The sequence below is a fragment of the Bos taurus genome, chromosome 2 (assembly GCF_002263795.3).
Source record: "Bos taurus isolate L1 Dominette 01449 registration number 42190680 breed Hereford chromosome 2, ARS-UCD2.0, whole genome shotgun sequence".
Classification (NCBI taxonomy): Eukaryota; Metazoa; Chordata; class Mammalia; order Artiodactyla; family Bovidae; genus Bos; species Bos taurus.
Genome location: NC_037329.1, coordinates 22,527,996 through 22,796,888, shown reverse-complemented (window position 1 = coordinate 22,796,888; position 268,893 = coordinate 22,527,996). Strand labels below are relative to the sequence as shown.

At 39.3% G+C, this 268,893-nt stretch overlaps 1 protein-coding gene, 1 long non-coding RNA gene and 2 pseudogenes across 3 annotated transcripts; 1 reads left to right on the top strand and 3 right to left on the bottom strand.

The window, feature by feature from the left end:
* The first annotated feature begins 60,444 nt into the window (after nt 1-60,444).
* On the top strand, nt 60,445-61,621 carry LOC112442320 (uncharacterized). The gene is made up of 3 exons (XR_003030417.2): nt 60,445-60,754; nt 60,855-60,950; nt 61,427-61,621. It is a non-coding gene; the product is annotated as an uncharacterized lncRNA (long non-coding RNA).
* A 2,162-nt stretch (nt 61,622-63,783) lies between these two features.
* LOC112442319 (oligosaccharyltransferase complex subunit OSTC-like) lies at nt 63,784-66,494 on the bottom strand (annotated as a pseudogene).
* A 34,612-nt stretch (nt 66,495-101,106) lies between these two features.
* On the bottom strand, nt 101,107-101,761 carry LOC787497 (acyl carrier protein, mitochondrial-like; annotated as a pseudogene).
* Nucleotides 101,762-103,755: 1,994 nt separating this feature from the next.
* Nucleotides 103,756-268,665, bottom strand: OLA1 (Obg like ATPase 1). 2 transcript variants are annotated; one of them, NM_001046045.1, is given in 11 exon segments: nt 103,756-104,272; nt 107,593-107,715; nt 109,757-109,853; nt 110,542-110,682; nt 150,625-150,722; nt 151,032-151,112; nt 174,431-174,606; nt 244,042-244,169; nt 249,300-249,443; nt 266,884-266,984; nt 268,598-268,665. In NM_001046045.1, coding segments are annotated over 10 exon segments (1,191 nt in total). In that variant the 5' UTR covers nt 268,598-268,665; the 3' UTR covers nt 103,756-104,170.
* Between the last annotated feature and the right edge of the window lie 228 nt (nt 268,666-268,893).

The window sequence follows — 268,893 nt, the reverse complement described above, 5'->3', positions numbered from 1 at the left end:
GCTTCCTCCATCCTGGCAGTAGCCGGATCTCCCCAGGGCCTCAGGCTCTCCGAGCCGCCGCTTCCCTTCGCTGCCTGGAGGCCGCTGCCGCTCAGCCCCCGGGCTGCTGCTGCGGCCGCTGCTGCTACTGAGCAAACCAGGCCCGCCCCGCAAGCCCGGGGGGAGGGAGCTGGTATTGGGGGAGACACCCCCTCCGAGGCTGGAGGAGGATTTTCTCTCACACACATTCAGCTCTTAGATTCAGTCTGAGCCACCTCGTTCTCATCGCCCTTTGCCCCTGGTTTCCAAACTGTCTTCCACTTTTACGTACCCTGGAAGCAGGCATTTTAAACAGGAATCTTGGAAATTCACCTCACAGATAGGAGAGCTTTCATTCTGGCCAGTGGCACTGAAACAGACAAGTATATTTCATTTAACATATAGTGTATATATTCAAAAGGACAGAATCCTTAAAAAAATTCAGTCACATAATCATTTTGTTGCACAAACATTATTTAATCGTCTTGGTAGCAAGTGAAATATCTGAAAAAGCCCAGCAATAATTGCCAACATTTTAAAAATAGTGAATCTCAATGAAGTATCTTTTTTTTCTTGGACCATTCATTTGAAATCTCATTTCACTTACTGGCTAGGTTAACACACCTTTGCTCTTTGGCATCCATGATACCTTGATGTCATCCTGGGTAGGAGAAATCCTGAATTTTATCTGTGTATGTTTTGCCAAGAGACATGTCTGCCTATTACACACTGGATCTAATTGCCAAGAAAGAGGTTAAACTCAAAGAGGTGGATATGCTGCCCACAATACACTTTTTATTAGAACTCTGACTCCAAAAATTAGTGTTCCAATTGTGATTGTTAGTAAATAAAGTTGTACTGGGGGCTGGAGTTGTAAAGTCCAAAGACTTCAATAAGGTTTTGTGTGCACTGACAAGAATTTAAGAATCCTTATGTGAAAGATGGAGTTTGCATCTCATTTCTTCTATTTCCATCTTCTGCTCACTGAATCAGAAACATTGTATGATTAATGGGCACTTAATTGTGCAAAAGATAGAATTCCCAAGGAAATGACTTAAAAACCACAAACAGGCAAAAACAAAAAAAAGTTCTGAATCCATGAATGAAGTTGATCTAACACAATTTTGGGTCTCATATATAAGTAGAAGAATCACTTTTTAAAAGCAAATTGTATAAACCCTGTACCATTTTACACTTAAATTCTGAAGGAAAAGTGTTATAGAATAAGCTGATAATTGAAAAAGAAAAAGGGATGGAAAGCTTGAGGGAGGACAAATGAAAACTAGTGGAGTGGGAGAGAGGGAGGGAAGTTAGCATTGTCACTTTTTCTACTTACATGGATGTACTGGATAGAGAATAGTTCTTTGCCTAGTAGAGATATTTCAGACATTTTCAGGTGCTTTTCTAGGAATGGGGATGTGGTTTATGAGTCTAAGCATAAGACTTCCATGCCCCTTTCACAAAGCCTTAGTCTAGCCACCCATAGGAAGCAAAGTACTTGGCCACAGAAACTCAGTTTGTTTCCTCAGTGATACAAATTGACAAATGGAAATTTTAAAAAAAATCATTTTCAAACATTTTTGGTCCATAGACCATTCTGACAAGATGCAGAAACACTTCATGTAATCTAATTGAAAAAAACAGTAATAACCTACCAGAGCTAACTATTCTACTTTTATAACTGCAGTGCTCTTAAGAGACACAACTACCAAAAGTATCACTACTGCTTAATCAGATTCAGAGGACCTGCTCAGACACTGAAAAGAGTCACTCATGGAGTATCTTAAAGCTGGAAACAAAGGTAGTCTCTGAAAAGATCATGTTCTCTGAGCTATTTCAGTACTGTAGCCAAATCTTGAAATGCAGTTTGTGTTAATTAAAAGGTATTTTCTCTGTGGAAGATAGCCTCTCAATGGCACCCACTGTTACATTACATAGGAACTCAGAAATTGCACTTGCTTATGCTAGGTATTATTTATACTGTCTTCTTTCCAAAGATGATTTGAGGAACCCCTTGCTGGCCACTGTTTATATCACAGCAGCAGATCTGAATGTCACTTTTTCTCAATTTCCTCACTTATTTTTTTTTCATCTTACATGTGTTTTTATAAGTTAAATCTTTTGGAAACTGTGGTGAATGTCAGAGGGCCTCAAAGACCCACTGGCATGAACCCCTTCACCCATTTTCAGTACCCTCTTTCTTTCCAAAGAGAAGCCACTAAATAATACTTGATTCACATCTGCAAGAGCCTACCCATTCTATATTAAAAGCAGCGACAGCCCTGGTCAACTGCACCACACCCCTTTCCTTCACAGTCCCTACTACCTTTCTTCCCTTCTTAACATCTATTAAGTGAACAATATGCAATTACCAGTATTCACCCACTGTTGTCTAAAAAGGTGGCAGTTTTGTATGCTGCTGCTTCTGCTGCTAAGTCATGTCAGTTGTGTCTGACTCTCTGCGACCCCATAGATGGCAGCCCAACAGGCTCCTCTGTCCCTGGGATTCTGCAGGCAAAGATACTGGAGTGGGTTGCCATTTCCTTCTCCAATGCATGAAAGTGAAAAGTGAAAGTGGAGTCACTCAGTCATGTCCAACTCTTAGCAACCCCATGGACTGTAGCCTACCAGGCTCCTACGTCCATGGGATGCTCCAGGCAAGAGTACTAGAGTGGGTTGGCATTGCCTTCTCCAGCAATTTTGTATAGTTGCACCTAAATCCATGTCTACTTAACATAACCTTTGTTCCTATGATCCTGATCCACCTTTTCAGTTCAGTTCAGTCGCTCAGTCGTGTCCGACTCTGCGACCCCATGAATCCCAGCATGCCAGGCCTCCCTGTCCATCACCAACTCCCGGAGTTCACTCAGACTTACGTCCATCGAGTCAGTGATGCCATCTAGCCATCTCATTCTCTGTCATCCCCTTCTCCTCCTGCCCCCAATCCCTCCCAGCATCAGAGTCTTTTCCAATGAGTCAACTCTTCGCATGAGGTGGCCAAAGTACTGGAGTTTCAGCTTCAGCATCATTCCTTCCAAAGAAATCCCAGGGCTGATCTCCTTCAGAATGGACTGGCTGGATCTCCTTGCAGTCCAAGGGACTCTCAAGAGTCTTCTCCAATACCACAGTTCAAAAGCATCAATTCTTCGGCGCTCAGCCTTCTTCACAGTCCAACTCTCACATCCATACATGACCACAGGAAAAACCATAGCCTTGACTAGACGGACCTTTGTTGGCAAAGTAATGTCTCTGCTTTTCAATATGCTATCTAGGTTGGTCATAACTTTCCTTCCAAGAAGTAAGCATCTTTTAATTTCATGGCTGCAGTCACCATCTGCAGTGATTTTGGAGCCCAGAAAAATAAAGTCTGACACTGTTTCCACTGTTTCCCCATCTATTTCCCATGAAGTGATGGGACTGGATGCCATGATCTTAGTTTTCTGAATGTTGAGCTTTAAGTCAATTTTTTCACTCTCCTCTTTCACTTTCATCAAGAGGCTTTTTAGTTCCTCTTCACTTTCTGCCATAAGCGTGGTGTCATCTGCATATCTGAGGTTATTGATATTTTTCTTGGCAATCTTGATTCCGGCTTGTGTTTCTTCCAGTCCAGCATTTCTCATGATGTACTCTGCGTATAAGTTAAATAAATAGGGTGACAGTATACAGCCTTGACAAACTCCTTTTCCTATTTGGAATAAGTCTGTTGTTTCATGTCCAGTTCTAACTGTTGCTTCCTGACCTGCATACAAATTTCTCAAGAGGCAGATCAGGTGGTCTGGAATTCCCATCTCTTTCAGAATTTTCCACCGTTTATTGTGATCCACACAGTCAAAGGCTTTGGCATAGTCAATAAAGCAGAAATAGATATTTTTCTGGAACTCTCTTGCTTTTTCCATGATCCAGCAGATGTTGGCAATTTGATCTCTGGTTCCTCTGCCTTTTCTAAAACCAGCTTGAACATCAGGAAGTTCAAGTTCATTCTCCATTGCTGAAGCCTGGCTTGGAGAATTTTGAGCATTACTTTACTAGCGTGTGAGATGAGTGCAATTGTGCAGTAGTTTGAGCACTCTTTGGCATTGCCCTTCTTTGGGACTGGAATGAAAACTGACCTTTTCCAGTCCTGTGGCCACTGCTGAGTTTTCCAAATTTGCTGGCATATTGAGTGTAGCACTTTCACAGCATCATCTTTCAGGATTTGGAATAGCTCAACTGGAATTCTATCACCTCCACTAGCTTTGTTCGTAGGGATGCTTTCTAAGGCCCACTTGACTTCACATTCCAGGATGTCTGGCTCTAGGTCAGTGATCACACCATCGTGATTATCTGGGTCGGGAAGATCTTTTTTGTACAGTTCTTCTGTGTATTCTTGCCACCTCTTCTTAATATCTTCTGCTTCTGTTAGGTCCATACCATTTCTGTCCTTTATCGAGCCCATCTTTGCATGAAATGTTCCCTTGGTATCTCTAATTTTCTTGAAGAGATCTCTACTCTTTCCCATTCTGTTGTTTTCCTCTATTTCTTTTCATTGATCGCTGAAGAAGGCTTTCTTATCTCTTCTTGCTATTCTTTGGAACTCTGCATTCACATGGGTATATCCTTCCTTTTCTCCTTTGCTTTTCACTTCTCTTCTTTTCACAGCTATTTGTAAGGCCTTCCCAGATAGCCATTTTGCTTTTTTGCATTTCTTTTCCATGGGGATGGTCTTGATTCATGTCTCCTGTACAATGTCACGAACCTCATTCCATAGTTCATCAGGCACTCTGTCTATCAGATCTAGGCCCTTAAATCTATTTCTCACTTCCACTATATAATCATAAGGGATTTGATTTAGGTCATACCTGAATGGTCCTGTGGTTTTCCCTACTTTCTTCAATTAGGTCTGAATTTGGCAATAAGGAGTTCATGATCTGAGCCTCAGTCAGCTCCTGGTCTTGTTTTTGCTGACTGTATAGAGCTTCTCCATCTTTGGCTGCAAAGAATATAATCAATCTGATTTCGGTGTTGACCATCTGGTGATGTCCATGTATAGAGTCTTCTCTTGTGTTGTTGGAAGAGGGTGTTTGTTATGACCAGTGCATTTTCTTGGCAAAACTCTATTAGTCTTTGCCCTGTTTCATTCTGTATTCCAAGGCCAAATTTGCCTGTTACTCCAGGTGTTTCTTGACTTCCTACTTTTGCATTCCAGTCCCCTATAATGAAAAGGACATCTTTTTGGGGTGTTAGTTCTAAAAGGTCTCGTAGGTCTTCATAGAACCGTTCAACTTCAGCTTCTTCAGCGTTACTGGTTGGGGCATAGACTTGGATTACTGTGATATTGAATGGTTTGCCTTGGAAACGAACAGAGATCATTCTGTCGTTATTGAGATTGCATCCAAGTACTGCATTTCGGACTCTTTTGTTGACCATGATGGCTACTCCATTTCTTCTGAGGGATTCCTGCCCGCAGTAGTAGACATAATGGTAATCTGAGTTAAAGTCACCCATTCCAGTCCATTTCAGTTCACTGATTCCTAGAATGTCGACGTTCACTTTTGCCATCTCCCGTTTGACCACTTCCAGTTTGCCTTGATTCATGGACCTGACATTCCAGGTTCCTATGCAATATTACTCTTTACAGCAAAGGACCTTGCTTCTATCACCAGTCAGAATGTGGTCCACTGGAGAAGGGAATGGCAATCCACTTCAGTATTCTTGCCTTGAGAACCCCATGAACAGTATGAAAAGGCAAAATGATAGGATACTGAAAGAGAAACTCCCCAGGTCAGTAGATGCCCAATTTGCTACTGGAGATCAGTGGAGAAATAACTCCAGAAAGAATGAAGGGAAAAAGAATACCCAGCTGTGGATGTGACTGGTGATCCACCTTTTACCTACCTCTGAATCTCTTTAACCTGTGCACACTGGATTTCAAGAATCTTCAACTTGTTCACCTTAGGTAATCACTAACATATTTCAGGAGTATTCTAGTTGAGATTGACTAGGTGTACTTAACCTCTTTCATATTTCACATCCCTGCTTTCTCAAAAATACACCTCAAAAGCCATATCCCTTGGAACTAACACTTTTGAGCTTTTGCTATACGCCAACTCCTTTGCATCTTTAACCATCACAACCCTAAGAATCATGAGTAGCATAAGTATCATGGGGCATCATTTTATAGATGAGGAAACAGAGGCTAGCAAGGTTTTGAGCCTCTGTCATTTTAAATAAATAGCGGAGTCATGCTTTAAATCCACGTGTCAGTCTCACAAATCAACATATCAAGTCTTAAATGATAAGCTTAAGAGACTTGCCCGTTATATAAAAAATAAAGAGATGAGAAAAAATAAAGAAAACAATAAAGTAGATAAAAACAATACATATTTATAATGGAGATCATTTTTAAACCAAATCTTAGAATGTGAACTACTTGTGTTCAGACCAGATCAGATCAGTCGCTCAGTCGTGTCCGACTCTTTGCGACCCCATGAATCGAAGCGCGCCAGGCCTCCCTGTCCATCACCAACTCCTGGAGTTCACTCAGACTCACGTCCATCGAGTCAGTGATGCCATCTAGCCATCTCATCCTCTGTCGTCCCCTTCTCCTCCTGCCCCCAATCCCTCCCAGCATCAGAGTCTTTTCCAATGAGTCAACTCTTCGCATGAGGTGGCCAAAGTACTGGAGTTTCAGCTTCAGCATCATTCCTTCCAAAGAAATCCCAGGGCTGATCTCCTTCAGAATGGACTGGCTGGATCTCCTTGCAGTCCAAGGGACTCTCAAGAGTCTTCTCCAATACCACAGTTCAAAAGCATCAATTCTTTGGCGCTCAGCCTTCTTCACAGTCCAACTCTCACATCCATACATGACCACAGGAAAAACCATAGCCTTGACTAGACGGACCTTTGTTGGCAAAGTAATGTCTCTGCTTTTGAATATGCTATCTAGATTGGTCATAACTTTCCTTCCAAGGAGTAAGCGTCTTTTAATTTCATGGCTGCAGTCACCATCTGCAGTGATTTTGGAGCCCAGAAAAATAAAGTCTGACACTGTTTCCACTGTTTCCCCATCTATTTCCCATGAAGTGATGGGACTGGATGCCATGATCTTCATTTTCTGAATGTTGAGCTTTAAGCCAACTTTTTCACTCTCCACTTTCACTTTCATTAAGAGGCTTTTTAGTTCCTCTTCACTTTCTGCCATAAGGGTGGTGTCATGTGCATATCTGAGGTTATTGATATTTCTCCCGGCAATCTTGATTCCAGCTTGTGTTTCTTCCAGTCCAGCGTTTCTCATGATGTACTCTCAGATCAGATCAGATCAGTCGCTCAGTCGTGTCCAACTCTTTGCGACCCCATGAATCGCAGCACGCCAGGCCTCCCTGTCCATCACCAACTCCCGGAGTTCACTGAGACGCACGTCCATCGAGTCAGCGATGCCATTCAGCCATCTCATCCTCTGTTGTCCCCTTCTCCTCCTGCCCCCAATCCCTCCCAGCATCAGAGTCTTTTCCAATGAGTCAACTCTTTGCATGAGGTGGCCAAAGTACTGGAGTTTCAGCTTTAGCATCATTGATGTACTCTGCATATAAGTTAAATAAATAGGGTGACAATATACATACAGCCTTGACGAACTCCTTTTCCTATTTGGAACCAGTCTGTTGTTCCATGCCCAGTTCTAACTGTTGCTTCCTGACCTGCATACAAATTTCTCAAGAGGCAGATCAGGTGGTCTGGTATTCCCATCAGGGGTCATATATTTTTAATGCTCTAACCAATACTGAACATGCTGTGGATGTTTAATTAATACTAAACCAAAAAACTGTCAAGACTATTATCTTGTGGAAAAATGAATGATGAAGTAAAAAATTACAATTAACCAATAAATACTATATGGTAAAATTTCTTTGACCTAATGATAGCTCACCTCTTTCAAGATCACATTTTCCAACTGAGTTAGACCCTCATTTTCATTCAAGCTCCATACCAATGATATCAGTGTGGTGCAAAAGGACAGATATTTTTATAATTCATGAAATCCCATTCTGTTTATCCAGGCTATTGACATCCCTGGGTATTCTAAATTTTCTAAATTATTTGCAATAATTCTAAAGTTGTCTTCATGTCAGTCCAGGAAGCTTAGTCCACTGACATATTTCTAAGTTGTTGCAGTTTTCTAAGAAAAGATGGATTATGTATTTCAACATTTTTAATAATCTGTGTTAGAAGAATATAAAGTACAGGGAAGTACTTGTCAGTTATCTTTCTTAGAGTAATATAAAATGCTAGAAATTCTCTTGGTTGTACTTAGGAAACTTATGGGTTAGCTTTACTTAAATATTAAATATTTACTTAAATTAATAATACCTTACTTAAAACTAAATAAACCTGATGCCATTAAGGTGAGTTGTCCCTCAATGATGAACAGTCACTTTCAACATGAAGTGTAACATACTTTATTTCATGATTAAATCTCTATCTTATAATGGGTTTTTTTTTTCCCCCACACCTCATGGCTTGTGGAATCTTCTGGGCCATGACAGTGAAAGCACTGAGTCCTAACCACTAGACTGCCAAGGAATTCCCTTTTTCTATCCTTTAATCCTATAAACCAGACATACCTACTAACTATTCTCAAAATAGGCAACCATACCTAAGGCCTAGTTAGAGGAGAAAAAAGAAAGGGGAAAAAATAAAGAATGAAATGGCAGAGAGCAAGTTGGATAGAATTTTAGAAAATATTGAAAAGTTTTTATTTTATAATACCTGCCACAAGGAATAGAATTTTTCCAATTAACCAAAAATGCCTGAAATGCTGCACCATGTCATTACTCCATTTCAACTCTAGAGGTCAAGTAAGAAAATGAAAGCAACTATTCACACACACACACACACACACACACACATATTTATTATATATACAAATGTGTGTGTGTATATGTATGCATATATATACATTATAATTCATAGTGGTCAATAAATTATGGTATATTCATTAAATAACAAATTTAATAAAAAGAGATGATTCATCAAAGATAAATCTCAAAAATAATAATAAGTGAAAAAAGTTATAATAGGATAAACAGAATACCACAACTACCCAAAGTTTAAAAACACAACTTATATATCTATGCCATATGTGGATACATGTGGAGAAGAACTATAAATCTTGCATGGGAATGATAAATACTAAGTTTTAAATAGTGATCCCCCTTGGCATGGAGAGGAGGATGGGATCTGAATGGATTTGCCAAGGGCTTTGTTTGCATTTGCAAGTTTTACTTAAGCTAAGCTGAGTATACTATTTTATGATAGTGTTATTTATTACCATCCTGTTTACCTAAATATTTCATAATCATTATTTTAAACAAAAAATAATAAATTAATACACGAGTGTATGGCAGAGGTAGTAAATCAGCATGGCCAGGCAGCTGATTGACTGAAGGGGTAGAGGGGAGGGAGAAAATGATTCACATATGACTAAGTTTTCCAGCTTTAGTTACTGGAAAGATGAGCTGGAATAAAGAACATGAAAAACTGAATGAGTATGGGATGAACAATCATGAGTTTGATTTTAGATGTGTTGAGTTGGAGGTGCTAGCAGGATATCCATGAGATATCCAACAGCCTATTACGGACTTGAACTCATAGCCAAAAAGAGACTCAAATGCAGGTCAAGGAGTTGGGAGCCTATAAAATAACAGAAAATAGACATATTGCTCTCTGTTCCCCCATCCACCCCTCCTTCCTGGCACAGCGCTCCTAACATCTTGTGATTCCCTGAGTGATAAGGCACTAGGAGCATCTTTTGTTCAAATATTTGGTCTTTTACCCTGTATCTTGACACAGAGCTCCTAAATCCCTTGGAATTTCCTGGATGATAGGAGTATCTTTTGTTCTAATGAGTGGACTTTGAGTGGGGCTCCTGGATGGGGCTGAGCATCATAGATTATTTTATTGGACAGCATTACAAAGATATAGAGAAATACTCATTTGAGAGAAAGTCAAAGGGCAGGTGACTTTTCAAGGGAGGAGAAAATTTAAGGAGGAAATGTTAACAGTGTCAAATGCTGAAAAAGAATGAGAATCAGGGTAGGGGCAATCCATGGATTTGGCAATAAGGAAGTCATTGGAATCTTTAAGATAGTATTTTGTTGACACCATCCATTACAGTAACCACTAATCACACGTGACTAGCGAGCACTTGAAATGTGGCCATGGTGACCCAAGAAATGAGTTTTTTATTGTTTTTAATTAATTTAAATTTATGGGCTTCTCAGGTGGCGTTAGTAGTAAAGCACCCACCTGCCAATGCAAGAGACAAAAGAGGTGAGGGTTCGATCCCTGGATTAGGAAGATCCCCTGGAGTAAGAAATGGCAATCCACTCCAGTATTCTTCCCTGGAAAATTCCATGAACAGAGGAGTCTGGAGGTCTGCAGTCCATGAGGCTCCAAAGCGTCAGACACAAGTGAGCAGGAGCACACATGATTTAAGTTTAGATGGCCACATGTGACTACTAAGTACTGTACTGGTCAATGTACGGTTAGGGTTTCTTTTCCTCCTTCCAGCCCCTAAGGGATGAACGTTACTCCAGACTTGGGTTTGGATTCCCTGAGCTTTTCTTTACAAACTCATCCCCAGGAAGCACCACCATTCCTGCAACTTCAGCCATATCTAAATTCAATCCCAAGCTCTGTATCGTCTCCTGTCCCCTGAGTTCCAGTTCCATTACATCAAGCACTGTCACTTCCTCTGGAACGTCTCCCTTTAACCTCAAACTCAGAACGTTCAAAGCTAAACCCATAACTTTCTACAGAACCAGATCCCTTCTCCCTGTGACGTTCCTGTCTCTGACAGAAATTTCCTCATCCTTTTCTCAGATGCTCATACATGAAATTGCCTTGGACACATTTCTCTCTTTTCTTTTTCACTGGCAGCCAGTTCCAAGGTGCTAACAAATTTTCTTGCAGAATCTCCTTCAGCTACCCACTGAAACCACACAATTTATTGAGCTCTATTCCATAAAGAAGGCTGAGTGCCAAAGAATTGATGCTTTCGAACTGTGGTGCTGGAGAAGACTCTTGAGAGTCCCTTGGACAGCAAGGAGATCAAACCAACCAATCCTATGGGAAATCAATCCTGACTATTTACTGAAGGACTGATGCTGAAGCTGAAGCTCCAATACTTTGGCTACCTGATGCAAGGAGCTGACTCATTGGAAAAGACCCTGATGCTGGGAAAGATTGAAGGCAAAAGGAGAAGAGGGTGGCAGAGGATGAGATGATTGGATAGCATCAATCCAACCGATTCAATGGACATGAACTTGGTCAAACTCCAGGAGATGACGAGGGAGGCCTGGCGTGCTGCAGTCCATGGGGTCGCGAAGAGTCAGATACAACATAGCGACTGAACGGCAACAAATTCCGTAAGATAGTGCATAGCCCCTACCTCCAAGCCACAGATTATCCATTTATGAGGAGAAAGATAAACATACACACATTCAGATAAAACAGAAGAGAAATAACAAAGTCTAAAGTTGCATTGATAGGGGAGTATCTTCCAAATTCAGAAATCACTGAGTGTTAGTTGGCTCCTTCTGAAAGAAATCAGAGCGTGCTTTTTTTCCCTGTCTGGACTTCTGTAGCTCAAATAGTATTCCAGACTTTCCTGCTCCCGCCCTCAAATTAACCTTACATTGATTGCCTCAAAAATGTTAGTGATTCCCATTATCTAACATATACAAGGGTCTTCTCAAAACCCTTCACTGCCGTATATGTAATCACTCTGTGCTGTGTGTTAAGTTGCTCAGTCGTGTCCAATTCTGTGTGACCCCATGAACTGTAGCCCACCAGGCTTCTCTGTCCATGGGATTCTCCAGGCCAGAAACTGGAGTGATTGCAATGCCCTCCTCTAGGAGATCTTCCCAATGCGGGGATTGAACCCACATCTCGTATGTCTTCTGCATTGGCAGGCAGGTTCTTTACCACTAGCACCACCTGGGAAGCCCAAAAATACTGTATGGAGTCGTTTGCATGGGATATTTCATGCATTGTAGCACTGCAAGCCAAGTCTGAGACAGAAGAGACCAAGAGAGAGAGAATATGGAGAATACCAGCCTTCTGTTTCCTTTCCTATATTAGTCACGCTGTTATGTCCAACTCTTTGTTGACTCCATGGACTGTAGCCCACCAGGCTTCTCTGTCCATGGAATTCTCCAGGCAAGAATACTGGAGTGGTTAGCCATTCCACTCTCCAGGGGATCTTCCTGACGCAGGGATCAAACCTGGGTCTCCTGCGTTTCAGGCAGATTCTTTACCATCTGAGCCATCAGGGAAGCCTGAACCTTTATCACCAAGCTTGTCGTGCCCTCTGCCCTGTGTTCTTGAAAATTCTAAAAAGCCTTTAAGCCTCAGTTCAAGCCTTAACCTTGTTTCCATAAAGCCACTGCTTCCAGCAATTAGTAATTCCCTCACTTTTAACTGTGTGCCCTTAATATTACACTTAATTCACAAACATGTTGTCATCACTGTTTAAATCCTACATATTTTGTGCCCAAGCATGATATCTCACCCTTTTTCTGTGACTTGTAAACAGTGATTCTCAAGGAAGGAGAGGAGTATGGTTTGAAAAGAAAACAGCTCTTCATTTGTCCCACTGGAACTTTTTTTTTCTTAAGGTATGACATCAACTTATTTGAATCTCAGATATTAAAAGAAAATGCTAGGGCTTCCCTGGTGGCTCAGTGGTAAAGAATCTGCCTGCTAATGCAGGAGATGAGTTTGATCCCTGGTGGGGGAAGATTCCACATGCCTTGGAGCAACTAAGCCAGTGCTCCACAACTATTGAGCCTGTGCTCTAGAGCCCAGGAACCACAACTCCTGAGCCAATATGCTCTAGAGCCTGCCCAGACGGTAAAGCATCTGTCTGCAATGCAGGAAATATGGGTTCGATCCCTGGGTTCGGAAGGTGCTCTGGAGAAGGGAATGGCAACCCACTCCAGTACTCTTGCCTGGAAAATCCCATAGACGAAGGAGCCTGGTAGGCTGTGGTCCATGGGGGTCGCAAAAGAGTTGGACACAACTGAGTGACTTCACTGTGCTCTGCAGCAGGAGAGGCCACTGCAATGACAAGTCCACACATCACAACCAGAGAGTTATGCAACTAGAGAAAAGCTCACGCAGCAACCAAACCCAGCACAGGCAAAAACAAACAAATAAATAAAGGTGTAACCAAAAAAGAAGGAGAGAGAACATGCTAGATTTTTAAAAACTTTTTATTTGTATCGGAGTAAGCTGATTAACAATGTGATAGTTTCAGTGAACAGCAGAGCGACTCAGCCATCCATATACATGTGTCCAATCTCTTAGAAAAGGTTAGATTTTTACACTTTATCAAAAGAGACATATTTAAGTACAAGACACAATTATATTTGTTGTGCAAAGAAAAGACAATCAACAAACATCTATTGAACGGCTCACTGATTTCAATACACCACAAATTTGGATTCTGTTAAGGTGAAAGTTTCAGACATCTTATTTTGATGGAGGAACTGCTAATAATATGACCTGCTGATTGTAAAGAGGTCACAAAACTAGTATTGATCAGCTGAATAAATCACCAAAAATGTGTAAGGAAATCTTTAAATATTTTTATTATATACCACTTGATATATATAAAATGTGTGCAATGTATATGTAAGTTATAAAGCATAGTAAGTAAATTAAGTGGCTCTACAACCTAATTTAATATATCTCTGGTACTGATGCACTACCCAGAATGCAAGTGATCTATCATCCTTGACAGCAAGTGTCATTATTATTATTTTTTTTTGGCCCCACCTCACATCTTGTGGCACCTTAGTTCCTGGGCCAGGGATTGAACCCAGGCCCTTGGAAGTGAGAGCTCAGAGTCCTAACCACTGGACTGCCAGGGAATTCCCAAAGCATCATTATTTTTCCTCTAATTATACCTATTTCCGTGAGTTATTTTCTTAGTCTGCTACACTAAAGAAAGTGTTTTTACTTAAAATATTAATATTTAAATTCAATAGTCAATATTCCTTTCTTACTCATAGCATTTGAATTACTTTATTTATAGCATGTTTATTTACTCACCTAATGAGTTTTCACTCTTTTGCTCTACTTGAACATTGTGATTTCATATTACTGTGAGATAATCTTTCTACTTCATATTTCCTCCACCCTGAACTGAATAAGCCACTTATCTGCTTATGTTCCTAGGCTACTCAAGTCATTTCATTCCTGTTTTGTATGGACTGTCCCTCCCTCTGGTTTTGTATAACAAGCTTACTGCATGTTCCTTCTAAGTAACTGACAAATAAAATGAATAAAATTGGTCTTAATATTGATCCCTAGAGCTTTGTAATCCATCCATCCCAAACTATTCCACACTTTGATATCAAAGTCAATGTGTAATCTACTTAAGTAGTTCATCCCCATACCATACTTTAACTTCTAGATTAGTTGTTTGTATAGCATTCTTTGCACGATCCCAAATAATCGGTTCATGGCTTCCCTGAGCTGATATTTGTCGTCAGACCCAGAGATTATTTCACATAACTGTGGCAGATAAGATGTGAATTCATGCTGACTTTTTTAATTAAATCATAACTTTCTGATACTTGCAATCATTTTTCCTACAGAATTTACTTATGTCTTGTCCTCCATGAAATTTAAACTTAATAATTCTAAACCTTGTACTCAAGAGAAAAGGGGTATTTAAGAAATGAACAAAACTTTAATGAAGATTTTATTTATTATAACTGGTATAGACATAGTCTATCAGTATTTCAAGTCACCTTTATCTTTATTGATGAATTCAAACATCTGTGAAGAATTAAGAAGATAATATCTGATTACAAGTTTAAAAAAATCTAGTAGTCAAAAATTCATAGACTTGTGCTTTAGAAGGATGTCTCCCTATGCGCTCAGTCACTCAGTTGTGTCCGACTCTTTGCAGCCCCATGAACTTCAGCCTTTGAAGGGTTCTCAGTTCACGGAATTTTCCAGGCAAGTATACTGGAGTGGGCTGCCATTTCCTTCTCCAGGGGATCTTCCTGACTCAGAGACTGAACCCAGGTCTCCCACATTGGCAGGTGGATTCTTTTTACCACCAAGCCAGTTATACTTTGATTAAAAAAAAAAAATGCTGATTCTGAATTATTGGAATTTCTTGTCATAAAAATATTAAAAAATGGACTTCAAAAAAATAAAAAATAAAAGCTGATTGTGTGCGTGTGTGTGTGTGTTTTGCTGCACTGGGTCTTACTTGTGGCACATGGATCTTCATTGCCAAGGGCAGGACCAAATTCCCTGACCAGGGATGGAACCCAGGCCCCTGCACTGGGAGCACAGTCTTTAATCACTGAACCACCAGGGAAGTCCCTACCTTGATTCTTAAATGAGAGGGAAAAAAGTAAGAATCTTCACTTTAAAAAATCTAGTAGAAAAAAAAAATCTAGTAGAATATTGAGAGTGGAAGATTCTATAAGAATAGCATAGGGACCCATGCATAGAGGGGTTTAAGCAATCTTGGAAACTTTTTTTGAGCAGGAGATGAGAGCATGTGAACAAAGGCTTACAAATGAATATTTTGAAAGTACGTAAAATCCAGGGATAAAGCAATGAAATGGAAAGAAGTACAAACTTTTTAAAGCTTATTTAATGCATGCTAAAAGTGAATGCACAAAAAGGCCAAATAAATAACCACACAGAATACCCTGCAAACAAATATCTCTGAAAACATAAACAGCAAGATAATAAAAAGACAAGCAGTGTATATCTCATATATGAAAAGTCCCTCTCCAAGACAAACCAGGGTGGTTTGTCACCCTACAATGTTAACATCTTATATGACCATGGTATATCTGTCAAAACTAGGAAACCAACATTGGTGAGTTATTTCCAACTAAACTCCAGACTTTACTTGGATTCCACCTGTATGTCCACTAACGTTCTTCTGTTCCAGGATATAGCTCAAGATACCACACAGTGTTTCTGTCCTGTCTTCATGTCCTCTGGCCCATGACGGTTTTTCAGGCTTCCCTTGCTTCTCACAACCTTGACTCTCTTGAGGAGTAATTGTATTCCATAGAAGGTTGCCCTCAATTTGGGTTTGTCTGATGTTCCTCTCATGTGTAGGCTGGTATAATGGGCTTTGGGGCCCTACTTTATTTTTAAACTCTGCAAATGTCAGTGCTCATTTTCATGGTTGCATTAGTCATTGTGGACTTTAATTTCCTCAGAACATCATTTTAATTTTTAAAAAGGGATTAAATCACTTGTTTTAGTTCTAGAGAGAGTTCTCACATTACAATTTCACAAAGAGAAAAATCAAATTGCTTCAAATTCAAAAAATTCTTATTTAAAATTTGAAAATGACAGAGCTCATTGCTCAAGTTACCTTTGAAGCCATAAGACTTCTTCCACTGGCACCATACTCAGGGGGTAAAAATATATCAACATTTGACTAAATAAATAATGCCATGAAGGTTTATTTTTCTATTTGTGGAAAGAAAATATATTCTCTGTAGAAAACTTGTAAAACAGAAATGATGACAAGAAAGAAAAATTAATTACAATTCTACTATCTTAGAAAAACAACTGGCTGTAACTGTTAACCTTCTTTTATATTCTTTTAGTGGGAATAGATCTGATAGACAGAGTGCCTGATGAACTATGGATGGAGGTTCATGACATTATACAGGAGACAGGAATCAAGACCATCTCCAAGAAAAAGAAATCCAAAACAGCAAAATGGCTGTCTGAGGAGGCCTTACAAATAGCTGTGAAAAGAAGAGAAGTGAAAAGCAAAGGAGAAAAGGAAGGATATACCCATGTGAATGCAGAGTTCCAAAGAATAGCAAGAAGAGATAAGAAAGCCTTCCTCAGCGATCAATGCAAAGAAATAGAGGAAAACAATAGAATGGGAAAGACTAGAGATCTCTTCAAGAAAATTAGAGATACCAAGGGAACATTTCATGCAAAGATGGGCTCAATAAAGGACAGAAATGGTATGGACCTAACAGAAGCAGAAGATATTAAGAAGAGGTGGCAAGAATACACAGAAGAACTGTACAAAAAAGATCTTCACGACCCAGATGATCATGATGGTGTGATCACTGACCTAGAGCCAGACATCCTGGAATGTGAAGTCAAGTGGCCCTTAGAAAGCATCACTACGAACAAAGCTAGTGGAGGTGATAGAATTCCAGTTGAGCTATTTCAAATCCTAAAACATGATACTGTGAAAGTGCTGAACTCAATATGCCAGCAAATTTGGAAAACTCAGCAGTGGCCACAGGACTGGAAAAGGTCAGTTTTCATTCCAATCCCAAAGAAAGGCAATGCCAAAGAGTGCTCAAACTACTGCACAATTGCACTCATTTCACATGCTAGCAAAGTAATGCTCAAAATTCTGCAAGTCAAGCTTCAAAAATACATGAACCATGAATTTCCAGATGTTCAAGCTGGTTTTAGAAAAGGCAGAGGAACCAGAGATCAAATTGCCAACATCCACTGGATCATGGAAAAAGCAAGAGAGTTCCAGAAAAACATCTATTTCTGCTTTATTGACTCTGCCAAAGCCTTTGACTGTATGGATCACAATAAACGGTGGAAAATTCTGAAAGAGATGGGACTACCAGACCACTTGATCTGCCTCTTGAGAAACCTGTATGCAGGTCAGGAAGCAACAGTTAGAACTGGACATGGAACAACAGACTGGTTCCAAATAGGAAAAGGAGTACATCAAGGCTGTATATTGTCATCCTGCTTATTTAACTTACATGCAGAGTACACCATGAGAAACACTGGGCTGGAGGAAGCACAAGCTGGAATCAAGATTGCCGGGAGAAACATCAATAACCTCAGATATGCAGATGACACCATCCTTATGGCAGAAAGTGAAAAAGAACTGAAGAGCCTCATGATGAAAGTGAAAGTGGAGAGTGAAAAAGTTGGCTTAAAGCTCAACATTCAGAAAACGAAGATCATGGCATCTGGTCCCATCACTTCATGGGAAATAGATGGGGAAACAGTAGAAACAGTGGCTGACTATTTTTGGGGAGCTCCAAAATCACTGCAGATGGTGACTGCAGCCATGAAATTAAAAGATGCTTACTCCTTGGAAGGAAAGTTATGACCAACCTAGATAGCATATTGAAAAGCAGAGACATTACTTTGCCAACAAAGGTTTGTCTAGTCAAGGCTACGGTTTTTCCTGTGGTCATGTATGGATGTGAGAGTTGGTCTGTGAAGAAAGCTGAGTGCCGAAGAATTGATGCTTTTGAACTGTGGTGTTGGAGAAGACTCTTGAGAGTCCCTTGGACTGCAAGGAGATCCAACCAGTCCATCCTAAAGGAGATCAGTCCTGGATGTTCATTGGAAGGACTGATGTTGAAGCTGAAACTCCAATACTCTGGCCACCTGATGTGAAGAGCTGACTCATTTGAAAAGACCCTGATGCTGGGAAAGATTGAGGGCAGGAGGAGAAGGGGACGACAGAGGATGAGATGGCTGGATGGCATCACCGACTCGATGGACATGAGTTTGGGTGAACTCCGGAAGTTGGTGATAGACAGGGAGGCCTGGCGTGCTGCTATTCATGGGGTCACAAGAGTCAGACACGACTGAGTGATTGAACTGAACTGAAGTCTTTCTTTCTATTGATCAGATTTTCTTTTGTAAAACTGGATTACAGTTATATGCTAATTTTAGTTAACTTAAAATTTGATATATTATGAATATCCTTTTATACAATTAAATACCTATGACATCATTTTTAATACATGCATATTTCATAGTATGGGTATATTATTTAACATCCTTGTAGCTAACTAGTTCCACAGATCTCTGATAATTTCCTAAAGATTAATTCCTTTTTCATTTTTGGCTGTACCGTGTGGCCTGTGGAATTTTAGTTCGGTGACCTGGGATAGAATTCACGTCCTTGGAAGTGCAGAATCCTAATCACAGGACTATCAGGGAATTCCCTAAAGTTAAATGCCTTTAAGTGGATCTACTGTACTAAAGGGTATACACAATTTTAAGTTTTCTGATATACACTGTCACATTGTCCTCCAATTTATATGCTCACTGCTGCTGCTGCTGCTAAGTCGATTCAGTCGTGTCCGACCCTGTGCGACCCCATAGACAGCAGCCCACCAGGCCCCACCGTCCCTGGGATTCTCCAGGCAAGAACACTGGAGTGGGTTGCCATTTCCTCCTCCAATGCATGAAAGTGAAAAGTGAAAGTGAAGTCGCCCAGTCATGTCCGACTCTTAGCGACCCCATGGACTGCAGCCCACCAGGCTCCTCCATCCATGGGATTTTCCAGGCAAGAGTACTGGACTGGGTTGCCATTGCTACTCATAAAAGTACCCATTTATCCACATACTCAACCAACCCAGTTTTTATTTTTAATCCTTGCCAATCTGATAATCAAAAATATGGCCTTTTCGTTTAAGTTGCATTTCTTTGACTACTAGGCAGGGTGAGCATTTTTATATAGTTAGTATCATTTGTATTTCTTATTCTGTGCATTATTATGCTATTATACCTTTGATCAAGATATTCACCGTTTTCTTCTTGATTTGAAAGTGCATTTTTCAGAGGAGGGAGAAACACCTTGATGCACAGCTTGCAGAATCTTGGTTCCCTGACCAGGAACAGAACCTGTGCTCCTTGCAGTGAAAGCAGGGAGTCCTAACCACTGGACCACCAGGGAATTCCTGAAGGGGCACTTTCAAATGACCTTAAATTTCTCTTATATATGTTTCAAACATACTTTTCCCCGTTTTTAATTTGTCTTTTAATTTTGATATTCAGAGGTGCGAAATGTTCTCATTTGTCTGCCTTTGATAGATGGTTTTGGTTGGTTTGGTTTTGGTTTGTTTTTATATTGAGCTCAGTCCTAAATCCTGCTTGTCCCTGCTCAGGGCACCCCAGGTGAGTCTAGGCATCCTGTCGTGTAGCAATTTCAGCACAGGTTGACACGTTCTCCTTCCTAATAAGGCAATGCCCTGAGTCCTCAGAACCCCAAGTTTTAGGAGAGAAAAAAGAAAGAAAGAAATGGAAGCAAATTCAAAAGCACACTGCCCTGAAAACTGCCAAATTCAGGCTGCCACCAACCTCCAAGGAAATAAATTCCAAGGATAGTAATAACTCTCAGAAAAAAAGAAAAAAAAAAAAGACTAGCTCTTAAGACAATTCAGCTCCCAAGCCTCAAATTTATCTGTTTCAGTAGCTTTCGTGCTGTGCGGAGTAGGGCTTCCCAGCCCACTGTTTGTGAGCACCCCTGCCTTCAAGCCCTTCCCTGGGGCTCCTGGCTCCTACAGAGAGAGGAGAGCTTGGGCTCTGAAGTCAGGTTCAGGGAGGCCAGGAGTTCTCTTCCTGTTTCCCCTTCTGCTTGCCAAAGTCATGACAATTTCAAGGCAGATGTCAGGACTGAAAGTTATTAGAAAGAACCAGAAAGATTCAAAAGACTTCTTCTCCCCCTCCCTTTTTTAGAAAAATGTAAACATTTAACACAGCAAAGTTTTACATAAATTTAAGCTAAGAAAAAATAATAGGAAAGAATAACAGGGGAGGAAGGTAGGTGTGGGGTACAGGAGGGAGGGGACACGTGTATACCTATGGCCAATTCGTATTGATGTACGGCAAAAACCATCACAATGTTGTTAAGTAACTATCCTCCAATTAAAATAAATAAATTTTTTAAAGAAAAGAAAAACACAAGGCAAGAAGAATCCTTGGTTCACAGACAGTAGACGTTGTCGCTTTTGTGTTGTGAATCAAGGAACCTGGTCAAGGCCTCCTCCTCACACGTTTCTCAGAACATCTCCCTACCAAAAACTCACTATAAACGGTTCCTTTCTGAAGTGCCTGACCTGATACCCAGATACAGTGGGTGTTTATGAGTAACTGTTAGAAATTCTTGGGAAGTACTGGAGTATATGACGGAGAAGGAAATGGCAACCCACTCCAGTATTCTTGCTGGGAGAATCACATGGACTGAGGAACCTGGTGGGCTGCAGTCCATGGGGTCACAAAGAGTTGGACACAACTTGGCACCAGCAGCACTGGAGTATATAAACTAGGTGTTTATATTCAGAAATACAGATTGCCCTTCCGAATATAAAAGAGTACCACTATACCCCCAGGACACAGTTCTCCCTGATTTGCCATTTCCAGTTGAGAAGGGGATCTGATGGGGTGAGAGCCCATACAGCTTTGATTAATGTGGGAGTAGCAACTGGGAGCAGAGAAGGCAATGGCAACCCACTCCAGTACTCTTGCCTGGAGAATCCCATGGACAGAGGAGCCTGGTAGGCTGCAGTCCATGGGGTCGCTAAGAGTCGGACACGACTGAGCAACTTCACTTTCACTTTTCACTTTCACTTTTCACTTTCATGCATTGGAGAAGGAAATGGCAACCCACTCCAATGTTCTTGCCTGGAGAATTCCAGGGACGGGGGAGCCTGGTGGGCTGCCGTCTCTGGGGTTGCACAGAGTCGGACACGACTGAAGCGACAGCAACTAGGAGAGGGGATCGCCTTCTCCCAGAGTAAGAAACACATGCTTACTCTGCACATCCGGAATCTACACTTGGTCCTGAGGGAGATACCACACTGACGTTCAATGGCCTTCAAAATAGGAAAAGGGAGGCGGTTTTCACCCCAACCTACTCATGACTCCCAGAAGCCCAGTCTAATTCCAGAGCTGCAGATCAGAACAACTCAACATCCTAGGTCACATCCCTGATTCTAAAAGGCTCCAGCCCAGCTCCTGCTCAAGGAAGTTGTGATAGAGAATTATTTTAACACTTGCAAACTGCCTGCTTTCTAGAGTTTCCTTGTTGGTGACCTTACTTTGCCATCTGGCTTCAATATTAACTCAGCATGCAAGGTGAGTGGAGGGATGTCCCAGCTCGAGCCTAAGCTGGGCTCACAGCCAGGGCTCAGATTCGTCTGGGCATGTCAGATGGGTTTGCCAGGCAGGAGTCTCTCAGCACCAGGGACGCAGGAGGCTCATACATAATAACATCCTAAGGCAGTGGGTGTGGAGGGACACATCAGGGGTATCAGAGTCACCAGAGAAGTGTTAAAAAAACATATGTGCACCCTGCACAAATGCATTCCCCATTCTGATTGTGTGTGTGCACACATGTGTGTGTAGACATATAGGTGTACATTAGCAAGGAGCACTGCTTTGGTGTCAAGATTGGCCCCCAAGATTGGTTCTCTGGAGGACTCCAGAGAACACACTGTGGCTTTTGTATGTGAGAGCTGCTCCCAGCGTGCTAACAGTCAGACCCTGCTCTGTAGCTCTGAACTCTGATGGCTTCCACACTTCAGGGACTCTCTACATCAGGAATCCTTAAACTGGAGACCATGGATTCCTGGGAGTCCAAGAAGGCTGCAAGGGTCCCCGAACTCTTGAAAACTGTGTGCAACTATCTGGGTATATACGTTTATTTCTCTGGAAATAGGTTCCATAACTTTCTCAGATGCTGAAAAGAGGATATGATTCTCAAATAGTTCAGAACTGGCAAGGCCCAAAAAAAATATCGGGGCAAGAAGACTGGGTAAGGTGTAGAAACCCACTATAATAGATGTGGACTAAAGCCAGAAAAATACTGTTTTTTCAGTTGCCAGTTGCGATGACTTATTTTCACCTTGAGGCATCAGTGACCTGGTGAAACCTTGAAAACATGAAATCCCACCTGTGCTTCCAGCCTGCCTCAAATGTCTCCACCTCCTCTTTAGCCAAAAAGTATTGCTTCCTTGGAGAAGGCAATGGCACCCCACTCCAGTACTCTTGCCTGGAAAATCCCATGGATGGAGGAGCCTGGTAGGCTGCAGTCCATGGGGTCACTAAGAGTCGGACACGACTGAGCAACTTCACTTTCACTTTTCACTTTTCACTTTCATGCACTGGAGAAGGAAATGGCAACCCACTCCAGTGTTTTTGCCTGGAGAATCCCAGGGACGGGGGAGCCTGGTGGGCTGCCATCTCTGGGGTCGCACAGAGTCGGACACGACTGAAGCGACTTAGCAGCAGTACCAGATTGCTTCCTTGCCTAAGCCTTGTTAGTGTACCTCTCCAAACACTGAACGCTTTCCCCCTTGTATTTTAGATAGGCATGTGTACACATCATGTCTCCTCTACAAGCTACAAGCTTTGAGAGTATGAATCGTGTCATACCCATCTTCTTTCTGTTACTGTGTCCAACGTAGCATATTTACTTAGTTATTACTGGAGGACAGAATGAACAGATCACAAGTCTGTCCTATATGCCAGACTTTTTTCCTCTCTCTACTAAAAGCAACAAACCCTATTTTCTTATAAATTATGCATTTTGAATGTATTCAAGCATTCCATGTATTGTCATAGTTAATTGATTTGCTTTTTTACACCTTATCCAATATTTACCTGCTTTATCTGTTTACTTGGTAGTAAATCACTTAAAGGGTAAGGATCATGTGTAACTCAAACTAGGCAAACCCACATGCCTCTTAGGAAGAATGCATGGGGCTAATGAATGAGTTCAGTGCCCTGGCCAGCACACCCAAGAGGAAATCTTTCATCAGAAGACATACACTCAGAGGGAACAGAGGTTGATAGAAAAGAAAAAAAGCAACTATTAACAGAAACGAAGAAGAAGAGCAAAATCATCAAGTTGTGGAGCCAAATCCTAAAGAGGAGATAAACCAAAGAGAACAGCCGGAACCTGCATAAGGAAGCGGAGTGTGAACCAGAAACAGCCCTGCCTCCACGGAGGCGTGGCTGGAGCGCAGCTCAGCCTTTGGCCCTGGCTCCAGGCAGGTTTTTCAAGAGCTGCCAGGTTTTTCCGAGCACTGTTACCCTGTTTGGATTATTCCCTATTCGTGTCAGGCTTTTCTTGTGTTCAAAAAATCCTGACTTTTTAATATCTTATTATATGTGCAATGATGTTAATGAAATTGTTTTACAAAGTTAAGACTGTTTGCAGAGTGGAACACAAGCCAAGCAGAGAATTTCTCAACTTCTCTGAGCCCATCCCCGATTATCAGCGCGAGGCACATGCAGAGACAAAGGAGCTCTCTCCTCTTTTTCTCCTCTTCGAACTCAGTTTAATATTTACTTACAAACATATCCACCCACATGTTACCACACCCTTAGTTCTCCTCAGTCAAGTCCGGAGGGTTGTGTAGTCTTGTTGACCATATCAGTTTAATGACTGAATTGTACAGTATGATTACTCTGGGGAAGTTTATTAATTGATGATGGGCAGAGCCAAAAATGAGACCAACCATTGTACAGACAAGGGTCACACCAAAGAAAGTGAGAGTGGAAGGAGAAAAGGCCAAGCCATTTAGTGTCTCTGTGGACAGTAGCTTAGCTAGTGAGTCATAATTATCCAGAGACCAGCCTTAGGGCACAGGGGGCATTTTGGGGGTGAATGCAGTTAGGTCAGTTAGATCTTCTCACATTGTTTATTTAACTTCTCACAAGTTTGAAGTATCCACTCGTCATTCAACAGCATGTATTGAGTGCCTAGGTGTGAGATTCATCACTAAGCAGAACAAAAGTCCCTGCTGCCCTGGTGAAGTTCATGTTCCAGCAGCAAAGAGTGCCATCCGGGCGTCACCTGTCAATCCTTGCGCTCAGTTTGCATCCTCTAGGTCTGAACTCTCAGGGGTCCTCACCTTGCTTGTCTCCATTATTTGCATCTCTAGGCCCCAAATGAGTTTGTATTCAGCTCCCTAAGTCTTTAGAAAGGCAGGGTCTCAACAGTTCTGGGTCCCAGGTACAAGTCAACCCTCTCTTGTATGCATATTTAAATATGACATTTTCCTCACCACCTCAGCCTGGCCATTGGAAATCTGTGACTACTGAGAGAGACTTCCAGGACAAAGGCTGAGGAAAATATGGCAGATATGGGTATTTGAGCCCATGTACTTCTCAGATGAGGAAGCTGAGACAGAGGAAGGCAAAGTGACTTGCCAGCATCACCCATGGGACCTGGTCTTACCTCCTGGCTCCTTCCTCCCTGCCTAGTGCTTTTCTATCATATGATAAATAACACAATCCTTGGAATCAAACATCACCCCAAACAGGATGAAAACAAGGCCTAGGAACTGGAGCTGGGTGTCTGTCCTGAAATCTATCAGCCAGGCTATTGTTAAGTTAGAATTTTAAAATCTGTGTTGTGTAAACTAATCCATGTATGTGTTTTCACAACTGCGTTCTCAGTTTGCTAGGATGAGCCAATTTTGAAAGGGTCCAATGTTGTCACAGCTGGGCTGGACTCCGCTAAGAGGAAAGAGAATTTTTCTAGATCTCATTCAATATTAGGATAAGGAAACACAGTTGCTTGAGCCAGCAAACCTGACAAATATGGGAGAGAGGGAGCTGAAGCCATAGGAAGCTTGAGCTTCCTAACACACCGAGATTTTCTTTTAAAGAACTCTCACAAAATTTAAAACTTTAATAAGAAAACGTATGATGCAAGACACATATACATAATTCATTACTTTTGGCAATCACTACCGAACTCATCAGTTAGGGGTTAAGGAAGAACAAGGGGTTGGGATAAGAAGTCTTACATTCTTCATGTGCCAGTTTTATGAGCTGGGACAAAAATCCTTAACTTTCCTAAGCCTTGGCCTCTCTGCTCATAAACTAGAGACAGTAAAACCTACCTGGTGGCTCAGTGGTAAAGAATCCACTTGCCAGTGCGGGAGACAGGGTTCAATCCTGGTGTGGGGAAGATCCCCTGGAGAAGGAAATGGCAACCCACTCCAGGATGCTTGCCTGGAAAATCCCATGGACAGAGGAGCCTGGTGGGTTATAGTCCAGGGGTCGCAAAGAGTGGGACACAGTTTAGTGACTAAACAACAACAGAAAACAACATCTTCCTTCCTCTCTACGTTGTGAAAATTAAATAAGCAAGCATGTGAATATGCTTTATAAACTGTAAAGAACTATAAGATTTTATTATTGATGAACATTCAACTTGAAAACTTTCCTAATTAAACTCAATCTTAACTTTAGCAACAATATGAACTTAAAACTGCTTGGGGGAGGCGATGGTTGCATATTACCAACATTAATATTTTAAAATTCAAAGAAACAAAAAAAAATTCCTACAAGTATAATCACATAAATAAAAATAAATTTTCTTTCTTTTTTAAATAAAAAATACAATATCTTTCCCCTGTCAAGGAAAAGTTTTTTTTTTTTTTTCTTTTAAAAAAAAGAGCCACTAGAGGCTTCCCTGGTGGCTCAGTGGTAAAGAATCCTCCCGCCGCTGCAGGAAACACATCTTCCATCCCTGGTCCGGAAAGATCCCACATGCCGCAGGGCAACTAAGCCCGTGTGCCACAACTGCCGAGCCTGTGCTCTAGAGCCTGGGATTCGCAACCACTGAGCCCATATGCCACAACTACTGAAGCTCGTGCATGCCAGAGGCCACGCTCCGAGACAAGAGAAGCCATGCAACAAGAAGCCAGCACACTGCAGCTAGAGAGGGCCCCTGCTCACCACAACTAGAGAAAAACCCTAGCAGCAACGAAGACCCAGCACAGCCAGAAATAAATAATTTTAGAAATACGTTTTTTTCAAAAGAGCCACTGGGGTGAATTTTTTTTTAATATACACTTTATGGAGCAGATAAGATAATATTTACTCAATTGCTGTAGCTGCCTAGCCTTCAAAAGGGCTCACACTTTTGACTGCTGGGAAAATCTTGTGTTGTCACATCCTCTACTTTCATTTTACATCATAGAAACTTTTGTGACTTAGTCCCAAACTGCATGATCTCAGCAAACTTTGCTGAGATAAGCAAAGCTTTGCCATTTGAGTACTTCCGATCCCAGACTGATTCTACAGCTCCGCCCAGACAAGCCGACTGCTGCGCAGGTACTTATGAGTATGCACGTAATTGAGGGATGCCCTTACAATGCAGTAATTCTTAAGCCTGCATCTGCTGACCTCCAGGGCATAATTAGCATTATTTTATTTTTAAAATTGCACCCTGTGCAACACAGCCCTTGGGTACTTGTAGAGAAAATGAGCACATTATAACAAAATATTACAAAACAACAACTAATAGCTTAAACTCACTAAAAATAAGAACCCACAAAATAGCCGTATTCCTGGGCCACTGGGAGGAGCAGAGTCCCTTAACCACTGAGACTGGGCTGCACTAGAAAGAAGAGACTTTGCTTAAGCAGTGCAGGAGAAGCCAGAGGTGGTCAAGGGAAGAGGGTTGGAGGAAGAAGACAACAAGCTCTATCTGGAGCACACGACTTCTCAGCAGGCCCACCAGAGGTCCCTGTGTGCGGCAGAGGGCCAGTACTGCCCTGGCAACCACAGGTGGGTAGGATCATGTTCCGTATCTTGAGATGTGTAGTCCAAGTTGACATCACTGACTGAAGACTTCCCTGTTTCACTGCCAGACTCAGACCCTGATATCGTCTCTTTTATTTTTTCAAATAGGAGAAGCTCTATATTATTTTAAAACAGAACTTTTCTATTTCATATACACAAATCATAAGAGTAAAAATGTATAAATAAGTGTACACAGGCATATGCACACACACGTATACATATGCACTCCCACATGTGTATCTGTGAACTTGTCCTTCTACAGACAATAACACAGGGTAACCTAATTAATCTACTAACCAACATGCAAAGCCAGTAGGCGTTCTTGAAATAAGAGTGTACTCTAACTTTTCTTTAAGCCTCCTACAAAGTTTTGCATTGCTATCAAAATATTTTTGGAAATTCTGTAATGTTTCTCCTTTTCCCTTAGCTTCTTATTTCTGGCAAGGACTAAACCCCAAAATATCTTCCCTCTGGGACACTGAAATAACTGTCCCAAAGCAGCTGCCAGAGCTATAGCTATTCAGAATTTTAGGACTGATTTCCAAGGAAGGCCACTTGCAATTTTAATTGTTAGAGTCAAAAGCCCCACCCTCTCAGAGTCTCAAAGAACAGGTGTGAGGGGTGGTGGGTGTGAAGGGTGGGGGTGGTAATGAAAGAATCTCCTGGATTCTTTCATTTTCGTTCATGACTATCTGTTGTTTCAGTTCTGCTTCTTCCCTCGTTGTCTTTGCCCTATCCCTCCTCTGGGTTTTATTTTAAATGTCAAGAAAAAACCAACCAACCACTCCCTCTCCTTCCAGTGCTCTGCCGACTTTCCAAAAGCTCTCTTACTATAATGGTGCCACAGAACTGGGTTCTTTGTAGCCAGAACCACCTCCCTCAAGCTTGGAACAAGTTAGAAGAGGCATCCTGTAGATGTAGAGAAAGAAAGAGGTCTTCACCACCAAGTAGAGCTTCCTGACTGGCCAAACTGAGGGCCTCCGGCAGATGAAGCAGGTTTGGGCCCGTTACGCAGCACACAGGGACCTTGACTGTGTTCGTGTCTAGGCCACCCAGCTTTTCCATCAGTGGTTCTCAGCCCTGGTTGCATCTCTGAATCACCCAGGAATGGTGACCAAAAGTACCTTTGTCATACAAAACAGAAAAACAAACCAAAAAACAAACAAAGGAAATTCTGTGCAAGTCTGATGCACTGAATCTGGACCTGGACCTGAGGGTCTCAGTTTTTTTAACAGCTCCCAGATAATTCCATTGTGCAGCAGGGTTAAGATTCTGCTCGTGGAAGTTATCCAACCCTGAGCTTACTCCCTTCCTTCCAACTATACCCCAGGAGATTCCTCTGCCTGTTCTCACACCAAGGATTTCTGGGAGCCAGGAAATGGAGTCCCACAGCCTAGAGAATGCCGTTTAGTTTTCGAAGGGAAAGAAGTTGAAAAGAGAGGTGGTGGTGCCAAGGCGTGGAGAAGGCTGGTCTTGGTGGTCCTCCCGGTCTCCCTGCATGTGACGGCACACAGCTGGGTCCTCTCCCCAGGGCCTGGTCCTCTTAAGACTCAGAGGACGAGATGTTTCAGGCATCACAACGCTCAGTTTCTTTCTTGCCTGTGTAGGAGTGGGGAGAACTAAGTTGTGGGGGATGCTGGAGACTCGGGAACTGTAATGCTGAGACTTGGGAAAAGATTACAACCCCCAGGCAGCAAAAGGACGATTTGAAAATAAAGTCACATCTATGCTGAAAAGGTTAGGATACAATAACAAGTATGATTTCACATGCAGATTGTAGCTGGAGAGACACACAGCTGCTGCCATGACTCAGCCCACTCTGATCACGGGACTCAGCTGGCCCGGGGAGGCAGCTCTAGAAGCCCCCAAACACCAAGGAGGCCACTCAGACCCTCCCGCTGCTCACCATGCAGTTTGAAAAGAACCAGGAGGCCCCGCCTTGGAGCCCAGAGTTCTAACAAACCCCTGGGAGTTCCAACACCCCCTGGTTGCTGAGGCAACTGGAGGGTACCATCCAATTCTTCTAGGCCTGCTGGTGCTGGGAGAGGAGCCTGTCCCGCTGCTCAGCTCTCACTCACAGACTCTTGGCTCCCTGCCTGCCTCCCTCTGGCACGTTTATGCTGCTGCTGCACTCTTGGCTTCTTCTACACAGAGAAGGTCTCCCTGCCTCCACCCTCTTTCTTCCAGTCTCTCTCTCTCTCTCCTCAGATAGATCAGGAGCCATGTGGGAAAGCATGTTCTTACAGCTTACAAGAGAGAGTTTCAGAGTCATGCTTGCCCTGCAGCCTCCGGAGTCCACGGTGTCTAGGTGGTGTGTGAAGGAGTATTTGCAACGACTATTTGCATTCTCTGGGTAGAGTTGCTAAATTCTCTGGGTAGAGTTTCTGGGTTTCCCCTGGCATGGGTCTGATTAGTGAGCATCCAAAACTGAACTCCTGGTCCTCAGAGACAATTGTGCAAAGCACGAGCAGTTGAGTCGATACAGATGTACAACCTGAGTGAGCGAGGGAGGAGCAGGGGTGTAAGTTTTCTTGTTCAGTTAAAACCCTCCCCATTCACACAACCTTGGTGCTTCCAACTTAAGTTTCATTACTTTGAATGTGGGGAGATGTTTTTTTTTTTTTTTTTTTCCCCAAAAGAAATTCAAGCAATGACCAAATGAGAATGAAAGATCTCTCTTTAAGATAATGACCCTCCAGAGACCAGACTGAGCAGTGTCCCACCAAACCAGCATGTGTCAGCCCATGCTGGTCACCATCGCTCCTTCCAGAGTCATACCATGTAGCCTGACTCCTCTGGGGCTTCGGGATGGTCCCTTCTTAGAGTTTCAGCATGATATTAGTAAACATATGTACCTCCCAACTTCACGAATAGTCTTCATTTTAATCAAATGAAACCGTATAACCTACTGTATTTGCATCTGACCCAACAGTCAGACCTGGACACCGAGTGTGATACATCTTTAAAACTTATCAGAGTGATCACATACTGAGGTAGGGGAATAGGAATGCCCAAAGGCAGGCCCTCCTACAGGAGACTGGCAGGAATGCCCTGCCTGGAACAAACACTCCTGCTGCAGGGATGTCTTGCCCTGTTTCGTTTTTAGAAACCAGAAAAACATGAAATGTAAAAAGGGTTCCAGTTCTAACCATCCACTCAGGCCTGGCCCCAGGCAAAATGAGGACATGAGCCAGCAGGGCCAGGCCAGGCTTCCGGCCCCTTCTGCCCCTGTGAAAGCCAAGAACACAGCCAGGGACACCCTACCCCCCAGCCCAGAGGAGACAGAGCAGCTCAGGGGTACATGCACTTCAGAGATCTCTGTGTACAGGACAGAGAGCCAAAAAGAGAAGTATATCAGGGAGTCAACATTATAACCATATGATAATAATAACAAAATAATAATGGCTCCGAGGATTCTTATCCTACTTCTGTTACTTAGAGGCTTTATAACCTCAGACAATCATTTAATCTCTTTCTTCACCTGTAAAATGGTTATAATTATCTACCCTGTCCTTGTTGCAAAGTTGTCATAAGAACCAGTTGAGATCATACGAAAGTTATTTTGAAAAGTGTAAAGTTGATTTGTAACCTGTTTAGAATATTTATTCTTTTTGAGACTACTTAACCAGATATCATACCTAATAGATAATACCTTAGTTAGCTATTGTTGTTGTTTAGTCGTGTCTGACTCTTTTGTGACCCCATGGACTGTAGCCCCCCAGGCTCCTCCGTCCATGGAATTTTCCAGGCAAGAATACTGGAGTGGGTTGCCATTTCCTTCTCCGGGGGATATTCTTGACTCAGGGATTGAACCCAAGTCTTCTGCGCTGGCAGGTAGATTCTCTACCACTGAGCCACCAGGGAAGCCCCTAGGTAGCTATTGATAAGGGCTAAATATGCATAATTCAGTGGGCATATCTGCTACACTGTATTTTCCTTATACTAGTCCACACTGTTACTGAAGACACAAAAATAGCCTCATTGCACAAAACCAGTTATAATGCCGTTTGCAAAAGTGGGCTTCTGCCAGTGATGTGGCCTGGTTTCAAGGGTCCTTACCAAGTGCTCTGCACAGCTCTGAATGGGTGGTGCACATCTTTAACTAGACCACATAAAAATGATCTCTATTCTCATTGAGCACAGCTATCTCTGTGATTTGTGAGTAGGCTGTTCAATGAGTTCAAAAAAACATTTCCCTCTAGCTCCAGCTGGCAAGATGTCAAGACTGAAAAACACATTTCCTGGTTCTCTTTCTTGCCCCACTTGGGATGAATGACCCTAATTCTCACCACCCCATTTCCTTAAGGCATTAGTGGTGATTGAATCTCTGCCCATTGCAATGAGCCTCACACAGATAATTTTAATGCACAGCAGCACCCGTAATAGAGAGAACTATGTTGTGAAACTTCAAATTTACTTTTAATTCCATCTTTGACAGACCAAATTGCAGCCATGGGTTATACTTTGCCATGGCCACTTAACGCTAGCTGGAAATTCAGGCACCCTTCAGTTTGTAGAAGTTTCCCTCTCTCATTAGCCCCAGAGCACTGGTGGCTTTCAGTCCGTGGAAAGGATTCATCTTGACAGGGAAGTGATATAGGAAGGACAGCCAGAAGCCAGCATCCCTGAGGAATCGGGGACCCAATAGGAGGAAGACAATGAGTTAGCCAAGTGTCCTTTTAAATGTATATACATTCACTGTCCACTTGTTAAGTACTGCTGAGTGAGGACAGAGTTTCATGGAACATACAAAAGCACTGCAAGTAATAGTCACTCATTCTTAAGTGACCAAGTATCATTTATCTGCTGGAAAGTTTCAGAGAAAAGAAAGATTAATAGCAATGTCACCATTGACTATTATCTCCCTTCATTCTTTCAACTAACCTATGAGGTACTAGGATCCCCATTTTACAGGTAAGGTAATAGGAGGCTTAGAAAGGCTCCCTAATAGTCAATAGATACTGAGCGACAGACCAAAAATTCGAATCCAGATTCATCTGATTCCCAAGCCTTTTATCTTATCCACTACACTCAGCTGCCTACTAAGTTGGCCAGAGAGGTCAATCAGGAAACCTTTAGGAAAGTGAGGCTTGAATTGAGACTTGAAGGCAGTGTATGGTTTGGATTGCCTTGGATTAAAGAAGAAGGGAAGAGGGCATGGTCCAAATTGCAGAGTTTGTATCCCCAAGACACGAAACACTGCTTCATATACAGCTTATGCTCAATATCTATTTAATGAAGGAATGAATAAGAAACTGTACAAATAAAGACAAAGAGATGGGTTCAAGGTTGGACAGCAAGAGCTGGGCAAGGGAAAATGAGAAAGTGGAAGGGGAAAGAGGAGCAAAGAGACTGGAGCACAGTGTTCCCTGTGCCAAGAAGCTGAAGTCATCCAATCCAGGAGGGTAAGGAGTTTGGATCTAATTCGACAGATGTTTTAAAATTAATTCCTAAAGAGGGACCTGATAGTGAAAGTCATGATTTAGAAGAATTCATCTGGCTCTTGTGAGCAGGAGGGGCTAGTGGTGAAGGGACCAGAGACAAGTGGGACCAGCAGATGATGAACACTGGGGGACCCACTAAGAAGGACCTGGGGACTCTGACTGGTGAGCTAGGGTAAGAGTCAAGTCCAGACCTGTGTCGTAGTTAGACTAGAGACTGAAGTGTTTACAGCAGGAAAACATAGAATCTCTCTTCATAACCAGCGTGTTCCAATATGGAGGTACTCTGAAGATATTCAGCTAAGCCTCACTGTACAATTACTTTTAAAATTCTTTGGGGCTTCCTTGGTGGCTCAGTGGTAAATAACCCACCTCCTAATTCAGGAGACACGGGTTCGATCCCTGGTCCAGGAAGACCCCACATGCCGTGGAGGAACTAAGTCCGTGTGCCACAGATACCGAGCCTGTGTGCTAGAGCCTGGGAGCCGCAACTGCTGAGCCCATGTGCCTCAATTACCGAAGCCCTCAGGTGCTAGAGCCTGTGCGCCACAAGAAGCACCACCGCAGGAAGAAGCCTGTGCACTGCAACGAGAGAGTAGCCCTGCCTGCCGAAACTAGAGAAGAGCGCACACGGCAACAGACTCAGCACAGCCATAAATAAAGACATGAAATCATTTTAAAAAAAACTACCTTGGATACCAGGTCAAAGGAATTGGCTCTACTGGTCTATGCAAGAGGTTACATGTACTTTTAATGATCTTCATTGACTTGAGTTTTTAAGTCCTCAAATTGGATCAGTTCTTTGGTTTAACTTAGGTGGATCTTCTTACTAATATGAGTCATGAACCATAGGGAGCCATTTCTACAAAAACTTCCCCAGCCAGATGGCCATCTTATTGAGAACAAGGCTAGGGCTTTCTTGTTTCCAGGGGACCCTCAGTGGGTTCAGCCTAGGTATATAAGAAAGTAATGCTTCACAAATACATACTGTCTTGATCTTCCAGTCACTAAGAAAGCTTTGTCCTTACGTTCTATACAGACTGGCACTCAGCTGCTTCCAGTAAATGCTCAAAGACCAGATGGAGCATTAAACGCTCGTGTCTAACATCAGTTCTCTGACTACACCTTGATCACATGCACCACAGGGGTTTTGCCTTTAAAAAATGCAGCTTAGGTTAGACTTTAGTAGTATTCTGTGAATAGAAGATGTTTTGAAAGTGCAGATATACAATGTCCATCAATCATTCAACAAACATTTGCTGTGTCCTTCTATATATATATATATATCTATATCTATCAGGCACTGTTATATATATATGGTGAACAACATGGGCAATCTTGCCTTCATGAAGGCTACTTTCTAGAAGGAGGAAAATGATAAACAATAAATATAATAAATAAGCAAATTAGATTGGAAAGTGATACATGCTGTGGTGAAAAGAAAGAGTGTGATGGTTGTGGGTGGTAGCACAATTTTAGATACGGTAGTCAAGGAAGTCACCACTTCCCTGGTGGTCCAGTGGTTAAGAATCCTCCTGCCAATTCAAGGGACACAGGCTCCATCCCTGGTCTGGGAGGATTCTACAGGCCACAGGGTAACTAAAGCCTGCACCCCAACTACTGAAGCCTGAGTGCTCTAGAACCCGTTCTCCACAACAAGAGAAAGCCTGCTCATTGCAAGGAGGAGCCCGAGCGCCGCAGCAAAGGCTCAGGGCAGGCAAAATAAGTAAGGTGGTCAAAGAAATGAATAAATCAGGTGGTCAAAGTTGGCTTCACGGAGGTGGTGATATTGATCAGTGACCTGAAGGAAATCATAGTCTGTGATGTCCCTTAGTTATAATACTTAAAGTCTTCCTTCAAACTTAAGGCAAACATTAATCTTTCGCTTATATCAGGTATAGGAAGAACTGGGGACTGACCTGCTTATTGTGAAATTAATCAGACATGTATTTTATACGTTTGGATCTTAACAACAAAAGCCATCAGGAAAGTTAATCTTCTGAAGGAGACTGTGTTAAAATACCATCTCCAAAATCTTTCTGTGTAACAAAACTCCCCTTGTTAATACTCTGGCCTCATCTGTCAATGCTAGTCTCTCTCAGGTCCCATTATTCCTCTGAAGACTACAATAACAACTGCTCTCTTATCAAGATTAAAAACAGAAACCCAATTTTTATAGGGGATAATTAGTAGCCGACAGCAAGTTTTAGCATTAATGCAGTGGCACACGGGGTCACAAAGAGTTGGAAACAACTTAGTAACTGAACAACAGTAACAACAAATATGAACAAATTACAAAAATTTCCTTTGCTAGAGAAACAATCAGCTGTCTTACCGATCACCCAGCAGCCTTTATTTCCCCTTTGGTACTATATATGTGGCTTTTACAGGGGGAAGAAAGAAACTGAGAATTATGGGTTGAATAAATTTGCTATCTAACTAATGATAACAATTCACGTTTAAGTGCATCAAGTTAAACTGTGATCTCTGTTTCAGATTCTAAGTTTGTGATATGCTTCTTTTCAAGACTTTCAGATTTCAAATGGCTCCCAAATCTAGAAAATTATCTTACTGGTCAGCTACCCAAAAGACTGACCTTGAATGAAATCAGTTTAGAGAGCGTTTCCCATGGGGGATCTTTTAAGAACCCTGAAACATAACGTGTATCTGAGGAATTAGCTAATCCACTACATGTGTTTCTGTAACATGATAATAACTGGGTTTGTGAGTGGTGCTCGTGGCTGCTAAGTGGTTCTGCTCAAAGATTCACCCTCCTCTGCTCAAAGATGTCTGTCTGCCTCCTGCCTGCATTCCTCTGCTTCTGCATAAATCATCAGCCTGACTTTGCTCAGCACAGCTCATGCCTTCCCCAGTTCTGGGCTTTGAAGACCACAGTGTGTGGCTGACATTTTTGAATACTCATGTGAAAGGAACCCAACTTCTGCTTTTGAGTCATTTAGTAACAGTTGTTCTATTTCCTTCTCTTCTATTAAGCAATTCTGTTTGCACAGGAAAATATAACCAACACGTGATTTTTTTTTAACCAAGTAATAAAAACAATGATAATAAATTAAACAATGCCAGATAATTACATAACCTACTCCATGCTCTCTGGTCACATCTGGCAATGTGCTGTGAGCCCTTTTCAAAGGAGAAATAACAGAGAACTTAAAAGACAAAAAAACATTTTTAAAGAGAAAAGAAAGCATGGTTTTGTTGTGACCTGACCTGATAAGAAACACTTCCTGCTTCAAGCAAAAAAACCTTCAGACTATTGGACACATTATCAAACTGATGTTGAATACCCCTGTTTATTTTCTCCATCTTTTGCCAGATGCTCAATTCAACTTGGTCTAGAACCAATAAATATTTCCCGTTAAAGCACAGGCAGGAAATAGATGCTTTCTTCCACGGGAAGGCTCAACATACAAGCACTGTCCCCTTGGCCAATCCATTCTTGAGGCTCCATCCATGACTTTCTACATGCACCAAGCAACCGTGTATCTCACTATAATCTCAGCCATGCCCCTACTGTGTAGATGAATTAACTGAGACAAGATGAAGCAACCTGACCCAGATCCAAGTGCAGGAGTCAGAACGGAGCTAGAACTCAGGTCTCACTGCCAAGGGGCTCTATTGCCCGAGGTTACACAATCAATGAAAAGTGACATCATTCCCTACTTTCCAGCTTCCAGCAACACCCAGCTCCCCCACCCTCGAGCACCCTCCCCCAACACACCTAGCCTGTGCCTCACACAGAGTGGGAATGTCTGACTGCTATAATACGCACTTGTATCCGCCTTCTTCTGTGTCATTTGGTTGAGTGCCGCCCATCTTAGATACAGGGCTGATATCCAAAATACTTAACAACTGGACTTCCCTGGTGGTACAGTGGATAAGAATCTGCTTGCCAATGCAGGGGACATGGGTTCCATCCTTGATCCGGGAAGATTCCACATGCTGTGGAACAACTAAGCCCAGGAGCCACAACTACTGAGCCCGTGCTCTAGAGCCTGTGAGCCACAACTGCCGCTATCCTGTGCCACAGCTACTGAAGCCCGCGTGCCCTACAGCCCGTGCTCTGCAACGAGAGGAGCCACTGCAACCAGGAGCCCGTGCACCCCCACTCTCTGCAACTAGAGAAACCCCTCTCACAGCAACAAAGACCCAGCACAGCCAAAAATAAATAAGAACCTAGAGGCTCCCCTCCCCCTGAGACAGGCCCCTTTAGCTGTAGGTATGTGGGGGGATTAGAGGGACCCCAGGAAAGCCCTGCTTGGGGCAACTTCTGAAGGGAAACTTGTACAGGATCCTGTCTTCTGTAATTTGTGCACCATGTACATAATGCTTCCAATTTATTATTCATTCAACAAATATTAAGCACCTACAATATGCAGAACCTTATAGAAAAACAAAGGCAGTCCGACATGCCCTTGGGTCCTACCTTATTTCCTGGTTGGATAGATAAGAAATGTATCTCAATAGCTACAGTAGAAACTAGAAATTTGTCTATGTTTTAGGATAGGGCACTGGCAGGAAAAAAAAAAGAGAGACCCTTTCTGGTTGTAGATCATGGAAGGCTTTCTGCAGGGCTCATTTCAGCTGTGGTTTTTATAGGCTGGGGGAGGAGTGAAGATCATTTTTGTAATATACACAAATATTAAATCACTATGTTGTATACACAGAACTAAGACTGTAGGTCAGTTATACTTCAAAATCAAACAAACCAACCAACTCATAGATAAAGAGAACAGATCTGTGGTTACCAGAGGCAAGGAGTAGGGGGACTTACATGAAGGTGGTCCAGAGGTACAAACTTCCAGCTATAAGTACTTGGGATACAAAGTACAGTACGATAAATACAATTAACACTACTGAGTGCTACATGTGAAGGTTGTTAAAGAGAACAAATCCTAAGAGCTCTCATCACAAGGAAAAAAAATTTTTTTTTCTTTTGTATCTATATGAGATGATGGATGTTCACTAAACTTAATGTGGTGATCATTTCATAATGTGTATAAGTCAAATTATTATGTGGAATACCTTAGCCTTACACTGTATGTCAATTACATCTCCATAAAACTGGAAGAGAAAAGAAAAGAATGAATGAATGGTGGAGAGGATTTGGCGAGGAGGAACTAAAAGGGACAAGTATTCCTGACAACGGGAAGAAGATGATGGTACACATTTCTGAGAAATGGTAGGGTAGAGAAAGGCAGCAGTGACTGGACTGAAAGGTGCTGGGGTGGCAGGGAGGGGGCACTGGTGATGGCTGAGCAGGCATCTACTCCAACTGACATGCTCAACCAGGTAACGGGACTCAGTGACAACCACGTGCTCCGGATCAAGGCTCCCTGGGCTTCAGGACCTGCCCCCTAGGGGCCCTCTTATTCCTAAACTGTCCAGGTATACCTGTTTCTGTTCTGACCATCCTAGAGAACAAACAGACGTTTGCCAAGTGGCCTAAAGGATTACATGCCCTTGCCTGGCTCCGACCAGCCGGGGAAGAACTGGCGACTGAAGGCTGCCCCTGGGAACAGGATGCATTCTCTCAGGCTGCTTGGAGGCAGCCCAGCTCTGAATCTGGCTCCAGTTCAATCCAGGGCTGGAGCCAGGATGGAGGACGTGGTGATGGATGGTGGATGCTCCCGGTTCCTAGCACTGACTCAACTGAGGCTGGGGTTGGGAAAAGGGAGGGCTGGTCAAAGGCAGACTTAAAAGAGGAGTAGGCAGACAACACAGGTAGAAGTCATTTGAGGAAAAGGATGGATTTCTCAGTCTGCTATGGACAAATTGGAAGAGATTTAAAAGTTGTCTTTACCATCTCCTCTAGTATATAAGCGTCCCTCATAATTTTAGTTCAATGACAAAAACTAGCTACGAGTTAGTTGGAAAGAGCACAGGCTTTGGAGTTTCCTGATCTGGTCCAAGTTCCTTCCTTGCCAGGAGAAGAGCACAGCTCCTATTTACCTAGAAACGCTGCATTGACAGAGAGGCTTCATAAATTCAGGTCAAGTCCGGGAAAAGGGAAGTTATTGTTGTTTAGTTGCTGAGTCATGTCCAACTCTTCTTCGATCCCCATGGATTATAGTCCACCAGGCTCCTCTGTCCATGGGATTCTTCAGGCAAGAATACTGGAGTGGGTTCCCATTTCCTTCTCCAGGGCATCTTCCTGACCCAGGGCTCAAACTCTTGTCTCCTGCATTGGCAGGTGGATTTTTTTACCTTTTTTTTTTTGTCAATGTCCTTTTTTTTCAAAACTTTTTTTGTTGTTCTTTTTTTGGTCAATGTCTTTTTTTTTTTTTTTTACCTTTTTTTTTTCCTTTGGTCAATCCCCATTTTCCTGAGCCACCAGGGAAGCCCAAAGGGAAGTTACTGAACAATAATTTGTCAGTGCTTTTCCATCATAAGGCAAGAAAGATGGAGCTCTGTTCTCCATGACTGGTAGAATCTTAAAACAGAAATATCTGAAGAGCAAATGCAGGTTAGGTTAACCAGCTACCTTTGTCTGAGGGCTGTATTCCCTGAGAACAGCCAACTCCCTGTGTTCTTACTCTACACCCACCAATCTGCCTTCTGATCTGCATTCTGGTTTCCTGAGTGGACTTGCTTTAGAGTATCCTGTATACGTAACTAGCTCCAGTTTTCAAACAAAGCCTTTCTCCTATTGCATTGTTTTTCATATTGGAGTCTCAATTATATTCTCAGAAATCTAGGAATTCTCTAGAATAATTAAAAAATTTTGTGCTTTATTTTAAAGCTAACATAAAAAAATTTAACAGATGCATCACTTGGATTAGCATCTTTTCTAGAGTAATGCCATGTAATATCAATGTCCAGACTGGATTTATGACTGTTTTGATCAAGTGATCACCAAAAGTTCCATAATATAAATACAAATATAATATTTCTCAAGTGGGATATATTCAAGAGTCTATAAGTTTTCAAGTTTGAGAAATATTTCTGATTATAAATAATCTAACAAGCTGGTCTATTCATCAGTTTTTTATAAGTTTGGCTATCATGAATTAAGAGGTAGCAAGAATACACAAAAGAACCATACAAATAAGATCTTAATGACCCAGATAACCACGATGGTGTGGTCATTCACCTAAAGCCAGACATCCTGGAGTGTAAAGTCAAGGAAGAATTACTATGAACAAAGCTACTGGAGATGATGGAATTCCAGCTGAGCTATTTTAAATCCTAAAAGATGATGCTGTTGATGCGCTGCACTTAATATGCCAGCAAATTTGGAAAACTCAGCAGTGGCTACAGGGCTGGAAAAAGTCAGTGTTTAGCCAATCTCAAAGAAGGGCAGTGTCAAAGAATATTCGAACTACTGGACAATTGCACTCATTTCCCATGCTAGTAAGGTTATGCTCAAAATCCTTCAAGCTAGGCCTTAGCATTATGTGAACCAAGAACTTCCAGATATACAAGCTGGGTTTAGAAAAGACAGAGGAACAAGAGATCAAACTGCCAACATCCATTGGATCATAGAGAAAGCAAAGGAATTCCAGAAAAACATCTACTTCTGCTTCAGAGGGTTTTGACTACGCTAAAGCCTTTGACTATGTGGATCACAACAAACTGTGGAAAACTCTTAAAGAGATGGGAATACCAGACCACCTTACCTGTCTCCTAAGAAACCTGTATGTGGGTCAGGAAGCAATGGTCAGAACTGGACATGGAACAACTAATTGGTTACAAATTAGGAAAGGAATACGAAAAGGCTGTATATTGTCACCCTGCTTCTTTAACTTATATGCAGAGTACATCATGAGAAATGCCATGCTAGATGAAGCACAACTGAAATCAAGATTTCTGGGAGAATTATCAACAACCTCAGATATGCAGATGATATTACTCTAATGGCAGAAAGTAAAGAGGAACTAAAGAGCTTCTTGATGAAGGTTAAAGATGAGAGTGAAAAAGCTGGCTTGAAACTCAACATGAAAAAAACTGAGATCAAGGCAGTCAGTCCCATAACTTCATGGCAAACAGATGGGGAAAAAGTGGTAGCAGTGACAGATTTTATTTTCTTGAGCTCCAAAATCACTGCAGACAGTGACTGCAGCCATGAAATTAAAAGAAGCTTGGTCCTCAAAAGGAAAACTTTGACAAATCTAGAGAGCATATTAAAAAACAGAGACATCTCTTTGCCAACAAAGGTTCACACAGTCAAAGCTACTGTTTTCCCAGGAGTCATGTACAGATGTGAGAGCTGGACCACAAAGAAGGCCAAAGAATTGATGCCTTCAAATCGTGGTGCTGGAGAAGACTCTTCAGATTCCCTTGGACTTTAAGGAGATCAAACCAGTCAATCCTAAGGGAAACCAACCCTGAGTATTCATTGGAAGGACTGATGCTGAAGCTGAAGCTCCAATACTTTGGTCACCTGATGCAAACAGCCAACTCATTGGAAAAGATCCTGATGCTGGGAAAGATTCAAGGCAAAAGGAGAAGAGGGTGGCAGAGGATGAGATGGTTGGATAGCATCACCGACTCAATGGACATGAATCTGAGCAAACTCCAGGAGATAATGAAGGACCGGGACGCCTGGCGTGCTGCAGTACATGGGGTTGCAAAGAGTCGGACATAACTTAGCGATTGAACAACAATGAATATTGCTATGGTTTTAAAATATACACAAATAAATCTACCAGTAGCTGAATATTACAATGAACATTAAATTCTGGACTATGCTAGTTATGAAACACAAAGATAATGAGTACAGTTATTTAGTAAGGCAGTACTTCATAGCCTCATATGAGGCAAGGAATGGGGAACACCAGGGTCTAAGGATGTTGTTAATACTCCAGAGGGCCACATCTCTGGCATACCACTTTTTAAACTTGCAATATAGCCATTGAGAAATTAGATGTACCACTACTAAAGAACAACAACATATAATGAATTAATCCTTTCCAGTCCAATCACTCTGAGTGAAGGGGCCAGTAGTTATTTAATCTATAAAGCTGAGGATCAGATCTGTGGTGTCTGTACCAATATACTGCCAGTCAGTGAAGCGACCAGCCAGATGGCCCCCTCCTGAAAAGCTCTACTCTCTTCTATGTGATAGATGGATTATAATTGATTAATCAGACAAACCTACCTTAGATTTGAAATAGAAGACATTCTGATCCTGGGTAAATCCCTTAATCTCTGCTCTCAATTTTATAAAATACAGATGATACTACCACCACTACCACTACCAACAACAGAAATCTTGTAACAATTTCACAGTTTTCTGATGTGCCAGGTCATGCTTTAACGGGCTTATGATCTGCCAAGAGACCAATGAGATGAGGGAGGCATGGGAAGGAATATTTGGCTTCCCATCTTACTGGAGTAAAAGCCGACAATCTCGCAATGCCCTGTGAGGACATGATCTGACTTCCCTGGAACCCCCGACCTCAGCCTCTGCCTTCTCCGTCCCTCTCATTACTCCACCCCGGTCACACGGGCCTCTTGGTTTTGCTAACAACAGGCCAGGTGTGCTCAGCTTCTGATCAGGGACTTTATACTGGCTGTCTCCTCTGCCTGGAACAGTCTTCTGAAAAACCACACGGCTCACCTAAGTTACATTGTCAGCGAGGCCTACCCAGGACACCCTGTTGAACCCTGTAATGCTTGCAGACCCTCTTCATTCACAACCCTTCCACACTACTTGTCTGTAGTAATGCTCACCTAGTGTATTTATTGATTTGTTGATTTCTTCCGCCCAGCTAGAATGTAAGGGATTTGAGTCTCTTTGTTTTACTGATGTATCTCCAGATCCTAGAACAGTATTCACTTCATAGCAGGTGCCCAAAAAGTTCTGTTGAATGAATGAATGAATGAATTGGGCTGGCTTGGACTCCCACTCTTCTTCTGAACACTTAGGACTTAGAATACCTAAGTCCTTAAAGCTAAGAGTACAACCTACCAAGCTGGGTGTCTCCAGAACCTGGAATTTAGGTTATGCTTCTAAGAAAGAATCAAGCAGAAATCAACAGATAATCAGTAAAGTTGACAGCACCTGTGATGCTTACTTAATATAAGTATTCTTGGATCCTACCATAAACTTATAAATCAAAATTTTGAGGGGCAAGGGTCACAAATTTACTTTTTTGGGGTCTGTTTGTCTCTTTTTTTAAATCAGCAGCTTCCAGCTTATTCCTTTGTTCACCAAAACAGAATAGTCTGTGGGGATCTTGTAAATGCTTGGCGGGAGCAACACAGGTATACTGAGAGACATAAATGGAGGATGGCAAAGAAAATTGAGATATGATAAACTGCATTTGTGGAGAAGGCAATGGCACCCCACTCCAGTACTCCTGCCTGGAAAATCCCATGGCTGGAGGAGCCTGGAAGGTTGCAGTCCATGGGGGTCGATGAGGGTCAGACACGACTGAGCGACTTCACTTTCACTTTTCACTTTCATGCATTGGAGAAGGAAATGGCAACCCACTCCAGTGTTCTTGCCTGGAGAATCCCAGGGACGGGGGAGCCTGGTGGGCTGCCGTCTATGGGGTCACACAGAGTCGGACATGACTGAAGCGACTTAGCAGCAGCAGCAAATTGCATTTGAACCCCTGGTGGTTCAGACAGTAAAGAATCCACTTGCAATGTAGGAGACCCAGGTTCTATCCCTGGGTAGGGAAGATCCCCTGGAGAAGGGAATGGCTACCCACTCCAGTATTCTTGCCTGGAGAATCCCACAGACAGAGGAGCCTGGTGGGCTACAGTCCATGGGGTCACCAGAGTCGGACAGGACTGAAGTGACTTAGCACAGCACAGCAAATGGCACCGAACATCAGAAAAAGAACGGGGGGCTTCCCTGGTGGCTCAGTGGTAAAGAATTTGCCTGTCAATGCAGCAAACATGGATTCAATCCCTGATCCAAGAATATCCCACACATCTCAGAGCAACTAAGCCTGTGCACCACAACTACTGAGCCTGTGCTCTAGAGCCCAGGAACCGCAACTACGAGCTCATGTGCTACAACTTCTGAAGCCTCCGTGCCTTGGACCCTGTGCTCTGGAACCGGAGATGACACTGCAACGAGAAGCCCGCTCACCACAACTAGAGAAAGCCCACATAGCAACAAAGACCCAACACAGCCAAAAATAAATAAAATTAAATTTTAAAAAAAGAAAAAGAAGATATAAACAGAAGAAGGGAGATGTAATATGTCATCTGCAAACAGTAACCTTTTTCTTTCTCCCCAAATTGAGTTTGTCCCCTAAAGACTTGTGGAGAAGGCAATGGCACCCCACTCCAGTACTCTTGCCTGGAAAATCCCACGGACGGAGGAGCCTGGTAGGCTGCAGTCCATGGGGTCGCTAAGAGTCGGGCACAACTGAGCAACTTCACTTTCACTTTTCACTTTCATGCATTGGAGAAGGAAATGGCAACCCACTCCAGTGTTCTTGCCTGGAGAATCCCAGGGACGGGGGAGCCTTGTGGGCTGCCATCTTTGGGGTCGCACAGAGTCAGACACGTCTGAAGCGACTTAGCAGCAGCAGTAGCAGCCTAAAGACTTGGGAATGAATGTATATGGTTTAAGTAAAAATAAAAAGTTTAAGGTGTTTTCTAAGCCTCAACCACATCTAATAAAAGGACTTATATATTTAAAATTTTTGACCATTCCTTGCAATATGATGGAATAGGACTTGACCATTATAAATACACTGTGCCTATCAAGGACATAAGGAATCACAAAGCACACCCTTAATGTGTCAGAGAATGTAATAAGATGACCTAATTAGGGCAAAGTATGGGGAAAAAATAAGTTTCACATCAGGAAGGACTACTATACTCTACTACTACTACTATTAGCTAAAGATTTGTAATCGGCCCAAATAACTAGTTTTCTACGAAGCTTTTCCCGCCTCCTCCTTCCTACTGTCCTCTAGACCCACTAGAACTGGCTACTCCTTTGTGTCCCACTAGCTACTCAGTCTACTCAGGAATCAAGCAAAGCTTCTGCTGTAATTCTCTATAACTTCATTATTTTTTTAAAAAAATATTTATTTAGCTGTGCCAGCACGTGGGATCTTGTAGTTGCGGCATGCAAACTCTCAGTTGCAGCATGTGAAATCTTGTTCCCTGACCACGGATCGAACCCTGGCCCCCTGTATTTGGAATGGAGACTCTTAGCCACTGGACCATCAGGAAAGTGCTTGTAATAACATCATTATTTATATACATGTCCATCAGTGAGACCCTAAGCTCTTGGAAGATAAGGACCAGGTCTTGACTGGCATTCACAGCATCAGCACAGGCTATGGCGTTTGGTAGGTATTCAGTAAATTTTTGATGAATGGATGAATGTGCAGATAAAAAGCTGTTGTCCTAATTTTCAATAAAAATGGAAGGTAACTCTGAAGTAAACTGTAAATTTAAAATTAAAAAAAGGAAAAAGTATTACAGTAATACAAGCAGAAAGCCACTGGTGCATCTCTAAGCCAAAAAAGAAAATCACTGGAAAGGTCAAAATTTATTAGATTGAGCTTGATTGAAATAACCATTAAGACCATTTTGCCTTGAACTCTGGATTTAATATGAACTTTTCAGTGATTTTCGTTCCCAGCCTGGGATCTTGATCCTTCAAAGGAAATCCCTAAATAGGCAAGACAAGTATTCTGGGCACTGAAAAGGAGATGTCTTTATACTTCAAACTAATAAGTTGATTTTCTAGCACAAATCAGAAAAGACTGGGTGGTCAGGAAAAAAGAAAACTGTTGCTTTAGTCTCAGGACTTTTTCCCTTCCATCTGAGTATCCAAAATATGATCATTTTTATCACCTAAATTATATAAAGTACTTTTCCTGAGTAAGAGAGAAATACATACTGACTGTAGAAAAGTTGGAAAGGACCAAAAAACCATAATTCTACTCCAGCAGGGCATCAACTCTATAACTGGTTGTTTTCACTTCCAAATGTTGTTTTTACAGTTTTTTTTTATATAATTGTAATTACTATAATAATACCTTTTTATGGTCCTAAACTAACAAGATAATTTCATTTATTAAGGGTTTTTTCTGTTTACTCTGCCCCATGAAGAGTTTTCCCTTTCTATAACTTCAAATTTTTCTAGAAAAATCTTTCTAGATATCAGAGAGATTTCAATCAATCTACAAACATTTATTGAACACAAGCTATGTGAAATATATCGAACTGATGTCAGAATATACACAGACATGTATGTTTCAAGAACTTAGCATATTAAGGAAACAATCCACCTTTATGTACACAAAGAAAACATGTCATGTCACCTCCTTCTTAATGGTAAAGGTGGCAAGGTAACAGGATGTAAAAGAGGGGTTATCCAGGGTAGCTTAGGAGAAAGGGGGCTCATGGTTCTGACAGATAAGGCTAGATGAACTCTACATGAATCATTTCACTGAATCCTCCAGTCAGTCTTGTTAGGTGGGTATTACTATTATTACCTTCATGTCATAGTGTTGGAAACTGCAGTGTAGCGAGATTAAGCAATTTGCCTCAAAGCATTGAGTTATTTGTCTTGTGGCTCAGACGGTAAAGTGTCTGCCTACAACCCGGGAGATCAGGGTTCAATCCCTGGGTCGGGAAGCTCTCCTGGAGAAGGAAATGGCAACCCACTCCAGTATTCTTGCCTGGAGAATCCCATCGACGGTGGAGCCTGGTAGGCTACAGTCCATGGAGTCGCAAAGAATCGGACATGACTGATCAACTTCACTTCATTGAGTTAGTCAGTAGTGGAGCTGAGATTCAGTCAAGTCTTTCTCCAGAGCTGGGCTCCTGGCACTGGCTTCTGTGAGATGTCCAAAAGCCCAAGGGAGTTAAAGAATAAGGGGAGACATCCAATCAAGTACTCGCAGAAACTAAAGTATGAGCTTGTTACCTGGAGTTGGGAGCAGAGAATAAGGAAGGAAAGAAACAAATGCAATAAACATCCCTATTCAATGACAGGCTTCACAGACCACACGAGCAGGACAGGAAGTAAGGCAAGGTGCCTGGACCATTCTTCAGAGATGCTCAGCACTTTGGTTCTACTGGAAGACTGGGCTTCCCAGAGGGCCTCCTAGCTTTTCTAATTCGGACAAACTCGCCTTCACTCCACCACTCGGTAGAGGTTTGGGTAGAGGGGTTCCTGGTACAAAAGCATTCTTTTTCATGGATGCACAGTCCTGCTCACATAGCTCGTTTTGTGCTCACAATCACACATCTTAACCTGGAAGTTTATCCCGCACTTTTTCTGCCAGTTTCTCATTTGAGGGCAACGGATATTCAGACCTCCCTCTCCGAAATGGGAGTCCCTTAAAAGGGGTTGGTTGGGGAATCAGAGGAGTCACACTGAACATCAAGCCACCATGCTCCCGCCATTCAGACCTGCGTACCAGAAGCGAGGTGCGCTCTTGGCCACTGCCTTCTACAGAAAGCCGCTCAAGGCCACACTCCAGCCTCACTTTCGCGTTTTGGGCAGGAGCACATCTGAACCGGCCTCGGGGGCGGCAGGACCTCCTGCCGCGGCTTCGGCGCTGACTTCCGCTTCCCTGCCCGGGCCAAGACGCCCCTGCTGTTCCCCGGGCTTCCCCCGTACACGAGAAACAGGAGCTGGCGCTCCCCTCGACGTAAGCAAGCACTCATCGGCCTGCTCACACAACTTCCAGCGCCCCGCCTGAATTCTGGAGGCGCGGGCGGGAGAGTGGGGCCAGGACCCTCCCCGCCCCAGCCCCGCCCTCCAGCCCCTCCCCCTCCCGTGCCTGCCGTTCCCCACCCCCGCGCCGCCCCCGCCTCTGCCCTCCCCTGCCCGCTCTTCCTCTTTCCCAACCCCCAGTCTCTTTCCTCTCTTCTTCTTCCCTCTCGGGTCTTAATCTCCCCTCCCCCTCCTCCTTCCCTCCCCCGCACCCCGCAGGTAAGGGGGCACCCGGCCAAAGTGAAGACCTTATTCCCTCCCCAGGAAATTGGGAGCCGTGACACTTAACGGCCCTGGCCACGCCGGCCGCCTGTGTCCGGGCGATTCTCGACCCGGAATCTGGAAAACCCTGAGCCAGTGACACACGCCAAACGGGTTAAAGGTGCCCAGAGGAGTTTGGAGGAGGCTCTTTCGGCAAATCTAGCTTTTCCCACGAGTGGCTCCTCCCTTAGGGCCGGGCAAGTGAGAGGCAGTTTGGAACCCCTTAGAGAAAATGTTTGGACACGCTCGGCCCGAAGGCAAGTGAAGAGTGGGGAAGATTTTAGGTGAAGGAGCAAAAGGCCCGGGTGAGGCCCAGCCCGCTCGCCTTTTCAAGGGGATTTGAGTCCCTGGTGTCCGTGCAGGCGCCCTCAAAGCCCTCGAGATGCTGGAACCACCGTCAGTGCCTTCCCTCGGTAATCCTCGAGGCTTCCCTTGAAAACTATTTCCGGTTGGGGGAGGGGATTTGGACAACCCCAGATCCTAGGAGTTTAGAGCCAGCATTCTGATTTGACCAAAAAACAAAGTGCTGTGCTCAAGGGGAAAAAAAAAGTTTTTTTCCATTGGAAATACAGGAAGATTTCCCGACCTGAAGTATAAGGATTGACTTAGGTCTTGACATTGCCTCAAGCTAGTTTTAGGTCTTGAATGAGTCAGTGAAGCTCTGAGACCATTTCTTCATCCATAAAACGGCATAAAAATCCCTACCCACAGGGTTGTTGCAAAGAGAAACTGAGGTAATGATGTGATCATGTAAATTAGAAAAAGCCATACAAATGTGAGCTATTATATCTTCTGAGATTTATGACTCAGTCTAAGGAGAAAAGAAAACAGGATACTGTAACCCCAACTCCCAGCAAGACCACAGTGAAAGCCGGATTTCCCAATACTGTTTTAGCAATACCCTGGAGGAGACTCCGGGGACCTGTGCGACTGTCACAAAATTCTTGCAAAATTGTTTTTAACTGGGATACTTGTATTTTATCATCATTTCTTAAAAGCTCATCATCTGAGAAGAGGGAATGTTACAATCAAAGTTGGGTGTCAAAATAGCGAAAATGTCATTGAGGATTAGGAAACACTCATTTAAGCCAGATAAACCCCCTTGCTTCTTTGTTGTTTTACTACAAAATTCCTCAGAGCCTTTGGTGTATTATGCTCCAGAAAACAAATTATTGTTTGTATTAATGTTGTACTAATAGTTGTACTAATGTTGATGGGATCCAGGTGTTTGCAACTTGGCATCTTTGTCAGCCTTAAGCTTTTACCCAGAAAGACCCCATCTTCCTTTCAGTGGGCAATAACCAAACCAGAGAATAGTGCAGACTACAGAATCACTGGAATAGACTCCAGGGGACATCTCATCGTGAGCCCTTAACACAGTGTCCTGGAGATGGCTTTCCTGCCCCATGTGCCTGCCCTCCACCCTGCAGACTTCTGACTCATTCAGCAACCTTCACCCTCACTCTTCCCTGTCACCTTGTCTTCACCCTCTTGAAACTCGGGAACTCTTAGGTTTGCCAATGGTGCTTGCTGCGAGTGTTTTCTTATTTAAAGGAAACGGCCTCAGTGAAAAGAGCCCAGTTTCTTCTCTAGGCCTCTGTCCACCCTGCTTCTGTTCCCAGCCAAGCCATAGTGGATTTTTCCTCATCTAGAGGGGAGACCCTGCCTAGCTTTTGGCTGAAGTCACTGACCTTATGGACATGAGAGCCCTGTGGATATTGTTGGTCAGGATGAGGCTAAATGGGCATCATGTTTTTCAAATGTGAGTTTACTAAAAGAAAGATATTAAATGATAATCCATATGGCTTGCGGATAAAACAAAATCATGAAGGTTGTTCACAAATGGCTATACTAAGGGAACTTTTACCCAGTGAACAACTCAGTGAGAGCAAAAGGGAAGGAATCCTGTGTGTCCAGCCTGAGCCAGAAGGGCCTTCCCTTATGTCATCACACCTCCACACTCTTCCCTGAGTGGAGCTTCAGCCGCACTTTAACACTAATAGTGAGAAAATCCTAATGTTCTTGACGAGAAAGCTCATGGGAATTTTCAGCAGGAGGGAAGGAGTATTCATGACACTTTATTCCACAATTAAAACGGCGGGGATTACCCTTGGATGCTTGACTTCCTGTGCACAGAGGAGAGGGGCCACAACTGTCACTCCGCAGCAATAAATTGCCAATTTAATTATCTGCTAACGTCCTGCAAACTGTAACTCATTTGATATTTCCTCCAAGAAAACATCTCCAAACTGTCAGCCATCTCCCCTGCGTCCTAATTATTTTGTCACTATGTTGGTTCCATTTCTTTTTTCCACAAAATGGGTCCTTCCGCATTGGCTGATCAGTTAGCATTCTTTAAAGTTCTAATCTGATGGATTTACAGTTTCCCCAAAGCCGCTGGCCATTTGAGCCAAATGCATCATCGCCAGACGAAAGTGAATTGAGTGATTCCATTTCAGCCATTTGTCAATACTTCAGAGGAAAAAATGTCAGCAGCACATGACAGTGATCAAAACAGTTATGAATTTGAATTTGGCTATACTCCTTTAGGATTATAACTGCATAATAGTAACCATCTATGTTAACCACCTTTACATTTCCTAGTTTGTCTGTAGTTTAATTTTCTACCATAATTCTTGGCTTAACAACTATGGGTAGGATAACACCCAAGGAGCTAGAGATTTAGAGTATATAATAATAGTAATTACAAAAACAATAATACTTAACAGTTAACAAGTATTTACTATATGCTAGGCCCTGTTTTGAGCACTTTGTATGTAATAACTCATTTAACCCAACAAAAACTCTACGAGATAGTTATTGTTATTATCCCCATTTTACAGATGAGAAACTGAGGCACAGTTTTTTTTAAGGTTACAAAGCCAGGCAGTCTGCCACAAGTCCATGAAGCAGTGGAATCTTCTTTAATAAAAAAAATTTTTGAATACTTACGATAGGCAAGTGAACTGCTTCACAAGCACTCTCTCATTTAATTCACACATGAACCCTATCAGTTCAGTTCAGTTCAGTAGCTCAGTCGTGTCCGACTCTTTGCAACCCCATGAACAGCAGCACGCCAGGGCTCCCTGTCCAACACCAACTGCCAGAGTCTACCCAAACCCATTTCCATTGAGTCAGTGATGCCAACCAACCATCTCATCCTCTGTCGTCCCCTTTTCCTCCTACCCTCAATCTTTCCCAGCATCAGGGTCTTTTCCAATGAGTCAGCTCTTCACATCAGGTGGCCAAAGTACTGAAGTTTCAGCTTCAACATAAGTCCTTCCAATGAACACCAGGACTGATCTCCTTTACGATGGACTGGTAGGATCTCCTTGCAGTCCAAGGGACTCTCAAGAGTCTTCTCCAACACCACAGTTCAAAAGCATTAATTCTTCGGTGCTCAGCTTTCTTTATAGTCCAACTCTCACATCCATACATGACTACTGGAAAAACCATAGCCTTGACTAGACAGACCTTTGTTGACAAAGTAATGTCTCTGCTTTTTAATATGCTGTCTAGGCTGGTCATAACTTTCCTTCCAAGGAATAAGCGTCTTTTAATTTCATGGCTGCAATCACCATCTGCAGTGATTTCGGAGCCCCCAAAAATAAAGTCTGACACTGTTTCCACTGTTTCTCCATCTATTTGCCATGAAGTGAAGAGACTGGATCTCATGATCTTAGTTTTCTGAATGTTGAGCTTTAAGCCAACTTTTTCACTCTCCTCTTTCACTTTCATCAAGAGGCTTTTCAGTTCCTCTTCACTTTCTGCCATAAGGGTGGTGTCATCTGCATATCTGAGGTTATTGATATTTCTCCCGGCAATCTTGATTCCAGCTTGTGCTTCTTCCAGTCCAGCGTTTCTCATGATGTACTCTGCATATAAGTTAAATAAGCAGGGTGACAATATACAGCCTTGACGTACTCCTTTTCCTATTTGGAACCAGTCTGTTGTTCCATGTCCAGTTCTAACTGTTGCTTCCTGACCTGTATACAGGTTTCTCAAGAGGCAGGTCAGGTGGTCTGGTATTCCCATCTCCTTCAGAATTTTCCACAGTTTATTGTGATCCACACAGTCAAAGGCTTTGGCAGAGTCAATAAAGCAGAAATAGATGTTTTTCTGGAACTCTCTTGCTTTTTTGATGATCCAGCAGATGTTGGCAATTTGATCTCTGGTTCCTCTGCCTTTTCTAAAACCAGCTTGAACATCTGGAAGTTCACGGTTCACATATTGCTGAAGCCTGGGTTGGAGAATTTTGAGCATTACTTTACTAGTGTGTGAGGTGAGTGCAATTGTGTGGTAGTTTGAGCATTCTTTGGCATTGCCTTTCTTTGGGATTGGAATGAAAACTGACCTTTTCCAGTCCTGTGTCCACTGCTGAGTCTTCCAAATTTGCTGACATATTGAGTGAAGCACTTTCACAGCATTATCTTTTAGGATTTGAAATAACTCAACTGGAATTCCATCACCTCCACTAGCTTTGTCTGTAGTGATGCTTCCTAAGGCCCACTTGACTTCACATTCCAGGATGTCTGACTCTAGGTGAGTGTGAGTGATCACACCATCGTGATTATCGGGGTCATGAAGATCTTTTTTGTACAGTTCTTCTGTGTATTCTTGCCATCTCTTCTTAATATCTTCAGCTTCTGTTAGGTCCCTACCATTTCTGTCCTTTATTGAGCCCATCTTTGCATGAAATGTTCCCTTGGTATCTCTGATGTTCTTGAAGAGATCTCTAGTCTTTCCCATTCTGTTTTTTTCTTCTATTTCTTTGCATTGATCTCTGAGGAAGGCTTTCCTATCTCTCCTTGCTATTCTTTGGAACTCTGCATGCAAATGGGTATATCTTTCCTTTTCTCCTTTGCTTTTTGCTTCTCTTCTTTTCACAGCTATTTGTAAGGCCTCCTCACACAGCCATTTTGCCTTTTTGCATTTCTTTTTCTTGGGGATGGTCTTGATTCCTGTCTCCTGTATAATGTCACAAACCTCCATCTATAGTTCATCAGGCACTCTATCAGATCTAGTCCCTTAAATCTATTTCTCACTTCCACTGTATAATCATAAGGAATCTGATTTAGGTCATATCTGAATGGTCTAGTGGTTTTGCCCACTTTCTTCAATTTAAGTCTGAATTTGGCAATAAGGAGTTCATGATCTGAGCCACAGTCAGCTCCCGGTCTTGTTTTTGCTGACTGTATAGAGTGTCTCCATCTTTGGCTACAAAGAATATAATCAATCTGATTTCGGTATTGACCCATCTGGTGATGTCCATATGTAGAGTCTTCTCCTGTGTTGTTGGAAGAGGGTGTTTGCAATGACCAGTGAGTTCTTTTGGCAAAACTCTATTAGCCTTTGCCCTACTTCATTCTGTACTCCAAGGCTTAATTTGCCCGTTACTCCAGGTGTTTCTTGACTTCCTACTTTTACATTCCAGTCCCCTATAATGAAAAGGACAGCTTTTTTGGGTGCTAGTTCTATAAGGTCTTGTGGATCTTCATAAAAGCGTTCAGCTTCTTTAGCGTTATTGTTCGGGGCATAGACTTGGATTACCGTGACATTGAATGGTTTGCATTGGAAATGAACTGAGATCATTCTGTTGTTTTTGAGATTACATCAAGTACTGCATTTTGGACTGTTTTGTTGACTATGATGGCTACTCCATTTCTTTTAAGGGGTTCCTGCCCACAGTAGTAGTAGATATAATGATCATCTCAGTTAAATTCACTCATTCCAGTCCATCTTAGTTCACTGATTCCTAGAATGTCGACGTTTACTCTTGCCATCTCCTGTTTGATCACTTCCAATTTGCCTTGGTTCATGGACCTAACATTCCGGGTTCCTATGCAATATTGCTCTTTACAGCATCGGACCTTGCTTCTATCACCAGTCACATCCACAACTGGGTATTGTTTTTGCTTTGGCTCCATCCCTTCATTCTTTCTGGAGTTATTTCTCCATTGATCTCCAGTAGCATATTGGGCACCTACCGACCTGGGGAGTTCATCTTTCAGTGTCCTATCTTACTGCCTTCTCATACTGTTCGTGGGGTTCTCAAGGCAAGACTGAAGTGGTTTGCTATTCCCTTCTCCAGTGGACCACATTCTGTCAGACCTCTCCACAATGACCCGTCGGTCTTGGGTGGCCCCACATGGCATGGCTTAGTTTCATTGAGTTAGACAAGACTGTGGTCCGTGTGATCAGATTGGCTAGTTGTCTGTGATTTCTGTCTGTCTGCCCTCCGATGCCCTCTCTCAGTGCCTACTGTCTTACTGAGTTTCTCTTACCTTGGACGTATCTCTTCACGGCTGCTCCAGCAAAGCGCTGTGAACCCCATAAAGAAGTGCAAATAAGCTCCTTCCTCAGAGAAGGAGCTTAATTTCTTTCCTCTTGAGTGTGGGCTAGATTTAATGTCTTGCTGGTAACAAGGATATGGAAAAGAAAATTAGTAACTTCATAGTGGCAAAACCTAGCAGATAACACCTTAGCCAAGTGACCAAGGTTTACATCATCTGTAATATGTCCTGCTCATATCATGAGCCCCTTGATACAGTGTCATGAGAAAGGCCCCTCCCCTTTGGGGTCTTCTTCCCAAATATTCATAACCTCAGTCTAGTCATGAGAAAACATCAAGCCCAAGCCAAAATTGAAGGACATTCTACAACATTCCGGACCAACACTCTTCAGAAACATAAAGGTCATGAAAGACAAAGAAAACCTGAGAAGCTGTCACAGGTTGGACAAGACTAAGGAGACAGGACAAGTACCTGGTGTCTTGGATTGGATTCTAGAGTGGAAAAAAATCCGATGTTAGCAAGAAAATGGGTGAAATTTGAACAGAGTCCATGGTTAATAGTCTCCTGTCGATGTTCGTTTCTCAGTTTTGGTAAGTGTATCATGACATATTAGGTATTAACAGTAGGGGAAGCTAGATGAAGGGCTTAGGGGACCCCTATGTGCTGGCTTCAGGGAGGGAAGGGCCCAGAGCTTGAGGACTGGGTGGAAGCTGTTGATAATCCCTTGCCCCTGTAGGTTGCTTTGTGGTTCTTAGTGCTTCCAGATGTTCTCTCCTCAGACTGGAGCCCCCTTACCCAGTCTCGGGATTTTTTCCACCAGCTTTTGAAAGCCTGGCAGGGGCTTGTGAAAACAGGTAGCCAGATTAGGGAGTGGAAGAGTGGGCATGGAGACAACATCTTGGCTTGATGGTAGAAACTAAGAAAATCAGAATTCAACATGGACTTTAATTAATAATATATTATTACTGGTTCATTAATTGTAAAAAATGTTCCATGCTAACATAAGGGGAGGTATGAGGGTGGGAGAGGCTAATATGGCAACTCTGTACTATTTTCTCAACTTTTATGGGAAATTAAATTCTAAAAATATAGTCTATTTAAAATGAAAAATAGAGGACTTCCCTGGTGGCCCAGTGGTTAAGAATCCACCTTCCAATGCAGAGGACATGGATTTGATACCTGGTCAGGGAACTAAGATCCCACACACCCCAGGGCAACAAAGCCCGTCCCTGTGCCACAACCAGAGAAGTGCACGCACCGCAACTACTCACTCCTTGTGCCCTGGAGCCCACGCTCCACAAGAGAAGCCCCCCAAGAAGGCTGCGACTAGAGAAAGCTCACGTGCTGCAATAGAAAGCAGGCACCGCCTCGAAGACCCAGCACAGCTAAATTAAAAAATCACCCTGCCTGTGCTTCTAAGGTAAACGGAGCATCCGAATTCACTGAAGGGTCAGCAGAGCTGCCCTGGTTTGGCTCCAAGGGACTTGTGATAATGCCACAGAGAGAATGCAACAAGCATCAGAAGAACCACAGAGATGATCGAAGGACATGGAAAAGGAGGACACAATTAGTCGAAAGAAAACAGGAAAGGGAGGGCAGGTGGGAGAGCAAATGAAGGACACCATGGGCTTCAGGCCATCTGTTTATGTGGCTGCCCTGCCCCATTGTTCACCCCCCTTACCCACTCCTCTTCTTCCTAAATCTGTTGCCTTTTAATAAGCTCTATGATGATGCTACATACTCTGTCCCTGCAGATTCCCTCTCTAGTTCCTGCTCTGTGTCCCAGGATACTCCCTGCTTGTGGCTTCCCTGGGGCCTGCCCAGTGGGCAGGGAGGAGATTGGGGTCTGAATCCTGAGGTGCCTCCCCTCTCTGTGTGTCTCTCCTAGCCTGGGGCCCCAGCAGAGGCCACAGCCTCTCCCTTCAGCTCTCCCTGGCTTCTGATGATCACTTCTCCTTTTGTCCCTTTAGGCCTAGTGTGTCTATGCTTCCCCACAAGGGGCAGTTCTGGGGCGCTGCACCATTCCTTGCTGGTTTCCCTAAAGTCAGCCCACACTTGTGCATCCTCCCTTTATTAATCTCTTCTCAGTTACTCAGTCAAATGCATCACCTGTTTCCTGCTGGGACCACAACCAATATGCTCACTGTCTCTTGTTTATCTTGCCCTTTAGAACAGAAACTCCATGAAGGCAGAGATTTTGTATGCTTCCTCCACTGCTGTGGCTCTTAGAAAATATTTGTTGAATAAATGAGTGAATGTTCATATTATCTGTACTCATACAGTAGTTACTAATCTGCATGTGGCTATGGAGCACTTGAAATGAGGCTGGTGCCACTGAAAATCAATTTTAAATTTTATTTAAGTCAGACAGCTATATATGATTAGTGGCTACAGTACTGGTCTAAGGAGACTGCCTGAGCTCAAGCCATTTCTCTAGCTACTGAGGTCCACTCTGCCCCAATAGGGGTTGAACAGGAATGACTCAAAGGCCTTGGCTATATCCCTCACCCTGGCGAACTGCAATGCTAGGCTTTCTGGCATTCTCTCTAGGCTGGCAAACTTGGGAACATGTGTCTTGCTACTATTATACATTTACATTTTTATTTCATTGCAAACTCAGTGTTCCTTGGGTGGTGGTTGTTGTTTAGTCGCTAAGTCATGTCTGATTCTTTGCGACCCATGGACTGTAGCCCATCAAGCTCCTCTGTCCATGGGATGTTCCAGGCAAGAATACTGGAGCGGGTTGTTATTTCTTTCTCCGGGGTATCTTCCCAACCCAGGGATTGAACCCACAACTCCTGCATCTCCTGCATTGGCAGGCGGATTCTTTACCACTAAGCCACCAATAGAGTTACAGTGTGCTCACCAGGCCCTTACAAAGTCGCAGCTTACAAAAGAGCTCTGGCCCCTAGCCAAGGGAGTCTCCAGCTGCTGACTGACCCTGCCTGGAAAGTCAACTTGGAAAAGACACGAATGTCCTAATCCTCTTCCAAACCACTCTAAGTAGGTTTTATCCAGTGACCTGTAAAACCAAATTAGTAAAGGGACACTTTAATTCCAGCTCATTAGAGAGCTTCTAAAATCTTTGAAAAAGCCAACACAGCAAATTTTTCTGTGCTGGGGGGCTAAGAAACCCATCAGTTTTTAAAGCAAAATGTCCTTGCTTTCCCATGGTTTCTCTCACATCATGCAGCATACAGAAGATATTTTCTAAGGCTTTCACAGGGGGTCCCTGGTGAAGGTGGGAAGCAGCTGTCCAGAAGGAGAAAAATACGGTTGCCCAGCAAGGTCAAGAGATTTTCCCCAAGTTCTGCCAAGTTTGGTCCCCCTTCTGGTCTCCTGACTCTCATACAGGGAACATTTGCACTGTTCTGATTATTACCCCAGGAGCTGGTTTATTGCACAATATCAGGAAATAGTCCATATGAAATCCTGGCCCACAGAGTGCACATGTTCTGCTTTTTATTCTGCAGCTTTTTTATACAGTGTGTTTTCCTTTCCCATAATGTCATCTGGAAGCAATTCCTCCCAACAGCTGGATTTGCTTTCCCAATTGGTAAACACGTAAAATGGAAGGCAGGCGAAGATGCTGCGTGTCACCAGAGAGCCCTTTCCCCACCCGCTTGGCTCACGTTCTGAGGCTTATCTTGGGTCTCTGCACAATCCTCATCAAAACCGAGAATGTCTTCAAACAGGCGACCGACACTGCACTCCCTCCTTCAGAGGGGTCAGTGTGTTCTTTGGGGGACACATTTTCTGAATACTTTGCAGATAAAATGGATCAGATGCAGACCAGATTCCAGCTTGCCAGGATCTCTGCACTCCATGTGAGGGCCGACAGAGTAGCATCTCCCAAAGTTCCCACCATCCTGGTGCAGTCAGAACCTCTGGGGTCCCCTGGGGAGCCTGAGAGCAGAGCCCTCCCAGTGCCACGGTCACCAAAGCCAGTAAAGAGAAGAGAGGAGCCCAAAGAGCCCTAAGTGGGTCATCAAAGAAGATGAATGTCCCCCAAACACACTCTGCAGGAACATTTCTATAGGGACACAAGCAGAAGGGCCAACCCGCGCTGTGGAACAGCCAAGGCCCTGAGCACAGCTGGCCTCTGGGTGTTGGCGCACACCTCCCGGCTCTGTTCACCAGCATGGCTAGCTGTGGTCCTAGAGTTCCGGGGGCACACTGACGCTGGAATACCACAGTAGAGGACAGAGCTCAGGCTCCAGGCACTTCCTGCTCTCATGTAAAAAATGTTATTCTTTAGAGCAGAGTTCCAAATCTAGGGGAAATCAGCCTCACATATGGCTGAACTCTCAGAGGGAACATGAGGGTATGCCAGTGACCAGATATAGGAGAGGACGTGTGCAACCTGGCACCACTGCGTGGATGACCTCAATGCAGTGCTGGCCAGCTTCAGGGTGGGTGTAGGAGTGGGAGGGACTTCTGTCAAGTTCCACCAACCCTGTAGGTAGACAGGGCCCGGAACCCATGAAGGGGCTTCCCTGGGTTGTGGGCCTTTGACTGCAGAGTTCTCCCTGCAGGAAGCAATGGGCATCCCTCCCATTGGATGTATAAAAGGAGAGTTAGGGGCAGTGCTCACCAGGGGACCCTGAGGAGGGTGGCTGCATCAGCCCCTCTGCCCGGACCCAGCTGCATCATACATTTCCCCAAATCTCACGGTCTCATACCTGGAATTTTGAAAACCTGCGATTCTGGTTCTATGACAGGGCTGATACCTTCAGACTGTGGTCACTTTGGTCTGGTCACCTGAACTGCTCTGGGGAGGGGGAGCCTCAGGATACACTTGGAAAGCATCACAGATGCCTAGGACAGAGGATGGGTGGTGAGAGCAGCCCACTGGTTCACGCTGCCCAGTGATCCTCTAGATTAAAGCACCAGAAAAGACGTAGCAACCAAATGCAAGTGTGCACATGGCTTGGATTCCCGGTTCAAACAAGCTAATTATAAGAAGGCATTTTTGGATAATCAGGAAGATTTGCATTTGGACTATGGCCACACCACCTTGACTGTGCCTGATCTTTCATTTGGACTGGGTATAGGAAAATATTTAAGACTTTATTGTTAGTTTTTATAGGTGTGATAATGGTTGTATGGTTGTTATATAAGAAAATGTCATCATCTCTTTAAAAACATAGGCTAAAATATTTAGGGGTGAAATATGACGTCTGGCACTTATTTTAAAATACTTCAGGAAAAAAAGCTGGTGAAGCAAATTGGTTTCTTAGTCCATTTGGGCTGTTGTAACAAATACCATAGACTGAGTGGATTACAAACAATAAGCATGTATTTCTCACAGTTCTGGAGGCTGGAGGTCCAAGATCAAGGTGCTAGCAGATTTGGTGTCTGATGAACCTCTTTCAGGTTCGTATATGTCTGTCCTCAACCTCACAAAGTGGAAGAGGTGAGAAAGCTCTCTGGGGTCTGCTTTATTGGGATCCACGCTTATGACTTGCTGCTGCTGCTGCTGCTACATCGCTTTAGTTGTGTCCGACTCTGTGTGACCTCATAGACGGCAGCCAACCAGGCTTCCCGTCCCTGGGATTCTCCAGGCAAGAACACTGGAGTGGGTTGCCATTTCCTTCTCCAGTGCATGAAAGTGAAAAGTGGAAGTGAAGTCGCTCAGTTGTGTCCAACTCTAGCGACTCCATGGACTGCAGCCTACCAGGCTCCTCCATCCATGGGATTTTCTAGGCAAAAGTACTGGAGTAGGGTGACCCTTATGACTTACCACCTGCTAAAGGCCCAACCTCTTAACTTCAAGTGGGGATTAGGTTATTCAACACATACATTTAGGATGGAACATAAGCATGCAGTCTATATAGCATGTGACAAGTTGTTAATGTTTAAATTTAAATAATGGGTATATGGGAGCCTTTTGTTTTAGTAAAATGATTTTTAAGTTTTCAACGGCCACATAGTAGCCTATCATGTGGTTGAAGAAGAGTTTTTTTTTAATTAATTAATTAGTTTTTAGAATTGAGATATAACTGATATATTGTCAACACACTCTGTGTCTAAGGTGTACAATTTGAGATTCTTTACACTTTGATATATGTTGAATTTTTTTATAATAAAAAGTTTAAAATACAGACTATTTTATCACAAAAACAAGAACCAAACACCATTCAATGGTGGCTGAATTCTGCACTAAGATTCTTAATCCTAATGGCTAAACCAGGGATCAGCGCTCAGGTATAATGGGGAGGTGACCCCTGCAAGCTTTGACCGGGAGTTTGACATACCTCCCAGCTCTTCTGCCTGGTCAGAAGTGGAAGGAACTAGTCTCCCAGGACAAACACAGCCTTCTTCGCTCCAGTTCCCACTGGCCTTTAGGGCTGTGGTTTCCTCCTGTGCATTAGTGCATGAGAAGTTTGGGGCCAGGAGGAGCTAAAGTAGGACACAGACCACATGCCACTGTAACTGCCAAATAAAGCTCTGGTTATTCCAGTGTCAGATGATTCTTGCTGCCCTCACCCCCAGTGTTCCACTGTCCCGTCAGTGCTGACTGTCCTCCTACACTGGTTCACACACAGACTTGTAAACCAGGAAGAATCCTCTGCTAGTCGCCTCTCCTCCAGCGGCAAAGGGAAGGCCTCTACTTAGAAGAGTTAGTGCAGGCATGGCACTTCATTCTCTTCCTAGCCCTGGCTCTTGCCACCTTCCCAACTTCTGCCTTCCCATTCCAGGTTAGTCTACAATAGTTAGCCTTAACCTGGTCTTGGGAAGGAGAGGATTCTTGGCTAGTTTCTTTCTTTTTTTCATACTTTTTTTTTTTTGGCTGCACAGCATGGCACATGGAACTTCCCTGACTAGGAATCGAACCTGTGACCCCTGTAGTGGAAGCACAGAGTCTTAACCACTGGACCACCAAAGAAGTCCCAGGTGATTCTTTGCTAGTTTCTTATCTTCTCTTTCTGGCTGAAACAGTCTTTTCTAGAAAACCATCTTTTTTCCTCCTGCTTGAAATATGCGGAGTTTTCTATTTTCCTTCAAGTTCTGAGTGAAAGGTAAGTGCATTTTCATGGTACAGGGCCATACATGGTACTTTCTCAGTCCCAGCCTGGGCACCCAGCCCTCTGGAATGGAAAAAGGCCTCCCATGTAGAGGTGGGGTCTAGAGAGTGCTACTGCCGAGAACCTGCCCAAGCTGTTGCCAGCATGTTATAAGGAAGACTGCTCTAAACAGAAAACAGAAAACAAATTTGAAAAGTCCTAATTACACTTCGTGAGACTAAAGATGTAATATTCTCACAACATTTTAAATATGTTCTCTAATTTTCCTTTTTTTCCTTCCTGTTTGTCTCAATTATAAGTTCATGAGAACTTACTTTCATTTTTTAAATTTCTGCTCATTTTTAGTAAATACTAAGGGTACCCGTACTACACAAACTGTACTGGTGTGACATCACACAATAGCTCAGACATTTTACTTGTCGGTGGATACATGAAAGTTCAAATTCAGTCTACAAAGGAAGATTGGAGAAGATCAATGGATAAAGCTGTGAGTTATTCAAAGCCAAATCTACAATAGTTGAAAACGATGCCCCATTTTCAGCCCAGCCCCAACTAGAATGTAAGTGCCTTGCAGGCAGGAATGTTGTCCATTTTGTACAGAGCAGTGTCCCAGTGCCTAGAACAGGGTCTGCCACATATAGATGCTTAATACTTACTGGATGTATGAATGGTCTGTGCTTTGAAATTCTTGTAGCCACTTGTCACAAGCTACCATTACTATTAGCTACTATGCTATGCTAAGTCACTTCAGTCGTGTCCGACTCTTAGCGACCCCATGGACTGCAGCCTACCAGGCTCCTCCGTCCATGGGATTTTCCAGGCAAGAGTACTGGAGTGGGGTGCCATTGCCTTCTCCGACTATTAGCTACTATTGCATCATAATTCAAGACAGAAAGTTTCTCAGAAGCAGAAGTAAATCTTTCTGTCTCATAAGAGCTACATCATCCATAACTGGGATTCAATAACTGTCTATTGAACAGATAGAAATCCGTTCTGTTGGGAACTAGCTAGTTATTAAATAATTTAAAAACATAATCCCACATAGGTCACGAGAAAAGCCATCGGCCATGCTATAGAAATGAACAGTTGCTGGAACCCCAGAAGTTTCTAATGTACTGTGTGGCAGGGAGGTAAATTTCCTGCCCTAGAAATCTGGCAAAAGAATTCGCTTGAGGATTTAAGTCTCAGAAAAAAAGACCGCGGGAAGGAGGCAGAAAAGGGGGAGGTCTTTTCCAGGGCCAATAGATTAAGGGTATTTAGATACCACTTAAGAAAGGAACCAGATGCCAGCCAGGTTTGTGCTTCAGTTTAACCACATTCCCTGCAAAACTTGCTTACAGGAAGATCAGAAGCTTTGGCGATCATTACTGAAAAGGATTCAGAGAAATTATTGCCTACTCCCGGTTGAAGAGAGAACAAGTCCTGGTCTTTTTTCGGTGTCAACCTCTACTGAGATGTGCTGTTGCCAAATCAAAAAGGGGACAGATCTGGAATTTTACAACTCTGATGAAAGTGAAATAAAAGGAAATCTGTATCATCTTGATCAAAGCATGTGCCACCTGAGTCGGCTCCCTGTCTTGTCCCTTGGCCTTGGCGACTCTCCTGTGCTGGAGGTTAAGGATTTGTTAAAGAAGATGGGTTTTGATTAAGTGTCACATTTAGTGTGATGTGACATGCTCTTTATCATTGCAAGGGAAGGTTGGGGGCCAGGAGGAGCTTTAGAGCTAGTTCCCAATATAAATTAGGAGTCTTGGGGAATGGGTGCTTTGCAGTCAGCCTTGATCTTTCTATGGCCCAGTGAATGTGTGTATGTGAGAGTGTGCACACATGTGTGCGTGCGTATGTGTGTGTGTTTTTGGAGAGATGGCAGAAAGTCAGTTTTCAGGTGCCTGTGCTAATGGGCTGGTTACCCCTACTTGGAGTTTGACTTGCAATTGTAACGCAAGGCTCCAACTCTAAATTTGTCCACATTCTTGATGTGCTGGGCAAAGGTCTCCGCACCTTTTACTCTTTTGGCATTTCAGTGTTGCTTAGGGAAATCTGTAAGCATTCGTTCATTCCTCTTGGGGACCACAGCACAAATTTGAAGATGGAGAAGGAGGAGGAAGCATTCCAAGTGCCACATGCCATTTCTAACCAGAGGCTGTGGGTAATGGCTCCCCTGGCTTCACCTAGAAAAAGGGGAGTAGGCGGAGCCAAAGTCACCTCCCTCCAAATCTAAGATGTGCCACACACCTTCAGATTCTGATTCTGGCTTAGCATGGGACAGTGAGGACAAAGAGAAAATGTGGGCACAGAAGAGTCCCAGGCTAATGGGATTGGGGGTCTAGGAGAATATCCCAGAAGGGACCACTCCCTTCTGGGAATATCCTCAAAGGCACTCCCTTTCCAGGTTAATCTTCCTAAACTACTACTGGCATCAAGAACCTTTCCTGCCCAGAACTTTCCATATACCTTCTCTTCCCTCCCATTGTCTGTGAAAGAAAATCCATAGCCGTGACCCTGGTACTTGATGCCGCACAGCCTGAGCAGCACCAGGCCAACCCCTCTGCTGCCTCCCTGGTGATTTCCTTGCCCCGTCTCTCAGCCTTTGCTCGTGTTGCTCCCCTGCCTCGTTGGCCTCCCTGTTTCTCCAATGGAAAGCCTGCCCATCCTCCAAGGACTGGCCAAAGCCCTTCCTGTTTCATGAAGGAGTCATGGCTCCCTGGGAGAAGTCCTTTTTTTATTCCAAAAATATGAGTGGAGGGTGTACTGGTTGCCCACAATTGCTCCAAGCACCTGGAATAAAAGAACAAAACACGTAAAGATGTCTGCTTTCAAGGCGCTTGCACGGTCAGGGGGAAATGTGCAGTAAACCCTAAAGATAAGCATAAGTAGTAAGTAAGTAGTATTACTTAGTAGCTGACAGTTGCTATGGGGGAAAAAAGGAAGAAAATAGAGCAGGGAAAGGGAGACAGGAGCCCCTGACGTTGGAGAGCAGGGGCCTGGCTGCCGTATTACAGGGTGATCACAGTAGGTCTCAGTGTTGGTGGAAGAGAGAGGCACATAGCAGCGACAGACACCAGAGGGGAGAGTTCTGGGCGGTGGGCACATCTGGGGTGCAGGCAGAGCCATTCTCCTGGACGGATGGAGGGTCCCTCCTTCCTCTTCACTTTCCAGGTGGCCCTGCAGGCGATAGAGCTCTAGAAAAGCGTCTATGGACAAAGGAAACGTAAGAAAATCCATAATGTCAAATATTGAACAGAAAGGCCTGCAGTGTTAGTTATGGCCAGCTCTGCATTAAGGAGGAAGATAGCAAAGCAAGGGAGAGGTGCTTCAGTTTTCATTGCTATGTTCAAAGAATTTTTCTTTAAACTTTTGCCCATTAAATTAAATTTACTTATTTATTTGGCTGTGCTGGGTCTTTAGTTGTGGCATGTGGGTTCTTTTACTTGAGGCATTTTGGGCAGTTGTGGCATATAGGATTCAGTTCCTCAACCAGGGATTGAAACCCGGTCCCCTGCATTGGGAGTGTGGAGTCTTAGCCACTGCACCACAAGGGAAGACCCAAAGGTAGTTTTTTTAATTAGAAAAAATTGTTTCTGCTCCTTTCTTACTACGGAGGAAACAGTTTTAAACATAGGTCTGAAATGATGTACTGTCACACACTTTTTAAAGGTTAAGTAAGCACCATAGGTAAAGTTGACCAGCCATCCACGGTTCTCAGTATATGGGATCTTGCTTCCTGATTTCACATTAATTTCTGAAAATTAGAAACATCATCTCCAAAACATGTTAAGAGGGTTGTAAAAAAGATTGTTGTATTTAATCATCTAGTTGTAGAAATGGAGTATATTTTCTTTAAGAAGCAAAAAACTAAGATCATGTCACTTCACATCATTAATGTATGTCATATAGGTCAGCAGGGAAAAAAATACTGTGATAAGCTTCTCTCTTCCATATGCAGAAGGCTTTCTAGTCTGAGCTTTATATGCTTCCTATCTTTTCACAGATGCTTCTTTTTCTGCTGCTTTTCATTCTTTCCCACATTTCATGTTAGAGGATTGATACAGCCTTTAAAACTTTATTAACAGGAGCAAATCCATTATCCACTGATTTTTTTCTCAGAAGGCATGTTAACATTCAGATAGCCTGGCAGTTTCATTCTCATGAATACCCTAACCATGAAAAAACTCTATAGAACAAAAATCCAATGAACAGAACAAGAAATCTATTGAGTTTTGGAATGTCTGCTGCATTGGATCAGCCCAGGATTATGAAACCTAAGCCTCCCACTGTAAACAGGAAGCTGGCTGCGGTCCTTCGTACTATACTGTCCATTTGCTCTGTAGGCCAAGAAAACTGCAGGCCTCCAAGGCCACGATCATCAGTCATGGATCTGACACTGGGAGGTTCCACAGTGACATCATCAGTCATTCCTCCGATGATGAGAATAAGACGCCACCAGCAGAGTGCACACCGTCAGGTCAGCCACCCGGGCCGCTTCTTCAGCCCAGTTTGGGACATCAGAGCACTACGCGTGGGATGTAGGGCAAAGTCTCCATGTTTTTGGCAGCAGGAGAAGCTCTCAAACCCTGCAGGCTACCCCAAACCAGCTAAGATGATTTTTAAAAGAAATTAAAATTGTAAAAGTATAAACTGGCAATTATTTCTTGATATCAAATACATTCGTGAAATTGCAAGCACCCCTGTACTTCATTAAACAGTCACTCACTGTCTCCTTGACTGATTGCTGACTCACCAGTTCCCTTGCAGTTTGGCCAGGGCCCTCATCACAGACACTGGCCTGAGGCTCTCTAATACCATCCCTGGGGACACTCTTCCAGCCTCACTTGCACTTGGAGGTTATCTCTCTCTCGTTGGGATGGAGTCTGGAGTAGAGTCCCTGAGTCTTCACTTCCTTCCCCTACATCTTTGGGCAGCTTAGCCCATCTGTGCCTCAATTCACTCATCTATAAAAACAGGTTTATCCTAACACTGATCTGCAGCTCACCTGAGATGATCCACGCAAAGCACAAATCAGGGCCAGGCACACAGTCAACCCACTTGAGTGCTCAGGTCTCTTACTGGCCTCTCACCCAAGGTTCAAGCCTCCTGGTACAGCTTTCTTCCTCTTTCTGCTGGAACCACTCAGACCTCACAGATCCTGCTCTCTTTATCGTGTTTTCTCCCACCCCATGAGTGCTGAGGCTTCCCAGGCTCTCTGCCTGCACTTCCTACGTGGCCTCTGCACAACCATTGCAGCAGCTCCAGTCCCTGCCCCTCACCATTTATACTGGTGGCCCCATCTGGTTCTCTATCCCAGCCTCTCCCCCGCCCTCCAGACTAAAGTATCCACATACACCCAGCACCTGTATTTACCCAGAGGTCGCACAGTCTGCTCAACCCAACCCTGTCTCTGGCTGCCCTCAACTCCTAACCCCCACCACACCTGCCTCCTCCAAATCCTGTCTGTCTTTTCCACCCCATGCTGTCTCTCCCATCCTGTCATTCTTTCATTTAATCCCCAACACTTGGGAGAATTCACAAGGTTAAGAAAGATCTTTACAAAGCGGTCCCTACTCTCAGGGATCCCCTGGGGGCCATGGGCAGATAATTACAATTCAAAGAGGTTTGATAAAAAGAAGCACAGGATTTAGGAGTGAGGGTAGGAGGGGGCCTACCTAGCCTCAGGGGTCAGGGCTGGCTTCTTTCAAGACGGCTTATTCAGCAGGGACAGACTTGCATACATTTTCATCTAGTAGAAGGGCAGAAGGCAATGGCAACCCACTCCAGTACTCTTGCCTGGAGAGTCCCATGGAAGGAGGGGCCTGGAGGGCTGCAGTCCATGGGGTCTCCGAGGGTCAGACACGACTGAGCGACTTCACTTTCACTTTTCACTTTCATGCATTGGAAAAGGAAATGGTACCCTACTCCAGTGTTCTTGCCTGGAGAATCCCAGGGACGGGGGAACCTGGTGGGCTGCCGTCTATGGGGTCGCACAGAGTCGGACACGACTGAAGCGACTTAGCAGTAGCAGAAGGGCAAGGTGCGGTGGGAGGCCTCTTAATCAACTGCTTATTAACTGAGGCAAGAAACAAGGAGACCTCCAAGACCCAGATACTCTCACCTATGGAGACCCTGTCCTACCTTAGAACAGGCTTATTAATACTATTATTATTATTATTATTTTAGCCACACCCTGAGGCATGAAGGCTCTTAGTTCCCCCACCAGGGATTGAACCAGTGCCTCCTGTAGTGGAAGCATGGACTTCTAACTACTGGACTTCCCTGGTGGTCTAGTAATTAGGCATTCAAATACACGTCTATCCCACAGGAAACAATTATATTGCTGTTTCAGAGAGATTTATCACTTTGCTTTTAAAAATTATATAGCTACCAAAAAAATAATTTAATATATACTAGCTATGAATTTCTCTCAAAGGTCATGAATGTCAGAAACCTGAACATGAGAAAAATTTAACCTACAAATGGATCTCCAATTTAATGACATTTTTATGAAATCAGAGGTAACAATGAAAGAAGCTGACATAATTTACATTTTGTAACCACTGCAATAAATGTCTGTACATTTCAATTTTGTACTTTTCTTCTCATGTTTTTGAGCTCCTGCTTTCCCCACCCCCCAAACCTCTGGATTTCAAGTGTTTAAGTAGGGCCTTGGCACTTTTGTGGCCCTGGTGATAAACCGGGGCTTAGAGAATTCACTGGGTCATCAGAGCCAAGCCCACATCATTCAGGATGGAGAGGACAGTTGGTTCATGCTCTCCCCCAGAGGGGCCAGCTTTCAATGCTGGTTCCATTCCACCCAGGATGGTGACATTAGACTCCTACACACAGACTGGCTGGTGTGTAGGGACCCGGGAGAAATAGAGGACAGCGCCTTCTGAAAGGAGTGGAAGGCACAAGACTGACTTTAGAGCATTCCCTCCTTTACCAAAGTAATACAGGCTCGTTCAATAAAACTAGATAACATGGGAAAGTACACTAAAAAAATTATATCCCACGTAGACCTGTTAACCAAACCACAAGCATTGCTCTTTTTTTTTTTTTCATCTTCTGGTGATTTTCTCTGCGTAGAGTTGTTTCCCTTTTTTTTTTTTTTTTGGTGTAGTTGTAATTGCTGTGCCTACTACCCCACATTCTGCTTTTCCTACATATTGCATTGTGTTCCCTTCTCTCACTATTCACTTCAGCTTACTGTAACATGTCCAGAAAATGTCATCATGGGATTTATCAAAAGTTTCTTAACTGTTGCCCTATAGTCAACCACTTATAATTGCTTTCAATGTTTTGCTTGTACATTTTTGGTTACTTTCAATGAGATTGCACTTTAAACCGTTTTTTTTTTTTTTTTTTTTGACATTTAGGATTGTTTCTTAAGATAGAGTCTCAGAAGTGGAACTATTGAGTTAACAAATAGGAGTATTTCTAAGAGTTCAAATCCATATTTCTGAATTGTTCCCCAGAGAAGGCTGTATTCATGTACACTGCCTCTAGCAATATGTGAACATTCCAGCTTCTTGATGACTTCAACTGCATGGCTACTATCACTAAAAAAAAAAAAAAAAAAAGGGAGGGTTTTTTGCTGCCAGCTTAATAGGACTTTTTTTTTTTTTCGTAAACCTTATTGTGTGGTTTATCATACATACACAGAAGTATACAAATCATGAGTAAATGGTCACAAAGTGAACACCCCCAAGTAACCAGCACCCTCATCATGAAACTGAACATTTCCAGACCCCAGAAGCCCCTGCATTTCACCCGTTCACCCTCCTCCACCCCACCCAAGGGTAATTGCTATCCTGACGTCTCACACCATAGGTTAGTTTTGGAAAGCAGCATTATAGAGAATTTTCATTTCCTTGATGACTGGAAGAGCTAACCATTTTTCCATATATTAGTCGATGAATACATTTTTCCATATATTAGTCGATGAATACATTTTTCCATATATTAGTCGATGAATACATTTTTCCATATATTAGTCGATGAATACATTTTTCCATATATTAGTCGATGAATACATTTTTCCATATATTAATAGTTCCTCTTTTGTAAATTGTCTTTCAAGTTCTTTGTCCAGGAAATGGTTGACTCTTAAGCAATCTCCTAATTAAAGTTTGGCTAAAGTTGGACCACAGTCACCATGACATTGTTCAAAAATGGAGAAGTGTGTGTATGCGGGTGTGTTTACACTCCCATGACCTCACTCTGACAATACTCCTCTCGTTTATTTATGCGTCTTTATTTCAAAGCAAGATGGCACCTCTGTAGGCCACACCTGGGCAGGAGTAACTCTCAGTGACACAGAGCTGAGCCTAAATAGACTCTGCTGTTCTTTCGGTGTCTATGAGAATTACAGAAATAGGTCACTGAACCTTTTTAAAAATAGAACTGACACATTTGGGGAAAGCATATTTTTTGCTGAGATAGCACAGTCTAAGATGAAATGATCTGCAGGGAGCAGATGAATTTAGACATCTGATATTAAAAATAAATATTCTTAATGGCAATAACTCACAGGAAATACAGTGTCTTTCATAGGAAAGGTCTCTAAACGTTGTTACCTGAACAGCTTACATAAAGTTTTCCCACCCCGGTTCCAGTGTGGGTTCTTCTAAGGAGCAAGTAGTCACTTGCTAACCCCTGCCCAGCCACACCTGGCAACATCTGTGCATGGAGATCAGGCCCACATCATCAGCAGTGGTCAATGCTTGTTTCATCACCAAAGCTGAGATCTCCGGTCTCACCCGGTTTGCCTTCTCTCTTCTTAAGCAGTACACAACCAGCTGCTTACCCTTGGATGGCTCTCCACAGCTGCAAAACAGGTGGGGGCAAGGCCATCTCATCACCTTGGTGCAACTCCATTCCAGGCCTTCCCAGGGCTTGCCTGATTTGTGGAAGGCCAGCTCCAGCATCTTTGCACACCGGCTCCCCGAGAGCTGTCTAGGGGCCTCAGGCCTGCCCTGCGGGAGAGAGACATCCTCAGAAAGTTCCCTCTGGCTGTTGCCCTGCCCCTCCTCACAACCTCCACATCCTGCTGACTTCAGAAGCCCCGTGCACCTCAGAGGCAGACATTTATGTCTTCTCCAGGGACTTCACTGCCTACACTGTCACGCTGGGCTCCACTAATGAGAGAGCTAGATCTGTTGACTGAAAAAGTAGGGCCTGCAGGTACTATGGGAAAGACACTTCAGTTCAGCCCCCCAGATGGCAAGGAGGACTCATGAGGAGGTTGGCTGTCCCGTGAGTCGGGGGTGAGTGGGAGCAAGGGAGGAGGATGCAGAGCTGGAGACCTGTGTTTCAGTGAAGTCTGGCACCAGGGAGGTAGATACAGGGTATCTGGGGGTTTGGAGAGGGGCAGAGACAGCACGATGCATTTCTCAGAAGTAGAGCACACAGGCAGGACCTGATGACACACACTGGCACGGAGGGAAGAAGAGTCAAAATGCTTACGCAGCACTTCCTTTCTCTTTTTTAGAAGCTGCAGGCCTCTTTTTCACCCCTCTTATTTTTCTTTTCTTTTGTTTATTTTTGGCCACACCACTCAGCATGCAGAACTTCCCTGACCAGGGATCGAACTTCCACCCCCTGCAGAGGAAGCACAGAGTCTTAACCACTGGACCATCAGGGTAGTCTTGATGCACCACTTTCTGCCAAGAACGTGCTTCCTTCTATGTAACACTTATACATTCAGTAAATATGTGTTGAGTGCTTCCCCACATCAGAATCTGATGCAGACTCTGGGAATAATATGTTACTGCCCAAATTTCATTTTCACTCTGCTGAGTGGGGGTCTGGCAGTGCAGATAAAAAACAAAGATGGCTCAGCTGCTAAAGAATCAGCCTGCAATGCAGGAGACCCTGGTTCTATTCCTGGGGTGAGAAGATTCCCTGGACAAGGAATAGGCTACCCATTCCAGTATTCTTGGGCTTCTCTAGTGGCTCAGACTGTAAAGAATCCACCTGCAATGTGGGAGACCTGGGTTCAATCGCTGGGTTGGGAAGATCCCCTGGAGGAGAGCATGGCAACCCACTCCAGTATTCTTGACTGGAGAATCTCCATGGACAGAGGAACCTGGTGGACTGCAGTCCGTGGGGTCACAAAGAGTTGGACACGACTGAGCGACTAAGCACAAACAAATAAAAAAGATAATTTCCCATAGTGATGGTTACTCTTGAAAGATAATTTGGGCTGGGGTAATTGTGTGATCAGGGAGGACTTTTCTGAGGAAGTAACCTTACAGCTGAGACCTGGATGATATGAAAGAGCCCGTCAGGAGAAGACCCAGGGCAAGAATGTTCTAGGTAATCAAACATGCCTATGCAAAAGGCCGCAAGACAGGGATGATCTTGGCATATTTCAGGAACACAGGGAAGACCACTGCAGCACGACAAGAGTTTACAAAACTGTTTTTCTAACGTATTTGCTCAGCTGCCCCTGGACCACACTGCTTCAGGGTTTCACCTTCACTTTCTAGACACCACAGACTCCTTCTGGAGCCTTCCCACATCTCTTTTATCCTTCTTTCCAGACCAGCTCCACTAAGAAGTGAGACTAGTAGCCAAAAGATCCAATCTGGGGCTGAGGAAGGAGCTAGGGCCAGTTCAAATCTTGCAGAGTCAAATGGGGAAGGGCCCCTGGGACTGGACTGGCTTCTTTTTTCATCTGGTTCTTATTCATATTTGAATGAAGAACTCCTATAGCAATCTGATAAAAGCTGTGAAAAATGCACACACATATAATTCTGTGCACAATTTCAGGGGGTTTAGGGATCCTTACGGAGAAGGCAATGGCACCCAACTCCAGTACTCTTGCCTGGAAAATCCCATGGATGGAGGAGCCTGGTGGGCTACAGTCCATAGGGTCGCTAAGAGTCAGACTCGACTGAGCGACTTCACTTTCACTTTTCACTTTCATGCATTGGAGAAGGAAATGGCAACCCACTCCAGTGTTCTTGCCTTGAGAATCCCAGGGACCGGGGAGCCTGGTGGGCTGCCGTCTATGGGGTCGCACAGAGTCAGACATAACTGAAGCGACTTAGCAGCAGCAGCAGCAGGGATCTTTAGAAAAGCTCGTTGTGAGCCTCTTCTAGGGACTGTATTTCAGCAGTTTGTTTTAAGCTAATCTAAATTTTCTCATGAAGCCTGTGTTGCTTCCACGAGAGAAAAGATACATGGAAAAATCACCTTATACAGCAAAGTAGCCTATAACTGCAAATTCGTTTGGCCATCATATTCTTGCAGAGAGACAAATTCATATCTGATAAGATGTAACCATGATGATAGTACAAATGCATTTGTACAGAGTTTTTTACTTTGCACACACATTTCCACTTACATCACTTTATTCCACTGACATCTTTGGCATACAGGTAGGGAAGGCATTACTGTCCCATTTTACAGATGAGGCTACTGAGGAACAGGAGGTTAGGCATCATGCTGGTGATAATAGCACCAGTTGGCAGTGGCTTAGGGCAGGAACTAAGATCTTATCACTCCCAGGCCCAGGCTCCCAGAGAAGCAGAGGTCAGGGCAGGGGCCATCTTGACCTCTCTGCCCACTGCATCACCCCAGGGCCTGGAGACACGCAGAAGGCAATCTCTGTGCACACACACTCGTGGCCCACATAGCCTTCCTGCTAGGAAACAGAGACATGGAGGAAGTGATATTTTCTAACATGAGGAAAGAAGCACCAAGCTGCCTATAGAAGTCAAGGTTGTGTGGATGGAGGGGAACGTCCCACTAGATGCTTCCTCTTGGCCAATGAAACCTAACCAGTCACTTCCTTTTTGTTCTAACGACTTACAGCATTTCCTCCTCCAGTCCGGCAGAAACGAATCTAAAGGAGCGCCACCTAGAGGCCGAGACCATAAGAATGGCCGCTTATTTCCCCACCCCCGCCCCCACCCCCGCCCCCACCCCCGCCACCCCCGCCCACCGCCACCCCCGCCCCCGCACATCTCCAAGGGCCACCTTGCCTATCAGAAAATAGGCATACCTCATGCTTCCTACCATCCACCAGGATAAACGCCAAATGGAACAGAAATTTAAATGTAAAAGATGTGAACCACACAAAAGTAAAAAATGTTAGTCGCTCAGCGGTTTCTGGTTCTTTCCGACCCACGGAGGGTAGGTAGCCCTGTGCAATTCTCCAGGCAAGAACACTCGAGTGGATTGCCATTTCCTTCTCCAGGGAATCTTACAGATCCAGGAATCTTACAGATTCAGGTCTCCTGCATTGCAGGCAGATTCTTTACCGTCCAAGCCATCAGGGGAGCACACAAGTATTAGGAAAAAATAAGGTGGACTTATTTATACCCCGAATAGTCTTTCTCTGACTCAAAACCCGCGTGCAGTCCAAGGGCAGCTCGGGGTACCTGCTTTCCCAGCTGAGACAGAGAATGTGGGGCAGCTTTCTCTCTCAGGGTGGCATCCACCCCTCCCAATGAGAGCTAAGCAACTGTCCCCAACCAAAGGGTCCTTGGGTCAAGGAGGGATGTGGAGCTCCCAAGAGAGAAACAAACTAACCAGACTGGCTAGGCTCACAGCTTCCATCTTCTCTGCAGAAGGGGAAAGAAGTCTCCTCAGGCTGACTCACAAAAGGGAGACAACACTGGCAAGCACAGAAACCTGGTCCAAGCCCAATCCAACTCCCAAATGAATGCTTTCTAATGAAAAGTAGCCAGATACAAAAGATAAAATATTTAAAAATTCAGTGTTTTAAAAAATCCTGCTTCATGACAAAAAACAAAAAGATAGCTACAGTCCTGTCTATAATTTTAAGGATACAGGAGACACTGAGGGGAGAGACTTCCCTGGTGGTCCAGTGGCTAAGACTCTGTGCTCCCAATGCAGTGGGCCTGGGTTTGATTCCTGGTCAGGGAACTAGATCCCTCAGGCCCCAAGGAAGATTGAAGATCCTTTGTGCTGTGACTAAGATCAAACACAGCAAAATAAATACATAAATATTTTAAATAATAAATATTGAGGGTGGGAGGCTAAGATGATAGAAAATTGGGGGGAAATCATGGATAGACAGTTCACACACACACAAAATGTGTAAATTGACCTTAGAAGTATGAAAAGATGTTCAGCTTCACACATAATGATATAGATGCATATTTGAACTACATTAAGAGACTAGTCTTTCTCGAATCGTCAAAAATTCAAAACTTTAGTAATATACTCTGTTGGTGAGGCTCTAAGGAAAAAGGGATTCTTGTAATTACTGGTGAGAATGCAAAATGATACAATGCCTATGGAGGGATTTTGGAATATCTAGCAAGACAACGTGTGCATTTGCCCTTTGACCCAACAATCTTGATTTCCAGGAATTCATCCTGAAAGTACACTTCCAGAAATATAAAACAACATATTCTATAATGTTATTCACTGAGACATTATTTACAATAATGAAGTATTAGAAACAATTTAAATGCCAAACAGTGATGAATTCACACAATGGACTAATATAAAGCTGAAAAAGACTGAGAAATACTTCTAATGGATTAATATGTGGTGACTTCTAAGATATAGTAAGTGAAAAAAATCAAGGTGATAGAGAATGGATACTACTTTTGGTATACTTTAAACACAGGAAGAATACATCAGAACCTAATAAAAATGGATGGATAGGACTGGAGTGAAAGGAATAAAAGTGGGAGGGAAATTTCTCAGTACTCTTTTTATGGAGAGAATTTTGACTTTTGAAAAATATATAAAATTTTAAAAGACTTGAAGAAAGTGTTTCTTGAAACTAAATGCAAATAGAAACAAAAAAAACTAACTGCATACCAGATTGATAATGGACCCCCACCACATACACACAGTTATTTTCAATGATTTGTGACTACTGTACTCTGTATAACTTTAGTGGGATACATTCTAAGAATAAATAGAACTGCAAAGTCTGAATTTTTCTTAGAAGTCTTCTTGTTGGGAATGATATTGGGATAGTAATTCCGAAACTATTTTGAGTATGTTGTAGGACGGAACAAATGATTAATATACAGTGTTTCTGAGAATCAAGGCTTTCACTGTGGAGAAAGAGAAACACAAATACAGAGTGGGAAGGTGAGGAAGATTTGCATTGAAGGAAACTTCTACTAGAAAATAATGCATTTCCTAGCTCTGTCCACTAAAAAGTCTATAAGCAATGATAACCCAGTGGCAATGAGCAAACTTAGTGATCAGAGCCTGGTTTCTGAATGCCATTCTCTACTAAAAGAAGCCTTGCAGAGTTGACTGACTCCAGGTCTGGGGCAGGAAAAAATACAAAGTGAGCCAAATAGTTTAGCTAAAAAACCTGAAACACGCAGAAAACTTTAAATTCCTAACTGTAAATACATGTATTAGAGTTTATTTATATGCAAATATGAAGCATATACTCATGTTTATTGTCCTACTCTTTCAACTTTTCTGCAGGTTTAAAGTTTTCCAAATAAAAGGTAATGAGGATGGGAGAAAGGGTCGGGGTGAGGTGTGATTACCAGGAGCTCACTTTAAATCTCCAGGAAGAAGACGCTTGGTATTTGCTAGGCTATCAGAAAGATTCCAAGGAACCGATAAACACCACAAAGATCTCTTGGTGGTGCCCAGGGTACATCTTGGGGGTTCTTTGAGTCAGTCCTCACTCCATGATGTGGGTGAAAAAATGGATTGGGGAGTCAGCAGACTTGCTTTGTCCCTTTCTGGCTGTGTAACTTGGGGCAGGTCACTAAACATCTCTGACCCTCAGTTTTCCCATTTGTACAAAGAAAGATCATGCTTACCCTGCAGGGTGATTGTTATACACTCAATAAATAATGTTTCCTGGTCCCACCTCCCAAACTGTCAGATTATTCATTCATTTAGTAACCATTTATTGTTATTGCCTGCAATGGGCAAGGAATACAAAGATGACTCTAGTTATTTCATGATCAAATGGGGGGACACACTGTGGTAAACAGTAGAAGATAAATGCTGGGTGTGACTTCATTTGTAGGGTAGATGGGGTGACGGGCTGCTCCAGAAGACCTCAGAGAGGTGGTGCGCTCTGGAATGGTGAGTTTGGGGGCTTGCATGGGTGTTGAGGAACGACAGTGATCTGTAGGGAGGGCCCCCAGGGGAAAAGGGTTAAGAGAGTTGGGCAGAGTGGTCAGGGTCAGGTCAGCAAATGGATGGGCCCTGGTGAGCCCATGTTGGCTCTGGCTGTAGGATGATGAGGTGCCCCTATAGGATGCATTTCTAAAGATCTTTTATTATCACTGAGCACGGCAGGCCTTGATGTTTGGTTCAGAAAATATAGTCAGCAGAGCTCAGTTATATTAGTTTAAAAAATACTTGTAGGAGGATAGTTTACCAATACAGAAAAGAAATAAGATAAAATAAAAATTAAAAACACTTGACTTGGAATTCCCTGGTGGTCCAGTGGTTAAGATTTGCTGCTTTCACTGCCAGAGGCCCGGGTTCAATCCGTGGTCAGGGAACTAAGATCCTGCAAGCCAAACTGTGTGTCTGTGCGTGTGTTGGTGAGGGGGAGAAAGGGGGATGAGACTTGACAAACAGAAGGAAGTTATGGACCCTAACCTTTTCCATGTTTCCCTTTGCCCAACCCTCTTCCCAGAAGAAGAGAGAAAGTGACAGAAAGTAATTGCCATAAGTAAAGCTCCCCTGCCACCACCTCCTTAACGAGTCTCTGTCCCCAAGCACCTAAGATGGTTAGGCCCACCCACCGCCCAAGACAGGATCTCTACTTTCTAAATTCCACATTTCTATAATGCACTAATACCCACCCCCTCGGTGGGGGAAGCACGGAAGACACCGCCCAGGCCCCGCCAGCACCCAGGGCTGAGAACCCCTGGTCTCCTGTCCCAGCGGCAGGGCAGTGGGGGCTGGGGAGCGCCCAGAGTCGAGGGTGCACGTGGGGAAGGAAGCTTCTTGCTTAATTCCAAATCATTTTTCTAAGAACAAAAACTATGTACAAATGAATATTTCCATCTTTATTTCAAATTCTAGGTTTCAACTGCAATATTAATGCTACTCCACAGTGTAATTTACTTGTAATAATATATCATTATTTCCATTTTACAGTTCTCTTCTTAAAGTAGTAAAGCAAATGTTTAAAACAGCACCAATCCACAGCCCCACAATTCTCCATTCAGGCTCAGAATTTGTGCTCTCCTTTCAGAATTGCACATAATTGAAAACAATGAAAACCCCCGATGTGTTAAATGCTCTAGTCATTAAAGCATTTTTTTTTTAACTTCAGAATAAAAGACCGTTCTTGTGGTTATGGTTATTATTTATTTATTTATTTCCAGAAGCCCCAGAGAAGCTGCTTCCTGTTCCCAGACTGACATCTGCTGGGGGCATCAGGCTGACCTGCCTCCCAGTCAGGCCCGCAGCCGGCTGCCACTCAGGCTGCCCTGGGGAGGCGGGGCAGGGGGCGGACCCCAGGGGGCCAAGGGGCCTCTTCTCAGGACGGCTCTCCTGTGGGCTGAGATCCAAGCTCAGCCACTGTCCCCAGCATCCCCAGTGTCTCTGCTGCTTCCAGCAGTGGGGTTAAGCCCCAGAATGGCACTGGCTTGGCACAGGGTCCCTGGTGTTGGTAGCTCAGACAAGGGGCTGATGGGCAAGAAAGAATTTGAAGGCAAAAATATGCACGCAGGCTACATGGGTGTCCTCCGCGTGCACACAGGCCCCCAGACTCTGCAGAGACAAGCCCTGTTTCCTTGCTTTCTCTAGGACGTCTCCATGCACATCTTCCATTCTTTTTTTGGTATGGGTTCCTTTACCCTTGGTAGAACAGCTCCCTGCATTGGCAGTCCTGGGCATCCAGTCCTCTAGGGGAGGGTATCCATCTTTTGCCTGTTAGATCCCGATTCCACTGGCTTCTTGGTTAACAACAAGGACCAAGCCTTCTTTTCCACCTAGAATGAGGGCCCCTCTGCCTATTTCGCACTTTGTAGGAAGCCTGGGATCAAGGTGGGGGTAGAGGTAGGGGCATGAGGGGCCAGGGCAGCGGAGTGTTCTTTTCTCTCTCCTGCAGATGTCCTCCAGCTCCAGGGCCCCAATGTGCAAAAGGTCAGCATCCAAAGCTGCCTCTCTGGCTCCGAGCTCCAGCTTCCAATCCTACGATGGGCTTTCTGTAAGGTGCCCTAGGTCCCTTCAAAGTCAGCTCCCTGCCTCAGCAGGCCCCCTAACGCACTCTCCTACATACCCCGGCCCTGTCCCAGCATCTGGGTGGGGTGGGGGCTGAATCCCCACCCCTTCGATTCTCCCACCTTTCTACATGACCACCAAACTTTCCCTCCCCTGCCCAGCTCCTCCTGTTCACCCCATCCCCAGATGAAACTCTCAAGCGTACCTCCAAACCTACTTAAACAACATTAATGTACTGGGATCACTTACAGAAAAAGCCCAAACCCTTGGCCTGACCTTCAGAGAGCATGGCTCAGCCCAGACCCAGCCAGGGTTTCCCAAGTCTGGGATCTTGCCCTGGGAGTCAAGGAATCAATCCATGGGGAAGATTATAGATGGGATGAGGAGGGAGCATGAGAAAATAAAATGACTGAATGAGAAGGTGATTCTGCTTTTTATTCTCTTTAGTTCTCAATGTTAAGAGAAGGTTAACTTTTTAAAAAAGTTAATTTTAGAATAGTTTCAACTTTCCAGAAAAGTTGCAAGAATATCACTAGAATTTCTGTCTCCCCTCCACCCAGTTCCCCGAATTGTGCATTGTTAGTGTTGCCAGGCGGAGAAGGCGATGGCACCCCACTCCAGTACTCTTGCCTGGAAAATCCCATGGATGGAGGAGCCTGGAAGGCTGCAGTCCATGGGGTCGCTGAGGGTCGGACACGACTGAGCGACTTCACTTTGACTTTTCACTTTCATGACTGGAGAAGTAAACGGCAACCCACTCCAGTGTTCTTGCCTGGAGAATCCCAGGGACGGGGGAGCCTGGTGGCTGCCGTCTATGGGGTCACAGAGTCGGACACGACTGAAGCGACTTAGCAGCAGCAGCAGCAGTGTTGCCAGGGGAGTCCGAACACCTACAGCAGGGGGGTGAGCTGGACTTGAGTCAATGTATTTCCTTTGCAATGAATATATTTTTCTGTTACCTTCCCTCTAAAGCAAGTGATACTACTCATCCACATTCTAAAATGCAAAGAGCTCTGAAAAATGAAAAACATTTTTTGTAAGTTTGGAGCCAAGGTTGATTTGAAGCAAGCTACGTGCGTAGTGTTTGTTTTCGTTGTTGTTCGGTTGCCAAGTTGCGTCCGACTCTTTGAGACCCGCGTGGACTGTGGCCCGCCAGGCTCCTCTGTCCATGGGATTTCCCAGGCAAGAACACTGGAGTGGGGTGCCATTTCCTCCTCCAGGGGATCTTCTTTTCTTAACCCAGGGATTGAACCCAGGTCTCCTGCACTGGCAGGTGGATTCTTTACCACTGACACCAGGGAAGCCCCTATGAATAGTCTTTATCTTGGTGTAAATATGCATTTAGTGTAAAACTGGTGATGTAAAAATGGCATCACCAATTAAGAGACAGGAGTTTGAGCAAATTCTGGGAGATGGTTGGGGAGAGGGAGGCCTGGTGTGCTGCAGTCCATGGAGGTGCAAAGAGTTGGAATAAGCGACTGAACAACAAAATATGCATACATTTCTCTGAAGAAATATTCATCAGTTCTTTTGCCCTCAGGGGGGATGTTAACTAATGTTGAGTATATGCACTATATCACCTTTCTGAATCAGAAAAAAAAATCTGAATTTCAAAACACATCTGCCGTTTTGAGCTTTCCATTTACTGCTGTGATATAATTTCTTTGAAAGATCAATTTAAGCTAAAAGGACAAGTCATAAAAAAAAAAAACCCAGTAAGTAAACTATAAGTACAGATGACCTATATTTTTCTCTTTCACTCTTTCCCACTCTCCATATAAACATATAACTAGCACCAAAAACAAAACAAGGAATCTGCAAGGCTTTCAAGATCCAGACCAAACTCTTCACGTGCGCTCTGCCCACTCCCTCTGCCAAACCACAGAGACCTCAGTTCCCCCAACACATCAGCCCTACTTTCGCACAATCGGGGGACTTTGCACAAACAGCTCCATCTTCTCAAAACGCCTTCCACCACTGGCTGAGTCCTGGCCCTTCTTTCAAACTCAGGTTGGCTGCCACTTCTACAGAGAGTCTTCCTTGGTTACACCCAGTCTTTTTTTTTTTACTGTTTATTTATTTATTTGGTTGCACTGGGTCTTAGCTGCAGCACTCAGGATCCTCAATTTTCTTTGTGGCATGCAAGATCTAGTTCCCTGACCAGGGATCGAACCCCAGACCCCTGCATTGGGAGCATAGAGTCTTAGCCACTGGACCACCAGGCAGGTCCCTGCCCCAGTCTTGACCTGTGTGGTCCCGTGGCACACTCTACAGCATTGCAGTAAGGAACTGGTTTGACCCCTGGCTCTGCCCCTTTTCAACTGGCTGATTTGGGTCAATTATACTCAATAAACTTAATCAGGGAGATTAGTAATGAAATGATAGCTACTATTTATTGAATTTATGTACTATTCTCAGTGTTTTACCCATGTAAACTCATTTCATACTCACAAGGTAGAAACCATTCTGCTCTCCAATTAACTCATGAAGAAACCAAGGCCAGCGAGGTTACGTTCCTTTTCCCAAGGTCACAGTAAGCAAGGACAGCTGGAATTTCTTCCTCCCTCCCTCTCACTCTTCACTACAGAGCAACTGGGGCAGCACCTGAACCATAGGGCTACTGGGAGTATATTGGGATAAGCCTGGCAAATGCTGTGTTTCAACCTCTCAGCCTCCTCCTGGCCAAGCCTGCACTGTACCCCAGGCACGGTGGGCTTTTATTTGCTACAGAGGGGAGCTCAGCAAGGGGGCTGCAATCCCGGCTCCTGCTGTTCAGAGGCAGGGGGGCTCCTGCCTCTGCTGCTCCTCTTTGCTTTATCTCCTCATTGGAATCTTCCGGCCCAAGCCCCAGCTGGGTGGGGCCTGCCCACAGTTTTATGCTGTAATCAGTGTTTACAAATTTGGCCTCTCCCTCTGAGCTCAGCAGAAAGACATGTGCCAAACACATTTGTCTCTCATCAAGCACCCTGCACAGCATCTGAACCAAAGGAGTTTTGTAAACATGCAACGAATAAATGATGAAGCAAATGTATGGATAGACAGACGGATGGATGGATGAAATGACAAGAAACGGACACATTTTTGTCTTTAGCATATCCAACACATTTGGCACACCATGACTAAAGCAGAGTGAAAAATAACATTATTCAGATAACGCTCTTCCAACCAGATGTTCAGAGGCTGAAGAAGAAAGTGGGGGAAAAATCAAAACAAAACCCTTCACACTGCATTGCACTCTGTCTGCATAAAATAATGTGGTAGTGATATTCAACCCTTACAATCTCACTTGAGATGGGAAGCTGGGAAGGGACCTGCTGGCGTTTGTGATAAACTTAAGACATATTAACTGGCACTGAATACATGTGATGGTATTGTTCAGTTCAGTTCAGTTCAGTCGCTCAGTCGTGTCCGACTCTTTGCGACCCCATGAATCGCAGCACGCCAGGCCCCCCTGTCCATCACCAACTCCCGGAGTTCACTCAAACTCACGTCCATCTAGTCAGTGATGCCATCTAGCCATCTCATCCTCTGTCGTCCCCTTCTCCTCTTGCCCTCAATCCCTCCCAGCATCAGGGTCTTTTCCAATGAGTTAACTCTTCACATGAGGTGGCCAAAGTACTGGAGTTTCAGCTTTAGCATCATTCCTTCCAAAGAACACCTAGGGCTGATCTCCTTCAGAATGGACTGGTTGGGTCTCCTTGCAGTCCAAGGGACTCTCAAGAGTCTTCTCCAACACCACAGTTCAAAAGCATCAATTTTTTGGCACTCAGCTTTCTTCACAGTCCAACTCTCACATCCATACATGACCACAGGAAAAACCATAGCCTTGACTAGACGAATCTTTGTTAGCAAAGTAATGTCTCTGCTTTTTAATATGCTATCTAGGTTGGTCATAACTTTCCTTCCAAGGAGTAAGCGTCTTTTAATTTCATGGCTGCAGTCACCATCTGCAGTTTCCCCATCTATTTCCCATGAAGTGATGGGACCAGATGCCATAATCTTAGTTTTCTGAATGTTGAGCTTTAAGCCAACTTTTTCACTCTCCTCTTTCACTTTCATCAAGAGGCTTTTGAGTTCCTCTTCACTTTCTGCCATAAGGGTGGTGTCATCTGCATATCTGAGGTTATTGATATTTCTCCCGGCAATCATGATCCCAGCTTGTGCTTCTTCCAGTCCAGCGTTTCTCATGATGTACTCTGCATATAAGTTAAATAAACAGGGTGACAATATACAGCCTTGACGTACTCCTTTTCCTATTTCAAACCAGTCTGTTGTTCCATGTTCAGTTCTAACTGTTGCTTCCTGACCTGCATATAGGTTTCTCAAGAGGCAGGTCAGGTGGTCTGGTATTCCCATCTCTTTCAGAATTTTCCACAGTTTATTGTGATCCACACAGTCAAAGGCTTTGGCATAGTCAATAAAGCAGCAATAGATGTTTTTCTGGAACTCTCTTGCTTTTTCCATGATCCAGTGGATGTTGGCAATTTGATCTCTGGTTCCTCTGCCTTTTCTAAAACCAGCTTGAACATCTGGAAGTTCATGGTTCACGTATTGCTGAAGCCTGGCTTGGAGAATTTAAGCTTTACTTTACTAGTGTGTGAGCTGAGTGCAATTGTGTGGTAGTTTGAGCATTCTTTGGCATTGCCTTTCTTTGGGATTGGAATGAAAACTGACCTTTTCCAGTCCTGTGGCCACTGCTGAGTTTTCCAAATTTGCTGGCATATTGAGTGAAGCACTTTCACAGCATCATCTTTCAGGATTTGAAATAGCTCAACTGGAATTCTATCACCTCCACTAGCTTTGTTCATAGTGATGCTTCCTAAGGCCCACTTGACTTCACATTCCAGGATGTCTGGCTCTAGGTGAGTGATCACACCATTGTGATTATCTTGGTCGTGAAGATCTTTTTTGTACAGTTCTTCTGGCTATGGTTTTTCCTGTGGTCATGTATGGATGTGAGAGTTGGACTGTGAAGAAGGATGAGCGTCAAAGAATTGATGCTTTTGAACTGTGGTGTTGGAGAAGACTCTTGAGAGTCCCTTGGACTGCAAGGAGATCCAACCAGTCCATTCTGAACCTGGGATTTCTTTGGAAGGAATGATGCTAAAGCTGAAACTCCAGTACTTTGGCCACCTCATGCGAAGAGTTGACTCATTGGAAAAGACTCTGATGCTGGGAGGGATTGGGGGCAAGAGGAGAAGGGGACGACAGAGGATGAGATGGCTGGATGGCATCACTGACTCCATGGACGTGAGTCTGGGTGAACTCCGGGAGTTGGTGTTGGACACGGAGGCCTGGCATGCTGCGATTCATGGGGTCGCAAAGAGTCGGACACGACTGAGCGACTGATCTGATCTGATCTGTTTATTCTTGTCACCTCTTCTTGATATCTTCTGCTTCTGTTAGGTCCATACCATTTCTGTCCTTTATCCAGCCCATCTTTGCATGAAATGTTCCCTTGGTATCTCTAATTTTCTTGAAGAGATCTCTAGTCTTTCCCATTCTGTTGTTTTCCTCTATTTCTTTTCATTGATCACTGAGGAAGGCTTTCTTATCTATCCTTGCTATTCTTTGGAACTCTGCATTCAGAGCTTATATCTTTCCTTTTCTCCTTTGCTTTTCGCTTCTCTTCTTTTCACAGCTATTTGTAAGGCCTTCCCAGACAGCCATTTTGCTTTTTTGCATTTCTTTTCCATGGGGATGGTCTTGATTCATGTCTCCTGTACAATGTCACAAACCTCTGTCCATAGTTCATCAGGCACTCTATCTATCAGATCTAGTCCCTTAATCTATTTCTCACTTCCACTGTATAATCATAAGGGATTTGATTTAGGTCATACCTGAATGGTCTAGTGGTTTTCCCTACTTTCTTCAATTTAAGTCTGAATTTGGCAATAAGGAGTTCATGATCTGAGGCACAGTCAGCTCCTGGTCTTGTTTTTGCTGACTGTATAGAGTTTCTCCATCTTTGGCTGCAAAGAATATAATCAACCTGATTTTAGTGTTGACCATCTGGGGATGTCCATGTGTAGAGTCTTCTCTTGTATTGTTGGAAGAGGGTGTTTGCTATGACCAGTGCATTCTCTTGGCAAAACTATTAGCCTTTGCCCTGCTTCATTCTGTACTCCAAGGCCAAATTTGCCTGTTACCCAAGGTGTTTATTGACTTCCTACTTTTGCATTCCAGTCCCCTATAATGAAAAGGACATCTTTTTTAGGTGTTAGTTCTAAAAGGTCTTGTAGGTCTTCATAGGACCGTTCAACTGAAGATGGTATTGTTAGATAGTTAGAATAGGGAAAAGGAGTCCAAAATGGCAGTGGCTAAAAGAAAAGGAAGGGAAAAGCCCACAAAAATAGAACAGAGGAAGGTCAAAGGAAGGTCCGAGGACTGGAGTGAGGACTTCAGGTAGAACAGCACTCTTGACTAAGCCAAATTTGCATAGGGCAGGCCCAGGGGGAAGAAAAAATCATATAAAAGAGGAGCCAAAGGGCTCTCTCTCTCTCCACACCCCCTCACTTGCTGGGGCGCTCTTCTCCTTGCGTCTTTGGATTGTCGTGCCCTCACGCCTCGAAGATGGATTTTCCTGCTATCTTCTAAATAAAATAGAGCTGTAACACTGAGCTGTAACACTGATTTATCTAATAGCTATAACACGGTCTGTCCACGACCCAGGAGCTGTGACATGCCAAGGGGGCTTTAATGTCCATCACTCCAAATCTTTGTTGTGACGAGACAAAGAACCGAGGAGCATACACTCACCTGACAGAATAACAACACTTTTAAGCGAATGAGAGGCAGAATCATAAATGGAAGCAAACAGCTGCAGTGGGCCAGCAGGGCACTGAAGGGAGCCAGGCCATGCAGGACCAGAAGAGATGATCGGCGCGCTTCAGCACTGGGAAAGCAGCTCCTCATGGAAAAACTACATAGATGACCAGTTATGATCCAAGATAGTTTGTACTTCAATGATACAAAAGGATGAAATGTCACTGACATTTAATATATTAGAGCACTGTTCCCCTTATTTTTTTCCTTCTCTTCTAAATTTGGCAGAGGATACCCTATTCTTTAAGGAGTGCAGTTATTAAAGGTAGAAGTGTCTAATTATAGGATAAGAGGAAATTATTTTGCCACGGAGGGAAGAAGAGCTCAGGAGTCTAGGAATGGCACCCTTGGGCACTACTGTTTAATTTATAAGCTATTTATCTCCTCACTTACACCTGGCAGAAACAATTAGCATTTGGTAATTTGTTGATCCTATCGAGGCCCTAGGATTTGCTATCGTAGTTGCCACCAATATATATGCTATCTGAAATAAACAAAGTAGAAATGGCCTGCTATTAAATCATGCCCCTTTATCCAGGTTTGGATTTATTTTAGTCAGGTGGAGTCTTTACCTTTTGGCGTCACTTCTATTGGTAAATCAACATGCTAATTTTCCAAGAGATTTTAAGATGCTTTCGGAGTCCTATCACAGTGCGGATCAGGGTCCTTTCCGGAAGTGCCAACGGCGCCTCGCAAATCAGGGCCGATGGAGACACAAGTGAGAAGGCGTTGAAGGTGCAGTCTTGTAAGTTTTCAAAAAGCCACCATAACAGCAGCCTCCCCCAGCTCGCCCTCTGCAGCCCGGGGGCCCAGCTCCTCCAGGCCGACCTCGGCTCCACCCTTCGGCTTCGGCGTCTACGATCCGGAAGGGCAGACAGAATCCGGGGAGGAAAACCTCCCCTCCAGTCTGTGTGGGTCCGCAGACTGTGAGCCCTTGGCCACCTTGGGCAGGCTTCTCAGGGCGCCACCTGAGAAGCTGCTGGCAGACTTTCCCTGAGATATCCCCAAGTTCAAACCAGTGTGATGGAGCCAAAGGTATTTTCAGAGATGAGCTTCTTTATCCCATCGCCCCCAATTTCACTGTCTCCCCCCCACTGAAGGAGCTAGGGGTTCAGTGCTCAGAGCCATAACGGAGGCTTTAGTTAGGACAGAAAAAACGGCCAGTCTTCTGGCTTTTGTTATTTAAAACCAAAAATCCTTAGGAGAATTCAGCCGATTTTCCAGCGAAGACTGGTTGACTAGAGAGGGATTTCCCTTGCCGGGAAAGTAAGTATTTGAGCTGGGGAAGGGAGGAGGGAAGGAACGAGGAGAGGGGGAGCGGTGGGGGGCGGGGGAGGCGTGGAGCAAGGAAAGCGGGAGTCGGGAAAAGAGGCAGGGAGGCATTCCCCGACTGCGTGTGGCGCAGAGGCCCAGGGCGGGGGCGAAGGGAAAGGTCAGCACGACCGGGACCAGGGCTTCAGCCAGGGGCTCTCGGGAGCCAGAAGAAAGGGGAGCCCAGCCCGGGGCGATAGGAGCGGTGCCGACAGGGGAGCTGGAGGGAGCGGCTCCCGCCTACAAGACAGGATTCCTTTGCTCTGAGTGTCACAGGACTAGCCCAGACCTCAGGTCTGGCAGGGCTGTGTGGGCGGGGATGTGGGACGTCTAAGCAGTGCCTGAGTGCAGCAGCGAGCGAGAACCAGAAGAGGATCCCTGCAGCCACTTGGAAAGGGGGAGAGGGTAGTATGGTGTCCAGCCCCTCCCCGGGGGGTGGGGGTAGGGGGCCGGATAGAGGTGGTGAGAGAACTTCAGGAAGAAGGGAGGTTATGTTTGGTTTGGTTTTCCTATCAACCTGAAAGAAATGGATCCAAAATCAGAAATTAAATAGCTTCTTGTCAACTTGAGCCGGTGGCCTAAGATTTGTAACCAAGTCATATGTTTGGGAAATGCTTATTTCAAAAATTAAACACTTTTCCTTAATGTGGGGCTACTAAGAATTTTAATATGCTAAAATAATAGATTTTGCATCTCAGAGAAAGGATTCAATAGATCACTTGTGTGCTGGTAAATGATCAATAACTGACTCAGGGATCAGATCAGGGAGTAAAAACTCTGATTTGGAGCATTTGCCAGTTTCCATGGTGGAAATAATCTGAAGAGCCATCCTAGCTCCAGATCTCCCCTGGGTATTTGCCGAGGCCTTTGTTATAGTTCAACAGACCCCTGACCCCAGTCCTTCTGCTGGGACTCTCCATGGGTGAGGGCATGGTGGCTCCACAATGAACTCACATGCAAATCTGCCTTGCAGACCTGACCTAAGATTTGTCCTTTTGCATGTGTATCATTAGTTTTGATTAAAGGAAACAATGTCCTGATTCATTATAGTATTTCTGCATAATTGGGTTAAGTGATTATACCAATGCCAAGATCTATGACCTATGGGCATAACATACAGTTTGGGTCCCCATGGTAGCCAGAATCCAGAATGACCATAAATGATTCTTACCTCCTGGTATTCACACCCCTAAAAAAGGGCTTCTCTGTGTAACCAGTAGGATATTTTGCAAATGAATGTGTGACTTATGAGTCTAGGTTATAAAAGCCACTGTGGCTTTTGCCTTGTCCTTTTTTGGATCACTCACTCTGGGGGAAGCCAGATACCATGTCATGCAGACTGTTGAGTAGCTCTGTGGAGGAGTCCACATGGTGAGAAACTTTGTAGCATCAATTTGCCAGGGTGAGAATTCACCGTCTCTGGAGCAGATCCTCCAGCTCTATCAAGCCTTTACTTATATGACTGCAGCCCAACTCCTAAACTTCTGAGCTGCAGAAACTATGCTAGAAAATAAATGTTTACTGTTGTTTTAAGCTGCTAAATTGGGAGGTAATTTGTTATGCTAACTTACAACTAACAGAGTACCTAATCTAAAGGAGCTTTATAATTAGCAAGGGAGAAAAGATAGCCATGAGTATATACAAATATGGGAAGCCAGTATGTGTATAATCATATACTGCCTGTTACAGGTTCTGTAAACTGGGTGGGGGGAAGTGAGGTTGTACAGTTGGAAAATAAGGAGTTCCACTTGAGAAGATTTCAAGAGGTCAATTTTGGAAGAAAAGGTTTGAAGAAAGCAGGACCAAATTTAGGGGTTTCACCTTTTTGGAGAAATCAAATTCCTGAGGAGTTGATTCAAATGTTCTTTGAAAAATGTGAAATTCATTTGAAAATCCAGAATATATATTTTGGGACTTCCTGGCAGTCCAGTGGTTAAGACTCTGCACTTCCAATACAGGGGGCCCAGGTTTGATACCTGGTTGGAGAACTAAAATCCCACATGCTGTCTGGCAAGGCCAAATATATGTATATATATCTTTAGAACAACATACAAGTCAACCTGTTTTTTAAAAAGTAATTCAGTCTTATACAGTTTGTTCTTTGTTCTCTACCACCTTTTATGTTGGGTGAGAAATAACAGAGTATTTATTTATTAGGTTGACTTAAAAAGATTCAGTTCTTGGTGGGTTGGTTTCTATGCTGGAGAAATGGATATAAGCTGGATTAAAAGGAATGAGTTCTATTTAGTTGAAAGGAATAAACAAACAAAAGCCCTTCAATCAACCAGAGGAAATAAGTACTTTTTTCCAGTTTATTGTTTTACATTTAGCTTAGCTTTTTTTTTTCTTTTTCTTTTTTTAAAGGAAGTTTAAAACCATAGTGGAAGTCATGATGGCGTGGAAATTCTGGCTGGGAGATTATCTTGGTATCTTTTCATTTTGCTTGATTCTTACTCAAGATAGTTCAAATGGTATGGAAAGTTTGCTTAAATCAATGAAAAAATTAAAGCACATAAATTAACCAGCTGGAAGAAAAAGTACTATAAGTATAAAGTAAATGCATAAATATATTTGAAAAGATGCCCAGCCTCACAATAATTAAAAAATGCAAACTAAACTGCAAGGAGATGATATTTTTAAAAGCCTATCAGGTTGCTAAAGACTAAAAAGTTAGATAATGCTCAGTTAATGGGAGTAAGGGGAATTTCAGGCAAATCACAGGCCAGGGGTAGGAATGTAAATTGGTACAACCATTTTAGACAGCAATTTGAAAACACCTAGCAAAATGTGAAATGCATATACCCTTTGGCATACCAATTCCATTCCTAGAAATTTATCCCAGATGTGAATGTATAAGTACAAGCTCAAGGAAATTCATTGTGGCCTTGTTAGAAATAATGAGAAAATTAGATATAGCAATGTACACAATAGAGGGCAGGCTAAATAAATAATAACACATGGAATGCTTGCCTGTTTTGTGTTAGTACTATTTATTCTAAGAGCTCCTACATATGTGAAATCACGTGATCTCACAAGAACCCTGACACTCGGTTCCCTTCTTATGATGTCACAGCCACGTAAACACCACTCAGCCATCCAGAAGCCCAGGGGCAGGTCAGCTGTGCCGACACAAAGGCTACTCATGAAATAGAAGGGATAAAAGGGAATTTCAGAATGGGCTGTAGAGCACAATTTCATTTATGATTAAAAGAATAATACAGTGTGTGTGTGCTCAGTCATGTCCAACTCTTTGTGGTCCCATGGACTATAGCCTACCAGGTTCCTCTGCCCGTGGAATTTTCCAGGCAAGAATACTGGAGTAGGGTGCCATTTTCTCCTCCAGGGGATCTTCCAAATTCAGGGATTGAACCTTGCATCTCCTGTTTCTTGTGCATTGGCCAGTGGATTCTTTACCACTAGTGCCACACATATATAAAGTGTGTATATGTTTATATTTGTGCAGAAAATGTCTAGAAAGATAAACCACAAAGAAACAAAGTGGATCCCCTAGGGAACTGGAAGTAGTGAAGCCAGAGAAGGGAGGAAAACCTTCCATTTTTAAATGAATATCTTCTTTACTTTTTTTAATGTACAATGCATGTGTATACTGTTTGCCTGGTCAGACAAACTGCAACGTTTGAGGGCACAGTTCCCAGGACTGCCCTTCCCATCTGATACCAACTGCATGTTTGGGGAGAGTGATTCCCAAAATCAGCCTCAAGTTTCATAATTCACTAGAAAGAAAATGAAAGTGTTAGTTGCTCAGTTGTGTCCAACACTTTGCAACCCCATGGACTGTAGCCCACCAGGCTCCTCTGTCCATGGGATTCTCCAGGCGAGAATACTGGAGTGGGTTGCCGTTTTCTCCTCCAGGTGATCTTCCTGACCCAGGGATCGAACCCAAGTCTCCCACATTGCAGGCAAGTTCTTTGCCATCTGAGTCACCAGGGAAGCTTCCAATCTGATAATGCACTGCTGCTGCTGCTGCTGCTGCTAAGTCGCTTGAGTCGTGTCCGACTCGTGCGATCCCATAGACGGCAGCCCACCAGGCTCCCCTGTCCCTGGGATTCTCCAGGCAAGAACACTGGAGTGGGTTGCCATTGCCTTCTCCAATGCATGAAAGTGAAAAGTGAAAGTGAAGTCACTCAGTCGTGTCCGACTCTTAGCGACCCCATGGACTGCAGCCTACCAGACTCCTCTGTCCATGGGATTTTCAAGGCAAGAGTACTGGAGTGGGTTGCCATTGCCTTCTCCAGATAATGCACTAGAGGGGCTCTTATGTTCATAGCAATGGTTTACTTCAGGAAAAGGAGACAAATTAAAATCAAAGGAGGAGAGGCAGCAGGCAGAGTGTGGGAGGGTTCCAGATGTGCAGCTTCCCTTATCCTGTCCGTGGAGTTAGGATGCCTTTCCCTGCAGGCATCTCCATGTACGTATGGAGTTCTGACTACAGGGGAAGCTCACCTGAGCATCAGTGTCCAGAGTTTTCATTGGGGTTTCATTATGTAGGCATGAATGAGGGCCCATACGGTTGAACTCAGCCCACAGGTTGACACTGTGTGACATAAGCCCCATCCTAAATTACCTGACTGGTCTTTCTGGAAACGCCAGTCCCATGCTGTATCCAGTGTGTCCATCCTGGGCCCTACTCAAAGACAGTCCTTTCAGATAGGACACAGATTAATCCCAGATGCTGAGGACAAAGGGCAGACCTCTCTTTGGGTGAGACCAAATTCTTTACTGAACATTTCTATAATTAAAAACTGGAAATAACTATGTGGTTGGTTTTCCATACGTTTGTCTGTATGCAATATAGTTTCTAAGCTGTGTTTTCACGTAAGAGGACTGAGACTCACGGATCCTGTCGATTCTTCCTCTGTGCTTTCTTAGATTCTATATTTGTCTACTTGGCATCCACTGGGCTTCCCCGATGACCCAGTGGGTAAAGAAGCTGCCTGCAGTGCAGGAGACACAGGAGACATGGGTTCAATCCCTGGGTGAGGAAGATCCCCTGGAGGAAGGCATGGCAACCCACTCCAGTATTCTTGCCTCAAGAATCCCATGGTCTGAGGAGCCTGGCGGGCTATAGTCGAAAGGGTCAAAGAGTTGGACATGACTGAGCAACTAAACAAACATACATACTTGGCATCCATTTATCACAGGGCCAGATCAATGGCCACCATTGCTGACATCTTCCTGGAGAAAACAGTAGAGGTCTGGGCCACGTTTTCCCTTTGCTGCTTCTGTCTCCTGACCAAACCTGGTGCTTCCCTGTGAGGCCCTACATGGTATGGTGAGCTTTCTTCTCTTGGGAAAGGTAAGTAATCACAGTCCTCTTTCAGTGGTATTATGATTAGCCTCTCCATGTTGTCATTCAGTCACCTCCATAAATTAAAGTCCTGTGGATAAAATCAAGACAACTTGAAAACCCCTCCTCCATGGGCTTATGTTTCAAGTGGGTGATAGTCTTTACTAGTTGGCACAAGCCTGGCTCATACCTGATAGCTGGATTTAATGAACAAGTTTACAGTCATTGCTCCAGTGATGCAGAAGATAAATTATTCATCTTGCTTCATGTAATTAGCACTCTATGTGGAATTTGAAAATAAATTCCATAAATCACTTGTGGAAATGTGCCTTGGCCTACAAATTCTGCACCGACAGAGTTGACTGGAAGTGCTTATGTCCTAACTCAGTCACTGTTCTTTTTCTCAGTCTTCCCTCCCCTCCCCGCTCCTCCACCCTAATTCATTTAGTTAGCAAATAAGCTTGTACCTACCATCAGTAACCAAATCTGCCTTGACCAACAAAAAAGCTGAAACTTAGAATGAAGAGAAAGTGGTGCTTATTCCACAGAGGCCGAGGCCTGTTGCATGGTTTATTTTAGGCTCTGAGAAAATGTTACTTTATGACTGTTTTTGATTACTACAAAATGTCAGGGATTTCCTGGAGCTGGTTTTAACCCAAACACCTTAATTGTATTCTCAGGTAAAGATAAGAAAGAACAGAAAACCTGGTAAACTGAAGATGTACTTTTAGTAGTTAATTACAAATGACAATATTATCATCTTCCGTTTGACCCAGTAGTTATCAAACTGAGATTTGGCCACATTTCCAGGGATACAAGGTGTAAAGATATGATTGGAGAGGAGTTGGAAAGGAGAAAACTGTGATAAAAATATTAAATACAGAACAAATATAAGTTTCTAGTAATAAAAGTGAATGAAGTGCTGAAGTTATGGACAAATAAAATTTAAAATGCCAAGCCATAAAGGATGAAGACTATTTGGGGTTTTTAATAAGACAGGTGAGCTTTCATAGCAACAATAATAAAAGAAAACCCCTAGTAACTGCCTTAGGCAATAGCAGAAGCTGTTTATGGTTGGTTTCCAATAATTCCCAAAGGCTGACTCAATTAAGAGTTCACATTCTGAACCAGAAAGGTTGAAAAACACTTTCATGAAGAAAACTCTAAAATGGCTATTTGAGAACACTGGCATTCTCTCTTCTATATTTAGTGTAGTTTCAGTTAATGAAAAATAATTTTATTTATATTATTCCACTTAGCCAAAGTACACTAGAAAATCAGAAGAATTAAAACACTTTGCTGTTATAATTCTCTTGGATCTTTAACTATATTTAACAAGCTACTAAGAAACCATGGTTTAACAGCCAACTAGAAGATGGGGAATTGTTTTTATTGAGTCAGGATAGAGAGTGCTATAGATGCTCTTGAGCAAAGAAAGTTCTGTGAAGTCAGGTGTATCCAGAGGCTTTTAGCTGCAAGTAACAGAATACTCAATTAGAAGCAGTTTAAACAATGAGAGCATTTGATTCTTATAAAAAACAAGAATCTGGAAGGAGGCTGACCCAGGATTGGTTAATAGTCAGGGACCCTCCTTTGTCCATGTCTTTCTTGGCTTTCCTTTCCCACAATTCCAAACACAGTTCTTTACTAAATCTATTTTCAAATAACAAAGGAATGATGTACAGAGAAATTCACTCCAAGTCCCTCATAGCAGGAGGGAAAAGAGGGGAGCAATGTCTTGTCTTCCTCTTTACATCAGGGAGGAATATCCCCCCAAAGTTCTGCCAAGCCCCCTCCCTAGACCTTTCTACACTTCACAGGTCAGACCTGGGTCATCTGCTTATCCCTGTCCTGGCAAAGGAGAAGAGAGATTACATGATGAATTTAAACCAGTAATAATGTACTTCCTGGAGCTGGAGACCCTTACACTCTGTTGAACAAAACTGAGATTTTTTTTGCAAGGAAAAAGGGGTGTGAGAAGGTTATGGGTAAGTAATCAACAGTGTTTATGATATTTAAAGACATTCGCAGGTGCAAGGTGAGACATTGGTTCCAGGGCTTTAGCTGGCCATCACTATTCAAGGCATGCATAAGAAAGGAAATCTATCTTTCATTTGCTACCCTGTTTAAATTGGGTAAAGACCTTAGTGAACCCAGACATCAGACATACCTTCGGAGGAGTTAAGCCACAGGACAGGCTCCTTGCTTGGAAATAACACTTGGCCAAATCTAACACAATTCTTCATTACATCTATTTTCAAGTAAAAAAGGAATGATGTCCCAGAGGTCCCTGGAATTCAGCCCCAAATGATACAAATACAATAAGCCAAATGGCTGAAATCACTTAAAAAATTTGACCAAAGCAAATATGCTTGCTCTCACGCTGTGATCAGAAGGGCTGCAAACTGAAGGCTTTGTTCAAAGCAGAGAGAGCAGTGAATTCTAAAGATGAGGGTCTTCAGAGGGGGCCGAAAGATATTAGTAAACAGGCTTAGTTAATCCACTCAGGCAAGAGTCACAAGAGTCCGAGGGGTGCTCTCTGGTCTTCACTGTCATGAGATTTCAAAGGATTGAAATGAAAGACTATGAACTGTATACACACACACACCCATAACTCCATTTATATCGTTGATAGCAGCAGGCATGACTGCTATTCTCTACTGAGACTGAAACTTTTGCAAAGGGTAGTTACTCTAAACAGAAACTACTCAGATTGGGCAGGCCTCACGAGAGAAAGAACTGAGGAATCTTCCCACAAAAATAGAAAGATAAAACAAAGAGCTTCCTGAGAGATGACCTTAAATGCTGGTATTTCCTATTCCCTGGAAAAAGGTAACAAGAGCAGGCGCACAAGGGGAAGAAGATGCCCTTCCCCCAGGACTGACACTCAGCTGGTGCCCTGTCCCTGCTGAAACTGGAATCAGTTGACTCGAACCCCAAGTGCTCCTCCACCCCGCCACGACCCAATAGATAAAGGATTAATGAATGAAGGCTTACAGGAGTCTGTTGTAGCCAATGGAAACTTGGTTAAAAACAAAACAAATCAAAGGGGCAAGTTGAAGAGGGCTGTGGAAAAGCTTCTACTAACCCTTCAAACCTACTCTCTTCACACACCCTCTGTCATGGCTGTGATCCAAACATCACTGGAAAACAAACCACGTCTCTCCTCAGGCTCTCACTGTCTTCTCTTCTCTGCCAGTGGAAGAAGCATTCTTGTGTCTACCAAAGGCCAGTCCCTCCATCTGGGCTCCCCAGATCCAACCCACCCACCCCATACCCTCTTAAAACTACACCTCTATCCTCTTCTTTCTCTTTCCTCACCAGCCTTAAACTCTCCTTCTATCCAGGAGCATACCTATCAACACCCAGACATGCTCTAGTATTTCCCATCACACAAAACCAAAGAACCTACCAACCAACCAAAAAACCCTTATGCCTGAACATCTCCTTCCAGTCTCTACCCCATTTTTCTTGTTTCCTTTATGGAAAAACTTCTCAAAAGAGTAATCCCAACTTGCTTCAAATGAAACAGAGCTTGTCAACCAACATTTGCTTTCTGGAATTTGCTTCTCCTGGATGCTCCATCCATACTCCCTTTTTTTTTTTTTTTTTAACCTCATTAGCTGCTTCTCTCCTTGAGCTCTGGCGAGGCTCATTCTTGGGCTCTTTCCTTTCTCTTTCTAGCCTGGTGATCTATTCTAATCCTCAGGTTTTACATGCCATCCATATAGTGATGATTTTATTGATAAATTTTTGTATCTGCGCTTCAGACTTTCTTCTGAGCTTCAGATGTAGGTAGTGGCCAACTTCAGATCTAGCCATCTTGAACTTACATTTTAAAAACTATTTATTTGACTGCACTGGATCTGAGTTGTGGCCTGCAGGATCCTTAGTTATGGCATGTGAAACCTTCCCTCCTAGCTCAGTCAGTAAAAAGAATGCCTGCAATGCAGGAGACCTGGGTTCAATTCCTGGGTTGGGAACATCCGTTGGAGAAGGAAATGGCAACCCACTCCAGTATTCTTGCCTGGAGAATCCTATGGACAGAGGAGCCTGGCAGGCTACAGTCTATGGGGTTGCAAAGAGTCGGACAAGACTGAGCAATAAGCACACAGCACACACGTGTGAACTCTACTTGTGGCATGCGGGATCTAGTTCCCTGACCAGGGATTGAACCCAGGCCCCCTGCATTGGAAGCACAGTCTTAACTACTGAACTGAAAGGGAAGTCCCTTGCACCTATGTTTAAAACATTTTAAAGTTGGGTTGTTTCTTATTGTTGAGTTTTAAGAGTCCTTTGTATTAATGTATTTTGGGTAGCAGTTCTTTACCAGATATATCTTCTGCAAGCATTTTCTCCCAGTCTGTGGCTTGTCTTTTCATTCTCTCGACAAGTGTCTCTTACAGAGCATCATTTTTGAATTTGAATGCAGTCCAGCTCATTGATAGATTGCCATCTTCAGTGTTGTATCTAAAATATTGTCACCATACCTAAGGTGATGCAGATTTTCTCTCCTATGTTATCTTCTAGGATTTTTATAGTTTTGCATTTACATTAAGGTCTGTAATCCACTTTGAGTTATTTTTTGTGACGGGGGTAAGGTCTATGTCAGGATCCTTTTTTTTTTTTTGGTATGTGGATGTCAGTGGTTCCAGCACCATTTGAAAGATTTGTTGAAAATCTTTGCTGTTGTTCCTTTTTCCTTTGTAAGTGGTCGGTTGACTGTATCTCATGTGGGTTTATTTCTGGGCTCTCTGTTTCATTAATCTATTTGTCTATTCTTTCACTAGTATCACCCTGTTTTGATTATTGTAGGTTTATAGTAAATCTTAAAATTGGGCAGTATCACCTACATTCAAAAGATTCTCAATTTCCACCCTTACATACATCCCATACCGGCGCCTCTCACAGGTCTTTCCCATCTCAGTAAGTGGCACCATCACGCATCTACTTGCTCAGAATAAAAACCTAGGAATCATTCTCAATTCTTCACTTCCCACCTCTCATCCATTCCATCAATGTGTCTTGTGAATTCTTCCAATAAGCAGATCAAATCAAGCTGCAGCTTTCCATTTCTTCTTAGTTCAAGTCAAGAGTCAATCTCACTGGTACCTTCTATAACTGATCTCTCCTGTGTCCTGCTCTAAAGTCAGTGAGCCCCCTCACCCTCTTTTCTTAAAAAAAAAAAAAAAAAAAGCAGGAATAAGGATTTATCATATACTTTTTTACATTCAGCCTTAAATGAAAACACAGCCAGTCTAAGCATAGTGGGTTTCTATGCCCTCTGTTGAAATCAGTTGGAGATAAAGAGTTCAGGCTAACTTCCTGAGGAGGAAGGGTAAAGCCCGAGACCTTCACTGTCCACTAGAGCAGCCACTAAGGCACATGTGGCTGCTGGGCACTGGAAATGCGTCCAGTTTAAGCTGAAGTGTTGTAGGTATAAAATACACTCCAAATTTTGAAAACTTGGTATGAAAAAAAAAATCTAAGTCACATACATGGCTCACAGTATTCTTCTCCTGGTCAGTAACACATGCTGGGTGCCACTCTCTAACCTCCGACATTCCCCTTTCCTACCCCAGGATCTCTTTGGGAATGATGGCAGATGGGTCAAGATTCTAGGTGACTTTTGAAAATATGAACCAGATTGTAGATCTGTATAGTTTAAAACTCTTTAATCTAAGAGCCAATCTGACTTTTATCTAAGTCAGAATAAGATGTCAGAACTTTCTTATGCATGGAAGGTCCTGCATAAGCAAGAACCTTTTACTCACTACACTTCAGCCACTCCGGCCTCTGTTTCTCCCAACTCCAGGTCCTTTCCTGCCTCCCAACCTCTGCATTTGCTCCTATTCTGCCTGGGATGCTTGTGCCCTGCTTGTTTTGACGGCTGCATACTTTTCCTTCTCCACGTCTTGGCTTAAAGGAATACATGCAAGTTCTCAGATGTGACGTAATTCTAGATGCATTTTTATTCATCCACTGCCTTTAAAACATTAATTCAGTTATTTGGGTGAAAACTGCCTAACAACTGTAATCCCAGTTATGTAAAACCATACGTAGATGTTGCAAAGTGTCGGACATGACTTAGCAACTGAACAACATGATATGCAGATGTATACATATATGTAAGTACAATGATAACTTTGCAAGAATACATACTAAACAGTTAACCGAAGGTTACCTCTGTGACCATACTATATATATCGCTCTGCCACTTACTTTTTCACAAAGCAAAATGAATAAAAAATCTTTCTATGCTGCTCATATAGATTACTTTATTCTTTTTAATGGCTGAAGGTATTCTTTTCTATGGATGTTTTAGAATTCATTTCAGCATTTTCCTATATGGATGAATATTTAAATTGTTTCCAATTGTTTTTGCTGTTACAATGGAATCTTATTACAGCTGATATAGATTTCAATTCTTTGGACCACAGAAAATAATTTACCTTCTCATCTATAAGAATGAGTCTTTTATCATAGTTTCTGAGATACATACCATTCAACTGTGACTGTGTCCATCTTAAGCATTAACAATTTTTTTGTCTATAGTTTATATAATGATATCATTACTAACCAACATCTTTAAAAATTTATAAAGTTTATAAGTACTGTACAAAGACTCAACATTGCCAGTAACTCTTTGGGTATAAGGGCTGTACCAAGCAATCATTTAATGGAGGGGGGAATTTCTTTTCTTTCTAAAACTGAGGTATAACTTGGATATAGTACTCAAGTCTTGACTGTACAGCTGGATGAAAATTTATATATGTGCTGAGTGGCACGTAGGACCTAGTTCCCTGACCAGGGATGGAAACGTGCTCTCTGAAGTGAAAGTGCTGAATCTTCATCACTGGACCACCAGGGCAAGTCCCAAGTAGGATACTTTTCAAGTTGTTTTTTCTCCAAATTTCCACATTCTTCACTTCTTTAGGATGAATACTCCTTTATGATTCTCATGGTAATAATAATTTGAAGGAGAGAGGATAAGGTGAAGAAACAGAGGCACCACAAGGGTCTGTTGCATATTCTATTATCTCTACGCATCCCCAGTCGTTTATTTATTTTTAGAAAATGCTCATGGATATCCTAGGTGGATTAATGGGAAAATCGCGGACTGCTGAAACCTTTGGTGTTTATGTGATTCAGGCCAGCAGAATTTCCATTCTACCCCTCCGCCCCAAACTTGTTACTATTCATTAAGGCCAAACTGGGTCATTCAATGCAAATAATGCTCTACTGTACTGGTTTAAAAATTACAATTTTTTTTTGGACAAATAATGAGCTGTGTTATTTGGTTAAGGGATTTAACTTTCCTGTGTCTTTATAAAAAGAGTAATAATGAGAGAGCAATAGGCCGTGGGCAGATCGTCAGTGACCTCAACCGCCAGCTGGAGATGTCTGGATCTCCTTAGCCTTTCTTTTCCCCTTGCTGTCCAAAACCCCCTATGGTAGTTCAGTTTACATTGTGTTGAATGGGATTCTGTGGCTATTCTGAAAATGTAATAACCAATTTCTGTGTGAAAATTTCAACTTCCAAATATAGAATTTATAATCTTTGTGACAGTTTATTATTTTATGACTTGTAATTATGGTTAGCATTATTTAATCTTTCTGCTCCTCATTTACTTCTTATTTATAGGATAGGTAAGTTAAGCAAGATGTTCTGAAATAACATTTTCAGCCTCGGAATTCCATGATTTAGATGAGGTCCTGGCATGCTATTAGCAAAATATCCACGTTCATCACTCAATGCAACTATTTCCTCTTTCAGAATATTCTTTAGCAACAATAAAGAATTAATATTTCTTCTACAGGACAGGTATTTAAGAAATACACGCTCTATAGTCTTCTTGTGTGTGGTTCATAAGGCCTATTTAAGAGTGGTTACACTTTGGGGTGATGTTAAAGGTAAGGAGAAGGCAATGGCACCCTACTCCAATACTCATGCCTGGAGAATCCCATGGATGGAGGAGCCTGCTAGGCTGCAGTCCAGGGGGTCGCTGAGGGTCAGACACAACTGAGCGACTTCACTTTCACGCATTGGAGAAGGAAATGGCAACCCACTCCAGTGTTCTTGCCTGGAGAATCCCAGGGACGGGGGAGCCTGGTGGGCTGCCGTCTATGGGGTCGCACAGAGTCGGACACGACTGAGGCAACTTGGCAGCAGCAGTAAAGGTAACTATATGGTATTTACATTTATTGTGTGGTTATTATGTATCTGGAACTCTCTTTAGTCCTTTTACACTAGGCCAGTTAATCTATGATCTTCATTATACATGTGAAGAATGGAAGAGAGGAGGAGTAATTTACAGAAGGCAACGCTGAAGCAGTAACAGTGGTGCCTGATCCAGATTGGATTAGAAGCTCTTTCCACCCAATAAATCTGTGCTCATAACACAGAACAGAAGGTATAAATTTCAAAGAAGGTATAACGGAGACAAGACCAGGCAATGTCTATATGTGCCTAGGTAAAAAGCCAGCTGCTACAAAAGAAATATGGTAGCTCGAATACAGTAGCTTAAAGAACAGTAGTTTATTTCTCCTTCACGTACCAGTCCCAAGGGAAGCAGTCAGGGCCTGTGTGCTCTGCTCACCAGGGTCCTTCAGAGATGCAGGTTCCTGCCATACCTCTTCTCTGCTGTCCACTAAGGTGCTGTCTTTGTTTGCATGATTAACAGTGGGTTTTCTGGGAGGAAAGGAGCTCCTGAGGGGAGCGGTTTCCAAGGTCTTAAGGCATTCATTCACATTCCTCTGACAAGAACTTAGTCACATGACCTCCACCTAGCTGCAGAGTCTGCCTGATAGTCTGTCTGCAGCTGGGTGCCCAGCCATTCTCTATTTAAACTATAAAGAAAGAATGCCCTGTGGTAGACAACTAGCATACCCTCCTGTAAAGTCATTTTCTCACGATAAAATCCACACAGGATGGATGAGATAACCTGCAAATAACCTTCCTCAAACAAATAGTTTATACTTATGATCTAGAGAGTAAAGTTTTATAAAACAATACCAACAGGACTAGGAACATGTGATTGAAAATTAAATGAAGATTTGTTCTACTCCTTATACTCTTAAGGCAACCAAGATGGTTTATTTCACCAGAAAAAAATGGCAATTTGCATGCAGACCAGAAGGACCAAAGAAATTGAACATATCATATTTATCCCTCTTTTCCACCCTCCTGAGGCAAGAGACCGCACTGGATGGGCCCCATGGGCCCTCCCTGCAGGCCACAGACACAGGCCCCTGATGACAGGTTCTTCCTTCTTGGTTGCTTGCCAAAGCATGAAAGCAACTCTACTATCTGTGTAAGAAAGCAGATACAGAATGCTCCCCTGGAGTGGTATCAAAATAGGCTTTGAGCCAAGCCCAAAGTGAAGTTATGAAGGTGATATGATAAAAATGAAATGAAAATGCTATCGGGAACTTTTTTTTTGGTTTTACAGATTTATTTTCAAAGGGCAAAAACACTTAAGACAATTTAAATACAAGTCTAAACAGAATTACTCTCAAAGTCAGCAATGATGCAGAAATGTGTTCTCACTGCCAGACACTCGCCAGCATCTTCTGAGCCTTCTCTCAGTGAGGAAAAGGGGTCTGATATTTTATTCACATACATCTTTCTTATCTGCAATGTAATCTACAATTTCTTGTGGGCACATTAACTTCTCCGCATCTATATCAGGAATTTCAAACCCAAATTCATCCTCCATGGCCATGATAATCTCCACTTGGTCCAAACTGTCTAAGCCCAGGTCTTTCATAAAATGGGAATTTACTGAAAGCTTTTCTGGGTCAATCTTGTCATAGTTTCAAGACGTAAAGAACACGGTCCTTGATTCCCTCCAATGTCAAAGGTGGTGCGTCGCTATACTGGCGGCACAGCTGTGTAACTGTGCCTGGAACCTGCGCGAGCACCAAGGCCGGCAGCGGAGCCCCAGGCCTCGTCCGGGTCTCCGCGGCGAAGAGGGTAGTGCTGAGCGGCCGGGCCACGGCTAGCGTGGGGAGCCTGGGCAGTGGCGCGAAGGCCGTGGGAACACAGGTGCCCTGCGCACACAGGCACAAAGGACATGAGTCGCCATGGCTACGCCGACCCCGGATCTCGGGAACTTTTTAAAATCAAATTTCTCTTACCAAAAAATCTGATTAAGACGGATCTATAGATAAGTGAAAAAAAATTCACTTATAATCCTACAAATACATTAACTATCACCAATATTAAAAGGGGGAAAACATGAAGATACAGGTATATACCCAGTTATCTACATGCAAAAGTTCTTGGAATTCTCAACTTTTGTAGAAAATAAAAATTTGTACACACATACAGAATACTGTAGGACTTCTAACCAAATTAAACTTATCTCCAGCATTTAATTTCAGCCCTAATGAAGGCAGTTACCTCAAAACGAACTTGTCTCTTATTAAAACTTCTATTCTGCAATGTGCAATTACCACATTAGAAGTTAAGAGAAAGTAAAATTACACAATCTTTAAGCCTTTTAAATGAAATTCCAAACTTCTTTAAGACATCTATGCAATTTATTTTGGAGAGGACTCAAAAGCAAGAGATTGGATTTCTTCTTATATTGGTGAAATCCCAAACAATCCACAAATCTCTACATTTCTCCAATTCAGAAGTGTAACAGGAATTTTCACTGCAAACTTGGTCAACTGCACCTGTACCTGAGTTTCATTTATGTTTTACTTAATCCATAAAACAAAAAAAAATTTTGTTCACTTAATTTTATTATTTCCCTGCTGCAGTTCTGATTTTTATGTTAGCAAAAGAATATCAGTATCTGATTCTCATAAAGAACATACTCAACTAAAGAGCTTCTAAACTGTATTCATTACTCAATCAAATCCTCCTTAAGCACCCTTTCCTCTTTATAGCAAGTGAAAGAAGTGAAAGTGTTGGTCGCTCAGTTGTGTCTGACTCTTTGTGACCCCACCAGGGGTCCTCTGTCGCCCACCAGGCTCCTCTGTCCATGAATTCTCCAGGCAAGAATACTGGACTGGGTTGCCACTCCCTTCTCCGGGGGATCTTTCCGATGGAGGGATGGAACCCAGGTCTCCTGCATTGCAGGCAGATTCTTTACCATCTGAGCCACCAGGGAAGCCCTCTTTATAGCAAATTGCCCTTAAAATCACTTCTTGCTTTTTGTGCTACATTAAGTAACTTTCAATGTTAAGTTTATGTGTGTTTTTACCTTTAATGTAACAAAATAACACAGTAGAGGCAAGAGCTGGCCTAGTTGGGGGTCTGCACTTAACTGAAATGATCCTCTGATCACAGAGGAGCACAAAAGGGCCGTGGGTGGGGACAAGGGCAGCCTTGCAGGAGTGTTAACTGGGAGAGGAAGGGAGGGTTCAGGGAGGAACGCTACGACTGTCACCATAAGAGAAGAAGGCTAAGTGGCAAACGATCTCCAGATAACCACTTAACCATATTTTTCTTTCAGAATTTTCTGCTACAATTTTATAAAGTGCTTAACTTGCATATGCTAAAGTTTCAACTCATCTTAAAATATGTTAATAGCAAGTATTTTAAAAGTTTTATAATTTTCAAGATCTAATCTTTTTCGTAACTAATTTTTATACTCACTACTGAATCGAAACAAAATTATAACTCATCAGATATGAATGGGTTAGTTTTCACAACAATTTCATCACAATAATTTCAAAGGAATGATTAAAAATGAACATTCTCTCCAATACGGTCAGAACAACAACAACAACAAGAAATCCTTTGATTTTTGAGGTAGAATTTTCCCCCAGCACTGTTTTCTTTCTGGTCATAGTCACCTAGGATATATCTTTTGTGATATCATTGCTATCATCTTTCAATAAATGTCCATCTACAAATTAATTAACTTTCTGGAGACAAATCCCTGGTAGACTATTCTTCTGATTCCTATGAAAGACCCACTTCTAAGATACAATTGCAGCTGCCCCACACGCTAGTTACTGTGTCATACGCACGCCTTAAAATTCTGTAATCAGCAACCGCCAGGTGCCATATCGCATTCAGCACACCACAGTCAGTCAATACAGACATCCCCAAACACACCAAGGCTGGTTTTGTCAAATGTTTTATTGAGTGTAGACATCTGGAGTACTGTAAAACATGCATTATCTGTAGATTCAAAAAGGAGCAAGCCACATTGTCCTCACTGTCAAATGTGTCAGGCTTGGCATACATGATGGAGATTAATGAAGTATCATGAGAGTAATATGGTTCCTGAAAAGCTTCTACAATTTGGAGTAGGGTCTTAATCACGTGAAAAGCAAAGCTGTTCACATTTGGTGAACTTGCATCTCATTGGAGGTACACAGTATTTTAATTTTAAAACAAATAAAAATAATTGTTTGTAGAAGATTCCCATCACCCCAACTTTACCTGCCCTTTCAGTTTTCAGAAATTTTAATTAAAAAAAAAAGAAGTATATGCCTTTTGGAAGTTGTACATTTATCTGAGCAATAATTAAAATTTATTTCTTCTTCGGTTGCTGAGGTGTATTAAATTTGAAGAAGATAATATCTCCATCTTCAACAATATAATTTCTGCCTTGTTGTCTGTACTTTCCAGCAGCCTGTAAATAAGAAATACAAAGGAAATGTGTTAGTTTACAATGAAATATATAAGGTAAATGGTAGGAGCACATGCAAAAAGTATTCCACATCTTGGGTCAGATTAAAGAAAAAAAAAATACAGGAAGGCACACAAGTTCAAAACTAGACTTGGAGAGAAGCAAAATATTCCTGATTTGGGCAGCACTAGATTTTCCATACATACATAATCATAATGTATTCTCCACTAAACTGTTGGTACATAAATGTAATTATACCAATATCATTAAGTTTCATTACATGCTGTTTATGGTACATTTCTGATGTGTCTGCAAACATCCGGCAAGTCACTGTAACAAACAGATCAAACCAGGCAGGAAAAAAAGATTATATAGCTAGGTTAAAGCTGCAATATTTACTTAAAGAAATTCTTTGGTGATACTGATGATGCCAAAGACACAGCATGCTACAAGTATCAATTGGAATTACAGATTTTGAATTGCTTCTTTGTAGTTTTTAATTTGATCTTGACAATGGCCGTACACAATGGTGTATACTAAAATTCAACACACAGAAGTTTACTGACTAATGGCCGTAGTTACAAGCAGACTCTAACAGGTTGGAAATGCAAAGATAGGTATTTTTTTCCACTTGTAAATCAGTCGGCAAAGCAACTGATTCCACCTGCTGGCACGCAGATCAAGATGAGCAATCTTCTGGTGATTCTTGTACAAATAAGCAGCAGTTACACAGAGACTCAGGTTCCCTGTGGGGCACAGCACACACACTTCATCCTCAGCACGACAGGGTCTTCAATATCTACACATCCACACTGCACACTGCACACCACCAACCCTGTCCTGCGTGACCTGACGTCAACCACGCAACACTGAGGACCTGGGGGTCTTTTAGAAAAACAAAAAATTCTTCAAAGTATTTTCCTTCTGCTAGAACTTATCGAGAACACAAAACCTTTGACCAACAAGATTAGTACTTCCCTTTGAAGATATTGATAAGAATGTTCAAAGTCAAGTGCAATTATACTAATCAGAAACAAGACTAAGATCATACATCTGAGGTTAAAATCAACAAACCAGGTCACAGAGCCCTAGTAAGCATATTACAATTATCTAGACCACATATAAAAATCACCTACTAAGTGCTTTTAAAAATGAAGCTAATTTTTAAAAAGTCAACATACCCTAACATTTTAAAAGGCACACACACACACACACACACAATACTCTTATACGATTTTTTCCAAAGTTGTAATGTATGGAAGGCCGTGTGCTACTTGTCTTGAGAATCTAAAGTCCAATGTTATAAAACTATATAGACAATTTAAATCAAATACATAATTGGCATGACATATTAAGTGTAAGTTTATATACTTTGTTATGACTCAAGTTTACTACTAATTAAAGGTGACAGTGTTCCTTTAAATTCTCTAGAGACCATTTAATCCATTTCCACTGCTATCAGAAACACTGGTTGGAAAAAAAAATCAATACCCATTTGTGAATCTTGAGTATGTATTAAACAAGACACGTCTAACCAGTTCATTTGCACTTGAAAGCAGCCATCTGTAGAAGCCAGCTTTGCCTAAGCAGATATGATTGCTAATAATGTGATATCCCTGTAGACTACAAAGCCCACACAGAGCTATTCAGTATATAGTTCACAGCACTGGCATTAAATTAGTTATGCTGCACTGATGTTTGAAATACATATACATACATACACATATACACAATCTTGCTCTCAAACCTAAAACTTACGTGATAATATGCAAGTATTTGTTGAATAAAAGAAATTCATAAATGCTTTATTTAATTTGGAGTTCAAATTTTGAAATGTTAGTTTTGGAAATTAAAAAAGAAAAAAAAAAGCCTAAAATACTTAATGGTATTCTAAGCTGAAAAGCCAGAGGTCAACCTTTTCCAGTTTATTGCATAAAACCTCCTAGTTATTGTTAAGCATTTCTACAAGCAGGCAACATTTTTTTTTTACTGTATATTATAACATTTCTGTATTGTTAAAGGAAGTATTCACAATTTATATAACTTTCAAGTTTATAAATTACAACATAGACATCTATTAAGGGTTGGTAAAACAGGCTTATCCCATGAGAATATAAAAAAGAAGCATCTGATTTCTGAATTCTAGTAATAGAAAAGTATCCTTATTTTAACCTTTAGTCTATGAAAAATATATATGCCAGCATGACATAACATGTTGAAAAATAATCTGAGAGTTTTCAAGTCTAATTAGTATTCTTGACAAAGTTCAATCTTAATACACTGAACCTGCATATCTAACTATCGCCACAGATGACAACACTGAGAAGTTAATGACTTTGTTTAGTATAAACTGTAACTTCTTTCACGCCTTTAAAAAAAAACAAAATGGCTCTCATTCCACATTGAACCAACTACACCAAGATTTCCCCCTTCTCTTCCTGGGGTTTCAACAATTCTATTATAGTCCTGCTGTTCCATATGATCTCTCCAATGATACCAATGAGAATAAACTTGAAATAAACTTTTTTGGATTTCTTTAAAATTAGGAAATATACAAGACTGCTCTAAAAATTTTTTTTAAACATTTTCTATACTAGTCTTCAAATAACAAATTAAAGGTAAAGACGCCTGCTTATAATGCCAGTTTACCTCCCTGACCTGTCTGTTGATTAGAGTTGACACACCTACTGGATTTTGCTAAGTAAACCTAATAAAGTCAAACAAAATCAAGTCTCTAACAGAGTTTACATTAAAAGAAATCATTCATTACGTCTGCATAACACAGCTTCACTATTAGTGGATGCAAACTAAATTATACTTATTAGCTAAAATAAAGCACAATTTTGGACCTGCCCTCTAGTGTTGAGAAAGCAAATTAAGCTCTCAGAGATCTTTTTTAAAAAAAGTACAACCATGAAGTTCAGCAAAAACAGGTTTTATTTGACTAAATTTACATTGTTTTCCTTGAATTAACCCATATGTATACACATACTACTTTTATTTCAGATATTCAAGTATAATAAGTTCAAGTTTTCACTGGTCATCAGTGAACAAATTCTTTGAAATTATTGATAACTACTTAAAGCCAGCTTTAAAATTTCTTTTTCAGTTTTAGAAAAACACCACAAAATTAATAACAATTTATACATTTAAAAAGCTGCCTAAGAGTATGTAAATACCTATGGCTCAGTTGATAGTACATACAGTTGATAGTTAACGCTAACGCTGACACAGTTTAAAAGATCGTTATCATTCATCTGAATCATGAGTATCTTCATATCAGCAAAAATTATTAAGTATGAAACTAGAAAATAATTCCTTACCTTGACTGCATTTTCAGAACCTTCCTCTTTAAAATCTTCGTATTTCATTACTTCAGCCATAATGAATCCTTTTTCAAAATCTGTGTGAATCTTTCCTGCAGCTTGAGGAGCCTTCGTCCCTTTCTTTGAAAAGGAAGACCAGGGAAAACTAATTGCATTTATGATGACTGATTGAAAGCGTAAAGTTTCTTTTGTTTTATCTGCAGTTGGGTTCAACTTAAACTTAGTTTAATAACAGTTAAGATGTCTGATATACAAATTAGAACATTTTCAATACAGGGCACTATCTGAGCAGCAGATTTAGCACAGACAAATCAGTAGATGTTAAAGCAGCGTAGCTTTGTTTTTCCTAACAGTCATCCACAGATTTATCGATTTAGATGCAGTGGCCTGGTTTGGTGTAGGTTTCATTTCGATTTTCTATTCTTCACGGTGGGAAAAAAAAAAGGATTTTAAAAGTAGCTTTCAAGCTGAATTATCAAAGGTTTTAAAAAGATAAAAAGCCTTGAAAATTTCAGCTCATCTAAAGAACATATAAAAATCAATATATAAAGGGACATTTTTAAGATATTTCCAACAAATCATACAATCTATGTTCAGCAAATAATTTTTAAATCCTCATAAAATTTTGAACACTTTACATAATAAACCCTGCCTCTAACCACCATGAGAGAAAATTCAAGTTGATATAGGAAGAGAAATGTCTTATAATTACCCCATATGTTAAACTACAAGGACATACATTCCAGACACACACAACCATGGAAAGAAATTTGAGAAATAATGGTGACCTAAAGGCTGCTTAATAAAGCATGTTAAAGTGATAAGGAGTCTGACACTATAAAGCACAGTTTTTACAATAAAAGATGTATTGGGTTAATATGGCTACTCACTGATGCTTACCTGACTAAATACCCTAGCACATTAAATCATGGATACTTACAATCAGTCTTAAGATAAACCAGCTTTCACATTTTCAAGCCCAGAACATGTTATCTTTCCTTCTGCACATACTTAAGTTTGGAAGTTTTAAGGCTTTAAAATATACAGTAAAAATAAACCCTAGCAATTTGTTTACCAACCCAAATTGCTTTGACATAATTTGTATGTCGATATAAAAGGACCTTAGTTATAAGTCAATCAAATGTTTTTTTTTAACAAAGAAAAGAGGAGATCAAAGAAAAGTGAATCTCACATTCACACGACACCTTTAACATTATGCTGAACTGACTTCATGCTCCTATCCATCTTAAATCAAAATAAATGTAATAATAAATTAATGTAGCCAGTGAAAACAGGAATGAAAGCAGCCCTAAAATTCATCATGTACCATACACTAAGAAAGCATAATAAAAGAATGAATAAGACACTGAATATTTCTGAAAGTTCAGATGTTATTTTTAGATTCTGTAAGACGATTTTGGATTACATATGTTTCAAAATATTTTTCAACAGTAACTACCGTATTACAATGTATTTTCACTTAAAAGCCAGCCATTACAGTTCTGTTTCTATTGTCCTTTGGGAATAAATTAGTCATTCTTTCTGGTGGCAATCAGTTATATATCAATATTTAAAAAATACACATCACATTATTAAAGAAGACTGAATATAAAACACTAAAAATAAACACTATTTCTATAAATTCAAATTTTAAAAGGCATGAATTATTACACATTGAGTTTAGCTCTTTGAGCCCAACTGTGTATCTATGAAGAGCATAATGATGTCATATTGCTTTTATTGCTGAAAATGTAATCCGAGCAAAGCAAAGGAGGAAAGAACCACCCGCAACCCAAACAAACTTAGCGAATACAAAATGAAAAGCAACATCAATTTCACTGCAGACAAACCCAGTCACACAGATTAAGCAAGCACAATACTGGTGCGTCTTATCTCTGACCACAGGAGGAGGGTAGACAGATTCTACAGGATGAAGAAATTCAGACTATGTAATAGGCAGAATCAATTGTTACCTGCCTCAATCAATGCCGCTCCACTTTCACTGTTCAGCAGCTCACAAATAATTAAAGTTATCCTGGACAAAAACCTCATCTGTAATGACTAGCTAACCGCCACCATGACAAACTTCAAAGTCAGTGATATCAATCTGAATTCAATAGTGTGGAACTGGATATAGCTGATGAATAAGTATGAATCTTACCCTGATGGTCCATGCACGCACTTCATCTGGGCCTGCAGTGAAAAAGTATTCTAGTTGGAGTGCTGCAAACCCAGCCTTAATGATCTTTGGCAAAGCGCTGAAATAAAATGAAACAAATTCACTCAACATATAAGTAGATTGTGCCAGAGATCAGTATGAACCTAAAATATTCATTTCAAGCAGAAAATGTTAGAGAGATTAGTAAATGACCATTTTTCTTTTATAATACACTTGAAGAGGTCAGAAAGCATGTAACTATTCCTAAAAAATCTCTTCAAAAATTAGTTTTAATTATATTAGTCTAAATATATCATTTTGAATTGTTTACTATAGAAAAAGAAAAATTTGATCTACCCATTCTATGGTTATTTTCCTCCAATATCAGTTATTTCCCAGACGTGGGTCATGAAAGCAAAATTATTTGATTGAAATCCAATGTTTAAACAATATATTACTGTTACTCAGAAAAAAATTAAGGCAATTGATTCACTCTTTCCCCGCCCCCACTGAACATGACGAAAGAGTTTTGGCGATCATTCCTTCTCAAAAATATACATAACTAATACCTATGTTATAATTAAAACACTGTACAGAGATGACAGATGACAGTTAAAAACTTAATTTAAAATAAATCTTTTCACTCTGTCTCATGGTAAAGAAAGGAGAAGATTCCCTCTTTATAATGGTAATTACTCTGTCATTTATTATTCTATCAGCGCAAGCAATTAAATTACTGCAAGGAAATAGTTGATAATAAAGTGTAGGGAAAATGAATGCTAATTAACCTTTGTGTCATGTTCGCTTCCAGATACTTCTGTCTCTCCTCAGCACTCAATTCTTGCAACCTGAGTTCCAAGGCCCCACTAAAAGGAATGACCAAGGCACCTGGGTCATACTTGTCCACCCACTCTTTAATTTTTATCAACCTGTAGACAAAAAAGGGCACAACATTATCTTGTAGTGCATGCATGACTGTACCACATTCATTATTATCAAGTAGCGCATACATATTCATAAGAATTGCACGGTTTTATGATGCCATCTTTTTGTGTATAGCTTTCCAAGGTCAAGGCATTAACAGGCAGCAACTGCTTCAGGTACACGCCATAATATTTTACTGTAATCTAGTTTTATGTTAACATATTATCTATAGGAACTATCGTACAAATATTTTAAAACTTTTTGCAGTTACACTAAATTCATTCAGTATTAACACCTGTGACCTTGAGAATCTCAATGTTATGATTTACTATCTTCCTTTACAAAATAAATTTTTAAAAAGCAAAAAACACAAAGTTCTGGATTTACAGGAATCACACCTAAAAGTATCAGCTAATTTTGAGGAGCTTTGACAAATAATTAATTTGTTCCTCCCAGATATCTATATGCCTGGTTCAATTCCTTCTTGGACTCTCAAGACCTTACAGTTGTCACTGGTTTTGAGATTTTTGCTAATCTCCCCGCCCCCCCCAAAGTCCAAATATATAGGTTTACAAACCTGGTTGATTGTGTATACATTGTTCTCATGAATCTCACTTTTGTAGAATCATGAATAACAGAACTACAGAGGAAATAAATTCCTTTAATAGAAAAGGGTTTGGAAAGCCAAATCAGTTAGGAAATTGATATCAAGTATTACCTGAAAAGACATTATTGATTCTTTTCAGAATCATTTCAGATTCTAAAGCATTATTGAGTGATTTCTTTCCAAGCATGGAATTTTTTTTCTTTGTAATTTATTTTTTTATTGAAGGATAATTGCTTTACAGAATTTTGTAAGCATGGAGCAATTTAGCAAAGTGGCAGTTAGAGCATAAATGAAGTAAGTGAAGTGAGTATATTAACTAGGTTCTGATCCTACCACTATGCTAGCTTTTTACTCTTGGCAGGTTTCTAAACCTTTCTAAACTTCAGTTTCCTTATTCACAGAAATAGTAAGAGTACACATTATACTGTAGGTAAAGAACCTAGAAAAGTAAACCTTGGCATATCATAAACAAATATTAACAGCAATTACTATTAATATTTTTATTCTCAGATAATCACAGCAGACATGCCTATGATTCTGGGATAGAGCTTAGTATAGAAATGGGTATAGATTTCACAGTTCAAGGTATATCACTTATACTTGTCTCGCATATTTAGACCAAGGCTTTAATAACTATCATGATAGAAAATTGAGGCAGAAATCCTTAAAAAAAAAACAACGTAAAATATCACTACAGTGGATAAGAAACACAAGAACTAAACCCTAACACTCACCATCAAACAAAACGGCAGGGATCAGAGTTATCAGAAAATTAAGAACATGGACTACTGAGTAGAATGGGATAAAGGAATGAAAAACTCACACAATAGTTCATACATGTTTGCTATATGAGGCTAACCTATAATTTATTTATTTACTATTTATCAATGGGGAACTCCCTGGTGGTCCAGTGGTTAAGATTCCATGCTTTCATTGCAGGGGGCACAAGTTCAATCCCTGGTTGGGGAACTAAGATCCCACATGCTGCATGGTATGGCCAAAAAAAAAAAAAAACAAACTATCAGTGATTTTTTATCTTTGTAATATTTTTTTTTTTCCCTTTTGGTCATATCCTAGAAATAATGGACCAACCCCTAAGATGTATTTTGGAACCAAATATATGTCCTTTAAAAGAGAAAATCCAAACCAGTTGTTTTCTTATCCAAAATTATGAAGGAAAGAACATTATGAGATTCTAACTTATTTTACAGACTTACACTATTCAAACAAAACTGTATTTTAAAATTTTTCATTGATGGTTTTAGTAACCGCAAGCCAGAATCAGAAATCAGAAATGTAATAAAAAAAGGAAAAATAACATACCAAATATAGATTCAATGAAAATAAAATAAAACAAGCCCATGCAAAAGAAAACAAAAATATCATATACGTTTTGTTTCAAAAATATGGTCAACATAGCTAATAAAACTAGAACAGTTATGAGACAACAAGACAAGAAATAATGACTTTGGCTAAAATATCAATTCAGAATAACAATAGTTTTACCCTGTCATTTTAACAGCCTTTCCTGCAGATTCCTCAGAGGGATTATTTGCATTCCTCAGGTGTTCTATTGTACAATTCAGATGAATAAAGACTTACAAATCATTCCTCTACCGCCAATGCGAGACTTTGATCTGCTGAATACACTATTGTACCTTAACTATAATTGGCAAAAAACCTGCCAGTGTAGAGCATCACAAGCTTAATAACAAAGGAGAATATCTCAAAGTGTTGACAGATGATCTTCATAATGCAGAAGCAGAGCTGGAACATGTTAGCAGTAAATGAGCACTGAGGTCTAAAGGTCTCTAAAGTGACTGACATCAGACCTGCTACAGCCTCACTGAAAGAAAAAGGTACCGTGGCACTCTCCGTAAAGTGAGTTAGGTCTTTGCCTGCGAGCTTCACTTTTGTGACTTTCCCTGTCATAGAAAACACAGGGAAGATGAAAAGTGAGTTAGGTTCTTTGGCTGTCTGCTTTACTTTTGTTACTTTTACTATCAAACAAAAGTGAGAAATGCCCCAAAGTAATTTTTAATTACATATTTGAAATAAACCTTGAGTAATTAAAAATATGACTTGATTTCAAGATTATAGACTAAAATACATATAATATATCTATTAGGTCTGATGGTTACAAAAGTGTGATAATGAGGCCAAGATCACAAGTTTGAACCCCATTGGGACCAGTTACCTTTTGCAGAAAGCTATCTATTCTGTTGCTGCAAACTGTACCCCAAACTCATCTCAAAAATGTGAGCTATGGTACATGAGGGAATACGGAAAATCAAAGTCGCACTCAGGACCACTGCAAGAAAAACAATTTCAAGTACAATACATGCTGTCAAAGTGACTGAATAGTAATCTCCATACACAAATGTTAGCCAATGTCTAAAGAAAGCTATCTAATAGTAACCAAAATAATAATGATATTGTCATAGAATACCAAATTATAGGAGGGGAGAAGAAACAGTAAAGACAGGACACTCCCAAGGAATTAAACTGCAAAGACTTTCACAACATTCATTTTATAAATTTATATAAACAGATTATTGCACAAAGCTGCAGATTACCGATAAGGAGTCAGAGCCACACTGATTTCCCCAAAGTTTTATGAGCGACAAATGGAAAGAAGAACTGCCATTAGTGGTACTTTTCTTCCTACTAATGATTCTACAGCAAGCGGACTAAGCAGGGACAATCAATTTTAAGGCTAAAGGGTTATGCTTTGAAATTCACTGGCAGGTTTTGATATGGTAGAGTCTTTGGCAAAATGAGATCTTTAGTATTAAGCTAGCTTTAGATTTCTAAAAGATTATGTCTCAAATTTACTTTTGGTTTTATAATCTGACCTTCTTATCCAGTCACGAAATTTCAGATTTCATAATTTGATTTTCCTTGGGTTAATTTACATGGTTTGTATTTCTCTTCCCAGATACAAATTTTATTTCTAAAAATTACATTTGTCTGTCTTTGAAATCTACCTGTTCTTTTTTGGTAACATTTTATTCTTGTTTAATGAATTCTCATTCCCTACAATATTTTTAAAAGATTAACTGAAGGTTTCTCTCAGACTGTTCTAGTTACTTCTAGTTTCTTGTGTGTAACTCTGCCTGACCCCCTTTAACATGCCATCTTCTAATCTCTCAAAACGGGTGGCTCCTGTGTATGTGCCGTTGTTCTTGGATGTGTGATCATTTGGCAGGAGCTGTTTTGTTCCAAGAGAATCTGTGATCAAACCCCTGGGTTGTTGAGATATATTTATGACATAGTTTTGTGGGGTTTTTTTTCTTCTAGGGAAAGACCTATGGAGGATTTTGGGCTCTGAAACATTTTGAGGCTTAGAGTTTCTGCACTAGGTTATTGGTAATGTAGACAGTGAGGCCCAGTCTCTAGTTTCCTGAGAATAACCGTTTCTTCCCTTTTATAAAAGGGGTGGGAGCTGGGGGTGCATGTTTCTAGTGTCTGACATGGAAAGGACAGCTCTTTCTAGGTTTACGAGTGTGCAGTTCTGGCACCTGTAGCGTGCGTCTTATCCCTGTATGGACACTAAGGCCTCTAAGCCATATGAGATATTTTCCCTGAGGACCATACACTGTTGAGTTCACTTTCTACCATCAGAGTTTCCTCTTTGTTTCTGACCCGTGAGAACCCCTTTTCTTGCTTTCAAGTCCTGCCATGTTCTAAAAATACCACATCATCAAAAATACTATCTTTCCTGGTTATTTCCTCTGATGTTTCTATATACGAGAAACAAGAAGGGAGCTTCCTGTATTGGCTGAGTCCATCTCAGTGATACTATTTGATATTCTGCATAAAACTAAATTTTTGCAACTTAAACTCCTGAAATACTTTTCTCTGATATACTTTAATATGTATTTTAATTTATTCTTTTCTACATTTCATGTCCATCCAGTCATTCAACTATGCCCAGCTATTCAAATTCTACTTTTCTAAAAATCCTTTAAAGATGGCACAATTTAGCACTAAAGCCAAGTTCAGTTTAGTTCAGTTCAGTTGCTCAGTCATGTCCGACTCTTTGCGACCCCATGAACTGCAGCACGCCAGGCCTCCTGGTCCATCACCAACTGCCGGAGTCCACCCAAATCCATGTCCATTGAGTCGGTGATGCCTTCCAACCATCTCATCATCTGTCATCCCCTTCTCCTCCTGCCCTCATTCTTTCCCAGCATCAGGGTTTTTCCAATGAGTCAGCTCTTTGCATCAGGTGGCCCAAGTATTGGAGTTTCAGCTTCAACATCAGTCCTTCCAATGAACGCCCAGGACTGATCTCCTTTAGAATGGACTGGTTAGATCTCCTTGCAGTCCAAGGGACTCTCAAGAGTCTTCTCCAATACCACAGTTCAAAAGCATCAATTCTTCGGTGCTCAGCTTTCTTTATAGTCCAACTCTCACATCCATACATGACCACTGGAAAAACCATAGCCTTGACTAGATGGACCTTTGTTAACAAAGTAATGTCTCTGCTTTTTAATATGCTGTCTAGGTTGGTGATAACTTTCCTTCCAAGGAGTAAGTGTTTTTTAATTTCATGGCTGCAGTCACCATCTGCAGTGATTTTGGAGCCCAGAAAAATAAAGTCTAACACGGTCTCTACTGTTTCCCCATCTATTTCCCATGAAGTGATGGGACCAGATGCCATGATCTTAGTTTTCTGAATGTTGAGCTTTAAGCCAACTTTTTCACTCTCCTCTTTCACTTTCATCAAGAGGCTCTTCAGTTCTTCACTTTCTGCCATAAGGGTGGTGTCATCTGCATATCTGAGGTATTGATGTTCCTCCTGGCAGTCTTGATTCCAGCTTTTGCTTCCTCCAGCCCAGAGTTTCTCATGATGTATTCTGCATATAAGTTAAATAAGTAGGGTGACAATATACAGCCTTGACATACTCCTTTTCCTATTTGGAACCAGTCTGTTGTTCCATGCCCACTTCTAACTTTTGCTTCTTGACCTGCATACAGATTTCTCAGGAGGCAGGTCAGGTGGTCTGGTATTCCCATCTCTTGAAGAATTTTCCAAAGTATAGATATACCATAAATCCAGGGGGCACTGATAAACACTGAGCTTATGTCTAGTCTTCTTCCTTGCAAGTTTCCTCTCATTTTTATTAAAACTGTTCAAAGTCCCAAATAATGACTTTAAGAAAATCACATTTTTCTTTTCCATTTTCCAAACATGTTCACTGCAAATTAATGCTCATTTGCAGTGTTCTAAAAGAAACAAACATATACCCCATAAACAATATTCATTCAAGACCAAATAATTAGCTCTAGAACATTCAAAGTTTCCAACCCTTCAAAATTCTATTTGAATAAAGTTACTAGAGTGAGGTTATTAAGGAAGTCAATGGGAAAAAAAGAGCTAGAAAGAAGAAATACCAAAAACTTCTAATCTAATTATTAGTCTTGGAAATCTAATCCCTCTTCTAAAAGAGATCCCCATCTGTTATCTATGTAACTGACTTCAGGTTTCAATGTTCTTGTCTGACTTGATGGAACTGTGCAGGACAACAATTAAACTCTGCTCCACAGAGTGTGGTCTCATCACCTGGGTGCTTCTTAGAAATGAAGAATCTCAGAATCTGCATTTTAATAAGATCGTCAGGTATTTCACATGCACACTAAACTTCCAGAAGCACTGAATTAAAGGACTTTGAAAATAAAAGCACTTTAAGTGAAAACATAGAAATGTCTGCAAGAATTCTGCAGACCAACTAATAACTAAGCAGATCTTGACTACCTATCCCATTGACATGAGAGGAGTGAGAATAATAGAAAAATTCCTGCTCACATCTCCCAGGCTCAAATCCAAAAGAGAAAAAACTTACCAGAATTTCAGAAAGTATAAGGAAAATGTTTGCTCTGACACCCCTGCAGTATCAAAGACGTTTTAGATTCAGGGTAAAAATAATTAGTTTAAACAGAATTACTATGGTCAACAGTTTCTTTATAAGACATAATTACATCTCTCTTCTTCTAGTAAGCCTCAATACCTGGAAAAACATCGGTAAGTTAGCTTTGGAATCTAGATTCAAATTATAAGAAATGAGCCCAGCAAAGAGGACTCTGTGAAATCTGAATTCATATCAAGTAAAAGGGATATTACCACAAATTGTTCCGTATGAGGACCTCACAGAACCACTGTCTGGAAAACCTTGTTCATTTTTGCAGTCACTGTATTAAAAGTGGCATTTGTAATATACACATTTGTGTACACACACACACAAATGTTGCAATGAATAAACAGGAGAAAACTTAAGGATGAATCCTAATTTCTTTGAGTAAATCATAGTAATCCCATTCTCCAGCTGGCAACTTGACTGAGAGTTGCCATGTGAACCAGTTCTGGTCAATAAGGCAAGAGAGGAAGCTTGCTACAGGCTTCAAGAAGATTCTGAAAGGCTCCTTTAGCTCTTAAATAGGGTAAAGAAGAGTGTCTCTGCTGGACACTATGTCTGGATTTTATCTCTAGAATTCTAACAGCTATACTTTGACCAAAAGAATGGATGTACGGAAAGATGAGAAAAACCCTTGTTCTTAAAACGATCACAGAAACACTGAATTAACCAAAGCTGGAGACAAACTACCCTGGGTTTAACTATTACATGTTGGGATTGTCTTCGTTATTTGCAGCATCCTGATACTGACTCTGACCACATTTTAGGGTTCTCTTCATTTGAATATATGAACGCAGCTCCTCTTAAATGGTCTAACTTATTTTTTAGAATAGCAGCTACTGTAGAGCTTTCCTTGAGCATCCATATAGATGGATGTTATTACCACACTGCCTCCTATGTTATAAATTGCCTATTTGGGGGCGTTTATCTCTTCCCAGTATAATAAAAACTTTGTGAGGTCAGGCACTTGTCTTTGTTCCCTGATATATCTAAAGAACTCTACTAGCACAGCACTGGCATATAGTGAACGTTCAGACATTTTCTGAATGGATAACAAAGTGGAAAGTGTTTTGACAATAATTAGCTGAGGGCCTATAGGTAGTATTTAAGTTCTCTTAGCTTTAGTTTTGGGGAAGGCAATGGCACCCCACTCCAGTACTCTTGCCTGGAAAATCCCATGGACGGAGGAGCCTGGTAGGCTGCAGTCCATGGGGTCGTTAAGAGTCAGACATGACTGAGCGACTTCACTTTTTCTTTTCACCTTCATGCATTGGAGAAGGAAATGGCAACCCACTCCAGTGTTCTTGCCTGGAGAATCCCAGGGACGGGGGAGCCTGGTGGGCTGCCGTCTATGGGGTCGCACAGAGTTGGACACGACTGAAATGACCTAGCAGCAGCAGCAGCAGCAGCAGCAGCTTTAGTTTGGAGAAGGCAATGGCAACCCACTCCAGTACTCTTGCCTGCAAAATCCCATGGATGGAGGAGCCTGGTAGGCTGCAGTCCATGGGGTCACTAAGAGTCGGACACGACTGGGCGACTTCACTTTCACTTTTCACTTTCATGCATTGGAGAAGGAAATGGCAACCCACCCCAGTGTTCTTGCCTGGAGAATCCCAGGGACAGGGGAGCCTGGTGGGCTGCCGTCTATGGGGTCGCACAGAGTCAGACACGACTGAAGTGACTTAGCAGCAGCAGCAGCCGCAGCAGCAGCTTTAGTTTACACACCTGCAAAATGCTGAGAAGTTTTCAAACGGTTCTGGGTTCCCTACAGGAACTTTCAAGGTGCTAGGAGGAGAAACCGTGGAAAAAGAAAAAGAGGAACAAGAGGGAGGTTTGAAACTCTCCACTTTTGCATTTCAACCAGAGCTGCATCATTCTGCCATGATGGATTTTTGCATCAGAGTTCATCAGAAGAAAGAGTTCTGTTGTTTTCAACAGCTCTAAAGTTCAATGATTAAGTGATCATTTTAAGACTGCAAACTCTATCATTTTATGCCACATGCCAGAAGTGAATTACAAGTGCTGAAATCTTAAAGCACTTCAAATTTTGGCTTAAATGTTATTTTCTACCATCTTAAAAAAAAGAAAAAGCTCTCCTTTTCCATTTTCTGTCACTCTATTCCCTCACTTTGACTTATTTTTCTTCACAGAACTTATTATATTATGTTCTTAGTGTTTATTGTCTTCCACTCATTATTTCATTCCCTACTCCAGGTGATCTTCCTGACCCAGGCATTGAATCTGTGTCTCTTGTGTCTCCTGCATTGGCAGGCGGATTCTTTACCACCAGTGCCACCTGGGAAGCCCCACTGGGAAACCCACTTACTCACTTATTCAGTTCAGTTCAGTTGCTCAGTTGTGTCCGACTCTTTGTGACCCCATGAACCGCAGCACGCCAGGCCTCCCGGTCCATCACCAGCTCCCGGAGTCCACCCAAACCCATGTCCATTGAGTCGGTGATGCCATCCAACCATCTTATCCTCTGTTGCTCCCTTCTCCTCCTGCCCTCAATCTTTCCCAGCATCAGGGATTTTTTCAAATGAGTCAGCTCTTTGCATCAGGTGGCCAAAATATTAGAGTTTCAGTTTCAGCATCAGTCCTTCCAATGAATATTCAGGACTGATCTCCTTTAGGATGGACTGGTTGGATCTCCTCGCAGTCCAAGGGGCTCTCAAGAGTCTTCTCCAACAGCACAGTTCAAAAGCATCAATTCTTCTGCGCTCAGCTTTCTTTATAGTCCAACTCTCACATCAATACATGACCGCTGGAAAAACCATAGCCTTAACTAGACGGACCTTTGTTGACAAAGTAATGTCTCTGCTTTTCAATATGCTGTCTTGGTTGGTCATAGCTTTCCTTCCAGGGAGTAAGCATCTTTTAATTTCATGGCTGCATTCACCATCTGCAGTGATTTTGGAGCCCAGAAAAATAAAGTCAGCCACTGTTTATTAGGGCAAAGGAATTTTTTAAAATATTTTGTTCACTGCAATATTTCCAGAACCACTTATGATAGAAAAAAAAAATCACAATATAGTGGATTTTCATTCCCAAGGTAAACCTGTGGCTTGAACTACTACACCCCACCCTACCTCACCCCCAGCCCCTGTAAACTACCATACTTTGTTTTTATGAGTGTGATTAATTTAGATACCTCTGACAAGTAGAATCATAATGGTTTTTGTCTTTTTTTGTGATTGGCTTATTTTACTTCACAATGTCCTCAAGGTTCATCCACGTTATAGCAGATGACATGATTTCCTTTTTTTTAAAGACTGAATAATATTCCATTGTATGTATATACCACATTTTGTTTATCCTTTCATTCAATGATGGACATTTCTTAGGATAAATGTTTATTCAAGTCCTTTGCCCACTTAAAAATTGGGTTAATTAGGATTTTGTTGTTGTTGTTGTTGAGATTATGATATGATCATTCGATTGTTGAAAGGGTACTAACACAATTCAATAGGGAAATAACAGTTAACAAACGGGGCTTTAGACAAGTGAATATCCATAAACAAAAGTTAAAATGGACCAAAGATCTAAATGTAAGAGTTGAAACTATAAAACTCTTCAGAGAAAGCAGGTGGAAATCTTCACATTTTTGGATTAGGTAATAATAGGTTCTTAGATATGATACTTAAAACACAAACAACCAAAGAAAAAATAAATTAGAATTTATCAAAATTTAAAATTTTGTGCACCGATACTGGATGCTTGGGGCTGGTGCACTGGGACGACCCAGAGGGATGGTATGAGGAGGGAGGAAGGAGGAGGGTTCAGGATGGGGAACACATGTATACCTGTGGTGGATTCATTTTGATATTTGGCAAAACTAATACAATACTGTAAAGTTTAAAAATAAAATAAAATTAAAAAAAAATTTTTTGTGCACCAAAAGACACTATCAAGACAGTGAAGTGACAATACATAGAATGGGAAAAAAATGTTTGGAAAGTATGTTTCCGATAAGGGCCGAGTAAAGAAACTATACTAACAAATTCAATTACAGATGTGCAACAAGCATTTACACAAGGAACTATATTCAATATCTTATAATAAACTACAATGGAAAATAATCTGAAAAAATATAACTGAATTACTTTGCCATATACCTGAAACCAATACAATATTACATATCAAATATATACTTCAATAAAAAAGCACCACCAAATAATAATGAAAACTTACCACTCAGTAATAAAAAGACAGAACTCAATTTTATATGGGCAAAGGATTTGAACAGATATTTCTCCCGAAGGTATACAAATGGCCAAGATGTGTATGAAAAGATGTTCAATATCACTAATCATCAGAGAAATGTACAAATCAAAACCAAAATGAGATATCATTCTATACCCACTGAAGTGAAGTCACTCGGTTGTGTCCAACTCTTTGCGACCCCATGGACTATAGCCTACCAGGCTCCTCCGTCCATGGGATTTTCCAAGCAAGAGTACTGGAGTGGGTTGCCATTTCCTTCTCCAGGGCATCTGTTCCCAATCCAGGGACTGAACCCAGGTCTTCCGCATTGTAGACAGACGCTTTACTGTCTGAGCCACTAGGGAAGTCCTCTATACCCACTAGGATGGTTAAAAACATAAAAAGATGGACAATAAGTGGTATATCCATACAGTGGAAAGCAATTCAGTCATAAAAAGAAATGAAGTACTGATACATGCTACAACACGGATGAACCTTAAAAAACATTATACTAAATAAAAGAAGCCACAGACAAAAGGCTACATATTGTATGATTCAATTTATATGAAATATCCTCAATGGACAAATTCAAAGACACAGAAAGTAGATTAGTGGTTGCCTGGGCCTAGGTAGAGGAGGCAATGGGGAGTGACTATTAATGGTCAAAGAGCTTCTTTCTGGGGTGATGAAAATGTTTTGAAACTAGTGTTGATGGTGGCTCATTGTGGATATACTAAAACCCACTTTAAAAAGGAAACTTTTGTGCCTATTAATTATCTGAAAAATAAAAAACCCAAAGTTAAACTGAGAATTTAAAAATAAAAGACAAAAAATAAAAAAAAAAATAAAATAAAAAAAATAAAAAATAAATAAATAAATAAAAATAAAAGACAAAAATGCTAATACTTTGCACTGATCCTATAATATCTAACCATCCTGCAGAAATAGACAGGATCAATAGAAAAAGGAAGATTTTGGAGTAAATACCAATTCAAATGCTAGTTTAATCACATACTAGCTATAAGATTCTGGGAAAGCTATTTAAGCTTCCTGAACCTCAGTTTAATCACCAACAACACAAATAATATATCCTCACAGGCTGAAGTGCTTGGAACACAGGAGGCCTTCAAAGGTTAGTCCCCAATCTTAGCTGTCTCCTATCAGTGTGTGGGTTTAATATAGAATGAAAAAAAATGTTAGACTGCCTGGAAGTAAAGAATGATGGTTCTTTAAAACACTGGGTCTGTATTTCTGGGAAGAAGTCTTGCCTAACCAACTTTTTATAGATAGAAAAGTAACTGGAAAGAATGCAAGCACAATGATTGTAAACATACAGTAAGTAACTAAGTGTACTGATAAGCATTATGCTAAACCTTGAACAATCAACTCTGAAAAAGGGGGTGTAAGGGATGGGGAAGGAAAAACAGATAAATGCATAATTTAAAAAAAGAATGATAAGCATTGTGATGGGAGAAGGAATGTACCACAGGAATGATTAAGAGGAGAAGATAAACAATCTTGATAAAGGAAGATTTGGGCCTCATTAAAATAGAGAATTTTAGGAAAAGAAACCAGTACATTTAGTGGTCTTTTCAATTACGTAACTTAAAAAATAAAAACAGGAAAAGCAGAAGAGGAACGGGGTTTTGAAAGTAAGTAAGTAAGAAAGAAACCCCCAAGGGAAAGGTCAATATGGGTATGTATGTCAGAATCAATCTGCACAGACCTCCTTTCCCATATGGATACTTCTTGCTTGGAGGGGGCTTCCATATTCTAACAAAGGAGTCCATTCCCTCATGATCCAAATCCTCAGTCTATTTACCATGTGGGATACACATGGACTGCATAAAGGAGCCGACACAGAAGGATACAAACCCAAGGAAAACAGTCATCATAAAAAAGAGAAAGGCCACCGTTTGTGTATTTTTGGAGAACAGTGATTTGGGGACAGTGGAGAAGCAAGAAGCACTTAAAAAGACACAGGTTCTTAATGTAAACTTCAGTAGTTGCAGACAGATACGTTGCTTCTGAAAGAAGATTATTCTGTTATAGAAATATCTATTTCAACATAATTTGGTATGCACAGTCTTAAAGTGCCAACTGGCTTTAGTAGACTATGTTTATACAAGAAAAGGGATAACTAGGAAATGTCAGAGTATAATCACATCTATCAAAATTTGTAGTTGGTTTCATAGCTTATAGTTTGTCCTAGCAAGTAATAATACATTGGAGTCCATTATTCTATTGAAAAGACATTGTATGTAAAATGAGCTTTTGTAAATAAGACACAAAAGTTAATTTACTTTAATGAAAGGAATCCTATAATTAAAGGATACTCACACATAATCCCTGCCAAGAGAGGCAGTATAGAATATGGTTACAGAGTACTGAAGCCAGACAGAGGAGATTATCCTAGCCATGTCATGGAACCTTTCTAAAGTCTCAGTTTTCTTATCAATAAATGAGAGATCATAATAGCATCTACATCACAGGATTGCTATGAAGATTAAATGAGAAAGTGCATATAAGATGCTTAGCATGCTGATACAAGGTAAGTTGATCAACATATGTTATCTATTGTTAATAAAGTGAAGAATGGCTTTGCCTCTTTTGAACACCTCAATGTTCAGAACACAATTTCTTAAAAAGAAGTGTGTTGTATGTTTATCTGTGATCTGTTTATCTATTAGTCAAATTTATCTGAGAAGACAGGTCTAGCATTAACCACTTCAAACTTTATTTATAGGGATTTCTTTTCTTTCTTATTTTCTCCTTAAACTGTCCTACCTGTGGTAAAGGAAAATGGCAAGTTTTGCTACTCATTAAATTGCTGCTGAGTGATATTCTGGCAGTTTCCAAGAAGGGCAAAAATTTACCTAAGGTGCAAATATATTAAAAGAAAAACAGATTTGAAGTGAACCAGTAGGAAGTATATTTGACTTTGCTATAATTTCTAAACCAATATTCAAAGCAGTCAGTCTAGGAACCATTTGTTACTTGTCTCTGAGTACGAAAAGCAATGTCTTAACTTCCTCTTCCCTGGCCATACTGGGAGACACAAAATTAATAAAACCTTTATTCCTTTGCTTGCATTCTCAGTTCAAAGGTTTCTCTCTATCACCTTTACACATTCCTGGGTATATTTATATACTGTTTTAGCTAAATTCACTTGAAAAGAAATTGCCAAAAGTAATTTTATTAATGACATATTAAACTATACTCTTGAATAGTTTCTCTTACTTTAAATAAGATTTCTGCTCTCAGAATACACCAAAATAATAATTATAAATGAGATATCAAATTTTATACAACTGACTTAAGTCCACGCTAATTCTGTTCCTAGTGTCGATACATCTTTTCTAGTCTAAAAGTCATTAAAGGCATAATCAAGTAAATAAAATTAAAATAATATACCACTTTGGGGCTATTAAATGAGAAATGATTAAAGCAAGACTAACATCCAGTATTGCTGGGGTTAAGGAAAATGTACTTTCTTGGATGGCTACAAGGATGTTCACTGTACCTTACTCACACACACAAAAGTCAAATAACCTCAAAAGAAAACAACAGCGAGGGATCTGGATAACTGAACAGTTAATATCCAAATTATATAAAGGACTCATACAACTCAACATCAAAAAAAAAATCTGATTTTAAAATGGACAGATAACCTGGATAGACACTTCTGCCAAAAAAACCCAAAACAAAAGGTCAAAATACACTTGAAATGATGTCCAATATCACTAATCATCAGGGAGATGCAAATGAAAACCACAGTGACACATCACCTCAGATCTGTCAGAATGGCCATCATTAGAAAGACAACAAATAACATCTGTTAGGAAGGATGGGGAGAAAAGGGAACACTTGGGCACTGCTGGTGGGAATGCAAAGTGGTACAGCCACTACAGAAAAAGTATGAAGGTTCCTCAAAAAGTTAAAAATAACACTACTATATGATCCAGTACTTCCATTTGTAGGTACATCCCCAGAGAAAAAAAGGACTAATTTGAAAAGGTACATGCACCCCTATGCTCACTGTAGCATTATTTACAATAGCCAAGACATGGAAGCAACCCGAGTCCACTGATGGATGAGTGGATAAAGCCCATCCTCCCCCTGCACCTCCCCACTGAAGTGGTATCCAGGCATAAAGAAGAACGAAATCTTGCCATTGTGACAACATGGATAGACCTAGAAGGTATTATTATTCTAACTGAAATAAGTCAGAGAAAGACAAATTCCTATAATCTCAGTTATACGTGGAATCTAAAAAGCAAGATGAAAACAGACTCACAGATACAGAGAACAAACTGGTGGTTGCTAGAGGGGAGAGTCTTTGCTGGAGACTGAGTAAAACAGACCCAAGGATAGGAGGGACAAACTTCCAGTGAGAATTAAGTTGTGGGGATGAAATACACAGCATAAAAAATATTTAGCGAAGTGCTGGGTTGGTAGGATAAACATTGTCATCATTTTCACACAACTTATCAAGTCAGCCTGTTGATCTCTTTAGGTATTTTAATGTATATTTGGATATACTTGACAGGGGAACAAGGAGATTTTTTTATTTTATTAAAATTATTTTTTGTTGCAATATGATTAATAAAAATAAAATGTACAGGTCTTAAATGTTCAATTTAATGAATTTTGAGAATTTTATATACATATGTACCCACCACCCCCAAACAGACAACACTTTCAATGTCCCCAGAAAGTTCCCTTATGACCTTTCCCAGTCAATCCCCACTGCCTCTCCATGCTGATCTATTTATTTTATTGGTGAGATGTATGATTTCCATCATATAAATATGTCACAATTTATGTATCCATTTTTCTACTAATGTGAGTTGCTTCCAGTATGAGGCCATTATGAATAAAGCTGTTATTATTTTGTGAAACAAAAATATTTATAACATATGTATGTATGTTTTCATTTATTTTAGATAAATACTAAAAGTTGGAATTACTGGGTCAGAGGGTAGATGTCTACTTAAAATAAATGGCCAATTTTCCAAGGTGACAAACAATTCCTGTTCTTCTTCCTTGTCCACATTTGGTGTTCTTAGTTACTTTAATTTTAGCCATTTCAGTGATAATGAAATCATATCTTACTGTGGTTTTAAACTGTCTTTCCCTGATGACTTAAGAGATGCTGAGTATCTTTCCATGTTTATTCATGTATCTTCTTTTGTGAAGTGTATGTATAAGTCTTTTGACCATTCTTCGAATTAGGTTATTGGTCTTTATACTATTCTTTTGTAGAAATTTAAAAATATATTCTGGATATAAGTCCTCCGTCAGATATATGTATAATGAATATATTTTTCCAGTTTGTGGCTAATCTATTCATTTTCTTAATAGTGTTTTTTGGTGAACAGAAGTTATTCATTATAATGAAAAATTTTTTTCTTTTATATTAGTTTTTTTTTTTTTTAATTTTGTATTTCATCCAACGGATTTTTGCCTATCCCTAATTGTGAAGATACTCTGTTTCAGAGAAGGATCATCGATTGAGAAAATGTCAGAGTGAATATGTTTAAAGCAAACAGAATGTTTATAGGAAAACAACAAGTTAAGGATGATAAGCTAGCAGGCTGTTACCCAACTTTAGAATGAATTGGTATGGCTTTGGTCTGGGTTGATGGGCAGTGTAGTGGAAGAGGAAAGAACAAGTAAGGGCCAGATTTGGAAGAAAAAACATGTAACTAAGTGATTACGTGAATCAGATGCAGGAAAGAATACATGTTAAAATGATGTAAAGAAATGAGCTTAAAAGATTCAAAGAGAGCCAGTAGTACTAACAAAGATAAAAAAGCTTGAAAGTAGTTTCTACCATGGTTGTATTATAGGAAAAAATGAGTTTAGTTTTACACAGATTAAGCTTCATAATGATAATGGAAGAGCCAAATGGAGATTTCCTGTTGCCAGTCTGGAATAATGAAACTTGAAAAGGGCTAAGAGGAAAATTAAGGCTATAGATGTGCAAATCATTAGCAGAGAGCAGTACATCTCAAAGTAACACACCTACATGCCAGCAGTACCTAGGAATTTGTTGGATTTGACAATTCTCAGGCCCCATCCCCAACCTAATGAATCAGAAACCGTGGCAGTAAAGGCAGCAATCTGTGTTTTAATAAACACTCCAGAGGATTCTGGTGCACATTACACTTTGAGAACCACTAGCATACCGGTTAGAGTTGAAGGCATGAGTGCAGAGGGCAAGTGAAAAAATTTAACAAGAATCACTCAATTACTAATTGCTAGGGAAGACCCATGGCAGGCAGAGAGGAAATTAGTACACAGGAGAGATTACAACTGGAAGGCTGATAACGTTTGTCACTCAAAAGCCAAGATAGAGAATGTCATGAAGTTTCTAAGCAGTTTATTCAGAAAGAGACAGAAAGAGAAAGGTATACAGAATGGAGCCTTCCTCCCATCTGTTATTTTATATATCTCTTCTTCCCCACCCTGCCTCCCAATGGCATCTTATTATCTAGTTTTCTTTTAAATAAAGAAAATCTGCAAACAAAGTAACACAAACAATACAATCCATACAACTTTTTTCTTTTGAAAGGAGAAAATGATAGGTATCTTAGATATTTAGGTTCATTTACTACTTGTATATAACTTTTCAGAGCAAGGAGAGAATGGGCTGCAATGTGAAAGGCAAGTGGGGTCAAAATAAGTTGTTGTTCTAAAGACTGGAGAAATGACAGCATGCTTCTATGCTGATGGGAAATATCCACTTGGGAAGGAAAAACTGACGATGCAGGAAAGAAAGGAGGAACTACTTCAGTAGATGAATGGGGATATATAATCATGCGCACAACCGAAAGGTTGTCTCTGGCTAAGTGCATAGAACAGGGATCAGCAAATCACTGCACATTTTTGTAATGCCACAAGTTGAAAAGTGTGTTTACATTTTGAAGTTATTTCTAAAACACAGCAACAACAGCAACAAAGGAACACTATTCTGTGGCAGTGAGATTATATGAAATTCAAATCTAAGTGTCCATAAATGAAATTTTATTGGCACAATGCCATGCCCATTTGTTTACATACTGTCTATAGCTGCCTTTGCAAGGGTGAGGAGCTTTAACAGAGGCTGTGTGGGCCTCAAAGCTGAAAATATTTACTTTCTGAAATCATCCACTGCCTCCTGGCAAAGACACCTATCTACCTGTGCTCTAAACCTTTGATATATCTAACCAGAACAGACAGACTTCAAGTGATCTACATATTGCTATTAATGAAGACTAAAGTCAAAGTTGAAACATAAGGGATAAAATTAATTGATTTCATCCAGCCAGCCATTCAGTCAACAAAATTTACTGAGTCTGGTGCCAAGCACTGGAGATATAAAATAAACAAAGCAGGCATCATTCTCATTCCCATGGGAATGTAAATGCTTATGGGACAGAAGAGAGACAAATAAGTGAGATTATATAACTTGTGATAAGTGCTCAGAAGCAAATCCACACAATGCTGTGAACACAAGGGAGCCTGGGGATTATTCTAGACAAGGCAGTCAGAGAAAGAAGGGGTTTCTTAGGCCCGAGGAGCCAACCATGGCAGGAGCAAGGAGTGCGGTGAACAGGAGGAGTAGACAATTAAGTGTTCTTAGGTTTCCACAGACACAGAAACATGCCAGGATGGAGAAATTTATACATTGTGAGGAGCGCATGCATGGAATACCTTCCCTGATAAAGTCTCCAATGGTATTTTTACTACAAAGTACACACAGAATAATTATATAATGGGTTCAAATGGTTTGGGAACAAAATACAAATTAAAAAAACCCCACAATACTGTATAATTACCTAATTACCCGAAAGATAGGAATGGTTCCAGAAAGCCATTTCTGCTTATCAGGTATATACAGTAATGGCCTTTTTTTCTTTCTTTTTTTTTTTATTAATATGGGGAGGAAACATTCCACATGATATACATTTTACAGGATACTGGTAAATGCAAACATAGCAAGGAAAGTATAATGGTAGGTATCTCTTAATTGCTGAGAATAAAATTAAGCTTTTCCTACTACATCACAACAAATAAATATAAAAAATGATCATAAAAGGACAAACAGTACTAGAAACCATAGAACGTGCTTCAATTGTAATTCATACACAGCTGCTGCTGCTGAGTCGCTTCAGTCGTGTCCGACTCTGTGTGACCCCATAGACAGCAGCCCACCAGGCTCCCCCATCCCTGGGATTCTCCAGGCAAGAACACTGGAGTGGGTTGCCATTTCCTTCTCCAATGCATGAAAGAGAAAAGTGAAAGTGAAGTTGCTCAGTCATGTCCGACTCTGTGCGACCCCATGGACTGCAGCCTACCAGGCTCCTCCGTCCATGGGATTTTCCAGGCAAGAGTACTGGAGTGGGGTGCCATTGCCTTCTCCCATACACAGCTAATTCAGTATAATAAACCAGGGGAAGCTTCACAAATGATAAGCTATGAACTTTGGCAAAGAATTAGTGCCATTTGGTGCTAAATTTTAAATTTCTTATTTGGCATATACCAAATTAACTATTTAAAACACAACCTGTCCACTTCATGGGTTGGTTATGTAGTCTGTTCCATGTTAAAATAATCAGTTCTTTCATTATCTTGATTTTCAGGCACAAATAACTTCATACTTTGAGCAGATTGAGGGAGTACAAAATAAAATGTTCAGTAATCTTTTAGATATTTATAAAATCATGCAATTCTAGTTTATTTCTTCTCATGAAAAATGATAAAACATGACTTTCAACCATTTGAAAAGCCAGACAGAGGTGTATCGAAATGTAAGGTACATTCAATGTAATGATTCATAGTGTCTCTAATAGAAAGATTCAGCAGTTCTCAATCGAGACCTTTATTCCTTCTCTGAATAAATGATGCCTGAAATTTTTATTCTTGTTCTAATGGAATTTCAATGGCCTTCACTGCAAATCTACTGGAAATTTTTGCATATTAAGTGGAAAAAATTAAATGATGTTAACCACATTTTAATGTGATTAAGGCTGACAGGGTCATTATTTCTGCTAATCACTCAGTTTAAAAAGCTCAAACAAAACTTTATAACAGACAAGGTTTTTAATTTTCTGTATATCTTGTTGAATTAAAAAAAAAAACTACAGAAGAAAAAGAAAGGAAAAAACCATACTGTAGTCTTTGACAAAAACCAATGAGTATTTCCTACAATTCGCAGATGGGTTTCATTATACTTAATCTGGTGATGTAAAAACAAAAATGCAAAACAATCTTATACTGCACATGCTTCCCTGGTTTCTTTCCCTTTAAACATGAAGATGGTAAGAAAATACACTTTGTAGAATTTTGAGTTCTGTGTTTCCTATTTGCTGCTAAATGGAAACAAATATAGTTGTTTCTTTAGATCTTAGAGCAAACTAAAAACAGAATTAATGTATAATACAGCCTCAAACAATTCTTCAGTGTTCTATTTTTTAGATTAATCTATGCCATGCAACATAAAATATTTCAATTATATCAAAAGAGTGATGGTAATTGCTGTAAGAATAATAGGAATTCTACTTACAGATAATTTGTTTTTTCTGTTTTCTGATAAGAAATTACTTTGTTCATGGTCATTCTATACTAGAAACTTAATATTAAATTAATTACTTAAGATGGCAGGTACTTTTGATGTAATTTTGGTGCTCTACTTGCAAGGAACTGTTTTTAAAAGTATAATATTTTTGAAACAAAAATGACTTGGAACCTAGCCTAATATCCCCAGCCAGTGTCTTCTATAATTTTCTGGGCATTTCAATATTTTCCATAAATAATAAGTTAGGTACATACCCCATACAACTATCTAATGAATAAGCCAAGTATCTCACTACTCCTGTTGTTGGCTGTCAGCTGCTTAACCACCATGGGTTGTTGAAAATCATTATCTTTCAGCTACTAAATGGTAATTGCTAAAAATGATTTTAGGACTGTAGTTCATTTTGACATATGAAGGAAATATGACCATTCCTAATCCAGGAGTTATAGTTTTTACAGAAACAAAATTAATTAGCTTTTAGAAAAATACAACAAGCAAATGATTTTTGAAAAGAAACACACACTTGAAGTTCAGACAGTCTAATTCATATTGATTCATCCCAATTTAGTAAACTTAAACCAAATTCAATGACTAAAAACAAAACACTTCATACATAAAAAAGATTAAGTAAATATTTTTTTGCATTGTAGTTTTTCTAAAGCTGTATAAACTATGATCACTGCAAATAATAGTTAAACCAACAATTATAAAGCTTAAGCTACAGGTGCAGTATCTTTATCAAAAAAAAAACAAAAAGAAAAACAAATTCAAAACAAAAAATAAATGATCGTTCTTTTCATGGTAAATTACTCAATTGCATGCAAACAGATAAATGGGTTTACCTCACTGATCATCATCTAAGCAGCTAACAAAAGCAGAGCACCTGGCCACAAACAAGTTCTTTGAAATATAATTTAGTATGAAGTTTGAGAAATTGCTGTTTCTCTTTCATATTAAAAATCATAACCAAATTACTTTCTAGAAGAAAGCTCAGTCTTTTGTGAAAAGAAAGAGATCAGGATCTGTTAATACATTATATAAATATCAAGAAGTTTTAATGATGCATTGTGTTTGTAATCTTTGATGCTTGTCCAAAGAATTAATATTACTGAACTTTAAAAAAATTTTAACATGATGCTCTGCAATGGGGCATCAACTAATAACCCTCCAGAATTTCTGTGCTCATCTAAAAAGAGTCCCTGCTGAATGTTCTAATGTATCTTATTGTGAATCTTCAGCAAATAAAACTTCATGTATGAGCTCATGATGTGCTTTGCTGCCGGAAAGTCACAGACTCTGTGGGAAGCTCTTTATCTTCCCAGCAGTCAGTTCTCTGAGAACATCAGTGCAGCTACTGTAGTTACCTGTAGATTACTTGTATTTTCTCACATCTGTGTCCAGCAATCTAAACCATGATGATAAAGGGTCATTAGGTTTTGAGTGAGGAAGGGGATGGACTAGACAATTTGCTCTGATAAGCTCCTTGTTGGAAGCTCCAGTTTAGAATGTGAAATGTTGGTATGTACAGTTTTACACTAAAAAGAAAAATAATTTCACTTTTCTGCACTAACAATTAAAAATGATGCAGTTTAACCAGTCACTATGGTCTTACCGATTCACATTTTATTTGGGGGGTTTATAATTAAAAGTATTTAAGAGAACTAATTTTCTGCTTGTAAAATGGACTCTACGCTCTATTAGCCACAAAGAATTCAGGTACAATTACTAAGATAACTGCTGTTGGGAGCACAGCAAAGCAATTTCCCACAGTGGGACTTACAGTTCAATTTACCAGTTGGGCAAATATTTTGTGCTCTGTAGTGGCCTGGAGAGTTAAAAGCCATAGGGAACAGTTGAGCCGTGTTATACCTGGAGAAAAGTTTCTTCAATTCAAATGGACGGTTTAGATTTCAAAGTAGAGACAATATCCCCAAAAATATTACCCCAAATTAAAATTATGCAGTTTAAAAACTAACACAAAATAATTGTCACAGAAATCCTGAGTGATCCCTTGTCCTCCCCCAAAATAGAGCTCATAATTCAGAATTCGACACTGTACTTTATTTTCATATTTGTGTTGCATCCTAAACCATTCTGATACTTAATCACATTTTCCTAGTAATCAGCTGATAGAATATGGTATATTCTTGATTAGATTATAGAATGGGAATACTAATTACTCAATTTCAAAAGGCTTAGAATAACATGTCAGGTTACAGAAATATAAAAAAACAAAATTTTCTAGCAACCTTCAGTTACTATGTGACATACCACATAGAAAGGATAAAAAAGAAGTGTTTTAGTTTAGCAAAAGTAAGAAGAGTTTAAAAAATGCTTGCCTAAATATGCATTCATAACTTATTTCTTCATTTAGGTATGCTTATTTTTGTATGACAGTATATCATCCACACATCTTCCTCCAAAAAGAAATTTTAAGAGATAATGCTGCTGCTGCTGCTAAGTTGCTTCAGTCGTGTCCAACTCTGTGCGACCCCATAGACGGTGGCCCACCAGGCTCCCCCGTCCCTGGGATTCTCCAGGCATAGTGACTGAAATAAATAATATACTCCTCTGCCTTAAAAAACTATATTAAAATTACAAAAGTATGGGAATTAAAAACACGATGTTGTTGTTTAGTTGCTAAGTCATGTCCCACTCTTTTGTGACCCCATGGACTGTAGTCCATCAGGCTCCTAAATAAAACCCCAAGCAGTGATTTGGCTTTTTGGAAATAATTTGAAAACATTTGGACCATTTTGAAGGCTTTCCAATGCTGCTGGAGAAGAAAAACAAAAATACTTACTTTGAAAGTTATTTGCCTGTACTAAACACAAGCAAGCAATATTTTCCAACAGATTAAAGATAAACTAAGCATTTAAAAACTCCTGTTCTTCCTTTCAAATATATGAATTATCTAAAATCCTTTTAAGGAAGTCCATAAGATGGAAGATATGTCACTACTACCAATATGGAGATACTTCTTAAAATGAAAATTACCATAAAATACAACATTTGAGTAACTAACATTAACATCCTAAGGCAATATGGGAACATAACTCCTTAATAATTATTCATACACCAAGCCACTGTAAACCTAAATCATTTCTGAAGACCTGAATGTGTCAAGAACTTTGACAATTATGACTGGAGCCAGGAAACTGTAGCAGTGCAGAATTTCTTATGAATTTCTCCAGTTACTTTTTATAAATGCTGTCTTGGATGACAGCTTAATGTGTACCACATGCAATATTTATTCTTCTTCAGTGTCAGACTGTCTAGCCATCCAAGGGAATACAAAGAATGTCACTTATTAGGATAAAAGCATAGGGAAGGTAATCAAGGACATATGTAACATCAGCCAATCATGCCCTATTTCAACATCCTATTCCATTCATAACAGTTCAACAATTATTTGCTTACTGATAACTTGCTTTCAGGCTGTTTGTGTTCACCATAATGGTGGTTTGCATTTATTTTGCTCTTTAGAATTGGACACTTGCTGTGCCATACGTGTTTGTCAAAACTTTATATCTTCTGTCAGAAATGGCTTAGCATATCAAATAATTTCTATTTGTCAGGAACTACCAATACAACAATCAGTAACCCTTGATGTCAACAGGGCACTGAAATAACCATAAGACAGCAAATGTGTAACTAAATATTTTACCCAAAAAAACCCCTCTGTAAGTGATAAATAATAAGAAAGTTGTTACTATCAGCTAAGTTATACACACATTCGCCTGCATATAGCTAGGAATACTAAATAGGCACTGGTTTTTCTTTTGTTTTAGTTTTTCAAGATTGTAAAGCTGTTAAGAATATCCCAGTGTAATCTGGAGGTCTTTCAACTATTTAGCCAAAATTTCTAAGCAACACCAAGTCACATTAAAATATAAACTTTGCCAACAATATAAATTTCACTTAATAATAGATTTAAGATAATTCTCTATCATACATCATAAACATGAAATGAGTAACTATAGAAATACAATTATTTTATCACATTTAAACATTAAATGATATGACTTCAACTATTTATTCGATTAACATTTAAAAACTTATAAAAGTACAAATTTCAAGAGATCTAGACAACGAAGATGTTTACCTCTGAACACAGGAAAGGAAGGGCTTCCCTGGTGACTCAGATTGTAAAGAATTTGTCTGCAATGTGTGAGAGCCAGGTTTGATCCCTGGGTTGGGAACATCCCTGGAGAAGGGAATGGCTAACTTCAGTATTCTTGCCTGGAGAATTTCATGGACTGAGGAGCCTGGCGGGCTACAGTCCATGGAGTCACAAAGAGTCGGACACGACTGAGTGATTAACATAGGAAAGGCAGCATGGTTGGTATTCCCCATATTCTCTCTCTTGGTCTCTTCTTCTGTCACAGATTTGGCCTAAAGTAAAGTTCTACAGTGCAAGAAATATTCCATGAAAACTATTTTACACAATATTTTTTTAAAAGACTCAGGAGAAAAACACTTTAAATAATAAAAACATTAGTACAAGCTGTTCTTTTTCAGTCTACATCTATCTGAAAGTGAGAGAAAGTGAAGTGAAGTCATCAGTTGTGTCTGACTCTTTGCAACCCCATGGACACCAGGCTCCTCCGTCCATGGGATTTTCTAGGCAAGAGTACTGGAGTGGGTTGCCATTTCCTTCTCCAGGGAATCTTCTCAACCCAGGGATCGAACCCAGGTTTCCCGCATTGTAGACAGACGTTTTACCGTCTGAACCACCAGGGAAGTCCAACATCTATCCGAACTGCCTTGTAAACCACTGCTTTTCTTAGCTACATAGTACGTGTTACAGCATACCTGCTGATAAGATAAGGAAAAATCCATTAGGATAGAGATAGAAAGGTATAGAGATTAGTTGTGATTAATGACAAGGAGAAACAGCAAGATTTTCTAAGTGCTACTGTTCCATTCAAAAGTCTTGAGCACTCATGAAATAGTAAAATCTCTCCAAATATGAACTCTGATATTTATATTTCTAAACAGATTTTTAACTGGATCCCAAACCTTAAAATATATATATTTGGTAGGAGAAGGAGAGAGGAAACAAAAATGCAGCGAAAGGAAAAGAAAATGTAAGTGACCTTTATCCTTATAAATTTCAGAAGGCAGAACATTACATTATAAAAAATAAAAATATGTATATTTAGAAGAAATAGAAGAAAATGGAAAATTGCTATCCTTTATTTCTTGAGAATTAACAGGTTACAAAATGCTTTAAAGATACTTTTTAATTTGAGCTCATGAGAGAAAGTATGAAACACTTGACTGCATTTATAGCATGCTTTTCATTCAACCAAAAGTACAAAAAAAAAGTTGTCTATGTTGGTTGTATACCAGTGAAAAATACAGAAATGCATACTCAGCTGGTAAAGAATCCACCTGCAATGAAGGAGACCCTGGTTCGATTCCTGGCAGGAAGATCCACTGGAGAAGAGATAGGCTACCCACTCTAGTATTCTTGGGCTTCCCTGGTGGCTCTGATCGTAAAGAATTCACCTGCAATGTGGGAGACCTGGGTTTGATCCCTGGGTCAGGAAGATCCCCTGGAGGAGGAAAGGCAACCCATACCAGTATTCTTGCCTGGAAAATCCAATGGACTGAGGAGCCTGGCAGCCTATAGTCCACGGGGTCACAAAGAGTTGGACATGACTCAGTGACTTTCACTTTCATACTTGCCGGGAAGCAAACCTAACTGCAATGTTTTATTTAAGCAGCACTCAAAAAGTTAAAGAGAATTTATTGTGCAATTATAATGCCAGCGATAGATATGTTAATACATGCTTTTTTCATCAAATTTATGAGAATTAAATTCCAAGACAAATGTACCTACCACAGAATAATTTTACTTAATATGTGCAAAATATTTCATTTAATTCTCATTCTATAAGAAAGTTATTATTCTTTCTGTTTCACAGGTGAGGAAACAAAGGTTATAAGGAAACCAACCAGAGTATATTGAGTCCTGATTATATAAAACTCTTGCTGGTATGAGTTTCTGTGTAATTTTTAGCAGGATACAACCAAAATGTTTTCTCTCATGTGCTTGAGAGAAAGACAGATATTTGGGTAGATATTTGCCTTTTTGTGAGGGTTAAACCAAATGAGAGAACATATGTAAGGGCCCCAAAGTGCAGCATATAATAGATGTTCAACGAATGGTAGTCATTATTTTGCTCAAGACTCGGATCTTTGGAAACATACACATAACATGAATATGCATATATAATGTTCTTTCAATTACATTGCTATGTCTTTCCATAGTATTTGAACAGAACATCATACAAATTATCTGCTTGCACTTCAGTTAACAAAAGAAAAACACACCCAATTCCCTACTCCCAGGAAGTTCTCAAAAACACATCCAAGTTACTGAAAACGCAAGGAAATAGAACAGATCACTGTGTGGTTAAAAACGAACACACAAACAACCAAGTGGTGGAAGAAAGTACTTGTCTTCAAAAAGAACTGATAGCATATATTTTCCATGTAAAAATATATAAGTTATTTGAATTATTGACCCTACAAAGGACTATTAAATTGGTACACATTTAGAAAATAGCTTTCAGAGATAAGTTCATGAAAATAGAGTTTCAGGTAAAAATGTTTATATTACCTTCAGTTAGCATTCTCTAGCCAGGTTATTGTGACTTTTCAGTCTCAAACTCTATAGTGCATGAACCATGTCTAAATGAAACATACAGTGACAGGGAATGTGGCTGTGTGCCACCTGGTCTCAGGCCTTGTCTACTCTCCAACATCACTAGTGCCCCAACGCTGAGACGGCATGGTGCAGAGGTACAGAACCACAAGTCTGGACAGAAACTGCTGAGGTTTGAGTCTTGGCGCCATTCTTCTCTAAGTTTCTCAGTCTTGCTATACTTGCTTAGCCTTCCTTAAAATAGTAATAGTTCTTACTCTACAAGGTTGGTGAGAGTCTTAAATGTAATGCATATAGTTAAGTGTTCAGTGCTTCTTGACTGAGGCTGACTACTACTAACACAACAACACTTTAGGTGCATGAATTATCTGCTGTTCTATTTCATGATAGTCTCCCATTTCTCTGTTCATTTACATATCAACTCCCTCACCTCAGCAGTGAAGAACAGTTCTTAACAAACTGCATGGTATGCTAGAAGAAAGAAAAAAGGAAAATTCTTTTTTATCATATAAATATATAAGAACTGATCCATACTTATAGCTGTTTCCTGGGGTCTTTTCTGTAGTATTATTTTAGATGTGGCAACTTGATGCAATTTTCATATGGGCTTCAATGAGAAACACTGAATTTTCTCCACTAAAATTTTCATATGTGGTATATTTAAAAATGGATGCTAAAGCAGGTGCTAAAATATTTTGCTGTAACAATATTATATAGTTAATAAAATTAAAAGGCAAGGCAAAAATGGCAGCAGCTAAAACTCATTATCCTAAGAAGGACACACAGTTTCATCTTGAGAATTGTTTCCTTTCATTAACTAAAACTCTAAACAATTTGATAGAGGTGATATTTTCTGAGATAAAACATAGCAGAACACAAAGTTAATTAAAGCAGTATTCTCAAAGATTCCTGAAGATTCACAAATATATCCTACAGTGTCATGTGTGGGACTAGCATAAACATTCTAATCAAATGGGTCTATTTCTTCTACTACTGTAAGAAACTGGGCACGTTTTGAATCTCTCCAACGGTCTTATCTGTAAAATAGGCATGATAATATTTATGTTTCATAAATATTCTTAAAATTTATATATGTTTCACTGCTGCTACTGCTAAGTCGCTTCAGTTGTGTCCGACTCTGTGCGACCCCATAGACGGCAGCCCACCAGGCTTCCCCGTCCCTGGGATTCTCCAGGCAAGAACACTGGAGTGGGCTGCCATTTCCTTCTCCAATCCATGAAAGTGAAAAGTGAAAGTGAAGTCGCTCAGTCGTGTCCAACTCTTCGCGACCCCATGGACTGCAGCCCACCAGGCTCCTCCGCCCATGGGATTTTCCAGGCAAGAGTACTGGAGTGGGGTGACATTCACTACTTTTCCATTACCATCTCACCGATTTCTAAACTCAAAGGGGTGCCTGGCACACAGCAGGAACTCAATAACGATGGTTTGCTATGTGTCTCCTTTTTGGTTTGGTACACGAAAAGCTAAGTCACTGTCATTTAATGGGAGGGTGGGCACAGGACAGAGAAAACAGAAATGGCACAATTTAAAAGGTAACAATTTTAAATGTAAATTACGTATGAAAACTACCAGTGATCTTCATGTTTCATACGTTCAGATAGGCTCTTTGGGGAAAACACAATTATCAGCAGATAGATGTTATTTGATCTTTTCCTTTTAAATTTCAAAATGAACTAAACTCAAAGATGTTTTTCACAGACTGTTCTTTTTAAAGAATTTCTAAGGAAATGTTGATAATGACCTAGGAATACTGATGAGTACCCCTTTACATTAATAACAAACACTTAAAGTACTGAAAAGGCGCTTTTGTATCTCTTAATGGAAACACAAAATTTATTTATCTGTTAGCTTAACCTATTAGTAAACTAAAATGCAGATCTCTTTATCCAATTATGAAAATGCTTTACTGTAATAAAACTTCAATTCAAGGCAAATGACAGTGTCTGAGGCCATTTCAAGATCTGAGCATCCAATGAAGTAACGTATATTGAAACACTGTGAAGTTCTGACAAATGCAGGTTGTTACTCTTAGTAAAGTTCAATCTACTTCTTTGAGGTCATACATCAAGCGACTTTTAAAAGTGGTTTGCCAGTAACAGTATGGGTTAGCAAGTTGCTAGACAAGCATCAAAAAGAAAAGATGAAATCTTAAACAAATCTCAGTTCAGTTCAGTCGCTCAGTCATGTCCGACTCTTTGCGACCTCATGGACTGCAGCACGCCAGGCCTCCCCGTCCATCATCAACTCCCAGAGTTTACTCAAATTCAACGTCCATCGAGTTGGTGATGCCAATCCAACTATCTCATCCTCTGTCGTCCCCTTCTCCTCCCACCTTCAATCTTTCCCGGCATCAGGGTCTTTTCAAATGAGTCAGTTTTTCACATAAGGTGGCCAAAGTATTTAGTTTCAGCTTCAGCATCACTCTTTCCAATGAATATTCAGGACTGATTTTCTTTAGAATGGACTGGTTGGATCTCCTTGCAGTCCAAGGGACTGTTAAGAGTCTTCTCCAACACCACAGTTTAAAAGCATCAATTCTTTAGCACTCAGCTTTCTTTAGAGTCCAACTCTCACATCCATACATGACCACTGGAAAAACCACAGCTTTGACTAGATGGACCTTTGTTGGCTAAGTAATGTCTCTGCTTTTTAATATGCTGTCTAGGTTGGTCATAAGCTTTTCTTCCAAAGAGCAAGCGTCTTTTAGTTTCATGGTTGCAGTCACCATCTGCAGTGATTCTAGAGCCCAAAAAAATAGTCTGTCACTGTTTCCATTGTTTCCCCATCTATTTGCCAAGAAGTGATGGGACCAGATGCCATGATCTTAGTTTTCTGAATTTGTTAGTTTCTGAAAAGTTGAGCTCTAAGTCAACTTTTTCACTCTCCTCTTTCACTTTTATCAAGAGGCTCTTTAGGCCCTCTTTGCTTTCTTCCATAAAGGTGGTGTTATCTGTATATCTGAGGTTATTGATATTTCTCCCAGCAATCTTGATAATTGCAAATTTTTATTATATATGAATTATACTATATATAAATAATCTTTATAATTGCAAATTTTACTTGCACACATTTAGGATATGTTTTAATCTTTTTAATTGCAGTGTATGTGAGTAAGAATTTATCAGCTCTTATCCAATGGTTGCCTCCACATTGTACACTCTTGTTTCGATGTCCCACCACACTTGCCCTTGCGTTTGCTACTCCCCTTCTCTAGACCAAGTTTTCCTCAGATCCTTCCCCTGTCATGTGTATTCCCTTACTTCTTAAGGGCCGTCCCTGACCCCCTAACTAAAATAGCACCTTGTTATCTTGATTTACTTGTTTATTTAATTCATGCATTTATTTTTTCATTCATTTGTAAACACTGAAAATTCTGGGGGAAGAATTTACTATGTACCAATTACTATCCTAAATGATCAAAGTGTATCAACTGATATAATAATCATAACAATTTTATGAGGAAGACAAGTTATTATTTTTATTTTGCCTTTCTCATTTTATTTTTAAAATGAGAAAGGCAAAATTTCCAAAAGACAGACTTTAAAAGCCAGATATAAAATTCTAGCAGCCTAATTTTCACAACTCATAAATAACACCCGAACATTATTCATTGAGCAAATATAATCTGGCTGTTAACTAAATTTTAGTTATGTATTATGCTACATGCTAGATTTATCTGTAAAAAGTAGACAGAGTGATAGTCTTAGAGCAATGAAATTATATATGATAAGGCTGTGGCAAAGGAAATGGGGGAAAGAGACATTAAAATGTGAGAGATATGAAAAAAGTTCAAGTTAATAATTTTGAAGAAAAAGTATAAATCTTAAATATTAATTCTGAGATTTCAAAGATGTAGACTAGTATAATGAAGGTATCATAAACATGGATGAAAAAATATTTTATAAAAATGATCAAGTAAAAAAAAATGATCAAGTGAAGTAGTGATATAAGTTAAGCCACTGAGGTTATTTCTTCTTTCTTCTTCTTTGTTTTTAAAAAATGTTTTATTTTATTTATATTGGAGCATAGTTGATTAACAATGTTGTATTATTTCAGGTGTACAGCAAAGTGATTCTAATCATTTCTTGACATTATATTAAATATTTGTTTGTTAGTTGTCTGTTATCCCATGAGACTATAACCCTTATGGGGGCAAAGGCTTTTTCTGTTTAGGCTCAATGATTATTTGCCTAGAAAAGGAAGGAAGCATAGTACCTGTCTCCTTGATGAGCCCACAGTGTTCATATGAATCTATACATTTTAAATTCATAATAACAGTTTTTATGAAGTTAATTGTCTTCTTGATAAAGCATTAGAAAGACTGAACCAACGTGCAGCCCCCAGTTTACAGACAGAGGTGTACTCAGAGTTCCTATGTCAGTTATTCTGAAACATATTTTTTAGCAGAATTTTAATATTGATAATAAAAATGGTCAGATACCAAAATATGTCTCACCCAAACTGTACTATTTTTACTACATGGTGGAATAAGTAGGCTTTTGAGGGCGTTTTGTAATCAAATGTTTTTGATGGCAAAATGCTTTCCAGGGCAATTTAGAATAAGGAAGTGTAATATTTTGAGTAATGTAACTAGCTTCAAATATAGACATGCCAATTCTACAAGTAAGTTTTATTTCCACTTTTTTCTCATTCTAGAGAGAGCAATAGCTGCCCACTATGAGAAAGACAAGAGCATGGTAAGATCCAAAAAAAACTTATTTTCAAGGGGTAGAGGTATGGGAGTGGGAATGAGAGAAGGGAAAAAGGCCAGGTCTTATCATCAATTCAGTCCAGAAGAGTTGCTCATGAATTGTGTACCTGTAACCTCAGGAACGCTCTGGATTGTCCCACAGTTAGAAAAAAAATCCTACCATGACAAGCAACCTAGATGTCCATCAGCAGATGAATGGATAAGAAAGCTGTGGTACATATACACAATGGAGTATTACTCAGCCATTAAAAAGAATACATTTGAATCAGTTCTAATGAGGTGGATGAAACTGGAGCCTATTATACAGAGTGAAGTAAGCCAGAAGGAAAAACATAAATACAGTATTCTAACGCATATATATGGAATTTAGAAAGATGGTAACAATAACCCTGTGTACGAGACAGCAAAAGAGACACTGATGTATAGAACAGTCTTATGGACTCTGTGGGAGAGGGAGAGGGTGGGAAGATTTGGGAGAATGACATTGTAACATGTAAAATATCATGTAAGAAACGAGTTGCCAGTCCAGGTTCGATCCACGATACTGGATGCTTGGGGCTAGTGCACTGGGACGACCCAGAGGGATGGTATGGGGAGGGAGGAGGGAGGAGGGTTCAGGATGGGGAACACATGTATACCTGTGGTGGATTCATTTTGATATTTGTCAAAACTAATACAATTATGTAAAGTTTAAAAATAAAATAAAATTAAAAAAAAAAAAAATCCTACCATGACAAACCTACATATGAGAGTTGAGAAGAAATCTGCATGGGCATCTCTTCTTTTGAATGACAATAAAATCCTCTAAATTGCAAATGATGAAGTCACAGGTCCTAACCTGAGTATGAGATGAGGGCAGAACCCTACAGAAGATGGTGGTGATTAGGGTTTTATTGCTACCCATACTGCACAATAGAGACAGTTCTCAGTTTGTTTTGGATGACAACTATCTCAAAGCATACATTTTTTCCATTATCTACATAATGGAAAGAAAAAAAACAAGAGAATGTCTCCCCCGAAGACACATGTAGAAGACTTAACAAGTCCCTTTTCTATTACTTTTTGAGTTATGTATTCTTTTTGAGTTATGTTACTTAAATTTGGGAAATTCTGTTTATACAGAACACATTTTATGTGAACATTCTGATAAACTGTCTTCAATACATAAAAGGCTATCATTTGCCTGAGGTCAAAGAACCAGTTAGCATCAAATAAGGACCACAACACTAGCATTTCAAATTCTAAAGTAGTTATATTCTTAATACACCAAACTTCCTAATAACATACTATCTAATTTATAAATAGACTTATGCTCTGAGTTTCTTAGAACTCACTTTCCTTGTAGAGCCAATGTTATCAATGGTATCCAGCATTTTGGTCTAGCCTTCAGAAGTCTATTGAACTTACAATATAGTTAGCAGTATCTCCAAAGGTAGATCTAGTGACGGGGGAACACAGGAGAGACCACAGAGGGAAGGGCACAGAAAAGACTCCTCCTCTCCTCTCCTGCACAAGCACAGGGTGCTAGGCCAAACACTGAAACTGCCCCAAGGGGCCTCTTTCCTTCCCTTTTCTACAGTGTAAGTTATTGAGATCACTTACACTGCAGTGAGACTCCATTCCTCAGTCTTCACAAGGCCCTGCCCTCATTACCAACAGTCCTTAAGATTTGGGGGCTTCAACATTCTCCTCTACCTTCACCAACGACTATTCAAAACTCCCATTTAATGAGTGTAGTTCACCTCAACTCATAGTTTTAGAAACAAAATCTGACTCAGCCATCCTTAATCTATGACACAGATTTTTAAGAATAACAACAGAACTTGCAGTATTCACCAAAGTAAGTTAGGTAGAGAGGCAGAGAAACGTTCTGTGTACATGAGAATCACTTGTGATCTGAGGAACGTTAAATAGCTGTATGCCAAAGTTTGCCTTTTATTTCCTAGTTTATATATATGTGTGTGTGTGTGTGTGTGTGTGCATGTATGGAGAATATATGTTTTAATTTCATAAGAGAATCCTAGAGAACACTTGTTTTTTTAAGGAGCTTTAGTCTCTTAAAGCTGGAAGGAAATTTATAAAACTTCTCCCTATTATTAATATATACAGTGAAATTCTTCAGCTACTTTAAAAAAGATGAGTCCTGACACATTTGATAAAGCATATTGCTCATAAATCAATAAGTCAATGGATGGTGCTAATGAAAATAAAAACTGACTCTCCTGAAGTATCTTTCTCAAATTCAGTGAACAATCTTGTAAAGAGAAATTATTGTCTATAAACTGTACTGGGCAAAAAGGAAAATAGGCCAAGGGCAATTCCTACCATGTCTAATATGGTGGGTCAATAGCATTATACCCATATAAAAAGATGTGCTTTCTTCTATAATTACCTTTTTCAAATATGGCATCAGACGTGCGATTTGGTTTCATTATGACTATATGCTTTAGGGTAATAATATCTCTTGATAGGACTATGAAACTGCTGAACAAGTAACCCAAAACAATTTAATGAAAACCAGGCAAGTTCATAAGTATTATTACATACACATACATTTACAAATTCCAAAGGGCATTTCAAATAAAAGCACTCCTGAATGGCTAAAGGTCTTTTCCTTCCTACTTCTTTCAACCTTCCATGTTTTGTAATAAAAAGATTGTCTTGCTTTAGTATATTCTTTTCAACTCTCAAGATTTTGATCAGAGAAATTAAGAAACAGTCAATTCTACAAAATCCATTCACTAGAAATTATTTGAAATCCTAATTCATAGCACATATGATACTTTCAAAGCTTTATCATAATACAAATTAAAAAATAACTGATAATTATTCAGTAGCAAAAACAACAAAATATAAAACAGAAAGGGATCATAAGAAAATATTTTCTTTTTAGATTCATTTACAACTTACTTCAGTAAAATTAAGGCTATCTTTGTAGAGGATTTACCAATTTAATCAATCCCATACTGAAAAAAAGAATAGCTCAGTTTAGGCTTCCAGAATACCCTTGACCTGTCTTATCACCCTTTTCTATCTGGCAATGAAGAAAACAAGCAGTAGTCCTCATAAAGCAATCTCTAGTAAAAATTACAAATTATAGCTTTCCAAATTTAATTCAGCTAAAAAACTCCTCACATGTTAAATAGAAACTATAATCCCAAAGAAACACTATATGGATATTTCAGGGCTTTTACTTTGCCAGACTAGTGGATGATAAAGTGAAACATTTAAAAAAAATCTTATACTTGTGAATCTTGCTTTAGATACTAGGGTATATTCCTGAAAACTTTACACGAATTGAACCTAATTTTATATCTATTTGAGAAGCTTCCTGAACTAAAATGAATAATTTTTTAAGAATAATTAATCATTCCCATTTTATTTGTTTCAAGTAAATCAAATGCACAACAATGATTTTTTTTTTCAAAGCAGTATATCTATGTTAAATTTCTAGCTTCAATGAATAATCTTGTCAGAAATTGAAGACTTTTTATGAGTTTTACAGAATACATCACAGCATTCCTGAAGTCCAAGAAAATGTTGTGTGAAGAAGGTTGTATTAACCTTCTAGAAATATAATTGCGGAAGTGGACTTTTGCTCATGTAAAGTATATAGCCTGAAAATAATGGAAACCAGTGAACAAATCCTCCTACAGTGGTGAATACTGCTCCTGTTGATACGACATAATGGAAATGTACATAATACGTATTGTGGAGAACAATGTTCAAGGATGAGTTAGGTAGAACAATTTCTGTCAGACCTCCTACTGAAAGTCAGAAAATAAAACCTAAGGCTCACAGTACGGCAGATGATCATTCAGTATTACCTCCATGGAGAGTTGATAAACAACTAAATATCTGTAGGAACAGCAATCATTATAGTAGCTGTGTAAAGTATGCTCATGTGTCAACATCCATACTTTTTGTGAATATATGATGAGCTTATCCAAGAAAGCCTAAGAAACCAATAGATACTACAGCTCAAACTATTCCTATATATCTGAAAGGGTTTTTTTTCCCTGAATAGCATGTAATATACATGAATATAGTTTTGTTTTATATTATATATACATGAAAAAAAAAAAAAACCTCGGCTTCCAATGTGGCTCTGATGGTAAAGAATCCACCTGTAATGTGGAAGACCTGGGTTTGATCCCTGGGTTGGCAAGATCCCTTGAAGGAGGGCATGGCAAGCCACGCCAGTATATGTCCATGTCCAATACCCATGGACAGAGGAGCCTGGCAGGCTATATAGTCCAAGGGGTCGCAAAGAGTTGGACGTGACTGAGCGACTAAGCACACATAAAAAATTATATGCAAAAATGTTCACACTCCCCTCTGTAAATAACTGCTGAGATGTAATACCTGTGATTCTTACATATAGTTCAAAAAGTCAAGAAAATATTGGGCTTATTCCATGATTCTCCCCTTGGCCAGGTACACACTGTATAGAATTGCCAAACTATGTTTAGTTGTTAGGTACAAATTTGTGGAAAACGAACAAAAACAGAAAAGCTGGGATAAGAAAGACTGAATCATAGAAAAATAAGAATTAATAAAACATTTTTCTATTCAAAATTCATTTAGTGAACTTGACAGATTGCCCTTCATTATATAATAGCTTAAAAGACTTTGCAAGTCCTGTCTACCTATCAAATCAATTTCAACAACTCAGATTAATTGATTTATGTAATATTAGAGAATAATGTTCAGTGACCACAAGCCCACCAGGGCATATGCAAATACATGTTTATAAATACACATAGGCACACAAGAAGTCTGAATGTCTTAAATTTTAGTTATACTTTCCAGTTGAATATAAATATGTAGTATAATAAACAATAAAATAAAATTATCCTTTATTAACAGTTTTAATGGAGAAGGCAATGGCACCCCACTCCAGTACTCTTGGAAAATCCCATGGACGGAGGAGCCTGGTAGGCTGCAGTCCATGGGGTCGCTAAGAGTCGGACGCGACCGAGCGACTTCACTTTCATGCATTGGAGAAGGAAATGGCAACCCACTCCAGTGTTCTTGCCTGGAGAACCCCTGTGGGCTGCCATCTATGGGGTCACACAGAGTCAGACACGACTGAAGCGACTTAGCAGCAGCAGCAGCAGCAACAGTTTTAAGAAGGATGGGGACAAGAGAACACAAAAATGAAACATAATAGAAAGCTATGTAGGTGCACAAAATTAGTTTGTTGTGCAGATTTCATAATTAGATAGCATATACTAACAGAGCAACAAACGTGCAAAGACTGAAATTTACTCTCCCTAATCAAGCAACTGTCTGGCAGGACTAATGTCCTAAACCTGCTTGACACCATGACTTAGCAGGCAATCTCAAATGAAAATTAATACTGCATGTAATAAATCTTAGTTATAAGTAACTGATCATGTTTAACATACGAAATCCTCAAGTGTTAAAAAATCACTGACATCTGTCAAAGACAACAATGACAACAACATAATAAAATGGCTGCATAGTTTCATTCATTCAAAGCATAATAATATATAATAATAATAATAATAAAGGTTTCTGTGGATTTCCCTTACAACATCTTGCTTACTGTCATCTGATCACAACTCACCTGTAACTAACCTAGCTGCCATGTTAGCTTTTCTTCAGGGGCTAGGTCTTAATCATAAATGAATGAAATGACTAATTCAACATTGATAAAACCAGTGATGTTTGGGGCCATTCTGGTGTTTACATCTTTCAAAAGGTCAATACACCTATTCAGTAGCACAATAGACTTATCTTTCAAAATGTTTACTTCTTTTCTAGGATTGAAAAATAACACATTAACATTTAAATTTAAAGTAAATTTTAGTAATTAAAATATAGTTTTAGTCTTCCTTTTGTGGCCAGAATCACACTTTTCCTCCTCTTTCCTGACCATTTAAAATAGTTTTCCAGATCTAAAAGACCCACAAAAATATTTATTACTGCTTCCTGCATTAGTTTTAATTTGCTACATTACATTACTTACTAACCTTAAAAAAAAACCCTTTTCTTCTGCTAAGGGAGCAGCTAATGCAAATGGAGCTGAGATATAAACATTACCAAAGAACAAGATGCTAACACAAATTTAAAGGATTTAGCAATTAAAATATATTTTAACTATTGACATCTGCTCGCAATGTTATAAGTGATGAAAACCTAGTGTTCATATCCTTCATAATAAAAATTTATGCTGCACTTTAATACAAAGGATGTGTTGCATAAACAGAGGATTTAAAGCTGTAGCAGAGTGGCTGAATGAAAGGAAAATGGCAATCTTTCTGGCTCCAGTAGATGCCATTCCCTATCACACAATGTTCCCCACTCATAAATACATGACAAATACTTCCTCAATCATTTTTTACGAGCAGGGATGCACAGGGGGTAGTCAATGGCTAGCTTGAGGGAAAATAGGAACAGCAGGCGGCAGAAACTGTACAGAAAATGGCTATGTGGTAAATTCTCTTCTGGAACATCACTCAGTTACTCAGTCTTTGATCTTTCAGCTACAATTACACTAACTTCCACAAGATCTGACCCCCCACCCCCCGACAACCTCCACCAAACACACATACTCCCCAAACCAGATCATTAGTTACACATAAAATTCAAAATTTGTTTTTATAAATAGGATCATCCATACCTCTACATTTTTATAAATTAAAATTTGCTATTTAGACAAGAGTTTACTTTCAATTGGCTATAACCATATCATCATCACAACTGGTCTCACAAAAAACATGGGGTGTCTGGCGACAGCTAAATCACAGACTGGCGTCTCCCAAGCAGTCTGTCTACCATTAGGGTCTGGGAAATGGTATTTACTATACAATTAGAGCCAGGGAGTTCTACCTGTAATCATCCAAATACAGGTGTGAGAAGCCCCTTTGGGCAAGGAAACTGACTCATCCCTTTTCATGTAAACTTTGGTGTCTGTATTGTTTCACCGAGCCTCAGGAAACCTTACCATTCGCACTACAATGAGATTTATTAACTGAAGTCAAATAATACATTTTAAAATTCCTTCCCAAAGGTACCAATTTTTAACATATTAATCATGAAATCTGTAAGAATTTTATTTAAGAAATAAGACAGAACTATTTATTTTAAAGTTAATTATCTATTGGAGGATACTGACCAGTCAGACCATGTCAGGTTCATGCTTTCTAGAACATTTCCAATAAAGAGGCCAAATTCAGTTTCCTATCAGGAACATAAACTGTCTTACAGTAATATCAAGAGGGCATTTTTAGTTGCAGTAATTTCACAGAATTTATTCTAATGATTTATTGGAGTTAACCATCTGACATTAATTATTGTTTTGGCTTCCAGTCTATGAATGTTTATTTTTCAGTTTAAAGCTTCTCACTCTTTGATATCATATGGAAATGAGAATTTTTAATGGAAAATTGAAACCATGTGCATCTAAGTACTTAATGAAGTACAGGGAAAAAAACGACAATATATTTTAGGAGAATTCAGATATTTTGCTTTGGATAGCTTTGGCTTGTAGGCTTAACAGCATAAAATACTGAGACTCCAGTGAGTACTATGCCAAATGTGTACATGCCCTTATACTACATGAACATATGATTTTTTGAAGCTACAAGTGAACAAAAAGGAAAACTTGTACATTTTGGTTACATGTCAAAAATGACAATCAATACATGAGTGCATCGTTTTTACATTTGTATGTTTTAAACAAATACCTGATCTTTCTTTCCACCATACAGTATTTTTAATTTAAAAAAAATGTTTTTAAAGCATTCAATCTGGATTTTAAAACTTATGTCCAGCTATGATCCCAAGCATTTTATGTCCAGCTATGATCCCAAACATTTTATGTCCAGCTATGATCCCAAGTGTTTTAAAGTCATATAAAACATCAACAAAGTTAAAATACCGTAGATTAAAAAGTTTTATTGCTCTAACTACATTTATTCTCATTTTGCAAAGGAAAAAACATCAATGTCTATTCAATTTAAGTTTGATAATTAAATATGTATAATTCAATATTGCCTAATGTAATTCCTTTTTTCCCCCCCTTAAGTTCTCTCAATGTAAATCATTCGGAGACTCACCTCAAAATGTTAACAACAGGCAAAGCTTTCCCATCCGTTTTAAAGTTTTTAATAATAAGGAGAAATGTATTAAAATCAAACATAGCAGTAAGTACATACGTGTGTGTTTGTATGTGTATAGATATGATATGTAAGGGTATATCTGGACGGAAAAAAACTTACCATTTGTTTTTCTTTCTAATGTAGTCTTTTTCGGAAAGATTAACCAAGTAGACCATTGGTTTTGAAGTCAGAAATAAGTGTTTATTCAATACTTCAATCTATAGTGGGAGACAGAAAAAGAATCCTTTTTAAAAGTTGAGTAAATAAAGTCATTGAAGAACTTGAAAGAAAATTATATTTAAACAATTAGCCATTTTTATTTTTATAGATTTTGTTTCTTAAAGATTAGTTGTCATGAAATATCAGAAGTAGAGAAAAAGAAAAACATAACAAGTTTGGGAATAAGAAATCATTGAGAGAAATAAAAGTTTTACTAGGCAGAATAATAAGTGAAAAATAATGACAACTTTAACTTGTTCTCTAAGAAATCAAAGGTAATAATAGATGGCATCATATTTATAACTTACCTCTTTGTCATTCCAATCATGATAGAATCGAACAGGTTTCTTTTGATCTATAACCCAGGATTTGACTTTGCACATTATGTCCTATATATAATTGGAAAAAAAGTAAATACAAGATGAATACTAAGCATTTAGATACTAAATATTAAAATTAAAAGTTTTCAAACCCTCAAAATAAAAACAAAGTCAACTTTTTTTAAGAAAAGAGAACTGAGTCACACAAATCATTTTCAATATCTCATTAAAAAACCAAACAGCAATGAAACTATGTGGCATTAACATTTTAACATGTGAAATGTGGAATACTAGCAAAGTCAGTAATAACCTTTAAAATTTCAAGACAATTAAAACACACCAAAGTCTACAAGAGTTAATAACATTTCAATTCTATTGAGTGATGTTAATTGCAAGATAAACATGTTATTAATTAGGAAATGGGGGGATACTAGAGAAATACTGAATCATAATTTTTCCTTAAAAAGAAAAACAAAATAGATTAAATTGAGCCTATTATTGATGATCTAGCCTCCAAAATATTAAATCAGCTGACCAAAACCCTTTTGATTCTGAATTAATTTTTTGCCGACACCTTCTCCCTGCCCACTTCTCCTGTCCCTGGCTCCAAACCCCCAGCCTCCCACAACCTGCCAAAGCCTGCATCACACAATGGCAAGAGCCCTGCACTGGTGACCTCCAACCAGCTGCATTCACTTTCAGAACATCTCTCTCTGCTGGAAATCTAAAGGCCTTTTAGTTAGCAAGCTAGTGTGCATTCAGAAGGAGTAACTGCAGGAAGAGCCCAATGTGCTTTGTTTCTCTGGCCTTTCTTCACAGAAAGATTAATCATCTGTGAAATGGAAACGGCAAACAGCAAGTGACACAAACTGAACCCTTCAAGCCTTTCCTCATCAGTTTTGTGGTTCTGAATCTAAAAGCTGCGTGTGGCAAGGTTCTCCTTACAGGCAGGTGTTAATAAAAGGCTCTTGGGTCTGAAAGGTCAAACTTAGCCCTTCCAGAAGAAGTGCGTTTGAGAGTCATCTGTTTTTTGTTGTTGTTGTTAAAGGTAACTTATGAGTATGTTTAAATATGCATTTCTCAAATTTTATTGTAATATACAATTATTAGTAATAGAGGTCTTAGATTTTCATTGATATATGTTACTTTATCATAAATCAGTGAGTCTTCTATAAATATCTACTTATTAAATTACCTCAATATTTAGTATACCTTCCTTCCAAATCTTGCTGTTACCAACAGGAAAAATAAGGCAAAAGCTCTATATCCTTAGATCCTGATTTGAAACCCTCCAGGAAAAAGACTTCCCACAGACTTTAACAAGGAAGGGGCAAGCTAAAAACTTTTAATGAAATCTAACATGTTCTGCTTAAGAATAATCACTTTTACTCTTCTATAACTGAATTTCACTCATAAATGTTTAAAAGTGGCTAATGTAACACCATTTCCTACAAGGAGAAGATCAAAGTGCTATATTACAAATGCATTATGATTAAAAAAGCCCTGTGCAGCCTTGCTATTAACTGTTCTTTAAACCCTAAAAGGCTTCCCATAGATCTCACTTGGCACTGCGTATACAACCTTTGACAAGTAATGTAGACCATTTTTATTCATTGCCTAAAATTGTAGGCAATTATGTGCGTCACACTGGCCACCTGCAAATTCTGAATGCCTGCTCCAGTTGTCAGTGCAAAAAACTAATGTCGGAGGGGATTAATCTAGGGGGAGAGAGTCCTCTTTAATGGCTCCAGCAGGTGAAATGGCCCAGCTGGTTACTATGATGAGTGGCCAGAACAGCTTATGTAGAGACACGCAACAAGATTATACAAAAGAAGGAGAAAACAGTGGTACCATCTTATACTTGGCTATATTAGTTTTTTTTTTTTTCAATTAAAAAAAGGAGAAGAAAACAGACAAAGGAAAGCCAAACCAAAAATAAGGAAGGAAATTAAATCTTAATCATATAAAAAGTGTAAAATACTTTCGAAACCATAAATATTTTTATGAATCCAAAGGGTCTCAATAATGCTGATTGCTAGTGAAGGAATTTCAGAATTTCACTTGCATTTTGAATTAACTGGATCATGACTTCAGACATAGAGATCTTATCATAAAATCTTTTCACACTAGTTTTTTTCCTCCTTCTCACTAACATATTATATTTAAATAAGGAGCACTCACAGTTTAGATAAAGAAAATTAACTCATAATTTAAGTTCTAAAGCAGTATATTCGCTAAAGCCATGTTCAAATCTTCTTAGAAAAACTTATAGAGTATAACCAAGTTTTTAAACAGTTGAACGTAAAAATACTTTAAGATTTAAAATATTTATTTTAAACTCAACACTCTCTTAAATATCCCCACAAAAGATTTAACAGCCAAGAAAAGACACCTTAGATTGCTAAGATGTCAGTTTTACTTAAGACAAATCAAAAATAGATTGCTCTCAGATGAGATTATCTTATGTAAATGATCATTACATGATATAGTACCAAACTGCATAGTTCTTACAGTAAAAATTAATTTTTAGTTTTAGCAAAATTAAAGATGTTATGTTCCTTATCTGACAAACTTCTGATCAAATGAAAGAAAACATTTGGACTTCTGTGCATAAAATATTTAATGGATTGACTGAATTTTTTCTTATGCTTGAATATATACACAGATATAGTAATAATTATGTTTAGAACAATATTCCTTTAATTGAATGCAGTTAACTGAAAAAGTAATCTATAAGAATACATACTTAACCTACTTTTAACAAATTAGACCACAATAAAAACATTAAAAAAACTAATGCTTGATGCATCAGAAGTTACTTTATAATTTTGTATTTCTTTAGTTAACATCGTTAAATGGAAATACAGATGTAGGAAGAGGGCAGTTCTGATAACCTTAACAAATTCCTCATTTTCAAAATAAATTCTGTACATGATGAAGATTATGCAAAAATTCCTAGTCATTTGAATTTTTTTGGTTATATGGCAAAAACATGAGTATACTAACTTGAGGTAACCATTTAATGCTTAAATGCAGGAATAAATCCTAGATCCACCACTCACCCGTCTATAACCTATTACTTCATTGATAAATTGCAGATAAAGATGCTATCTACCTTCTGGGGGTTGTTATAAAGTTCAAAATGCATATAAGGTGTTTAGTATATGTCTTGGCAGAGTAAGTTCTCAAGAAATGTGAGTTGTCATTGCTATTACGATTATTGAAAAATACTAATGATCTACAAAATGGCAATACAGTCTCTTGGATAGTCCTTTAAAGCAAACATCTCCTCCAACTGGAATAATTGCTCATTAGTCCTTTTCTTAAATATCTGATGATTACCAATAATACTGGCTTTCTTAGTGAAATATCAATTCAGGGTTCTAGTCTTAACATTCTATAAGGACTAGCTTTTGCTGAACTATGCTTTAACTACCAAAAAAACAATCCAAATTCACCTTAAACATTTTGCTGTTCTGCCCTGACTCTTCTTATTAACAACAGCCTCATATTTACACTTCAGAAATGTTCTATGTTCTTGGTGTAGTTTATTACTGTCATTGTTAATAGCAGTTGTAATATATTTAGTCTCGGAAAGGACGTGTGACTTGCCTAAATTCTGATTGCCAGTAAGGGGCAGACCTGAGATTCAGATTCAGGTCTAAGTGACTCAAAAATTCACTTTCTGTCCAACCACCCTGGCTTGTTGTCTTCCTTAGAAGTGGATGTGTTAGTCACTCAGTCGCGTCCGACTCTTGTGACCCCATGTATTGCAGCCCGCCAGGCTCCTCTGTCCATGGTATTCTCTGTAATTACTCCTTGGTTAGCCTAGGCATTCCAAAGCTGTTATTCAATGTCCTCATCCTCATTCCAGTGTCATCAGGAAAATTTAACATTCTTACTAGTTGGTTACAATATCTGATTGTCAATCCATGTACCACAAAAATAGTATTTTCTTTGCAGACACTACCATAACCTATGGACAGAGGAGCCTGGCAGGCTATAGTCCATGGGGTCGCAAAGAGTGGGACATGACTTAGCAACTGAACACCATAACCAAGTTATGTTATATAACCCATAACTAGATTTTTCCAACTACTTGACTTCTCTATTTTGTATTCTTTAGTTCCCAAAGCAGAAATTATTAGTTCATGATCCATAAATGGAATTCAGGAATTTCCTAATATCCTGAAATTGCATTAAAGTTCTATGTTTATGTACCTTTGAAGGATAATGGCACACATCTTCCAAATGCTTTTAAAAAGGATTCACAATCCAAAAATCCAAGAACCATGGTTATGAGTGACTCCATGGCAATGTTCCAAGGCCCCAACAACAGTCAATGAAGTATATGTTCTAGGTTCATGGACTCCCAGATTTGCAGTCCGAGACACTGACCTAAAACTTGCTTCAGCCAGACTCTGCACTCAAAATTCATCTATTCTTATCAAAACCATCCTGATTAAAATTCTAGCCCCTATAAAGTTTATCTAACACAATTACAGTTAAAATGATAATAGGGTTGTTGGAGAACATTACAAATTAAATATATCATTATTCTAGAAAATGAACTGCTTTAGAGTTAAGTTTTGGGCTTCCCTGGTGGCTCAGATGGTAAAGAATCCACCTGTAATGTGGGAGACCTGGGTTTGATCCCTGGGTTCTGAAGATCCCCTAGAGGAGGGCATGGCAACCCACTCCAGTTTTCTTGCCTGGAGAATCCCAAGGACAGAGGAGCCTGGCAGGCTACAGTCCATGGGATCGCAAAGAGTTGGAATGACTGAGCGACTAAGCACAGCACAGAGAAAAATAAGTATTAAAAGTTAGTTTTACTATATATTTAAATAAATCATAAAGCTACAATAATTAGAACAGTTTGATACTAGCACAAAAAGAGAGGTAAAGATTAAAAACAACCTAAAACATATTAATTGGAGATTTATTAACAAATTATGGGATATTTATAGAACAGTTTTCATGCAAGGAAAAATGTTCAAAATACACTGCTAAGTTAAAAAAAAAAGCAGATTCAGAACAAAGGAAAGAAATTAAGAATATGGATATTACTGTCAAACAGATTTGGGCTCAAGTCTTGGCTTTGCCACTTTCTAGCTGTGTAACTTTGGGACAGCTATTGAACCTGAACCTGTTTGTTTCTGTAAAATTGGGATAGTAATGCCAATTCAACATACCATGATTATGAGGATTAAATGAGAAAATGAATGTAAAGGTCAGGTGTGCCCATGGGCCTCTGATATGCGAATACCCCATCTGCCTACCCAGCCCCCATGACCTGTTGGACGGCAGATCCTCACAAAGCATGTGTGTGTGTGTATGTATGTGTGTGAGTGAGAGCTCCTGAGGTGGGGGAAGGTCTGGACTTCATGGAGCAGAACTGACTCAGGACAGAGAAAGGGGCCAGAGGTCAGCATAGCCGGGAGGACCCCAACTTACAAGCACGCAGTAAACATTCCAGAGATATTAAGTGTTATTATTTATGGCAAAATCGCATAATGTGATTCCATTTGTGGTTCTGAAACTATATATAATACATATAAATAAATGTACTCATAAAATGAAACTGGACAGATGTCTTATCAAACTGGTAGCAACAGAAATCTGGAAGATTGGATTCCAGAGAGATTTTCCTTTTCTGTCTTCTTTTTAAAAACTACAATGATATTTTATTTATTTTTAACCAATAAATGCTATCTTTAAAACTGGGGGAAAAAAATAAAGGTATATTTACAGGGTGAAGGGGAAGGGAGGACTTGATCTATTCTCTGCTCACCCTCTGTAAGCCTCAAATTTGATGGCTAACTAGATAGCTTTGGGGAGAAGGCAATGGCACCCCACTCCAGTACTCTTGCCTGGAAAATCCCATGGATGGAGGAGCCTGGTAGGCTGCAGTCCATGGGGTCGCTAAGAGTCGGACATGACTGAGCGACTTCACTTTCACTTTTCATTTTCATGCATTGGAGAAGGAAATGGCAACCCACTCCAGTATTCTTGCCTGGAAAATCCCAGGGACAGGGGAGCCTGGTGGGCTGCCGTCTATGGGGTCACACAGAGTCGGACATGACTGAAGCGACTTAGCAGCAGCAGCAGCAGATAGCTTTGGCAGTTTATCAAGGTGACTCACGCTTGCTGCCGCTGCTGCTAAGTTACTTCAGTCGTGTCTGACTCTGTGCAACCCCAGAGACGGCAGCCCACCAGGCTCCCCTGTCCCTAGGATTCTCCAGGCAAGAACACTGGAATGGGTTGCCATTTCCTCCTCCAATATATGCAAGTGAAAAGTGAAAGTGAAGTCGTGTCCGACTCTTAGCGACCTCATGGACTGTAGCCTACCAGGCTCCTCCATCCACTGGATTTGCCAGGCAAGAGTACTGGAGTGTGTTGCCATTGCCTTCTCTGGCTTTTACTCTGCAATAATTACAGCTTCCAAGCCTGACACTTCTCTCTAGCCAAACCCAGTACCCTAAAACCTGAGGCTAATAACCAGATGAGCTGACCTATGCTGGTTTGGTGGGTTTAAAACATACAGCCAACAATGCACTCAGACCAAAAGAATGGGGGGCAAGGCCTCCAGCTCAAAGTAGTCTGGCTAGAAGTCCACGAACACAGGTTCCTCCTGCTCCAATCAAGCATTCCCTTTAAACATCCCAAACTGAGGAATGTCCAATCTACACTTTCATTATGAAATAGAATGCTACCATATTCTAAGTTGAAATTTAGCATCTGCTTGAATCACGGTAATCCAAGTCCATGCCCTAACCAGTAATGCTGAAGAAGCTGAAGTTGAACGGTTCTATGAAGACCTAAAAGACCTTCTAGAACTAACACACCAAAAAGATGTCCTTCTCATTATAGGGGACTGGAAAGCAAAAGTAGGAAGTCAAGAAATACCTGGAGTAACAGGCAAATTAAGCCTTGGAGTACAGAATGAAGCAGGGCAAAGGCTAATAGAGTTCTGCCCAGAGAACACACTGGTCATAGCAAATTCCCTCTTCCAACAACACAAGAGAAGACTCTACACATAGACATCACCAGATGGTCAACACCGAAATCACACTGATTATATTCTCTGTAGCCAAAGATGGAGAAGCTCTATACAGTCAGCAAAAACAAGACCGGGAGCTGACTGTGGCTCAGATCATGAACTCCTTATTGCCAAATTCAGACTTAAATTGAAGAAAGTGGGCAAAACCACTAGACCATTCAGGTATGACCTAAATCAAATCCCTTATGACTATACAGTGGAAGTGAGAAATAAATTTAGGGGACTAGATCTGACAGAGTGCCTGATGAACTAAGGACAGAGGTTCAAGACATTGTATAGAATATATAGGAGGAATCAAGACCATCACCAAGAAAAAGAAATGAAAAAAAGTAAAAAGCCTGTCTGAGGAGGCCTTACAAATAGCTGTGAAAAGAAGAGAAGTGAAAAGCAAAGGAAAAAAGGAAAGATAAACCCATTTGAATGCAGAGTTCCAAAGAATAGCAAGGAGAGATAAGAAAAACTTCCTCAACGATCAATGCAAATAAATAGAGGAAAAAATAGAATAGGAAAGACTAGAGATCTCCAAGAAAATTAGAGATAGCAAGGGAGCATTTCATGCAAAGATGGGCTCAATAAAGGACAGAAATGGTAAGGACCTAAAAGAAGCAGAAGATATTAAGAAGAGGTGGCAAGAATACACAGAAGAACTGTACAAAAAAGATCTTCACGACTCAGATAATCACGATGGTGTGATCACTCACACTGACCTAGAGCCAGACATCCTGGAATGTGAAGTCAAGTGGGCCTTAGGAAGCATCACTATGAACAAAGCTAGAGGAGGTGATGGAATTCCAGTTGAGCTATTTCAAATCCTGAAAGATGATGCTGTGAAAGTGCTACACTCAATATGTCAGCAAATTTGGAAAACTCAGCAGTGGCCACAGGACTGGAAAAGGTCAGTTTTCATTCCAATCCCAAAGAAAGGCAATGCCAAAGAATGCTCAAACTACCGCACAATTATACTCATCTCACACACTAGTAAAGTAATGGTCAAAATTCTCCAAGCCAGGCTTCAGCAATACGTGAACCATGAACTTCCAGATGTTCAAGCTGGTTTTAGAAAAGGCAGAGGAACCAGAGATCAAATTGCCAACATCCAATAGATCACTGAAAAAGCAAGAGAGTTTCAGAAAAACATCTATTTCTGCTTTATTGACTATGCCAAAGCCTTTGACTGTGTGGATCACAATAAACTATGGAAAATTCTGAAGAAGATGGGACTACCAGACCACACTGACCTGCCTCTTGAGAAACCTATATGCAGGTCAGGAAGCAACAGTTAGAACTGGACATGAAACAACAGACTGGTTCCAAATAGGAAAAGGAGTACATCAGGCTGTATATTGTCACCCCGCTTATTTAACTTATATGCAGAGTACATCATGAGAAACGCTGGGCTGGAGGAAGCACAAGCTGGAATCAAGATTGCCAGGAGAAATATCAATAACCTCAGATATGCAGATGACACCACCCTTATGGCTGAAAGTGAAGAAGAACTAAAGAGCCTCTTGATGAAAGTGAAAGAGGAGAGTGAAAAAGTTGGCTTAAAGCTGAACATTCAGAAAACTAAGATCATGGCAGCTGGTCCCATCATTTCAAGGCAAACAGATGGGGAAACAGTGGCTGACTTTATTTTGGGGGGCTCCAAAATCTCTGCAGATGGTGACTGCAACCATGAAATTAAAAGACGCTTACTCCTTGGAAGGAAAGTTATGACCAACCTAGACAGCAAACTGAAAAGCAGAGATATTATGTTGTCAACAAAGGTCCATCTAGTCAAGGTTATGGTTTTTCCAGTGGTCATGTATGGATGTCAGAGTTGGACTATAAAGAAAGCTGAGCGTGGAAGAATTGATGCTTTTGAACTGTGGTGTTGGAGAAGACTCTTGAGAGTCCCTTGGACTGCAAGGAAATGCAACCAGTCCATCCTAAAGGAGATCAGTCCTGGGTGTTCATTGGAAGGACCGATGTTGAAGCTGAAACTCCAATACTTTGGCCACCTGATGCGAAGAGCTGACTCATTTGAAAAGACCCTGATGATGGGAAAGATTGAGGGCAGGAGCAGAAGGGGATGACAGAGGATGAGATGGTTGGAAGGCATCATCGATTCAATGGACATGGGTTTGGGTGGACTCCGGGAATTGGTGACGGACAGGGAGGGCTGGCATGCTGCAGTCCATGGGGTTGCAAATAGTTGGACGTGACTGAGCAACTGAACTGAGTCAGAATATTGAGCATTTGTTGCTCTACTAGATGAATGCTGCTAAGGGGTGGGGAATGTTCTCCAAGAATTAAAATGATAGATTAACTCTAGCAATAACCTGCTACAATGTACACTGGCAGATGTTTGTTTTCAGTTATGTGATTCACTTAAGCAAATAGTGTAAACTTAAAACAGCAATGTCCCTGAACCCTGTTGACTATATTCCTGAACCCTGTTGACTATAAAGTGGCAACCTGGATGGAAACCAATTCATTTTTGAGGTACAGATCTCAGCAGATTTGACCATTACAAGGAAGACAACATGAAGAAGGCAATGGCCACTCACTCCAGTACTCTTGCCTGGAAAATACCATGGACAGAGGAGCCTGGTGGGCTGCAGTCCATGGGGTCGCTAAGAGTCAGACACGACTGAGTGACTTCACTTTCACTTTTCCCTTTCATGCATTGGAGAGGGAAATGGCAACCCACTCCAGTGTTCTTGCCTGGAGAATCCCAGGGATGGCAGAGCCTGGTGGGCTGCTGTCTATGGGGTCGCACAGAGTCGGACACAACTGAAGTGACTTAGCAGCAGCAGGAAGACAACAGGGCTTCCCTGGTGGCTCAGATGGTAAAAGAATCTGCCTACAACGCAGGAAACCTGAGTTCAGTCCCTGGGTTGGGGAGATCCTCTGGAGAAAGGAACAGCTACCCACTCCAGTATTCTTGCCTAGAAAATTCCATGGACAGAGAAGCCTGGCAGGCTGCAGTACATGGGGTCGCAAAAAGTTGGACATGACTGAGTGACTAACCCTTTCACTTTTCACAAAGATGGCAACTACTCCTATGATTCCCATAAATTAGTCGGAATGGATTTTACCATGTTCAAGGAAGGACAAAGGGAACAGGCAAAGCCTACAAATCTGATTTTAATGAAAAGGCTACTGAATAAGGAGAGTCATAAAGGAAGAGGAAAACAATCACATACCATCAATACCCTCTTAATGAATCATTTTGCATACTTGGCAGAATGCAAAAAGATAGAGCATCTATGAAACAGAAGCATGAGGCCATGAAGAGAGAATAGTATGAGGTTAGAAAGAATGGAAAAGATGCCAAGAGTGCTGATGAGCTATGATAGATTTTTTAAGGAAGCCAAAATCAAAGTAGGAAAATAAAAATCCAAGTTGAAGATTCACCTTATATGGCAGAATATAATCAGTGGCTTGGAGGCCAAACTTGAACAGGGGTTATACTGAAGTATAACATAAACTCAGTGTAACATACATAAGTGTACAGCTTGATGAAGTATCACAGAATAAGCAGATGCATGTAAGTACCACCTGATCAACACACAGAATATTATTAGCAATGTAGTCACCATGTTCCCCTCCTCTCCAGAGATAATCACCTTCTGGCTTTTTTGTACCACAAGCTGGCTCGTTATTAAAATTTATGAAAATAAAATCATACAGTAAGTATTGTTTGGGTCCAGCTTCTTTCCTTCAACATTGTTTATGAAATTCATCCACACTATTAAATAAGCTGTGGTGTGTTTTTTCTTTGCCACGTAATATTCCATCATAGGAATATAACCTCAATTTATCTATAGTATTGATAGACACTTCGGTTGTTTATACTTTAAACCTCTTACAATAAAGCTGGTATAAACATTCTTGTACATGCATTTTAGTAAATTTACACATGCATTTCTCTTGGGCATATACCTAAGACAGTTTTAGGTCACAGGTTTACTCTAACTTAGCATACATTGCTAATCAGTTTTCAGAAGCAGATGTACTAATTTATACTCACATCAACACTGTCTGAGAATTTAATTTGCTTCTCATTTCCTCCAACACTCAGACTGTCAATTTTCTTATGGTAAAAGTGTAAAAGTGTTAGTCACTCAGTTGTGTCCAACTCTTTGCAACCCCATGGACTGTATGGACTGTAGCTCACCAGCTTCCTCTGTCCATGCGATTCTCCAGGCAAGAATACTGGAGTGGGTTGCCATGCCCTCCTCCAGGGGATCTTCCTGGCCCAGGGATCTAACCCAAGTTTTTTGTATTTCCTGTATTGGCAAGCTTACCTTTTCAAATTCTGTTTAGTAAAAGTCCTAATTTTAATGTAGCCCACTTTAAAAATCTTTTCCTTTATGATTACTGCTTTTTGTTTCTGGTTTAAAAAAATATTTGTTTATTCCATGGTCATAAAATATTCTATGTTAGATCAATATTATAGATGCTTTATTCTATAAATTTCACCTTTTACTCTGTAAACTTCGCCTTTTGAGTATAGTGTGAGGTGGGTGAGAACTTATTTTCTCTCCCACAAAGATATCCAACTGTCCCAATACCATTTCTTTTTTTCTTTTTCTTTTTAATTGATTTATTTTTGGCTATGCAGGGTCTTTGTTGTTGCACGGATATTTCTCTCGTTGCAGAGAGTGGGGCTAGTCTCTAATTGCAGTGCGTGGGCTTCTCCTGTTGTGGAGAATAGGCTGTCGGGTGTTTGGGCTTCAGAAGTTGTAGCTTGTGGGCTCTAGAGCACAGGTTCAATAGTTGTGGCACAAAGGCTTAGTTGTTCCACAGCATGTGGGATTCTCCAGGACTAGGGACTGGACCTGGGTATCCTGCATTGGCAGGAATATTCTTTACCACTGAGCCACCAGGGGAGGCCCCCAACACCACTTCTTAGGAAAAGTATTTCTCCATTACTCTGCAGTGCCATCTCTACCACAAATTGAAGTATATTTGTGTCTGTATACCCATTCTCTTCCATTGGTCAATTTGTCTATTGTTGCCTGTCTTAATCACTGCAGATTTGTACTAGTCTTGATATAAGGTTGATGTGCACAAAGTCCTCCATCTTTGTTCTTTGAGATTGTTTTGCTTATTTGGTGACCTTTGCATTTCCATGTAAAATTTAGTTGTCAATTTCTAAAACAACATGATATGACTTTGACTGGGATCTGTTGAATCTACAGATCAATTTTAGAGAGATATGACATCTTTAAAATATCAAGTCTTTCAATCAAAACAAAACTGGTATAACCTTTCATTCACTCATTTATTTCTCTAAATAAAGGCTTTATACTTTTTGTGTAGAAACTTTAATATGACTTCCATGAGATGGAGAAGTCTCTTGAGAGTCCCTTGAACTTCAAGATCAAACCAGTCAATCCTAAAGGAGATCAGTCCTGAATATTTATTAGAAGGACTGATGCTAAGGCTGAAGCTCCAATACTTTGGACACCTAATGCAAAGAACTGACTCACTGGAAAAGACCCTAATGCTGGGAAAGACTGAAGGCAGGAGGAGAAGGGGATGACAGAGGATGAGACGGTTGGATGGCATCACCAACTTGATGGAAATGAGTTTGAGCAAGCTCCAGGAGTTGGTGATGGACAGGGAAGCCTGGCGTGCTGCAGTCCATGGGGTCGCAAAGAGTCGGACATGACTAAGCAACTGAACTTAACTGATCTGAATTTTTAAAATGTCACAACTAGCATCTTTTTAAAAACATTTCAAGTTCTGTATTATGAAATGTAAGTCATTTTTTATATTGACCTTATATTCAACAATCCAGATGACTTCATATACTAACTCCAATGGTTTATATCCCCAATTCTGTCATGTTCTCTAAACACATGGCATGCTGTCTGTGAATAATAATCACTTTTATCTAATACAAGACTGAATAGAAGCAGTGATAGTAAGCATGACTGGTTTTGCTCCCAATACGAGGGGGAAAGCTTTCAGTATTTCACCATTAAGTATAACTGGTTATGTATGTTTCTTTTTTGTAGATACCCTTTCTCAGGTTAAGGAGATTACCCTCTAGAGGTCTTTTTTTTTTTTTTAATCATGAGCAGTCAAATATTATCAAATCCTTTTTTCAATGTTTAAAGACAATCATGATTTTTCTCCTTTATTCTGTTACTTTAATCTTTAATATCAACCTGCTTTGCATTCCTAGAATTTTAGTCATATCTAATTATTGTTAATATCTATTACTAGATTCAGTCTGTTAATATTTTTATTTAAGATTGTGCATTTATGTTCATGAAAGAGATTTGTCTTTAGCCTTTCTTTCTTATATTGTATGGTTTGGGTATCAAGATTCTTCTGACCTCATAAAACCAGTTAGTTTTCTCTCTTTTACTATTATCTGGAAGAATGTGTCTGAGACTTCATTGTGTAGAGAAGTCACCTGGGCCAGAGTTTTCTTTAAACAGGGTTTTAAATTATGAGTTCAATTTCTTCAATAGATACAGGACTAATGAGATTTTTATTTCTCTTTACACTAACTTTGTGAAATAGTCTTTAAAAATACTTGCTCATTTCACATATTTTTCAAATAACTGTCATAAGTTGCTTATAATATCTTATTAGCATTTTAATGTCTGTTGGATCTATAGTAATACTTCTCTTTCATTTCTAGTACTGGTTTTGTGTTCCCTTTTTCACTCTTTCACCAGTCTTGCCAAGAATTTATCAATTTTATTAGTGTTTTCAAAGAAGCAAGTTGACCTTTTTAAGCCTCTTTATTACATGTTTCTTTTCTATATTATTAATGTCTCCTCTCATATTTACTGTTTCTGTCATTTACTTTCTCTGAGTTCTTTTCTAACTCCTTCAGATGGATACTTTGAGAATACTGACATGCAGTTCAGTTCAGTTCAGTTGCTCAGTCGTGTCCGACTCTGCGACCCCATGAATTGCAGCACACCAGGCCTCCCTGTCCATCACCAACTCCCGGAGTTCACTCAGACTCACGTCCATCGAGTCAGTGATGCCATCCAGCCATCTCATCCTCTGTCGTCCCCTTCTCCTCCTGCCCCCAATCCCTCCCAGAATCAGATTCTTTTCCAATGAGTCAACTCTTTGCATGAGGTGGCCAAAATACTGGAGTTTCAGCTTTAGCATCATTCCTTCCAAAGAAATCCCAGGGCTGATCTCCATCAGAATGGACTGGTTGGTTCATTATTCTTTCTTATTTTGGATGTATACATTTGAGACTATAAATTTATAAAATCTGATTGTATATATCAGAAAAGAATACAACAAATTTTGAAATATTGTTATTTTCATTATCATAGGGTTAAAACATTTCCATTACGAGTTTTTCCTTAAAACGTAATCTTTTAGAAGTGTACTGTTTAAGGCCTCCTTGGTAGCTCAGTGGTAAAGAATCCACCTGCTGCCAATGCAAGAGACATGGGTTTGATCCCTGGTCCTGGAGAATGCCACATGCTGTGGAGCAATGAAGCCTGTGTGCCACAACTATGAAGCCTGTGCTCCAGAGTCCAGGAGCTGCAACTACTGAAGCCCAAACATCTTAGAGCCTGTGGTCTGCAGTAAGCAAAGCCGCTGCAATGAGAATCCCGTGCACTGCAATTAGAGCAGCTCCCCTTTGCCGCAACTAGAGGAAAGCTCACGCGGCAAAAAAGACCCATTACCACCAAAAATAAATAAATAAATAAAATTATTTTTTTGAAAAGAAGTGTTCCATTTAACTCCCAAACATTTAGAAATTTTCCAGCAATCTTTTCATTACTGACTGCTACTTTTAATTCCATAATGATCAGATAATATATTCTTGATGATCTCAATCATCTGAAATTTGTTCATTTGCTATACGGCTAATAGTAAGGACAACTTTGGCAAACATTTCATTGGTATCTGACAAGAGAGTACACTGGTGGTTGTTAGGTGCAGTCTTCTATATGTCAATTGGGTCAAACTCCTTAATCACACTGTTTAAATCTTCTATATTCTTACTAAAATTTTGTCTGCTTGTTATATCAATTACTAAAAGAAGTGTTAAAATAGTCCATCATGATCATAGATTTGGGTCTTTTAAAAGAAACTGCGAAGTTGCTAGAGAAGCAGGAGAGCAACTAGGAAAGCTAGGTATCGATGATAATCCACTTGAGGCTGGTGATCATGAGTTTATGGAGACAGTGATATGTCCTGTTTTTAATTCTCTCCATCTGTGTTCCACTGGCAACAGCAAGGAGAAAGTGGACAGACAGAAATTTATTCAGGAAAGTGTGCCTACAGCATGTGCACCATAACATCAGTTCCTATATGAGTTCATTCCCTCAGTGTATATAAACTGATGATTCTAAAGTATTCATTTTGTCTCATATGAGTTTAATCCTTGTGAGCCTTGACCCAAACACAAGATATTCTTTGTGTTAACCTGCTGGTCTTAAACAGACTTGCACTTCCCAACTGCTGTCTTCAAATAAATAAGTGACCACTGAGGACCAATAAGCCAGACACAAAAAGACAAAAATCGTACAGTTTCACTTACATGAGGTACCAAGAACAGGCAAATTCACAGAGAAAGGAAATATAACAGAGATTACAAGGGGCAGGGAGGAGGGGGAAATGGTATGCTATTATTTAAGGGATACACGGTTTCAATTTGGGCTGATGAAAAATTATGGACATGGACAGTGGTGATAGTCATACAACATTGCAAATGTACTTAATGCCGCTAAATTGTACACTTAAAATGAGTAAAGTGGTTAAATTTTATTTCATGTGTAGTTTACCACAATAATTTTTTTTTTTTTTTAAGTAAGAAATTTCTGCTTCAGGCTATGTCTAAAGGGTGACTAGGAAACGGAGTTGAAGGAACAGCAAAAGGGTAGAGCTGTTGTTGTTGTTCAGTCGCCCGGTCGTGTCAGACTCTTTGCGACCCCGTGGACTGCAGCACGCCAGGCCTCCCTGTCCCTCACCAACTCCCGGAGTTCGCTCAGGTTCATGTTCACTGCGTCGGTGATGCTGTCCAACCATCTCATCCTCTGACGCCCTCTTCTCCCTCTGCCTTCAAGCTTCCCCAGCATCAGGGACTTTTCCATGAGTTGTCTGTTTGCATCAGATGATCAAAATACTGGATCTTCAGCTTCAGCATCAATCCTTCCAGTGAATATTTAGGGTTGATCTCCCTTAAGATTGACTGATTTGATCTCCCTGCTGTCCAAGGGCCTTTCAGGAGTCTCCTCCAGCACCAGAGTTCAAAGGCATCAATTTTGGGGCATTCTGCCTTCTTTACAGTCCAGCTCTCACAACATGACCACTGGGAAGACCATAGCCCTGACTATATGGACTTTATCGGCAGAGTAATGTCTCTGCTTTTCAACACACTGCCTAGGTTTGCTATCGCTTTCCTGCCAAGAAGCACTCGTCCTCTGATTCCATGGCTTCAGTCACCATCTAAAGTGATTTTGGAGCCCAAGAAGAGGGAATCTATCACTACTTCCGCCTTTTCCCCTTCTATTTGCCATGTAGTAATTAAGCCGGATGCCATGATCCTAGTTTTTTTGACATTTAGTCTTAGAACTGTAGTAAATGAACTCAAATATTTAAAACCAAAACCTTTATTCCACTGTTAGAAGAGCTGAGAAAGTATGTCAGGCAGGGTCAGATCACAAAGAAAACCTGAAAGCCATGGACTTCATGTTGGAAGTAGTTTGCAGAAGATGGCAAGATATCTTAATCAGCAGAGTAACAGAATAGCAGTTTCTAATTGTGGGGAACAAGAGCAAAAATGGAGGTAAAGAAATCAGTTTAAGCATAAACGAGGCCTAAACTAAAAAAGTTTTTAAAATAACAACGAAGAGACACAGGAAATATTCAAGAGATAAAATCAACAGGATGGATATAAATGGTATATCAGAGAGAGGAGTCAAAGATTGTTGTTGTTCAGTTGCTTGTTGTTCAATTGATTGTTATTCAGTTGCTAAGTCATGTCTGACTCTTTGTGACCCTATGGATTGCAGTTTGCCAGCCTCCTCTGTCCTCCAATGTCTCCTCGAGTTTGCTCAAATTCATGTCCACTGAATTGGTGATGCTATCTAACCATCTTATCCTCTGCCACCCTCTTCTCCTTTTGCCTTCTTTCCTAGCACCAGGGTCTTTTTCAGTGACTCAGCTCTTCGCATCAGGTAGTCAAAACTGGAGCTGAAGCGTCAGCTTCAGCATTAGTCCTTCGAAAGAAAATTCAGGGTTGATTTCCTCTAGGACAGACTGGCTTCATCCCCTTGCTGTCCAAGGGACCCTCAAGAGTCTTCTCCACACCACTGTTCAAAAGCATCAATTCTTCATTGTGCAGCCTTCTTTATGGTCTGACTCTTATATCTGTACAATGGCTACTGGAAAAACCATAGATTTGATAATCCGACTTTGTCAGCAAAGTAATGCCTCTGCTTTTTAATATGCTGCAAAGGTTTGTTATAGGTTTTCTCCCAAGAAGCAAGTGTGTCTCTTAATTTCATAGCTGCTGTCACTGTCTGCAGTGATTTTGGAGCCCAAGGAAATAAACTCTGTCCCTGTTTCCATTCTTTCCCCATCTATTTGCCATGAAGTGATGGGACCAGATGCCATGATCTTAGTTTTCTTAATGCTGCATTTTAAGCCAGCTTTTTCACTCTCCTCTTTCACTTTCATCAAGAGGCTCTTTCCTCTTTGCTTTCTGCCATAAGGATAGTGTCATCTGTGTATCTGAGGTTATTAACATTTCTCCTGGCAATTGTGATTCTAGCTTGTGCTTCATCCAGCCTGGCATTTCACTTGATCTTCTCTGCACAGAAGTTAAATAAACAGGATAACAATATACAGCCTTGACGTACTTTCCCAATTTTGAGCTGGTCTGTTATTCCATGTCCAGTCCTAACTGTTGCTTCTTGATCTGCATACAGGTTTCTCAGGAGGCAGTAAGGTGGTCTGGCATTTCCATTTCTGTAAGAATTCTCCACAGTATGCTGTGAGCCACATAGTCAAAGGCTTTAGCATGGTCAATGAAGCAGAAGTAGATGTTTTTCTGAAATTCTCTTCCTTTTTCGATGATCCAACATATGTTGGCAATTTGATCTTTGGTTTCTCTGCCTTTTCTAAATCCAGTTTATACATCTGGAAGTTCTCGGTTCATATACTGTTGAAGCCTAGCTCGAAGGATTTTGAGCATTACCTTGTAGCATGTGAATTGAGCGCAACTGTGCAGCAGTTTCAACATTCTTTGGCATTGCCTTTCTTTGGGACTGGAATGAAAACTGAACTTTTCCAGTCCTGTGGCCACTGCTGAGTTTACCAAATTTGCTGGCATACTGAGTACAGCACAGTCTTTTAGGATTTTTAACAGCTTAGCTGGAATTCTATAACCTCCACTAGCTTTGTTTGTAGTAATGCTTCCTAAGGCCCACTTGACTTCACACTCCAGGATGTCTGCCTCTAGGTTTGTGACCACACCATCGTGGTTATCTGGGTCATTAAGACCTTTTTTGTACAGTTCTTCTGTGTATTCTTGCCATGTCTTCTTAATCTCTTCTGCTTCTGTCAGGTCCTTACCATTTCTGTCCTTTAGTGTGCCCATCTTTGCATGAAATGTTCCTTTGGTATCTCTAATTTTCTTGAAGAGATCTCTAATCTTTCCCATTTAATGTTTTTTAAGTTACGTAAAAATTAACTTTAAAAACTGCCCTAAGAATAATGAGAAGAAATCTGCTAATAGCTATATGTTTGGGGGACATTAATTATTTAATTCAGAGAGACTGACAAGAAAAACAGATCTATTATTTACAATTCTTGGTTGCCTTATTTAGTGGTTTAATCAGATAACTGTTAGTTTTATAAATATCTTTTAAGTATGATGATTTCCAAATAATTAGTTAATACAAAATAAAAATGATCCTTAAAGCTTTTTACCTTCATTTCCAAATTTTGTCTTTCCAAACAGAATGTGTGTGCTGCGCTGTGCTTGGCTGCTCAGTCATGTCCGACTCTTTGTGACCCCATGGACTGTAGCCCACCATGCTCCCCTGTCCATGGAATTTTCCAGGCAAGAATACTGGAGTGGGTTGCCACACCTTCCTCTAGGGGATCTTGAGATAAAAGAATCTGCCTACAATGTAGGAAACCTGGGTTCAATCTCTGGGTAAGGAAGGTCCCATGGAGAAGGGAACGGCTACCCACTCTAGTATTCTTCCCTGGGAAACCCCATGGACAGAGAAGCCTGGCAGGCTACAGTCCATAGGGTCACAAAGAATGAGACATGATTGAGTGACTAACACTTTCATTTATAAGACGAGGGAAACTTGGATGGAGACACAGGGGAAGGTAGCCATGTGAAGATGGAGGCAGAGATTGAACTTATACTGCCACATGCCAAGGAATGCTTGGGGCTACCAAAAACTGAAAAAGCAAGAAAGGACTCTCCTGTGGAGGCTTTCAAGGGAACATGGCCCTGCTGGCACCTTGATTTCAGACTTCTAGCCTCTTGAACTGTGAGAGAATACATTTCTATCATTTTAAGCCATCTAGTTTGTGATAACTGTTATGGCAGCCCTAGGAAACTACTGAAGCTTCTTTGGTGGTTCAGTGATAAAGAACCCACCTGCTAATGAATGAGACTCAGGTTCAGTCCCTGGGTTGAAAAGATCCTTTGGAGAAGGAAATGGCAACCCACTCCAGTATTCTTGCTTGAGAAATTCCAGGGACAGAGGAGCCTTGTGGGCTACAGTCCATGGGGTCGCAGAAGACTCAGACATGACTTAAAGACCAAATCACAAGAGACTTTTTATGTTATTTAGTACTCTCTTGGCTCTCATATTTCTTGGGTTACAGAAAATAATTATGTATTAGAATTTCTAAGGATCTTGTTGCAGCGAGTTTCTTACCACTAAGCTACCAGGGAAGCCCCATAAATGCACAATAGAGGTAATATTACTCCTAGAGAGGCAAAAATTGACTCTAGGGAGTGAAAAAAAAAAAAAAAAAAACCTAGTTATTAAAATACTTTGTGGCCTTCCAATGCTCAACTCTATCCAACAAATTCTTACTCATTAGTACTTAATTTCTCTCATTAGGGAGAAATTTAATTAACTTAAATTTTCCTTAGGGACAATGATAATCAGAAAGAAAGCTGAGAAACACAAATCTATACTTTATTCTGAAGCAGCTAAATCTGAGGAAAGAAAATGATGAAATAATCTCAGTGTTTGGAAATAAGAAGTAATAGGTGTTCTAATTTTTTTCAAGAAGAAAGGCCAGGAAATGGTAGCCCAAGAATTTCAGAAGAATGTAATGTCTCTTTTCCCCATGTATAAGTAAAAGCAAGATCAACAAATTTTATTTTTAAGACAGTTAATGCTTCTGAAACAGATAAGAATGTCAGTAAGCATCAGTTAACTAAGGGATGACTGCTCAGCTTCATTCTAATCAGAAAACCATGTTGTTTGGGGCAAAGGAATTGCCTTCAATTCGAATATCTTTTGCCGGGAGCCGGCATATTGCATATTGAGTGCATATTGCATATTGAGTGCAGCACTTTCCACAGCATCATCTTTCAGGATCTGGAATAGCTCAACTGGAATTCTATCACTGCCGGTAGCCAGCGTGAGGAACTCCGCCCATGACAAAGGTCATGAGGAAGGAGGCTTGGCATACGCAAAGGCGGGATCGAGCTTCAGGAGTCCCCCTGGAAATTCTCGAGCATCTAGCCCCAAAACCAGAGTCTGCCTACTTTCTGCTTTGAGCTTTCACCTACAGCTCTGATTTTACGGGGGGCTGTCCCCCACTACCTCTCTCTGAAAAAAGAGTTAGCTTACAGTTCCAGTTAATAATTCCTGGGTGTGACAGTGTTTAACCTACAAACTCCTTTGGAAATCCTCTAGCCTACCTGAATAGGTTTTTCCGGCCACATGTGATTGTTCAGAGCCTCCCAACTGTGAGAGGCAGGAGATGTTCTAAACTGTCTAAACACAGATTCTTTTGAGTAGTTAAAAGATTGATTAGAAATTGTATTGGTGAAGGGATTTTCACTTGTTGGGCCAATGTTTGCTGCTAAGTTTCCATATCCCTTACCTGCTGTGTCCCTGGCAGTGTATTGATTAATATAATTGGTGTAAGTAGTAGCTTTAATGTTTGTAACCTGGGACCCTTGAGTTAATTCTTTTTCTTGTTATAGCCCACCACACCTTTGCGCTGTAGGAATGCAACTTTATCTAATGCTTTTGGAGGGTGGCTCCTGACCAATCACCTTTAGAGAAAAATAAGTTTTCTGAAGAAAAGGTCTTAAAATGTTAACAGGCCTCCCGGCCAGAAGATGATGCAAATCACCTAAGCTTTTGCATATGATAAGTTTGCAGGAAGAAAGTCTGGCCTGCTGCCTGACTCTACCCCTTCCCCCATTATCCTCTATGCATAACTTAAGGTATAAAAACTACTTTGGAAAATAAAGTGTGGGCCTTGTTCACCGAAACTTGGTCTCACCATGTCGTTCTTTCTCTTACCTTCTGGCTGAATTATTCAGCCTCTTTTCTACACTGAATTTCCTCACTGAGCTATCCTTATTTCAGCCTCTTTTCTCCACTGAATTTCCTCACTGAGCTATCCTCATTCTATTACTCTTTATATCCTTAATTAATGTTTAATTAAGCAATTGTTTCCTGATCTTCGCCTACGCCGTCTCTCCTTCGAATACCCTGGATCAGCCGGGGCTGGTCCCCGGCAATCTTTCACACGATTTTTCCCCTTTTCAGAAAGGAATATCTTTATCCATATGTGAAATCCCCTTTTCTGTCATAAATCTTTTATAATTTCCACAGACAAATTGCTTTCTTTTCTCCGCTTTATTTGCATAAGGAAAAAGTGAAATAACCATGATGTCAAGAAAAGTCAAATGACTTGGGCTTGCTCCAAACTATCAAGAAATGAGTAGCACAACGCAGGTCTTTCTGCTTTAGGACCAGGCACTTTCAGCCATAATTCATTAGTAGTGTGCCTATGTTTAGATTCTGTAATTGATTTCTTCCTATTAGAGTTCCCTAATCAACTGTGTTGCCAAACTTATTAAAAATAAATGAGAAAACAAAAAGAAAAGATAATCAGCTTCTAAAAATGAGAAAATTAAAAATAGGCATATTAAATCACATGAGAAGTTAAAAAGAAAGAAAATTTCCTATAATAAAAAAGCCATAAAAAGCAAGAACAGTTTATGGAAGATGTTAATAAATGAGAAAATATATAATCAAGCTGCTTTTTTATGGTAAAAGACAATTTTTTTTAATTTAAACTAAAAGCTTCAAAACCAATTTTGAAACATTGCTTAGAATATTATTAAAGAGTATTCACAATAATGTGATAGAAAACATATTTGAATATTAAAGACAATGACATGTGTTTTCACCGCATAAAATGTTAAAATTATTTGTCTACTTTAATAGTGCATTCATTCAGTCAATTGCTATGGAAGACCAATTTCTTATATAAATCACTTCTTCAAATCCACAAAACTCATATTCAGTCATTTAGTTAAATTTGGCAAGTTTTCATCAGAAAACTCCACATCTCCAACATTAAAGGTTTTCTCTGGTGGCTCAGATGGTAAAGCGTCTGCCTACAATGATGGAGACCTGGGTTCGATCCCTAGGTTGGGAAGATCCCCTGGAGAAGGAAATGGCAACCCATTCCAGTATTCTTGTCTGGAAAATCCCATGGACAGAGGAGCCTGGTAGGCTACAGTCCACGGGGTCACAAAGAGTCGGACACAACTGAGCGACTTCACTTTCCAACATTAAAACTTGAGGCTACTAATAGTAACCATATAAATACTCAATATTAGTGCTAAATATGGCTTGCTAAGAATACTTAACCAGTGTATCACAACAATCCTTTGTTGCCAAGAGAAAACAAAGTTTTTCAACAATGTTTTAACAGAAATGATCCTTGAATCATTCTGACAGAGGGGACATATGTACATTTATGACTGGTTCATGTTGATATTTGACAGAAAACAACAAAATTCTGTAAAGCAATTGTCCTTCAATAAAAAAATAAATTTTTTAAAAATTAAAGAAAAAAGGCAATGGGGAACTATAAATACCAATTATAAATAATGATGGGGAATTATAAATAATAGGGAAAAATGCTTGTTTCTTGTTACATTTTTCTCGTTAAAAGTATTTGTTGCTTTAGTAAAAGTTAAAAAAGAAGAGAAATGATTCTTGAATCCTAAAATTCCGTAACAATATTAGATGTTATATGTGTTTTATTTTAAAAAATTAATCAAAGAAAATGAACTCAAATATCTAAAGAAGCTATAAATTTTACTTACATATTCAGGTTTTAGTTTTTTATCTCCACCTCTCACAGCCACTTTCTCTAGTTTATCTATAATGGGCCCAACCATTTCCTCATCTTTAAGCTGAAGCTCTTCATGTATTATTTCTATATCTCGAACAGGATCTACACTTCCTTCAACATGTGTGATATCATCATCTTCAAAAGCACCTAAAATAAATTAAAGCAAAGCAATTCAATAAACAAATAACACAAAGGTCATTATTAGAGTGAGTCAAGATTCCTAGGTTAACAATTTACTCAAATTATTCTGAATTCTTACAAGTAAGACAGAGTATTTTTTTTTTTCTGATTTCATACTACTTAGGGCACTATCAGTAAAATAATAATTCAAGAGCTTCAACATTTCAAAAACTGATTGAAATAAATAAAATTATGATTTTTACAGAAAGAAAATTATGCTCCAGAACTACCGGTATTTTCAGGTTTGGTACATTAAAAGATACTGTTTTCCAAGCATGAGAGTCTGAAGTTCTAAACTGCACTATTAGGGTTTCCAAGGGAAACCGGATTTGGGGGGGCGGTGTGTGTGAAATCATCTGGCAGACCTCTTCCCTGCTTCAATCTACTTTATCACTGTGGTTCTGACGGTGATTAGATAATGAACCACTCAGACACACAATTTACACAGCAGCTAATTTCATCGGCCTGATGTGAGGGTATGGTTTTTAGGGGGCTATCAAAGAAGCAGATGAAGGTGCATTTGTCATATATGAGTGACAACCATTCACACTATCTGAACAAAATGGTGCTGGCCCTTATTAGAAACACATGCTATTATCACATATTTAAACTGCAGTTGAAGCCATAATTTCAAATTGCCAACTGGAAACATAAGGGTAAAACAACCAGATATTACTGAAGCATGTGTACTGACTTTATGCCCTTTTGAAGACATAATGTGGCAACATAATTCAGCTGGGATTTACTCAAATTATCAGATAACAGTATCACAAAAATGAACAAATACTAAGAAATATTATAAACATAAAGCAATGGTATACCCACAGAACAATAAACACATTTATAACAAATTAAATTAAAATTACCAATCAGATTATATTCCCAAAATGAGATGTTTTCAAACATAAAGGATCAGTTATTTTAGATAGAAGGTATCACAGGAATCATGAAAGACAGTTAGATTGAGTTTGATAAGAGAAAAACAATGACTATAGCTCATTCTTACATACTAGAAGACCAAGACATTCACACTGCAGGTTGCAAAGTTTTTAAATACAATTTCCCAAAATTAGAAATAATTGATCTGTTCATATCTTAATGTGGAATTATTTGGTAATAATAAATTTAAAGTAAATTATTACAATTAAGTGTAAGTATTTAAATTAATACTTAAGTATTATTGGCAAACAATCAATGTTATATATGTTATATATTGAATGTTATACAAACAATCAATATATATCTGATTCATATGAACAAAATTAAGTTGAAAATGAGGAGGTACATTATATCCTACTAATAAGCACACCAGACAATGGTTTAGGTAAATTTTCTAAATATCCAAAAAGTATGAAAAAAGTCTCCCTGGAAGCATAATATTAACTTATCATCGTGAGGCAACCTATACAAATAACACAATAAAACAGGAAAACTGAAAATAAAAGTTAGATCAGATCTGGCAGTCAGATCAATAAAGGAAACATGGTCAGTTCAGTTACAGAAATAAAAAACTTATGACACTTAGAATGAAATATTTCTTACAAAGCTATCTTGATGTAGGAGCTGAGTAATTATAGTGATATCCTCAACAACATTCCTAAAATAAATGCATCAGCAGATTTTAAATGGCAATCTATTCATCTCAGCCCTCAATTTTAACCAGATAGACAATAGAAATTGAACTGCATTGTTATTTCCATGCTTGACAGTATCACTATTTTATTCATTTATATATGAGGTGGAAACATATTATGCAAATAACAAGTTTATTTTTGAAAATATTGCCCAAAAATTAAGATAAAAATTAAGTGAAAGGAACATTAAATTTATCCTTCAAAACTGAATAGCCCTGGGATCAACTGAGGTCTAAAAGAGCTGTAAAATACAAGCTTACAGAAAATTTGGTGGCCATTTGGACAACTTCCCATTCTTTTTTTTTTTTTTTTTACAGCCAGATAGATATATTTTATTTATTTTTCTTTTTAAAATTAATTTATTTTAATTGGAGGCTAATTACTTTATAATATTGTAGTGGTTTTTGCCATACATTGACATGAATCAGCCATGGGTGTACATGTGTTCCCCATCCTGAACCCCCCTCCCTCATTCCTCCCCATCCCATCCCTCTGGGTCATCCCAGTGCACCAGCCCTGAGCACCCTGTCTCATGCATCAAACCTGGACTGGCAATCTATTTCACATATGGTAATATACATGTTTCAATGCTATTCTCTCAAATCATCCCACCCTCGCCTTCTCACACAGAGTCCAAAAGTCTGTTCTTTACATCTGTGTCTCTTTTGATGTCTTGCATATAGGGTCATCATTACCATCCTTCTAAATTCCATATATATGTGTTAGTATACTGTATTGGTGTTTTTCTTTCTGACTTACTTCACTCTGTATAATAGGCGCCAGTTTCATCCACCTCATTAGAACTGATTCAAATGCATTCTTTTTAATGGTGGAGTAATGTTCCATTGTGTATATGTACCACAGCTAGACGAACGGACATCTAGGTTGCTTTCATGTTCTGGCTATTGTAAACAGTGCTGCAATGAACATTGGGGTACACGTCTCCTTCAATTCTGGTTTCCTCAGTGTATATGCCCAGCAGTGGGATTGCTGGGTCGTATGGCAGTTCTATTTCCAATTTTTTAAGGAATCTCCACATTGTTCTCCATAGTGGCTGTATTACTTGGCATTCTCACCAACAGTGTAAGAGCGTTCCCTTTTCTCCACACCCTCTCCAGCATTTACTGTTTGTCGACTTTTTGATAGAAGCCATTCTGACTCGTGTGAGATGGTACTTCATTGTGGTTTTGATTTGCATTTCTCTGATCATAAGTGATGTTGAGCATCTTTTCATGTGTTCGTTCAGTTCAGTCGCTCAGTCGTGTCCAACTCTTTGTGACCCCATGAACTTCCGCATGCCAGGCCTCCCTGTCCATCACCAACTCCCGGAGTTCACCCAAACTCATGTCCATCGAGTTGGTGATGCCATCCAGCCATCTCATCCTCTGTAGTTCCCTTCTCCTCCTGCCCCGGATCCGTCCCAGGATCAGAGTCTTTTCCAGTGAGTCAACTCTTTGCATGAGGTGGCCAAAGTTCTGGAGTTTCAGCTTCAAAATCAGTCCTACCAATGAACGCCCAGGACTGATCTCCTTTAGAATGGACTGGTTGGATCTCCTTGCAGTCCAAGGGACTCTTAAGAGTCTTCTCCAACATCACAGTTCAAAAGCATCAATTCTTCCACACTCAGCTTTCTTCACAGTCCAACTCTCACATCCCTATATGACCACTGGAAAAACCATAGCCTTGACTAGATGGACCTTTGTTGGCAAAGTAATGTCTCTGCTTTTTAATATGCTGTCTAGGTTGGTCATAACTTTCCTTCCAAGGAGTAAGCGTCTTTTAATTTCATGGCTGCAATCACCATCTGCAGTGATTTTGGAGCCCCCCAAAATAAAGTCTGACACTGTTTCCACTGTTTCCCCATCTATTTGCCATGAAGTGATGGGACCGGATGCCATGATCTTAGTTTTCTGAATGTTGAGCTTTAAGCCAACTTTTTCACTCTCCTCTTTCACTTTCATCAAGAGGCTTTTTAGTTCCTCTTCACTTTCTGCCATAAGGGTGGTGTCATCTGCATATCTGATCATCTGTGACTTTGCAACACATCTATAGATGTGTTTGTTAGCCATCTATATGTCTTCTTTGGAGAAATGTCTGTTTAGTTCTTTGGCCCACTTTTTGATTGGGTCGTTTAAATTTCTGGACTTGAGCTGCAGGAGCTCCTTGTATATTTTTGAGATTAATTCTTTGTCCGTTGCTTTGTTTGCTATTATTTTCTCCCATTCTGAAGGCTGTCTTTTCACCTTGCTTATAGTTTCCTTCATTGTGCAAAAGCTTTTAATTAGGTCCCATTTGTTTATTTTTGCTTTTATTTCCCTTACTCTGGGAGGTGGGTCACAGAGGATCCTGCTATGGTTTGTGTCGGAGAGTGTTTTGCCTATGTTTTCCTCTAGGAGTTTTATAGTTTCTGGTCTTATGTTTAGATCTTTAATCCATTTTATTTTTGTGTACAGTGTTAGAAAGTGTTCTAGTTTCATTCTTTTACAAGTGGTTGACCAGTTTTCTCAGCACCACTTGTTAAAGAGATTGTCTTTTCTCCATTGTATATTCTTGCCTCCTTTGTCAAAGATAAGGTGTCCATAGGTGCATGGATTTATCTCTGGGCTTTCTATTTTGTTCCACTGATCTATATTTCTGTCTTTGTGCCAGTACCATACTGTCTTGCTGACTGTAGCTTTGTAGTACAGTCTAAAGTCAGGCAGGCTGATTCCTCCAGTTCTTCTCTCTCAAGATTGCTTTGGCTATTCGAGGTCTTTTGTATTTCCATACAAATTATGAAATGATTTGTTCTAGTTCTATGAAAAATACCGTTGGTAGCTTGATAGGGATTGCATTGAATCTATAGATTGCTTTGGATAGTATACTCATTTTCACTATATTGATTCTTCTGATCCATGAACATGGCATATTTCTCCATCTATTTGTGTCATCTTTAATTTCTTTCATCAGTGTTTTATAGTTTTCTATATATAGGTCTTTTGTTTCTTTAGGTAGATTTATTCCTAAGTATTTTATTCTTTTTGTTGCAATGGTAAATGGAACTGTTTCCTTAATTTCTCTTTCTGTTTTCTCTTGTTAGTGTATAGGAATATAAGGGATTTCTGTGTTAATTTTATATCCTGAAACTTTTCTATATTCATTGATTAGCTCTAGTAATTTTCTGGTGGAGGCTTTAGGGTTTCCTATGTAGAGGATCATGTCATCTGCAAACAGTGAGAATTTTACTTCTTCTCCAATCTGGACTCTTTTTATTTCTTTTTCTTCTCTGATTGCTGTGGCTAAAAATTCCAAAACCATGTTGAATAGTAGTGGTGAGAATGGGCACTCTTGTCTTGTTTCTGATTTAAGGGGAAATGCTTTCAATTTTTCACCATTGAGGATAATGTTTGCTGTGGGTTTATCATATATGGATTTTATTATGTTGAGGTATGTTCCTTCTGTGCCTGCTTTCTGGAGGGTTTTTATCATAAATGGGTGTTGAATTTTGTCAAAGACTTTCTCTGCATCTATTGAGATAGTCATATGGTTTTTATCTTTCAATTTGTTAATGTGGTGTATCACATTGATTGACTTGCAAATACTGAATCCTTGCATCCCTGGGATAAAGCCCACTTGGTCATGATGTATGATCTTTTTAATAGATTCTGTTTGCTAGAATTTTGTTAAGGATTTTTGCATCTATGTTCATCAATGATATTGGCCTGTAGTTTTCTTTTTTTGTGGCATCTTTGTCTGGTTTTGGTACTAGGGTAATGGTGGCCTCATAGAATAAGTTTGGAAGTTTACCTTCCTCTGCAATTTTCTGGAAGAGTTTGAGTAGGATAGGTGTTAGCTCTTCTCTAAATTTTTGGTAGGATTCAGCTGTGAAGTCGTCTGGTCCTGGGCTTTTGTTTGCTGGAAGATTTCTGATTACAGTTTCAATTTCCGTGCTTGTGATGGGTCTGTTAAGATTTTCTATTTCTTCCTGGTTCAGTTATGGAAAGTTGTACTTTTCTAAGAATTTGTCCATTTCTTCCACGTTGTCCATTTTATTGGCATATAGTTGCTGATAGTAGTCTCTTATGATCCTTTGTATTTCTGTGTTGTCTGTTGTGATTTCTCCCTTTTCATCTCTAATTCTGTTGCTTTGATTCTTTTTCCTTTTTTTCTTGATGAGTCTGGCTAAGGTTTGTCTATTTTATTTATCTTCTCAAAGAACCAGCTTTTAGCTTTGTTTCTTTTTCATTTATTTCTGCCCTAATTTTTATGATTTCTTTCCTTCTACTAACCCTAGGGTTCTTCATTTCTTCTTTTTCTAGTTGCTTTAGGTGTAGAGTTAGGTTATTTATTTGATTTTTCTCTTGTTTCTTGAGGTAAGCTTGTATTGCTACAAACCTTCCCCTTAGCACTGCTAACTCTTACTCTTTGGAAGGAAAGTTATGACCAACCTAGATAGCATATTCAAAAGCAGACACATTACTTTGCCTACAAAGGTCTGCCTAGTCAAGGCTATGGTTTTTCTAGTAGTCATGTATGGACGTGAGAGTTGGACTATAAAGAAAGCTGAGTGCCAAAGAATTGATGCTTTTGAACTGTGGTGTTGGAGAAGACTCTTGAGAGTCCCTTGGACTGTAAGGAGATCCAACCAGTCCATTCTGAAGGAGATCAGCCCTGGGTGTTCTTTGGAAGGAATGATGCTAAAGCTGAAATTCCAGTACTTTGGCCACCTCATGCGAAGAGTTGACTCACTGGAAAAGACTGATGCTGGGAGGGATTAGGGGCAGGAGGAGAAGGGGACGACAGAGGATGAGATGGCTGGATGGCATCACCAACTCGATGGAGGTGAGTTTGAGTGAACTCCGGGAGTTGGTGATGGACAGGGAGGCCTGGCATGCTGCGATTCATGGGGTCGCAAAGAGTTGGACACGACTGAGCAACTGATCTGATCTGATATGATGGTGAAAGTTATTTCAACCTCACATTAACTAAAACAATTATTATAAAAAAATGTTACAATTACTATCACAATTCTCTTTGGGGGAAATACTTTACCAGTAAAGAAGTCATCATAAAGATTATACTATATCATATTGAATTGCTTGATAAGCAAGTTATTTCTCTTTTAATTCTCTTTTAGTCCTTCTGATTATGCCAAGGAGAAAATGTCAGTTTGATGTTGCTGATCTTTAATGTTTAACATTTGTAAATTTAACTTTTTATCAACAGAGCACACCTCACCTCAGAGCTTATAAAGGCTAGAAAATTCAATAAATATGTAGTTTTCACTGTATTTATTCTTATTACCTTCAATTTTGGAAAGTAATACCAATTTTCCACTTAAATTACAAAGTTTTGTATTTAAAACTGTTTAAATAGGAAACTGTGACAAAACTTCCTATTTAAATTAAAAATGTGAGATCACTTTTTTTTTGTAAAATCAAGACATGTCTGAAAATATTAATTATGGTCATTTTAGTGGTGGGATGTCATCTGATTTTTTAAAAACTATTTTAGTACTGCTGCTGCTGCTGCATTGCTTCAGTCATGTCCGACTCTGTGCGACCCCACAGATGGCAGCCCAGCAGGCTCCCCTGTCCCTGGGATTCTCCAGGCAAGAACACTGGAGTGGGTTGCCATTTCCTTCTCCAACGCATGAAAATGAAAGTGAAGTCACTCAGTCGTGTCTGACTCTTTGCAACCCCATGGACTGCAGCCTACCAGGCTCCTCCGTCCATGGGATTTTCCAGGCAAGAGTACTGGAATGGGTTGCCATTGCATGTTAGTACTATTCTATATAAAATGTGATAATGTGATAGAGCATGTGTGTGTGGAGGGGAGGGGGCAGCACTGCTGGGCAATACTTGAACTAGGACAGTCAAAGACTCCTCTCTGAGGAGATGATGCTGGAGCAGAGACTGGACTGGCCAGAATGAGGGAGTAACGTGAAGACCTGCAGGAAGAGAGTTCTAAGAAGTAGGAATAAGGTCAGTGTGGGTGAACCACAGCAGACGATGGTAAATCAAATTGACATTGGAGAAGCAGAGCAGTTCACCAACATTTGTAACCATGGCTGTTTGGATTTTATTCTAGCTATAATTGGAAGCCATTGATTAGAGTTTTAAATAAAGGGAAAGTAGCATGATGATATATGATTTATGAGCTAAATAAGCTACTATGGTTACTCCAAGAGGAACAGATTCTAAGGGAGAGGATAAGAGTGAGGGCAGAAAGATTAAGTTAGGGGGTAATTGCAGTGGTGCAGATAAATGGTAATGTGAGATGAAACTGTTGCTGTAGAGAAGATGAGAAAGTTTGTACTGGGCATGTACTACAGAACAGACTACATATAGGATGGAAGGTCATGACAGGAGATATAAAATTAGAAATTATCAGATGTGTTTAAAGTTATGGGTCTGGACAACATCATATAGAGAGATCACTCAAAAACTCAGGTGTCTGATAGGAAAGGATCTGGCAAAAGACAGTACAAAGTGGTGACAAAGTCAGAGAAAAAGTAGGAGTGTGCTCTTAAAGGAGTAAGGGAAAGAAAATGTTTCAAGAAGAAAGTATTCAACTGCGTCAGATGCTATTTAGTGGGAAAGAAAGCAAGCAGAGAAGGCTGATCATTGCTTCTGACAGAGTGGTTCTTGGAGAAACATTTTGATACTTATATCCCTTTTCCACGAGAGTGTATTACTTCCATATATCAGAGATGAGAATAACATGACTAAAGGATGTAAATATGGACCTATCCTCTTCCTTCTTGTAACTACTAAGCTGCTAAGTCGCTTCAGTCGTGTCCGACTCTGTGTGGCCCCAGGGACGGCAGCCCACCAGGCTCCCCTGTCCCTGGGATTCTCCAGGCAAGAATACTGGAGTGGGTTGCCATTTCCTTCTCCAATACTGAGGAGTACTAAAAAAAGCTAAGTCTGAGCATCGTTCAGTTCATTTGGTTTTGAAAATATTCCTCTCTGTATATACTCTAAGTGGATTATACACACAAAGTAAAATACCATAAGATTTCTCAGTCTTTGAAAGAGATCCTACCAGTCAGCAAGGTGGCCCACTTTGAAATTACAGCCACTTTCAAAGTTTCACATTCTAAGTATGCTGGCACAAACAAACACTGAAACAAAAATGGACTAACTGCATGCTGGTCACCCACCTGGTACAGAAATACTAATTTCTTCTGTGTTACTTCATAATGAACATGCATTGTTCATACAAAGTAAGTCATTTTTAAAAGTCATTCTTTTTTAAAACAATAAACAAGTTTAACTTGCAGAAAAACTTTAAACAAGTTTTACTTAAAATTTTGGTTTTGCAGTGACTAGCCACAGGGAGAAAATCATTATTACCATGGAAATTATTTTATATCTGTACATTTGTTTATATACACATAAAATGAGTGACTGAAAATAATACCAACCATAGTGTAGTCTCATTATTAAATGATGTGTTATAAGAGAAATTTAACCATAAGCTAGGCTCAGATTGGACTCCATCACAAAAAGTTTTCACCCAGCAATCCTGCAATGTTTCCTTTCCCAACAAACAACCTTTTTCAAACCATCTTGACTTCTCTCACATTTCCAATGCTTTCCTCTTCTCTCCTGCTACCTAGTAAATGATCTAATCTTTCTTACTTCACAGAGAAAATGAAAGTCATCCTGGGGATTTTCCGCAATTTTTCTTTCTTTCTAGAAGCAAAACAGAAAGCATTACCTTCTACTACCTCTGCTCTGGATCTTATCCTCTTCCAAGGAAGTTTGTCCACAGACTGTTCTTTGTATTTCCTGAGACCTCAACCTATCATGCCTCTCTCTCCCTTATATTTGAAACATCTCCATTTTCACTAATACTTCCCCATCAATATTTAAGTGGCCTTAAGAATCTATCAGGTTGGTGCAAAAGTAACTGCAGTTTTGCACTGATGAACTTTGCAGTTTGATATGGAACACTTTCTTAAATAGATGTGATTATGTTATACATCATTTTAATGTGCATCTCTTGCTTTGTTTTTTGCTAATGACATTACTTGCAGTTTACTTTATACTTATTTTAAACTACAGAAATGGTGTTAGACAAAAAGCAAATTCAAGGTTTTTTTTCAGTTCAAAATGAGTCATAAAGCAGTTGAGAAAACTTGTAACATCAACAATGCACCTGGCCCAGGAACTGCTAACGAATGTACAATGCAGTGGTGATTCAAGAAGTTTTGCAAAGGAGACGAGAGCCTTGAAGATGAGGAGCACAGTGGCCGGCCATTGGAAGTTGACAACAACCAATTGAGAGCAATCATTGAAGCTGATACTGTTACAACTACATGAGAAGGTGCCGAAGAACTCAATGTCAACCATTCTACAGTCATTCAGCATTTGAAGCAAATTAGAAAGGTGAAACGGAGAAGGCAATGGCACCCCACTCCACTACTCTTGCCTGGAAAATCCCATGGATGGAGGAGCCTGGTAGGCTGTAGTCCATGGGGTTGCTGAGAGTCGGACACGACTGAGCAACTTCCCTTTCACTTTTCACTTTCATGCATTGGAGAAGGAAATGGCAACCCACTCCAGTGTTCTTGCCTGGAGAATCCCAGGGACAGGGGAGCCTGGTGGGCTTCTGTCTATGGGGTCGCACAAAGTCGGACACGACTGAAGCGACTTTATCAGCAGTAGCAGCAGCAGAAAGGTGAAAAAGCTCCATAAGTGGGTGCCTCATGAGCTAACCGAAAATCAAGATAGTCATCATTTTGAAGTGTTACCTTCTCTTATTCCACACTCAATGGCAAACCATTTCTTGATTAGATTGTGACGTGCGACAAAAAATGGATTTTATACAACTGGTGACAACCAGCTCAGTGCTTGGACGGAGAAGAAGCTCCAAAGCTAAACTTGTACCAAAAAAGCTCATGATCACTGTTCAGCACTCTGCTGACAGTCTGATAAACTACAGCTCTCTGAATCTTGGCAAAACCATTGCATTTGAGGATTATGCTCAGCAAATCAATGAGATGCACTGAAAACTGCAACCCCTATAGCCAGTACTGGTCAACAAAATGGGCCTGATTCTTCTCCATGACAATGCCTGACCACACGTTGCACAACCAATGATTCAAATGTTGAACCAACTGGGCTACAAACTGTTGCCTCATCTGCCATGTTCACCTGACCTCTTGCCAGCAGACTACCACTTCTTTAAGCATCTTGACAACTGTTTGCAGGGAAAACACTTCCATAACCAGCAAGACGCAGAAAATGCTTTCCAAGGGTTAGTCATATCCTGAATCATGAAAATTTTTTTTTAATTTTTATTTTCTATTGGAATATAGTTGATTTATAATTGACTATATTTTTTAAAGACCCTTATACAACTTAACAGAAAAGCAAAAAAACCCAATTTAAAAATGAGGAGAGGCTCTGAATAGACATTTTTCCAAAGACAACAAACAAATGGCCAATAAATACAGGAAAAGGTGCTCAACATCACTAATCATCAGGGAAATACAAATCAAAGTTACAATAAAAGATCACCTCACACCTTAAGAATGGCTATTACCAAAAAAAAAAAAAAAACCAAGAAATAACGAATGCTGGCAAGAATGTGGAGAAAAGGGAGCCCTTATGTACTGCTGGTGTGTGTGTGGGTCCGACTCTGAAACCCCACAGACTGTAGCCCACCAGGCTGCTTTGTCCATGGAATTCTCCAGGTAAGAATACTGGACTGGGTAGCCATTCCCTTCTCCAGGGGATCTTGCCGACCCAGGGATCGAACCCGGGTCTCCCGCACTACAGGCAGATTCTTTACCATCTGAGAGCCACCTGGGAAGCCCTGCACTGCTGGAGGGAGTATCAACTAGTGCAGATATTATGAAAAACAGTATGGAGATTGCTCAAAAAATTAAAACTAGAATCTACCATATAACCCAACAGTTCCACTTCTTGGTATTTACCCAAAGGAACCAAAATCACTATTTTGAAAATATATCTGCACTCCAGTGTTCAACGAAGCATTTTTTACAATTGCCAAGACATGGAAACAAGAGATCATCAAGAGATTTTTTTTAATGTGGCGTGTATACAATTGAATATTAGTAAATAATAAAAAGACAGAAATCCTGCCATTTGTGACAACATGGATGCATCTTGAGGGCATTATACTAAGTGAAGTCAGACAGAGAAAGATATATACCAATATTGTATGATATCACTTTTATGTGGACTAGGGGGAAAAAAAAATCAAGAACAAAAAGATAAAAGCGAAGCCACAGATACAGAGAAGAAACTAATGGCTGCCAGAAGCAGTGGCAGAAATGTGTGAAGGAGGCCAAAAGCCACAAATTTCCAACTATAAAGTAAATAACTCATGGGGATGTAATATACAGAATGGTGATTATAGTTCATATTACTTGATTTGAAAGTTACTAAGAGAGTTTTTTTTTTAACCAGTCATCTTTTTTGGGGTGTTAATTCTCCATTAGGCTATGAAAGGATTCAGGGGTGCCTGGCAAAGATCATGGCTGGGAATGTAGAATGTGCCCTCTTCAGTGGTACTCGCTTGGCTGCTCTTGTTTAAATTCCTTGTAAGAACGGCAACAGTTGAAAAGCATGTAACCTGCCGGCACCATAGAAAGCCCAGCGACACTCCCTTTCTTCATGTTTAACTTGTTGTAATACTGGCAATAAGCGCTTTGAAATGCTCCAGAATGCCTTTAGGGATGAAATCTCACATTAGTATCCAGCTTGGCAGCTCCCTTAACTTGACATCCAGGAGTTTCTTTTCCTTCAGTGGTACAACTGACGCCATCTTGGAGTCCTGGCAGTCTGCTCCAGTAAGAACTCTTCCGTGTTGAACAAAGTTTGAAGCACAACAAAAAGCCTTCCCACATTTTTCATAGGGCTTCCTCACCACCATGAATGATCTGATGCAGAAAAAGAGATGAATGTTTCCCAGAAATAAATGTTTTTCTGTCACTGATTATTTTATAACTTGAATCCAAATCTGTATTCCAGCTTCTTGCTTCTTCCCTCACAACCATCCAGGGTCTCTTCCTTCCTCCAATAACACAATTATGTCTGGCTTAGAAATGGAATGGCCCAGTGAGATCAAGTTACTATAGTTCTCCATCATCACATTGTGTGAATCAAGGATCTTTTACACTACAAGAATAAACAAACTTACTTCTCATTGGCAAATATGTGTTGATTGTAATGGCTTCTATTTTGAATAACAAAAATGTGTTTGAGCCTAGTAATAATGATTTAAAACTCACAGTCCAAAACTGCAATTACTTTTTTGCCAACCTAATATATTAAATCAGTCAAGTCAGTCACCCTCAGACATTAATTCCCTTTCCACCCATTGCTTTCTTTCCTCCTGTTCAGACCCAAACTTCTTGGCTCCGAGCTGTACCTGTCCTCTCCACTTCTTTACTTCCTATACAAAACACAGCAGTTTGGAATGTGCCTCCACCATGCTATGAGAAATCAGTCTCAAAAAGGGACACCATTGATTTGTCTTCATGATGCTCAATCTAACAGCCATTCTTCAGGAATCTTAAATCACCTCTCACTAGCATCTAACTTCAGAGCACTGACGAAGTCTCTTTCGTTGCTTCTTTTCAACTGTATTCTCCTCATTTTCTTCTGTTCTCTCTAGCCATTTCTTCTCAGGCTACACCTTTCCTTGCTCTAATCACACTATAAATACTGGTGTCTCTCTTAGCTCTCTTCTCTTAACCCTCTATTACACATTCATTAACAGAATTTCCAGTCCCAAACTCCCTTGTTTAACTCCAGTATACTTTAAGTTAATAGCCAATAAAATAAACAAAAAAAAAGATTTGTAGTTATTAAGTGCGCTCAGTTACTCCGTCATGTCCAACTCTCTATGACCCCATGGACTCATAAAGAGTCCTCTGGGCTCCTCTGTCCATGGGATTGTCCAGGCAAGAATATTGGACTGTGTTGCCATTTCCTTCTCTAAGTTATTAAATGAATTATTTCTATTACAAAATTTATTCACTAAGTGAATAAATGCAAAATGTCAATGCTCATATTAAAACTGACTTTTAAAAATTGTGTACCTCTTTACTAAGAGCCAGACAAAAACACAAAATATTTGACTTGGTGAGATACACTTGACTATCCACATGGTATTGGACACTGCACATTATATTTATTTCTTGGTATAATATGTCATAAATGACTTGGCTATTTTCAAATATAAGTGGATTGAAGACTGATTACTCGTTAATTCATTCAAAGCCTGTCTTATTTCACAAAGATTTGAGTAAGATGGATAAATCCATACTTTTAGGACGCTAGATCTAACTAGGAAGGACTTCAGAAATAAAGATGTACTTTGAATATTCAGCACTTCAGTATACTGTTTTGCTATATTATTACTTATATCTGGGTTATATTCAATTTTCAGAAGCAAAACATCCCTGGCTAGATGCAGAAATAGATCTTAGAACACATAGATGTGTTTAAGGATTCACTGCAGTACTTTACTGCTACCTGTCACGGAAACCTTGATAATCCAAATTTTCTACAATCAATAATTACTGGAGAGGGTGTGAGGAAAAGGGAGCCTTGTAACACTGCTGGGAGGAATGTAAACTGGTACAGCCACTACGGAAAACAGTACTGAGGTTCCTTAAAAAACTAAAAATAGAGCTACCATATGATCCAGCAGTCCCACTCCTGGGCAAAAATCCGGGGAAGACCATAATTTGAAAAAATACATGCATTCTGATGTTCACGGCTGACTATTTACCATAGCCAGGGCATGGAAGCAACCTAAATGTCCATCAACAGAGGAAGTACGTCAGACAGAGAAAGACAAATATCACGTATCGCTTTTAAGTAGAATCTTAAAAATGGTACACATGAACTTATTTATAGAACAGAAATAGAGTCAAAGAGATAAAAAACAAACTTATGGTTACCAGGAGGTAAGAGAGTAAGGGAAGGGATAAGTTGGGTGATTTCGAGAGACATATACACACTACCATATATAAAGCAGATAACTAGTAAGAACCTACTGTATAGCACAATGAACTCTACTCAATACTCTGTAATGGCTTATATGAAAAAAGAATCTTAAAAAAAGTGGAAATATGTGTATGTATATCTGAATCACTTTACTGTATACCTGAAACTAACATAACACTGTAAATCAACTATACCCCAATAAAACAATTTTTAGAAAAAGACTCTAGAAAAAAACAGTTACTACTCAAATATATTAAATCTTAGTCACAGCACCAAAATATCCTGTGTCCTACATGGCAAATAATAAATGTTATGATCATCTATATTCTAATCCAGAGTCCCACCAAAATCACTGAAAGGCTAAGGGCCACCTTCTTAAACCAGTAAAAAATAAACTATTAAATAAAATGTTAGAAATCAAGACAAGGATATCTTGCTCAAAAAAATCTTTATCTTATCAAATTTCTAATCCATTCTCCAAAGCAAAGTCCTTTTTTGTGTCAGAACTGTGATGTCCAACTTCCTCATAATTCTACAGCTCATTAATATTTAAAGAGAAGGGAAGAGAGCTAAGCTTGCATTGGCAATTCACTTAATATCTACAGCTTTATTCATAAACACTGAAAAATACCAGTGCCTATTTATTTTTTTATACATGACAATTCTTTATTGTATGGAGGAAGAGGTTAAAGTAGCTACAGCCATAAATAAATAAAATCTTGCCATCTGTGACAACATGGAAGAATATAGAGAGTATAATGATAGGTGACACACAAAGACAAGTATCAAATGGCCTCATTTATGAGGTCTAAAACACAAAACAAACGAACCAACAAAACAAAATGTAAATAGAGTCTTAGATACAGAGACTAAACTGGGGCTGCCAGAGGATGGGGCTGACTGGGTGAAACAGGCGATGGAGATTAAGAAGTATGAATTTACAGTTATAAAATAAATAAGTCATGAGAATGTAATATACAGAATAAGGAATATGGTCAACAATATTTTAATAATTTCATATGGAAATGGTTACTTGACTTATGGTGATTTTCTAATGTATCTAAACACTGACTATGTTGTATACCTTAAACTAACATAATATTGTCAACTACAGTTCAGTTAAAAAAAGAGAACATATCTATCACTAGAAAGTTCACTTATGTTCCTTTTTCAGTTAAATTGCTCCTCTCCTCCAAAATAACCACCATTCTGATGCCTATCACTTAGTTTGCTGATTCTTGAACTTCATAAAAACAGAATTATACAGTTAAAAAGGGAGAGGGGGTTAAAGCTGTTTATTGCACACTTCAAATGCTATGATTTAGTTTAGTTTAAGCCCAGGTTTATAGATGCACTTTAAAATTCTAGTCTAAACCTAGATAAAGCTCCTTCTCATCTTGATAATAAAAGCAGTTTGAGCAAAACCAGAATCTAATTCATAGCTGGATCTCAAACTTGTAATATTTTTCTCTGTTAAACAAGATATGTAGTTTTAATTACCTTCCTCAAATAAGAAAGTGGGAGAAGAGCATCTCAATTTATTATATTTACTTTATAAATAAATAGTCTCCTTAAACCTATCAGTGAAGAAGACACATGGAAATGGGCTTCCCTGGTGGCTCAGGTGGTAAAGAATCTGCCTGCAATGCAGGAGACCCGGTTTCAATCCCTGGGTTGGGAAGATCCCCTGGAGGAGGGCATGACTACCCACTCCAGTCTTCTTGCCTGGAGAATCCCCATGGACAGAGGAGCCTGGTGGGCTACAGTCCATGGGATCACAGAGTCAGACACGACTGAGCAGCTAACACACACAAACATGGAATTAGTTGGTCCAGTCATATAAACTGTCAATTACCTGATGGAGTAGCATAAATGGAACAAGCAAAACTAGACTTGGTGGATTGCTGTTATTTACAATAACAAATCATTTTAAAGTAGCCTTTTAAAGTCTTTGACCTTTATTTTCCAGGAGAAAACCTATTGTATTAGATATAGAAAAGGGCCCTAGAACAGTTCAGTCTATGTTACAGGCTAACTGCTTAATGCTGAAACTATGAACTGGGATAGCCAAAATATTTGCTTTTGCTTTGCTTCTTTTCCATCCCCTCTCCGTTCCCACTCTCTTATTATAGGAAAAGGCTCACACCCCAAATCCTGGCCAAGAGGAAAAAAACTTCCATCCCTCTGACATTCATAAGTTGATCAAGGTTTTCAAAAAGTTTAATTAAAAAAAAAAAACACACATATGGCTGACTCTGAGGGGCCAATCTAAAATTAAACAAATTATAGATGATTCATTTAGGAGTTTAACACAAAGTTGTTACCTTAAATGGAAGCAATCAAACAAAATGCTAGAAGTAAAGAATCATTCCCAATACTGAGACAAATAGATGTATCTATTATAGGAAAATATAATAAAATGGGTCAGTTAAGTTTAGAAATCTTAATTTTTTTCATTTACTATTTTATCCTAAGAGTTCATATAAAGTAAAAAAGAATACGCTTTTAAGTAACAAATTAAAAAAAAAAACATTATGGTGAATATATTAAAAAAAAAAAAAAAAACAGACTTGCAAATAAAGAGAATAAACTAGAGGTTACCAGTGGGGAGACGAGAAAGACATGGGTAGGGAATTAAGAGATACAGGCTACCAAATATATAATTAATAAGCTATAAGGATCTATATTATACAGTACAGGGAAATAGAGTCAGTATTGTGTAGTATAACCCTTAAAAATTCTGAATCACTAAGCCTTTGACTGTATGGATCACAATAAACTGCGGAAAATTCTGAAAGAGATGGGAATACCAGACCACCTGATCTGGTATTGAGAAAATTTGTATGCAGGTCAGGAAGCAACAGTTAGAACTGGACATGGAACAACAGACTGGTTCCAAATAGGAAAAGGAGTACGTCAAGGCTGTATATTGTCACCCTGCTTATTTGACTTACATGCAGAGTACATCATGAGAAAGGCAGGGCTGGAGGAAGCACAAGCTGGAATCAAGACTGCCGGGAGAAATATCAATAACCTCAGATATGCAGATGACACCACCCTTATGGCAGAAAGTGAAGAGGAACTAAAGAGTCTCTTGATGAAAGTGAAAGAGGAGAGTGAAAAAGTTGGCTTAAAGCTCAACATTCAGAAAACTAAGATTATGGCATCTGGTCCCATCACTTCATGGCAAATAGATGGGGAAACAGTGTCAGTCTTTATTTTTGGGGGCTCCAAAATCACTGCAGATGGTGACTGCAGCCACGAAATTAAAAGATGCTTACTCCTTGGAAGGAAAGTTATGACTAACCTAGATAACACATTCAAAAGCAGAGACGTTACTTTGCCAACAAAGGTCCGTCTAGTCAAAGCTACAGTTTTTCCAGTAGTCATGTATGGATGTGAGAGTTGGACTATAAAGAAAGCTGAGTGTGGAAGAATTGATGCTTTTGAACTGTGGTGTTGGAGAAGACTCTTGAGAGTCCCTTGGACTGCAAGGAGATCCAACCAGTCCATTCTAAAGGAGATCAGTCCTGGGTGTTCTTTGGAAGGAATGATGCTAAAGCTGAAACTCCAATACTTTGGCCACCTCATGTGAAGAGCTGACTCATTGGAAAAGACTATGATGCTGGGAGGGATTGGGGGCAGGAGGAGAAGGGAACGACAGAGGATGAGATAGCTAGATGGTATCACCAACTCATTGGACATGAGTTTGAGTGAACTCCGGGAGTTGGTGATGGACAGGGAGGCCTGGTGTGCTGCAAATCACGGGGTCGCAAAGAGTCGGACACAACTAAGCGACTGACCTGAACTGAAATGAACATAAGTAGGAAGGATGAGGTGGAAAAAAAGACACAGGCATAAAAACATGAAAAATATTAAAAACTGGAGCTTACATTAGTGTAGTAGCAAGCAAAAAAGACTTTTGATTATTAATTATACCACTTAACTGATCAGAAGCAACACATTACAATATTATACAATATAATTCTTTTAAATGTACAGAACACCAGAAAATTCTACCTAATAGTTACTGGTATTATACTTATACTGTAAATAATTAAGACATTCACATCATTAGGGAATCCTTAAAGTCACTTGAAAGTTATGAATTATAACCCAGAGTCAACACCTATATTTAATTATATTTAGTTACTCAAGGGTTTTACATTTTTAGTTGCTGCAACATATCAACTCTCGCCAAAGAAGCAGGCAGAAAAGAAGTACTTTAATGAGAACTAACATTCATCTCTCAACAAGATTTTCATTTCTTATTCTATATAATAGATTCTTAGATGTATAAAACATAAATTCAATCAATGGTACTTTGAATTAATATTTATTGAGATTCTGCTCTACTTCCAATGTTGAGCAAACTGCTTCTGCTGTATTTAATCTTCCCAATAACTATCTTACTAATTTTTTAATTTCTAAAGTATCACTTAGCCTTTTGCCACTAGAAAACGCACTCTATAAACTGACCTTGCTACACCCTCACTCTCCATAAACCCTCATCTCAAGTCAAGTCTCATGCTGACTTCCTAAGCCCTGAAAAGTTCTTAATACTCAACTGTCAGTAAATTTTTGCCCACTCTCTTCCCTGGGCCTCAGAGATACATATCCTTTCTTTCTATTACAAGTCATACCTATCCCTAAAATGCAGAGCATGACCTCCCCTCATCAGCACAGCAGTTCTGGAGAGTCCAGGTCTAAGAGATCTCTACCATCCCTGGGTCACAAGCAGAATTGGAGATACTTGTTTGAGTAAGGCGTGGTAAAACCGATGGTTTAATATCTTACCCTAAATATGACTCCTGAGAAAATCCATTTTTATACCTTTTTAAAGAATCACATTATAATGAGGGAAGACACAAAAGGAATAATTAACAAAACTAAAATTTTATCTTTATTACCAGTTGTTATTTAGTTGCTAAGTCGTGTCTGATTCTTTGCAGCTCCATGGACTATAGACTGCTAGGCTCCTCTGTCCGTGGGATTTCCCAGGCAAGAATACTGGACTGGGTTGTCATTTCCTTCTCCAGGGGGTCTTCCCAAACAAGGGATCGAACCCAGGTCTCCTGCGCTGGCAGGCAGATTCTTTACCACTGAGCCACCAGGGAAGCCCTTATTACCAAGTACTGTAAGCAACGAATAAAACGAGTTATGTGAACTCTCTGCCATTCAAGAAATAAACTAAATGAATAATCAGAACTTTAATTTTTCTAATGTTGGTGCCCATTAATATCCCACATCTTTCAATCAAATTGACCTACATTCAACCCTTTCATTTTACATTTGCAATGCTGTACTCATCATTCTGCATCGAATAGTCCTCCTCCCCATTTCTGCCTTTCAAAAAAAGTTATTGATACATATCCTTCATGACCTTAATTTAATGTCACTGAAATTTATCTTGATGACACCTTCTCTAACCATATCCTGACCTGTAACATGTATATCTAATATTAGACTATGTGATTCTATCTCCTAGTTTTTAAGCTCAAGGATTCTGTCTTATATGCCTTTCTAGTTCCCTCCAGTGCCTTAATCAGAGCTGATAGGTACAAGGTGAAGAATAAAGGAATCAATGAATGTCTCAAGCACTTATTAAGCACTCAGAATGAAAAACTGTAAGAAGAGAACTATGGTGGCTCAACGGTAAAGAATCTGCCTGTCAATGTAGGAGATGCAGGCTCAGTCTCTGGATCGGGAAGATCCTTTGGAGAATAAAATGGCAACCCATTCCAGTATTCTTGCCTGGGAAATCCCATGGATAGAGGAGCCTGGCGGGCTATAGTCTATGGGGTTGCAAAAGACTCAGACAGGATTTGGTGACTAAACAACAACACAACAGATTCTAGATGAATCCAGACAAGCAGCACAACAGCAAAGGATCAATTTTATAGCACACAACAAGACACTGAGGAAGTATTTCAAAGAAACCAGTGCTAAGCATGTCAATCACATAAAGTAACAGAGTGTAAGTAAAGCACAAAACAGCAAACTGAAATAACAGATGTGAGAAGTTTCTTCTGTTTCATCTCTTCACCTTTGAACTGCTTGGTTATTAGTGATGATTGATATTCACTTAATTATTTTCTGAGGGCTTCTTGGGCATACTGCACTGAATTACACATTATAGTGTAATTTTTAAAATGAATAAGTCAAATTAAGAAGGCAAACATACCTATCCACTATAAGACCAATAAATGCAACCATGAAAGAAAAAGAGAGAAGGAACTGATCAGCATGAATCAAGATTAAGGATGGAAGGCTTGAATACACATGAAGACTTTTAGGGACAGACATTAGCAAAGCAAAGCAGACAGTCAAAAGAAAATTCCAGGCAGGATAGAAGTATAAATAGAGTAGAGATGATGAAGGGCATAGACTCTGAAATCAGGTTATCTGGATTCAAATCTGTATTTCAGACTGTTTGATTCATTAGCTCTGTGACTATTTAATTTCTCTGTGTCTGAAGTTTCCTCGTCTGTAAAAACTAGAGAATAATGCCAACCTCCTAAGATTGTTCTGAAGATTAAAAGTGATAATATATGTCAAGATCTTAGGATGTAAACACACAAAATAAGCTAACTATACTTACAAATGGAAATCTAAAGAAAAGGTATATACCAGGGTTTCTCAACGTTGGTATTCCTAACATTCGGGACAAGATAATTCCTTCTTGTGGGGGCTGACCTGTGCAATGCAGGATGTTCAACAGCGCCCCTGGCCTCTACAAACCAGATGCTGGTAACACACACACATATACTGGGCACAAGGCTGTGCACAAGCACACAGGCAGACCTCCAGCTGTGGAGTCAAAAATGTCTTCAGACACTAAGGCATAGTTCAGCACACCAGTGTACACCAAAAGACAAAGGCTGTGCTACACCAACCATAACATGGTGCCTTATTATTATTACTATTGGCTTTACTAAGTCTTCGCTGCAGTGTGCAGGATTCAATCTCTAGCTACGGTGCGTGCAGGGGCTTCTCTTGTGGAGCATGGGCTCGGTAATTGTGGCACCAGCTCTCTAGTTGTGGCACGTGGGTTCAGTTGCTCCACAGCATGCGGTCTTAGTTCCACGACCAGGAATCAAACCTGTGTCCCTTGCACTGGAAGGTGGATTCTTAATCACTGGGCCACCAGGGAAGTTCCAATGAAAAGGTTCTAACACTAAGCTCAGGAGTTGAAATTTAATCTCCTCAATTATAAAATTCCTAATGTAGATTTTCAGAGAAGTGCTCTTGTAATCTTGCCCTGGTTTGGTTACTCACTCACACTGTCTTTAAATAATTCCATTAGTTATATACAAGATCTAATAGCAGCTTGCAGAGAGACTACTGGTGAAAAACAGAGCAGCTGACTGCTGGGTACTGGTTATAGAAATAACATGAATGTGGTTAAATCTAAAAAATAAATTAAAATCTTTATAAAGATTTTTTTGGTCTAGTGGGTAGGAAGAATTATATTAAATTGAGAAGAAATGAAATGTGACCAGTCATAAAGCTGGAGATATATAACAGCTAGTTAAAGACACATATTTTAAGCAACATATTTAACAAATGTATACTGAATGTCAATCACAAACAGAATGGGGCCAGGAGCTGGAAGGCAAGTTTCAGAGGTGAGAAAAAGCTGAATAACATCTTCAAAGATGTTTACAATCTAAGAGGAGAGAGACAGATTAGCATATAATAAATACAAGAAAGTAAATCCAGGATGAAAGGAAGCAGGGAAATGGTTAGTATTCAGTACAAGCTGATAGAAAGTCAGCCTCAAGGCTTCAAACTGGAACACTGGTGTTACACAGATGTCACTTAAACTTTGGATTAAGATTTGTGTGCAGGTTTTGATGGATGCATAAATTATTTTTTAGTCCCACACTTAGGTACACTGATGTTCTGCTAAGAGATAATATTTTCTCTGTTAGAGTCTGAAACTGGTGTTTAAATGCTTGAAAAATGTAAACATGTGACAGGTATTAATCAGTCAAAGAAATGGCTGGCTATTAATCTTTAAAATAACTATTTTTAGCTTTGTAATATCCATGGATTATTACTTTTACCTAGTTTTTAAAAAATATGGTGGAGTAGGGGTGAGGATAGAAGGAAAAGGAAGGACTCACCAAGAATATTTGGTGTTAGAATAGGAAAATAATGGTTTGACTAAATCTATGTTACATGATAGGGATCATTCTTGGGTCCAAACTGCAAAGGCAGATGTCACAAAACCAGATACATACCTCACAAAATAATTATGCCCTTAAATACAACAATCCACAGTTCTGAAATGAGAGCAGAAACACAGAAGGAAGGGGAGGGCCTAGAAAGATTAAGGACAGGCAAGTGACTGAACCTCTGGGAGCAGACTGCGTAAAGCAGGCCACTGCACACCCGGTAGTCTTCCAACCCAACCCACCATAATTGGCTCAACAAAATGGGGACCAACTTACCTGAGAGACTCCTAGAATTCTGCTGCTACCCTAAAGTCCTAGTCATCACCATCACCAGCCAAGTCAGAGCAAACCACCGCCAGCAGGTGGTGCCAAATCAAAGCCAGTATCAGACTGGACTTGGCTGGGCCAGCACCTTGCCACACCCCTCACCCCCTGCAACTGAGGGTGCAGGTCTACCCAGCTCACTCCATTCACCTAGCAATACCCTGACCTCATATTTTACGCAACTGAAACTCTTGGACACAAGTAGCACATTACTGCAGAGGAGGGGTGGTTACTGTAATACCTTCTTTGGGTGGGGGGAGGGGAAAGATGAGAACTAGGGCTTAAGAAATCCAGTTACAAAGGAAGAAATTTTTAAAAAATTTTCTTGCTTTATGCCAGTTCTCATTAATACAGACTCACATAGAGCCTTAAAAATAATCAGAAAATCATAAAATAATGCTATCCTCAAAAAGGTCTGACTAATCAAGAGTTTAAACAGTTAAATATGAACACAATTAATGCTTCACAGCTTTCCCACATGGCTCTACTAATGAATCATGATCTTCAACAAGAATAAAAGGATGTAATATTGTTGATCTCCCTAAATAAAGTTAAATGATCCTACAGCTCTTTTGTCTTTAGAGCATAAAACATGGGAACTACAGTATCTCCCCACCCCTTCCCTAATGTTAAAAAAAATATGGAAGTTCCTCTCAATTACTTTAAGAATCACCTCAAAATTTCTCACAAAAGACTTCAGGGCAAACTTATTTCCCTCCATTTCCATCTTATCCCCACTACTACCAGATTTTAGCACTGCTTATATGTTATACCTGTCAAGATCTGATGACTGTATGTTATGTATTCATCTGAACAGAACCACTACACTTAGTTACAGGCTATCATCAACCAATTCATTCTCTTGCTAAAATCAAGTCATCCAATTACTCCTTGACTAATCAAGGCTGTTTGGGCTTTTTCTTTTTTCAAAAGGTACTCAACAGCATAAACAGTTCACTTACAAGAAATGGAAAGGGGCTAATCAGCAGAATTATTGTTTTGCCGCTACAATTTGCAGTATTTAAATTTAGTTGCTGATTGGACTGAAAGTTTTATGATATAGCATATGAAACTAGTTGAATACAACTGTGAAGCCGTGTAGCTGTATTGTCTCGCCTTGGATATACTGGTCTGCTTTGTGGGATAGACTGCTTTCTTTAAAATAAAGATACTTTAAAGAAATAAGTTTCAGTATACTTTCACACTGCTTCTGCAAGGCAACAAGCTACTAATCCCTGAGCACTATGTTTAAAGTTAACAGCTCTGTGCGTGCATGTATACTATGTTTGTTACACGTGTATAAAGCCCACAATGGCTTAGGTGTTTAAACTACATTTATTTTGGCTTCTAAGCAACAGTAAACTAAAGGGATATGATTTGATCATTAGTTTAGAAAATAAGGATTATCTACAGTATGTGTATGTTTTAAATAAACACATGCTACCCCTTGGTTAATAAAACAGTGGATGCTACATTTCTAAAATAGAAGTATTTCAATTACATGAATAATTCTGGGTGCACAAAAGCTGTGGAAAGATACTATCATTCATCAGCTTTGTTACTCTTTTATCTATAAGAATTTCTGAGAGAATATTTAACATAATGACTAAAGAATAAAATCTAAATACTAAACTATAACTTTGAATTTTATTTACTCATTAAAAAATAAAAAAAGATTTATATGTCAAAACCTGGACTAAAAATTTTGAAGAGGGATGCAATCAAACTGTTTAGCTCAGACTTACCTTGCTAAATGTGGAAAAACATTAACAAAAAGGACACATTTTATTTTGCAGGAGAAAGACATACTTTTACAATAAGATGAACAATCTGGCTTTTTTTAAAACTTTAAAACATATCCAAATTCTTTATACACTAAAATAATGCTGTGCAGTAACCATCAACAGGAAGTTATATAGAGAGAAGAAAACAACACCCACACATAAAAGGGATTACCATGATTTCTGAATCTTTTATATATGCGTAGATATATTATACAAGTAATACTCTAAGCATATCTTTTGCATGCTAAGGTCGAACCAGAAATGAAATTCTATACAGAACTGTAAATATATACTTCTATCATATGTCTCATAGGACCATTCAACACATACATAAACATTTCAGAAAAGTCTTAATTTCACAAATGCACTGACAAGGTATAAAATGCCAGTACATTTCAAACCAATTCTGCTTAATATAAAAAAATATGCTATCTTAATATTTTTAAAAGATTCAATCTGGTTATCTATGCCAAAATTCAAAGAAGAAAATAAAAACTAAAATACATTAATTAACAACAGAGAACTAATATTCATTAAAGCCGAACATTTCTCAGAGTACGCACACCTGCCAATATATTAAAACATAAGTAAAATCAACTACAAAAGTAATAAATCAAATGCTGTGGTAGACTTGACTTCTCGAGACAGCATTTTCAGCCGTCTTTTGTGGCTTTGTTTGGCGCCATAGTCCTTTAAGTTTTGTCTTCATAAAGCCCTAACTAGTTGTAATCATTTGCAGCCTAATTGTGGACATTTATCTGCTTTTCTTATGCATAGAACATAGCTATTAAAGCTGAATGGTGATGGTGTGAAGTATAGGTTAAATTGGGTGAAATTAAAGCAAATTACTCCGGGATGTGGAAATCTGAAAATAGAAACCACCAATGATTTGCAACCCTCTTGATGATCAGCTTCACAGAACCCTAAACGACAAGAAAACTTACATATTTTAAAGTTAACTAGGTTTTTTTAAATAATATGTATAAATGTATTTTTAACTACATGCACTTCATAGCAATGATGGAAAGATTATTTGTTCAACTCAGCTGCAATGCGAAAAAGATCTCAGGTTTCTATTTTAAATGGTTGGTTTGTTTCTTAAATAAGATTTCCTTCTATCATATAAATTTTTACCTATAAGAATTCATCCAACTATATCAAACACAAACTATATATATTATATAAATCACTTTGCTAAGTTTTAACCCTGAATAAAAATATTAATACTAGAGATAACATAACACAGAATTACAATAATAAAAGCAAATTTTATATAGAAAAATGTATTATATATAAGCTTATTTATACATATGCCATATATAAATCCACATGTGTTACTAGCATTACAGAAAAAAATATACAGAGGCTTAGCAGTAAAGGTAAACACCAAAATACAAGAATTTGATTTTATCTAAAATCTTATTGCTTGATCCACAATTTGGATAAAACAATAAAAACATATCCATTTGCACCCTGCATTATTTTCTTAGGCAAGCAAGCAGAGTAGTGTAAAAAATTTTACTAGATCACAACTTAGTCCAGCTATAGCTAGGAAAGAATTCTAGTAACAAAAATGACACCCGAGAGCTTCCCTGGTAGCTCAGTGGTAAATCCATCTGACCATGCAGGAGACGCGAGTTTGATCCTTGCGTTGGGAAAATGCACTAGAGAAGGAAATGACAACCCACTCCAGTATTCTTGCCTGGGAAAGTCCATGGACAGAGGAGCCTGGAGGGCTACAGTCCATGGCGTTGCAAAGTTGGACACAGTTTAGTGACTAAACAACAACAAAAATGATATCCATCTTCTATTTTACACAGAAGGGAAGTGAAAGTCACTCAGTCATGTCCAACTCTTTGTGACCCCGTGGACTGTAGTCTCCCAGGCTCCTCTGTCCATGGAATTCTCCAGGTCAGAATACTCAAGTGGGTAGTCATTCCCTTCTCCAGGGGATCTTCCCAACACAGGGATCGAACCCAGATCTCCCACATTGCAGGCGGATTCTTTACCATCTGAGCCACCAAGCACATTTAAATACCTGAGGAGAAGTGAAATTACATGGTATGGCTCACAACTTCAAGGCACTTACAGTCCAGTTGAAGAAATAAGATAAGCACATGAAACTAAATCATGGCTGCATGAAGTGGTGCCTATCACATTAAGCGAGCTACTGACCTCAAAGATAAGATGCTCAACATCACTCATTATCAGAGAAATGCAAATCAAAACCACTATGAGGTACCATTTCACACCAGTCAGAATGGCTGCGATCCAAAAGTCTACAAGCAATAAATGCTGGAGAGGGTGTGGAGAAAAGGGAACCCTCTTACACTGTTGGTGGGAATGCAAACTAGTACAGCCACTATGGAGAACAGTGTGGAGATTCCTTAAAAAACTGGAAATAAAACTGCCATGCGACCCAGCAATCCCACTGCTGGGCATACACACTGAGGAAACCAGAAGGGAAAGAGACACGTGTACCCCAATGTTCATCGCAGCACTGTTTATAATAGCCAGGACATGGAAGCAACCTAGATGTCCATCAGCAGATGAATGGATAAGAAAGCTGTGGTACATATACACAATGGAGTATTACTCAGCCATTAAAAAGAATACATTTGAATCAGTTCTAATGAGGTGGATGAAACTGGAGCCTATTATACAGAGTGAAGTAAGACAGAAAGAAAAACAGCAATACAGTATACTAACGCATATATATGGAATTTAGAAAGATGGTAACGATAACCCTGTATACGAGACAGCAAAAGAGACACTGATGTATAGAACAGTCTTTTGGACTCTGTGGGAGAGGGAGAGGGTGGGATGATTTGGGAGAATGGCATTGCAATACGCATAACATCATATATGAAACGAGTCGCCAGTCCAGGTTCTATGCACGATACTGGATGCTTGGGGCTGGTGCACTGGGATGACCCAGAGGGATGGTATGGGGAGGGAGGAGGGAAGAGGGTTCAGGATGGGGAACACATGTATACCTGTGGCAAATTCATTTTGATATATGGCAAAACCAATACAATATTGTAAATTTAAATAAAATAAAATTTTAAAAAATCTTAAAAAAAAAAAAGATAAGAAAGAAAGAGCAAAAGGGGGTTGGGAAAGGTAGATCATCGAGGATATGATCTTAAGAGAATAAACTTAGCTAGGGGAACAGCATAGACAAGGATGAGATGCAGAAGAAATATTCAGAGCACAAACAGCAAATTTGTCTGAAGACAATTTGGAACAGAAAAAAGAGCACTGAAAAAAATACTAATGCTTGACAAAGAAGAGTCCTGAGTACTAGACAGAAAATGGAATTCCCAGCAAGGCACGAATGTCTTACAAGAGACAGTGACATAATCAAATACAGTGATTCACAATCAGCAGTACATCTGATTTTTCAATGGCTATATCACAAGTAAAAAAAGTGGTATGCCAGAGATGTGGTCCTCTGGAGTATTAACAACATTCCTAGACCCGTGGTGTTCCCCATTCCTTGCCTCATATAGGCTATGAAGTACTGCCTTACTTAATAACTATATCCCTATGTACTCATTATCTTTGTCTTTCAGAATTAGCATAGTACAAAATTTAACATTCACTGTAATTTCAGGTACTAGTAGATTTATTTGTGTGTATTTTAAAACCATAGCAATTGTTGTTCAGTTGCTAAGTCATATCTGACTCTTTGCAACCCCATGGACTACAGCACATCAAGCTTTCCTGTCCTTCACTATATCCTGGAGTTTGCTCAAACTCATGTCCATTGAGTCGGTGATGCCATCCAACCATCTCATCCTCTGCCACCCTTCTTCTTTGGCCCTCAATCTTTCCCAGCATCAGGGTCTTTTCCAAGAGCTGGCTCTTCGCATTAGGTGGCCAAGGTACTGGAGCTTCAGCATCAGCATCAGAGCTTCCAATGAGTATTCAGGGTTGATTTCCTTTAGGATTTGATTTCCTTTAGGTCTGATCTCCTTGCAATCCAAGGGACTCTCAAGAGGCTTCTCCAACACCACAGTTCAAAGGCATCAATTCTTCAGCACTCAGTCTTCTTTACGGTCCGACTCTCACATCTGTACATGATTACTGGAAAAGCCATAGCTAGACTGTACAGACCTTTCTTGGCAAAGTGATGTCTCTGCTTTTTAATACACTATAAGTTTGTCATAGCTTTTCTTCCAAGGAGCAAGTTTTAATTTCATGGCTGCAGTCACCATCTGCAATGATTTTGGAGCCCAAGAAAATAATATCTGTTACTGCTTCCGCTTTTTACTCTTCTATTTGCTATGAAGTGATGGGACCGGATGCCATGATCTTAGTTTTTTGAATGTTGAGTTGTAAGCCAGCTTTTTCACTCTCCTCTTTCACTCTCATCAAGAGGCTCTTTAGTTCCTCTCCTCTTTCTGCCAATAGAATGGTATCATCTGCATTATCGGAGGTTGTTGACATTTCTTCCGGCAATCATGATTTCAGCTTTTGAGCCATTCACCTCAGCATTTCACATGATCCACTCTGCTTATAAGTTAAATAAACAGGGGTGACAATATACAGCCTTGTTGTACTCCTTTCCCTATTCTGATCCAGTCTGTTGTTCCACATAAGGTTCCAACTGTTGCTTCCTGACCTGCATACAGGTTTCTCAGGAGACAAGTAAGGTGGTCTGGTATTCCCATCTCTTGAAGAATTTTCCGCAGTGTCTTGTGATCCACACAGTCAAAGGCTTTAAAGTAGTCAATGAAGCAGAAGTTTCTCTGGGATTCCCTTGCTTTTTCTACAATCCAGAGGATGTTGGCAATTTGATCCCTGGTTCCTCTGCCCTTTCTAAATCCAGTTTGTACATCTGGAAAACTTGGTTCATGTACTGCTGAAGCCTAGGTCGAAGGATTTTGAGCGTTACCTTGCTAGCATATGAAATGATGGCAATTGTATGTTGGTTGAAACATTCTTTAGCATTGCCCTTCTTTGAGACTGAAAACTGACCTTTTCCAGTCCTGTGGCCACCACTGAGTTTTCCAAATTTGTTGGCATATTGAGTGCAGCACTTTCACAGCATCATCTTTTAGGGTTTGAAATAGCTCAGCTGGAATTCCTTCACCTCACTAGTTTTGTTCATAGTAATGCTTGCTTCCTAAGACCCATTTTTTATACTCTAGGATATCTGGCTTTAGGTGAGTGATCACATCATGTTGGTTGTCCAGGTCATTAAGACCTTTTTTGTGTATTCTGTGTATTCTTGCCACCTCTTCTTAATTTCTTCTGTATCTTTTAGGTCCTTTACCTTTCCTGACCTTATCATGCCCATCCTTACATGAAATGTTCCCTTGATATCTCTAATTTTCTTGATGAGATCTTGAGTCTTTCCCATTGTATTGTTTCCTCTACTTCTTTGCACTGTTCATTTAATAAGGCCTTCATATCTCTCCTTGCTATTTTCTGGTACTCTATATTCAATTTGGTATCCATCTTTACCAGTCCTGGGCGTTCATTGGTAGGACTGATTTTGAAGCTGAAACTTCAATACTTTGGCCACCTGATGCAAAGAGCTGACTCACTTGAAAAGACCCTGGTTCTGGGAAAGATTGAGGGCAGGAGGAGAAGGGGACGACAGAGGAGGAGATGGTTGGATGGCATCATCAACTCAATGGACATAGGCTTGGGTGGACTCCAGGAGTTGGTGATGGACAGGCAGACCTGGCGTGCTGTGGTTCATGGGGTCACAAAGAGCTGGACATGACTGAGTGACTGAACTGAACTGAACTGAACTTTTCTCTCTTGCTTTTTGTTTCCTTTTTCCTCAGCTATTTGTAAAGTCTCCTCAGACAAACACTTTGCCTTCTTGCATTTCTTTTTCTTTGGGTTGGTTTCAGTCACTGCCTCCCGTACAATGTTACACACCTCTGTCCATAGTTCTTCAGGCACTCTGTCTACCAGATCTAATCCCTTGAATCTATTTGTCACCTCCACTATATAATCATAATGGATTTGATTTAGGTCATACCTGAATGGCCTAGTGGTTTTCCCTACTTTTGTCAATTTAACCCTGAATTTTGCAATAAGGAGCTCATGATCCGAGCTGCAATCAGCTCCCAGTCTTGTTTTTATAGAGCTTCTCCATCTTCAACTGCAAATAATATAATCAATCTGATTTTGGTATTGACCATGTGGTAATGTCCATGTAGTAGAGTCTTCTCTTGCATTGTTGGAAGAGGGTTATTTGCTACAACCAGTAGGTTCTCTTGGCAAAACTGTTAGCCTTTGCTCTGCTTCATTTTGTATTCCAAGGTCAAACTTGCCTGTTACTCCAGGTATCCCTTGACTTCCTACTTTTGCATTCCAATCCCCTATGACGAAAAGGACATCCTTTTTTTGGTGTTAGTTCTAGAAGGTCTTTTAGATCTTCATAAAACTGCTCAACTTCAGTTTCTTCAACTTTAGGAGTTGGGCATAGACCTAGATTACTGTGATGTTGAATGGTTTGCTTTGGAAATGAACCAAGATATTCTGCTGTCTTTCAAACTGCACCCAAATACTTCATTTCAGACTTTTTTGTTGACTATGAGGGTTACTCCATTTATTCTCAGAGATTCCTGGTCACAGTAGTGGATACAATGTTCAGCTGAATTCAATTAGCCCATTCCCATCCATTTTAGTTCACTGATTCCTAAGATGTTGATGTTCACCTCTTGCCATCTCCTGCTTGATCATGTCCAATTTACCTTGATTCATGGACCTAACATTCTAAGTTCCTATGCAATACTATTCTTTATAGCACTGGACTTTACTTTCAGCACCAGACATATCCACAACTGAATGTCATTTCTGCTTTGGCCCAGTTGCTTAATTCTTTCTGGAGCTATTAATAATTGTCCTCTGCTCTCCCCCAGTAGGATACTGGACACTTTCGACATGGGCGCTCATCTTCCAATGTCATATCTTTTTGCCTTATCATACTGTTCATGGGGTTCTCGCAGCAAGAATACTGGAATAGTTTGCCATTCCCTCCTCCAGTAGACCACGTTTTGTCAGAACTCTCCACTATGACCTGTATGTCTTGGGTGGCCCTGCATGGCATGGCTCGTAGCTTCACTGAGTTACGCAAGCCCCTTCGCCACAACAGGGCTATGACCCCAAGGACTGTAGCCTACAAGACTTAATTTTCCAGGCAAGAATACTGGAGTGGTTAGTCCTTCCCTTCTCCAGAGGATCTTCACGAGCCAGGGATTGAATGGTATATCCTGCATTACAGGCAGATTCTTTACTATCTGAGCCACCAGGGAAGCCCCCACAGCAATATGTACTGCTAAATAAATGCTGCAAAGTTAATATAACTTAAGTTTAGAGTTAAAAAAAATGTACAATTATTTTCTGCTTTGTGAAAAAAATTGGCATTTTTTTTCCCTTCATGATATAGAACCAAAATTCTTAGATACAGTGGGAACAATTATTGAGAACAACAGTTGAGAACCACTGTTCTTGAAGGAAGAAACTGGAGGAAGGAAAGACTAGAACAGTGATTTTTTTAAATCTCTTAGGATGCAGCTGATGCCCAGCCTTCTCCCTGGATCTGACTCTGGATCACCAGTCTCACCTAGGATTCTGCATTTTAAACAAAATGTGTCTGACACAAATGGTCAGTTGCATGGTCACACTGATCAGAAAAAGAGAGGCGCAGTAGGAATTTATTACAAAGGTCAGTTATAATGCATAAGAGCCTGAACTAAGAAGTGGAAACAGAATAAGTAAATAAAGAACATCCAGAAAAGACCAACAGAAATGATACTGATTATAGCAGTAATATAAAATAAAATATTACCTCTAAACAAAAGTATGGGTGACTACTTAGAAAACTGATCAAAAATTTAAATCAAAAGAAAAAATTTAACCTAAAAACATGAAAAAAGATTTTTACATTTGGAGAACAGAACCCTTTATTTAACCAAAGACTGTTTGAAAATTAACAAAAACAAGTTTTAAAAACATGCCATTAAATAAAATTTGCACTAACCAATATGGAGCACTATGAGGAGGCCCAAATACCATTTCTGTTTTATGTTTGGTGACCTCACAAGGTAACTTGTCAGTTTCATTTTCATGAATAATAAACTTCACCACATATTTAATGAAGAGGAAACATTTTATTACAACTATAATAATGAAATTTCATCAGAATTATACTGCTTTAACTCATAATAATGGGATGTTTTAAACCAGTATTATGAGGTATTACCCTGAAAAGAAAGATGATATGTGCCAGTCAAGAGTCAAAGTATGGAAGCAAATTAGTTCCTAAAAAATTTTTAACTTAAAATTTAATAGGCATTTTCTCTCCTCTCCAGTTAACAAAACTGCAAATAATAATGTTCAAGTTTGACATTGGAACATATAGATTTATTGTCAACTCCCCAAAATCTATCTACGTCCCCTCTCTTACCTCCCATTAGTGCTTTGGAGTTTAGGGAGTTTAGATGATTCTATCTACCCACAATGAATGGTCAAAGATTGGGCCTCTCCAAAGCAGGTCCAAGTGGAGTAAATCTCAAAGCTTTTTATTGGAAGGGTGGGCCAGCGTCACTCTTTTTCCCTGACAGATGTGAACTAGAAGCCAAGTGGCCAGTGAGATGCCGGAAGCCATCTTCAGATCACAAGAGTAATCAGCCTTAGGATAGTTGTTCAATTCAGAGAGGAAAGACAGAAAGAGATTAAGTCTTTAGGGTCAGTGCTGAATCAATGGATCAAACACTTCCTGAAACCATCTCACCTGCTTAATAGAAAAAGCTGACAGATAACCCTCATTTTTAAGCCATTTTGAAATGGAATTCTATTGCAATTGGAAATATTGAAACTCAGATATTATGTTTCCTCTCATATGTAAAACAATTATGTAAAATTATGTAAAACAATGTAAAATAATTATGAGTATCTAATACCCCATATTTAAAAATGGATGCATCCACTTGGTATAAAGTGTCATCAGGTCAATAGTTCTGGCTTCAGAAATTATGAGTTCTGCCATTAACTTGCCTAAAGTAACACAGTTAACAATCAATTTCTGACTCCTGGTTTCCTCATCTCTAAACAGAGATGTTATCTACTGAAAAAAAAAAAATCCAAAAAAAAATTTTGTGTGGCAAAATCTTTGATGCACAGAACAATTGTTTGTACAATTTTTTCTGGAGAGTCCACATCAAGGAAATTCTTGTTCCCTTTTATCTAGCCAAAATCTATCCAGTTCAAGTTTAACTTCTTCCTTAAGCAGAAAATGACTCAGTAAATGATTTTAAGGCCTCATCAACTGTATGCAAGATTACCACCTATCAAAGAAATTGGATTAGCTTTGTCAAACAATTAATTTCAGTAAAAATGCACCTTATAAGATACTCAGAATGCCTTTCATCTTTTCATTGTCTAGCAAATAACTTATCACTAATGGCTTAAATGTTGCCTCCTATTACTTATCAGAAGATAATATCCGACAAGTTTTTCAATTACCTGATGAACACTTAACTGCTGACCTAGCTTTGAGAATTTCAATGCACGTAATAAAAATAAGCCAATGTGCTCACAAAAGTAGAACCTAAATTTCCCTCTTGCTGAAGAGGAAGATATAACAAAGCTGTTGAAAAGCAGTTCCCTAGGCAGAATGAAGACAGCCACCACTGCATCACTTTTAAGTACACACACACAAAAGAAGACTAGGAAGCCCTGGCAAGAACCCAACTGTGGCAGTGGTGGTACCAGTTCATATACCTTGGAACTATGATCTGAACATGAACTATAAAACCTCAAACCAACCAACCAACCAGAAGAATAGCTTACCTGAATGGGGCTCTGGTCCCCAAGAGGAAGGTTGTTTTTATTGCTACTATTGCAGAGTACAATAGCAGTTCTTTTTTATTTTGGGAAGTAAATATCTGCGAAATTCTGTTCTGTACAGTTTGCTGCAAATTTGTTAGTAATCACCAACAGTAGCACATTTAAAATAAAGGGGCACAAAGAAGTGGTAAAATACATTTCTTGCACTGTTGATATATCTACCAATGAACTCTAGTGTTTGGCCCAAATTTACCATTCTAAGAGATATTAATTTAGACTTTCTTGAAGGGAAAAATATTTTAAGGTTCTCTTCTCTTTTCTACTGTGAATATTTAGTTAAAAATTCACTTAATACGCCTCCTTTCATAATACTGTCATTATAATTGTTGTATAAGATAAACTCACATTAAAAGGTATCAATAATGATGTCTCAAAGAATCTTGAGTAAATTTTTTTTAAAAGGGAAAGAACCCATAAGTCAATACAATGTTTATCTTATCCCCAACAAAAATACCCCCACAGTAAATATAAACCAGTTACAATTTAGTCACTAAAACACTGAACTGAATCTTCTCTATCTTCTTCAATTAATCCCAAAAAGATACATGAGAGATAATACTGCAGCACCACAAGTACATTCAGAATCCTCAGAAATATAATACTTATCAATTCTTCACTCAAATGAATATTATTACATAATAATCAAAGCATAACAATAATATATTATTACTAAGGATAAATACTAAACAATGATAAATTCAGAAAAGTATTTTGGCAAGAAGTTGAATTTAACTATAAATCTCAAATATATTCTTCTTAAGGTTCAAAACTCACTGCCTTAAGATGCAGGCTATCACTTTAAGAAGTGCTGGTGTACACATCTGAAAAGAAATGTATTCCACTTTTGGCATGCCACTGAGTTATTAACTAGCCGAAAATTCTATCCAAAGGGTTTCCATTTTCAACAACAGCATACTAAAATCCCCCTGGAAAACTACCATTCCCACTCAAGAGAAGAAGCACTATGCCATTAGAACAAGATACAGAAAAAAAAAAAGCAGCAACCTAAAGGCACTAAAGAACAAAGACAGACTGGTTAAGAATACATGCATAAAGGAGGGGAGTTGTATGACGTGAGTTCCCATTTTCAAGACATTCAGGCTGGGGCCAAGCATAAGCAGCACAGCACAGAAGCAGATGTGCTGTCTGGTCTGGGCAACCAGAAAGATAAAGCCAGGGAAACCATGGCAATGGAAGAATACATCAGGACAGGAGAGAGCAAGGGAAACTAGAGGGAACCCCCAAATTCTGTACACACCTCTTTTTGACTGACACCAGAACTGCATTGGCAAGGCACACTTGAAGCAGACTAAAGACAAAATATCTGAAGTGACAGGGAAGCTACCGACTAAGAAATGGAGTTTGTAGTTCAAGTCCAGTTGCCTACTAACACAAAGGAAACAACACACAACAGAGAAAAACAATGGAATCCAGAACCACAACATAACATTCACAATGCCCAAGATATGATCTAAAATTACCTAAGGAAAATCAAACACATTGTTAAAAGAAAAGAAAGCAAATAAAAAACTGAACTTGAGATGATCCAGATACTGGAAGTAGCTAAGAAAAATGTAAGTTCCTATTAAAATTATCTTCAATAAACAAAACAAACATGTGAAAGATAAACAAAAGGTCAGGCATTCCCAGCAGAGAAATAAAAACGATCTTTTAAAAAATCAGAACCAGACTTCCCTGATGGCACAGTGGGTAAGAATCGGCCTGCCACAGTGGGTAAGAATCAGGGAAATGGGTTTGACCCCTAGTCCAGGAAGATTCCACATCCGCAGAATCTTCTAAGACCATGCACCACAGCTACTGAGCCTGCACTCTAGAGCCCACGAGCAGCAGCCACCGAGCCTGCACAGTGCAACTCATAAGCCTGCACACTCTAGGGTCCACAAGTCACAACCACTGAGCTTGTGTGCCGTGACTACCGAACTTGGTATGCCCTAGAGCTCACATGCCGCAACTAATAAGTCCATACGTCTAGAGCCTGTGCTCTGCAACAAGAGAAACCATGGCAATGAGAAGCGCGTACACTGCAACAAAGACTAACCCTCATTCACCACGACTAGAGAAAACCCATGCAAAGCAATGAAGATCTAGTACAGGCAGAAAAAAATTTTTTTAAAAAAAGCAGAACTGATAAACATAATACTTAAAAAAAAAACCCTGTATGGACGTAACAGCCAAACTGAGATGACTGAGGAAAGAGTAAGTTAACTTCTAGATTGTGAAATGAAGTGAAAGTTGCTCAGTCATGTCCAGCTCTTTGTGACCCCATGGACTCCTCTGTCCATGGAATTCTCCAGGCCAGAATACTGGAGTGGGTAGCTGTTACCTTCTCCAGGGGATCTTCCCAATCCAGGTATCAAAACCAGGTTTCCTGCATTGCAGGCAGATTCTTACCATCTGAGTCACCAGGGAAGCCCAAGAATACTGGAGACAGTAGCCTATCCCTTTTCCAGCGGATCTTCTGGACCCAAAAATTGAACCAAGGTCTCCTGCATTGTAGGTGGATTCTTTACCAGCTGAGCTACCAGGGAAGCAATCAATACAAACCATCTGGTCTGACAACATAGAAAAAAAAGATTAAGCAAAAATGAACAGAGCTTCAGGGACGTATTAGGTTATTTAAAAATGGCCCAGCATATATGTAATTAGAGTCCTAGGAGGAGAGGGAAAAATGGGACAGAAAAGATATTTGAAGAATTAGTAAGTAAAAATGTATCTAAATTTGTTGAAAGACAGAAATTTACAGACTGAAGAAGCTCAATGACTAACAGAAAGAATGAACTCAAAAAAGCCCATGAACAGACACGCTCAACAGCAGACACAATAGCAGGGGTATGATACAAATGTCAAAAGTAAAAGGCAAATCTTGAAAGTAGAAAAAGAAAATGCTTCAATACCAAGGGATTTCCCTGGTAGTCCAGTGGCTAAGACCACGTTCCCAGTACAGGGGGCCTAGGTTCAATCCATAGCCAGAGAACTAAATACCACATGCTGCAACTAGGGTGCCGCACGCTGCAACGAAAACTGAAGGTCTGAGTGCTGCAACGAAGACCTGGCACAGACAAATACATAATCAGAATTTTTAAAAAGGAACATAGAATATTTTTCTTAAAAATTAAAAAAAAAGCCAAAATACCTATCAACTTAGAATTTTATATCCAGCAATAATATTTGTAAAGAATGAAGCCCAAATAGACATTTTCAGATGAAAGAAAGCCGAGAGAATACATTGTCAATGGCCCTACACTTAAATATTTGAAAAATGTCTTCAAGCTAAAGGGAAATGATAATAGAACCTCAGGTTCTCAAAAAATAAAAGATAAAATAAAATAAAGAGCATTGAAATGGCAAATATTTGAGTAAATGCAAAAGACTTATTTTTGCTGTTGCATTTTTCCCCTTCATCTATTTATATTAAAGTGTTAGTCGTGTCCGACTCTACGTGACCCCATGGACTGTAACCTGCCAGGCTTTTCTTCCTTGGGATTTCCGAGGCAAGAATACTGGAGAGGGTTGCCATTCCCTTCTCCACAGGGTCTTCCTGACCCAGGGATTGAACCTGGGTCTCCTGCATTGCAGGCAGATTCTTTACAGACTGAGCCACCAGGGAAGCCCTATTTATATATTTTATATATATATATATATATATATTTAAATTTATAAATATATTTATATATTTATAAATATAAATATAAATATTTATATTTATAAATATAAATATAAATATAAAATATTTATAAATATATAAATATATTTAAATATATATATATATTTAAATTTATAATAAAAACATATGTTTAAAGCAAAAGTTATTTCGGGGATGTATTAATACTAAAGGCCACTAAAACGTACACTTTTAAATGACTAATTTTATGTTGCTGCTGCTAAGTCGCTTCAGTCGTGTCCAACTCTGTGCAACCCCATGGACTGCAGCCTACCAGGCTTCTCCATCCATGTTACATGAACTTTATCTCACTTTTTTAAATTGCTGCATTTATATATGCATAATATTACAAACAATAACTATGGCACAAAGGACTGGAAAGGGATATGGGCTTACATACTTGCGAGGTTTTTATATTTTACATGAAATGATTCAATATAAACTATGTAAACTGTAAGAAAGACACCTTTACACTATCTGTGAAAAGTTAAAAATGTGTATTATAATCACCAAAGCAACCACTAGAGAAAAAGGTAAAGAAGTCTAGTTAAAAACCAAGATGAATATTAAAGTGAATCCCTAAGAAATCTTCAAATAATAAAATAATGCACAGAGAAAGAGAGGAACAAAACAGAAGCGACAAAGAGAACACAAAGAAATACACACAAATCTAAACTTATCAGTAAGTACATTAAACAATATATTTTAAGTTGCTGATTATCAAAGTTAATAAAACAGGACACAACTATATGCTCTGTACATGAGATGCACTTTAAAATATAAAGACATTGATAGACTGAAAGTAAATGAATAGAAAACAGTAAGCATAATATAGTTATACTGGCTCTAACTATCTTATGATTTAAAAATTAAAAGTAGTCTTAAAGATAAAAGGATATTTTATAAAGAGAAAAGGTAAATGCATCAGGAAGGCATACATATATATATGTATATGCTTTATAACAAAACTTCAAAATATAGGAAGCCAAAATTAAAGACAAAATAGACTATTTCACAATCAAGAACTGGAGATTTTTTACACCCCTCTCTTAAGTGACAGAATCAGACCAAAAAAAATGATACATATAAAATACGAAAAATGCTGATCAACTTCACATAAGTGATATTTATCGAACATTACACCTAATAAAAACAAAGTATACATTCAAGAGCACATAGTTCTTTTGGCCCACACTACACACTGAGTCAAAAAATAAGTCTCAGTAAACTTTAAAAAGACTAAAAATCACACAGAATATGATCCTTGACCACAAAGAAATTAGACATCAATAACAATAGGAACAGGTAAACCCTATAAATTCATAAATATATATACTTCTTAAGAATTATGAAGAAATTACAAATAAGAAAATACTTTAAAATGATAAGAAATATACAATGTATCAAAATATGTGGAATAAAGTAAAAGCAGTACTTAGAAGAAAGTTTGCAACTTTAAATGATTACATTAGGAAAAAAGTTCTAAAATCAATGATCTAAGTTCTCAGTTTAAGAAATTACAGGGGAAAAGTAGATTTAAACCAAATAGGTAGAAAGAAGCAAATCCAACAGTCTAGACAGTAGTCTAGATAATATGACCGTCTAGCATCAAGATGCTAAAAGCATACAAATTACCAAAACAGAACAAAGGAAAAAAATAAAATATAAATAGCTCTATATCAATTAAAGAAACTAAATTTGCAAATAAAATTCTTCCCACAAAGAAAACTCCAGCCCAAAATGGCTTTATTATTAAATTCTATCAAACATTAAGGGTAGAAATAACACTAATTATCCACAAACTCTTTCAGAAAATCAAGGAAGAAACACTTTCCAACTCAATTTATAAGGCCTCATATCCAAATCAGACAAAGATCTGAAGGAAAAACACACACACACACACACACACACAGAACTGATCATCCCTCATTAACACAGATGCAAAAACCCTTTTAAAAAATATCTTAGCAAATCAAATCAAACATAATGTAAAAAGTATTATTCATCATGAAAAAGTGAGATTATGTGGGAATATGAGCAGCTTATTATCCAAAAATCAGTCTCATGTAAGTCATATTAATACAATAAAAAAGGAACTCTATGATCATTTTACTAGCTAAAAGAAATACAGTTGATAAAATCTAATACTCATTTAGGATAAAAGTCCTCAGTCAACTAGGAATAGAAGAGAACTTCCTCAAACTTATTAAGGGCATATTCAAATAACCTACAATATAATTTACAATAGCAAAAAAAACTAAATACTTCAGGATAAATTTAACAGAATATGTACAAAATATATACTATAAGCTATAAAATACTTTGATGGAAGATTTACATAAATTAACAGATTTACCATGTTCACAGATTGGCAGTCTTCATTCACAGTTTCATTACAAAGTCAAAAATCAATAAAAACCCAGCAGCCTTCTTTTTTTAATTTGCAGAAATTAATGCTGATTCTAAAATTTATACAGAGAACCTAGAAAAACCAAAACAATCTTGAAAAAGAACAAAGTTGGAAGATCTATACTATCTGATTTTAAAACTTAACTAAAGTTACAGTAATCAAGACAGTGTGGTACTGGCAGAAGAATAAAAAACCAGACCAATGGAACAGAATGGAGTCCAGAAACAGACCCTACTTTTGAGCCAAAAATGTAGGGTCAACTATTTCTAATAAGGTGTCAAATTAATTCACTGAGAGAAAGTATTAGATGATTCTGGAATGACTAGCTATCTGTATGGGGAAAAAAATTAATCCTTTAACTCATGCAAAATTAAAATTGATAAACCTAAATGTAAGTACTAACATTGCAAAACTTCAATTAAAAGAAAACCTCTGTGACATTGAGTTGGGTAAGGATTTCTTCAACAGGGCACAGAAAGCACTGAAACACTGGAGGGAAAAAATCATAAAATGAACATCATAATAAAAAAGTTTGCTCTGTGGGGTTTTTTTTTTTTTTTTAACAAATATTTATTTGAATCCACTGGCTCTTAGCTGCAGCATATGAGATCCAGTTCCCAGACCAGGGATTGAACCCTGGCCCCCTGAACTGGAAGCCTGGAGTCTTAGCCACTGGACTACCACGGAAGTCCCAAACTTTTGCTCTTTGAAAGACAAATTCAAGAAAACAAAAAAGCAAGCCACAGTCTGAGAGAAAATTTCACACAACATATATATGAAAAAGAACTTATAGCCAGAATATATAAAGAACTCTTTCAGCTGAAAATAATACAAACACTTCAAGTTTAATGCAGGCAAAAGGTCTGAACAGATACTTCATCCAGAGAAACAGATGAGCATGAAAAGATGCTTATCAGTAACCATCTGGAAAACATAATTTAAAGCCACAATGAGAAACCCTTTAGAATGACTAAGCTTAAATGACTGACAATATGAAGTTTGAAGAGAATCAGAAGTATCTGGAACTCACATATTGCTGGTGAGAAATCAAATTGCAGACGCTTGGTTTTTTTGTTTGTTTGGCTGTACCTTGCAGCTTGCAGGATTTCAGATCCCAGACCAGAGACTGAAACCATGCCCTCAGCAGCGAAAGCACACAGTCCTAACCACTGGACTGCTGGGGAATTCCCAACAGCCACTTTGGAAAACAGTATATGGCAGTATTTTACTAAGCTAAACATATACTTCCCATATGCTTCAGCAATCCCACTTCTAGGTATTTGTCCAAAAGAAACAAACGTATGTTCACACACAGACTTGAATATATTCATAACAGTAAAACTAGAAATTTGAAATTCAAATAGCCATCAACTAATGAATGGATAAGCAAAGTGTGATATATCCACACTATTATTACCATGGCAAGAGTGTTAGTCGCTCAGTTGTGTCCAACTCTTTGCGACCCCATGGACTGTAGCTCACCAGGCTCCTCTGTCCATGGAATTCTCCAGGCAAGAATATTGGAGTGGGTGGCCATTTCCTTCTCCAAATAAGAAAGAACAAAACATTAACGCATACAATATGGATAAATCTCAAAAACATTATGCTTGTTTAAAAAAGTAACACAAACTTACCAGATGATACTACATGAAATTCTAAAAATGATAAAACTATAATGATAGAAAGTAGATTAGTAGTTGCTAGAGCAAGAGTTGGAAGGAACTGCAAAAAAATGTGAGGAAACATTTTAGGATGAAAACGTATTTTCCAATTGTGATGGTGGAAACAAAACTGTATACAGTAAACAAAACTGTACAGTAAGAATGGGTGATTTTATTATATGTAAAACATACCTCAATAATGTTTGGGGGAACTTATCTAGAGAAATGAGACATTAAATTATTTTTGATAAGATTTCATACTTGATTATAGAAGCTCAACATTATAAGCACTTAGGAAACTAAGACTGAATTTCATCTATTTTGAAATCTTAATATAGGAGAAAAGCAGATTACAATGACTTGCTGTCAAACAAATTTCAAAAATTATTCTGGTCTCAGGTATATAGAAAAAAAAGCGAAAGGTGAGAGGGACTTCCTGGTGTTCCAGTGGTTAGAAATCCGCCTTCCAATGCAGGGGATGCGAGTTCGATTTCTGGTCCGGAAACTAAGATCCCATATGCCATCTGGCAACTAAGACTGAACACAACTACTGAGCCCACACACTCTGGAACCTGTACACTTCAACTAAGGCCCGATGCTGCAACTAAGACTCCAGACAGCCAAATAAATAATTCTTTTAAAAGCAGAGGTGATAAAAAAAATTTTAGTAAAAATAGAAGAAAAAATTGTAAACAATATCAATTTAAAATACACTTCACAAATAATGAATAATAAAAGAATTGAGGGGAACAATTTGCTATAGAGGGATTAATTGCATTCTACTCCTAATAATTTAGGGGCTCTCCTAGACTCATTTTCTATGATTTGGGGGCTTTTTAAAAGTCCTTCTCCTGTGACCATATGGCTATGCGAAGAGGCTCTTAACATAGCACTTAGGATATTAAAAGCCAAACATTTCACCATGGCCCTGGACCCAGAGAAATAAAGAGCACTTTATCATGAAAGGTGGGGGTTAAGGTGAATTAAAACAGAACAAAGTATGTTTATGCAAAAACTTAATTTTAAAAAGGAACTATTTTCTTTTAGATATCAAACTCATCACGGCAAAATTTTGTTTCAAAAAATGTCCTCAATGAAGCAGTTCCTTTCTGTGCTGTTTAGTTCACTGTATTTTCATAAGCTCCAGGCTGAGCAAACTATGACTGAGAGAAGCCATCTTATGCACATTGCTGTTGTCCCACATCATTCAGAACAAACCTTTTTAGATCGTTAACTACCACAGGAGTGCTGATTACACAGGCACCAGCAATTTCCTAACCAATGACCACCTGAACAATGATGTGTTCAGCTTCTCAGACCCTGCAGCCTTTCAAAGGTGAATCATTTCAGTTTGGAACTAGATCTCCATAGCAACTTCCCTTTGAGGGTTTTAGAATCACCATCCAGTAATTCTATGATCATCAAGCTCAACCATTCCCAATGGTTCTTTTCACAGCAGATGGAAAAGGAAGCCTTGAAATTTTACAGTCTATTTCAAGCAATTCATCTGGCAGCCTATTAGAATTCAAAATATTTCGACCTTCAATCACAAAGCATGTTATCTGAAGCTGTGGTGATCTCAAGTCAAGACAAGCAGACGTTTTAGTCTAATCATCCATGATGAGAAGAGACTGACAAAAACTCTTAATTCAACCACCATCAAAATGCTTATTTTAACTGCATGAAAGTCTTTCAACAGGCAATGAAAACACACCATGTACCATTTTATCACAACCTTCTGTTCAAGGAAAATATGAATTCTGAATATTGACATGGATCTCTGTGCTTCTTAGACTGCTTGGAACAAATATGTTTCTTAAAAGTCAGCATAAATCCAATTTAAGAGCACTATTATTCTCCACTTGAAAAAGCCAGAAACCATAAGCAAATGGCAATGGATTTTTGATAAAGTCATCCAGTTTGATAATTTAAAATTTTTTCAGGTAAACCCTGACATGCTTAATCAGAAAATAGCAATTCCTCAGGAAATTAATACCAACTAAGAGAAAGACAGATCTTAAAAAATATCTTGATTTACAAAAAGTTGTTGACTTATCCCAATTCAACCAATTCTCTAACAGGTTCAAAATATACTAACCCTCCTTCTTTAAAAGTAAAAAGTTGTACATTTCAAATTGCAGTAAATTCAGTTAAGTTTTTATCCAAGCCTCTTTATACTTGAAATATCAACTATATGTAATCATTTTATTAAATAATTTTCAAATTTTATTATACATATAAACCTAATATATTTTTCAGTATTCTTAGAGATATTTAGTAGCATTTCAGAAGTCTATGAAAAAAATTTAAATGCCTATTTTCTAGTTACTGATCAAATCAAAACACAGTTCCCTATGAAGAACTAAACTAACTTTAAGGATAAACTATGGTGTAAAAAAAAAACTCTAATCTACAAGTCACTAAATCAATTCAAAGCAGATTTTTTTTTTAAATAACAGAATATAAATATTAACTACTTCTGTACAACCTAAAATATAAACTAGAACATGGAAATATACATGGTTTTCCAGATGACCACTATTGAACTAATAAGCCAATTTCAATTTAGGAATTCACCTCCACAAATGAAAACTATAAACAAACACGAGTTCCAAAGCCCCAGTGCTTTGGAAAAAGATCCAAATTTAATTATTTAAATTTAGGAAGCAAGAAAAAATTTTATAGACTTCACTTTCTTAAGGCAAACGCAAGCACACACATCATACTTTATATGATCAGACTTTTATTACTTTCTGCATAAATTGTGCCAGTTAATTTAGTTTCCCAAAACTTGTACAAGCTAAACTCCTGACTTCTGAAAACAAGCATAAATTTTTCAAGGAAAAGCAAGCAGCTTAACAATTATTTTAAATAACAGCAATATTAAACTCTCCTTCTAAGGAATATACCTTCTTATCTTCAAAATTTTCACTTTTACCAGAAGATGTAGAAGTATAAGGAAGATGTTAGAATATTACGCCTTCCTTGCCTTATTTTTTTGCTTTTTAATATTTTTTTCTTGATGTGGACCATTTTTAAAAATTTTATTGACTGTGTTACAATACTGTTTCTGTTGTTTATGTTCTGGTTTTTTGGCTGTGAGACATGTGGGCTCTTAGTTCCCCAACCAAGGGTCAAATCTACACCCCCTGCAATGGAAGGTGAAGCCCTAATGACTGGGCCACCAAGGAAGTCCCTACTTGGCGCTTTATTTTGGTTTGGTTTAGTTTAGGATCTGAAAGTGAAAGTGAAGTCGCTCAGTCGTGTCCGACTCTTTGCGACCCCATGGGCAGTAGCCTGCACCAGGCTCCTCCGTCCATGGGATTTTCTAGGCAAGAGTACTGGAGTGGGTTGCCATTTCTCCAGGGAATCTTCCCGACCCAGGGATCAAACCCAGGTCTCCCGCATTGTAGACAGATGCTTTACCATCTGAGCCACCAGGGAAGTCCTTAGGATCTGAGGGATATGACAAATTTAGACCATGGATAATGCTATAAGGAGCAAAAGATTATATGTATATGTTCATGCATTTTCTATTTTTAACTGTCAGTAGTTTATTTTACTGGTATCAGGGGTGGAGGGTAAAATACAACCAAGAGGCTCATTAAAAAGTTACTAGTAAAATTCTAACACCCCAAATCCTCAAAGTGCAATTTAATGGCCACAGTATGACAATAACATGATAAATTGTAAACTATTAGTATAATACATCAACAACACTATCAATATTCTTATCAAACACCTCCATTTTAACAACAAAATACTAGGAACACATAGGCAAAATCAAATTATTCGACTTTCAGTCCATAATCAAAAACCTACTCATATAATCAGAGTATAAATTTGGGGTGTGTGTGTGTGTGTGTGCGAGTGTATTCTTTCATGCTGTATTGCTTCAGCATTCCTGCTATAATCAATAGAGCAAGAGAGTAGTCACCACAGTACCTGACCTCTGACTAGGGCAGAAATCTAAAAGCAAATACCTCTAGCAAATGTATTACTCCTCAGATAAGACAGCATGACACAGCATAATGGGTAAAGCTCCTTTCCTAAAGACAGTCACACTGCTCCAGTGACACTCTAAGGCTCCAGCACTCTCTGAACACACAACTTCAGGAGCACTTTTTCCTATTAGACTATCTAGCCCTGACAGAACATTAAAGTATGAAACTGTGAGTTACACTGGGATTTTGGCAATCTGGGAAAAGATACAAATGTAAAAAAGTAAAAACATTTAAGAGGTGCTCATAATGAATGCTAAAGCCTTAAAAATAAACAGATACTAACAGTACATTCTGGTTAAGGAGGCAGCTTACAAACAAGTAACAAAGCCTTTACAATGTGTATACTCTTTGGCTCAGTAATTTCTACTTCTAGCAATTTACCCCAAGGAAAAAAACTCAGGCAAGTGCACAGTGGTGCACGTAAGGTATGTACAAGGACATGTGTAGTCTCACTCACCCACGCAGCCAAAAGTATCACGTGCACCCATGTGCGTGCTGTCATGGAACTTACATACTGGTAAGGAGAAACGTAATAAACAAGTAAATGGATAACTGGCTAGAATTTAATCAGAGAGAATGATGAGAAGGGAGCATTTGGCAACATGGAAGTCACTGGTGACCTAGACAAGAGCTCTTTAAATGCTCTTTTGAGGGCAAAAGCTCATTGGAGTAGATTTTTTTAAAAAACTGAATGGAATCCAAAGAACAGTAAAAACAACCTCTTGTCAGTTTCACTGTGAAAGAGAACAGAGAGTAGCTGCTGGAGGGGGTCACTGCACCATGTCTGCACGGTCATGGGAATAAATCAATAGAGAGGAAACATGACACAGGAAAGAGAGGGCATGGGCAGCAGAATCACAATCATATGTCAGAGAGAGGGAAGCAGATTTCAGGTACAACTTGGCCTTGGCAGGGACAACTCACCTGTTATACTAAAACTCTGAAAAGCAGAGTATAAGGTGGATGTAGAATAACAGAACTCAAAAACACCAGGCCCAACTCTGCCTCCAGGCCCCTTCATTTTCCACTGTGCCCTGAATATTTACATAGTTTCACCCCTTACCTCCCTTAGTTCTTTACTCAAATGCCAACTTCTCAGTGACACCCTCCTTTGCGGTGTTTAAAATTGCAACCCCGCCTCCCACCTAAACACTTCCTAACTTCCTTCCATACTTTATTTCCCTTAGCATCTATTACCATCAAATATACAATAAAACTTCACTTTTTAAACATTTCATTTACTATCTATAACAAATCTCTGAAGATACCATTAAAGAAAACTCTGACCTCTCTTTAATAAAATGGGACACCACGGCAACAAAAAAAAAACAGGTCAATCTTTCCTAGTTTGACTACTATATATGCATATAATATACTCTCAGAAAAAAACTATACATTTACTTCATCATCAACATCAGTTCTGGGGGGAGAAATCAGTTAAGTAAGCCACTGGCATCAGAATGAACTCGCCAGTGGCAAAGTCAGACTACTGCTAATCCAACCATCAGCTGTGCAGCAATGAGCTGGAACTGAGACCAGGAGAGTCCCTGTCTCTTTGTGGGTTTCTTCAGGTATTCAGGTACACACTAGGGCAGAGAAAACAGGGCAACACAAAATCTGCATTGGGTAAAAGAGAATCCTAACTTGAAAATCTGATTACATCACATATCATTAATAATGTTTATCTTTTCATACTACTTGTTAACTATACTAAATAGCTATCATATCCCTCTATCTAATGATAACTAGGCTTTTCTCACTGATGGAGAGACAAGAGAACTGGTGGCCCTGTGATATGTAAGAGAAAAAAAAGGGGGAAGGAAGGTAGGGAAGACATAGTTCTGATCTGGGTATTACCACTTATAAACTGAATGATGTTAGGGAAGTCAAAATCTAGTCTCAGTTTCTTTGTGATAAGATGCACTTTCCTCTCAAGATTGTTCTAAAGATAAAATATGATTCATATAAAAAACCGAGCACAGTACTGGCCCCAAATGTAACTCAATAAATGGTACTCAGTTAAATCTTCTTCCCATTAAAGTACCAGAAATGCTCAAATCTCCAGAGACAGGGATTTTAACTCTGATTTCCAGATGAAGATGACAAACAGAAAAAAATGAGGCATCCGGGGAGGGATACAAGTATATTCTCTAATCCCACTTACTATTCGCTTGTTCCCAACTAGTAGGCTAAATTCTGTGCAATTAAAGAAGGAAATCCCAGCCTGATTCCATGCTGACTAGTCAGCTGCCCATAGAATCAAAGCAGAAAATTTCAAGTATCTAAAGTTAGTCTGGTGGACATCAAGTTTGATATCTAGCAGATTAAATCTAGCCTTCAAAAATAGGTATTTTCCCCTTTCCCTTTCATTGGGGGCTACATTTGGTTTGCTTCCAAAGGAAAGGGAAAATGTGAAAAAGAAAAAACAGAACTTTACAGTAAAAAAGCGTGGGAAACACCACCTTCATCAAGTGATAGTGGTTTACATATCCCTGATGTCGTGTAGATACTATGTCGTGTAGACACCTGGATACAATGTGAACGCATTTCATCTCTGTGGTATTCTTTCCAAAAACCCATAACCCTAGTCTAATCGTGAGAAAAAAATCAGGATAAACACCATTTGAGGGTACAACAGAACACTCCAACAGTAAAAACTGTCAAGGAAAAGAAGGACAGACTAACAAACTATCAGAGGAGGCCAGAGAAGACTAAGGAAACATCACACAAATAAAATGTGGTCTCCTGAACTGGATTCTAGAACAGAAAACAGCAGCAGTAAATAAAATGGTGCAATCCAAATAAAATCCAGTTTAATTAACAGTAATGTACCAATGTTGGTTTAATAAAGGTACCATGTTTTACGTACTTAGTTTTGACAAATCTACCACTGTAAAATAAGGGGATATTGAAACAAAGATAATGTAAGAGAAAAACCGAAACTGGGTATATATATGAGAACTCCCGATGCCATCTCTGAAACTTTCCTGTGAATCTATAATTATTCCAAATAAAAAGTTTACTCAAACAAAAGTGGGCACTGATGGCATGGAAAGATATTCAGGGTATTTTAAATGAGAAAATTAAGTTTCAGTAAAATAAGCATAATATGATCTTATATTCTTTGAAAATGGATTTCTATTATAAAAGTAATGTGTTCACACGTCTAATCAAGGCTATGATTTTTCCAGTGGTCATGTATGGATGTGAGAGTTGGACTGTGAAGAAAGCTGAGTGCCGAAGAATTGATGCTTTTGAACTGTGGTGTTGGAGAAGACTCTTGAGAGTCCCTTGGACTGCAAGGAGATCCAACCAGTCCATTCTAAAGGAGATGAGTCCTGGGTGTTCTTTGGAAGGAATGATGCTAAAGCTGAAACTCCAGTACTTTGGCCACCTCAGGTGAAGTGTTGAATCATTGGAAAAGACTCTGATGCTGGGAGGGATTAGGGGCAGGAGGAGAAGGGGACGACAGAGGATGAGATGGCTGGATGGCATCACCGACTCGATGGACATGAGCCTGGGTAAACTCCAGGAGTTGGTGATGGACAGGGAGGCCTGGAGTGCTGCAATTCATGGGGTCGCAAAGAGCTGGACACGACTGAGCAAATGAACTGAACTAAACTGAATGTGTTCACATATTTACAATACTCAGGTATATTAGCCAAAGTAAAACTAGAGCATAAAAGAGAACCAAAAATCAGGTGAACTAACAAACAAATAGTTTATTTCGCTTTAATTTCAATCTTGAAACAAATGATCCAACTTAGTGAGGCAGCTCTGGTCCTTGCAGTCAACTATCCTCTAAGGCACCGCCACCATCTGCATGATCTAAGCACTTCAGTTAAATTGGCATAAAAGGAGAAAGGTCCCAGGTGGCTCAGACAGTAAAGCATCTGTCTGCAATGCAGGAGACTGGGGTTCGATCCCTGGGTGGGGAAGATCCCCTGGAGGAGGACATGGCAATCTACTCCAGTGTTCTTGCCTGGAGAATCCCATGGACAGAGGAGCCTCGCAAGCTACAGTCTATCGGGTCGCAAAGACTCGGACGTGACTGAAGCTAGTTAGCAAGCACATAAAAGGAGAAAAAGCAACTGCTAGCGGAGACATGGGCAATGCCTTAAAATCTAGGATAATGTCACTTCTTTTCACAATCCACTGCTGAAAATGTAGATTCATGTCCATTCTCACTGTAGGTTTGGAAATCTAGTAAAAATGAATGGACATGTGCAAGGAAGGAAAACACGTCCACTTCTGTGGACAACTAGTAATTGCCAGAAAAGGTAGACAAAAAGTAAAAATTATCTCACAATCTCCAAATAACTATTGTTAACATTTGAATATGAGACTTTTTTCTCTAGGGCTTAAACAAAACCAAATACCTGCTTTTTTACTTCATGTGTCACAGGGACCTGTCCATTTTAATATAAACTGCATAGTATTCCACTGAATTAATGTACTATATTTAATTTCACTTAATCTATATTTTATCCATTTTTATGACTTTCCTATAGTACCTAACAAAGAATCAGATGAACAGGCTGATTTTTTTTAATATTCTTAACATACAGACAACAATAGAAAACAATGAAAAAGAAGACCACATTTACAATACCAAACGCAACAAAAAAAGATTAAAAACCTGGAAATTAATTTTACAAGAAATGTGCAAAACCAACACGAGGAACTTTCCAAACACTTCAAAAGTAGACCTGAACAAGTAAAAGAATACATGTTTCTGAATGTAAAGATTAAAAATTCTTTTTAAACTAACTTATAAATTTGTTATAATAACAATGCCAGTAAGATTTCTTTTTCTGTGATGAAGAAAGTTGATTATTAAGTTTATACAGGAAAAATAAATAACGAGACTAGCCAGGAACAGTATGAAAATGAGGGGAACAGCCCTATCAGATACTACAATATATACTGTCATTAATATGGAATACTTTAATGTCATTAAAATACTTTTAATGATTTTAAAAGTGTCACATTAGCAAATGAATAAACTAACATGCTGGTGAAACACAGTAAGAGCTGGTGAAACACAGTAAGATTTGAAACAGACCCAAGAATTTATAGGAGGGACTTACCTGGTGGCCCAGAGGCTAAGACTCCTGCTCCCAATCCAAGGGGGCCTGGGTTCCACCCCCGGTCAGGGAACTAGATCCCATATGCTGCAACTGAAGATTCCACATGCCACAACTAATGACCCAGCACAGCCAAATAAATAAATAAAAGGATTTCTAGGAATCTAGCATAGAATATGACAGAGGTGGCATCTCAAGTTAGCAAAGGATAGACTTTAATAAATATTATTTGAAAATCAAAGAGCTATTCTCAAAATATACATACATACATATATATATATATATATATATACACACACAGTAGAATGGATGTGTTACAGTTTACACAAAGATAGAACTCTAAATGAATTAAAGATTTACAAGTAAAAAATGAAACCATAAACATACTTAAAGAAAATATAGATGAATTATTTTATAACCCTCAGTTGGGGAAGGCCTCTTTGATAATAATTTAGAATTTTATATAGCAAAACAGACCATAAAAAGACAAAGACAAATGATCAATTAAAAAATATTTGCAACGCATAGATCTAATATTCCCCACATATAAAGAATTCTTAGTTATTACAGGGGAAAATAAAGAAAACACCCAATAGAAAAACAGGCAAGCAACATAAATAGGCAATCTGAAAAAAAAAACACAAATAGCTATTAAACATATGAAGAGTTGCCCAACTTCATTTACAATTAAAAAGCAAATTAAAACTAACCCACAGGTTTGATCCCTGGGTCAGGAAGATCCCCTGGAGAAGAGAATGGCAACACACTCCAGTCTTCTTGCCTGGAGAATCCCATGGATAGAGCCCGAAGGACTACACAGTCCCTAAGCTGGCAAAGAGTCGGACACGACTGAGTTGCTGGAAGTGGTATAAAAATGGCACACTCCTAGGAAGGATATCTGCATTATCTGCCATAATTACCAATGCATTTTCCCTCTAACTCAACAACTCCATTTCTGTGAATCTCTCATAAACTTTCACATATATGAAATAACACATGTACTAGATTATTCATTGTGGCATTATAACATAATCAGAATAAAAAACTGGAAATAAACCAAGCATCCAGCACTACCAAACTTGTTGAATAAATGATCACGTTAGTCACACAAGGAAATAATGTGTCTGTGAAGAAAAATGAAAACAATCTCTGTGCACTGATATGGAGAGCTGTTCAGGACACTTTAAATGTCAAAAGCAAAGTGTATCACAGTTTATATGGTTGCTATTTTGTTTAGGAAACGGAAAGGAAAAATACTTAACTGTGTTAGCTTGTATTTGTATAAAAAATACTATAGAAGAATAAGCAATAGTAATAAAAAATACTAGAGTCGGGGGGGCACGGTAGATAGAGACAAAGGAAGACTTTTCAGTGTATATCTTTAGAAATCATTTTACTTTTGAGCCACAGAAGTTAGCCAGGTTCTTTCTCACTGTAAGGGAGTAGTAACAACTCTCCAGCTCTCTACATCCCAGGGCAGAAACTAAAAGTTCTGATAACTTTTTTATACCCTCTTTTGGAATAAAAATATTTCCTGATGACTATTCTCTGCTTCCAAGGTTTAAAAATCCCAGTGTCTAAAATAACATGTGCCCAATTCTTATTCAAACCCCCTGCTCTAAATACATTCATTTTTCTCTTGTTAAAAGACTAACTACTTTAGATTGCAACCTTTAGTAAAATTAAATACGATCATAAGAATTTGTCTTCTGTGGCTTGTTGATTGTAAGAATAAAACAAACATATGTATACCGCAATTCTCTGCATGTCATTATCATCATCTGGTATTCTACAATGTGTCTGGTTAGAAGGTTTTACTTCATGTGAAACACATCAATGTGCTCATATACTTTCCCTCCTTTGCCCACCCTTCCTCTCCCTCTCCCCCACCCTCCGCTCTCTCTGGTGGCAATTTTAAAACTATAGGAACACTCCAGCTCAGAAGGGATCCAAAACACAGGCTTCTGTTCTAGTTAAATATCCTATCTGAATCCTGCTGTGCTTCATGTTCCATCTGGATTTCTCTCCTGTTGTAACATCAGTATTTGCAAGAAAATTTCCTGCAGGAAGCATTTGTAGGTCTGCAATGTAAAATCCTATCATAAATAACCACTTTAAGGTAGGTAGAAGTTTGTATGTTCATTACCATGCCTTAATTATTACTATGCTAAAAAGAAAAATCATTGCTAATTTTTTATTCAGATATCACAGGCATAAACTTTCCAGTTGCATTCATGAAAAAAAAAATCTGTTAATACACTGTCTTCATATAGTAACTAATCCAAAATAGAAAACTATCCTCGCACCCACTGAAGTCTCAGGGACAGATGCACTGATTAGACACTTCAACGGCATAGCATATGATGTCTGAAAGGGCTTTCTGAGGCAGATGTTCCATCGCATGACTCATTTGATCATCTTATATACTAATGTCCACTCTGTTATATCAGTTACATCAGAGTAACCATGCAGTGAAAAAGAAACCAAATTTTTTTCCTGCAAATATAAAGTTACCTTTTACTTTCAGTTTCCGAAAAGAACAAAAAATTCTTATTTGTGAGTAGTTTTCTGCTTCTGAATCATTGAACCCATGTAGAGTTTCTATATGCAAACTATTGTCAAGGGTAGGAACTCAATTATTGCAGAGATATACCACTGGCTACCTTGGAAAATGTACTTATACTACACTTTACCTTTATAATATAACTGAATAGTGGCATTCCTAAAGCTTTTTACAAAATATAAAATAAATTTAAGTGAGTAATTTTATTCCATTAGTTCTGAAATCTGCTCACTGAAAAAATTATCTGAAGAAAATACTTGTCATTTTAAATAATGTCAATATATTAGAGCTCTTAACTTATTTTAAAAAATTATAACCAGGACTATTTAACAAGACAACAAAGGGGAAATATTCAGATTACTTAGAATCCACTGGTAAAGTTATCTAGGATTGCTGTATAGAGTTAATGTTATTATAAGTATAAAATAAGTTACATAACTATCTAAATATTTATTCTAGTATCAATCTTAAGTCTTAATCAAACAGCTATACTTTGTTCTTTTTTCAACAGAAGAAAATGAATAAAAATGACTGCAATACAGTTTCAACTGGGAGTTTAAAAATTAGAATACTGTTAAAGTGATCATGAATATATCATAAGTATTGTACTTCATTTGAAAATCAAATCGTATGAGGATTATCCACACACACAAGGTTTTCAACATTTATCTCTTTATGTAATATTTACTGAAGGCAAATTTTTAAATTGAGAAACACCTTTAATAATATAACCACCTTCTTATCTGCTACCAAAATAAGGGGGAAATTTTTATGAATCTGTCATGTAAAATAGTAGTCAATAGCTGCATACAATCAGTAAACAAATTTAGTTCAAGGCAAGAATTAAATCACCATTTAGTGGTTGCAATTTAGATTATTCTAGCGTGTAATACTTTAATTGTATAAAACAAAGCTGATGTCACAAATACAAAAGAACTTCTTGCAAAGCAAGTACCACAAGTAATTTCTATGTTGCCACTGATGGCTGACAAGTGATGAGCACTTTGTTCAAAAGTATACACCATGCACATAAGACAACAGGTGGTTTATAAAAAGAAAATACTGAAGTGAAGCTCTTAAATTGTTCATAATCAACATTTTTATGTTTTGCCAGAATATCTGCTTTAATCTTTGAATAGTCAAAAGGTTTCTTACACAGGGAAATGCAGTATTCCCAACATAAAAAAGGATAAGCTGAACCAGACAAACTAGGATTAACACTGGGCTAAAAGGCTTCCCAGGAGGTGCAGTGGTAAAAGAACCCACCTGCCAATGCAGGAGACACAGACTCTACCCCTGGGTCCAGAAAATCCCCTGGAGAAGGAAATGGCAACCCACTCCAATATTTTTGCCTGGAAAATTCCAATGGCCAGAGGAGGCTGGTGGGCTGCAGTCCATGGGGTTGCAAAGAGTCAGACACTACTGAGCATGCACGCAGAAAGTATTTATATGAAACAACATATTAATATATTGCCAATGTGTTGATATATTGCCAATGTACTTCATAGTTTAATAATTTAGGTTAAAATATTTTCAAAAAATTTTAATCTATTCTTATTAACTGATATCTGAGTACTGTTATTCAGTGCTAGAGAAAAGTCTCCCCATAAAAACAAGAAACAAACACCAAACTCTTTAGGCCTATTTAGCTACCAGTGTAAGAGGTGTTTTCTCATTGATGGAAAAAAGTGTAACAGATGCCAGTGTCCCAAATGACTAGCACTCCTCACTACCACCACCACTCAACCCAAGAATCTAAAAGCTTTTACGGGAGCACTAGAAGCTATGTTATTTTTGATACTGCTCTTTAAAAGAGAATAATGTAAAGCAGAATGAAATAAAATTTCATGTTTAAGATATAGGTAATCACTATCCCAATCATCCCACTGCAATGAATTAATCACAAAAAATTTGATTTGGAATGGATTATGATTAAAAGATTTTTCCCATTCCTAAATATTCCTATGCACAAAAGATCCTTATTTGTGGTAAATGATTTTCACTGTTTTAGTTTAAAGAGCAGTGACTAGGGATGGAGAAGGGTAGACTTAAGTCACTAAAAAATGAGGAAAAAAATAAACAGGCAAATGTGATTACAACTTCCCTTACTGTCACATTAATACATGCCAATAAATACTTAAATCTCTCTAAATCTCACATTACAACTGTTTAATTCTGGGGTATCTATGTAACATGCAATTTATTTACACATGCTAGCCAAATATTCATTTGCAGACAAAGCACCTAACACAGGCAATGTCTATTATTCAAAGCCTTTTCAAATGACCATGTAGCTGAAAGCTCTGCACATTAGAAGTAAAAAATTTTATACAATGCTTGCAAAACAAAAACGGTAAAGTCAAGTGATAAATTATTTTCATTTACCTGGAATAGTGGAACCTGAAGAAATCCGGGTTGTATTAATGAGAAGAATATAGGCAAATTCATAAAGAATAACAAAGACTTTGGGGCATATTCAAAGAATTTAGAACAGTGGTTCTCAAAGTGTGGTGACTGACCCCTGAGGGGTCTGCAAGTTCAAACCATTCTGCCATAATAATAACAAGATGCTGTCTGTCTTCCTCACTGAGTTGACGTTTGCAGTCATAGTGCGAAATCAATAGTGAGAGAACCACCAGGAACTTAGTATGAAAATCAAGGTGGTGATCTCAAACTGTACTAGTAATCACTGTATTCTTCACATACACAACAACCAAGTTTCAGTTAAGAATGACCTTAATAAAAGTAAAAATTATTAATTTTACAAAATCTCAACCTGGGGTATACATCTTTTTAATATGCTGGGTGAAGACACAGAAGTACACATAAAACACTTCTGCTACATACCAAAATACCATGGTTATCAAGAAAAAGCATTTGAATTGCAAGCTGAACTAGTCACTTTTTCTGTGGAACATCATTTCTACTTGAAAGATCAACTGACATTCAAACCATGGTTATATCTGGCAGCCATTTTATTGTAAATGATAAAATTTAGGCTCTCAATTGAAAATTAAAATTTTGGAAAACTTGTAAGTGCTACCATGACGTTGACAGCTTCCCCATATGCAAAGACTTTTCTTATGAGATCTGTGGTGATATTAACAGATGTGATTTTGTGCTACAGTATAATGAAATATGTTATAATTCAAAAGATCTGCAGAATACTCACTGAGAATTGGTATTTTCCAAATGACTAAAGGTATGCATGGATAGAAGAGTCATTCAAAATACAAAATAGACCAATGGACTTTAATGCAAGAGAAAAAGAGTCCATTGCTATATTGCAGACTTTATATTTCAATTAACTTTTAAGAAACTATTTATAAACTATTTAAGAAACTATTTATCAACTATTTTTGATGCAGTATCAAAGAATAATATTCACAATTATCTAAAATGATTACTAAAATACTCTTCCTTTTTCCAATCACACATCTGTATAGGGCCAGATTTTCTTCATTTATCTCACTCAAATAAACATTGCAAAAAACTAAAGGTACAAGCAAATATAATCCAGCAATCTCCTATGTCAGACATTAGCAATTTGCAATATATAAAACACTCCCGCTCTTATTAAATATTTTTGTTTTAGAAAATAAAATTATTTTTCAAAAAATGTTAACATATAATGGGTTTACCACTGTTATTTTAAAGAACATTAAGAAAGAAAGACATTTTTAGTTTTAGTTTTAATTTCTAATATGGTAAATATGGATTGATAATAACCTATATAAATACAAGCTCTTGGTATATTTAATAATTTTAAGACTATAAAAGAGTCTTAAGGCCAAAAAATTTGAGAAATGCTGCCTTAGAGGTTATTAATTCAAACTTAATTTTAAGATATCTGTCCACCTTTCCATATAGACAAGAGACTGGAAAAATTGCATTCTTTTTTTTTTAATAAATTTCTCTAGGGGATATAAAGAACGATAGCTGAGTGAGAAGCTATAGCAGTTAGAAAAAAAAGAGCAAGTGCTCTTTTAGACACTTTGCTATTTTCAGACCTGGGGCAGAAAATAAAACAGATAAGCCAGGAACATCCTGCACATCATCCCAGATAGCATAAAACCATCAAACACTACTAGTGTGACATCAAAGAGATTGAAAATTTTTCGTTAATCACCTTTAGAGGATGCTAATGAATCAACTCATCATCGTGCCAACTTTATCCTAGGAAAAATGCCAACATATCCCATTTTTGTGTGTATCACCCAAATAACCAAAAACTGAGAGGGTAGAGACCTCAGTAAAGTGTTTCAATGGGACCCTAATTTAGTGAAAATAAGATCCTATAACCTTTAAATGTATTTTTTAATTCCAGATAAAATACTGATACATTGATGCTAATTAACAGTAAGCATCCACTTTCTAAAGTAAGCTGTATTTTGCTTACCATACATAAATTACCTTGAAAGAAACCCACACAAAACATCTATCTATGAACCAAGAAAAACTACAACTTCTCTGACTAAACGTGATCTTTCTTTCTCTCTGAACTCTATCCCCAGAAGTGCTTGTGAACATCAAAGTAATTACTATGAGTACTTTAGGCTCAAAAACAGAATGTGAAGATTTTCTTGAAGTAACTAGGTTCTAAGGTAAAGGAAACTAAAGAATTGAAACGTGGGACCAAGAATGTTAAAGTCAATTAACTAAAAATGTACACAACACATGAGAGATAATGGTTAATAGGAAGGGTTTTAGATCAAAGAGCCCCAATTCTACTTCCAGTTCTGCCATTTACTAACCTGAGTGAGCTACCTGCCCTCTTTAATTGTTGCTTTAGCATGTAAAATGGGAATAGTAGTGCATACTTCAAGTAAACCTTGTGAAAACTTAAATGAGGCCACAAATGTAATAATAAAGCTTTAAGCTACTGCCTAAAACATATTGTGTGCTAAGTTGCTTCAGTTGTGTACAACTCTTTGCGACCCCATGGACTATAGCCTGCCAGGCTCCTCTGTCCATGGAGTTCTCCAGGCAAGAATACTGGAGTGGGTTACCAGACCCTCCTCCACATATTAATCCTCAGTAAACAAAGCTTCTGGTACCAGTATCTGTCATTCTTCATGTCATGTAAAGGAAAAGAAAGGCGATGATGAGAAATGTTGGGAAGAACAATTTTTTTCACCAGCTATCAAGAGATATCATTATCAGTCCAGTAAAGACTAGCTACCATTCTGCCTCAGCTGGTATAGGGCAGTTATCAAAAATGAAAGGAAAATACAACATATAAACATCAGGGTTAAGTAAACCATGTAAAATAATATTAACTTTCTCTCCTTTATTAGATTTCCTAACATAGTATTACCTAATAAGTCATTTAGTGAAAAAACAGAGACGTTTATAACATATGTATGCAATACTTGTATGCAAATACTCAGTATAAATCTATTTGCAAGTAAAGTAATTAAGTTTCCTAATGCCTCTCAAATGAAATGAAGCAAAGTTTAGAATTCTCATCCACAAATTACAATGTCAGCAAAGAAAGCCTGACAACAAGAACTGAAAGAGGTTATAACAAAGAAGGATTCAAATTCAAATTCAAATTATAGTCTGGTCTTAATTTACATCAAATTTAACTCAGAGATTAACCACAAAGCCCTGCCAAGAATGGCAAACCAGGTAAACAGCAACCCCCTAGTAAATTCCAGTGCGTTCAGGCTCCTCCATTCTCTCTCTTCCAACAACTGTTCTTCAGGAACAGTTCTACTCTTGGGGCTCTGCCAGCTATTTCCTTATCAAAGTCACTTAGCTTTTCCCCTTTACTCTCAATAGGGTAAATAGTTAACATGTAATCTTATTTCACTGATTTATGTATACTTTAAGTTGTTCCCAATATACACTGTACAACTGGTATTTACAGCTGGTTAAATGCAGTATGATAATTTCTACAAAAAAGCAAATTCAAGAAACCCTGTTGAAAATCAACATGGCAATGGCTAGCAAGTAATGAAATGTAAAAGAATGTACCCTTTGATTCATTAATTTCTCTCCAATAAATATTTCTTAAGCAAATAATGGCTTCCCCAGTGGCTTAGTGGTAAAGAATCCACTTGCAATGCAGGAGATGCAGGCTTGATCCCTGGATCAAGAAAATCCCCTGGAGAAAATGACAACCTATTCCAGTATTCTTGTCTGGGAAATCCCATGGATCCTGGAGGGCTGCAGCCCATCGTGTCCATAAAAGGGTTAGACATGACTGGGTAACTAACCAACAAAAAGAGTGAACAATACAATAAAGGCAAAAAGGTATGTGAATAAAGTCACTCACAGAAGCGTCATCTATCACAGCAGAATAACTAAAAACATACTCTAGTACCTAGGAAATGATAAATTGTAGATCACTGGCAATGAAATATTATCCTCTCGTTAAAAATTATTATTACTATTAAAGCTACCCTAAAATAAGAAAAATGTTTTATAATTTTAAGCAATAAAATGGTTTCAGGAAGTAAACACAGGGTAGTAATTAAAGGATGAGTTTTGCTAAAAAATCTTGACTCTGCCAACTCAGTAGCTGTGTGGTTTTTGGAAGTTATTTAAACTCCCTGAGATCCAGTTTCCTCGTTTCTAAAATGGGCTAATAAGATCTCATTCACAGGAGTATCATATGAGAGCACCGAAAAGTGCCTGCTCCTAACTCAGTACATTCCTTTCCCTATTACTCATTCATCTGATTCCTTCCTATTACTACAACCATGAGTTTATAAATAGCAGATCATATTTAAAATGGTGATATATAAGACTGTGGTTCTGTATTTAAAATCATAACCTACAGTAAATTTCCTTTATGGGACTTTATTTTCTTAAGTTCTTTAAAGTAAAATATCAATCCTTGATCTGACTAAAACCCCAAATATAACACTTTCAATTGGTTTTAAAAACCATATTCAAAATAATTTTAATTAGAGTTCTTTCTCAAACTTTTTATACACAATACACAAATCAGAATTCAGCCTGAATATACCAAGATGGAAAAAAACAAGTTAGGAAATGAGTGGGGTACACGTAATCCCCTGCATTTTCATTTTCACTCTAAGGATTTAACAAAATTTGAATAGTAAATTTAGTTGGGGAATGAGGGAGAACACTATTCCCAGAAAGCTATAATGTATAAACACCATTTCAGTTCCATCGACCTGACAATTGGCGTACAAGAGAAGATCTTCACAGCTGACTTATGGAGAAGGTGGATACAGTCGTCCCTTTCCACTCAGGGAAGAGCAAAGCGGAACAAAACCACCTTCCCCTGACCCAACTCTTTACCTATATGACGGGTGAAGTGTCTAGAGGTCTGGTGAGACAGTGGGGTCTTCTTTAGTTCCCAACAGCAAGAACTCAGTCCGTCAAATCCAAGCCAGCCAGGCAACGCGCCTTCCGCCCTCCTGCCCTGGGAGCGAGGACAGCAAGACACAGGGAAGATGGAGCAGGAGGAGACATCACAGGCCTGGAGGAGATCGCTCCAGGCTCTTGAGCAGTCTGCGGTTCCGGAGGGACACCCTGACCTCACAGGGGAGAGGAGAGGAATCTTTTGGTTCTAAAGGACTAGCACTGCTACACAGCCTGCAGCCCTTAAAGGAAGCCCCGCGTTCCCTCAGCTGCCTAGGCTGGCAACCCACAAGCTCAATATTTTGAGTCACTGATGCAGGAAAATGATTCTGGGCCTACAATGGGTGGTTTACGGGTGTCAGTGTAATATTTGCAAAGGGACAAGTTATAGTAAAACTGAAGACTTACACTGTAGTAAAACACAAGTGTTACGATTTCACTCAAGTCAAGTATAACAATGAATACACTGGTTTTCAAAACCAAATCAGTCTCAAACTTACATTTTTAACTTAACATAATGACAGTGTTCTGACAACTAAGAAAAACGTAGTTCAAACATTAATGTTTAAAAGATCAAGAGACTCTCCAGGACCTTAGAAGTTGCCCTTCCATCCCTGAGTAATTTCAACTCTTAGTGAGAGAAGAGCTTTTTAAAGAATCCATATAGTTGCTATTTTGAGCAGAGAGGACAGGAAAGGAGATCTCTAAAATGTGTCAGAAAAGACAATTAAGAAAAAAAAAATGAGAATGCCTCAAGCACCTAAGTAAATATAAGACCACCATGAATATGAGGATACGTTTAAGCAATTAAACTGTAAACAGCTAGCAGATTAAATAACTTCATACACTATTACAGTGTAAACTAGAAGGAACTGTTTCCTACTGCTGCAATATTTTCCACAGTCAACAGAAGTTCATTATTAGAATGCGTTGTATATGTAGATGAGAACCACTGCATGATTACTTAACCCATTGAATTTGTACCGAGGAAACAAAGAAAACATATGTTTTTTGGTCAGATTGTTTACTGCAATCCAATACTAGATTAATTTAATAAATACTGCTGAAAAAGAAAATTACAGGACCCAAAGAAAAAAAACTCCATTATTTTAGGATACAATCAAAGACAGCTTTATATTGGCAATTTGTGTCTAGGCAAAAATGTGTGACTCATTTTAAACTCTTAAATGACGTGCTTATGAGGAAGGGGGGAGGTGGTCTCTTGAAAAACAGCAATTTATGTTCTGTGGTAATTAAAGGTGATTTACAAAACATATAAACACCTAACTTAACCTAAAGGGGGGTGGCAATTAAATGAAAGCATTTTTACCTTCTTATTTAGCAGTTCAATAAAGTTGTAGTGCCTTGAGGGCTAACATTCTATATAAACTAGAAAGGCAACTTAAAACCTCTTTCTTCCATCAACGCTACTTTTTAGCAAACACAGGCAACAAAACTAAAGGAACTCTCTGGAATCTTACTGTTAAAACTCTAACTGAGCAATTTAGACATATGAAATTCAAACAAGACACAGAGGAATAGTAATACAAAACAGAATGAAGAGGCATCTGTCATTAATAACAAAAGAGAAAGGATCAGGGCTTTTATTTTTCCTGGCCAAAAATTCTAACCATCTGCACAGAAATCATCTACATAGATTAATTTTAATTCTATCTCATATGAACTTGTCTGCCCAGTTTAAGAGACGTAAGCCCAAAAGAGAAGTAAAATCAGTCAAGGGCTTAAAATCATATTGCGGAGTGGGAGCAAGGGGGGCAACAGACATTTTTTTAAGAATTATAAAACTTCATAGATCTTTCAAAATAAAAAGAAATGACATAAAAATCAAGCTACAATTAAGTTATTCTGAAAATTGAAATGCTCTACTTACTAGATTATTTTTTTTAAGGAAAATAAACATTGGAAAATAAATTCAAATAGAAACTAAACTCCTCCATGTAATCAGGAGAGGAAAATAAGCACATATCCTTTCAGATTTTAAAGAAAAGGCAGTTACTTCTGAAGACTGGAAGCAAGGGACAGACATGAAATTTTATTGTGAACACTTCATTATTTCCTATTTTGTTTATAATAACCATGTATCATTCAGAATTTTTAAACATTATGAATATTTTTTAAAGTATCAACATCTATTTAGCCATTTATAATGAAAAGGTGGGGTGAAATCTGATAAAACCAAAACTGCCCACTCATTAGATATGATGGGGAGGGGGGATAAACAAATAACCAACTTATAATTCTATGTGGACTACTGGAGAACACTACCTAAATTATACATAACCCAACCTATTACAAGGGAATACTTTTTGATATCACATAGATGGCTACTGATTATATCACAAAACAACAATGGGCTGGCATGACTAGCAAGCCTTTCCCTTCACTTTGACAAATCAACAAGGAATTTTCTTCAGATGACTCTGCACTCGGGATATTAAAACAACTGGTGTAAATACAATAAAAATGTTAAGAATCTATTTAGAAGACTACGCTTCCTTTTCTATTATCATTCTTCCTCTTGGGGTGGGAAAAAAAAAAGCCAGATGAAATGAAATACTGAGTTCTTAATGACCTTAACTCAATCTTTTCATCTCTCAAAGCCCAGCTCAGGTTGGGTGGCCAGTTCTTGGCTGTGTCTGTCAAGGGCACAGATAAGGTTCCCGCGGTGGAAGGAGGAAACTGGATAATATCCCCTTACCAAGAATACATAAAATGAGGAAGAGATAACTGTACGAAAAGGAATTAGTTATTAGAACAAGGAGGTATAAAGGCAATCTGCCTTACATACACACACACTCAACCACACACCACTAAGGTACCTTAGAAATTCAAGTATCATTTAATGGCAGAACAGAACATACAAACATAATGCTGTGGGAGCTCTCAAGGAAGTAACTTCTTTAACAACAGAGCCCACTAATTTCATTATCTGAGAATAAAATCTTTAACTAAATCATCCTGGCAGAACTGTCCTGATTAGCCCAGTTTAAAAACCAAACATTTTTACAGAGATAGCAGTAGATCACTGACAACTCGTGAATCACAACATTCTAAGCAAAGCCATCTTCTCACTGATTTAATACAGAACTCCTTAGAATTTTACTTGAATCATTTGTACATACCTTACATCAGACTTCCCTGGTGGCTCAGACAGTAAAGCGTCTGCCTACAATGTGGGAGACCCAGGTTCAATCCCTGGGTCAGGAGGATTTCCTGGAGAAGGATATGGCAACCCACTCCAGTATTCTTGTCTGGAAAATCCCATAGACGGAGGAGCCTGATAGGCTACAGTCCACGGGGTCACAAAGAGTCGGACACGACTGAGTGACTTCACTCACTCACTACATTGGTATTTAAATAAGAAAATTTCTCATGTTTTAAAAATCAGAATAATACATGTTCACTTTTTAAAAAGCTAGCCAAGGGTCTAACATAAGAAAGGAAAGTCACCCACCTCTCTCTCCATCCCAATTCTATTCTCCAAAGAATCTATTAACAATTTGAGGTCTCTCTTCAAATTTCTTTCTATGAATATAAGTAACTAATATTGTAGCCATTAGCCACATATGGCTATGCTGATGCTGCTGCTAAGTTGCTTCAGTCGTGTCCAACTCTGTGTGACCCCATAGACGGCAGCCCACCAGGCTCCCCCGTCCCTGGGATACTCCAGGCAAGAACACTGGAGTGGGTTGCCATTTCCTTCTCCAAGGCACTAAAGTGAAAAGTAAAAGTGAAGTCGCTCAGTCGTGTCTGACTCGTAGCAACCCCATGGACTGTAGCCTTCCAGGCTCCTCCGTCCATGGGATTCTCCAGCCAAGAGTACTAGAGTGGGTTGCCATTGCCTTCTCCAACATATGGCTATAAAGTACTTGAAATGCAGCTAGTCCAAATGGACATGTGCTCTAAGTAAAAATTACACACCAGATTTCAAAAACATGGCACCAAAAAATATATCAATAAATTTTCATATTGACTAACACTGAAATAATATTTTTGATAGAGTAAATGTTATTAAAGTTAATTTCATTTGTTACTTTTTTAATGTGACTATCAGAAAACTTTTAACTACACAGGTAGCTCACATTGTATTTCTATTGGTCACCACTGGTACAAAGGCTAAGAGTGCAGGTTTTGCAGTCAGACTGGCCTTCCTGAGTACTACTCCCAACTATACCACCTACCAGCTATTAACCCTGGACACATGTTCTAACCTCTCTGCACCTACATCTGACTTACTCTGGGAATTGAATGAAATTCCTCACATAAAGCACTTACCACATAGCCTGGCACACAGTAAGTACTTAATAAATATTTGATGGCAACAAAAGAATAAAACTATAACCCAATTCTTTTAAAATCACTATACAGCATCTGTCTCTTCAGAAACGTCTCCAGATACGTCTATAGGTCACTACTGTGAAGAGCAGGTAGTCTCTGGAAAACAGCATACTCCAAGCACTTAACTTCTCTTTTTCTTTCCCCACATCCACCACACACACAAATACATGGATCTTTAACATGTTTACTATGTAGATTCTAAACATTCAGATCTAAAAGTGAATAAAACAGTGTGGTATGGTGAAAAAAAAGAGCTTAAAGAAGAGAGATGGGGAAAATTCCCTAGTAGTCCAGTGGTTAGGACTCTGGCACATTCACTGCCCGGGGCCCAGATTCAATCTCTGGTTGGAAAACTAAGATCCCACAGGCTGCATGGTGTGACCAGAAAAAGAAAGAAGAAAGATGGGCTCGAGGCCAAATTTACATTTACTATGTACTTGAGCAAAACTACTTAGTCTTTTTCTCTCAATACCCTCACCTATACAGCTGGGATAACACCAATCCTGCAGAATTGTTAACATTAAATAGAATACATTAGAAAAAAAATCTACCATAGTACCTAATATTTGGAGAAGGAAATGGCAACCCACCCCAGTACTCTTGCCTCGAAAATCCCATGGACAGAGGATCCTTGTAGGCTACAGTCCACGGGGTCACAAAGAATCAGATGCTATTGAGCAACTTCACTTTCACTTTCACCTAATACTAGGTGCTTAGTAATCATTTCCCTTCTTCTAGAAATCAAAATAAAATGCCAACAATTCAGACACATGCTAATATTGTTAGTAATGAACTGCTTGCCAGGCCATAACTGCCAGAGTCTGTTCATACCCTAAAGTGAAAGTGAAAGTGAAGTCGCTCAGTTGTGTCTGACTCTTTGCGACCCCATGGACACCAGGCTCCTCCATCCATGGGATTTTCTAGGCAAGAGTACTGGAGTGGGTTGCCATTTCCTTCTCCAGGGAATCTTCCTGACCCAGGGATCGAACCCAGGTCTCCCACATTGTAGACAGACGCTTTACCATCTGAGCCACCAGGGAAGTCCTAAAGAGGTATTTAAAAACATGCTAACTCTACAGTCATCCCAGGTTCCTACATTTTGTCCCTTTAACAAGCAACTGGGGAACAGAACTCTGGAAAGAACAGGGTACCACACATCCCATCTTCCCACCATTACCACCAACTACACACACATGCAAACACACAACAATTTAGGTGAAAATAATCAACTGTATTTGAAATTTTGTTTTCTATAACTATAAATGAGTACATACTTCACAATTAACAGTTCTATAAATCTGAACCTCCTATATGTTTCTAAATTGGGAACAAAACTGCCTCATACCTCAAAAAGCAGAACTCTTATTTCCAGGCTACAAGGTCATATCTCTAAGTGGCTGCTGAGAAACTAACAAGTTTCAACTATAAACTTGTTGACAGCTTGACAGTAGGTGCAATGATACAGCCAAAGGTGCTGTCCTTCAGATAACACACAAGCACTTTAGCTTTCTGTTGAAAAATCACTTCAAAACTTCAAATGCCAGCTTTAAAAAGCTAAGGATTCCATGAAATCAATAGTCTGGTCATGTTCAAAGCTTTAAATATCTAACAATAGGAAGTTATATTGCTTCTAAAAATTGGTAAAAGCAAATTATATTGGCTCACTGAACTCTAGAGAAAAAAATTATTTTTCTAAATAAAACATCTATGAGAAGTTACCACATATATAAATTTTAAAAGAATTTGCTTCCCATAACGTGGTTCCTATTTCCGTATTCTGTATTGTGTCACTTTTCTTTAACAACATGATCAAGGAAAACTAAAAGCACACAAAAAAGGAAAATTATGAATTCATAAAGAAATTTTGTTCTATAGTTAATACATACACCTCACCATAGAGTATACCCATAGCTCATCAGAGTTGTTTATTCAAAATTACAGATGCCATTTATGGCAAAAATATGGAGAAATTCCCACTTTTTAAAAGTTTTTCAATTTTCTAAAACTTTATTTCTTTACTTATTTTTGGCTGTGATGTGTCTTCGTTGCTGCACAGGGTTTCTCTAGTTGCAGCGAGCAGGGGCTACACTTTAGTTGCGGTACACAGGCTTCCCATAGCAGTGGCTTCTCTTCTTGCGGAGTACCGGCTCTAGGGTATCTGGGCTTCAGGAGTTGCGGCACCTGGGCTTCATAGTTGCAGTTCCCAGGCTCCAGAGCACAAGCTCAATAGCTGGGCACAGGGGCTTAGCTGCTTCGGGGCATGTGGGATCTTCCTGGATCAGAGATCGAATTCATTATCTCTTGCACTGGCAGGAGGATTCTTTACCACTGAGCCGCCAGGAAAGCCCAGTTTTTCATTTTTAACTCATGCAAACCATTAAAAAAAATGTTCATGGTTCCAAAAAAATCTGTCTCTCTTCTCTGTACACAATTAGAGAATGATATCTGGCATTTACAAGACCATTTACTCAGTGTGTGTTTCCTCCACTGGATTGTAAACACCATGAGAGAGGGTCATTTCTGTTTCCACTCACCATCATATCCCTTAGCACAACAGAAAGAGGTGCTCCACAAATAATGTGTCAAATAAGACAGAGTGGTCTAAAGATTTAAAGCCCCTCCATACTCACAAATATACAATCTTATTCTCTGCCTACATCACAATCTCGTCCATAAAGTGTCTTTATATCTTCAAGTAAAGCTACCTAGAACAGTGCTTCTCAAACTATCTATTATGAGCTTTTGTGGAATAAAATAAAAATGAATTACTAAGCAAAACTTTCTAAATGCTCATTCTCAGTTGCTTATAGCTACCTGTCTAGGACCAGTAACAGAGAAAAACACTAAATCAGACTCCACCTCTGATTTATATTTCCTTCATTTGCATTAATTTGTTCATTACAATATTATTACCATAAAGTAGTGTTGACCTGAACCTTAACCTAAAACTTTCTATTTTTTCAGAGGATTACTATGTTCGTGGGTCACTTCTGTAGAACTCAAACCAACACATAATTCCACCTATTTTTTCTCTTTGCTTTATATCCCTCTCTTCATTAACAACTAGCTGATCTATAGTTTCTCCTTAATCCTTTCATCTCTAATATATAACCCGGATGCTTTTCTCTCCTCTAGAATAATGGAATCCCCTCCTTTATCAATTCTGTCTTCTCAACACATGGAAAGCAAAAATGAAGGAAAATTCCACAAGTTAAGAAAATTTCAAAATGCCTTTTATAATCAACAAAATTACTTCTGCATAGAAACACTTCTCAATGAGTCTAATCCAAAATGGGATAAAATTCAATTAGAAACTGACAACAACACAGCATATACTGTGGAATAAGCCTTTTCATGTGGAGATGATACCTAATCACATTAAGTCACAATTAACACACAAACCACGATTCACCCTGTGAAACTAAGCAAATCTTATTTTATTAGTTATTTATTATTTGATTTGCACAATGGAAAGAAAATATGAATCATAATGGAATCAATCAACTAAATAAACAACTGTACTTACGTGTTAAATGAAAGATTCCATCACAGGCACTAATATGAGATAAAAAGGCATTCCCCAGGCCTTGCCCATTGTGAGCTCCTTTCACAAGGCCAGCAATATCCACTACATTTAGAAAAGCAGGAATTTTGCTGAAAAACAAAAAATGACTTTAGTAGAAGACAGTACTAAGAACCTGTTTATTAGCCAAATGGCTCTTCCAAACACATTACATAAATTAATTTTTTACTTTCTAGAACAATGTTTATTAGACTCTCAAATGAATTTAAAAATGCAAGCAAGAAATAATCTTTCTTAACTAGGAAAATGAAGAGAAAACATTTTAAAACAGAATAGATGTTGTTATTATGTCTCTAAAAATGAAAACTCACATCATTAATTTTATTATACTGCTCCACGGGCACATGCACACATACACAAAAGCAGAGAGGGGGGAATGTTTCAGAGCACACTGATACAAGGCAAGGCGACCATCACAAAATGAGCTAACGGACAACTGACTGTGCCAGGAATCAGACCAAGTGACACGGACTGGTGATGTGCATTATCATTTCAAAGTTCAACAACTCTATACGGTGGATGTTATTTATTAAACCCACTTTACAGATGAGGAAATTGAGCCTTTGAGGAGTTAAGAAATCTACTGCACACAGGATCATTCAGCTCAATAGTAATGAAACTGGGATACAGGATATCTAGGTTTGCATTTTTTTAATTTAAATACAAATGATTTTATTAATCCCTCTTATTTTTATTTTATTAATTTATTTTAATTGAAGGATAATTGCTTTACAGATTTTTGTTGTTTTCTGCTAAATATCAATGAATCAGCCATAGGTATACGGATGTGCTCTCCCTCTTGCATTTAATCGCCATATGGGTTTTACAGCCCCGAAGTGCATGTAATGATGTGAACCAATTAACAGAATAGTAACAACCTAGTTGTTAACAACTGCAACAGAATGAGACAAGGTCAAGTAACAGTTAACACAAACTAGAAAACAAGTTAACAAAACCAGTCAGCCATGTAAAAAGGGAGATTAAAGCATGAGTAAATAAAGCTCAACGTCATATGACAAAGGTGTATGGCCTACATATGTATCCTTTGTCAATTTTCAGAATATTCACTTTTCAGAATGTCAATTTTACTACATGATAAAACACAACATAAAGTTCCATAAAATACTTCTCTATTATCTACATGGAAAATGAGTATTTTAAAAATAACTGTTCCATAAGTTTTTTTTTATACAAATAGAAATAGCTGATAGCTCTTATCAGCAAATCCACAGAAAACATACATGAGATATGGTTCAGCTTTTGGTGGATACTGCGGTTGCCTCACCAGTGGTGTCCTCTGCCCTTCCCCTGGGGACTATACTGACTGTCACTTGGCCAGCCATCCCTCGCCAGTGTAGCCCAGAGCTTTGGAGAAGCAGGCTCTATACTTAATTCTAGAAGGGGCATGTACTTGGACCTAAATAAGCAGTTTAATCTCATCCCCTAGGCACAACCAATGACTCCAAGACCTCTGCTTTGCCCCACTTGCCTAGAAAGACTTAAGGAGAGGTTTGCCAGAGAAGGTAAGAGCATTCTTAAATAGAAGCTCATCAGTGCTCTGACAGAGCTTCTAGAAGCAAACCCCTCTTTCCTCACTCTGAACATGGACGACAAAGTATACAATTCCAAGACTGGAGAGGCATCCTGTGAATAAAAGGGAAGGCAATCTTAGGATCCAGCTGAGGAAGAAAGTAAAATGGAGAGGGGGACAAACCCAGGTCCTCGTTGACACAACTCAAGTGCTGACACCAACACTAAAATACCAGCTACCTGTTGCTATCTCAATAAATGAATTTTCAAATCAGTACGTTAAGTGCAACCAAATTCATCTACATAATGTCTTATACCTAAAACTATCACCCATATGATAAATATAAAGTACAGTAGCATAGATATGAGTGGAAAGGCCCTGAATTTAAAGAAGCCTTCAGCTCTAGTGCTGGTTGACATTAACTATCTGTGTGACCTTGGACAAATCATTTTACCTTCTTAGATTTCCATTTCCTTTTATGAGGAAACAAGACAGGTCAATCTATAGTTCTGAGATTCAGTTTTCTAATGGGAATGAGTTTAATTCTGATTCTTGATTTAAGGCCATGATAAAGGTTTAAACCATTAATACCATATATCAAAAAACAAAAACTTGAGCCCTTATTCAAGGACTTTTTATACACGCACCAGTGATTTTTAAGACTATGTTTTTAGATCGTATGAAATTTAGATCATTGTCAATGTCCTGATTATAATGGTTTACTCTGGCAATGCTGGAGAGTGTCTATATTTAGCAAATAAAAACTGAAGAATTAAAGTGCAGTGTGGCATTATGTCTGCAACTTACTTTCAAGAGTTCAGAGAAATTTGAGTGAAACCACACAAGCATTCTACATATAATTTTTTAGCTTATATATAAAATTGAAATCATTTAAAAATAAAATGTTTTTAAAAAGGATACAGAAGTCAGCTTGAGGAGTCAATCTGAGGGATATAATTTGAGCTACGTCCAATGATTATAATAGATTATAACAAAGTGAGTAACAGTGATAGGAATAAATATATGAATGAATAAATGAAAACAAGAAAGCTCTTCTTATAGCAGAATGCCATCTAATAAATGAAAAATAAATGATGAAATTACAAAATCATCATGTGACAATCATCACAGTAATAATTAATTTGTCAAAAATGAACAGATGCTAAAACTAGAGGATGAAAGTAAGAGAAGAAAATGAATTTGGTATATATTTTATAGTTAGAACTCAGGAATTTCTGACAGATTGGATGTAGGGGTGAGGAAAGAAAAGAATCCAGAATAAATCTTGGGCTTTAACTTAAGCAACTAGAGAAATAATAGGGGTATTTACTGAATTATAAAAGTCTTGAGGAAGCACAATATTGACACAGGCAGGGTGAAACCAAGAAGCTCATTTTGGACATGTCAGGTCAGAGGCACTTGCTTAGTCATCTAAGTGTCAGTGTCAAAGAGGCAGTTAAGATACATGTCTGGAGTTCAACAGAGTTCAGGACTGGAGATGAAATCTTGGGATTTATCACCACGTTCAAAAGAGCGAAAAACTAAATGCACACAAAATCTCAATAGTAGGGAAAGAGCAAATAAACTGTACACACGTTCATATAACGTAGTATGAAGCATAAGTATTGTATTAAAAATCATTTAAATCTGTATTTTTACTCTAGAAAAATACTAATAATACCCCAAGTAAAAAAATATCAAAAGTATGGAAGTTTCTACCTCCAAAGTACTTATATTTATTATATCAAGACAGAAGTATACGTGATTTTACTCCTCTCTTTATACATTTCCATGCTGTGAATTTCCTACAATAAACCTATATTATTTTTTTTCTAATTAAAAATATACTATTTAGGTTTGTGCAAAAGTAACTGTAGTTTTGCATTGGAATTGCAATTGATATTGGAATACATTCTTAAATAAATGTGGTTATGCTATACATCATTTTAATGTGCAATTCTTGCTTTATGATTTTTGCTAATGAATTGTTACTTGCTGTTTATTTTATATGTATTTTAGACTATAGAAATGATGTGAGACAAAAAACAAATCCAAGCGTTTTTCTTATTCAGGTTCAAAATGGGCCATAAAGCAGCAGAGACAACTCACATCAACAATGCATTTGGACCAGAAACTACTAACGAATGTACAGTGAAGTGGTGGTATAAGAAGTTCTGCAAAGGAGACGAGAGCCTTGAAGATGAGGAGCACAGTGGCCAGCCATCGGAAGGTGACAACAGCCAATTGAGAGCAATCATCGAAGTTGATCTTCTTACAACTACACAAGAAGGTGCCGAAGAACTCAGCATCAACCATTCTACAGTCATTCAGCGTTTGAAGCAAACTAGAAAGGTGCAAAAGCTTGACAAGTGGGTGCTTTGAGAACTGTCCGAAAATCAAAAACATCATCGTTCTAAAGCGTCATCTTCTCTCATCCTACACAACAACAATGAACCATTTCTCTATCAGGCTGTGACAAGCAACGAAAAGCGGATTTTATACAACAACCAGCAATGACCAGCTCAGTGGCTGGACCAAGAAGAAGCTCCAAAGCACTTCCTAAAGCCAAACTTGAACCAAGAAAAGGGTCATGGTCACTGTTTGGTGGTCTGCTGCCAGCCTGATCCACTACAGCTTTCTGAATCTCAGCAAAACCATTACACCTGAGAGGTATGCTCAGCAAATCAACGAGATGCACAGAAAACTGCAATGCCTGCAGCAGGCATTGATCAAGTGAATGGGCCCAATTCTGCATGACAATGCCCCACTGAACATCGCACAACCAATGCTTCAAAAGTTGAACAAATTGTTCTACAAGGTTGGCCTCATCTGTCCCATTCACCTGACCTCTTGTCAACCAACTACCACTGCTTCAGCCATCTCGGCAACTTTTTGCAAGGAAAATGCTTCCACAACCAGCAGGACGCAGAAAACGCTTTTCACAAGTTTGCTGAATCCCAAAGCACAGATTTTTATGCTACAGGAATAAACAAACTTATTTCTCATTGGCAAAAATGTGTTGACTGTAATGGTTCCTATTTTGATTAATAAAGATATGTCTGAACCTAATTACAATTATTTAAAATTCAGGGTCTGAAACCGCAATTACTGTTGCACCAGCCTAATAACATGTTTGTTATAAAAACTTTAAACAACATAGAGAAACACAAGAAATAAAAAATGAAATTCCATTCTAAAAATTACATTCCTTAGAGATAACCATGGATTAGTTTGTGATCTTCACTTCATACATTTTCCTATGAATACACACATACGTGTATACATTTACATGAGTGGAATCACATAATACAGACTAATTACTCCCTTTACTTCACACTCCCCAGAAAAAAATAACTGCAATGTTAACAATGGATGTATCCTTCCTTACCCTTCTCCAGGCTCTACATTACTTTAATAATCACCCCAAATAATGGCAACCAACTCGTGTTCTTGCCTGGAGAATCCCATGGACAGAGGAGCCTGGGGGGCTACAGTTCATGGGGTTGCAAAGAGTCAGACACCACTGAGTGACTGAGCACTCACAAAATAACAATTCCGAATTAATTTTGAAAAAAAATTAAAACACATGATTTTAAATACATCACTAATGTATGTGTACTTAATCTATACAGGGCTACCACATGAACAATGGCATAAAGATTTTTCTTACCTTGCTGGTTTGTGGTACTGGCAAAGAAAGTCAAATCTTTCATCAGGCACAGGTACTCTGCTCTCATTCGGATCAATAGTGCAGAATGGGAAGTTTTCTGCTGAAGCTTGACTATTGGTTAGTACATTGAAGAAGGTAGATTTCCTAAAATGAATAAAAACAATTTCAACCAATTTTTAGGCTAGCACAGAAAAATTTATCCTACTGTCATTTCAATGCTCAAATAAAATCCATGAGGGTTATAAAAACAATCTGGGGAAAGAGGAGGATACATTCTTACTAACAGAAATGAATTAAATTTACAACAGTGCAGCTCATGATTTACAATTAAGTTATGCTCCTATCTCAGTCTACTTAGAATGTGAAAAACATTTCCCCAAAGAATCTTTGTTATAAATAACTAGTTTCACATCATACTACAAAGCCTATATATTTCATTCATCAAGTTGCTGAAACACCAGTATCATCTCACCTGTATCTAGTATGATTTCCTCTGGCATAAATGTAGAGACGTATGTATTTAGTTAGGTCAATTACTTCCCAAGCATTCTGAATTGGGAAACAGATGCTAACTGCCTCGTAGGAAATAAAAGTTTGGAGCTCAGACTCCCTTCTACTTGTTAATGCATAAGGATTACTGGTAGTCTAGAACTGTGATCTGTGGATTATGAAGGTAAAAATGCGAATTTTTCCCAAAGTACAACTTTAATCAAGAAAAAAGCTATTAATAATAAATAACACACACTCAGAGAATGCCAACTTGTATTACTATTCTCTCTTTTCCAAACACTTCTTTAAGGTAAAAATGTCTATTAGATGAGATCTAACCCTATACTCAGCAGTTTATACTTGTTACAGTTAGTTCATATGATTGAACTTTTAAACCAGAGAACCACTTTTTTTTTTAACCTCTGAGACCCTTTTAAAATAGTAGTGAACAAAAGGCAACATGGGAGACTCACCGAAATACTACTGGTGAGAAGTACAATTTGGCAATGATATATTAACTTGTACCTGTCCATCAGTCTTTAAAATACAGCTCTTATATCCCATTCAAATTAAATATTTTAGATTAAAGTAGAGAAGTTTCCCAAAACAGCCATTTAAATCATTACTGGTTACTGAGAGCATCACTGGTCAAATCTGCTTGCCTGTAATAACAGACTCAGCTGAGAATTTAAAGGCATGCACTACCAGGCCTCTTTCCAGATTTGGTATAGGTTACTAGAATAATCTACAAGTTCATATTTATCAAAAAAGTAATTAAAGGGAATTCCCTGGCAGTCCTGTAGTTAAATTCTGCACTTTCACTGCTGAGGGCATGTGAACTAAGATCCCAGGGCAGAGAACTAAGATCCTGCAAGCTGTGTGGTGCAGCCGAAAAGTAAAAAATAAATAAAAGGTAACTGAAATACTGTATACCTGCAATAAAAATAATAGCAAAATAATGGTACAATAGAAATATTTTAACCAAATTTAAACATATTAATTAATCTACTTATAAGACATTTGTGCCTTTCTTGGGGGACAAAAAAAATGCAGCTGTATTTCTGGACACTGTAGATAAAAAACTGCTTGTTGCTATTACCACATGTTCAGTAACTGCAACATAAAAAGGCCATAGGGAGTTCATGGAGTTATTTTCAAATTTATTGGTATTAATAACTATTGCATTTTGACTGCCTACCTAGACAAAAATATGTTTCATAATAAAGAAATAAACTTAAAATTAAAACATATTATATAACAACAACGTAGAAAAGAAAGTCCCCATATCTCTTAGGCTAAAAGAATTTTTACATGCATCAACTAAACTTGGAAGACAGCTCCATTTTCACAGGTCACCTCCTCTTGGCCAGGATTTTAAATTTCACAAAGCCCAAGTCATCTATATTTTCCAATAGCTTTGTAAGTACAAAAAAAGAAAAAGAAATTTTCTAAGGATTATTAGTACAGGCTTTGGTGGCAAGCTAAGACATTTTGATCAATTCAAATCTACTAAAGAAAAGCCTTGCAAAAGCAAAGAATTTTAAAGTTTTGGCTTAAATTGGAGTGGTAAAGCCTGTAAGACTTTTTGGTGAAATGAGGATTTTATACACACACACATGCACACACACACACACACACATTCAGATCCCTTAAGGTTATTATTGAAGCCTGAAGGTATAGGAAAGATTCAAAATTGTAGGGATCTCTCTCTAATGCAAGAAGAGGTTTACATAAACATTACTTCAGCAATGAAATGAAATATTATTTCTTTTCTCATAAGAAAGAGTAGCTAGACTTAATGTATGCTTCCTCCATTTAAAATCTATTTTATTTCTGAAGCTATATATTTTATTGTAATAGGTAAATCTGACTATGTTTAATCTAAAATCTTATGCAAAATTATATTATGTATAGGGAAGTTAGGATACCAATGTAAACTCCGCCATTATTCTGAATTAACTATTTATAAAATACACATTCAAAAACATGGAAAACGTAAAATGTTTTTTTTTGAAATGTTTTTAATTTATATTAAGATTTATATTAATTTATATCAAGTATATAAATATAATATATAATGTATATTATATAAATATAATACAATTTATATTAATTTATATGAAGTTATAAAAGATATAACTAAACTGTTAAAAAGTAACTACCTACTAGATACAGAAATAAAAATGACATAAATAAATACCAGCGAGTGTACACATGGTTAGTAAAATATCACCAGTAATAAATCACTGAGGGCTATTACACAGGCCCTCGATATACACAAAGAGAAAAGCACTTCACCTCCATAGTGTTCTTCCCAAAAGTCTATAGCATGATTCCTGGTATCAAAATATAAAACTATAGCAATCCAAATAGTGTGGAGCTGGCATAAAGACAGACACATACACTAGAGGAACAGAATAGAGAGCCCAGATATACAGCCTTCCATATACAGTCAAATAATCTTTAAACAAGGGTATCTAGAATGGGAAAAGACAGTCTCTTCGATAAATGATGCTGAGGAAACTGGACAGCCATATGCAAAGGAATGAAGACCCTTACCTTACACTATATACAAAAATTAACTCAAAATGGATTATAGACCTAAAGCCTAAAACTATGAAACTTACAGAAGGAAATGTACAGAAGAAGCTTTGTGACACTGCATTTGGCAATTATTTCTGAGATATGACACCAAAAGGACAGGCAACAAAAACAAAATTAGGAAAAAAAAAAAAATGAGACTACATCAAAGCAAAGGACCTCAATAGACATTTCTCCAAAAGAAGATAAACAAACGGCCAAGAAACATGTGAAAAGATGCTCAACATCACCTATCATCAAGAAAATGCAAATCAAAACCACAATGAGGCATCACCTCACACCCAGCTGAATGGTCACTATCAAAAAAAAAACGGAAAATAAGACTTCCCCGGCAGTCCACTGGTTAGGCATCCACCTGTCAGCGCAGGGGACACAAGCTTGACCTCTGGAAGAAGACTCCACATGCCGTGGGCAACTAAGGCCACACGCCACACCACTGATGCCCAGGCGCCCGAGAGCCCCTTCCGTGCCACAAGAGAAGCTACCACAATGAGAAGCCCACGCACAGCAACTCAAGAGCAGCCTCAGCTCGCTGCAACTGGAGAAGGCCCATGAGTACAACAAAGCCCCAGTGCAGCCAAAAAAAAACAGTAAGTGTTGGCCAAGATATAGAGAAACTGGCACAGTCCTGGTAGAATGTAAAATGGCACAACCGCTATGGACACCAGTATGCAGATTCCTCAAAAAAATTAAAAAATAAAATTACCATGTGACCCAACAACTTCACTTCAGGGTATTTACCCTGAATAATTATAAGCAGGATCTACAGTGATATTTGGGAGAAGGCAATGGCACCCCACTCCAGTACTCTTGCCTAGAAAATCCCATGGACGGAGGAGCTTGGTGGGCTGCAGTCCATGGGGTCACAAATAGACTGAGCGACTTCACTTTTACTTTTCACTTTCATGCATTGGAGAAGGCAATGGCAACCAACTCCAGTGTTCTTGCCTGGAGAATCCCAGGGACGGGGGAGCCTGGTGGGCTGCCATCTATGGGGTCACACAGAGTCGGACACAACTGAAGCGACTTAGCAGCAGCAGCAGCAAAGTGATATTTACAGACTCATGTTCACTGCAGCATTATTCACAATAACCAAAAGGTGGAAGGAACCCTAATGTTTACTGACAGAGAAATGAACAAAGAAAAAGATTACAGCATGACAAAACATTAAAATGGAATTGAGGGTCATTATACAAAATACCTGATTGGCACTTTTCAAAAGTAAATGAAAATTTTTGTGACCTTTAAAAGATCTATACTGGAAAAGAAAAAGGACATTAGTGGGAAAACTGGTGAAATCCAAATAAAGTCTGTAGTTACTAGTAAATAAATAAGAAAAAAATCTATCTGAATTATGTGATGATACAGCAACAATGACCAGAATTCTGAAAAAGAACCTATGAAAATTAAAAGACTTAAAAGAAAGTAGATTAGGAAGTACTTTTAAGGCATACAATTACTGTTGATAACAGGAAAAAGTGAGTAGGAGAGTAGATCTGTTGTCCAAAAGATTATTCTAAACATATTAAAAAAGAAAGCAAATAATTCCCAGTCTCAAATTTCCACAGACGAGCAGGTACCCTGGAATACTGACAGAAATAATAAGAGTTAAGATCATTTAAATTGGGGAATTTTGCTTCCCCTTCTATTTATAGAACTGCTCTCCTGCCACAATCAACTAGCAAATCAGACAAAACATATGAAATAACAGTTTTCAAACAGTGGACAATATACCACACAGGAAGTGTTCTCTGCAAGAACTACAAATGAACTAAGCTCTGAAACTGCCCTAGCTTACTGCCTAAAGGTGGTTTCAAAGCCACAGCACAGGAAGGGGGAACCAAAGGAACCTGGCAGTCGTGCCAAGTTAAAGAGACTGAGATGAGAGTTTTGAGAAGCCCAAAGCAGCTAGAATTTATAGGACAGTGTACTAAAAGGAAGCAGCTGCACAGAGAGGGCTCTGGACATCAGCAGAAGGTATCTTCAAGAATAAGGCTGAGTAACACTGTACATGAGTAAGGTCAGTGTCCACGGGCCAGGGGAAAAAATACCCAAGTGCAGCACAGTGAACAATTCTCAGGTTCACACAGAGCTTAGAATAGTTCACATCCCTACCAGCTGGAACAGACAGAGATGCAAGGGAACTTGGGTAGAGTCCTCAAAGCCACATCTTAGTATAAGAGCTAAAGTAGCACCACAGCAAAAAAATATTATGAACCTATCTTAAGAAAATATAATAAAAAGTCTCAAAAAAATAAAAAACCAAATGTGAGAACAAAGTCCAACACTCATTAAAGGACTACTACAACTTTCAGCAAGCAACATAAAATCTAGCATCTAGAATCCAATAAAAAGTAAGAGGAATGCAAAGAAGCAGGAAAATAAAACATCAAAATCAGGATAAAAGTCAACAAACGTAAACAAACCCAGTAATGATAGAGATGATGGTATTAGCAGATGAGGACCTTAAGATAAATGTTATAGATATTTTTAAATTTTTCTGAAGGATATAAAGGTGAATATGAAGACAATGAGGAATTAAATTAAAAACTACCCAGGCAGGACTATGGTATAAAAAATATAATATCTAAAAAAATGAAACTGAAATTATAGCCACTGGATGTAACTAACTGCACAACAGACACTGCAGAAAAGATCAGTGAGCATGAAGACAGAGCAACAGAAACCATCAAGTGAAGCACAGAGGGGGAAACTGGACAAAAAAATAACCACAGCTTCAGCAGAATACTAATTAGAGGATTAACTCACGTATAATAAGAATAACAGAAGGAGAAGAAAGGAAACAGGGAGAAGGGGAGGGAAAAGCAATTGAAGAAATACTAGCCAAATATTTTACAAATTTAATGAAAATCATAAACTCACAAACCTAAAAATCTCAACATATCCCAAGCAAAAGAGGCATAAGAAAAACCATAACAATGCATATGAAAATCAAATTTCTGAAAACTAGTATATAAAAAGAAAATTTTAAAGAAAACTATAGGGGGACAAAACACATTATGTACAGAAAAACCATGATGATACAGAAAAACCATGATGATAATGACAATAGACTTCTCATTAGAAAGCTGAAGAAAATGGAAGATAACTTCAATGTGCTGAAAGAAAAACCGTTCCTAGAATTGCCAACAAAAATCTTTCCAAAATGAAGGCATAATAAGCACATGAAAAGATGCTCAACATTAATAGGAATCAAGGAAATGCAATTCAAAACCACAATGAGATGCCACTTCATGGTTTGGCTATAATCAAAAAGATGGTTACAATCAACGATACCACAAATAACAAATGCTGAAACTAAGATATGAAGAAAAAAGAACCCTTGTACACTGTTGGTGGGAGGTGTAACTACTGTGGAAAACAGTATGGAGGTTCCTCAAAAAAGTAAAACCAGGGACTTTCCTGGTGGTCCAGTGGTTAAGAATCTGCCTTGTAAAGCAGGGGACCTGGGTTTGATCCCTGGCTGGGGAACTATGATCCCACATGCCACAGAGTAACGAAGTCCACGTGCTGCAACTGTTGAGCCTCTGTACTCAGCAGCCAGCGCACCACAGCCAGAGAGTCTGTGCACCACAATGAAAGATCTCAAATGCCACAGTGAAAATCCCACAGGCGGCAACTAAGACCTGACACAGCCGAATAAATAAATAAAGTATTTAAAAAAAAAACTACCATATGAGCCAGCAATTCCACTCCTTGGGTACATACCCAAAGAAAACGAAAACACTAATTCAAAAAGATACACGCACCTCAATGTTCAAAGCACCATTATTTACAACAGCCAAGATATGGAAGCACACTGTGTCCACCAACAGATAAAGGGATAAGTCAGGCAGAGAAAAGATAAATACTAAATACTATGTTATCATTTATATATGGAGTCTAGAAAACAAAACAAACCAGTGAATGTAACAAAAAAGAAACAAACTCACAGATGAAGATAATGAGGAATGCAAAAAAATATGAAAACTATCAGACAGAACAATTGTATAAATATCTGAAGTGAAATGAAACTGAAATGAAGATACAGAGAACAAAACAGTGGTTATCAGTGGGCATAGGGAAAGTGGGTAGCAGCAAGACAAGGGCAGGGGAGTAAGATGTACACAAACTACTATGCATAAATAAGCCGTAAGGATACAGTATTCAGCACAAGGGACAGAGCCAATATTTTATAATAACTGTAAATGAAATATCATCTACAAAATTTTGAATCACTATGTTACACGCTTAAATTAATATTGTAAATCAAGTGAAGTCACTCAGTCGTGTCTGACTCTGCGATCTCATGGACTGTATCCTACCAGGATCCTCCATCCACGGAATTTTCCAGGCAAAAGTACTGGAGTGGGTTGCCATCAACTATACCTTAATTTTAAAAATGCTTAATAAAGGTAACAACAAGCATTGGTGAGAATGTGAAGAAAGTTGACCCTACATACGTTGCTGATAGGAATACAGACTTACATGCTCGCTTCGGAAAATAGTTTGGCAGTTCCTCAAATACTTAAATATTAAATACACAGTCACATACAACCTAGAAATTCCACTCTTAAGTATACACTCAAGAGCGGTGAAAACATATGTCACACATAAATTTGTTTATTCCAAAGCTGGAGCAGAGAAAGTACAAATAAGTCTAGAACACAATATACACAATTTTCTACTTTCTGGAGTCAGAAAGTAGAAAACACTAAAAAAATAGAGGACACATCAAAAGGTATACTTGCGAACAGTAAGGCTCCTGAAGGCCATATATGGGCAGTTGGAGCGACACAATGTAACAACAGTAACCCATTATAAATAACAAAGTAAAAACTGCTCCTGATACAAACAAATTATAAGTAACAGAAGAAGGGGAGGCTCTTCTTTACAACAGAATTCTATACAACAGAATTTCCATTGTTCCTTCTATAAATATATAAATATACAAGGAACAATAGAAATTTTTAAATCACCATTTGGTAAACACCACAATAATAACTATTTCAAACAAGAATCATTAATACATGCCATAACTGGGAGGCAAAAGTACAAGAAACACAATATTTACATAATTTCAAAGTATCTTCCTACAACATATGTAATGGGAAATACAGAAAACCTTTCAGTGAAGAAATCTGTCAGACATCTCCTAGATAACTGATCAAAGTTAATTAACATCACTAGCATTAGGACAAACCAAGGTTGTATGCCTCCAGATGTAATGTACTTAGAAGCATATGTCAATTCTGCATCCAAAAGTATGAATTTTACCACAAGGAAATATTAGATAAACCTCAAGGTTTAAGAGCCTAAGGTAAATGGCCACCACTCCCCAAAAGTGTCAAGGGCATAAAGAAATAAAGTGATAAACTGTTTCAGATTAAAGGAAACTAAGGACACAGCAAGGGTTAAGTGCAACATACATGTAACCCTGGACTAGATCCTGGGCCAGAAAATGAATATTAGTAAGAAAACTGGTAAATCACTGCTGATTTCCTAAATTTTATAACCATACTGTGTTAACAGTTGGGGAATGTAAACAGACCTCATATAGGATTTTTTTTTTTTAAACTGGTTTTGCAAGCGTAAAATTTTTAAATTGTGAAACTTCTTGAAAAAAACAGTTTTTATTTAACATTAAGCAGAGTCACACAGACTGGGAAGAGGCAGTTCTAATACATATCCAACAAGGAATCCATATCCAGAATAAACAACACCTAATCATTACAAAAAAAGAAAAAAAAATCCTTCACAGAAGATGACCAATAAACATTTTAAAAGATGCTCAAAATCATTAGCTATCAGAGAGATGCAAAACAATCATGAGATTACACTTGAAGTATGACCAAAATGAAAAAGAATGATAATACCAAGTGCCAGTGAGGATGCAGAACAATTAGAATTCTGCAATACCAGCACTATAAGTTAGAATAATAATAGATAATTTGGAAAACTATGTGGCAGTATCTACTTAAAGCTATTTAACTAGTCGGGGTGGGAAGTTTGGAGGAAGAGGCAGGGTAAGTGGGTAAGTGCATCCATTCGCCCAACAGAAACGAGTGCTTAGATCCGCTCACCAAAAGATATGTACATGAAAGTTCAAATCACCTCAATCCATCACAGGCAAAAACTGGAAACTACCCAAGTGCCCATCACAGCAACCTGGGTAAACATCCTGTATATTCTCTCAGGCATAACGTTGACGTATAAAAAGTGTCAGAGTGCATAATGTGTGATTCCATCTCCATCAGGCAAACTAACCAATGTGGTGATATAAGCTGGAATGTGGTAGGAAAGACAGTTCTGACTGAGAAGGGGCACGGGCAAGTCTTCTGTGGCACTGGATTTGTTCTAGATCTTGATGTGGGTACTGGTTACATGGGTGAATTAAAACGTAAAAATCTGATATGTACATTTAAAGTTTTCATGTTTTATTGTATATGTTATACCTCAATGTAAAAAACAAACAAAAAAAATCACTTGGGCAAAACAAAACAAAAGATTCACTATAGATAATGCTCTGACAAAAAGCCCACTTAAGAAGCCTCTGGAATGGTTCAAGTAAGAAATCACTGGCAATGAAGATGTGAAAAAAACAGATCAGAGAGAGACTCGGGTACCAGGTTTGGTACCCTACAGAAAAATACAGCTGAGGAGAAAGGATGCAAAGATAAATCTCTCAAGTATCTGGGCGGAAAGCAGTATTACTACACAAGAGAGAGAATATAACAGCAGGACTATAGAAAAGAGAAGCCAACAGATGATTAAAATCAGGAGAGGATGAGACTAACCAGGGAGAAAGGATAAGAGAGAAGACAGCCAAGGACAGAAATCTATTAAGAGAGCAGAGGAAGTGTAGCAACCACAAAAGACTGCAGAAGAGTAAGAAAGGTGGAGAGTTACAAACAGGGCGGAGAAGTTACAGACAAAACGTGAGCACCAGCTTTCAGATCACTACTGCATTTTGCTATAGTCTTTGTCAAAACCAAACATTTTTAAAAGGCCTTAAATGACCTAAAAAAAAAGTTAAAGTACACAATTTGTGATTTCCCTGTACCTTCGTTTCCAAATCAGTTTCAAACTAGTTCATGCAAGCAATCTGCAGAAACAATTAAGTCATAAGTGGAAGACACTGTCAAGAATCTATAACTATAAATGAAAAATATAATCTATTCCAAGGATAGAATACACATAATTGGTTATTTCTTATATATAATGTATATATAATAAAACACTATTCCGTATGAAGTTAGTGGCTTTTCTGGATACGAAATTTTTAACAATCAAATACTGGAAAAAAATCTGGCCAGCATAAAAAATAAATATATGCATAAAGAGCAAGTTATAAATTGAACACTAAGAGAATAATCTTCCGCCAGTGAGCTTCTTGAAGCAATCAAGAATAGAGCCTCAGGCTTACCTTGTGGTCCTGTGGTTAAGAATCTGCGTTGCAATGCAGGGGACTGGTTCAATCCCTGGTCTGAGAAGATCCCACATGCCTTGGGGCAACTACTAAGCCCGTGTGCCACAACTACTGAACCCACTCTCTGCAACTACCGAAGGCCATAGGCCTTAGAGCCCGTGCTCGGCAACGAGAGAAACCACTGCAAAGAGAAGCCCACACACTGCAGCTAGAGTAGCCCCAGCCGGCCGCAACTAGGGAAAGCCCATGCCCAGCAACGAAGACCCAGAGCAGCCAACAAATAAACAAGAAACAAGATGTATTTTTTAAAAAAAGGAATGGTGCTTCTTCAGTAAGAACAAGAAGCTAAGAATCAGCCAGAAAGACCTCTCCAGGAAACAAATGGGTGTCATACAAAACTATACTGGAGAAATAATAGAATGCAGCAGATTAAAGATGGCCACACATTCTTTGCCACTCCTCCCACCAAGAAACTGGTCTATTTCCCTTCCCTCCTTGTCTCTGGGCTGGTGTCATGACTTGTTTTAACTAAAAGAAATAGGTGGAAGCATGTTGTACCACCGTCACATCTTCTCTCTCTTGGGAGCTAGCCACCATGCTATAAAAAAGTTTGGAGATAACCTGGAGAGACAGAAGCCAAGTAAAGGAGGGCAGAAATGACCCAGACTTCCAGCCAAGCCTGATAAGGCCCCAGCCCTGCCAGTATGGCCACTTGAACCCTCCAATCCTGACTGGCCACCAGCTGAATGCAGGCACATATAGGATATATTGGATCTGAAGTGAGACCAGTAGCAAACTCTCCCAACTAAGCTACAGAACCAGGAGAAATAATAAAGTCATTGTCTTAAACCACAAGCTTTTGGAATGGTTTGTTACATTAAACTACATAACTAAAACACTGAACATAATTATTCTGCAATTTTTTTTAAAAGCATTTCCTACAGCGTTTTCCTTAACAACAGTACCTAGCTTTGAAAGACTCTGTAGTTGGTCTCTGGTGAATTGGAAAACAGCAAGTCATAGGAACAACCAAAGGACATTCCCAGAAGTATCAACTAAGCAAGACAAATAGTCCCCTAAGGCAGCTGTGACTGCTGGAACAGAGTGTACAGTGGTCCCCCAATTTTCATTCTCTCCTCCTTTCACAGTAACAGATTTTTCAACTGATCATCTGACCATCAAAATAAAGACTACATTTCCTAGCCTTCCCTGAAAAATTCTTATGACTAAATCTGGACAAAAGAATGTACAGTGTGACAGCTTACAGGAAAAAAAATCCATATAGACTGCAGGGCAAGTCACCTGGCCTTTTGACCTTCTGGATAACCAGCTGTCTGGAATTCACAACACTTTGGATGATGAGAACGAAAAGCCGCTCCCTTAGGACTGCCAAGGCACGAAGTGCAAGGAGCTGGGGTTCCTAAGACTTCATAAAGCGAAGTCAATATACCAACCCATGACTGCTAAATTTACTTTACATAAAAAAGAAATTTCTGTTTCGGCCATAGTTTTGGGGGGGATTCTGACACCTGCAACTGAAACTAACCACATCTCATGCAGTGACAGCATCAAGAAGAGCTGTCCCAAGACGGAATATCAAATTGTAGTTTCTCAAGCAAAGACAATATAATGGAGCAAGGACAGTCTTTTCAACAAACGGTGCTGGGACAACTGGACATCCATATGCCAAAAAAAAAAAAGAATCTAGATACAGACATTACACAATTCACAAAAATTAACTCAAATGGATCACAGACCTAAATGTAAATGCAAAACTAAAAAACTCCTAGAAGTGAAGTCAAGTTGCTCAGTGGCTTCCAATTCTTTGCAACCCCATGGACTCTATAGTCCATGGAATTCTCCAGGCCAGAACACTGGAGTGGGTAGCCTTTCCCTTCTCCAGGGGATCTTCCCAACCCAGGGATCAAACCCAGGTCTCCCACATTGCAGGCGGATTATTTACCAGCTGAGCCACAAGGAAAGCCCAAAACTCCTAGAAGATAGGGAAAAACTCAGATGACTTAGGGTATGGCAATGACTTTTCAGTACAATACCAAAGGCATGATCCATGAAAGAAATAGTAAGGTTTGCAACCCCATGGACTATAGCTTGCCAGGTTCCTTTATCCATGGGATTTCCTGGGCAAGAATGTTGGAGTGGGTTGCCATTTCCTTCTCCAGGGGATTGTCCCAACCCAGGGATTGAACACGTGTCTCCTTCACTGTCAGGCAGATTCTTTACCATTGCACCACATAGGAAGCCCAGTAAAAAGGTAAACTTATTTAAAATGAAAAATTTCTGTTCTGCAAACACAACGTCAAGAGAATGAGAAGACAAGCCACAAACTGGAAGAAAATACTTGCAAAACACATATTCGATAAAGCGCTGCTGCTGCTGCTGCTAAGTCGCTTCAGTTGTGTCCGACTCTGTGCGACCCCATAGATGGCAGCCCACCAGGCCCCACCGTCCCTGGGATTCTCCAGGCAAGAACACTGGAGTGGGTTGCCATTTCCTTCTCCAATGCATGGAAGTGAAGGTGAAGTCGCTCAGTCGTGTCCGAGTCTTTGCGACCCCATGGACTGCAGCCTACCAGGCTCCTCCATCCATGGGATTTCCAGGCAAGAGTACTGCAGTGGGGTGCCATTGCCTTCTCCATGATAAAGCACAGTTATCCAAAATATACAAAAAACTCTTAAAACTCAGCAATAAGAAAACAAACTAATTAAAAAATGGGCCAAGACCTTGACATACATCTCACCATAGAAGATATTCAGATGGCAAATAAGTATAAGAAAAGATACTTCACAATGTCATCAAGGAAATACAAATTAAAACAATGGAATACCACTACACCTATTAGAATGGCCAAAATCCAGAACACTGACCGCACCAAATGCTGGCAAGGATATGGAGCTAAAGGAATTCTCACTCATTGCTGGTGAAAATATAAAACGATACAGCCACTTCAGAAGCTTCTTATAAAACTAAAAACATACTCCTGCCATACAATCCAGCAATCATATTCCTTGGTCCAAATGAGTTGGAAATTAATGCCCACACAAAAACCTACAGATGGATGTTTACAACAAGTAGTTTTATTCGTAACTGCCAAAATTTAGAAGCAACCAAGATGTCCTTAAGTCAGTGAATGGATTAAAAAAACTATGGTACATCCAGACAATGAAATACTATTCAGCGCTAAAATGAAATGAGCTATTTAAGCCAGGAAAAGACATATAAGAAACAAATGCATATTACTAAGTAAAAGAAGGCAATCTGAAAAGGCTACATACTGCACAATTCCAATTTCATTCTAAAAAAACCAAAGTATAGAAACAGCGAAAAGATTAGTGGTTGAGGAAAGTTCATAAATAGGCAGAGCACAGAGGATTTTCAGGGTAGTGAAACAACTCTATGAGATACTGTGGACAAAGGTCTTCATACATTTGTCTAAATCCATAGAAGGTAAAGAACCAAGAGTGTACCCTACAGTAAATTATGGACATTGGGTGATGTGTCAGTGAGGTTCATCAATGGTAACACATGTACCACTCTGCTGTGGAATGTTGCTAAGAGGGGAAGGACATGCACATATATGGGCAGGAGGTGTATGGGAAATCTCTGTGTCCTTCCCTCAAAGCCGCTGTGAGCCTAAAAACAAAACATACAAACAAGCAAGCAAAAAACCTTAAAAAAAAAAAGTATCAGTAGTGTCCCCTAACATCCTCCAAGCCTTATACCTACAATGATATACTTGCCCAAGAAGAGCTAATTTATAAAGGGTCATTCAGGTAAGAAAAAGCAGAACAAACCTGGAAATTAAATTTCCATATTTTTGTTTTAGTATTCTTTCTACTTCACTTCATTAAAAGTGGCCATCAAAACATGTCCCCTTATCACTAAACCTACACATGGCATCAAGGGCAGAAGAACTACCCCATTCACAAATAATTACTGAGTGCCTACTAAGTTCCTGGGTTTCCCTAGTAGCTCAGTTAGTAAAGAATCTGCCTGCAATGCAGGAGACCCAGGTTCAATCCCTGGGTCGGGAAGATCATCTGGAGAAGGAAATGGCAACCCACTCCGGACTCTTGCCTGGAGAACTCCATGGACAGAGAAGTCTGGCGGGCTGCATCCCATGGGATCACAGAGTCACACACAACTGTGTGACTAACTTTCACCTTCTTTGCCACTGTCACTAAGTTCCTAACACTGCTGCTGCTGCCGCTAAGTCACTTCAGTCGTGTCCGATTCTGTGTGACCCCATAGACGGCAGCCCACCAGGCTCCCCCGTCCCTGGGATTCTCCAGGCAAGAACACCGGAGTGGGTTGCCATTTCCTTCTCCAATGCATGAAAGTGAAAAGTGAAAGTGAAGTCGCTCAGTCGTGTCCAACTCTTGGCGACCCCATGGACTGCAGCCTTCCAGGCTCCTCCGTCCATGGGGTTTTCCAGGCAAAAGTACCAGAGTGGGGTGCCGTTGCTTTCTCCGAACACCAGTCTAAGTGCTAGAAATAATAACAATGAAGAAGAACAAGGCTATCTTTGCCTTCATGGAATTCAAAGTATAATGGGAAGAGGGCAGCGACATCAAACATTGATTAAATTAGATAACACATATAATGTGCCCAATGATAGGCATATAGCAAATAAGTGTTCAAATAAGTATCAGGTATTGTTAGCTATAAATATTACCTCGATGTTTTTAGGTAATCAGCCTTATGGCTACTAAAAGGCAAACCTTTTTATTCATCCAGTTCTCTAAAAACCAAGAGATTCTTCAGATGGTTTCTGTACTGTGCTTAGGCGCTCAGTCGTGTCCGACTCTTTGCAGCCCCATGGACTGTAGCCCACCAGGCTCCTCTGTCCATGGAGCTTCTCCAGGCAAGAATACTGGAGTGGGTTGCCATGCCCTCCTCCATCGGTTTCTGTACTAAAGGTCCTTATTTTTTAACTGTCCCCTCTCCCCAGTCCGTTTCTTGTGAGCCTATCTAGAGGAAGACATGTTCAGTCAGATTTCCCTACACAGGAACCGGCATTCCTCTGGAGAGGCAGCAGGTGAGAGGAAGACATGTTCAGTCAGATTTCCCTACACAGGAACCGGCATTCCTCTGGAGAGGCAGCAGGTGATGAGAAACACCCAGAGGACCATACCTCCGGTCCACACCCAGAGCTTCATATGGCTGGGCTCCATGCAGACCCAACTCCGCCAGGCTATCCAAGCTCCTGTCCCTACTGAGGCTTGGCCACTCAGCTTGCTCTTCAATGCTTTTCTTCCAGTGTCTTTTTCTTGCTTAAAACAACAAGAATTTGTGCTGCTTACGAAGAACCCTAACTGATACAGTTAGGCAATGTAAGATCATTCTATAAAAAGGAGTGTTCACAGCCAAACACAATTGCCAAATCTCATCAAACTGTGCATTATTAAAATGAGTGAATTTACTGTTATGAAGTATATGTCAACAGAACTGGAGGAGTATTTAATTTAAAAGCATAAATAACACATTTAAAAAAATATTTTAGGTTATTCTCATATATACTGACATTATGCTCTATGCTAAAAAACTCATGTAAGAAATACTTTTTCAGATGGACCATTTTACAATTTCCCTGGCAGTCCAGCTGGTTAAGACTCTATGTGCTTCCACTTCACGGGGTATGGGTTCAATCCCTGGTCACCAAACTAAGATCCCACATGCCATGCAATGCAGCCAAAAATAAAATAAAAGGAAGAAGTTTAAGATAGCCCATTTAAAGTGTTTCCACTAAAATCAAGCTGCACTGACTGCAATGAGTCTAGAATAAGAGAAGTACGTTAATATCTAAAAACTATGTCTTGCTTACTAAGCGTAATAAAGCTCACAACATACATAATGATCATATCTTGCTTTCAAGTTTATTGACAACACCCCTACAGTACTTTGCTTAATTATTTGTTTTGGTTATATTCCCACTCTCTATTTAGTCTTACTTTGCAAGCAGCCTATATCACAGCAGGAAACCCCCTCAAAATGCAAACCTCTCCAGCTCCAGTTGAAATTAGGACAGCCACACGTCACGCTTTACATTACAAGAATTTCAGAACTGCCTCACTTGGTCACACCATGCTGCATTCACTAGGCAGTCTCTGTGACAGGGGCTCCAAGGAACACATCAAAGAACACGGTTGTCCCACCTGCCAATCTTAAGCCTAACTCACATTCCAAAACATCTTCTGTCACCTTAACAAATCCTTAACATATTGGATTTGATACTCCTTAGTACACCCCAATCATTTCTGAGACATTTTTTGTATTTTAAGGTTAGTGAAAGGTATTAAAATAGAAGGGCAAATAATGAAAAAATAGACTTTGAACATTCAAGTTGCATGTGCATATTTATACAAAAAAAAAAAACACCCACAAATATTTTCTAATTACTGTCTCACTCGCAATAAGTGATTCACTTTAATTTTAAACATTACAAAACTCAAAATTTTATTCCCACAACTTTCAGATTTAACCACTTTATAACAAATACCCTTTTATCATACAATTTCCAATATTAAGTTCAAATTCATCACCTTCTCTTCAAGTAAAAATTCAGTCATCTTATCCCTGATCTCCCCAAGAATCTAATCAAATTTATAATGTGGGTTTTAAAACTATTTACTAAAGTATCCTACTGTGTGGCCTTTGGTGACCAGACTAGGTATCCTACATAGCCAACCAGCGAGAAAATCTAATTTAAACTATTCTAATTCCACATAAATTCAGCATTGTGTCTCCCAACAGTGTTTGAGGCAAACCAGGGCTGTTCTGTCTCAACTAGATGTTTCAATTCCCACAGATTCTTCCTCTGAGTTCAGCAAAACAAACAATGTAAGTTAACTCAAGTTTCAATACAGTATCTGTGTAGAAAACCAAAAATAAGATACATCTCAATGAAAACCTTGCTTTGCAACATAGTAGTATTCCAGTTTCCTGGCCTCTTCAATTTAAATTTCAATTACCTCCAGAGTTTCCCTTTGTACCACAGGACCAAAATATTTACAAAAGGAAAATGTGAAAAGGCCAATATTCACCTACCCAACATTTGGTAATCCAACAATACCAATTTTCAAGGAGGTTCCAAATCTTCCAATGATTGGGGGTGGTTTAATTCCATCACCTCCCTTTTTGGGGGGCATCTGAAATGTCAAAACAAACATACACGTGAACAAAACATTTTACTATCCCCATTGACCAAAAACACATTTCATCACACAAAATATATTATTGAATAATAAAAAACAAAATGCACTGTATATATTAATTCAAAACTGACATACTTTATTTTTCAACAATATAAACAGAAAAGTTGTTAACAGATTTGATTATGATAGTTATCAAAGCAGTCACCCCTGAAAAGTAATAGAAAAACTGATCTAAAAATATGTAGCACCAGGGATTCCCTGGTGGCTTGGTGGTAAAGAATCTGCCTGCCAATGCAGGAGACACAGGTTTGATCCCTGATCTGAGAAGATCCTACACGGTGAGGCCCAATTAAGTCTGTGAGCCACAAATATTGAGCCTGAGCTCTAGAGCCCAGGAATGGCAACTACTGAGCTCACGTGTCTCAGCTACTGCCTAGAGCCCCTGCTCTGCAAGGAGAGAAGCCACTGCAATGAGAAGCAAGTACTCCACAACTAGAGAAAATCCAGAACAGCAAGGAAGACCCAGCACAGCCAAAACGAAATTTAAAATATGTAAGTAAAATACAAATATGTGGCACCAGAAATAAAAAATAAAACGTAAGCTGCCAATCTTCCATTCAGACTGTTCACAAAACACTTTCTTAACCTGACGTGTGGTTACATGAATGAAAGCATTTGGAAGCACAAGCACAGATAAAAGTGTCAAAGAAAATCCATTCTAGAACCACTAGCAACCGAGTCACCTCCCACCAAACCATTCCCCCTTAATCTGGAACCTACTCTTTCCCATTTCGCACAGAAACACCACGTTTCACATGAAAGAACACTCGCCAACATCAAGGTCTTTCCAACAAGTTTCTTCCACCTTTGGCACTGTAGCTACGACTCCTCAGACCTCATAAGCAACGTCCGGAATCTACCCTTTGATTATTTCTAGTCCGAAATGGATTTACTAAACCTTTTTGTTTAAAGGTCGAAACTTTCTGGGTCCCTGACAATCTGGCTCCAAGTTTCTCCGCGCGGAACTGACCCCACTTCAGTACTGCAAACTGAACTTAAGAGGACTGCTAACCTCACGTTTTATAAGCTGGGAACTATGTCCCTATCTTCTGGCTCCAGCGGAACCTCCGCGGGCCACGCTGAGGCCCCGCTCATTAAGTGATAGTCCAGCCTCTGATCCTTGACCCCGGAGGCCAAGGAATCTCCCTTCTAGGATCTTAACTCCCACCAGTTGCCAGCCAAACCCCAGATCTCCGAAGCACATTTACATGAGAGGAGACTCCAGTCCCCTGGCCTTCTACCGAGGGGTGGCCGGCCGCCCAGCCAAAGCAGAGACCCTCCAAAAACCTTCCCCCTCTGGATGGGGCCACTGGCCATCCCCGCCTCGGTAGGAGGCTTTCCCTAGAACGTGCCGAGTGAGGCGTGGGCCGCTCTCGCGAGGCGCGGCCTAGTCCAACAACGCCTCATTCATCCACACGCTCCACGCCGCCAGCTGCCCTCGCCCCGTGCCGGCCACCCAGCCCTGGCCCGACGCCGGCCTCAGAGCAACGAGTCGGAGGGTCGAAGACGCGGCGGGGGCGCGCCCGCAGGCTCCCTGAGGACCTCACCGTGCTCGGGGCGCGCGATGACACGGGGGTCCCAGCGGCAGCGGGAGATGGGTCCTACCGGCAACGGGAGGCGGGGAGGAAGGAGGAGAGAGCGCAGGCCCGGCCCCTCCGCCGAGCAGCACGCACGTCGGCGGCGGCGGCGGAACGGGCGGGCCGGGCGCCGGGCTGCACCTGCGCGCAGGCCGCGCGCCCCGCCGCGCCGCGCCCCACCCCGCCCCGCGCGCCCGCCCGCCCAGCCCGTTGGTCCGGCCGCCTGGAAGCGGGAGAGAGTGGGAGGAGCCGCGCGGCACCCGAGC

Excerpts from the sequence above, each read along its gene's own strand:
- OLA1 (XM_059892854.1), bottom strand. The coding sequence starts at position 174,505 with ATGGTTGGGCCCATTATAGATAAACTAGAGAAAGTGGCTGTGAGAGGT. Across the intron at positions 150,723-151,031 it reads ATGATTGGAATGACAAAGAG|ATTGAAGTATTGAATAAACA; the intron begins GTAAGTTATAAA and ends CTCCCACTATAG. Across the intron at positions 109,854-110,541 it reads GAAGCGAACATGACACAAAG|CGCTTTGCCAAAGATCATTA; the intron begins GTTAATTAGCAT and ends ATTTTATTTCAG.